The 286,913-nt window shown below is 42.0% G+C and overlaps 10 protein-coding genes and 1 long non-coding RNA gene across 14 annotated transcripts; 6 read left to right on the top strand and 5 right to left on the bottom strand.

The window, feature by feature from the left end:
• Nucleotides 1-44,664: 44,664 nt before the first annotated feature.
• Nucleotides 44,665-56,349, top strand: DLL4 (delta like canonical Notch ligand 4). Its single transcript, XM_039553094.1, is given in 12 exon segments — nt 44,665-45,347; nt 45,484-45,747; nt 46,210-46,267; nt 46,929-47,140; nt 47,142-47,199; nt 47,900-47,960; nt 48,069-48,199; nt 49,575-49,744; nt 50,818-51,037; nt 51,488-52,196; nt 52,952-53,060; nt 54,497-56,349. Coding segments are annotated over 12 exon segments (2,052 nt in total). The 5' UTR covers nt 44,665-45,293; the 3' UTR covers nt 54,503-56,349.
• Nucleotides 56,350-83,445: 27,096 nt separating this feature from the next.
• On the top strand, nt 83,446-85,945 carry CHAC1 (ChaC glutathione specific gamma-glutamylcyclotransferase 1). The gene is made up of 3 exons (XM_039553321.1): nt 83,446-83,749; nt 83,837-83,872; nt 84,134-85,945. Exons 1-3 carry the CDS (start codon nt 83,501-83,503, stop codon nt 84,563-84,565), a joined length of 717 nt encoding a protein of 238 aa, XP_039409255.1. The 5' UTR covers nt 83,446-83,500; the 3' UTR covers nt 84,566-85,945.
• Nucleotides 85,946-97,928: 11,983 nt separating this feature from the next.
• Nucleotides 97,929-155,861, bottom strand: INO80 (INO80 complex ATPase subunit). Its single transcript, XM_019281415.3, has 36 exons — nt 155,817-155,861; nt 153,637-153,822; nt 152,206-152,372; nt 152,042-152,109; nt 150,935-151,096; nt 149,084-149,204; nt 147,630-147,844; nt 146,570-146,623; nt 144,905-145,108; nt 143,436-143,631; nt 143,179-143,246; nt 142,660-142,869; nt 141,989-142,069; nt 140,764-140,859; nt 138,124-138,183; nt 137,391-137,533; nt 136,219-136,303; nt 135,603-135,720; nt 135,135-135,220; nt 134,011-134,178; nt 133,431-133,564; nt 132,566-132,633; nt 131,368-131,461; nt 130,060-130,237; nt 124,586-124,726; nt 119,499-119,724; nt 114,115-114,242; nt 109,735-109,829; nt 107,364-107,436; nt 105,756-105,914; nt 104,366-104,468; nt 103,711-103,799; nt 102,775-102,930; nt 101,565-101,724; nt 100,553-100,762; nt 97,929-99,957 (listed from the first exon to the last, which is right to left on the bottom strand). Exons 2-36 carry the CDS (start codon nt 153,777-153,779, stop codon nt 99,740-99,742), a joined length of 4,677 nt encoding a protein of 1,558 aa, XP_019136960.1. The 5' UTR covers nt 153,780-153,822; nt 155,817-155,861; the 3' UTR covers nt 97,929-99,739.
• Nucleotides 154,293-162,201, bottom strand: LOC120410092 (translation initiation factor IF-2-like). The gene is made up of 3 exons (XM_039552935.1): nt 161,885-162,201; nt 155,828-155,889; nt 154,293-154,325 (listed from the first exon to the last, which is right to left on the bottom strand). The coding sequence occupies exons 1-3, from the start codon at nt 162,183-162,185 to the stop codon at nt 154,293-154,295; spliced, it is 396 nt and encodes a 131-aa protein (XP_039408869.1). The 5' UTR covers nt 162,186-162,201.
• Nucleotides 162,202-164,532: 2,331 nt separating this feature from the next.
• Nucleotides 164,533-179,878, bottom strand: EXD1 (exonuclease 3'-5' domain containing 1). The gene is made up of 5 exons (XM_039552934.1): nt 179,616-179,878; nt 176,395-176,486; nt 173,853-173,980; nt 170,104-170,283; nt 164,533-165,692 (listed from the first exon to the last, which is right to left on the bottom strand). The coding sequence occupies exons 1-5, from the start codon at nt 179,795-179,797 to the stop codon at nt 165,396-165,398; spliced, it is 879 nt and encodes a 292-aa protein (XP_039408868.1). The 5' UTR covers nt 179,798-179,878; the 3' UTR covers nt 164,533-165,395.
• An 881-nt stretch (nt 179,879-180,759) lies between these two features.
• CHP1 (calcineurin like EF-hand protein 1) lies at nt 180,760-200,761 on the top strand. The gene is made up of 7 exons (XM_039553428.1): nt 180,760-180,996; nt 187,070-187,142; nt 194,200-194,280; nt 195,543-195,670; nt 196,546-196,607; nt 197,538-197,660; nt 198,964-200,761. Exons 1-7 carry the CDS (start codon nt 180,930-180,932, stop codon nt 199,015-199,017), a joined length of 588 nt encoding a protein of 195 aa, XP_039409362.1. The 5' UTR covers nt 180,760-180,929; the 3' UTR covers nt 199,018-200,761.
• Nucleotides 200,762-202,710: 1,949 nt separating this feature from the next.
• On the top strand, nt 202,711-216,339 carry LOC120409997. 2 transcript variants are annotated; one of them, XR_005601895.1, is made up of 5 exons: nt 202,711-202,799; nt 203,381-203,607; nt 207,575-207,610; nt 208,168-208,394; nt 209,191-216,339. It is a non-coding gene; the product is annotated as an uncharacterized LOC120409997 (long non-coding RNA). The 2 variants fall into 2 exon arrangements; XR_005601894.1 differs by lacking the exon at nt 203,381-203,607 and having other exon boundaries at nt 202,712-202,799.
• Nucleotides 216,340-217,368: 1,029 nt separating this feature from the next.
• Nucleotides 217,369-224,295, bottom strand: OIP5 (Opa interacting protein 5). 2 transcript variants are annotated; one of them, XM_039551772.1, is made up of 5 exons: nt 223,898-224,295; nt 223,701-223,767; nt 222,577-222,630; nt 221,966-222,047; nt 217,369-220,666 (listed from the first exon to the last, which is right to left on the bottom strand). In XM_039551772.1, exons 1-5 carry the CDS (start codon nt 224,229-224,231, stop codon nt 220,511-220,513), a joined length of 693 nt encoding a protein of 230 aa, XP_039407706.1. In that variant the 5' UTR covers nt 224,232-224,295; the 3' UTR covers nt 217,369-220,510. The 2 variants fall into 2 exon arrangements, with proteins under 2 accessions (XP_039407706.1, XP_039407705.1); XM_039551771.1 differs by having other exon boundaries at nt 222,577-222,699; nt 223,898-224,294.
• Nucleotides 224,296-224,550: 255 nt separating this feature from the next.
• Nucleotides 224,551-237,734, top strand: NUSAP1 (nucleolar and spindle associated protein 1). 2 transcript variants are annotated; one of them, XM_039552620.1, is made up of 11 exons: nt 224,551-224,700; nt 225,871-225,936; nt 227,004-227,195; nt 228,229-228,403; nt 230,077-230,166; nt 230,885-230,985; nt 231,971-232,158; nt 234,248-234,423; nt 235,409-235,519; nt 236,052-236,163; nt 236,646-237,734. In XM_039552620.1, exons 1-11 carry the CDS (start codon nt 224,608-224,610, stop codon nt 236,731-236,733), a joined length of 1,392 nt encoding a protein of 463 aa, XP_039408554.1. In that variant the 5' UTR covers nt 224,551-224,607; the 3' UTR covers nt 236,734-237,734. The 2 variants fall into 2 exon arrangements, with proteins under 2 accessions (XP_039408554.1, XP_039408553.1); XM_039552619.1 differs by having other exon boundaries at nt 234,248-234,435.
• An 892-nt stretch (nt 237,735-238,626) lies between these two features.
• Nucleotides 238,627-245,983, bottom strand: NDUFAF1 (NADH:ubiquinone oxidoreductase complex assembly factor 1). The gene is made up of 5 exons (XM_039552621.1): nt 245,940-245,983; nt 244,009-244,627; nt 242,017-242,202; nt 240,748-240,822; nt 238,627-239,085 (listed from the first exon to the last, which is right to left on the bottom strand). The coding sequence occupies exons 2-5, from the start codon at nt 244,510-244,512 to the stop codon at nt 238,945-238,947; spliced, it is 906 nt and encodes a 301-aa protein (XP_039408555.1). The 5' UTR covers nt 244,513-244,627; nt 245,940-245,983; the 3' UTR covers nt 238,627-238,944.
• A 234-nt stretch (nt 245,984-246,217) lies between these two features.
• RTF1 (RTF1 homolog, Paf1/RNA polymerase II complex component) lies at nt 246,218-276,134 on the top strand. Its single transcript, XM_039552522.1, has 18 exons — nt 246,218-246,409; nt 249,044-249,154; nt 258,131-258,278; nt 259,889-260,093; nt 262,186-262,300; nt 263,607-263,718; nt 264,526-264,661; nt 265,264-265,441; nt 266,349-266,431; nt 266,766-266,853; nt 266,938-267,045; nt 267,620-267,697; nt 268,931-269,052; nt 269,426-269,483; nt 270,070-270,147; nt 271,234-271,329; nt 271,617-271,728; nt 273,365-276,134. The coding sequence occupies exons 1-18, from the start codon at nt 246,332-246,334 to the stop codon at nt 273,469-273,471; spliced, it is 2,013 nt and encodes a 670-aa protein (XP_039408456.1). The 5' UTR covers nt 246,218-246,331; the 3' UTR covers nt 273,472-276,134.
• Nucleotides 276,135-286,913: the final 10,779 nt, after the last annotated feature.

Here is a 286,913-nt window from a genome sequence, read left to right as displayed (position 1 = left end):
AGTCACTCTTTGACACGATATCTTGGAAGTGGTGGAGTTTGGCTGTAGAAGCTGATGGCTCTTATTTAGGTGCATCCTGCAAATACCAAACCTGATCGTCACTATCGATGGCTCTCTGCCTTATCTGCAAAGCAAACTCAGGTCTGGCAGACCTGGAGTGAAGTGAAGGTGTCTCCCTTCAGTGGTGGAGTCTAAATACAAACTGGTGTGATTGCTAAGCTCAGCTTGCTAAGCCTGCATATCCCTGCTGGGCTTACCATCCCTGGTTTCCATCACAGAGGCATTCCCACACCACTAAGCATTCTGCAGTGCTGATGTGTTCCTAGAAAGCATTTCCTGGAGGTTTGAGTCCACAGGGTTACATCCCCAGTCTGTCTGCTGCTTCTATGCATCCCTCTCCTCCCCCTCAGAGAGGAGATGGTAGTGCAGTGACAGGGGGTCAGGAAGCATGGGGTGATAATGCTTCTGTGCCTCTTACAATTCCCTAGCCCCCCCCCCAAGCTGTAACATGAGAGCCAATACTTTTCCAAATGGCCATCAGCACCTGCAGACGGCCACAGCCCTGAACAGTGGGTGCAGTCCAGCAGCCAGAAGCACCTGTGGCAGTGCTGGGCGCCCACTGCCCCGCTCTGGCACTGAGTCCCCAGCATCTTGCTGGGATACAACAATAGCCGAGCCTCTGGTGCCTGCTGAGGGAAGGCGGGGGCTGGAGCAGGTGACACGCTTCACACTCCATGCTCCACTGCCAGATGCTGGCAGACCCACTTCAGGCTGTCCCTTTCCACGTGTCCCCTCTCCCTTTCTCGCCCGCGGGACAGCGTGATGGCATTGTCCCCAGAGCCCAGGCCTGTCGCTATTAGTCCCCTGGCATATGGAAGCTGCAATGTCCCAGGGCGCCACTGCCTGCGTGCGGGGCTTCCCTTCTGACACTCCTGCATTCAGCCTGGCCCGCGCCACCATCGCAGGGGGATTTTTACAAAGGGGAGAATGCTTCCTTTCAGCAGTCTGGGGTCAGCGCGGGGCTGCTTCACTCACAGAGGTCAGTCATTAGGATGCTCAGAGATGGCTGGGATGCTTGGGAAGGGCACAGTACTCTCCACCCCCCTGCTTCTCCCAGCGCTGTGCATTGTCACGATGATAAATGAGAGAGTGAGGTGGGGAAGCTCTTGACTGCGCGTGGCCTGAACCCCTGGGGGTTCACAAACTACTGCAAAGCGGCAGCTGATAAAATGGTAACTAATTCAATTAGTGAAATTTAATTTAGGTGGGGAGCGGATGGTGGCTTTGCCAAGACCATATGGGAAACCAGTGGTGTTTCCATATAGAAGAACTTAATTTAAACAATGAACTCATGGGTCTTCATAACCCAGCAGCCAAAGAGCCCCCAGGAAGCCCTGGAAGGAGTTGTACTGATTAACCAGACAAAAGCCTGGTGAGTCCAGGCCAGGAGGGAGGAGTAAAGTGGGAGCGAGTAGCAAAAATGATCCAGGTTGTGAACGTGGCTGAGTTGAAAGAAATCCCTCCCAGCATCAGAAAATAGTGTTTATCTCCTCACATATCCCCTGCCTGCTTCCTCCAAGCAACGTGATCCATGACTGAACCCCTGCAGCCCAGCAGGAGACGGCGGGAGGCTCGGACGTGCGAGGTGAGAAGGAAGAGCTGGATACGTGCTCCTCATCAGTGGGGAAACAGCTCCACGGAGAAATGCCAAACTTCTGCAAAGACTAATTAAAGTAAAAGGCTTCCTGTCCGTCACAGCCCTGCGCCGCTACGCTCCCTCCAAGCACCTGCCTTCAGAGCGCCTGACCTTTCAGGGTGGGAAGGCTGGCTGGTGTAGTGAGAGGAAAAAGGGGAGACTCGTATCACAGGCATTTTTGGGAGGAGAAGTCAATGGCAGAGATAGGGGTGAAGAACTGGCAGTCGGGAAAACGGGGGTGGGGAAAGACTCCCTGTCTGCTCTAGGGGAATCACACTGCAAAATCCTTAGATCATAGCAAACCTCACCTTTTCTAACTGGAAAAGGATGCAAAAAATAAAAGGGATTTTTGGTTTGATTTGGAATTGAGCCCCTGCAAAGTTTGGAAAGAGTACTGTGACAGAGTCCTGCTATCGAGCACCTTCCTGGCACTGAAACTGTGGATGCAAATCTTCATGGAAACTAATTTCTAGGTTTGAAAACCTGGGAAGTCCTGCTCAAAAGACTGGCCTGTTTCTCCAGTTAGGAAACAGAAGCAATGCCACGTGATGAAGACAGCTGAGCACCGCAGACAACTTAAGTAGCAAATATCAGACATTTTGAGAGAAAATACTTATGAAGAAATGCACAAATAGTTGCCCACAACTGTATTTCCAAAGCATCAATGCCTTTTGGGAGCAAGCAGGGCCCAGCAGAAGGCTGAGAAAACTCAGGGAGAAATTCCAGCTCCGTTCCTACCGCAGCTTAGGTTCATATGGAGAGAGCCCACCCTGCTGCAATAGCCGTGCACTGAACAGCCCTTCTCCAGCATATGGCTGACACCCGGTGGGACAAGTCCAAGGCAAAGCAGGAGGATCCACATGCCTCCAGGCCAGCAATGAGATGGTGCTCTGCCACTGCCTTGGATAGGGAGGGATCTGAGCGCTCTCCCTGGACAAAATGTGAGCCCGAGAAGGAGGCTTTCCACAGCTGAAAAGAGGGATCCAGGATTTTTAATGTTTGTTGTCCAGTTTTGTCTGTGGAAAATTAAGAAGCAAAGACATCTGGTAAACTGTGAGACAATATAAGCAGGCTTGGGTAATAACCACAAATCATGCATTCAGCAGTAATCCTGGCCCTCTGCACTCACTCACTAACATTGGACTGTTCTCTTTGTGGGTTGCTGTTTGGACACTAGTCAAAGGCAATTTTTTTACAAAGACATAGGCATTAAGAAGGTTTTCATAGGGTTTTTTTTTTCTGAAGGGGAGAGTTAGAAAACATAGAAACTTCTGCAAACCTTAAATAGCTTTTTTTGCTGTTCACTATTTTGCTATTTGCTCCCAAAATAGCTAAAATGAACAGCTCTTCAGCTCTGTTGTGTCCCACAGGGAGCTTGGCAGACAGGAAAGGACAAGCCACCCTTGGTGCTTACAGAGGCTCCACCACATGCAAACAACATCTTTCTTTTGTACTATTTAAGTGCTCCCCTCTGCCACCCCGTGTGGCTTCCCAGGGATATTTTCTCCCATGTGTCACTGAGCTGCAATGAGCCAGTGCCCAGAGGAAGCCAGTTGCACATCCCACACACCACTGCAGCGCAAGTGGGGCAAAGACTGTCACAAACCATGCTGAGATACTCCTGCAGGAAAAGGTGAGGCTCAACAGAAAGGTGAGGAAAGAGATCAAAGAGAGGTGCAAAGGGTGAAGAAAGGAATTGTTTTATTTTCCATTCCCCATCTTCTCATTTGCAGAGAACTCAAGTCGTTAAACACTAGTGGTATTGAAAGCTGTGGCAAGATCTGACATTGCAGGGAGGATGAGGTGGCAACAAAGGCATACTGCCCTCAGCCCCAGCATGGCTTCTCCCAGCACCTCCATCCCCATCTGTCCCCTGTGCACAAATATGCCCCTGTTGTGGCTCTTCCTGCTACTGTATTCCTTTGCCAGCCAGATGCAGCTGCATTAACCCTCCCTGGGCTTCAGGATGGAGAAGCTTTTCCAGCTTCTTTATCCACCTATTTGGGCTCAGGAGTCATTAGTGCCAAGCAGGTAAGGACACAGTGATCAGGGTCTTCATTCATCACACCTAACTTCACATCTACCATGGAGGGCCTTCTTTGAACCCCTTCTGCTAGGGGCACCACAGAAGAAGATGCACAAGAGAGCTGAGACTTAAAGTTATGGAGAAGGATGTGGAGATGCAAAGAAAGAAGGAGATAAGACAAAAGATGTGGCACTAATGCATGAGAGACATTAGTGGCTGAATTAGATGAACGCCCATATGAGTGGGCAGAGCAGCAGAACTGCAGGATTTATGCTCTTTCACGCCTTGGGCTGTTTAGGTACCCAGCTGGTCACTATTTGTGCTGGCTACTCTTGTTCACAAGGGCTAACCTGGCTACTCAGAGTCATCAGAACACAAAGATGTGGCTATCAGTTACTTGCTGAAGGAGCAGATGCTTACATAGGGATTACATCCCCAAAGGAAGCCTTGCAAAGAGGAGTCTTCCTTTGAGTGAGCTCATTGGCATCAGGGATGTTTTTTCAGGCAGAAATATTCAATGCACCTGCAAGGCACACTGCAGGGAGAAGGACAAGAGCTGTCCTTCTTCAATGTAAGACTGATGAAGAAGCACCGCAGGTGCTGTCACAGGTGAATTGGGACAACATGTCATGGGATCACTTCCTGCCATGTACAGACAACGAGAAAAGAAAGAAGAAATATGTCACTGAGATGGAACCAAGGCAAAGGAAACAGACTGAAGTTTGTCTTCAGCTGCTCCATTCTGGGCTTTGAGTAAAGCAGCAACTGGAAGGTGGGCAGCTCTTCCTGGACACCCAACAGAACCTGTGTGAGAGCATGGGCAATACTAACAAGTAACATGATGGATTTAACATTCACAAGAGAGCAAGGGAAAATCCAGAGCGGGGCTTTCTGGAGTTTGTTTCTTTTATGCACCACTGGAACCAGGGAATATATCAATATGGAAGTTTAGAAATGGGCTGAGGTTTCGCGGAACTTGCATCAGAGTGGCCCAGTGCCTAACACTACCGTAACCCGCAAAGGTCACACACTGAAGTGCTGGTTTCAGACAGTGACTCTGGGAATTTCAGAGAGCTGTTTAAAGGAACACTCCAGGGGTTGGCTATGGTACTGCTCAGGCTGAGCAGGAATTTCACTTCACCCCACAGATGCATAAAAATCAAATTTTTTTGTTTGTGAACTATCTGTGACAAATGCAGAATTTTTGTCTAGTCTCATGAACGTTTTTCAGAGCAAGCTATAAACTTCCTTGGCCTGTGTGGGGAGGCATAAACTTTCCGAGATGGCTGTTGATGGAAGTGTTTCAAGTCTTAACTGGATTCACTAAGTGAGATACGGGAAAAATGAACTGAAAAAAACCCTTTTCTTGTGTGCGGTATTGACCAGTCACCCACATCAACACCAAGAGTTCTCAATGGTGATGCACCAAGACAGTGCCCGTGCTTGGCTTTTCTGGAGCACTGTACACCATGGCATGAAAACCTGCATTTGAGACACCCTGAGCTCCCTGAGTCAGGCTGCTGCATTTTTATTGCATCATCACATTGAGCCTTCCTCATAAGAAATGAGATGTCAGGGTGCAAAACTGCAGCAGCACTGGTGCCTTTGGTATCAGAGTGAGCGTGTGCTGTGGAAGTGCAGAGAAGGCCAGTGCATTCACAGAGAAAAGAATAAATGACACTACAATAGGATTTGGCAACAAATGTGAAGCATTGTTTGCTCTGCTGTTGCTGGAAGTGAAGAGGAAGGCAGAGTTTCTCATAGAAAGGTGACATTTCGTCTCAGTTCTCTGATCCAGATGAAAAACCAAGAGAAGAACAGGGCTATACCTTAACCACTCCATTTCTCCGAATTGCATTGGTTTGGTTTGCATTTAGCTGCATCAGAAGCTAGCTGTTTTGTTGTTTAGCTTCATCATAATCTATAACTTGAAAGTGATGGGTTCTGCTGGTCAAATCTCTGTATTAGGTATTGCTGGCAGCTCTGTCCTACCCTACATGGCCACAGCCCTTGACGTGGTGTCCTTCCTTGGGTGGGAATCCAGATTCTGCCTGTAAGAACTGCAAATTCAAGTAGATGGGCTCAGATAAAGACTATTGATGAGTACGCAGAACTGCAGATGTAGTGTTTTAGGCTGCTAAAACAAGGAAGAAAAGATTCTGCATGCCTCAGTTAGTAATGTCTTATTCTCTAGCAGGGCTCATTCGATCTAGTTTGCACCATTCAATCTAGGCTTAATATATGTGTTTACACACCTCCAGTTTGATCCACCCATGTGTCTGTCTTGTTCACGGCTGGAAAAACCCTATTTTTATTCAGGATCTCCACTCAGCCTGGCAGGCTGATAACTCTTGCATAGTGCCTTTGCAGGACAAGAATCAGTTTAATAAAACTAGAACTTTTCTTTCATGGAAACTGCGGGTTGGGTAAGAGTCACCACCACAGCAAATTCCCCATTTTGAATGGCCTGTGTAATTTAATGGCTTGTTTGAACAGCTCCAAAAGCCTGCCTGATCCTGACAGAGCTGTGGCTAAGCAGCCAGCATGGGCTGTGAGAATGCACAGAGGGCAGCAGAGAGAATAGGCAGGTACAGCTTTCCCACAAATGCCCTGTGGAGGACGGGAACCCTTCAGGATGGGCCACGTGTACTCAACAGCCTCCATGTTATGGCCAGGCCTGCGTGCCTCATATTGCCTCTATTAGTGTGGTTTAAGATGAGCTTTCTGAATGCAGAAGACACGATCCCTGGCAGCCATATTCATGGACTCAGTGTACACATCCTTGCCTTTTCTGATTTTAATGAACAAGGGTATTGCCAAGTGACTTTGTTTTTTTAAATGGCCACCAGTGACAGAAGGCAAGAATCAAATTCAGGTATCTTAAGAAAACTTAACTTGATCATTGTATTTTAGGGAGACAATTGTTTCCTAGTGGACACAACCATGATGACCCATAGACCACAAGCTGCATGTGCTCTGTGCTTTCCAGGTAGTCTGTTTTATTTCTGTACAACATGTGCCTGCATGGAAATGCATGGAATCCATCTTCTTGAAGGACTCTGCTCACTCTTTGTACTGAGGGGACTTCAGTACTGCACATCAGCATTTCTCTGTGTGCCCTGTCTGGAGTTCCCAGACCTGGTTGTCTGTCTCCAGGCAAAACAAACCTTGCACGTGTTGCAAAACCTTTCTCTTGAAATGACCTCACCACTAAACAGCAACAGCTCTGGTGTGATGTTCAGAGCATTTCCTGAAAGAAAAGGACATTGTCATAGCCAGGGACTTGTACAATGCACTCCACAAAAGGAGGGAAAGAAAATAAATATAGAAAATTGAGGAGATATTCAGAGTTATAAGAGACAGGACAAAAGAAAAGCTTCCAGGAAATTACTCTACAATGGGGCTAAATTCAGACTCCTTGGTCCAGAACACTTATTCAGGCATCCCCCTCGACTAGTAAATGATTTAATATCTAAATAAAGCCTTTAGGTTGTTAACTATGGGCCTTCAGTCTTGACAGTCTGAGCCCAGTTGGGTGCATTTAAAGCATCCTTCTCTGCAGATATTAACAGACATATTCTGTATTCACACGTTCATATCCACTGCATGCATAGCCAAAGGAGATGTCAATGCAGCCCAAGCCCATTTAACACTTTGTCATTTGGTCTAGGCCAGTCATCTTTGCAGTGTCCAAAGTAAATGGAGGGAGAAAGAGAGGTATTTCCAAAGGATAATTCATTCCACCCCAAGATAAATGGTGTTAGCGGGAGGAGAAGTTAAGCTGCTGTTTGAAGATGCCTCCTCACAACTGACTTAGACTAAACACCTATCTGCTATATAAAAAAGGGATGAATCCTACCATCACAGTCTAAATCAATAATACAGTACAGATGTGCAGAGCAGTAAGTGACCAGATGGTGAATTTGTCATAATACAGTGTAGTTTCTTGTAATATAAATAAGGACTGATGAAATAGTTGATTTGCTCAACAGACTGCCTCAGCTTCATTACAAGAACTAGTCTGGAGCCACTACAATTTGTCACAGGGCCCTACATATATTTATAGAAAATATTATGGTCTGGAAATGAAAGATTTTGTGCAAGCAATAATTTTTGGTCAATTAATCTAAGGTTCTCTGTTCTGAAAAAGAATCCTAGCGTCCATTTTTCCCACACTATGTGAAGACATTATATTTAATGTCAAATTATATTTAAATGAACAAAACCACTGCAAGACTACAATACATTAAGACTACTAAAGATAGCCTTTCCCATGTATTCCCCCGTGCCTCAGTAGCAATGGTTTTATTTTGAACTAGTAAAGCAGATTTTGGTTCCAGCCTCTGGATCAGAAAGCTACCCAAATGCTGCAACAAAACTATTTCTAGTGCTGTGGGGTCCCTGAAAATAAAGAAGAGGGTGAAAATTAAAGAAAAAATAAAGGGTCTGTGTGAATCATTCTAGCTGGTGGGAGCAGTTCTTTGCTGCTTGAGCATGGGCAGCCCACAGCCAACATCTCCTAAGGCAGGACAGAACTGAGATCCAGACTCATGATTCACTGCATCTCCCTTGTTACCCAAGGCAGAGGCATGGCAGATCCCGTTGTCTCCCAGTCCCTCAGCACACATCTGTCCCAGTGCCCAGCTGCCCCACAGCTTGGGGCAGGCACAGTGACCCCAAGACCTGCTGACCCCACTGTGAGGCAGACAGAAAGCACACACCTGTGATGCCACCAGCTCACACAGATGTGGGACAGAGAGCAGGGCCAAGCCTGCTGGAGAGTGAAGTCCCAGCATGGGTGATCGCACACAGCTGCCAGGAGGCCTTCTGGAAGGTTGCCTCTAAAGCACCAAAGGGGATGTCCTTCCAGAAAAGGTGTGCCTTCTGTGGAAGATTGTCTGTGAACACAATTCCTGGTCACTTGTAAGCAGCAAACACCAGCGCAGCTCTGCCCCACCATTTGAGGAGGACCTCTGGACAGCCACTTACAGAGCCAGGTCCCTCATAAATGCACCTTTCCCAGGTCGATCCTGCTTCTGGGAAAGGCTGCAAAGATGTGCATGCTCATACAGCATCCACAGAGAATCTTTTTTGATGCATGCTGTCTGCCCAGGCACTTTTCCAGTCAAGGAACTTTTTCCAGCTGTGTGGAAAACCAGTAAGAGCAGGCATTTATCCAGCATTTTCAGAAGAAGTTGTCCCTGTGTTAGTAGCTGGCATTGCTTCAATAAAGAAACATAGTTGTGAAAACGATGTCAGAAATCTTTGGTCTATTAATCATTTAGTTTACATAACTTTGTAGCTTTTTGAGGTTATATGCAATGCCAGAGCTCAGAAAAGTGACTCTTCATGTGGAAATGCAAATTAGTAATTCAGGTAATTGACGACTGGATGTCCTGAGTCACAGCAGTGCATCCTCCACGCCCAGCAGTGGCCTACTGCTCTTGTTTTGGATCTAAATAGTCTATCCATTCAAATGTGGCCACTCTTTCATCCCTCTCTGTCCCCCCTGTGGAGCTGTTCTTCCTAATAGCCCAAAGGGGAAGAGCCTAGAGGACTGTCATGGGGCTTAGAATGAAGATGTGTTGGAGATCTCAAAGATAACATTTGAAAGTCAGGGGACATCTGGGCTACATAACAGTGACTGTCAGGACTAAGGCCCTCCAAAAGCCACTCTTGTCCTGAGGGCAGCTCCCACTGCTCTGTTCAGACCATTGATCTGCTGGCATTGGTGTCCCATCTCTGACAGACCTTGAAAACTCTCCCAGGAAGTACTTCATGAACTTTGGTGCTGTGTGATGGACAGTTCGGGGAAACAATTTTCTTCTGTCCAGAGGATGCCTTGAAGGATGGTTTGCCTCTAGCCACAGCATCACCAAAGCAAAGAAAGGACCTGGGTTTGGGTGGGTTTGTGTGTCTCTGGGTATGTATCATCTTGGCCTGCAAGCTTCTCTGTGGCAAGAAACTCTGTAGCAAGAGGGCTGATGAGGGATGCTCTGAGGGGTGGGATTTGGATGGCGGGAAGCAGAGAAATGCAAAGAAAAGGATACAGAAGAGCCAGATTCCCCTGGTAAAAGCACAGAAGGGTCATAAATGGCTGGTCTGATTATTTCTCCCAATTCATCCCTGATCTTTATCTGTCTTAGGTACATTTAAATGAATGTCTACTCTTCCAATTACCTCCTGCTATCAAGAATTTGGTAAATTAGAGACAGAAAATACCTTGAGAAAAACTGGCTTAGTCTCAACCCAAGTAATACTCTTTTGGGCACTAGTTTCCAAGAGAGCAGTTTTAAATGACACCAACACCTTTCTCCTCCTGAAATTTTCTCATACATTGCATGTCAGATGTCAGGACAAACTGTGAACCTCCATCACCCATCTCAACACACCCTTTGCAGTCTTGCAAACAGTCCAGTCTATACTTTCATATCATATATCTAAGCTAACCACAAAGTACACAAATTATAATTAACGTAATTTTCTTCCGCATGGCTTCAATTCCCTTTTGGTGGAAGAAAGAGGAAAGTCAGGCAGTGTCTGTCCCTGCAGCTCCCTTAACATTTTTACTGCCATGGTTTTACTTCTTTTTCCTCCATGTATTTTGCTTTTCTTCACACCCCTGTAGGCCACAGCCAGCATGAGGGGCCAGGCACAAGGCTGCAGAGGTTTAGACATGCCACAGCAGATGAACACTTCAGATGTGACTGCTTAACCTCCCGCAACCTGCTGACACCACACTGCTTCCTTCAGGGAATGTGGGAAAAGGGAAATGACTCCTGCTCTGGTCATCCCATTTCAGCAGCCAGCCAGCTGCTCCCTTGGCTCTCACATACCCATGTGAAAAGGATGTGCTCCCAAACCGGCTCCCCTGTACCGTGAGCCCAGGAGGAAGGCAAGCGAGGACTGACACCACAGAGGTGGTTTCTCCACTAGCAGTGTCCCCTGATGAGGGCCAGCAGTTTTCCCTTGATGAGGGCCAGGAGTGTCCCTGGGGCTCCCTTTTACAGATACCAATAATCCTTGAAATGGTTAAAAAATGTATCTTGAAGGGGAAGAAGCGCATCCTTCTTTCCTCCACCTACAGAGGCAGAGCCCACTGACACCTTCAGTGTGTGAACCAATACCACCTTCCTTCAGGGCTGTCCTCCTGGGCTTGCTGTACTGTTCCCAAGAGATCCTGGAGCATGGGAGCACTGGAAAAGTTGAACTCAAGGCTGCAGCCAAAACCTTTCTCTCTGGCCTACTCCCCCTCCTCTCTTGCTGATCCTTCCCAGACCCCAAAGTGTGGTCTGTGCATTTCCCTTCTGAGATGGATCACTTTTTTATTAATTTTACAGTAAATCGCTTCCCCACTTCCTTTGTTTATGCTAGGTGGATTCGGTGGTTTCCATCTCTGTGTGACGCAGCTCTTGGCACTGGAGCACACACCATACCATCACTCCATCGTATTCTGCATTGTGGGCTCTCCTGAAAAGAAGGTAAAAGGGCTGGTTCCACACTGCCATTTCCCTTCACCCTCCTGCACCAGTTCAAATGGAAACTGCAGCGTTGCATCCTCAGCCCTCCTTCTTCAAGCAGGACAGTTGCAAATGCTCATGCAGCACAGCTTGGGTGCATGCCTGCCAGGGAAGTACCACAGCTTACCGAGTACAGCTGCTCCATATCTTGTCTGCTTCTAATGCCACAAATCTTGCTTTCCATTTGGAAGAACACTTGCAGAGGAGTAGCTGGTGGCATCCCCCAGTTTCCTCGGGAGAAGCAAGGGGGATATCTGAATCCAAGGTTGAAGGGTGTACCTGCAGCATTCTGGCTGTGAGTAAGCTTGAGGTCATGAGTCTGGTCTTCTTACCATGCAGACACCCTCTGAGACCCCAAAGTGAGCAGCCACAGCCTCAGACCCCTTTCTCCCTCACAGAGCACTATGGGTACCGAGTGGTCAGGCACCATAGTGACAGAGGGTGCACCCAGACTGTGAACAGCAGAAATGTACAGCCAGGAGCACATCCTCACTTTCCCCAGGGCTGGAAAGGGAGAGGGAGGAATTTTGACTTCAGTGTCATAAAGTAAAGTAGTCAGAACTCAGATGCAGATATTAGTCCAGGCCTTCCTAAGGGGCTGGAACAGGCAGGGAGCAGGCAGTGGAATCAGCCATATCCCCAGGCAGACAAACAGGTGTTGTGTGCTCCTGGGGGTGAATCACAAAATTACCATGTAGTCCTTTATCCTCCAGGAAAGTCTCTTCCTCAATTCTTACCTCTCTCACACTGTCAAGTATCACTCCAAAATAATAAGAGAATAATAACAAATGCAGAGGATTTAATATTAATTGCTCCAAAATAATAATAGAGCATACTTTTTGCCACCCTGAGAGATAAAGCAAGTCACCACACTATCAGCCCAGCAAAGGCAGCATCCTCTCCCTGCCCTCCTTCTCCTCTGCCCACTCCCCCTCCTCCCAGGGCTTTGGGCTCCTCTCTGAAAGCAAACAGCTGGCTGTCACTTTCTGAATTTCTTGGCTTTTTGTGGCTTGGGTCCCAACCTTAATGTCATTTCAGTGCCATTTTTCTTCTGTGCTGAATAACAGGTCTGGAAATCTCCACCTCACTGCAGACGGCCTGTGTGGCAGTGATCCTGCTGTGCCCATGCCAGGTGCCTTTGTTCCTAGGGACTTGGTCAGTGCCAGTCTCCGAAGGCACCCATTGGAGCAGGTTAAGTGTCTCCATGGAGATCTCCCCAGCTCCCTCTCACAGTCCCTCCCTTCTACAGCTTTCTGTTTATTGTAAACAGCATCCCCATCTTGGCTGGGGATGGTAGCTCTCTGCTTCGCCCTGATCACCTGCCCACCCAAGTTGCCTCCTAGCCTGCTGTTGCCTGGGAAAACAGCAATGCCGTCCTTTGAAAATAACCTGCACATGGTGGAGGGCTCTTTTCATTCCTGGGTTGCTTTTTCTTTCCACACCCCTATAATGGGATTTGCCTGGATCTCTCATGGCAGCTGCAGTGTCACTCCACCAACAAGGGCTGTGTGTTTGTGCATGAGGGAGAGTTTGTAGGAGGGAGGCTGGGGGCTGCAACCTCTAAACACTGCTCCTTCCTCCAGCCATATTGTCTCATCACAGGAAGGGCACTGGTATGCCCAAGCCTGGACTGTTGAGCAGCTCTACAGCCCTTCCCCTCACTCACATCCACAGCATGCCTTGATCCCACCTGAGCAATTGGGAAATTTCCCCAGGTCTCCAGGATTCATCCTGCTTTTTCAAGCTCCATATAGTCCAAAGGTCCCACCTCCCATCCAGCATCTTCCATCCACTGTCTGATGTCTGCTAGAGATGAGAGAACTCCATAGGGAACAGCATTTTTTTCCATGATTCCACAACGGCAGTACAAATTGCCTTAGTATGGTCACAAAGACTACCCTTTGTGGTGGCCTATTAACCCCAGGATTCTGTATGTTCCCCTTGTTCCCTCCCTAGCCCTGGCCACTCCCTCGGTTTCTCCCTATTTGCTTCTGTACCCCAACCCCGCCCAGGGACTGCCCTTGGGCCCCTGACAAAACCACCCCACACCCAGACCACGCTGTTCTCTCCACCTCGGAACAACACAGGGACAAGATGTGATTAAAGCCATCTCAAACCCTCATGAGAGACCCTTCTCTACCTTCTTTACCACCACTGCATTGTAACACTGCTGGCTGCTGGAGCCAGATCATGGGGCTGTCTGAAATGGACTCCAGGATGCCATCATCATCTCCAGGGTTTTTTAAAAGAGATTTGGGGAAGAATGGAGAAGCAAATGCACCCATGTTCCCTCCTGATCTATCACCCTACTCTCCGATGCAGAAAACTGGTACATCCCCTTTGTATCACTACAGTTCCTCTGCTCCTGACACTATTTTGAGGATGTATGTTCATATCAATAACATTCCAAAACAATTTCTCCAATCTGACAGAAACAGACTTTTCCCTGACATGCCTGTGCAATAGCACCTACTGCTTATTGCAAGGGTATTTTCTGTACTGATCCCCAAGGCAAGCTGCCTCTCCCTTTCTGCAGGAGCACCTCTGACAATCTCATTTCCCTGTCCTTCTCTCCCAGCTGCAGTTTTTGACATGAAGCTATGGTGGGGGAGCATGCTGGAAAGAGTATGTGCACCTAATGTTCAAGTTGCACTTGGTCTTCAGGTGGCATTGAATCCATCACTTCATTGATTGGTGCCTCAGTTTCCCTCACTGGAACAAGAAAATGTCACTGGTCTCCTTCCAGAAGACATCCCTTGATGTCTTTAGCAAAATACAAGCTGGATAAGTCTCTGTGAATGGATGAGAAGTTGTATCTGTAGCTTCCTATAAGAGGAAAGGCAGTATATCTTTGGAGTTTGCCACTGGGACAGCAGAAAGCAAAAACCTCTAAAATTATCCTGAGACAGAGTTTTGTCACCCAACTTGCTTAGAATAGACCAAATCAGTAATACTAGCCTGACTTACCATGCTCCCAGCTCACCCTGCCTTGCAGCATCCAGCCAGATCCTAGGGATGCCTGTGCTGATTTTGACCCATGGGCACGTGTATCTGACCTGCACACAGGCCCCAGAAGTGGAGGTTCCTATGATCATAGAGCAGGAGAGAGACCTGTGCAAATTCCTGTCCAGCAGCCAGCAGGAGGAGGACCCCTCACAATGCCTGGCACACACCACATGTCCCTAGACAGAGTATCACACGTGTAGGAAGCACTGCATAAAACATGATTATGATAAAATAAATACTGTGACAGGGATTAAGCCACTCTGGCTGCCTCTGAACTGGGATTTGCACAGAAACTGATGCTAACAGAAAGAAATTGAGATGGAGGAAGGAAGTCCTGGTAGCAAAGTTCTTCCTATGGAACAGTTTTAGGTCTTGAAGAGCCTATCCACCTTCAACAGCTGCCTTCAGTTGAGTCAAAGACTCCTTATTTCAGGTTTTCTGTGACTAAAAGGTTCAAGAGTAGGTTTATGTGCTTCAAAGTTGCAGAGGTCCAAGTGCTGCAGGTCCCACAGGGGTGGTGGGTGCAGATCACAGTCTCTCATCACTATAACAGGCAGATGATCAGAGCTTCTCATACCACTGACAAACCTGGGGGTAGTTCTCCTGTCCTGCAGCTTGATCAGTCTTTGGGGATACACAAAGAGCTTAGGCACTTACACAGTGACTCCACACCCTTTGTTCCACCAACAGGCATCCCATTTCCCCCAGGACCCTTGCTGCCTGTCAGCCCCTCTGTAACATCTGCCCTCCAAGAGCTACAGATGCTCCCATTCAATGCAAAAAGGGTCACCAAAAAGACACAAAACCAGAAACAAATCATGCAGAGAAGCTCCTCCAAATCTTTGGGGGAAACACAACACTGCTTTTGGAAGAGTGATGTAGGACAGTCTTTCTTCCATCCTCACATTCTTGCTCCTAAAACACTCTCACCATTAAGGTTAGGATTCCAGGGAGAAGAGAGAAAAAAAAGAGATCTTTCAGTTTCTTTCACCTTCAAGTCAAAACTAAACTTCCCTACTTTTATCGTTCAAGGCAGATTTTTTTCTGGCCTTTAACCAAGACTTTTTGCCTGATCTGTACTCTGATCTCTGACATACAGTCAACGTGTTCAGTGAAAGCTGCATTTTACTGTTAACCAATGAAGGCTTTAAAAGCAGAGTGCTTGGATGTCAATAACAAAGAAAGCAAGACCGGGAGTTTCACAGTGTCAGAAGTTTATTTTTGAACATTAGCTGTCCAAACACTTTTGTTGGTCTGGAGCAGTCCTTTTTTTCTCCAGGGAAGTCCAAGTCCATAATGATAGAGCTCCACATACACTCCTAGGGCTGCTCATACAGCATAAGGTCTGCTCAGAAGACCGCAGTGCATTGCACCTCAGTGAGCCTGAATGACGTAGTCCTTCAAGTTCTGGATGACACCCAGGACAGTCAGAGTCTTCTCTGCCCTGGTGCATTGTGACTTTTCCATTACCTCCCCTCAGGAGAGCAGCACTCAGTGGAGGTGGAGGAAAGCAGGACAGCCAGTGCTGACAAGTACAAACATTGATGGCTGGCAAGTCACTTAAGGCAGGCCCATGGTCCAGTGCCTGACTGGGTAAGAGTCTTTCCCAGCCCGTTTTAATGGAGGGTTGTTCTGCCAAATGCATGAGCCTGGTTGAGCCAAACTCCACTGTTTCATGAAGCAATCCTGTCCATTGCATGTGGAGAATTATCACCTCCAGGCAGAGAGAAAAGGTTGTAAGAATGGACATAAAAGTGAAACACGGGTACCAAAAATGGTGAAAACTTATGAGCTCACCTTGTCCTTCTCTCACACCTAGTCAATACAGGATTGTTCCCTCACTGACTCCAGAACAATGCCACTTAACCTAGATGCAATCATGCTGCAGGAACTGCCAAACACAATGCAATGAAGACCAGAGAATGAGCTCATATTAGTTAATCCAATTCCTGCAGTAAAACAATCCAGGGCTCTGATCTCTGTCCTGCAACATTCTCCTGAGCCAACCCTTTTCCAAGCCAACCCTTGAGTGTGCTAACACTCAAACACAAGCTGGAGCCACTGGTAGGCTGCTGAAATAACCTGGAGCTGGGAAAATGCAGCAAAACAATATGTTCTTTCTACTAAAACTGTTGCTTTGTTTAGATGGGATCCATAAACCTTGTTATTCACAAACATTCAGGGAGCAGAGCTTTATTTCCAAGAATGCTCATGGAAAGGAAATCCATTGTGTAGGCCAACATGAATAGACCCTTGGTGTGCAGTTTTTATGGGAAGCATCCAGGTGGCTAGTGAGAAAATAGCTTCTTACCAAGTAAAGCAATGCATTACAGCTATGGATGATTCCTGAGCAGTTGGAAGACATCCCCACCTGTGAGGCACACGTCACCCCAAGAGGAGTCTGAAACAATGCCACACAGCAAGCACATTGCAGGAGCTGCCACCCCCTCCACCAAATCCACCATCAGCCAAAGTGTTCGCACTCACTGTTTGCAAGTCATTGCAGAGCCACAAAAACACACCTAGACAGTAGAAAGGAGCGTCCTATATATTCCTTGGACTGGTATCTTACAGTGCCTTATATGTAATAGACCTTAAAACAAAGGGTTAAAATTAATTGTAGGGTCCACTGAAACGCTTTCCTGGAAACAGCCTGAGCAGCAAACCTATCTCCTCCTCCTTCTTAAAATCATGTAGCTGATAAAAAGCAGAAAGTCTTTCATCACTATTTTGTATGCATAATTAGGTTTAGTTTGCAGAGCTGTGAGTCCTAAGTTAGCAAGTGCACGTGCGCACGCACAAACACACAGAGACCTTGTTCATTTATGTGACTGGTACCCAGAAACACAATTCCTCAGCCAGAGTTTGGGTGGAAAATACGAAAATGCATTTTGATAATATTGATGCTGGAATGTAACAGCATGCACAAAAATATGTCCACCAAGTGCAACACATTGTAAACAGGAGAAGAAGTAAAATAAACAAATACAGGTAATTTCATCTGGGTCACAAGTTGACTCAATGTGACATTTCCTTTTGTAGTGAAGAACATTGTAGAAAAGAGAGCTTATTTATACATACTGGAATATATTTGGGTAGGGTTTTTTCTAGCTCTCTTGGTTATTTTTGAAGTAAGCCTAAATGTTTAGAGGCTTTTCCCCCTTTCAAGATCAAGATTTTCTTTCTACTTGATCTCACATAATCATAACTCATAGTTCTGCATCCTTAAAAATGCTGTATGGCTGTGAGCAATGACCTCACCATGTGATCTCGCCCCAAAATCAAGAAAGAGATTAGGCTGTAAGCAGTAGCTCTAACTTCAATACTACCAGCTATTTAAAGGCATATGAAACACCATCCATTTCTCCCATGTTTGCTTTCTTCTCCTGAGTGATGCTTTGCAGCTGTGTCTCTTCCAGCAGCAAGGCAGCCAGGGCTCCCTGGGGAGCCCATTTACACTGCTGCTCTTGATGGGCTAAAGTGGGAACACGCGTCCTGTGTCCCTGGACACACACGCTCACACACACTGCTCTGTGAAGCCCTGTGGGTGGTTTTCATGGAAGAGAAAATGCTGGCTAAAGTTCTTCTTGCTCTGTCTGCCTAGTACAGAGTGAATGCAGTCCTGGTCTCAGATGTGTCCCTTGTGCTCCCTGAGCTGGACATGGTGCCATGGTCAGGACTGAATGCACACATGGGGATTGCTGAGCTGGAGATTATGGAGCAGAAGGGCTACAGTGACAGCTCAACTCCTTGTGCAGGTTTCCATCCAGAGCACTCAAAGCACTGTGCACAGGGAATAGGAATCACAGGGAGGGAGAGGGAGGGAAGGAGGTTGGCCTAGTCACTGAACAAGACAGCTGGCTGCAGGGTACATGTTTGGAGTGCCAGATCAGGCTAGAAGCATCACAGCATCCTACAAAGTCACTCATTTACCATGACCAGCAGGGTATGGCAAGCACAAATAACATGTGAAATCCAACTGAGAAAGCCAAGCCTTGCTCTGGGCTGAGCACCCCTCTGTGGCCCTGTGGGAAGGTGCCAATGCAAAGCCAAGGCTCGCTGTGAAATATCATGTGTGTCTGTGTTGAAGGAGTTGGAGAAATCCAGAAGGAGGCTTTTTAACAAGGAGATGAGGGAACAGCAAAAGCAAGCAAGTGTCCAGAGCTCCTTGTCCACACAGACTGACACTGCAGCACTGAGCAAATGAGATTATAGTCATCAACAGCTCATCAGCCCTGTGACAAAGAGAAGAGTAATCACCTCTGCGTAACAAACACAGGACCTGAGACAGGGCAAGTGCAGCTACACCAGTGGTGGGAGCAGCATAGCAAGCCTCTGCCCTGGGTCTCCGGGGTTCACATTAAATGGGGCTGAGAACAGGCAAGGCCATCCATCTGAGCCAGGCAGCAACAGTCACAAGTAGAGAAGGAGACAGGAAGAGGATCTGCACTTCAAGGCTCTTGGCTGTGCATTACCAACTCAACTGTTGTCCACACGACTCCCTGCATCATCCCTGGGCTTCTCCTTGTGCCCCTGGCAAGGGTGTCCTCAGGCTCAGAGCTCACTGTGCCTGCAAGATTGGCAGGAAAGGCTGACCTAACCCTGCACCAAGCAGGCCCTCAGACCTATTGTCTCGAAATCAGGGTAATGATGGATGCCTAGGATGTTTCATCATTTCCCAGCACTGTTACAAGGCCCACATTTAAACCTCATCAGAAACATTTTGGTTTCCTTTCTGATTTTTATGTATCTGGAGTTCTGGCTATACCCCCTCCAGCCTTTGTTCTCCTGTTATTAAAAAGTGTTAAATTTTTCAGAAAATGAGTAGTGCTGTAGGACAGACCTATGAACCTCTTCAAGCGGTCTGAACCTCTTGTATTAGCAGCAAGACCTCAGTGAGGTGTTTGCCACTTGGGACATGTCCTTCACATCCTCTCTATGCCTCTCCACTATCCACCCTCCATTGCTCCCTTCTCAGCTTTTTCCCACACTTGCCATGTGGTCAAACAAATGAAAGGCTGGATAAGTCAGCAGTAGAGAACAGGGTAATTAGCTTCTGGATGCGTTTGACAAAGAGGTTAGGACAAGGAGGTTAAGAGACTGGGAGCCCTGGACTGAGCTTAAATAGAGCCCTGGACCCACGGATATAGGGAAGGCCCAGGTGAGGCTGGTCAGGGCCATTACAGTTCTTCAGCGCCTTCAAGGCCTGGTACATTCACTGGCTGGATCCTCCTGTTGATCTCTGTTCCCAGAATGGCATTTCCTTCAGACAGAGGTAGTGTGTCCTCCTTGTGCAAGGACAGCACGTGCCTGCATGCACAGGCACAGCATTATTTTGATATTTGCCCCTCTTGATTTTCCATCATTCCCTTCTGTTATTGTTTTTTTCCCACATTTGTGCAGAAATTAATACCCAAGGGTTCCAGACTTGATCTGGATTTTATTGCCACAGTAAGAGCTTATAGAAATAGTGGTAGCTATACCACTGTCATTTGGAAAAGAGATGATGTGCAACAACTTGCATGTTTCAGTGGCTAACGTAATAATGTGGCAGTTACTGCTCTCTGTTGAGTCTGGTCCAGCTGTTTGTCCAAGAAGTCTCTAGGTGCAGCTGTTCTCACCACCAGGCCCAGATCCTTTCAGTTGCTGTTGAAATTGTGCCATAAACCTGCTGATGGATTTTGTTTTTCTTCCTTGAAAGCACCTGCTTGAGATGCATGGCCAGTTTTGTTATCAGATAGTCAGAAAAGGCAAAAGTTGAATTCTGCTTTCAGGCAGTTCATGGAGTGAGGTGAGCTCTCATGTTGGAAGGGGTTGCACCTCTATTGAAAGCTCTGCTAATAAATTCGCCTGTGCCTGCTCCCCAAACTTGCCTTCTACCTACAGGATGCTTGAAATGGGCAGTAAGAATTAGCCTGCCTCTTGCATGTAGGCTGGCATAATAAAATGCAGATCACTGCAGAGGTGACGACAGCGCAAATACCTATTGCAGCTTTAACGAGTAACTCTTCTAAATTAGAGAGAGAGAAGATGTCCAATCCAGAAGATGAGATTTTCTCAGTTTCTCTGTGATTTTGATGCTTAGTATGAGTTCAAGATATTAATTGCACTGGTAGTTGAAAATGTGTGAAGCAGTTAAAACTCAGTGACTCCTACTGGGACAGGACTGGTGTGGTTTGGGGAGGATATTGCTGTTATTCAGCTGAAAAAGACCCAAATGATCCCAATGCCATCATTGGCATGCAGGGGCAGCAGGGCCTCCCCTTTGGAGCAGGAGGAAACGATTTGCAGTCCCTGGAGGAGGCAGCTCGCAGGGGTCAGGCAGCATGTGCAAGCCTGTAATGCTGGAGGTCCCTGTGCCAAGAAAAATATCTTGGCCATACTTCCTCTGAGCCATTGGTGGGCAGGACAGCCCCGGTTGTTTCCTCCAGACCAGTGAGCAAGTGGACAAACAGGGACGTGTGTTGTGCTTGGAGTGGGCTGCCTGCCCACCTACACCCACCTGTTGGTTCAGAGATCTGTGTCCTTTTGCTGAGCAGTGGCTGTTGCATTTCAGCTTCCCTGGGGCTGGCAGACCCCAATGCAAGTCCTGGCTGCTCACAGCCCTTGCAGCCAGCCTGGCATAAGGCTGGGGGAGGTCGTGGATTTGTGGCTGGGAAGGACATCCCTATGGCGCTCCTTTGGCTCCCGCTCACCAGTGGTGCACACAACATCTAGGGATTTTACCCATAATATGCAACTAAGATTTTTTTTCACCTTCTCCTATTCCCTTCTTAGTTTTGGCCTTTCTCCTTTAAAGCTTAACAGCCTGATTTCCTCTTGCCCTGCTTACATCTGCTTTGATACAAAATAGACCACCAGCCTGGAGGCACTGAAGTGTTGCTGCTTTTGCAAAGCACAGAATAGGAACCCAAGATGCAAAGGAGAAGGAGTTAGGATACCCAGGGTCTTCATTTCTAAAAATGAGCTTGGTTGGCTTTACCTCAGCTGCCCTTTTGCAGACCTGCACCTCATTCACAAACCACTTGCTTTATTCTTTTTAAAAAAGAACTGAGATCACATCAAACAATCCCCCTGATACTGGGGCTGGATAGGCCCACCTTCTTTAAACTAATTCTTTAGAATAAGCAGATTGCTTCAAAACTATCAAATAAAGTCAGCCCTTCTTGCAAATGTGGTTGTCATTGTTGGCGGACATTGATGTGCTGTGAAGAAAACTCTGTCACATGCCTTGACTTCAGAAAAGCATGAGAAAACACTTGCAGCCTTCCCTGAGATAAGAAGCCACAAACAAATCAGAAACAACAAGCGAAAATTCAATTCAAGGTTTGCTCCAGGATGGACGTCTTGCTACGATAAATTAAGGTGTTTTTCATTATTAAAAATAAACAAAGCAATGAAAGTGAACCATGTCACCATTCATATGCTTAAAAAAACATCTTTAATCTGCTTGGGAAAATCTTTTTTTCCCCCTAACAGGAAAAAATATTAGTTGTCCAGATAACAAGCAAAACAAAATCAACCAAAGGGCATCAAGAGACTTCCTGAAATTGAAAAAACAATGTTTTGTGTAACAAGTTAAAAAAAAAAAAAAAACAAAAAACCAAAAACAAAACAACCACATGCGGCAAGCAGAATGATTCCTCCAGCTTCTTCAGGTTGTCAGTGGTTTCAGGAACATGAGGAAGAGTTACACAAGCAGTCAAAAGTTTTATTTAACCTTGCAGCATTTTACAGCTGTCCTAAGCCTCTTCCCTTCTCCCTTTCCCCTCCCCCCACCCCCCGGAAACCATTTGTCTTTCTAGTGCCTTATTTTTAACAGCTCAGCTCGGCCCCAAAGGGACATGTGTAAAAACAACGAAAGAACTTAATCCGGCAGCTTTAGGGTTCCCAGGACTGAAATAGCAAGCCTGATGCAAATCAGGAGAGAAGCTGCTTTGGAAGAGGGAGCAACACCTCCTCCTCTTGAGGGAGAGACGGATGGAAGGAGGCAGAGCCACGATGACAGGCAGCCCAAACACTCATGCACCGTGAGACTGGGAGACGTGGGCAATGTCGGGCTGGGCTAGCAGGGATGCTCAGGGACCCCATTCATCCTGCAGTAAATCAGCCCCTGGAGATGCATGGGGAAGTTTGCACAATGTCTGCCCAAACTGTGCCTGGATCCCTGCCAGGGCTGGGAAACTTTCATTCTCATGAGTTCACAAATTTCACCTACAAGAGCCTGATTTAAACAATACAGGAGATAGTGTGGCATTCCTTTTCACATCCCTCTCGGCCACTGCGCTGTGAAGCCAAAGGAAATCATTAGCTGTGCCTGCTAAGAACTTCTGGATCCCAACAAAATATTCACATTTGATGTATTCAGAGATTTTTTTCTTTGTTTAAAGCTCTTTATGATTTTCACAGGTTTGTTTGTGATGCCAATTTATGCAGTTTCTAATGTTTGGCTGTGTATTTTAAGTGTGGCAATATGGGGTTCAAAGGCCTCCCATGTTGCAGTTACCATGGTTTTAAGTAGCAACCTTGCTTGCAATCAGGTAATTAAGCCATTAATTTATATCTGCTCCCTAATAAATACACAGAGCAACAGGTTCAACCCTCACACATTTATGAGCTCATTTCAGATGTGGCCTCTGAAATGCTGAAAGACCTTTCCTGTGAGTATTTACTGCAGAAGTCAGTCCATTGAATGTTTGCAAAGAGTAATCCCTAGACAGGTGTAGTAGTAGCCAAAGCAAATTGGTCTAGAAATGTCAACATATATTCATGGATTATTTGCCCATCTTAAGCACTTATAATAAATGTCAACAGACCTGGCAATAAGGTTCAGCTTGCCAGTAAGGAAACCCCTAGCCTTGCAGCAAACACATGCACCACAACAGGAAAGCAGCACAAGCCTGCTGACAGAAGGAAACCCACTGAGGAAGGTGATGGGAGGGAAAAGCTCCATCAAATCTGCATCCACACTTTCTGGGGCTATTCCACCCAAGGGAAGGTTAGCAATCTGTGGTGCTTTTAGTATATCTGATCTTCCTAGCCAGCACAAGGTCCTTTTGTTCAGCAGGGTGGTTTCCAGCAGCCCAGAGCTGTCCTCCAAGGCAGCCACCAGTTGCAGGGTGAAAGGGGCACATTTCCCATATGGGTGTGCAGCATGTAAGTATCTGGGAATGTTCCTAATGCTCACCTGCACCCTTTGGCAAGGTGACACTCCCACACCTTTCCTCCTCCACCAGACATGGGACTTGCCAATGTTCCACCAAGGGACTGATTCAACACATCAGTCTGCTGGCCAGAAGCAAGAAACCTGTTAATGGATAAATCAAGCAATATATGGCATGTTTGCGCTGCATACAGTGCTCCAGGGCCTCTACTCATGCAAACAGGAGAAGTCAGCCTCACCACCTTTTACAAAAAACTGTCTTCAGGACAGAAAAGCATCCTGAGTTTCAATTTCAAAAGCTGTTGGGCACAAATCTCCCTCCCAAGGCAGAGCATGGGCAGCGACACGCAGCCCAGGACAGCTCTGGGTTGGCTGTGCACCACTGCATTCCTTGCTGACCTTGCCCTCCCTAAGCAGCCTGCCCAGGGCAGGGAGCAGCCTGAAAGAGAGAGCTCGTGTGGGAAAAAGGTCCCCATGCTCAGTGCTGACACCAGAGCAGCAAGCTACAGGGAGCTCCTTTTGTAACTGCAGAGGTTCAGCCATTTCCCCTCCTAGATGCTAGAAGCCCTTGCATGAAGAAATAAGTGATTTAAGGAGTCATCATTAATAACAAACAATAGAATTTTTTTTTTCTATTTGATGGGTTTTTAGACCTGTGACATATCCTGCCTTTGGGCACCGTTCCAGAAGCACAAAATTGCCATGCTCCCACTGTGCCTGTGGGCAGTGGGCTGGAGGCTGCTCCTAAGTAAATCTGAACACCCAGCAGATACTTCCCTCTTTGTCCATCTCAGTTTTGTTACAAGAGAAAAAATGTGCCAGAGATCACAAACCTCTGCAGCAGCCACAATCCCTCCTGCAGCACCACTCTTGGCATGTCAGCTCGGTGCCAACTGCGGCTCTTCCCTGGCCCTGTGGCTCAGCTCAGCCACAGGAAGGCTGATTTTTAATCTTACTGACACCCTGTTTACACCAGAGAACCTGCTTTGATTGCAGCTGGCTTCCAGCTTCCCTTTGCCAAACCTACCTCGCACCATGCCCGACCCTTGCAGGCACTGTGGGAAGCATTACCGTCTCCACAAGCCACAGCCTCCGTCTGCCCAGAGGGACAGGACACCATGGAGCCGTGAAATACCCATCCAGCAAGGGGATAAATTGCACTGGAGGCTCTGCTGCCTCCATTTGCTCAGCATTCCTGACTGAGAGCTTTTTCCTGCAAAGTCACCAGGCCCATCTTGAGCCAAAGTGCACTCACTCAGCTGCACCATATCCTGACAGGATGTCAGCAGTAAACAGTAGGTAAATACTCATGCTTTATCATTGGTTAGTATTTGTTGTTTTTAGAGACCTGGACTAAAATTCCCACTGGAAAAAAAGTGTGTACAACAAAAGTAGCTTCTATTTTCTGCCCACAGGAGAACCATGTGAAGAGAGCCATTTCCTTCATTATTATTCCACACACAAAAAAGTTTGATGATATTCCTATTGGATTTTTAGATCTTTTGCATCTATCTACTTAATTGCTGGGAAATTATTTGATTTATTAACAAACTTATATTATGAATCAGTAAAGACCTATCCAGTCCCCACAACTGTTTGTTGGCCCTTTGCAATGTGGACCTTCTCCGGATCAGTGAAAACCCTGCAACCATCCCTGAGGTGCGGAGCAAGCACTCCTCAAGCATGACTATTCTCACACCATTCAAAATTGGTTTTGGGAAATAATTGTGGGTGGAAGTGAGCTCTCTGCAAAAAGCACACTCCTTCGAAAATCAAGGAGTAAGTGAGTACAGCAAGCAAAGCCTTATTCTGGCATGACTAAAACATAAACAGCTATTTGCTGGAAATCACTGGCAGCATTTTCTCAGCAAAGGTTATTGTGAGAAGATATAATTGATCTTAATGTCTAGGGTTATCTCATCTGATTGTATCAGCAAAATATGTGATCACTTGGTAATTACTTTTAACATAATTTTCACGGGAGAACAGTCGACGCTGGAGAACAGAGTTGTCTTTTTAAACGCAGCAAAATACTGCCTAATTATGAATTAAACCCCAGGCTGAGCCAAGTTAGCAGCCTCTGGATTGATTTTGAGCTAGCAGTGCTTTCCCATTAAACTTTGGATGATTCTCATAGTCATTTTTCCATGGAAGTAACACTTTTCTGAAAAAAATAATGTTGTTAGCCCACAGAACATTGAAATGATACAATAGCTGCTTGCTTGGAGCTCACTCGCCACCTGCTTTTCCTTGTTTTGTTTTCTAGCCTCTAATTACTGAGCAGAGTCAATTCCTAATGAGGCAGTTTGATTTCCTGTTTTTCATACTTCTTGAGCTGCTTAAAGAGCCTGTCCAACATAAAAGGAACCCTTTTCTAAACAGATTTTAAATTAATTATAATAACCTTGGTGGTGGATGTTGTTGTTGCTCTGCGTGTGTGCATGTGTGTTTGTGTGTGAGTGCATCTGAGTTTTCCATGGCTGTGTTTCTCATTTAACATTTCCACACGAAACAACTTTTTTTTTCCCCTCCTGTTTCCCCCTCCCCCCACCCCCAACAATGCAAACTGGAAACTCTTGTCCAGGAAATTGTAGCCACAGAAACACTGTGTCTGGGGCTGAGGAGGAAAAGGTGGTGATGTCATGAATAATTGGGCTGTGAGAAAAAACGGAGCATGAATAAGGAGGGAAATATTCTGACGTCTGTTTGAAAGCTGGAAGATAAACACTTGTTGTGAATGGTACACACTGCCTTCCAAAAGGGCTGGTAGGAAGAAGAGCAGTACTAAATGACTGCTCAGAAATATATGAATGATGCTAATGAGGTCTCTGAGCCCTCTCCTAGCCCTACCAAACACGTGTGACGCCTCTCAGTTTGTGTCTCAGTGCTTCCCCTGTGGACAGCAGCGGCACTGGAGAGCTGCTGCATTCTCGGGATTTACAGCAGTCCTAGTCCTCCTCCTGCCTCTGCTCTCTGCTCACTCTGTCCCTGCCTGCTCCCTGGGGCCCTGTGGCATGGTGAGAGGCTGCTGCAGGCTGGAGCTGCACAGGCTGCGCAGGCTGCAGGTGTGGGGTGGCCATGGGCTCTGACCTTGCCCAAGAGGTTCCGCCAGCCACAGCTCCCCTCTGGCTGGCCAAAGGAATCTTGCAGCTATCTTGGTGCATGGATGGTACAAAACATTGCCAGCCAGAGCCTCCTGGCACAGTAGAAGCCCCTGCCATCATCCACCTGCAACTCCCCAGCACTTCAATACCCCTTGCCACAGTCCCAGGGTGGTGTTGGCTGAGGCCACTCACAAAAGGAACCTAAGGACTTTGCTACGGTGTCAGTTCCCCCATCAGCTTTCTCCTTCCATTCTCCAACCAAGAGCCCTCCCAGAGAAATTCCCCATGGGAACCTTTATCTGGAGCAGAGCCTGCCACCGTGCCCTGGTAACAGGCCACAGCCGCTGCAGCGTTGAGAAGGTGGCTGAGGATTGTTGTGTGTTTGAGCAGCCACAACCAGTCCAGCCCGGGACTGTTGTGTGGGCCACTTGGCAAGTGCACAGGAGAAAGGCACTCCCTGTCCCAGAATGTTTGGAGAAGAAAGCAATGGATTGGCACCAGTCAGCCCCTGGACTCACTACATTTGTGAGTGAATGAAGCTCCTCTGTGGAAGCTGCATATGAAGCTTACTGAAAAATACACAACCTGCTGCTAGAAATGTAAGGAAAGGCAACCCATGCTATAATTCTAAAAATTTGAGGGAGCCCTGGCTGGGGAGAGCTGCATTCCAGCCCCACCCAAATCATAAAGCTGAGAAAACTTCAATGGGCTCTAGCTTCTGGATTATTATTATTATTATGACAGGGTTTTCCTCTCAGGATTCAGAGTCTCTGTAAATGGTGGGAAAAAGGGTTTTATACAACCTCCAGTCTCCACATGACAAAGTGACTGCCTATTCCTACAGTCATCTGAACAGAATAGACGGAATAAGCTATTGTCTGTGCTCAGAAGTCAGCGACTGCACCGGCACTTGATTGGTCCAGGATGTAGAGGAACAAAAAGGTCATTGAATAAAAGAAGAACAATACTTTTCATGAAACAAATGAGCTTTTGCTAATTTATAACATGTTTGGATTGGGTATCATATACATCAAAATGATGTAATTAGTAAATGTCATTTTCTGGAGAGAGAGAGTTCAGCAAACCCTTAATGATGGGAATTTCCTGCCCCAGACTGGAGTCTCTGGACTACCAGGGCATCATAAAGATGCTGTATTCCACTAATAATTAGAATGGGCACAAAGTGGGACCTAGATGTATGACAAGGGGAAAAAGGAAAAAGTTCACCTACTGTGAGGGTTAGTTGCACTGAAGGATTAATGATAGGAGTACAATGGGCTGAAGGGCGATTAAAAACTGTCTTGCACATTTCACACTCAGTGTTTGAAACCTGGAATCTGAATTGTTCCTACCTCCAAATATCCACATCCCTCAAACCCGTCGCTACTCGGGTGATGGTGTTTCTGCAGTGGACACAACCATGGGCTCAACTCCCAAAGTACCTCAGTCAGAGGGATGTCCAGAACAGGATGGAAGCTTTGCAGTTTTTACAGCACTCTGCTGAAGACATCAAATTGCAATGGGACCTGCATATGTTCAACACCAGCTTCAGAAGTTTTGAATGTGTTTCTCCCCTGCATACTCACATACACACATAGTCACATTCACAGTGCAAGGCAGGATCACACCTGGGGTTACACTTTCCAGGTCTGAGGGAAAAACTGCTCCCAAGATGCTCTTCACTCAGAAGGGAGTCAAGAGTACTGGAAACCTTGTGTAGGAGGCATTTCTCAAGCAGTGTCATTCCAGGTTGCTTTAGGCCAAAGACTTGCATTAGCAAAGCCAGACACACTGCAAAACTTGAGGAACATGCAGAACCTACTTGTTAAGGAAAACAATAAGTATTTTGCCCTTTTTTTGCAAGTCACGCTTGACACTAAGCTGAGGGTAGATTTGTCAGAGCCCATCTGAAAGGGCAGCTGGCTGCAGCAGTGAAAGCCAAAAAGTCTAAATTCCCTCTTCAAATATGTCTGACATCTTCAAATAAGCATATCAGCTACATCAGAACTGCCTTGCATCTCTTCCTCCAGATCCTGAAGCCAGCCCTAAGCTGAATGTTGATACAAAGAGAAAAACACTGTTTCTGCTTACAGTATAGAATCATGGAACAGTTTGAGTTGGAAGGGACCTTTAAAGGTCATGTAGTCCAACCCCCCTGCAATGAGCAAGGACATCTTCAACCAGATCAGGTTATAAAGTATAAAGAGACAGCAAATAGAGAGGGGTCTACCAGACTCAAAGAGCCTACCAGAAAGACTATGCCCTGACCTAGCTGCTTAGACCTGGGAGATGACAGAAATCCACTGTTTGGTTTTCATTTCGTATGTTGCTGACTCTTTCCCTCCAGAAGTTTTGCACCAGTTTTTGGACCCAAAGCTCCTGCTGTAGCATGAAAATCTCCAGGATTTTCAAGAACCATGTGGCGCACTCTGTTCTTCAGGGCTCACGGAAGCTCAGCTGCTCTCAAAAAGAGACCAGCTGGGCAGGGAACTAAATTGAGTTGCCACCTAGAAAACTTTTCCTCTCTGGTGGAAAAATCTAATAGGCAGGTTTACGAAGAGAAATCTCCTCTGGCAATGGCCACAGCATTCTCTGAGATATGCGATAAATACGTTATATTAGTTCATGTTTCCTTCTTTGCAGGAATTGCTCAGGCACAAAGGAAACAATAACATGATTTGGAAAAACTTCCTTACTCATTTTTACTGCAACTTTATTCTTCACAACAAATTAAATGTATGTGGGAACTAAACCAAAGATCCAAAGGTCCAGTAAACACTAATCACAGAACCTCTTCTGCCTGTAATGGGCATGTTTGAGCAGGAAATATTTAACTGTTAAGGGATTTTTGCCTCTCTATTAGCAAAGGAAGGACACCTCTAAATGTGACATTCTTGTCCCCAGGAAATACCCTTACATTCTCTGAGAGTTCAGAAAGGAAAACATTCCACTGCAAATAATTTACTTCACACCCGCTTCTTTCCTTTAATGTGCTTTTTCAAAAATTCCTTCTGCTGCCAATTTTTCTATCTTTTACGAAGATTAACCCAGAAAGTCCCACATTTGTGAGCTAAATTAATAATCTTGAGTCAACAAAACCATGTTCTGAGGAGCCCTGGCTGAGCCAGCTACAATTTTGTGACTGTGAAAAAAAAAACCAAAAACAAAAGTGTGAATTTTCTCCTTGGAGGGAGAGCTAAAAAGCAGAAAAGGTTACCACACATCTGCTGATCCACTGCACATAGTCACCATTTCTGTTCTCCCAGCAAAGCAACATCAGCATGACCCTCTGCATAGCTGAGAGAGGTACCTGCTGTCAGGTAGGGTAGCACTTAGTCATAACAGGAACAAGGATGCACAGTCCAGCAAATACTAGGGTATGACACACCACAAAAGCAGGTACAGGTGTTGACTCACAGACAATCCACCTTTTTTCAGCAGACTTCTTATTTACCATAAATGAGTGCATACAGCCCACTTTCAGTTCCTCTAAGTTGCACTTAAGTTAAACTCTGCTTTGTGTTCACCAGATGGTAAGATCAGGACCATAATCTCAAGGTGATAACAGCTCTCTAGAGCTTCAGCTATTATTAAAATATCTGTATCAAGACAAAACCAAGAAACCACATTAATTGGCTGAGTGACAGGGCTTGTAGGTGAAAGACAACTTGCTGTAAACATTAATAGCCCATGACTGTGTGTGGGTGGCAATGCACCAAAGAAATGGGCAGCTCTTGCTTATTCTAGTGTTTTCCTATAGTTTTGATTCCTGGATGGACAGAAGAAATAAAGATATAAAATCAGTTAGGCATTCATTTTCTCTCTGCGTGGAAAGTACACCTCTGAGCTAACCAGTCTCTTCTCATTGTATCAGTCCAAGGTCGTATATATTGCCAGTAACTGCATTGTTCAAGCTTTGTCTTCAGATTTCGCAGAGTGTGTTCTCACAGGTCCCTCACTCCATAGCTGGCAGATGTGAATGGAGCCTCCGCTCCATCTCCTCAAATATTTTGTAGTTCTTTTCTGCCCCTTTCCTGCAGATGGAAAGACCAGAGCCCTGTGTAGAGCTCCGAAGATAACCGTATTGCAGATCTGAAGTACAGGCAGTTGAGTTTTATCCCCAAGTCCTGTCTAAAAATCATCTGAGATCCTACCTGCATGTTCCCAAAGGAAGGTGTGAAAGTGACAGCAAGCATGAGGCAGTTTGGTCTATTGAGAGCTTCACAGATTCAGTGGGCAGAAGTGATCACCTGCCACATAACATGGGGCCATCAAAAGTCATCTGGGATTCAGGTCCTGCCCGTGCACAGAGCAAGGGAAGGACTTTCTTTACCATGCAGTATCCAGTAATGTCCTGGAAAAGCAGTGAGTTTTCACCCTAGATATGTACATGGTGCCAATGTGGTGAGGTTCTCCACATCCTTCTGGAATTAGAGTCCATCAAAACAGACACATACCCAGTGTTGGGTGTTACCAGCAAGCTCACTACCAAACTCCACAGAAATCACCCCGTATCTATAAACCTCTGACAAATTATTTAAGTAACTCCCTGGTTTGGGGAGAGAGAAAACATACATTAATAATAGGTCTATTAAGAAATCTCACTTGAACACTAGCATGCACACTCCCACATGTCCACACACCCAATTTCCAGGGAAATGGCCAGGGCAAAACACTCATTGCTCCCAGAGTTTTCATACTTTGGTTTACTCTGATTTGTGAGCTGCTTTACTGATAAAGAACTGGCACAAAGCTTCCTCTGCTAGACTAGCTTTCAGCACTTACTTACAGCCAGTGGAGACGTGGGTCTCTCAAAAAAACCCCTCTCTGATCGACTCAAAACTTTGATCCTGATTTGCATGTTTGAATTAGGATTAAAGCCTGCTGGGTGCTGCTCTGCTCCCTATTGCCCAAATGCTCTCCCTCTGCAGGTCTCCCAGCAGGCAACAGCAGTCCAGCACCCCAAATAGAGTAAGATCTCATCTAGACAGAGCAGAGTAATAGTATCTAAATCCTGGTGGACAACCCTGCCCTGAGCCCAGCTAAGGGAATTCTTCCCATTACTGTGGTACTGCATTAGGACAGGATAGAGACAACAACTCTGGAGAGTCAGGTACATTCTGACCATCCCTATATGACTTAACAAGTATACGTACAAACTTTGCACTCCAAATTTCAAGGACTTGAAATTACAAAGGACTCATAGACAGAAATTACTTCTTTGACTTATTAACCTTTAGGTCAAAGCAATGTAAATCAACTTCAATCTGTTAGCAACTGAGAGCTCCACATTTCATTCGACCCTGGGACTTTTTAGACTACAATCCCCAAAGCTAACCACTGCTGGAAAACAGCAGCTCAGCAGTCTCGGCAAAATCTGAGGACCTGCTGGCTCGGGGACTGGAGATTTCTCTCCAAGTCACCATCCAACATGTTAGTGACCAAAAGACACTCTCACCCTACACACTACCTGTCTTGCCTACAACAAATTGGATGGCTTCTGCCTTACTGCCTGTGGGTACCAATCCACATGCAAAGTGTGCAAGCATCTTTTCTGATAGGTGTAGATCAAACTTTCTAACGCTACTGGCTACCCCTTCACACTGGCATGAAGGAACACTAGATGATGTGACAGTTTTGGCTGGGATAGAGTTTGTTTTCTTCATAGTAACTAGTAGGGGACTGTGTTTTGGATTTGTGCTGAAAACCGCGTTGATACCACGGGAATGTTTTCATTACTGCACAGAAGTGCTTACACAGTGCCAAGACCTTCCCTGCCTCTCGCCCCACCCCACCAGAAAGTGGGCTGGGGATGCACAGCTTTTGGGAGGAGACACAGCTGGGACAGCTGACCCCAACTCACCAAAGGGATATCCCATACCTTACGGCATCATGTTCAGTATGTAGAGTAGAGGTGGAAGAGGGGAAAAAGAAGGGAAGAGGATATTTGAAATTATGGCATTTGTCTTCCCAAGTCACTGTTATGTGTGATTGAGCCCTGCTTTCCTGTAAACAGCTGAACACCTCCCTGCCCATGGGAAGTAGTGAATTAATTCCTTGTTTTGCTTTGTTTACACCTGCAGTTTTTCCTTTGCCTGGTAAAATGTCTTTATCTCAGCCCATCAGTTTTCTCACATTTGCCCTTCTGATTCTCTCCCCCATCCCACAAGGAGGGAGTGAGCGAGAGGCTGGAGTTAAACCACAACAGGTGAGTGGCACAGAAGTTCTTGCACTTTGTCCACTTTTGCTGTAGTGGATCCATTAGTAAGGGAGAGTATCAGCCTATAAAGCTGCCTGTCAAAAATCTCCCAGCTGCACTGAATTCAAGAAAAATTAGTTTGGGGCATCACAGGAACCTGGTCTGAACTGTGACCCACTGACACAGAATTTGGTGGCTGCTTTCATTGGTTTAACAGCGTCTGATAGGATTATGGGCAGCACATTTCCAGGCTGGCTAAGCTCTACACAAAGCACTTCAATAAATACTGCAGCACTGAGTCCGTTGTTAGAGGTGTTTTGGTGTCCACAGCAGTACAAGGCTTTGACTCTCCAGCAGATTTCTAAGCAACAAAACTTGCCGATCTCTGTTATTTTAGGAGTGAACTGAAAACACTTTGGTGTTGATACACCACAAAACTCCACCATACTGTGAACATTGCTATGTTTTCCTAAGAAAGGTCCTGTTCTTTAAGTATTGTACTTGTACAGCAGCTTTTATTGGCACTTCCTCATCCAAGCTGCAGCCACTCAGAGTGTGGGGATTTTTGTGAATTTTCTAATCACCCTTGCTGGCTGCCTCTGAATGACTGTGCAAATAAAAGGAATGTGAATGAAAGTAATGTGAACAGCAATTTTAGAATTGAGCTTGATTTCACCAATTTGCCAGTCTGGTAAATAAGAAGAGAAAGATTCAGAGCTAAGAACCTGTTCTGAGAACTAATGCCAACCAATGCACAGCAAAGGCATGCAGTTGTTGATTGTTTTTTTTCCCAAATGGTTGCCTTCAGAAGAGCAAATACACCCATATCTGGGATATCATGGGTTTGTGGGCTAAAGCAGACTTCCAGGACACTTTTTTAAACCCAGCCCCCTGCCCTCTGTTTCACCTCCTTCTCCACCCCATACAAAGAAATTACCTCAATACTTTTTCTCCTTTTACTCTTTTCTTATGTCCTTTTTCACCTTTCCTTCATTCTTTATGCTGAGATCTTGGCAAGCAACATCAACTTCAGCACCTGACGAGTGCTTATTCTCCATCCAAAATATCCCCCAGTCTGTGGCCTCAGCTGCAAACTCCAAGAAAACTGTACCAGCAACAGACCAAGGATTAGTGTCTTTCCTGTCATGCAGCTTTTCTCTCTCCAATTCTCCACTCCTATCCTGCTGTAGTGCTGGCTAGCAACAGAGCTCAGGTCAGTGCACATCACATGGAACACCTGCCTCTGGGTTTAGGAAGAGCTTCCTGGCAGGACTGCCTTGCCTCAGGTAAGAATAGTGATGCCACCTTCAGTAAGAGCTTCATGAGAGCCACAGTAGTGGTTCTCATGGTTCTCAGGTGAATATATTTCCTATTTTTAACCATTTTCTCACCATCTGTAGCAAGAAGAGATACTTTGAAACAAGTTCATCACAGAGGATATTTTGTGGGATTATGTGGCTCCTGTGCCACCCACCCTTAGTGTACCAGTGAACTGGGCTCCCCCCAGGAAAGAAGAGCAGGTAGAAGGGAGCAAGCAGAATTTGGACTACCGGTTGTATTCCTGACAGACTTTTATCTTCAGCGTCTTCTGGCATTGCTTCCCTGCTAGACCTCCACTGGTGGCAGTCACTGCTGAAGAGCTAATGTAAGGCAAGTTGTCCCCTGTTATACAGACTTGGTCTGAGAAAAAACAGATATCATAGTGGTTAAAATTCAAGGCACTAGGACATGGACTACCCTCCTGTTGCAACTCCTGCTACCCTTTCTGATGGAAGAAGAAATGGGAAATGATGAGGGAAAAGGCTCATAAAGGCCTTGCAAAAACTCAAATTAAAAAGCTGCATCTAGGAATACTTCGAGGCCGCAATTAGTCCTTGCAAATGAATGCTTACTATTTTCATCAGCTGGAAGAGTTAGCAGAATTTAATCAGCTGTGAATTGTTTCTAAAATGAGGCAAAAAGCAGCACTCAACCACAGGGGATCTGAAGCAAGAATGAAATGAAACACAACATGAAAATGTGGCCAAAACTCTTAAATGAGGAAACAAGCAGGCACCAAAATAAGCATGTAAAGTGTCTTTACTGGTCAATTCATCATGAACAGAATAAGATGTTTCCCAGTACAAGAGTTAAAGAATACCAGTTTGGTGATATTATCCAACAACTTGAGCTGCCACCATGTATGATTCAAGACTCAGCTAGATACTAGATAATAAACACACTGGACATCTAAATTGTTATATATCTTGGCACCTGACCAGCAAAGCATCCATGTAAAACCGTATGCCAGTAAATCTGCCTTCTGCTTTTAAGCTGATTATTCAAGGGTTAACTATGAGATCCCCTAATGAAGTAATAAAACCCAGACATATTTTAAAAGCTATTGATTCATCATGCTATCTGTTTTGGAGCATGTCAATGCATAAAATATTAAATGGAAATGCTCTGTAACTTACAAAAAGTTTATTAGTTGTGATATATGTTCTTTGAAACATTCTTTGCTCTACCTCTACTGCAGTGCTCCAGATTTTGTTAGGAATGGGCCTAAAACAGAATCCTGCATAAGACTCCGCTGCCCCCAAAGTTGGAAGGGTGCTCAAAATCCAATCCACAGTGCACAACCTGATTTTACCAATTAATCCATTCAGCATCATGATTGTGGTAGAGATCCTTGGCTTAATCCAGATATCCCAGCTTGCACCCTTTCCAGGTTGTAGTGATGCCTTTTACTCAGGCGTCCTGCTGTGGCATAAGGCAGGTTTCAATGGAAATAGTGCCAAAATGCAAGCAATCTATGAGACTGTATTTCTTTACACCTTATACCTAGTTCTGAAAGCTTTGTCGTAAGGCTTGTGCTCTTGACAGAACTAAGACACTCCTGATCCTAATCTCAGCCAAACATTCCAAGCACTGGCCAGTGGCTGATGCTCAGATTCCACCTGAGCTGTTGTGTATCAGGGTAAACCACATCATCCCTGCTCTACTCAGGCACTAAGGAAGGGATGAACCTCACCTCGCTTTAGCTTTCTAAAAGTAAGGGGTCTCACCTGATCAAGTCATGTGGGGTCCTCTGGAGTCAATGGAGAGGGAAGGGTTTCTGCAGATGGTGATTCTGCTTGTCTAACTCAGAGTACCCTCCCAGAATGAGCGATATGGTCCCATCTCTCAGAGTTGACACAAGAGGAAATGCAGATAATTCATGTAGCCTATGTACCTATTAAAAGGTTGTTATAGAGGCTCTGAGAAGCAGGGTTTCCAAGCAGCATTTGTGTGTGTGTGTGTGTGTACAAGAAGAACCACACAGAATGGGGCCTTGCCTCACCCCAGGTTTTAAAGAGGACAGTATGTCAACCTTACCCAACTGTTCAATTGCTCCTTCAGGACAGCTTCATTCCCTTCAGGATGTGATGGATGCTACTGTCTGCCCTCCTGCAGGTGATCTGGTCACCTGGAGAGACTTCAGTGGTTACCACTCCTAAGCAGGCTCTGACAAAGGGCACCCAGTGACAGAAGACTTCTTGATCCCTTGCTGCTGGCTAAGGGTGGCAGCATAGTCCTATATAAGAGCACTTAGGAGCCTCATGGGAAGTCCTCGCAGTTGCTCAACTCAACAGAGGCTCCTGTGTAGGCTGCAAAAGAGCACCTCTGGGACCATCCTTGGGCACAGAGCTGGAGGAAGGAGTCAGTACCCATGCCATCAGTGTAGCTCTGGTTTACATCATTTAACACTCACAGATGAAGTGTTTATTGCTCTTCCATTTGAGGATCACTATGTGGTCAAGTACCAGCTTTTTTCAGTCTGCTAAATTACCTGATGAAACTTTTGATTTAAAGAATAGAGCTGGGAGCTCGGGCAAGCTGGGCTCTTACCAGCCAACTAGATTTGCTATCACATATGAGTGACAAGATATTTATGCTGATAGGTCAACAGACAAACAGACAGATTCATTAATTTTCTTCTCCCTTGTCCCATTATCTAAGCCCCTGTGCCATCCACAGCCACTGGAGTGAATGTTCATTTCTATTCCATTGTCATACTAACTACTGCTCTAGTTTAAGTATTCTTTTGAACCCCAAGAACAATGTGCACAAGGCGCAAATCCATCCCGCTCCTCCATGGCTAAGTAGGGCCATTAGACAGGAGAAACAATAGAAACTCAGCGGGTGCTCTGTGTTTGCTCCCTGCATGGCCGCACACAAAGACAAAAAGCGAGGAGGGCTGGATGGTCCAGGGATGGGTATTGGATACCCTGATGCGCTTATTTTCCCAGCATCCCCAGATCACAAAGGAGTAGAGGTTTTGCATGGGCCTGCAGAGGCTACATCAGTGACTGGGCACAGGACCTCATTGTCTGGTTTGTTTTGTTTCCCTGAACAATATGTCACATATTTACTTTCCTCTTGGAGGGCTGATGCTAACATAAAATCATCACCACGTTATGCCAAAATGTCAGCATGCCACATCGCCGCATCTCTACATGAGGCTGCCTCATGGGCCCCCACTAGGATTTCTGACCCTAATCATTTCCCATAAGCAGTGTTTGCAGGATGCAAGATCTTAAAATAGGACAATCCCAGAAATCCTGGAGCTGGTGGCAGCTCTTGTTCAAGTCTCTGTCTTGAGTGACTCCATCTGGACAATCTAGGACTGGTTTTGATTGGCTGTGGAAGCAGCTGGTCTTGGTTAAAACCTTTTTTTTGCTAGAAATAAATATAAATGCTAGGGATAAAAAGTCAGGATGGTCTTTCTCTTGAGTCATTAGCACGTTTTACCTCTGGTGAAGGGATTTCAAAGTGGATTTTCTTACTTATGTGGCCAGCTGTATTTTAAATACCTTTAACTTTTACCAGTGTGCAGCTCTGAGATGTTTGCTGCTGCTGCTGCTGCCTTGCTGAAGCTTGATCCTGGAGCACAAGCAGGTGCAGCTCCACTGAATCCCACAGACCTTTTTCTGCCAGTACTGGCCTATACAGAAATTCAGCCCTGGGTATTTAAGAGCTTCTGCCCAACACCAGATACCAGAAGAGTGAGGAAAGCAGAAGAGCTCAGCAAACACCTGGTGCAGCCACAATACCTTGATTGCAGGACACCTCCCGCTACGAGGGATCAGCCCCAAGCACCCCTGGGGATGATGGCATGTCATCAGCCTCCCATTCGTGTGGGGTGGGGTGCCATGCACCTCTGGCCACTCCAGAAGTTATTCCCAACACTGCTCTGCTCTCCTCTCTGTCCTCTGGGACAAGCTGCACAGTGGCTGCACTGAGGCCATACTCCAGGATTTGCTCTGCCAACTCTCACATGCCAGAGGTCTGAGGCTTCCTCCTCTGACTGTCTGAAGCAAGCGCCACAATGCTGGGCCCCTACCAAACATTCCGTGGGCTCGGGATGAGGGACAGCAGAGGAAGGACTGGTAACACAGGCAGAGCGTGGATCCATGCCACTCCCCAGGGGAAGGGTTAAAACTGCCTTTTACTGTTTTTCTGTGACAGGTCTCTTTACTCAGTGCTATATAATATAGCCCCAAACATATTCTAAGTAGCCAAGGGCTGCCCGGCCATCTGTTTGAAGACACAGACCTTCTGAGGCAGGAGTTCCCAAAGCCTGGCCCATGGGACATTTACTATGGAGCCTGCAAAGGGAATTCTTCCCCTTTAAGAAGGCAGCCTGTACTTGTTTTGTTAGGCTGCTTCAGGCCACTGTCCCATCCATGAATGTTGATCCATACATGACTTGTATATGAAACCAGACATGGGAACTTCTGCTCCAAGTGAGAAATCTCCCCTCCAACTCTCCCCTGCCAATCTCACCCACAACTTCCAGACTCAAAATAAAGAGAAAGATTTGGTCACCTCCCAGGTAACTACTCTAGTTCCTGCCATAGCTTCCGGGGGTGCTTTTTATGAGAAATCCTGATTTTATCCAGCTATCTCGGATAAAAGTGCCAAACAACTTCATGACTTTCTGTCTTTGAAAGCAAATTAGGCTTTTACAGGCACATTTACGAATGGTATCTGTGGCCTGCACTGAATTAAGAAAGAAACAGACCCACATAGCTGAAATATGTGCATATCCCTAACTATTTTTTGTATTATGTTTCATTTTATGTATTTATTCAAATTTAAAGCAAAGGCACCTTTCAAAGGCTCTAGGCACAATAAATTATACAACGAATGTAGTCAAACAAAATCCCAGCAATACAGAAATCACTTCTTCTAGAGCATCTCAGCCAGCCCAGAGCTTCTCCATGAGAAGACAGCCCCATAACTTCCCCATGCTTTATTATATCACTTTCTCATATCCCCAGATGCTATTTTCCCTTCCCTGAGACAAACAGGATGACACCTGGAGAGACACCACCTTTCTCTCTCTCAGCTTAGCAGGGAAAGTATTTTGGGGCAGCCAAAAGGAAAACGAAGGTTTGCCAAGGTATGGGGCAGAGCAGCACATGGGCGAGCACCACTCACCTCCCCTTGCTCTTCCTGCCAGGGACTTCAGGCTGGAGGGCTCAACCTCGATGCCCATCAAAGTGGCCTCTCAAAGAGGGGTTAACCCTCTGAAACAAGTTAAATATTGGGGCCTCTCATCCCACAAGTCCCTGTAAGGAACCTTGCCCCATGTCATGGGGTGATAAACTGCAGGCAGTGTCTTTGTGTCCTTAAAACATTAATTCCCCTAAAACATGTAAAGCATCTATTGGTGAGTAAAATAAAAGGGAACCAAAAATGTCACAAACTGCCCTGATGCCTGTGACCCACAGGAATCCCAGCACCACCTGTACACCTGCTGCTGGTAGCTAGGACCAGATGCCACTTCCCCAGGCATACAGAAACCAGAGCATTAAAGGAAAAGGTGAAATCGGTGGGGTTAGTGTTGTTTTTTTTTTTTTTTTAATAAAGCCACTTTTTCATATTTTCTTTACTTTTCAGGTCTGATCCACACCCCAGCATCAAGTTTCTGCAAAGGGGCAGCCCCGTGCTAGGCGACTGTGCTGATGGGGCGCTGGGTTGGGGTAGAGGTTTGGAGCTGCTGTGGCATCTGGCATGAAAAAATGTCCCGGGAAGCTGTTACATTAAATGGCCAAATCGATTTATTGAATGGCAGGTGTTAGCTACAAACAGATGGAGAACATAAAGGCATAAGCAGGCATTTGTATGGAAAAGAAGCCATCGATTTGTAGCGAGAGACTCAATAGTGATCGTTACAGCCTTTAACAGAAATGTGCTTTTTTTCACGGGCTGGGCGCGGGGCGGCTCGGGGTGAGCGGGCGGCGGGGAGCGCAGCCCGGCCGGGCCCGGGCTCGCCGGCGGCGGCTGCCGCGGGCTCCCCCGGCGCCAGGGCCGGCCCCGCGCGGCGCGGGCGCTGCGTGGCGGTGCCGCCCGCCCCAGTTGCGGCGCGGCGTGTCCGGGCCGCCCGTGGCAGCGCCCCGCGGCAGATGAGGCACGCGCCGGCCTCATTACAATGAGAATGGGCAGGCTGGAGGGGCCATGTGGCAGCAACAGTTTGCAAATCCCCCCTCCTTCTGTGCGAATCGGGAAACATTTCCAAACATTTGTACCCCAAATCGACCACATTAACACCCCTCCGAGCGGCGCTCCCTGGAGGGATGCTCCACGCTACGGGCATTTAGGCAGAAACAAAACAAGCAAGAGGGATTTTTTTTTCTCTTCTTTTCTCTCTCTCTTCTACCCCCCCCCCCCCTTTTTTTTCTTAGAGGATCTCGGTGTGTGTCAGCGCTGAATCGATGCGCAACTTTCTAGCCAAGGGGTTTTAAAGCCATCGGGGAATCCTTCTCAAAAAGTGGGGCTGTGCACATGGAAGGGCTGGCGAACACTGAATAAATGGGCGAGTCTCTGACTAAGAGATCAAACTCACTCAGTGATCAAAAAGGCGACCAGCGAGGCCAGCCCCAAAACAAACCGCAGAGCCAGGAAGCAGGAACACTCCCGAGAAAGGCGCGCAAGGTGCATAGTAAAACCCCGCACCGCACTCGTACAGGCGCCAGGGATGCTGCGCTGACAAAATAGTTACGATAATTTTGACCAAGTGCGGGCCAGCCCGCGGGGCTCTGGAATTGCGAGGGGTTTCTGGGCGCCACTCAGCACACGACCCTGGGGGTGAGGGGGTCGGCTCCTGGGGAAAGGTGAAGGGCTCCAAGGCGCGAGTGCGCTGCTTCCCCATCTGCGCCCTGCGATCCGCTCCCAAATGAGTGCGGAGAAGGGGAGTTGGGTGGGCACCGGCTGGCGCTGAGGGCAGGGGAGGGGCGTGAGCAGCCGTGCCCCTCGGGCATCCGCACCGCTCCCGGGCACAGGGAAGGGTCAGGGGCTCGCCCCCCAGGTTAGGGGAAAGGGGAAGACACAGGACGCCCCCAGCTAAGCTTGACCCGGCCGGGAAGCCAGGCCAGCCTGGCTGCGGTTTCATGCTGTTTTAGGGGACAGCCTGGGACGCCCGGGTCACAGGGAAGGCAGGGACAGTCTCTATCTCGGGCGTGCCCCCTTCCAAAAACTCCGAATGGCACCACGGGGCGGCCGGAGCATCAGGCAGGTCCTGCCCCGGCCGTAAGTATGGGTGCTCTGTATTTTCAGGGCCTTAGAAGCAGCCCAGCAGAAGCTACGCAGGAAGCGAGTGGTGGCAACATTACCGGGAGCCGCTTATGCCCAGATCCATTCCCCCGCGGGAGTTTTCCCCCGTGGGTCGGGCGGGCAGATTAGAAAGCACGGAGCCTTCAGAAAAAGAGAAAAGTGGGACCAATGGTCGCGATGCAGGTGCTGCTGGCTGCGTCTGTGCGGGCGATAGCGAGCCCTTCGCAGCCCCTTTTCCCGGGCTCTGGCAGCCTGAGAGCAGCAGGACGCTGGCGGCCGGGGTCGGGGGATGGGAGGGGGGCCGGACACCTCCCGGGGCTGGGGGAGAGCTGGACGTCCCCCCGGGAACGGAGGAGGGCAGCCTGGCACGAGGGCTCGGGGGGAGGGATGGCTTGGGCAGGCTGGCAACTTTCACCCGCCCGGAATTAATTAACGTTGTCTCGTTAGCGAGATGCGTTTGGCCCGGCCACGCGTATGCTGAGCTGGGCCAGCCTGGAGATAAACCGGCAGCAAAAGGGGCGCGAAAGAGGGGAAGAAAGCGCCCTGACCTCGAGTAAGTGAGCTGGAGAGATAGGGAGCAGGGCGGAAAGGACGGGGAGGCCCGAACACCGGGTATGTCTGGTCCGGTCAGTGCCCAGCATCCCGACAGGGGCTGCGGGAACCCCACCGCCTCCCCTTGGCAAAGCCAGGGGCTCTGCGGGCTTCCCCCCGTCCCGAGGACAAGGCACCCCTCGAACTGAAACGAGGATCTTAGGGGAGGTGGCTAGGCTGTTGCTATCCAAGTGACCCAGGATGGCGTGTTGGGCACAGGAAAGAGTTTGCAGGAGTTGTGTTTCTAATCTGCTCTCGGCCGACTTTCAGGCTCAGCTGTTTGATGTTACTAGTGAAACTTTTTTTTTTTTTTTTTTTTTTTTTTTTAATCTGAGCTCCCTGTGCGCGTGTGTCAACATGCAGCAGGTGGTTTATTATATTCCCCTGTTATTATTTTATTACGAACTCTTTTTATAGCTGCAATCAAAATAATTGTCTGGAGTTTCGAGAAGGATTTAGCGTCTGTTTTGCACCACTCACCCGAGCTTCTGAAAATATTTGGTTTTGGGGGGGATGACACGTGGGGAGCTGGAGCGACTTCTGCTCCTGCCGGGAACAAGCAAAGCTAGATGCAAAGCTTGACTCGAAAAACAATGGCCACCCAAGGGCAGTTGAGCGGGCGGAGGAGTGCTTGGGGGGCTTGCACCCCTTTTACCAGATTTAGGGAAAGGCAGCTCTTCTCCAGCCGCCAAGGTGTACTCCGCCAGGACGGCAGAGAGGTTTGGCAGAGCTGTGAAAAGCAGAGATGAGCTTGTCTTGCTTTAACCTACATTAGCTCCGGGTCCATATGGTAGATGCTGCCTGTGGATCCCCAGCACCAAAGCAAGGCCCTATTCTTGCACGCTGCCCTGCTTGTGCCAGATGGTGCCTGGACCAAGTGGCCATGCGTGGGGTGGCTCTGGTTAGCCTAATAAACGTCCAATACAAGTCAAAAATCAAAACACACACATACTAACATCTGCTAGAGCCTGCAGTACCCAGCTAGCCTTTCAATACTGAATTAAAGAGCCCCACAGCCCTTCTGTTCCCCTAGGTTAGACACTCATTACCATTTATCAAGCACTGATGTTATCTGGCCTCTCATTTTATTTAGTACCGAAGCTATTAGCATCAGATTTGATTTTGACAGTTGACGCTGCTGCTGGTAAAGCCGGGATCTGGCCGGGTGGATCGCTGCAAAATTCCGAGTTCATCAGCGGCGACACATTCCTCCTTCCCACTTGTTTACGAGGCCGAGACAAAAGAGCTCCTAGCCTGTGCCTCTCTGCCTAGCGGTTTATCTCCACCACGGACACGGCTCCCGTCCGCACAAACACGTACCCCAGGCGACAGCCGGGCTCCTCGGGACGGAGCAAAGCCAAGGGTGCCCGGCCTCGGGTGCAGTCCCCCGATACTGCCAGAGTTTGTGCCTCCCAGCTTCGACTTTCACAGGCGCAGTGGGGACCGGGAGAAGTTTTAATCCTTTTTTGGTGGCAACACCGATTTCTAGCCTGCTCCTCTCCCCAAACCAGTCCAAGGCGGCGATGCCCGTGGCTTTCCCTCACGCTTTCTCTGCGAAGCCGTGTCGTGTCCCACCCCCCGGCTCTCCCGGTGACACCCCGGGCGTTTGGACCCTGACCACATCCTGGGCCAAAGCTGGTCTCCAGGGAGAGCAGCCGCTTTAAATGTACGAGGGAGATCGACGGCCTGGGAAGTTTGGCTGGAGTGTGCCCTCACCATGCTGCCTCGCCTCCAAACGATCCAGATCCCCGTCTTTCCTTATCCCCCCCAGAAGAACTCGGAGTGGGGAAGTAACGCTGTGAGAACACACCCTTTGGGAGAGCAGAGGGGCGGAAGGGGACCGGCAGCGCGCTGCGCCCCGCGTTACTCCCCAGGTGACCCACGCCGCGGAGGCCCGCAGCCTGGCGCGCCGGGCGCTGGCAGAAAGGTGGCAAGACCTCATTACCATACAGCTGAGGGTTTATCTCTCCCTCCCTCCCTCCTTCCCTCCCCCCTCCGGCCTCCCATCCATTTAACAAGCTGAAATAAAAAGCCACATGAAAGGCCTTCTCTGTGCTTGGCTTTAATGAGGGACACGCGACCCAACAATAAGCGCACGCTGCAATCAGGCCAAGGGCTTTATGGCACACGCCAGACCGCAACCCGGCCGCGGCCAGGCGGCCAGACACTGCCCGCGGCCCCGCTCCCGCCCCGCTTGCCTGCAGGCACCCGAGTTTTCCCCTTGCCCATTATTTCTGGGAGCCGGGGCAGCCCAGGGAAAACCCAGTTCCGTCCCTGCTGTCGACCCCGGCCACCTCGCTGGAGCGCTCGTTCGCCACCGAATTCGGAAGGGCGACCGAGCGCCCGTCGATCCCCGCCGTGCCCGCCTCCCTGCCATCACCCACCCCTTCTTCGGTGGGCTCCGTTAGCCGGGGTCAGGAATGGGGCCGGGCCGGAGGCTCGGACGCCCCAGAGCCGGGCGCTGCGCCCCGGGAGGCGCCCCGGGTGCCCGCCTGCCGGGCAAACACCGTTTTACTTTTGGTTTCTACCCGGGGCCAGCCTCCGCCGGGCAGGGCAGCTCTTGCCCGCCGGCTGGCCGCGGCTGACCGCGCCGCGCCGTCCCGCCGCCCCGGCACACGGCCGGGCACGGGGGACACGCGTGGAGTTGGGTAGTAGAGGGGAATGGGGAACAAACAAACTAACTAACTAGCAAGCGTATTTTTAAAACATTTCATCCTCTATTGTTCGGCCGCCGTAGAAAGCTGTCCTGTGGAGAGCCGTCTGATTTTCGAGGGAACTCTCTCTCCCAGTGTGAGCGCCGTAAATATCTCAACAGATGCTCGGCTCGTTCGTAATCAGCTCGGCTCCTCGGCGGGCAGCGCGGCAGCGGCGGCGGCGGCAGCAGGGTATTAATTCGGGATATGAGGGCTCTCCGCAACATTTGGTTCTTTTTTCCAGAAAGGAAAGATGGAAAGGGGAGGGATCTGACCGTGAGTCTGACTGACAGTTTACATAATGAGCTTGTGAGGATGCGAGGCAACTATATAAACAGCTCGAAGCGAAGCAAGTTTTCCATTTACTGAGCGCTGTTAGCACCGGTTAAAGGAGGAGCGGTTCCACACTAAGCACTCCCCTCCGCGTCTCTCACCAAACCCACCCGGCTTTGGAGTTTATAAAGGCGACGACAGCGATCAGAGGTCGGCGGCTCGCTGCAGGATTAATTCTCAGAAGGGGACGGATCGACACCTGGATTTTACCTTTCGATTTCTGCTGGTGCTCGGGGAATACTTGGAAGAGCAGGTTGCTCCAGGAGAATCGCCGTGACGCCTCTCTTTTCTCCCTCGACCGAGAAGCGCTTGCTTGGTCTATTTGAGGAATACAGAAGGAAAACTAAACCCACTAAGAACTGGAAGCTCGAATAACACAAGGATGACAGCCTTGCGCATCTTTGGCTTGACGTTTCTGTTAACGATTTTGCAGCAGGTAATCGCACATGCCCAAAAAAAAAAAAAAAAAAAAAAGGGTTCGCAAAATGTAAAGTGGGTGATGGAAGCAAGTTTGCATGGCAAAGCCGGGTAAGGTCTGATTTGGCTATTTTGTGTGTCTCCCCTTTGTGCAGAGGGTGTCCGGCTCCGGCGTCTTCCAGCTGGAGCTACACGAATTCGTGAATAGCCACGGGTCTCTGGCCAGCGGGAAGCCCTGCTCCCCCCACTGCAGGACCTTCTTTCGTGTTTGTTTGAAGCATTTTCAGGCAGTGGTTTCCCCAGGCTCCTGCACTTTCGGCAGCATCATCACCCCGGTTCTGGGAATAAACTCCTTCAGCATCAAGGATACAGAGAGATTTGACAGCCCCATTAAGCTGCCCTTTAACTTCACGTGGCCGGTGAGATTCCGCTTTAAACCCGATTGCGATGGTGGGGCAGGAGGGTGGCAAGAGCGGGCTAACGGCGGCGGGCTGATAACCTGTAATGTAATCAAACTACTTTTGCCTTATACTTATTTCCAGAACTTCCTTAAAAAAAAAAAAAAAGGCGGGGGGGGGGTGGAGGGAAAGCTCGATGAAAAAACTCATCCAGACCAGAAGCACTTGGGATAATCAATGTTATTAAGAGAAATAGAGCAAGGGGCTGGGGGCCTTGGAAGTGGGGATGTGTATCCGTGGTCTGTAGGAGGGAGGGAAGGAGGAAAGCGTGTAGCCGCGGGGAGAGAGCGCAAACGCGGGGCCCGGCGGAGCAGGGCAGGGCAGGGCAGGGCAGGGCTGGTGTGCGGTGGCGCGGTGGGTGCGGTTCGGTGGCGGCTGTGCGCGGTGGGGTGCGGGGCTGACGCTGGTCTCTCTCCCCGCAGGGGAACCTTCTCCCTGATCATCCAGGCCTGGCACGCGCCTGCCAACTACCTGCCGGAAGGTGAGTACTGCGCGCGCCGCCGGCAGGGGGCGCCCGCGCGGCGGGAGCGCCCTCAGGCCCGTCCCGTGTCCCCCCCGTCCCGAGCGGCCCCCCCGGCTCAGCTGTTTATACTATAACTCCAGGGCCGGCTTTATCCCACCATCAGGAGCCGATCCCCCAACGATATCCATCAGGGGCCGCTTTGATTCTGCCCCGGCCTAATCTCCAACACAATTGCGTTTCCTCCGGTTTATTTTTGGCGTGGGAAAGCGAGGCGGGCTGCGGTGAGAAAGCCGGGAGCCTGCCAGCAAGCCCCGTCCGCCTTTTCCTGTATTTTACACCTTGCTCGAATTCCGCCCTTTGGAAAGGAATAATGGCTTTGGGATGTTTTTCTGAGAGGAGAGGAAAAGGATATTTCACAGCAGCCCTCCTTTCACAGGCCCCTCGGCTGAGTCCCCTTGGCCGGGGTTCGCACAGTCTGGTGGCCACCTTTTTGTACCCTTGCACACATCGATATCCACACGCGTGCCTGTGTGTATGTATATATGTGTATGTGTATGTATGCATGTACGCATGTATGTATGCGGACATATATGTGCGAGCGGGGTATCCCGCTCCGCTGGCCCGGCGGCGTGGGACGCGGCGGGCTCTGAGCCGCTGACCCACGCCCGCTCTCCCGCAGGCTCCCGGCCGCCCCCGGAGGAGTGGCTCATCAGCCAGGTGTCGATCCAGCGGTCGCTGTCGGTGGGCGAGGACTGGTCGCAGGATGTGCATCAGGGCCCGCTGACCCAGCTGCGCTACTCCTACCGCGTGGTCTGCAGTGAGAACTACTACGGCGAGAGCTGCTCCCGCCTCTGCAAGCGCCGCGACGACCGCTTCGGGCACTACGTGTGTTGCGGCGGACGGGAGCCTGGCCTGCCTGCCCGGCTGGGCCGGCGAGTACTGTACCGACCGTGAGTGTCCGCGGGGAGCGGGGCGGGCGGGCAGCGCCGCGGGCGTCGGCCGCGGCTCTAAAGCTCACGGAGGCCTCCCGTGGCCCGGGCCGTGTTTTATGCCGACGTCTCCACTCCCTGCCTGGAGAGGCAAAGTTGCGCGCTGAGGACTTTGTCCCCTTTGGCTGCAACCACCCAACGCTGTGCTGCACCTCTGCGAGCCTTAGCAGCAAAGAGGGAGCTGGCAGGAAAGGGACCTTGGCTGATAGCCCTAAATAGCAGTAGCTATTGCAAGGTAAAAGGGTAGCAGCTTGCTCACGCAAAGTCTGCCCCCAACCATTCCTGCAACCAGAGGACATGAGACAGGTGTTGCAGTGTAGTGGTGGGAGCCTTTACTCTGAGTTCGGGGTACCACTGGGATTTTTCAGTCTTTCATTAGCACAAGCCAAAGCCACTTTCTGCTTTTCTAGCAAGAGTTGCAAGAGTTCATGTTTGTTGCATAAACACAAAAACTAAAGGACAACTTGTCAAGTGTTGGCTCTCCCTGTTCACTTCCTCCTGCTCCAGAGCTCCCCGTCCAAAGAAGTTTTAAAACAAAGTTTTGAAAGTGGAAAACTCTTTTTGGAAGTGTTTTTTAAAGCTTATTATCCTTTAAAAGTGTCTTCTGTAGTGCCAGGTGTATTTACCTAAACATTTACGCTTTTTTATGTTCTCTTCACAGCCATCTGTCTGGCTGGATGTACTGAACAGAATGGATATTGCAACAAGCCTGGAGAATGCATGTGAGTAGATGGCAATTGCAGTCTGCACATCAATTAAAATGTCATCTTGTAATAGAAACTTAAACTCTTCTCCATGTCATTAATGTTTTAATTGGACTTTTCTTTTAGCTGCCGTCCTGGTTGGCAAGGCCGCTACTGTGATGAATGCATCCCCCATATAGGCTGCCGTCACGGGACTTGTAAAACACAATGGCAGTGCATTTGTGATGAAGGATGGGGTGGCCTCTTCTGTGATCAAGGTTAGTTCTGAAGCTTGCACTTACAGCTCTAGGTTGGGTACTCCTTAGTACTGCACTAAGGAATCTGACTCACTGGATCTGGAATTAAATTTTCCCAAGGTACATGTTCACAGGCATCAGTTTGTTGCACTGCTGCCTAACTTACCAGTTCTTGTAGTAATTTTGTTTGAAAACGAGGAAACCTTTTTGGTAGCTGCAGTTTTTCTCTTGCAAAAGAAGTTTCTCTTGGAGAAAGACCTAACAATCTGGATGAGTGTTGAACAGACAAGTTTTCTGCCTGCTCAAGCTATTCCTTATTCCTTGAACAAGTATAACAATTTACTGAACAATTTTCATCAGCAGTAAACACCATCATTCGGGCCTTCCTTATTTTGCATACAAGGAAGTTAACTCATGTGATAAGTCTGGAGCATGAGAGAAAAATCATGTAAGCAAGAATGAAAAGTACAGGTTCCATTTTAAGGTACACCAGACCACTTCCACCTATTCAACCCACTGAATCACTGAACCGTAGCCAGCTGAGCAGTCATGTCCTCAAGGCCATATATGCACTGCTGGCGCTGAGATCATTAAGTGCTCAAAGCAGGCTAAGTGTTTCCAGGACAGTTATAGGATTAAGATGGTGAAGGCTGAATTAAGCAGGAAAAGTAAAGTTGCAGATTTTTTTTCTGCTTATAGTTATCTATTAACCAGTTGCATACACATTACTCTATAGTGTTTATAGAGATAATAAAGTTTTTCTACTTATGTCCTATGAACTTACGCTTTACCTCTGTCTCAAATTTAAAGGAAAAAAATTAATAAAACCGTCGATCTTGGCAGAACATTTGACAGTTTAATCTACTAACATCCATAACAAGAGAGCAAATAAACAATAAAAGATTTCTGGTGTTTGTTTAAATCTCAAAGCCAAAACATCTTTTATTTTTCCTCCCTGCCTCTCCAGAATGTGCCTCAGAGCACACCTTTTAAAGATGGAGCTCACTCTTTTAGTGTCTAACATGTTGTTCATGAAGTGTTCATAGTGCTGTGGCGTATCTTTCGGAGAACACCTGCTTATGAAGTACATTTTCCAATTTGGTACCTAAATCCCATTGCAGCTAACCATTTTATGTCCACAAAAAAGGGAGAATATACCAAAACACTAAGAAAGTTAAATTTTTGCCAGCTCTCTCAAAATTCAGAGCTCAAGTGATAGATGGTAATCTGATTATTACTGATAATAACCTGGATAACAATCTCCAGTACTCCTATTGATAGAAAAATTAAATACTTCATTGGAAATTCTGTCTTTTTTGTTGACTACAGCATTTTGTAGGTATATCTTTTCCCAGCTGTCAAAGACGTATTCTCCTAACTCCTGGTATTTTTGCAGATCTGAACTACTGCACTCACCACAGACCATGCAAAAATGGAGCAACTTGCATGAACACTGGCCAGGGCAGCTACACGTGTGCATGCAAACCCGGCTTTACCGGCGTCGACTGCGAACACGAGATCAGCGAGTGCGACAGCAATCCCTGTAGGAACGGCGGTAGTTGCACGGTAGGGGCATTTTAAATGTAAAGCCTTTGTGTGGAGCAAGCCGCGGTGTACCTTTTCAGAAATGGTTCTGTAACAACATAATGGGAATTCGATAGTACACAGGTTCATTACTGACGCTCACAACTATCATACTGAACCCTTTCCGAGAGGTGTCAGGGGAGGAAGTCTGTTACAGGAGGAGGTGTATCATCTAGATTAGAACTAGTCAACTGATCCTTGGGTTTCTGTGGCAGCCATTATGAGAACTTGGCAAGATCTAGGGTTGGTGAGGGAGCAGATCTGTTAAAAATAAGCTTCTCAAACCACCATTCATGCAGAAATGCACTAAGTCTGTATTTTAATCATAAATAAAAGAAAATGTTGCTTTCTGCTATGGGAAGATAGTGTCAAACAATATGGGGGCAATCAGCTGAAACTTTCTGTGAAACAGAATTCCACACTTTCAGATTCCTGTAATTTAGTGTTTCACCCTGTTTTCGGACTCAGTTAATGATGGGTTCTTACCAATGATGGATTGGTAAAGGCTGATTGATTATAGATGCCAAATGTAATCTGATGCATGTTTAGAGTAAGGCACAGGACCCTACCTCCCTTCTCCCAAGGTTTTGGACATCCAGTACTTGGAAAGAAGAAACAGTTCATTATGATTTAAGGGGTGGGACTTACCCAAGCCAAAGCAACTTAAAGTCTTGTGAAATAAAAAAGGGCTCTCACACTGAGGATAAATGGCCTGATCACAGCTTCCCACTCTGCTCTGGGAAGACCTCAGGGATCCCATTAGACAGTAGTAGTGTTTGCAATGTTTTTGTCTAACTGCCTGCATGCTCCCTACAACCACATCTCTTCTGCGTGTATAGCTGCACAATTACTCCTGTACGCTGGGTACGGCTGAACCTATGCTCTATCCCTTACAGTCTGACCTGCAGGTGTTTACTCTCCTGGTGTCCCTTTTGCCACATCAGGCTGTGGATGAGAAGGGACAGAACAGCGCTTGCTGCTGACCAAAACTAAGCATGCAGGGAGCTATCATTTGTTGCTGTTAAATAACAGTGGCCTAATGTTGTGTTTTGCAGGATATGGAGAACGGTTATCACTGCCTGTGCCCCCCTGGCTACTATGGCACTCACTGTGAGCACAGTGCTCTGACGTGTGTAGATTCTCCGTGCTTCAACGGTGGCACATGCTTGGAAAAGGAGCAAGGGGCCAGCTACACCTGCGTTTGCCCTTTCGGCTTCACAGGGTCAAACTGTGAAAAAAAAGTAGACAGGTGCACAAGCAACCCGTGTGCAAATGGTGAGTCTTTTTATCAAAAAATCTCATGACCCTGACTCATTTGTGCTTTTCAGTGCAGAAGTGATAGAAATCCAATCTGACCTCTACTCTTCCTCTAGAACATTAGTCCCTCTCCCCCGCTGTATTCCACATCTACCCTAATTTTAGTCTCTTGCTGGGGCGGGACTTTCGCTGGCATTTTCTATGCAACAAAACAATGCACAAGGTTTATCATATGATTAGGAAGATGGCAGAATTAATTAAATTAACTCTATTACATATTTAGAAGGGGCATAATTTTAAAGCACAGTGATAAATTAGGTAAAGTAGAATGAACTTTCAGATGTGTGGTTGTTTTGTAAAATAACCTCTCTCTTCTTGAGGTAGTATAACATGCTGACCGGGGAAAGGTTTAGATTTCTGAGTGAAGTGCATTGCAAACTAATTTTCATTTTACTTTTTACCCCTCAGATGGTAGTTGCTTTTACCTCGGGCAGTTTCGTGTGTGCCGCTGTCGGGCTGGTTTCTCTGGTCAGAAATGTGAGATAAACATCAATGATTGTGCCAGAAACCCATGTTCCAATGGGGGAACTTGTCATGATCTAATCAACGATTACACCTGCACATGCATGCCAGGCTACAGTGGCAGGAACTGTGACATCAAAACCAGAGATGAATGTGCTTCTGGGCCATGTGAGAATGGAGGCACATGCTACAGTGGACTTTATAGTGCCAATTTTGTGTGCTACTGTCCTTCTGGCTTCATGGGCAACCGCTGTGAATTGCCAGTTTATTCAGTGCCCGTTACACTTCCTCCTAAACCAGTCCCCTGGATCGCTATATCCATGGGGGTGGGGCTGGTGGCTTTGCTCATACTATTCTGCATGATAGCAATGGTCATCAGGCAGATGAGGATGCACCCAGAGCAGGAGTTGGAGACGATGAACAACCTGTCTGACTTCCAGAAGGACAATCTCATTCCAGCTTCCCAGCTGAAAAACACCAATAAAAATAAAGACCTTGAAGTGGACTGTGGGCTGGAGAAATCAAACTACAAACCCAAGAACCATAAACTGGACTACAATCTGGTAAAAGACCTGACAAGTAGAGGGACACCGGAAGATAAATATTACAAAAGTGAAAAGTGTTTAGGAGAGAAGTCTCCCCTCCGACTACACAGGTGAGAATGCAGTCTTTATTACAGTCTTTCTTAAAGCCACTCATCTTCATTATCAGTCTAGAAGCAGGTGAGCATATGAGGGAAAAAGAAAACTCAAGCAGATAATATACAAAACAAACCAGATCAAAGCCAGGAGTCTTCATACTGGAGTATGTGAGTCACAACCAGGTAGTATCCTTAGCTAAGTCAATTAATTTGAGTGTTTGTGCAGGATGCTGTTAGTATGGATACTGTGAAGGAACCCAGAGTGGCTAGGCCAGTGGTGAAAGTAAGAAGTGCCTTTCCTTCCTCAGTATATCTTGAAGGAACAATAGTTAAGGCATACAGAGATTAAAATAAGTATTTCATTTTGTAAGAAGGCAAGATGATCTGCTTACTGAGAAGAATGATAGAGTGAAAACAACTACTCTTTTTCAAAAGGAGAAAAGGGCGAGTATTCAGTGGCTTATCAGTCTTCTGATTCAGGTGCTGAAGGTCTTGTCTGGGACCTGCATGTGGCTGTTACAGCGAGGGCTCTGAGGAACGCGCTGTTAGGTTGCACATGACAGGAGCATAGGAAGACTGCCACTGTTTCTTACTTCCACTTCTCTAGCATAATATTCTGACAGACATAGAACATGTGAAAGTTGATCCTATGCACTTCCCTTCCACACCTTCATGGCTATCTCATTCCACTGCTCCATATTCATGTTAGGTTTTGGGAGTCAGGCTTGTTAGTAGTCAGCTAATATTCTTTTTTCTCTGCCCTGCCTTAGTGAAAAGCCAGAATGCAGAATATCAGCAATATGCTCTCCAAGGGATTCAATGTACCAGTCTGTCTTTGTGATAACAGAAGAAAGGAATGAGTGCATCATAGCCACAGAGGTAAGTAAGTACACAGGTGGATAGGCATAAATTCACAAAGTAAAAAGGTAAAACATCCTTTAGTACTGTATCTGAGAAGGCTCCTTTATTTCCTGGGATCGTGATGCTTCCCAGCATTTACGTCTCCTCCTCTGTGGCCCACGCAGAACATACAGTGGGGAAAATAAAAAAATTAGCTGCTCTGATTTTATTAAACCAGAGGTTTTGGGTATATAAGTCAGTGGTAGATGAAAACACAGAACATCAGCTCATAAAAATTCAGCACATTGTAGGATTATTTCCTCTTAAATAGGTGGTCAGAAGAAATGGAAATAATAATCGTTCTTAGGCTCACTGATGTAAAGCCATGCTTTTTCCTGTGACTACAATGGATAATCTTTGTTCTGTGGAAACAGGCAGTGCTATAGATTTCTAGCAGAAGATGGAAGGTAGCAGAATATGTTAGTGGATATGCATAAGAGCCATTTAGAAAGTCTGTTTTAAGGTAATTTCAACCTCTTAGCATTTAAGCTCCAGCTAAGTATTCTCTAACAGAAATTAATGGTGTTACTGATGAAAACATCTCGATTTTTATGTTATATTGAAAAGTTGAATGCCCAAAAAAAAGGAAAGGCCTAACACTGAACTTTAAAGACTTTAAAAAGCAGGTATTGAGGAACCAACTAGTTCCTGAAGAATTACTGGCCCTTTGGAAAAAGTCTCAGAGGAAGCTAAAGGCAATTTGACGTTCACCAATACCTGCCTTCTTTGGTGTAGCCATCGTTAGGACTACTTTCACCCTGCAGGAAAGAGAAGCTTGCTGTGCCATACAGCAGTGATCTGTGAAGTCAGATCTGCAGGATTCCGTCTCGCTTTCCAAGGTGGATATCAGATTTCCCCTTGAAAGCAAGCTGGAACACAAGTCAACCAACAATATTAAAAGTTTAAGACTAAGTGAAAGGATTCAAAGATACAAATGACAGCTAGATGCTTCATTCCCATTAAGCGACCTAAATACTGTATCTTTGAAGATCTTGCTGACCAAAGCTAGGCTCCCAAATTTACATCATGCATCTCCAGACATGTTTCTGTTTTCAGAATGACAACCCTTAGAATCTCTCACCCCATCATTCAGGCTTAATGCTTCTAAACACAAGCTGTTTAAGTATACCATGTACTTCTTACAGAGCCCTAATGTTAAATGCCCAGGTTTGTAAGCATTGTCCCCCTCAGGCCAGGTAGAGAGGCCACTCATCACAGAGATGACTATTTTTTTTTGCTGGTAATTCTTTGCTGCTGGACTCAGCTGAAAATATTGAGCACTGAGAGTTAAACTGCAGTAATGTCTGGCTTAAATTGCTTTAGTTTGACATAGCTGAATTATAGTTTGTTAGTTCTGCACTACTCTGTATGCTGTGATTCCTTCTCATTCCTGGTGTTATTTTACATCCCGACAGGTATAAGACTGAAGATCGGCCCATTTGCACCTCAGATTTGGTGATGCCAGTAGATGGACGTTCCTGCTGCATTGTTTACAATTCAGAACTGGATTGGACTGTTTTTAATTACATGCAACTTGCTGCTCTCAGGCGGAGGATGGAACTGAGTGAACTGGACAGACTGTGAATTTACTGAAAGATGCAATACACCTTTTTGTTCTTACTGCCCTTGTTTGAAGTTTGATACCAGAAATTTCATTTGCTATTGAAAAGGGGAGGCAGAGGGAAGAGAGAGGTTAAAAATGTTGGTGTTTTAAAAGGTGCTGAGGCCAGTTCCTCATGGACAGACCCCTGGCTTTCCAGAACTCTGGTTATGGGAGGTGCTGGTAGATAAGGAGGCACGTAACTGTCACAGATATTGCCATGGAAGGTGCGAAGCAGGACACATTGCTATGCAGATAATGGAATACAGTATAAATGAGGTCTCAATTTTTTCTGGGTTTAAAAGTGCCTATAATGTGTCAAGAGAATCTAACAAGCCCAAACAGAAACTTGACTGCTCTTTTTGCAGTTACCTGAACAGTACTGGGCAGAGGTGGTTGATACTTCCTGCTACACATCCATTTGCATCTCCTCTCTCCTGCTGCATGTACTGGAGACTGTGTAAGGGGTGAGAGGAGGAGGAAAGAAGAAAACCAAATTTACATGTCATCTCATTTGGTGATGCTTTGGAGAACTGATTGACTCAAGCCATGATGTGGGACATGATTTTTGTGGAAGTTGTGATAAGGAATGTGTACTGCCTCTTCCCCATTGATAAGGAGAAGGTATGATCCCAGCTCTATGTAAAGCCTTACAAATGCGTTTAAAATCAATCAGCTCCTAGAACCTTTATGTGCTGAGCTGTCTCAGCTGTTTTCATGCCCTTTGCACTACCAGTGATTGTGAATAGACATTACTTCTTTTCTTCTCCTTCCTCATTCTCTTCCCCCTGCCTTATTTTGACACAAATTCAGGGGTTTATGTCGTGTTTCTGAATTAGGTGCCACCTTTTACTGCAAATAGTCTCAAAATTGCAGCTTCTACTTTCTGAAGAAGCAGCAGCAGTGTACCCACTTACCCCTCCATTTCTCCATCTGGTTGCAAAACTCCAATTCTTGTTCTTCATCCTGGTTCTAAATGCCCAGTAGTGAAGCACCCGCTGAGATGCCCTCTGCCAAGACAGGTGGAGATTAGAGTTAGAAGGTTTTAGGCTCATCCTGTTTCTTTCATACCCACCCACTGCTACATGGAAAATATGCTGTGTCTGTCCCTGGAAACCAGAGGCGGGCAGAAGCTCCTTTCTTCTATACATATTTACAGCAATAATACCGGACACCCCAGTGGAAAGTGCTGTGACATTCATGAATGAGACCAGGGCATGGGGCAGAATGAGGAGGGAGAAACAAGATCTCTTAGAAGAAACCTGGACTGTGCTATCTCTCTGACAGCGATATTCCTGCCCTTGTAAAGCCTGTTGTTGGACTAGCCCATCTACTCCCTTGAACTGTGCAGACAAGACCCCTTCATATTGTCCACTACTGACCTTCTGCTCTGACCACGTAGGACCATTTTGAAGATGACCTTCAGAAATCAATAATATGGGTTTTAGTTTGTCTGTTTGTAGTTTATTTTGAAGACTAGTATTTCGGTAATTTAAAAAAAATCAGAAGCACTGAACTTTCTACGTTTTATAACATTATTTTGTATATAATGTATATTTATAATCAAAACAGAAGTGTAAATATGTTTATTACTTCTCATGTAATGTTTTTAATGTGATGACAAAGTTTGAATTTTATTTTTTTTTTCAAGCAATGAAAATACTTTCCTGCTACGACAAAGTTTATTGTGGTTTGTCCTTTTACACATGTTATTCTGTGACAGCCAAGGTTAGCAAAGCCCCCCAGAAGTAAGCTTGCCTGCCTGGTCCCTGCAGTCCTACATTTACATTTTGCACACCAACTGATGTCAGCTGCTTTTTATTTTTTAAAGTTATACTGTTAGCACATGTCAACAAAGTTGTTCAGCTGAGTGGCATTCATCTGACATTTTGAAATGTTATACATATTTATATTGTGATGGATAATATTTAAATTACATATATACATATATACACACACACGCACACATTCTCTTGCTATTGGTGTGGGACTGAACTGTCAGGAAAGTTATTTTTATTAATACTTCACTCTTCCTCTCCCATCGCAACTCATGACATGAAAGATGCAGATTTAATACCATTTCAAAGTGGCTTAATAAATGCATTGTCTTGGGGTTCACTTACAGAACAAAACACAGTTACTATCTTTTTAAATCCTATTTCTTTAAATACTTCTAATAAGATCCAAATCTTGTCCACAGGTTACTCTGGCACAGCATCTACATCTACTCATGTAAGATTGTATCCCTGTTTGTTTGATTGCAAGGGGTAAGATTTGTCTTTCACTTGTGGGATTAGGGGGAGTTTCAGGCTTTCTCCTCCTGAGTTCCCTACACTACATCAGCAGCTGTGTCCTCCCAGGGCATCACAAAGTCATTATCCTCTACAGCCCTTTTGGAGGACATTTCCACAAAAAAAAGTGTAAAAAGCACACTTGTATAAACACTCCCAGCAGGTTTAGTAGCCTTTGAAGCACATATATTTACAGGCAATTAAATCTCTCACTAAATCAGCTAGGTGCAATACAGCCAACATCTGAGTGCACAAAAGCAAAACTACAAGAACAGGAAACTACTGCTGCTCTATTTTAAAATCAGGGGGTTTTGTTGTTGTTGACAAAATGCCAAAAAAGCATCTGAATATTGGATGCCTTTCCTATCTTTCCCCAAAATAAAATCTAAGCAAAATTTGCTATTTTTTTTCAAAAAATGCAAAATTAAAAACCCCAGTGGCATTAAAAAAGCACCATAACAAATTCTTTTTACTTCATCATTAAGATACTACAAATAATGATTCATAAGGGTCCTTCTGAGTGTATTATTAAGGTTACATAAATACTGCTTACTTTGGATGGTTTTGTTTCTCCCTCTTTAGACATTTTCACAGTAAAATTAACTTTCAAATCCCAGCCGATTTCCCCAGCTACCATAAAAAATAAATTTAAGACAAAATTCAGAAATAAGAAGCCACCTCCCCCTCCCCAAACATTCACCCTGTAGAGCAAATTATGAAAAACAAGCCATTGACAAAAAGCTGAGCAGATGCTCCCTGCTTGCAGTCCTTCCTCGGCAATGTGAAATAAACCCAACAGATGCCTCCCTTAATTGAGCACATGGATTACATACACACATGCACTCTGTCCTGCTTAAAACAAAACACACACAAAAATCAAACAGGAAAATAGACAGAGAACTCTTCCCAATGCCTAGGCAAGCAGGAATGCTAAGACCAAAAAAGACTCGGTTCTTCCTGCTCGAAACATGACAGGAAACTGTACCCCTAGACAGAAGGGAGTTGAAATCCATTAAAACCTGTGGACCTGATTGTGTAGATCCCATGGGGTAAAGCAGGTACAACACATGCCTTTGTGTATCCACACAGGAGAGAGGAAAAAAAATAAAAAGCATCATCTTACAAGGAAATCTGTGAATATTTACTGGAGGCAGCACTGCACGATGCAGCCACCAGAATAGATCACAGATCCTACGCAGGAAAAACAGGAGCGGTGCCTGCTTCCACATAGGGGGAGATGGAAAGCATATGTGAATCTATGCACGTGTGCACATCCCCAAGTCCTTGCCAAAGAAACCACAAGCAAATTAGCTGAACACATAATATGACCTGGATTTAACCTACATCTTTGGGCAAAACCTTCCTCACCAAGGGCCACTGTGCACTGATGGCTCAGCAGCCTGGCTTCCCCCAGGTGAGCACACCTCTGAGCCACAGTGTATGAATTCACTAGGAGGAGCTGAGATCCTTTTGACTGTGAAGACTCCACCTCAGTTTCAGAGATTCCTGTTGAGGACCACAGACCACGTCAGGACCAAAATATCATGATAAACAGTGCCTTTTCTCTTTACAAGTTCTTAACAAGCTTATGGACTTCTCAGACCAAACTGTGCAATTTATTGCTTTCAGCATAATTTGCAGTAACTGTGGCAAGATTATGGATTTGGCTCAAGGACTGCACCTAAACTTGGCATTCAGTTTTAAAAGACTGCACAAATTCACTTGAAAGCCATGTGACAAAACAACTGTTTTAAGAATGGACTCTGCCTCTGAGAAACTCTCTCATGTTTCCTTGTATTAGGACTTGATAAAAATTATTCCACAGCCACGCAGAGCCCTGCAGTCTAAGTGATTTTGGAGCTGGAATGAAGGAGAGGGGTGCTGCCTTGGACACTGCTTTGCCTGAGTTTTTTCATGTTCGGCTCCATCCCAACATCACTTTCCTCTGATGGAGACAGATGCCGGGATATACCTGTAGCTATAGCACCCACTGGTGCTGAGACAACATGCAGCAGGACACAGCACAGGGCACAGAGTTTACTTATATTAGTGTAGCTGAGGGGTGCCTGTAGAAATTAGGGTCGATACAGGACACGCCAAAAATGGGATAAAATGCAAAATGCATTTTATTATGCACAAGACTTGACCAGCAACAGCTTTCAGCCTTCAAAGAGCTGCTGAGGAAGCCTAAATTAGTTATTGTGGAATTTCAACCACCTAGTCCAACAGATGAAACCATCTCTGTCAAAATGCATATCAAGTATTTTCGTTGCTCCTCAGTCTTTTTTTCATTAATTTGTGCTAAAATGAGAAAGGCACTGTAGGTCACTAACAAACCTGCACTACAGCAGCTTAAGCGACAGTTACGTATCTGTGTTTGCCTGTCATTCCCTTATCTCGCATACCTGACCCATAAATACACATTGGTTTTACGCAGCAAATATGACACTCCCAGCACATTTTGCTCCCAATCCAAACTCCAGTTGTGGAGCATTGACATAACTCAGTGGCCCTCTGCCACACTTCATTGTTTTCACAACTTCAATTTCATGCCCTCTCCATCAAGATTCGCTGCCCCCGTTGTGCCTCTCCCTCCCTGCCCTGCTCTCTCTTTTTAAGTTTTGCCATCTCAGCTCCCAGAGCTGGCAGGTAATGGCCTTGGTGGCCAGTGACATTGAAAGCAGTGAGAGTTCTCCTTGATAACTCTTGCATCTACTCTAAATCATCCTATTCTCCTCTCAGACCTTCTCTGGGAACCGGTGACCCAGAAACATGAAGCCATCCTTTCTCTTTCTCCTGCCTCTGCTGGGCATTACTACTGCCATCCTTGCTCCTCTTCCCCTGCACAATTCTGGGGCATATTTCTGCAGCACAGTGGTCTATCATGCTGCAGGGTTAGGTTGGAACTCTCTGGTCCATCAGGTAACTGCTTGTGTACACAGCAATAATTTCAGATGCCCCAGCAATTGTTCCACTCACAGCATTTGATTCCAAGGACCTTTGTACCTGGAATGTACCTTTGTTTCCTCCCTTTTAATTCTTGATGACAGACCATCACCTTCCCAGAGGTGCTCCCTTCTCCCATAGATCAGCTGTCCCCTCCAACGAATGTTTCAGCCCTTGGGAGATGCAAAGGAGAAGAGACACAACATTGATCTGCTTACAAAGCTCACCCAGCAGTCACTGCCACCCAGAGGTCTTCACTGCCTTCCTGCGGCACTCCACACATGTCCCTGAGAAACTCAGTGGTGACAGGCTCTGTGCAGTTCCCCACACTGCAGGAATGCACCCCTGGACAAGAAGAGCAGGTAAAGTTTAAAAGTGCAGGGCATGGAGTAGACTGGAAAATAACTCCTGCTGCCCAAGTCTCCATCTCATTGTCCTCCCTTCTGACTGGCTCACTTCTGGCTGACATGTCATGTGAGAGGGGACACCTACAGCTGAGGCACGTAGAGGGGTCTACATCTGGAGATAACAGCCCTGGGTGTTGTGTGACCTGCGTAACACAGATGATCCCATGATTACTTTATCTCTTCCATAGACTGTAGAATACTGCTGGACTTGCCTCTCACAGAGGTAGCAGTGTAGTACATAACCACCATGGAAAGGCTTAATCCTTCTTCATTTCCTCTGCTAGCATTCGGTCTTCCCTCTTGCAACCAAGTTGGAGACAGTGCTCAGACTCCGTCTATCCCTGCAACCAACCCACCCTGCTGGCTGCTCTGCATGAAGACCAGGTCATTCCCAGGAGGAGTTCCAAGGTTCAAAAGGAGGACCTTGCTCATAGTCATGTTTTGCAAATACACATTTAAAGGAGGAAAACATGCAGTTTGAGGAGAGGCTGTTTGGTGATGACATATTTTAGCTGTACTTTATGACTTATTTGTTGAATTGTTGCTGGCTCCACAGTGGTTTAGGTGATTATATTTTTAACTGACTGCCTAGAAGGTCACAGAGGCACCATGTTTGTTTTTACAAATGAAATTGAACTAACTTGTATTTAACATCCAAACAGATCTGCTGAAATGTTTATAGCTGGAGAGGCCTTCACCAGCCAGAACAGGATTTGGCCATTCCTGGCACCATGCAAGAGCTCTGATCATCCCTGTACTGGGGCACATGGCTCCCACAAAGATTTGTGAGCAGGGTTGAAATTCCTGGTCCAGATATGAATCACTGTGCATTTGAAATTACTTTTCTATTAACACTGTTTAATATTTGCCTTACATTTTCTGCTTTGGCAGAAAAGGCCAAATCATTGCCAAAGCATTTCGTTCTTGATCATAAACTCATTTGTTCTCTGGAAGATTGTCAGCAAAGAAACAAAAGACAATCTGAACAAAATGTATCTGGGGGGTAAAAACCCACATGAGATAAAAGCATGGTAATTAAAAAAGAAATGGCCCTGTTCTAATCCTCTCTTCCAATTCAGCCCACCAGGTCCTGGTGTAAGTTTCTCCATCAATAGCTCCCCATCCTCTCATGTCTCCTTATAGCACAGGGGCTCTTTTCTTCCTCCCAACCCTCTCCCTTCATGAAGATTACACTGATTCCCACACTATTAATGGTATTTATGTTTGTCATTAGTTGCTTAGGAGGAGGGGTTTTAAGTTCTTCAAAACTCTACATACAATTCACAATGCCTGTTCAGGTTTCAGGAGATAGAGTTGACTTATATCCTAGGAACAGGTAGAAATACCTGTGTACTTATAATCCAAAAATCTCCTTTTTCATGGAGACAGTAATGTTAAGGAACCTTTGCATCACATACACATTTTTCAAACATGAGGAGGAAGAATTTCCTTGCCGTTTTGGCAGTTGCTCCACAATCTGCTCTCAGTCATCTCCAGCAGATGCAGATTCATCTCACCTCACTGCAGCCATCCAAGCGTGAAGCATCTAGTTTAAGCCAACTGTGTAGCTTATCTAGGGTTCACGGAGAAAGGTAGACCCTTCCAGTGTTTGCTCCTGGAGAGGCATCTGAAATAACTGGGGGTGACGGATGACGCTTGGAAGGGTCAATATCATTAACTGAAACCTGACAACTACTTTTAAGATGGGCAAGAGGCATCCTTAAGCATGAATTTGAGGAGCAGGCAGTGCTTCTCTGAAGGGAGTGGGATGCAGACACTTAACCCCTACATGTCCTTGAGGAGCTCTCCCTTTTGATGGCTGGCCGTTTCTCTCTCCTGACATATGAGCTGGAGTTGTTAATGCTAATGTGACTCAGAAGGATGTTGTGAGGGCTCGTTCATATCCTTCAGACTCCTCATGGCTTCGGAAGTGCAAATAAGCCCTTACCGGTTTGGTCTGATTGTTTAAGTAGCTGCTAAGGATAAACAGCCTCTGGGCACACCAAGCCGTGGTACAGGGCTGTGCAGAGCAGACATTGCTCCCACCACCTCCCTCACAGCAGAGCATTTTCCTTGAGTTTGAGCCCAAACTGGGCCACGCTGTACTGCCATCATCGCTTCCTGTTTGTTACCTCACAGCACCATTTCCTGTTTCCTGCCTGATTATGACCATGCCAACTGTTTTTCTCAGGTCTGAACCAGCTTCCCAGCACCCCCATTTCAACTCACACAAAAACACCATCATGGACACTGTCCTGGTGGCAGAGCGTGCTCCTGGCTGCCATGTGCCTCTCCCCACACTGTCACCTTCCCTCTCCCTGCCCACTTGGTTGCCCAGTCCCAAGCTAAAGAAGTGAGTCTCACACATTCCATGAAGTGAGAGAGAACAAAATGAGGTGCTGATGATTCCCAGGGTTTTGCTGCAAACAAGCAGAAGGCAGCAAGGAACCCTGCAAACCAGGAGTCAGCTGGACAGAGAAGGTGGTGATATGAGGGACTCATGGGGCCCATCTCTACAGACACGCTCTGTGTCACTGGGCTTTTTGCTTACTCAGAGACCTGGCACTGAGCTGCCTAAAGCAAATGCTGTGGGAAATGACATTAAGGCATCAGAGTACAGGGGATTAATGTGGTTTCCAGTAGCTCCAGCACCTCATCACTCCCATGGTAGAAACACTTCCACTTCCATAGCTGAATTTGCTTTCAGCATCCAGACAGTTCTGGTTATGCCTTTCTCCACTCTATTTATGGCTTATTAGCATGTGGTATTTTCTCATTACCTGTAATAAAGTGACGTTCCCAGTCTTGTTTTGGTACCTGAAACAGCTGAGCCCTTTCAGTTTCTCCTTGAACATCACAGCCTCTAAAGATGAGGTGAGGTCCCTGGCTCAGGTGGGAAGAAAACCTTCCTCCTACTACTCTTTACACCCTTGTTTAAGCACCCAAGGAACTCATGGACCTTAGAATGTGTTCCTTTTCCACCTCTCCACTACTCAGTTAAGGCCCTGAGTCAACTAATACATATTGCCAGTTACTTACTGTGCTGTGTCACCACCTTTCAAATATGAAGAAAAATAAATAGCCTTTGCAGACATACACCAGAGGTACAGCACTTTTAAGCTGGTACTTTTATTTCCATACATCTTACCTACAGTAGGCAAAAAAACAACCAACAAAAAACAACATGCCTGTTCCTTCACCTTTTGCCTGTCCTGTCTGTTTAAAGAATAAAGTATTTGAGGAAGGACCTGTCCTTTACTGGAGCTTTCATAATATTCAGGCGTTTCAGAGATGCAACACAGGAAAGACCCTGGGAATTCTAAACTGCAGAGTGAAGACATGGAAGTGGCAATAACTGATCTATAACAGAAAAAACAAAAGCTGTTCTCCCCAGGTGACCCTGAATGAACACAACGGGCATGTTTGTACTAGGTGTTTTCTTACTTAAACACCTGGCAATAAGACTGTACCTCTGTGAGTGGTCCCCTTGTAGTACAAAGCTTTATGAGGATTCCATTTGAGTGTTTGTGTGAGAAATCTGAGCAGGCAACAGTAGCAGGGTACTTCCTGTACATCACATTTAGAATAGATTGTCCCACCACGAGTAACTGTGGAGCACGCTGCTGGGAACAGGCTGGAGAGGAATGGATCATGCCAGGTGAATCCAAGCTGGCAGCATGTGAGAGTGATGAGAGTGCTGGTGTGGAAGGAGCTCTTCACCATGTACCAGCTATTGCACTCAGATTTTGTCTTTGGAAAGCTGAGTATGTTCATCTGTACCAGAGAGTAGGGAGAGCAGCAGGAAAAGAGAGTGTTTGCACCATTCCAGAAGTCTTGCAGTCCCTCGGGAGCCGGCAGTACAGCATCCCTGACCAGCCCTGTTCAGCCAGTAGAGGTCTGCAGAGTCGGCACAGCCCGAGCCTGCAGCTGCGGGCTATGAAGGCTCAGCGTAGGTGGCAGACTACGTCTGCCTGGCACAAGGCACCTTAGCTGGGCAGAACTGTGGGTCTCTTGGAACTGAAGGCACACCGGAGCTCTGTCCCTGTGCACTGTGGTTGATGGGGAATAGAACAGTGGGGCTAACAGAGGGTAAATATTGTGAGCAAGATTTGTGGCTGCAGGGATCCCTCTCTAATATTGGGAGTACAAGTGCATGGTCACAATTTGCTGGCCAAAATGGGGTTTTTAACATAGTTGAAAGGTTTTCACAGCTCTGGAATCCCAATTGCAAGGTCACAAGTGACCATGGAAAGTGCACTGAGGCATTGCAAAATACTGCCTTCAAGGGTCAGGTTGGAGTCATGGGAAGAGGGTGTGTGGCACCCAAACCCACATTACAGTACTTTCCAGCAGTCAAGGGAAGGCAAGTGGGGCATTTTCAACGAGACTCAAAGTTAGCACCCTCACTAAGCTATAAGAGACAAACCAAACTCTACCCTTTGAGAAACCCACAGGGATCAGGGAAGTTATACCCTGGCCTTCAGTGACTTATTTCTGTGTGGTGCATGATGCAGCACATCAGGTAACACACATTAATTCAGTGCCAGTGTGCAGAGCCAGGAAGGGCATCTCTCTGAAAGTCACCGCTCATGTTTCAGCTTCAGCCCGCGGCTCCACACAGGGAGCATTACTGCAGAGCAGCAGGCACGGGAGAAAACAAACAGCATTGTTTCCCCTCAGAACCAGATTCCCACCCCAGGACCTTCTTCTGGTGTGCTCCCTGGCCACGAGCTGGATTGGTGGGCTGCAGCTGTAGCACCAGGAGGAGATCTTCAGCAACAAAAGACAGGCTAACACTGTGGGACAGAGCAAGTTGCATCTCTCCCCAGCCCACTATCAGAAAACTGACTGAAAATAGCTGAACCGGAAGGCTGCAGAGCACCCACCCTCCAGTCGGTGTTCTGAAGGCACAGAAAAGCTTTCTGTTTTCTCAGTTGCCCCTTTTCTTTGGGAACACCTGTACACCTGCTTCAGCAGCAGCAGGGTCCTTGGCAGCACTGGAGCCCTCAGGGGGCAGGAATCAGCTCCAGACCTCCAAACAGCAGCCTGTACATGCAGCATTGTGTTTCTTGTCAGAGGCTCATTAACACAGAGATATTTAATCAGTGCCTCTAAGGCAAATAGGGAGAGAGGCCATGGAGAAAAGGGCTTCCGAAGGTTTGCAGGAGAGGCAGCACTCCTGTCAGTGGGGCTGCAGGCTCAGAAAGCCTGACCCCCATGGCAGCCTGGAAGCACGTGGGAAGAGCAGCCCATGTGCTTCTTTAGGTGTGGTTGAAGTTGTCACCAGAACCCCTCAGGGACCAGCACAGTTAGTCACTTCTGCAGCACTGATGTTTTGGGTGTGGCTGGTTGGCTTTTGTTTTCCTTTTCTCGGGCTCAAACACATGCTGGAATCACACTAGTGAAAGGGCAGTTAGAACAGTTTAAGGGGTGTTTGTAAACCTACACCAGAATAAGATAACAATACTTGATGGGGAATGTGGGACACAGAGAAAGAGGGTGAACTCTGCAGTGGGCAGCTGCAGAGCCTGCCCAAGAACACATCCCTGGAAGTATTCGGGGCCAGGCTGGATGGGGCTTTGAGCAACCTGGTCTAGTGGAAGGTGTCCCTGTCCATAGCAGGACGATTGGAACTAGATGGTCTTTAATGTCCCTTCCAACCCAAACCTTCAAAGAGTCTATGAAAAGGCATCAGAATGTCATGGCAAGTAGATGCGCCGTGTACATTTACTTTGAAAAGGATTTCTCACTGTCTACCTCTGCTTCTCTTTCACTTTTGTTTCATTGCTTCAGGCCCTGTTACCTCCTTCCTGAGTAACTAACTGCAGGTCTCCAACCTTTCTGAGTCATGCTCCAGAGAGGCAGAGGCATTCAAGGCACTGCTAGGCAGCCACACAGGATAGATACCTCAGGAGAAGGCACCACCCCAGACCTGCAGAGATCAGCCATTTCCCAGAAGGGTGCATGCCATTCTCTATCTCTTTCTAAGTGCAGCTGTTCACTTCCATAAACACCGCCTTTGTTTTAACGCTGTTAGTCCAGCCATCCCCCTGCGTCCTGTGGCAGCTAATGAATGCCACAGGGCTGCAGCTGCCAAATGAAAGAGAACCCTCTTCATGCAGGCACACGTCTGCCTTCAGGGTGCTGAGCAGCCTCACCTGTAATTTTGTAGAGCTGAATGATTAGGTCCAAAATGCCTTTGTATAAACCTGTGCAGTATTTGGTGCACACAGCTTGTGTTCTCCTCTTGTTCTCCACTTTAGTTTTACATAAAAACCATTGCTAAACAGTTGCAGCATGTAATTTCCTGTAACATGGATGGAGTGTGTTCTGGAGTGTGAAGAAAGCTTTGCTAGCAGTACAAAGAACAACTGGTGAGGAGACGTGGAGCTATTTTTTTTGTTTCTCAGCTAGCTTTCCTATTAACGTAATTGCACTGACTCCAGCAGTTAAATGGGTGTAAATCAGGATTGGAGGAATTCAGGGTTAGGGATCCATTCCCTCTCTTCTCTCCCAGTTCTTACTGTACAATCTCTGCAGCTGCCCTCTACAGAATTCCCCATTTCTCTGTCCATCATTTTCTCCATCAGGTGTTCTTGTCCACTTTAGGCTACAGCAGGTTTGTACAGTGCTTGGAGATCCTCTGTCGATGGAGGCTGTGTTATCATTACGGACAAACACCTCTCTGCAGTCCTGCCCTCCACCTTGCTGTCACTTAGCACCCTGTGGAATGTGCCCAAGAAAATGGCAGAGCTCCTACACTGTCACAAACTGAATCCTGAAGAGGCAATACTGAAGAGACTCCTTTTGGCTGCAAATCCAAACTGCTGGAGCTGACTGCTTGTCCAAACAGAGGTGTTACCACAGCATGGCGCTGTGGGTCCTCTGGGCACTCCCCTTCCTCCGCTCTGACCCGGACAAGGTTTATTCTGAGGAAACAGAATTAAGAGAAAGTAAGAAGGGTTGGTCTTTACCTGTGCCTCACTGGGTTCAAAAGCTTCCAGCTTTTGAGTTCATCCTTTGCCCCTTCATCCGCGTCTCAACAAAAGGATTCAAGATCCCCACACTGATATTTTCGCATGCAACACAGACATCGTCATAAAAAGGAGAGCAGCACTGCCACTGAGGACTGTCTCAGTGCACAGACTTTTTGCTTGTCTGATGTGAGACATGCACATTTCCCATTCTCAACTGTTCCTTTAGAGAGCACTTGAAGTATGCCTTTTCTGATATTTTCCTGTGAGACCATGAGGACTGCTTAGGGGATGGAAGTATTGTTAAGCAGTCACATGAGTCTTTTGAATAAGCCCATGAGGAATTCACCCTTTAGGTCATAATTAAGTGCATTATATCTTTATTACCACTGTACTGTGGGGTTTCCAGCAGGCCACTGTCACTGACACAGGACTTGCTCTCCAAATTGTTATGAATGCCATAAAGAGAAGGCTTTTTGCATGGCTTCTGCTGGAATTCTCCAGGCTCAAGTAACTGCTCAGTACATGATCAGCTCTCTAATTCTAATGTTCAGTTAAAAATTCATCCACCATAGAGGATGTTTGCAAAGTAAAGGGAGATATGATCTTTTCCAGCTATGATTTACCATAGATACAGTGCAATAAATAGGTACTTCTTGGCATGCACTCCAAGGCTGGACCAAGAAAAGTAGAAGGGGTGGGGGTTTAGTTCTGTTTTGGTTGGTTGGTTTGGTGTTTTTCTGGTTTTGGGGGTGTTTTTGGGGAGTGGGGGTTTGTTTGTTTGTATTTTTTGGTTTTAATAAATACCTCATTACTTCCACACTTTGTCTTCATATTCCAGGTCAGCAGCTGGTGGTGAAGTTTGAGAACAACCTTGAAGGATGAACCTTTATGCCCTTTGGACCATAGAGGAACTCAATTGTGATCTCTTTAAACCTACTTGCTCACGCTTGCAGAAAAATTCCTACTAGTTCCAGGATGACATTCCCTGCCAGACTCTGAATGTCATCATATGGAGATCTGCTCCCACACAGAAGGGTGCAGAAAAGATGATGTGCTAATGAGCTACCTTCTTATCCCTGCTGTCAGTTCAGTGACTCTCCCTCCTCCTCTTCCCTTCCCCTGAACTGCAAATGTAATTGCTTTCCAGCAGCACTGAGAACAGCCCGGTCCATCTGCAACCCTGGAATCCCTCCAGAGGGCAAAGTCTTGGCTTTTTCCTTCAAATTATCTTGTCTTTTCTTTAGAGGAGAAGGAAGGAAATACCAACCAGGGCACTGATGCAGTCAGACTGAGCAGTTGAAATGAGGCCAGCATCCCTTTTGCCATCAGACTACCCAGGCTGTCCTTCTGCCAGTGCTCAGCAAGCCACTGCAAGCCTGTTGCCTGACTACCATGTCACTAGCACTGTTATTCTGCTTGGCAGTGCAGCTTGTGCCCCTGAGCCCACTCCCCTCATGCATTTCTCAACACATTACCTAGCACCCAACAATATAATATCTAACACAGAATGGGCAGCCCAACACTTAACTCCTCTCCCATGTTTTGCAAGGAACTTCACCATTTCTGCATGCACAGGGCTCAGGTGCAGGCAAACAGGGTATTTGACATTGTTCACACTGGTTGCCAATTAAACTTAGGGCAAGCCACTTTCCCCTCCCACTCTTCCTAGGTGTAACGTGGGGCTAGTACTCACTCAGCGGCCTCCAAGAGGGATAGTTAGACTCAATTAACTGATGTAAAAAGAGTTCTGCGTGTTTCTAGAGGACACTGACGCAACATCTGAGCCTGCTCAGGCAAGAGCGATGCTCAGGCTAGGGCAGTGAATACAGAGCTTTGATGACACTTGTGGTCTACTAAAGCCATAAAATTATTTCAGATGTCATGGTTATCAGCATCTTTCTTTCACATCACCTCTCCATATGCAGATTAGAGCTCGCTAAGAGACATATGACGTGATTCTTGAGGCTGTCTTGTGCAGGACCAGGAGCGGAACTCTGATGATCCTGTGCGTTTCTTCCAAACCAGAATATTCTGTGGTTCTGAGTGGTCCTCCTTTGGGCCCTTGGAAATGAGGAGAATGAGAGATCAGCAGAGAAAAAAATCCTGCAAGGGAAGAGGAATTTGCCTGCTCAGTTTTCCTAAGAGGATCCGTAGGTACAATATTTGTCAAATAACAGCATCTAAGCAGTTGCTTTAATTTCTCTCTTACAGAGGCAACATATCAGGAGAAAGATTTGTCAATAAAAATTTGACAAAAAACAATTATGCTTTCAAACCATATTGTTCCCCAACCCCCTTGTTTATGAAATCTATGCCAGCCTTTTATAGCTTTTTCAATTTAAAGGGTCATATTGAGAGCTCAGCTCTGTTTCCTGCCCTGCCTTTGTTTCTCAGTTTCCCATTTGTAGCTGTTTTTTGACTAGCCTGGTCACAAAGCATGGAATCATTTGTTTTCAAATCCAGTGCACAGAAAAACTGGGGGATTCAGCTTGTAACTATTTTGATCTGATATCTTCTGGGAAAAGCCACATGTAGCCACCAACTGGCCTTCCCACATGGAGTTCTCCCACTTAAAGGCTCTTCAGATGCTCTTTAATGCTAATGCTCAGCCTTATGATGCAATCTTTGCTGCATGTATCATGGATGCTGTAACGTGCCACAATGACCCTTCTACTCAGGTCCTGAGCCCTCTCATGGCATGTTCCACCATGAGCAATACATAAAACGTGAAGCTATTGCACAGTCATATCATGACACCTTCTTTCCATTACCTCCAGCACAGCACCTTGCAATTCCTCTTTAATTGCTCTCATTATCTTCCTCTACCACATGTATCTCTAAAGAACAGCCAAAAATAGCTCAAAGAAAATAGGCCAGTTCTGTTACAGGAAAGTGGCTAAAATTTGCCTGAGAGGTTACCTTTCAGGCTCAAGGCTCCACAGATGATGCTGTGGAGTCTCATTTTGACTTTTCTTTGGTGTGCAATCCAATGTTATGACAGACTAGAAGACCTCATGCCTGCTGATGTTTGAAAGAAGATACATGGCAATACCATATTTATGTTCAACTTACACCAAGTCACCCTGGCTTGAAGGGAGGAAGATAAGAGACAGCTCTTGGCTTAGATTTGGTCTCTCACATTTGTATTCTTGGCTGCAAAGAAGTGCAGTACGTGGGCTTTGTTAGATGAATGGAGCCCGCTTCAGCTACACCACCACAGCTTGGTGCCATTCCATCACCTTGCAGCGAAATCTAAATCCTTTCTTCTGCTACATTTAACCTGCCTATCCATGTATCCACCCACAACTACTCTTTCCCAGCCGAGCCCTTGACACACAATAGTTGTGTGCTCCCCTTCACTTTGTCTGCTCACCCATGGAAATCCAAGGGCTAAGAAATCCTAATGCTCTACTGTGATGCTCTGTAGTACAGGGCAGGGGAAATTTTGGAAAACCAGTTTAATAAGGCAGCTAAGGGAAAAGAAGGATGCTTGGAGTGGAATGTGCACTCTAAGCTACTGCGCCATCAGATGTTATCCTAACCTGCTGTAGCACAGTTTTCTTGTCCTTCTCATTTAGGATAAAACATATATACACAGCTCTGCCAGCAGGTCTGGAGAAGCAATGAGAAAAGCTGGGGCTTTCCCACCATCTGGATCTAGAAATGAACAGCCATCCACAGCCTGCTTTCGAGGAAACTTCGTGTTATAGGCTCCCATTTCAGCACAGAAGGTAATGGAGTGGGGGATAGGAGAAGAATAGGTGATGATGATTCAACTAGAGATACAGCATGAAACAGTCCTTGGGCAATAGTTTGATCACCACAGCCGTCCTCAGGATTGGAGATAAAAGGCACTGGCAGATTTAGAGGGATTCTTCCTTCCTCTGACTCTGAAGACATCTGTTATGCATAGGCTCAGACTCAAATTAAAGGAATCGCTAACTGCTTAATCTTAAGCACATGATTAAGTTCAGCATCAAGTGATTTAAACACATTCTTATCAATCTTCAGTCAGGAACCTCTGATCCTTATTTTCTTGTCTAAGCTTTAAAACATAACGGGATCTGATCGTAACATTATACATGCAGATGGTCAGTCTGTGAGAGGGCAGCACTGTGACTGCCCATTCCACAGTTTGAGGCAGTGGGACATGGAATAAAGCTAAAGGCTTTGGCATTAGCCTGCAGTGGCAGACTTCAGGAATAAGCTTCTGCCAACCAATATCCTAGAGAGAAGAACACTACTGTCCTTTCACCCTGCATCCACCTCTGCATGAAGCCTCTCTCCTCTAGACAGTGCCCAGGTGCTCCAGCTGCTGCTGCAAGCTACCTGCTGCTAGGCTGGGGTCTTGGCAGATTATAGCCAAGTGCTGTGGGATTGGAGGTTGAGGTTAGAGGGTAATTTTTAAAAGAGAATATTATTATTCTAAAGAATCAGTAGCCTCTTAAAGGCAACAGCCTTCCTATCTTAGCTGGCACAGATTTCCTAAAATGGGACACAACTAGAAAAGATTAAAATATTTTGGAAACCACTCACTGTTCCACAACTAGACGTGTATGTGTAAAATTAAGAATAGGCTGTACATGTCCCAGCAGTGCTGACAGCAATGCCACATTCATCATAAACTGGAACACAAGTAGCTGTACAGCCACTTTGTTTTAATTGTCCGGAGATCGTGGGGTAAGAGCTTGTTTATTTTCTCACTGAAAAGATGTACTCAAGGAACTGTTTTCTATCCAAAACACACAGATAACAGGACAGAGTCTTTCCTCAACAGTGCAATCTGTACTGAGGTGGGATTCATACATCTCTGAGGATTTGAAATACACGTGTTAGCTGAGAGTCCTGAAATCTTATACCAAGGATACCACCAAGGGAACATATAGAGGCTTTTCCTTGAAATAAGGGGAGGGAAATACCTATCAAAAAAAGCTGACACTGTCAGCTGTTGTCCTGGCACCAGTCTAGTGTTCCCACCTCACGAGAATCTGTCTGTGTGCTCTTTAGCCTGAGGTAACCTCGGGCTATGCGTAACATCAGAGTTAGTAAACAGGGGGTGACAGTGCCTCTGCTTGTGTACAGCATTCCAGTCCAATCATTACGTAACACACCAACAACTCAAGTTATGATTTTGATATTCCACTGACACACCAGTCATCAGCTTCCAGTGCCCATGCAACCAGAGTGTCTGCAGATTCAGTCCACCTCAGGAGAACATTCCCCATGGTAGCACTGTACCGCTCACTGCCAGGTTCCACACTGGCCTTTAAACAGGGAGGGTGCCCTGGTAAAATCTGGATCCCGATTCAACCAAACAACATCACCCTTTACTCTGTGTTGTTACAACTGGCTTTGGAGGAACAAGTACGACAAATGTTGTACAGGGGTGCAGGTACAATTCAGACTGGATTAATTTAAGCAGATTACTTCTAAAAAAGCACATAAGCCAAATCAATCTCACTTCTCCCTCTTTTCCACCTCCTCTCAAAAAAGTCCCATTATTTTTCAAGAGCCACATGGGCCCAGATGCATGTAGTACTGCACCCTACACTACTCTTTACTCCAGCCAAGGCAGATAAACTGTGCTTACATTCTGCTTTGGTGACATTGTTACTGTCTCCACATACAGACAGATATAACTAGGCAGGGTATTTGGCATTGAGAAAATACCACAGCACTTCAAACTACCACAGAGCTGCTGAGAGATGACATTAGAATGGGAAGAATGACAAGGAATTCTCTGGCCTTGGCATAAATAGATGAAGTTACTGAATTCAACATGGCTCACTTGAGCTTCTGCTGTCACGTCAGTTCCAAAAAACTCAGCATGTAGCAGATAAGACAAGGTTAGGAACATGAGAAGAATTAAAATCTGCAATGGAGACATGTCATGGCAGAGCTGGAAAAGGTTAATGCCAGAGCAGGATCGATAGCAGACAGAGAAAAGCAATCTCATGGGGAATATTGATAGGTCAGGGTCAGCCAAAAGAGGAGCAACATCAGGACATGGTGAGTGCAGGAAAAAGTTCAGGCTGACACTGCAGTTACATGCACAGAGAAGTTTTGCAAGCAGACATGAGAACAGGCTAACAGTAAATACCTTGTTCTGTCAACACTGGATGCTGTTTTCGGCCATAGCTATTAAAACCCTGGCAAAGTATGACAGCTCTGGACAGTGCAGAACTCTATTTGCTGGTGCCCACAGGTCATTGATAGCTGAGGAACTCCTAAGAGGAGCTTGGATGACTTCAGTTGTGATCTTAACCAGCCAAGAGCTTGGTCACTGTCAGCCTGTATCCTTTTGCTGTCAATCCCACAGCTTCTGTGCGGTCCAGTGCCCGTTCTTCAAGTCCCCATGCTCCCTGCACAGAAGAGGATGCAATGTCTCATGAGTCACTTTCCTGTTGCTTCCCAATTAGGAGGGTGGCCCACAGAACTGCACTGTCAACACTTCCCACACACTGCTTATACAGCAAGAAGGTGCAGCAGAAACATCTTCTCTGCACTTAGAAAAGCTGTTGAGTTACCCTTCCTTGCCACGCATTCCATCAAAAGGCTGGCAGAAACTTTCTCACACATGCACTGGGAGCAGGGAAGTTATAACTGGTTCACGGAGAGGCTGCTCAGGGCTGCAGAAGCCCTGCTTGCTCAGGCACTCTGACACAGCACGACAACACAGCTACCATTGCACACAAAAGCGCACCCGTGACTTATGCCCAGAGAACAAGAGCAAAGATACAGCTTCTGGGTATGGATTTCTCGTTTCTGCCTGGAGGAGGGAGGTGAAGTCAGCGCCTGCAGGCATAGGCATGTCGAGGTGACACAAAGCTGGGGCAGAAACACCAGCAGTCACTGTAAGCCCAGCTGCTGGGGCTGTGCAGTCCAGGGCTCTGCACTGACAGTGCTGTGCGGCACAAGCAGCACAGGTGAATCAGCCCAGCAGCTCCCAGTCTTATACGTGCCTGGAGTCAGCTTCCCCCAAACACACCCCCTGTGTGTGCGCAGCCACAGGGAATTCACCTCAATTTATGCTAATACTCTGACTCACCCTGTTGATCAGCCTCTCTCTTTGCAGCCACTACAACAGCAGTCTCGGGCAGGCAGTCAAGTGCCTGAAGCCTGGATGCTGGAGTTCCTCCTACCTACCTTCTGTTACCACCACAGCCTATGACTTGATGCAATATGTTCTCAGAAGCCTTCTGTTTCCATCTTAGTGCAGGACGGCACAACCCTTCTGCTACATGGCCCCAGTGTTCCATACAGGGCAAAAAGGAAACCTTCCCTCACCAAAAAGAGCACAGTAAGACACATATATCACTGGGTTTTTTGTAAAGCCAAACCAGACTTCAAAGAGACTGTGACCAGAGCCATTGCCGGTCTGGTAACAAGACCACAAAAAACATGACTTCTCTTCAAAACAGGATTCATCTTATTTCACTAGAAAAATTCTGTTCCCACACGGGCTACAGCTGCACTTTCTGACCTCTCATTCCAGAGGGCTTGGAAGCATCATATCTGCTAAAAACTCAACTGAAAGAGGTTTAATGTTGAAATAATTTTATCTTCATAATCTACAATAGTTTTAAAGTATTTGAGAGTCATGATATCCCCATGATGGAAACGGTAACACCGATCTTTCAAATGCTGCTACAGCGAACTGCCACAAAGGTTACGAAGCATGGAATGCACCAGGACAACCCAGGACTGGTCACAACCAACATGCACAACAGCTTTGTCCAGGGAGATGCTTTTCCTGTTTTGATCCTGCATGTGGTTGAGCATAGGAGGACAATGCTCATCATTGGCCATAGAGAAAATCCAACAGCTACTGATTACTTTTGAGTATTCTCAGCTGTCCAACCCCGCAAGTTTTTGCTGTTCCCACATGCAAGAAGGTGGCAGGCACTTGACTTCAGAGAGCAGCATGACTGGTTACAGGCAGGAGTTCACCCAGCTTTGGAGAGATGCTCCAGAACTGACTGCTGCCCCACAGGATGGGAAGGATGGTGTGGACTGACTGCTAGGCAGCACATGTTCCTTATGCATTTGTGCTCCAGGCTGAATGAGAAGTGTTTCTGTGGAACCTGCATGTCTTCACACAAGTTCTCATGCCTGTTATCCTGGCACTCATTTTTGTCTTCTGGGGCAGAGACAGCATGAGCTGATACACAGATGCTCTCTCTGAATTAAAGAGCTGGCAGATCTTGCTTATCATATTTGCCAGGGCACCACAAGGAAGACAGGCAACACTTAGCAGGTGTGTGAGTCATTTCTTGGCTTATTAAGTAGCTTTTTTCCATAACATTTTGTTCTAAATAAATAGCATTGGGCTTTAAGGAAGGTGGTGATCATGGCATGTTCTGTTCCTCATCTTGGGAAGAGCACCTGTAATTAGGAAGGACAGGTCTTTGGATCTGCTGGGGTAATCACAGGAAGATTCAGAAAAGGAAGCTGCAGACCTAGGTTACCAAATTAAAGGGCAAAGAAAGCTGAGAACTAAGTGCCCAAAACCTAGGTGGACATGACTTAGGAATTCACAAAAAGAATAGAGCTACTGCTGAGACAGAATCTGTCCTGTTAATACTACAAAACCAAACATGCTAGCTCACATACAACACATCTACACCTATTTTTTCAAACCACAAACAGTTTTCAATGTATGTGCCAGAGATACTGAAATATAAAGACAAATATTTTCAGCAGGACTGCAAATTTCCTTCAGACAGAGACATAGTCTTTACATCAGAATGCAAGATTCTGCCCTGCATGGCCACATTTAAAGCAAAATCTTTCAGTACTTGTCACTAACAATAATCTGGTTGGTATGAGCCACAATCTCAGGACTGTTTGGGTTTTTTGGTCACAGCAATGAGACTTTCAGTCATTCTAGAAATAAACAAATTTGATTTACTGAGACAACAGCATAGAACATTTGTCTTCCTCTGCATAAAGCATCACATTAGGTAGGTCATTTCCTTGCAACTCAAACATTCAAAATAGTGAAATATAACATAAGTGAGTCATAGTTACACATTAAAAACTATAAAAGAGAAGGAAGGCAATGAAGGAGGAACTTCTTATCAACATAGCTACTTATCACTCTTCCTCCACACAGATCCATAAATCCCACACATTGATTGGCTGGGTTATTGCTTTGATTGTGCAGGCAACACACACATCTTCCTGCCCTAGGGCAACCAAGAGGCTAAACAAAAGCACTGTTCCTACTCTCCTTTTTGCCTTGATAAGGACCTGGATGAGTGGGCAGCAGGTGGGTTTTCTTCCTCTCTCAGATGAAGACTATTAGTGACTGTTTCAGGTGCAAATCCATCCCTCTGGCCATTGCAAAGAGGGGCAGAGCTGCTAGGAGGCTGGCTGCTGTCCTTGTAGGGTTACCAGATGCCTGGTAGAGGGAGGACTTTGTTCCTCTTTGTGCTGTTTAGTCTTGTTGCTGACTTTGCCCTTACTCTGTCTTTATAGGCCCTGCTGTCATCTCTTTAGCTGTGTGGTTTATGGGCTTTGTTCCCAAGGAGAAATCTCTTGTGCCTTTATTACACTTGGCAGCTTGCTGCTTCCTCTCTTCAGAAAGTGTGCTGGCTACCTATGGTCCTTTCTTAAAGTTTGGTGGCTGACTTTATAGCTCACTTCTCTGCTGCTAAGTAGAACATGAATTTCAACTTCCTTCTACCTTTCAAAATTCCCGATGATACTGTAGCGTTGCTTTATCTGGGGTTTCTCAGTAGGCAAGGGATGAATGGTGATTCAGGGTTTGCTTTTGTTCTGCAGCCCTTGCTTTGCCATTAGTATATCAATCAGATATTTCAGAGCTCTCAGTTTGTGCTTGTTCAGGGCTTTGTGGTCACACTCTAGCTATAGCTGTGTTGTAGAAAATGAATCCATAGCATCTAAGCCACAGAGAAGCAATGCTTGTTATGAAGACACCATGACAATCTGGGTAAGAACAGCTGCAGGCATGTCAGGACAAAACCTTATCACTGCAAACTGATGAAGCCTCTCCGACACTACAAATCTGTGGAAATTATGGAGCTTGGCTGTACTCCAGCTACTTCCAGTGATACTCCTGAAATGAAAACTTTCTGCTCATCAGACAAGAGCACCAGATGGAAAGGCAGTAGGTAATAGAGGTAACTACATCACATAATCTCTGTTGCAGTCAAATCTACATAAAGAACTTACTTTTGTGTTATTGGCCCTTCATACGGAGGAGTCGGGGGGGGTGCAGATTTAAAAACTTGCTGCTCTGCAGGTTAGGATATTCTTTTCAATCTTCAAGCTGAGCCACTCATGTCCAGTTAATGCTCATATCCCTTTGTGTGAATTCAGTTTCAATAACAGGTCTTTAGTTTGCTCAATTGCGACTTTTTTTTCATGTCTCAAATACAGGCACCACTTGCTATTTTCCAGTCGTGGTACCTGCCCCACTTATATATTTACATTCTTTGCTAATAAACTCTTGGTTTGTGTCTCTTCTTTCACCTCCCTTGACACAAGGAGTTCTAAGAACAGTGCTTTTCCTTCAGATGTGGTAATTTTTTTAAAGGACTCACAGCAATCACCACCGTCCTGTCTTTTATTGGTTTGCATCTAAGGTATCTTTGGTCTTGACAGTCATATCCCTGCCAGTAATCCCACTTCTATCTTGATCCTCTTTTTATTTGACTAGAAAGCTTCTTACTGGGTTTTAAACTCTTTGCAAATGTGCAAATTGGCCCTAATTTCTGCGGCTCTTACTTCATTACATAGCTAAGTGCCAAACCAGAAGTTTCTCTGTTGCATTATTCCTTTTCCATCCTGTATGAGTTCCCTATTATTTCTTAAACTGTTCTTGAAATCAGCTGGTTACTTCCCTAAACAGTTATCCTTCCCTACTTGGGATGCAAATCACAGATTTGCTTTCTACCTTTGAATTAAAAATTCTGTTGTTCTTCCATGTTTCTGTCTTTGGACTCTTCAGTCTACCTGCGTGTATCAACCAGTTCCTTCAGGTTTTTCTCAGACCTGTTTAAAATTTTACCTATAAACACATTTTTCTTCTTTTTATACTGGAACTAGAACTAAATCACTTCCTGAAGTGAAACTAAATGACAACATTACATCAGCCCAGGTAAGATAATGACTTTTACAGCCAGGGCTGAGGTTCCCAGCCCTGGCCTTGTGAGCCCATGCCTCCTCCATCAGAGTCTCACCTTAAAGCTGCCAGTGTGGACATCCACATGACTCCTCAAAATGCCCCTCTAGTGTTTGGGCAGCAGAGTGAGGCCATGGGGAGAAAAGAGCAGGGGGTTATACTGTACCAAAAGACGAGCCAATCTGGTTCATGACTCACAGCCTGGCACTCAGATGAGCTCCTAGGTTTGGGATGCTCTGGGCTCAAGCAAAAGGAGTTTCCACAAGTTTGTACTCAGATTTTAAGTTCAGTGTCCAATTTGTTCATCCCTCAATGAAAGTGAGTAGGAAGTGTTTGAGCTTCTTTCCTACCCTGCTACAACCCTCCCCAGTCTCTGCTCACTATATCTACCTTCAACCAGTAAAAAAAAACCCTCTGAAATTGTAGTTCTGATTCTTTATCGAGAAATTTTTTATGTATTAGTGCTGGGAGGAACTTCGTCAGCAACATGGAATATGAGAGAGGGACAGGATGACCAGAGCAATCAAGGCCAGTTCCTGCCAGGGGGGTAAAAACTACCCACCAGCTTGAAGTGAGAAGGGGCTGGAGGAACTCAGCAAAACCCATTGTACAGCAAAACACTCTGGTGTACAACTCAAAAGCCAAAATTATAATGCTGGATTTTCTTAAAGGACCTCTCAGCCAACTACCAGGCCACTGGTTAGGGTATTGTTATTGATGGCATGTTAAAATGCTCATTAGATATATGGATTTACTTTTTCCCTCTCATATAACTAATTCAAATACAAACCAAGTTTGTTATGTCTCCATCCAGTTTGTCATTCCCATCTGTGAACTGAGCACACTGCAAAATCTCCCAACACAGCTGACAACAGTCAGAGCTGTAGCAGTCATGGGGTGAACCGACTGAATGTGGAGTAGGTCAGCATCAGCTCAAGTTCTGTCCTGCAGAAGAATCCCCCAAACTATCACCTTGTCCTAGACTTGTTTTTCAGCCTGGTGTCCTTAAAGTACTTTTCCCCTGGATTTTACAGTAGTTCTCTTTAACATACTGGTATGTCCTTCACCATTTTTAGCTCCCTTTACTCAGGACTGTATTTAACCCCACAAGTTAATGCATTTAACAATGGAAGTGTGTTCTCCTTGGATGCTACAAACAAATTCAAATACACCCATTTCCTACTGTTCTATCCATCTTTCTTGGTCTCCATGTTTTAATACAGAAGCTTAACAATGTGGCTTATGCATTTCCTTGTTTGAAACAAGGCTGACTGCATGTTTCTATGGTAAGTGTTCACATCTGGAGGGGATTTGTAAATGCCATAAGAATTGGATTCCTCAAACAGAAGTGAGTAAGACCCCTGGTGATGCACATTGATGTGGCTTTTTGAATATCAGGTGAATAGCACTGATTTACATTGCCTTAAAAAATGTGTGGCATTGTTTGAACTTCAATTCCAGTAGCTTTAATCTTTACTGAAGCTTTTGGGAAAAGAGGACAATTTAGTGTTTAGATTCCTGCCTGCTCACTGTAGAGAGGAAAGCAGTGCCAAGCTGTTTAAAGATGTGGTAGTATCTGGAAATTATCTGGCAATCCTACTATCCCCAGCTGATATTTTCTGAACAGAATAACTTTTGGTAAGACCCAGTATGTGCCCTCAGTTTACTGAAGTAAATAAGAGCCTGACACACAAGCCACTGCTATGTGTCATGGCAGCCCTGTTGTTGGTTCCTCTGGCTCTAAGGTGATTCATCACTACCCTGAAAAACAGGCAGCCCTGGCACTGCTAGTCACCCCACAGTAACATGGGAATGCTTGCTCTGGGGAAGCACAGCATATACTGCTAAAGAGAAAATAGCTCCTCCTTTTCCTGAAACCTGGAAAAAACTAGTTTCAGGAGTAACAAATAAAGCTGTGATTGCCTTTTTCTCTTTCCCAAAGGTTCCAGGCCAAAGTAAATATTCTTACTGCTGTTAAGGGTTTTTTAAAATTATGTTAACAGAGTATGACCATTATATTCCATTTCTTTTTCCCTTAGTCACTTTTAAACTGTTGAAATCCTATGATTTTTTCCATCTCCTTTTGTTGTACTACAAAATCTACATCGTGCTCCCTAACAGTTAACTCCACTGCTGCTCCACATCCTCCCTCACACCTGTTTGAACATTCTTGTGGTTGAGTTTGGCAGGCTGCTCCCCTGGCCTTTCAAACACAAGCTCCAACAATACCAAGAGACACTAAAGCCTCCTTTATACCCACCTGCTTCACTTACACAGTGGCACCTATACTGCCTGCAAGGCACCTTTCTGCTCAGCCCTTTGCCCCTAGTGATCCTCATGCCCCTGGTTTATTTAATCAAAGTAAAGTGAAGGTAGAGTCAACATAGAAATGAATGAAAGAAAGCTTGAAAGAACAAAGAAATATTCTTAACCTCTTGCTGTATATGCCACAACTTCAGTAATAGTCTTCCCTCAGGCTCTGCTCCTAATGATGGAGCAATATCCCAATTTACACAAGAAAATCAGGGACTTCAAAAGGAGTTTCTAACCTCATACCTCATTGATCTCGTTGTACAGCACTGCAGGGAACAGAGACCTGTAGTGTTTAACTGGTGTGGGATCTGAAGCTGGTACCCTAAGGCTTTTGTTGTACACATTGGCTCTCCATTGCAAATCTGGCTTAGCCACACAGCAGAGTCTTTTGGCAAAGGCAGACAGAGAGACTCTACAAAGGAAAGGAGTAAATTTTCTCCCTCACCAGCAAGCACCCAGTCACCTCCCAGTAGCATAATTTTTAATTTCTTGGTCCAATTTTCCTTAGCTTAGTACCAGCAGATAAGATACCTAGAGCTTCATTTGTCGCACATGCATAATCCAGTGCATTTCTCAGATCATGGAATCACAGAAGATGCTGAGTTGGAAGGGACCCCTGAGGATCATCAAGTCCATCTCCTGGCCCTGACCCCAAGAATTACACCATGTGCCGGAGAGCGTTATTCTTGAACCCAGACAGGCTTGGTGCTGTGACCACTTCCTTGGGGAGCCTGTTCCAGTGCTCAACCACTTTTGGATGAAAAACTTTTTCCTGACAGCCAACCTAAATCTCCCCTGACTCAGCTTCATGTTGTTTTCTCCTGTCCTTGGTCACGAGAGTGAAGAGATGGGCACTTGCCCCTTTGCTTCCCCTCATGAGGATGTTGAAGACCACAATGAGGTCTCCCCTCAGTCTCCTCCAGACTGAACAAACCAAGAAGATGGATAAAATTCACATCCTGGGGAAAGCTGAAGAAAGAGATTAGATTATTTTTTTACTGGTGTTACTAAGACCAGAACCTAGCAAGAGCTTTTTCATCTTATCTTTTAGACTGATTTGTCACTTTCTGTGCTCTTAGTAATTACGATGCACCTACAGGCAAGTGTTTTAATGCTTTTGTTAACTACATATGGGGGCTTTGCTCAAATTTCCTTGATCTTAGCAGGAAAAAAAGATAAAGAATGAAATATGAAAAATATACACTTGCTCTACATATACAGTGGGAGATAGAGGACTGGCTTAATTTCCAGAGGACACTGGTTTCATTTGATTGAAAGGCCACATCATTTTAGCATGGACAAACTCCTGCTAAGGCAGGAATCTTGTATGTTAGGGGATAGGATCTACTAGAGATTTATTTCTTATTTTCCACAGCTGATAAGAACAGTTTCTGGAGTATTTTCTGGTCTGACTGAGGCCTTTGAATACAGCAGCTGTACAAACAGGTGACAGATTCACCTTCTGCCTATGGAAAGGGACCATTGGAAAAGGATTAAGAGGCTGCAAGCCTGTGCCAGCATGGGTGTGTGGTGTGAAGGGCTGGGAGCCTGCCATGCCAACCCCATACCTTTGAGCCTGAGTAAGACAGAGAAGGTGACTGGGAAAAGCGCAAGTGGAGAGGAAAATCAAGGAGCTTTGGGCTCCATTACAAGGCTGACCTTGTGAAGGGTCATGCACAGTGACAAGTCAGAGAGTCAGTCGTGTAGGGCAGGAGAAAAGGACATGCTCTGTAAGGCATGGAGCAGCAGGGCAGATGTGAGAGCCATGCAGACTCCTGTCACCCGTGGTGAACATACCACAGTACAGGGAACACCCACCACAGTCTGTGTGTGTTGTAGCTGCAATGCCCTGTTAAGTGGAGTGGAAAGGTGGGTGCTAGTTGGATGGGGACCAACAGGAAACTAAACAAAATACTGTAAATAGACTGTTTAGATTAAGTGCAGAGGACAAGAATAATAATGAGAAACACTTTGATGGTTTTGCGTCTCATTCTTTCTCCTCCTCTTACCAAAATGAACAACTTTGTAATGCAAAAAGTCCACCTCTAGTTGTCACAACCTACCTAAAGCTGGTTTACAGCTGGGTGTCCATCCCATACACAGACAGCACTTGGGCCCACACACATAACAAATGTTATGTATTAGAAGCTGACATTCCAGCCTGGGTATAGTACTAGGGGAAACGCACTCGAGTAGCTGGATTCAGCACCATGTCCTTGTATTTATGTGGATGTTATTTTCTGTTTCACTTATGTGCCTTACGCCTTGGCCCTGTTGATGTCAGGAGCTGTCGCTTCACCCTATTAAATATTAACTGCTTGGTTTTCCAACGCAGCACCTCCGGTTCTGGGATAAAGCCAAAGCTGGGAGCGTGGGGCAGGCTCCTGAGGAGGGCTGGCCCACTCATTCCACCCCAGCTTCTCCCTTTCGGGCACGGCGCGCTCGGCTCCAGCGGCCTCTGGGGTCTGGCAGCGGCTGATCCCCTGGCGTCCCCAGGCGGGAATGTCGTACCCAGCGCTGCTGGACAGGCCGACGGCTCCGCTCGCGGGCCGGGGTGTCCCGGGCCGGGCAGCCCCGCCTGACGCAACCCGGGCCCCGCTTTGCCCCACGCGCGGCGCCGCGAAACCTCCCGCCCTCGTTGCATCACCCGGGCGGGGCGGGGCGGGCGGTGCGGGCCGCCTTTAAAGCGCCGCGGCGGCAGAGCCGCCCCACGAGCCCCGCAGCCGCAGCCCCGACATGAAGCGCGACCCGCAGAGCCCCGAGGAGCGCCCGGAGCCGCCGCCACGCCCGCTCCTCTCCTCCTCCTCCTCGCCCTCGGGGCAGGCGGAGGGCGCGGAGTTGGCGGCGTCGGTGTGGATCTTCGGGTACGGCTCGCTGGTGTGGAGGCCGGGCTTTGAGTTCACGTCGCGCAAGGTGGGCTTCATCCGCGGGTACAGCCGCCGCTTCTGGCAGGGGGACACCTTCCACCGCGGCAGCGAGAAGACGGTAAGGGGGGGGGGGCAGCCCGGGGGGGCCGCGGGGCACCGGTTGTCGCGGCTCGGCTCTAACGCGCTGCCTTTTCTCTGCCCACAGCCCGGCCGGGTGGTGACGCTGCTGGAGGACTGCGGGGTGAGTACCGGGGGCGCTGGGAGCTGGCCTGGGCGGGGGGTGCCCGCGCCACCACCTGGAAAGGTGTGTCGGCAGCCAAGTGCTCTTGAGCCCCGCCGGGATCGTGGAGGGGGGTGTGGGGTGCGTTACCTTTCTCTGCCCTGTTATCAGTTGTGCGGAGACCCCCAGAGTAAGGGAGCCTTGATTTGAAACATGAGCGGGCGGTTGGACAGGCCACTGCAGTTACAGCATCCCGTAACCACCTTGCTCTTTCACTTTCAGGCATGCACGTGGGGTGTCGCCTATGAAGTCCGTGGGGAACAGATCGCTGCATCGCTCGAGTATCTCAACATGAGAGAAGCTGTCCTGGGAGGCTATGACACCAAGTTGGTGAAGTTCCACCCTCAGGAGAAAGATGCAGAGGAACCCATCCTGGCTCTTGTTTACATTGCAACACCTCAGAACCCCTCTTACCTTGGCCCAGCATCTGAAGAAGACATTGCAGCTCAAATCATTGTCTCAAGTGGTTGCGCGGGTCATAACATTGAGTACTTGCTGAGACTGGCAGACTTCATGCGCTACTTTTGTCCTCAAGCAGAGGATAAACATCTCTTCTCCATCGAAGAAGCTCTTATTTCCATCCTTCCGTGTCTATACTACACAGAGGACTCTCTAGAAGAAACCGCAAGTGTCCCTCAGAAGTCTAAGAGTTGAAATAGGAATTTTTTTTTTTGCAGGGTTCAGGAGAAGGGACATAAGGGAGAAGAAAGCAGTGGGGACAATCTTAACTCTGATAAAATATACTGGACTGAGTGAATAAAGGGAGAATTAGCAAGTAGTTGGGGAGGGAGGAAGCGGAGAGTAAAACACTTCTATAGGACTTGCAATTAGTACCTGTTACACTCCTTATCTGTAGCATCACCATACCCATCACTGCTTTCCAGATGGAGAGCAGGGATCTTCACAGGAACTCTGCTCTGGAATATTTGCTTCTGGGAGTCAAACCTGAGGCCCTCATTTTCTTTAGAGAAAGAGGCTCATCTATTCTGTGCACTTTCTCTTTTTTTCTTTTTTTTCTTTGAAAACTAGTTGAGCAGGACTTGACTAGGTTTAAGCAGTATATATGTAATTCTACCTCAGATTGGCAAAAAGCTGCTTGTGTGGTGGTGGAGACTTTGGCAGATTCTGCCAAATAAAACCTTTTTTTTTCCCCTGCCTTGTCCCACCTCTAGTACAATGACCTGGCGCTAAATTTTAGAACGTTTGTGCAATATTAAGTGAGCAGGCCTCTTTATGCTCTTGTGGATCCTACTTCTGTATGTTGTGAAGGACCACAGTAATGCACTTATTTTCTAAAATGTCATACTGTATTTATTATGTGTTATATTTCCTCTTAGGAGGGCTATCTAAACTACTCACATGCCACAGTGCTATGCAGCCCACATTCAACCTTGCATTTGTGCCTTCTAGTTTTAAATCCATTTTCTGAGGGCTAAGCCTGCTTTAATGACAAGCTTTTGTCCAAGCTTCGCTGACCTTGTGCTGCTACAGATGTAACTGACTCTGTAAGAAATGGTCATGCCTGTGGGGAAAGCCTGTGCTGTCTGCAGGAAAGCTGTCAGGATGCAGGAGAGTTTTAACTAGCCCTGTACTGCATTAACCTCTGGTGCTTCAGGATGGGTTTCTGCAGAAGCATTTGAGGGTTCTAGTTCCATACAGGGGTGTCTGTCTGGCACACTTTCATTTGACTGCAAAGGACCATGACTGAGCATACCTGTAAGCCTGTGAGCTGCTGAAAAGCCTGCCTTGATCACGTTAAGTAGAGGCACTGCTGCAAGCTCAGACTTTTCAGCTTCACATATTAACAGCATGAAAACCCATAGTATTTTGTGAGAAAACTGCTGCTACTGCAACTGCAGCAAAATCACTCTTGAGAGCTGACCCCTGGGACTGTTGGCTCCTCCCAAATACCATGTGTTTTTTTAATTATAAAAAAGGCTAGGGTCTGTTTGTATTACTGTGGCTTGTATGTATATGAAGTGATAAGGTGCTGTGCCCAGTAATAAAACAAACTGACAAAGTCAGTCTCATGTACTTTGGTGTTGGTCTTTTTCATTATGGAGTTACAGTTCAAATTAAGAAGTCTGGTTGGTTGGGGTTTTTTAAATGGTGATTGTTTTTTTTAAAAAAAACCAAAGCCTTAACTGCTAATTCTGCTGAAGCTCCTGTGGATTTTTTGTGGGTTTTGTTTGGTTTGGTTTTTTTAATCATCTTGCTGCTGAGCAGCATGCCTCTGCTATATCTACTGGAAGAAACTGATTGACTCTTTCCCTTAGAGAAAAGGGGATTCAGTGACTTTCTCTTTCCAGCTCTTGTTGATTGTGGAGTGCTGGTGCTGACAACAGACACAAGCCAGCCCTCCAAACTCTGCAGGGCAGGCACAGAAATGTAATTCTTCCTTGGCAGGTCAAAGGATTTTCATTCTGAGTGTAACTTGGCATAGCTGTTTCCAAGAAGTAATAGTGGAAGGACCAGAAACTGCAGCTGCAGCCAGATCTGTTGGCTGCAGTCAGGGAGTCAGTTATTTTTCTTCTGCTTTGCGCACCACGTGGTGTGTACAGGGGTAATGTGTACATTCCCACTGCTCTAGTTACCAGCTCTGTCAGTGCCAGAAGATCACTGTACCTACCAGTATAACCTGCCTCAAGGCTTGAATGATGGAGTGAAAACTAATTGAAACGACTGAATATACCACTAATTAAAGGCAGTTGCGTGTTTCAGGGATAACAGACTAGAGAAAAGTACACTTTCCCTGTCCTGTGGAGGCTGTCACTTTGGCTGAGCAGCTGTACCATGGGGGCTGGGGTATCCTCCAACTGGAAAATCAAAGGGTTAAAGATTGAACTTACCTGGAGGGAAACACTCCCTTACTAGGACAACACTGGGGTCAGATTCTAGAATAACTCCAGATAAAACAAAACCATCTTCACACCAATCTTCCCAGGCACAAAGTTGCCACTGACAGGAATTAATATCAGATGTGCACTGAGCAACCTGCATTGCCCTTGCACAGAGAGAGCCCCTTGCTTTGTTTGTCCTGCCTAGCCTGGGTTGGCCCCATGATCTTCTGCATCTGGTAAAAGACAAGCAATGAATGCTTATGAACAACCCAGCTCCACTAGGAATGTTCCTTCAGTGGCTGTTTCTTCTTCCCTGAAAAACTTCACTGTTTTAAGCACAGGTACACTACTCCACTGAACTACCATTTTCTTTCCAAGGAATTCTTTGTAGTGGACTTCCAAAAAAGGACCCCATTTTCCCATCTGAAGTGGTGAATATGGCAGCTTGCTACTATCACCCTGTCACTGCATTTTCAAGTCAGTAAAACAAGGTATCACGTAACTGCTTTCTCCCAAGGCTTTTATTGTGTCCCGTGAGTCTGGGAACCGGTCACATTTTGTTCAGTTGATGAATTTAAAAGGTTAACATCCCAGATTTGAACTTTGGCCATGTGAGTGAGGAGAGATGGCACCCTACAATATTTGCTACATGCCCAGACTCCGTACTGCTGCTCAGAGTTGGGGGTTGCTTGCCTCTGATGAACCAAGTGGGAGGAATATAGTTGCTGCCTGGAGGCAGTCTCACAACCATGGCACTTGGGAGTGCCAGGTCAATGGTGACACACAAAGACAGTGTCCTACCCCAGGCATATTTCACTATAGGTTTCCTCTCCCCATGCCATGTCTTGCCAGCCCAAGAGAAGCAGCTGGCTGTGGGTGCAGCTCCAGCTTCCGGCAGCTCTGCCACTGACAACTGGCCTGGGAAAGAGCACTCACCCCTGTCAGAGGGTGGGACAACCAGTGCTGTCAGACACTTCTGGAGCTGCTTCCCTATCCAGTGGCTTCCTCTCGCATGTGCAGTTTTCTCTGACTTCCCTATGACAAGCTTGTGCCTATCAGGTCACCTCACATTAGAAACCAATTGCAATGGAAACACATTTACAAGCGCTGTCAACTGCATACTTCCCAAGTCTAAAACCAGCACAATTCACATTATTTCAGTTCCTTCTTCAGCCTTTTCCATTTTCCTGCCCAGCAGTTCCCACACAGTCTTGGAACATGGGCCTGAGTCACCATTTCCTTGAGTGCATTAAGACAGGACCTACCCAGCTGTTTTGCAGTGCCACAAGCCAACTAAATGAAGCAGATGACAACAGAGGCCCCAGCCTTCATATATTAAAGCACTCCTGAGGGCAAACAGTCCTTAAAAGGGCAGGGGAAAGGATAAGGAAACAGCAATGTTAAAAGGATTTAGAGAAGACCAAACCAAGAGGAAAAATCTCTGGCTCTTAGGTGCTACAGTATCATCTCAGTTTCAAGGTGGAGTGTCCAGAACAGAGGAGACCACACAGGTAAACCTATCAAAGTGATTCCAGCCTTAGTAAAAATGTCATTTAAATACAGCATCTCCAAGGTGTGAACTTACCTGTTCTCCATGTACTTCTCCAGGTCAGAAAATTAGCGAGACCAAACTCCTATTTGTGGCTGATGGCAATAAATGCATGCAGCTTGGCAAGGGAAGGAGGTGGTAGGAGAGGGGAGAGGAGAGGGAACAGACCAGCTTTCCTCAAATGGGTGCAAAAGCAGCCAATGGCTTGGTCAAGTCTACCTTTGAGCATCCCAAGAGTGGGGCCAGCATAAACTTCAAAGGCTATTGAGGAGCCAGATCAGGATCTCAGTCCCAGGAGGAGCTGAAGGGGGGAGCTGCCGCTCTGCATGCATATCCACAGGCTTGAGAGGGTCCCTGGAGCTCTGCCATGTGTGGCAGGGAGAGTCTTGCAGGTGGCCTACAAGTCACAGGGAATGGCACATGATGGACTTAGCATCTGTTACAGGAACTGCAGCTGGTTGTATGTAGCACATGTCATTCCATATGTGTCTGCTTGCTGCTCAAGAGACAGGCTGAAATGTGGATTTAATTACCTACAGATGTTTCACAGGCAGAGGAATAGCAAAAGACAACACCCCAAAGAACGCTTATCACCGCTCCAGATCGGCCCCAGCAGCAGGTGCTGCTCTGTGAACTGGTCACTGGAGCCTGCAGAGGCTACGCTGCTCTCCCCTTGCAGCAGAGGCACTTTGTGCACACTGAACATGGGGTGGAGATGTCCAGAAACCACATCTGGCTTGGTAACAGCCTGTTGTTTGGCTCCCACTACCAGGAAAGCTTGGAGGGAAAAGAAAGCAGGGGAAAGAAAGAGGGTCTACTGGATGTACAGCTGCACCAGGACAAGGGAGACAGACTTTGCTGAAGTATCCAGACATTGTCAGCTGTGTGCTTTGACACTTCTCCATGTAACACATTACAGATAGTTCGGTGCCAGAACAGGAGCTCTGCTGACATGTCCCAAAACCTGGTAGTCAGTCTAGGGCTGAAAATTTAAATCAGGTGTATCACATTCAGTGCAGTAATTTCAGCCCAATGGCAGGAGGGAAAACAAATGAGCAGAATTTGGATGCGAGATGTTCCCCGAGTCAGACTTCTTTCTCACTTTGGTGCCACCAGTTTTCATGACAGGGCACAGACTTCATGAGTACCAAATTCAGAGTGTTTTTTAGAACTCAAGGACCGATGCAACATAAAAAGGTGCAGTCCCAATGCATGACTGAGCAGTGATGTGCTCTCATCACTCAGCCAGCACTCAGCCCAGCTCAGTACAGAATCAGTCCCTGTGCATGGGAGGAACAGGAAGGGATTAATAAAATTGATTCACAGTCAGGCTGTGAAAATACACTTGCAGCGAAACTAGCTGCTGCTCAAAGGACTTATGAATTTCCTACTAACTAGTTGCCTTGTCTTAGGTGAAAACCTCCCTGATTTATATGCTGTATGAAAATTATGAGAGAGGCCCCTTGTGGCTTTGAAGGAGCCTTGAGCCCTGGAGGGGAGGGAGGGTGGAAGGAAGTGGGCATTCTGGGCAGCGCTGGGGAAGCTCTACATGCTTTGTTTACAAACCCTGTACACTTTTGGTTTGGCTTTTGGATGTGTTTTATCCTTTCTCAACTCCCTTTTCATCTCGTTGTAGTGCCAGCCACACTGATGAGTGTTTATGCTTGCGAATTCCTGAAGCACAGCCAGTACCTTGAACTCTAGAGAATGAGACTGAAATAACGTAAAAGGTCAGGGAAGTTCAAAGACAGAGGTGCTGTTTTCCTAGCTGGGGACACCACACTGTTCCCAGACCACGCTGGGCTGCTCTGGGAACACAAGAACAAAGACTTCTCTCTTACGTCCTCCTGTTTATGCTGCTTTTTGCCTCCCTCACCTCACTGTTTTAAAAGGACTCATTTCCACGAAGCTTCAATTAACCACGGGGGATCAATGTGGCCTAAGCCTGACAACTGAAGAGACACCTGATAGCTACCGGCACTTAAAACTCCTGTTCCAAAGGAAAGGAGAAGTTTTTAGCCCACTACCCAAGTCCTGCTGGCTGACACAGCAGGAGGAAGCCCCAGAGTGCTGCTTTGTCCACAAGCAGGTATCAGCTATTGAGGCACCTGGAAATCTCTAAGTGTTTCACTCACAGAAAGGCAAGTCAGAGGGTGACTTTTGGAGAGGTTTCGTGTACCTGTGCTGGTTAGCGAGCCTGACCTTCAGAAACATGATGAACCTGCACCTGAGCTGGCTGGGCACACGCTGGGTACGTGCAGCTGACCTGTGCCGTGCAAGCAGAGAGAGCTCTGGCGTGCTGGGCACCCCGCCCATGCTCTGCACGAAGCCGTGCAGGCACTTCCAGCCGCACATCTCTGCAGACCGGGGCCTTCACTGGCACCTGCCCACACATGGCACGATGTGCTCACTTGCACAGCACCACACCCACCCCACGTGCTCTCATTCGCGGCTGAAGGAGGCTAGGGAGTGGTCTAGGATAGCGTGAGCACTGGGTTTCATTACTTTCTGGCCTCAGCTCTCTGCTTAAACTGAGGCTGTGGACTGAGAGACCCCGGCAGCACAGACAGTATGGAAGTCATTTCACAGACTCACACCCAGACCACTCACAGCAATTATAACCTCGTCTACAAACGAACCGCCTGGGGGGCAACCACAGCCAGTTTGTTGATACCAAACTGTCTACACAAAGCATATGTGACGCTTGAAAACACTTAGAAAACAGACTTTTAAAAGCAGCTTTTTATCCCGTCCTTGTCTAGACGGCACACCAGCCTTTCCGAACTCCGAGTCCGCACCGAGGAAGCGCGTGATGCCACGGGAGGGAGGCAGCAGGGAGGGAGCAGGCGCTGCCCCGGCCCCGGGGAGGCGAGGGAAGGCAGGGATGCCCACCTCTGCCCACCCCGCGGGCACCTCACGCCGGGGCAGCGCCGGAACATGTGCTTCCACGTGTCACAGCACCAGCCAGCGCCGCAAGTGACCTCCCAGGACTGCGGCTGAGCCGTTGTTGGATGTCCTGGAGGTGCACAGCGGTGGGAGATCCTGTTACAGACAGCTGGGATCAGCAGCTCTGTCCTCAGTGCTTCTACTGACGTGATGAGCTGAAATCTCTCGTTTATTCTTGTTTTCCAGTGAAGTACTTATTTCTTTAAGTAAAATTGAGCCAAAAGCATATTTCAAACAGCTAGCAGGTTCTTAGATTATACATAAATTCATTTTAGATTATACATACATGCATTCTTTGGTCTGCTTTATAGGAGTGTGTTTTACTTCAAGTTGTTTCTCTCCACAAACACACAATCCCACTTCCAGAGAGGGAAAAGTGCAGGAGTGCCCAGCTCCCCACAGCTATGACAGATGCTGCTTCTCACCTTTCCTTTGACAGCAACTGTTAAGAGACTCAATCACCTCTGGACATGTTAGGCAGGAGCCAGATGAAAGTGTCTCTTGCTGCTGCACAGCAGAGTTGATTCTGGCAGCATTTCTGTCTCTAAACTACATATATATGAATCTATTCTTGGGAATACATCGTATAATTTGAGGGCAGATGAGCTCAGGACCGAGGGAAAAAAGTAACTGTGGGACTAGCCTCATTCAGAATAAATATCCACTGTTCTTTTTCCCCAGAGCATTGCTGCCTCATTTAATTTGATGGGAGGATGTTAAAAATGAGCAGCAGTTCAATTCCTTTTTCTCTTGCATGGTCCTGTTCATGCCTTTATGCACACAAATGCAGGGGACAGTTCCCCTCTTTGACTTTTCTCTGGCAAACCACTATAGCAACACCTGCACATCACTGCGGCACCTTGGCAAGCCCAAATTCCTCTCCATGAGACCTTTGTGAAGAGGTATAATTTCTATTGTACAGATGGGGAGCTGAGACATCAGGAATATGATTTCTAAAGTGTACAGTGACTTTCAAAGCACATGGTGAAATATTGAGGGATGATGTTTTTCAGAGTACTCGGAACTGTACATTGGGTGTTCAGTGATACCATGCTGGAAAAAAGATAGTGTGTGCTCATGTAATCAGCACTACCTCCTGATGCAAACACGCAAGGGCCATCTCATATTTTCATGCATACTCTTATGTTTGCTGTTGCTCAGTGAGGATCTGTGTGGTTGCAAGTTCAGTGATTTGCTCTCAGTATTCTTAAATTTTCACATACCAAAGCAACTAAAAATTAAGCTCAGGAGAGAAACATTTTTATATACCTTGGGGTGTTTTTGCTTTATAGGCATCACTCAAATTTCTTGCTGTCTCTCAAGCTTTTTTAGCTGCTGACAGTTCCAAATACCTCACTTAATTCCTGTAACATCTCAAACATGAGATTTGGTTTAAATTAAAATTTTAAACATTACTTTTCTCATATGCTATCAATTATATCACTGCAAGGCAGAGCTGGGCTTCTCTAATCTGTCTGTGAAAATTCTTCCAAACCAGTTCTCACTCTTAATATTTAGTTACTTGATTCCAGACAGACACGATGATACAAAGGACAGCAGTGAAACTGAATTACACTAATTATGCAATATATCCCCCTGATTGCATATGCTAACAGCAAGTTATCAAAACCAGGGAAGCTGCCCATAAAAGGAATTGTCAGGACATCCAGTCCCAAGTCAACACTGTTTAAAAACCTCCTTGTGCATTACAGATTCAGCATCACAATGTCAGTAAGTTTTCAATTAGTTAACTGGAATTGATCTGAGTGTCAAAGTACTAAAACACTAAGAAGAATTTTTTTTTTGTGCTAACTAGATTAAATAAATATCTCAGTAAAATTATGACAGCAAGTTAGTCACACTAATTTCTTCCAAACTCTGAACATGCAGAGAATGATGAAAGACTGCAGTCATCTGGACAAACAGACATCATGAAACTGAATTACTTTGTCAGGAGCCCTTGAAACCCAGAGACAGAATGTCCCATTATGCACCTTTAGATCTATTTAGAGATCCACTTAAAAAAAAAATGGTTTGGAACTAGATGATCTTTAAGGTCCCTTCCAATCAAAACCATTCTATAGTTCTACAAAATACCATAGTACTATGACTGTAAATAAGATTAAATCAAAGAAAAATCTAGATTACATGGCAAGAAAAGAGAGGTCTGCAGGAATGCAGACATTGTTCAAAAAAGCGTTCACATGAACTCTATGGACAGAGCTGGAGCAGCAAGAAAAACAAGACTCAGAAGGGCCCTCCCATTAGCACCCACCAGATGCATGGAGTAACCCCCCAAAACAGGTTTTTGGCTGTTAGTTTTCACAATTCTCTGAAGGTTCATATAGCCTGAACATCTCTTCTGTTTCCTCTGCTTGCGAAGGAAAACCTGGGAGCTTTGTCACAGACAATGAAGTGTCACTCAAGGGTGTGTCGGGCCACGTGCCATTGCATTTACTGTGCAGCAGCATGCTCCGCTGATCAGCACGTAGCTAATTGCAGTCACACGCCAAAAGCTTAATGTAGTTTAAAAAAAAAACCCCAAAGCAACGTTTAGCCAGCTACGTGTGAAATTTGCTGACTCTCCCATTCTTAAAAAAAACCCCATCAGCCTTCCATAGGCTGAGTGAAATATAGGCAGGCACTCTGCTGCCGCTTCCGACTGACTGTAGGGAGGGCAAGGGCTGCCAAAGGTGACTGCTTGGGAAGCACTTCTGGGAGGAACTCAGATGGGTTTAGACCAATTCTGATACAAGTTTTGACTTGTCTGTGGAGAAAAGTTACTTGAATTACAGAAGGCTGTGAATTAGAGAATAGTTGTTCCCAGAGAACACGGATGTTCTTTCTCAGCAAAGAGCCTACCTGGGAGGGGAGTTCTTCGGAACATTGTGGAAGAACAAGCATCATAAAACCACTTGTCTACACAGCAGCTGCGAAACTCTAAAATGTACTCACTAAACTGAATAGAAATGAGAATTTCTGCATTTGAACTCTAGTGTAACATCAAGGGAAACTGTAACACATCACTTGAAAAGAAACCTGAAGGACAGTCACCTGAAAGACAGATCATACCACCTTACCATGGTATAGAGGGAGGGCTCCCACCTGTGATGTACTTCTTCCTAGAGGAGGACCCAGTTGGGAAGTTAAGATGTAGGGATACATCAGAGGAGCTACAGGAATAGATGAGAGGTGAGATTAACAGGATTTGCTTCACCTAACAAGAGAGCATTTCTTAAATACATCTTGAGAAGAAAGCTGCTAGTTTCTTGCTATGAATAAGAAAATTTAAATAAATTTAAAAAAAAGTCCAAAAATTAGTTTTATGAGACAATCCAAACCAGTAGTAAATTTCCAAATAAGTTATAATCTCTGAGCAACAGTAAGAGTTTTTCTTGTATACTTAGTTTCATCTTAATTCACAGTCCCCACAACAGAGGTGCAAGGCATAAGGGTCCTGCATTTAAAAATTAACACTTCAGACAGAAGCATTTCCCCTGCCAACCAAAAGCACTGAAGACAACACTTGGGTCTTAAGAAGAGTTGGGTAAGGTTGAGGACAGGGAGGAAAAAAACAACTGCTTGCAAAAAAAGTCACAGAGATTACAAGGGATACTGTAGTCCTTAGATATTCAGAAGCTGACATGGTCTCCTGTGAAGTACAGAAGACCTAACAGAACCAGCAATACTGACAAGGAAGGAAGACAGTCCACGGGAAACTCAAGAAGACAGAAAAGTGGTGTTTCGGTGTTTTCTTCCCCTACCTCATTCTATCAGTGATGCTCATCAGCTGAGGAAGGAAGGAGTCATTGTTTCATACCTGAGCACTGAAACACTTCCTCATGCTTAGTATGCAAAAGAATTCCCTCATATGCCCCTAGGAGAACATTCTATAAATAGAGTACAGTACAAAATGCCTGGAAGGCCCATTAGCTTTGGAGTAACTTCACTTCTCTGAGGGGGTAGGCAGGAGCAAAGAGGAGGCTGAAGCTGGAGGAAACCCAACTCATCTTATCATGCATTCCTCCATTTCAAGAGGCATTTGTTGGATGCTTTTCAGCAGAGCACATGCTAATGTGAGTGCTACAAGAACAACTTGTTTACTCTACAGATCTGCTGGTTGAATCTGAGAGCTGGGCCATCTGTATTGTCCTAATAGATGCTCCTGAGAGAAAGGCAGAATCATCCCTTTCCCTCTCATTCACTGCTATGTGACTGTTGCAGGCTGCAAATAAAAAATAAATCCTTCACAATTCTAGGAGTATAAGATATGATTACCTTTATTTTAGTACGTATGTCTCAGTTATACTTCACATGCAAGCAGCATCCCTTTGGGTAGTGAGCTACAAATTGTTTTCCAGCCACTCCAACAGAAATTTCCGAAGGACAGCAGGGCGTGCGCCACCATCCCACCTTGAGCAGGAAGGGGAGCACAAGACATGCCTGTAAGGCTCCCTGAGAGTTATAATGTGTGTTTCAGACTGAAGAGTCGACAAAAAAAGAAAGATGGAGGCAGAAGTGAGAAGCTGAGCAGGCTGTAAGTCTGTCTGGGAGCAGAAGCAGGCCAGCTTGCTCCACTGAGACCAGGACAGGACAGGCAGTGCAGTGGTCACAGGGCAGCACTTCCCAAATTACACTGATCCACATCCTGCCCCGGAGTGATTTTATCAATTGTGCTCTTCCTCCTCTCAGCTGTAACTTGGCTGTTCCTGAGCTACAATCAAAGTAGTGCAGATCCCTACTCCTGCTGCATGGAGCTTTTCCCACTGAGCTTTGTGTGCCTCCCCCACTGGGAAATGCTGCTAAAGGAAATACTTGGGGAATATGGAAATAAAGCAAGATACAGCTCTAGGCAGACAGGCAGCTTTCTACAAACGGAACACAGGACAGCGAAGAGCAGGGACGCTGGTGGGGAAAGCATGCAACAGAGAGGGGAGAAGGCACAGAAATAACACTACATTTGGACAGTACAGCAATAATATCCTGAAGTGAAGAATTAAAGCAGTTCCAGGTTCACACCATCCTGCAGTAACCTCTTTATCTCTTTGCAGAATAAAGAAAGGAAATTTAGTGGCTGGCTAAATGGAGAGGACAGCAGACTTGAGCCATAATAGAAAAGAGAAAACGCAGGCTAGCAGCAAAGGGTGTTCTGGGGACCCTTCTGAACTAGACAACCCTTGTAGGCTAAACCACAAAAATGTGTGTGAGGCTGAGACACAACAGCACTTTTAATTTAAGTCCTAACTTCTCAGGACCTAAGAAAATTATCACCTTTAAATGTCTTCAATAGTAGCATTGATCAGTGAACTGTATTTAACAGTTCTGTAGCAATCAGTGAGTAAAATGCTATAATCAACTAGCATGATGAATACACAGCACTGCCAACATCCCCCAAACCATACTGACAGCTATTTCACCTCTCCAGCTTAAAACACAAACTCAGTTCATTTGTTGTTTCTACCTCTAGCAAAGACCTTGATCTCTTGGAGTAAAGTGACTTTCTCTGCCATTAACCCATATAAGTGCATTAACACACAGTCAGAGTGAAAAGATGCTCAGAGTGAAATTTAAAAGAACAAAGCTTCAGTGTGCACACCCATTTGCTCACTTCAACTGAAGTGTTCCCCAGGTATGGATACAAAACTACCTCCACCTTCTTAAAAAAAATTCCCAGTGTTTGTCTCTATAGCACTACTTCCTTCCCCAAACCAAGAAATTAGACTAGGACAGCCATCACATGAATTTTTCCCAATACCTTGACTACTATCACAGAATCTGTTCCCCTATGATGCATAATAGCAAGAAATTTATGTTGAAATGTTGAAATTTAATGTCTAACAGAAATGGAACTGAATGTGATCTAGCAGTTCATTTATTTTACAACTGTGTTAGATCTTCCTGAACTTCTTGGCCTGACACAAACTGTGCAAGCAGATCAGCTACCACTGCTTTTGCCACAGCTTGTGATGTTATTTGGTGTTTCTCTTGAGGATGAAATGATTTAAAATATTTTTTAGTTTTATCTTATGTTAAATGTATTTTATAATTTATTTTATAAATATATTCTAAATATATTTATACTCTTAAATACATATTTTTATTTTTATATTTATCAGTGTTTAAAATATCGATAATTTAATCTTCCAAAAATATAGCATGTGACAGTACATACTACACTTTTGCAAGCTTTTCAAATTACAATTTTGGGTTTTTTCTCTCCACTTTGGATTACAAATTAATGCAACTGTCTAGCAGTTTGGAGATCAAGACTGTGCATAAAAAAGTCCTTTTAACTCCCACTGAGAAGAAAAAAAAGTAAAAAAAAAAAGAAAAGAAATAACTGTAGAGAATGATGTCTCAAAACAATCAACTGTCGAATTGAACCACCGAAGTTCAGGTACTGTGTAATTACGCATATTATAGTTGCTTCTGTTTCCTTGTGACCTGCTGCACACTTTAAAATAGATTATGAGATAATCAGTGAATACAAACATGGGATAAGGGTACAGTTGTAACTGAAGAAGGTTACAAACATGATACTTGGCAGAGCACAGACACTCTAGAGCTTTACATTGAGCAGCATTTGTCTCCAGAAGCACTTCCAGATGTGCACCCCTCCATGTTCTCTTCCCTAATCCTCTCATTCGTACAGCTACATGCATAAAAACCACAAAGACACTGATTTACATAAAATTATCTCACTCCATTTTATTTAAGATTTTCTCCTCCAGTTAGTAAAAGAAAGATGTGTCTCTCTTTATACATATGTACAAGTTCAGTTACAAAAATAGACAGCACATTCAAAGAGAAAAAAAGGCTTGGCATTTGTCTGATTCCCTCTAAATATCATATATACATGTGAATAGAAGGGGAAGGGGGAAGTCTTCGTGAGTTAATTAAACATCACCTCCCCCTCAATTATCCCCTGCAAATCTGTTCAAAAATCAATCTAACTAAGCTCAGTTCTGCTATTTTCAGGTGTGCAAATTAGAGGCAGAACCGACAGGAAGCACTCGCTCTACACTGTAGGACGCCAGGCAAAGGATTTGGGGTCAGAAAAAAATTATAATAATAAAAAAGGAAATCATCTTCCACTGTCACAGCCCAGACCTGCAACTCAACTTGCTTCTCTCAAGGGATGAAAGTGCCCCGGCAGAACAGCCTCTTAATTCAACGTGTGAGACAGAACAACTGTCCCACACCTAAATCTCAGTGCAATGCAGACAACGCTTACAGCAAAGCAAGGGGCTACGGGCGGGGTTTGTGCATCAAGAACGAGGAAGGAGGAAGGGAACAAGAACATGGATGGGTACTGGCAGCACTGCCTTCTATCAGCCTTATGGGACACAGCTACTGCCCGCACACTGCAGTGAACTCAACCACGCCAGTATGTGTGATGATCACAAAGATGAAGGGAAAACACACTGCAAGAACAGTCAATGGGATGGCTGGGATATTACATAATTTTTTTCCCAGATTTGCCTGGAAGGGGGAATGGCACAGTTCCCTCTCTCTCAGGATTGTTTTTCATTGCGCCTCTCACAGCACTGCAAGCTGCAGATCCACGCTCTGCTATGGCGCAGTGAGAGGAGCAGCACGAACTCCTCCTCAGCACTTCCGTTTTCCTCCTTCTCGAGATTTGTACAAATAGAGTATTATTTTGTTTCTAAGCTTTTAAGAGTTTTGCACACCTCAAAAATGAGAGAAATCATTCTGAACACAGCGAGTGTTCATGCTGATGAGAATTCTGAAATGCAAACCAATCACTGGCCTGTGATTTCTTCCACTGTGTGAAGCAGAGGCTGTGCTGCTGCTCTCACGAGGCTTGACAGTGCTCCCTGTATTCTGCAGCTCTGAGCATCTTCCTGACAAATGGTGCTGAAGAGAGTCTGCTCCCTGGAAACCACCTGAGACACCTTCCTTTGAATTTCAAGTCTTTAAAGAACCTGGAGACCCACACCAGAGGAACCCAAGATTTTTTCTGATTACACATCATCTTCAGCATAGCCCCCAATTACTCCTGCACATTCACTGACCAGCTGCCAGTACAGAAATGTCTTGTGACTCTACAGGATACTCCTGGGGTTCATATACTGATTTCATAGGACAAAATTAATGCTGGGCTCCATCTCAGGCTATAACAGAGGAAGTACACTGGTGTGACTTCAAGCACACTCAGCTGCAGGATATTGCATGGAGTAGCTGGATGCTTTCTTGGGAATCTTTGTCAGATGTGTCAATAAAACACAGGCTGACACTCTCCCAATTACCCCAGACTCCCTTCCCTCCTTCTTGCAGTGTCTGCAAAGATAGTTTTTTGGAATACACATAATCAAAGTGCTCACATCAACCACCCGCTCCCATTGTGCTTTGATTTTCTTTCCACACATGTGCTGGACACCAACAAGGCATTTGTTAGCATGCCTTCAACTGGCAGGGTGGTCTACTCTGAAAGCCAATGCAGTTCAGACAAGCTTTGGGGGTTCAAAATTACTACCGACCACCTGAGGTGTGGGCACCTTTGCTTTGCTTCCGAATTGAAGTTTCTGATATGAGACTGCTGGTCAGGTTTAAACTTTTGGGGGTCCCACAAACACTGTTTCCTTTGCTCAAAGGGGAGCTCAAGGGAGAAGAGGCGCTTGAAGGTCCAAAATCTGCAAGTCCAGAAGGTCGAATGATTGCTGTTTGTAGAGGGCTACTTGCAGCCATGCCTAGCAATGGAAAACAAAACCAAATTCCACATGAGCGTATTATTCCACTTCAACAGCAAACAACATATTAACAGCCAGTCCTAAGACCACTCTGTATTCATGACTTATGACAGCTTTATGAAGAGGGATCTCCTTAAGATACAAAACATCTTACAGTTATACCTTGGGCTATCTTCAGCTAATGTAAAGCTGCAGCTCAATCACCATCAGTTTAGGAGGTTTTGGAATGTGATACGGTAACCTCAACATGATGCAATGCAGGAAAATCACAGCCACAGCCATGGCATAAACAACACTATCTGATCTGTCTGAACACCACACTAAAAAAATGCCAAAACCAACAAAAAAATTAAGGAAAAATATTTGGTATGAGGTAATTCAAAGGGCAGACAAAAAACTCAAGGTCATCTGAGGTGAAACTGGCTATCCTCTCACACCCTTACCATGTCACACTGTGTACTGCCTGGATCTCAGAATATAATGGGCAAGCAGTACCACCAACACAACACTTTTAACCGGTTGTGAGCAGCCGTCACGCAAGCCCCCGTGGCTGGCTGTGCTCTGGGCAGCCTGGTGCCCGCCCTGCCCCACGTACCTTTGGAGACGCTGTAGCCGTAGGCTGCGTACGCCGCCGCAGACGCTGCCGCTGCCCCCGCCTTGGCCCCTGCCATGGCCGCTGCGCTTCCCGCTATCGACTTCCGGGTCCTGCCTTTGCCAGTGCCGCCTTTGGAGCCCCCTTTGGGGCGACCCCGGCTTCGACTTGACTGGCCTCTTGCAGCGAGAGATGTATCTTGCATTGAAACGCCTGAACAAGGAAAGAATGTTACAACAGTAACTCCTACAGTGTTTTCACAGGGAGTGCAGCATCAAAGCTGCCCACCAGTTACATTAATACTGTATCCTATGTGGCATTTACATTAACAGGGACACTGTTAGCAAGCAGCCATTTCACGATAAGAAATTATGTATACAAGACTTCACTCTTCAGCAACAGTATCTTATTAACTGCAACTACTTGTATTACTATGAATCCAATCTACAAAGAGGTGGAGGACTCTGAGTTCTACTTCAGGATGATCCTTTTTCTTATTTGAAGATGGAGATGCAGTATCTTCCATCTCTGAAGAAACTCATCAAGAACTATGATTCTACTTATTTCACTGTAGAAAACTACAGTAATTAAAAACACTTGACATTATTTAAAATTACATTGCACTTAAAAAATTGCTCCAACCACCCACTGGAGATAGAGAACTAATTATTAACCCAGCAGTAAATTCAAGGAAAAGCTTAGAGAATAATAGTTCTGTGGTAGTCTGTAATTTTGTAACAAACTTATGGGAAGGAGAGCCTTCTATAACACAGGAACAAAGGACACAACTTTTTGAAATAACTAACACAGCAAAGAGGTAAGTGTGGTGAATGACAGACTATAAACAGATTTCCTATCAAATTAGAAGCAACTTCTCAATGAAAAGGCAACTATTGTCCCCCATATCTTGCCAACCATTCATACATCCTGGGTAAAATGCAGAAAACATATCACTTAGCCATGCAAAGTCAAGGTTTAATAAATGTTAGCAGTAAATCAAGGCAAGAGTACTGACCATTCACGGTGTCTGAAACTGAGCCAGTAATGGAAGCAGGAGAGTTTGTTGCCCTTGACTGAGGTGCTGAAGAAGCTGGATCATCCACAATCACAAGCATATCATTACTGCTCTCATCAGGAGGGATAGAGCCCATATGTAATTCACTGCTGATGGATATCTAAACATGACAGAGAACAAAGCCATTAGCTTCTCAGGTTCGGAAAAGGTACAAAAATAGTAAGATCTTCAAAAGCTATACAATCACAAGTAATTGGTACTTATTCCTTCCCATTTTCTCTAGAATAGCAGCATGAGCAGGATACATCATCTGCCTGATCACATCACACTTTATTTACATGCTGAGCAGCAGTAAAGACCTCCACCCACTATTTAATTTCAGTTCATGAAAATACATGCTAAGTTATGAAGCAAAAGACTAATGGGCTGAGCAGATTTAAGTAAACCGTTGTTCAACTGTGCATTTTCAACTGCAAGAGAGAAAATAGGATTCTTAATCCACTACTACTGCTAATAAAAATCTTGATCAATAAAGGAATACAGACATCTTAATCAACATGGCACAGAACAAAAGACATTTCCTGCTAAAACCAATTCTTTACACACAGATGAAGCAAAATAAGATGTGTGCCACTGAGAATTTTTAATTTAAATTCCAGAGGAGAAAAATCACAGTAATTCAGAACCTGAAGCAAGTGAGGAAGCAGAGATGCAGATAAGACTAGTGAGGGGTACTTAGAAAGAAACTGAATGTCAAGGAGCTATTTGAGGGATACTGCTTGGCTCAGAAGCAGAGTGTTCTTGCTGTAGAAGGTATTGGTATGGGAGAGGGCACATGGTTGTAAGTGTGAGCATAACAAAGGCAAGGAAAAGGGACAAGGAAGTAGGAAGAAAGTAAGTGGGACTCCAGGTAAGAATGGAAAAATTTCAGAGACTGGAAGGGAGGAAAGTCAGGGCGTAAACTCACTGTAAGAAAAGGGAGGTAGAGAGTGAAGAAGAGGGGAATAATGGAATGTCAAATAACATGAGGAGCTGTAAGGAGCTGCTGCATTTTCAATAATCTATTTTCATTTCCATGGTTCACCTTTAAGACACGTCACTTCCCCACACCCTCAAAGCTCTACAATAGCTAAAATAGCAGACAAGAATCCTACAAGATGTAGGGCCACAACTGAAACAGTATGTAGGTTAAAGCAGAGGTGAGTCTCACCTCACTGAAAGGACTGGGCATGGCAGAGTCTACACTAATGAAAGAATCATCCCCATCAGCAGATAGGTTGGAGTTATCAGCTGAGGGAACAAATGGGATCACAAGGTTCATGCTCTCTTTCTTTCTCTTCCCATCCAATTCATCTTCCTTCTTCTTCTGAAATAAATAAAGTAATAACAGGATGAAAAAGGCAATAAAACAGCAGAATGGGAACAAGCCACCCAAAATCTCAAAACCTAGCTCAGCACTTTAACTCAAGGAATGCCACGTGCAGAATTTCCCAAAACAAGTTTCTGAAGGATATGGTAACAGATCCCTTAAATGCTCTTTCTTTAGATTTGAGAAGAGTTTTCTTTTTCTTCATAAAATAGCTGGAATGATGGAGTATTACTCTTACAAAATTACTTTGATTTCCAGTACCTTTTGGAGTGAGTTTGAAATTCTTTACCATTACCCAAAATTTCAATTAATTAATGCAAAGCCTCCCTGTCTTAAAAACTCAGATTTTTCATTACCTGGTTTTAGTGATGCTTTTTAAACAAACTGATCTTCCCTAGTTCCACAGAAGCCTCATAGCTATATGGGTTTTATCCATGGTTGGTGCTTCCTTTACATTCCCCTTTTTGTCCTTGCAGAACAAAATCTTGATAAAGTCACCAATTTAATGATCAGTTGATTGTCAGGTTTGTTTGGATAGGCAGTACTTCCCTATTACTGAAGTTGCTGATGAGTAAAATACAGGTAACTATGCATTACTTATTTTGTAATATCCCTCTTCTGTGCAAGGAACTGCCACAGACTGACTTTCAATGGCAAAGGCAAGAAGGTTTACTCCTTAAGACTGCCTTGGCATAACATGTTCCACATCCCATAACAGTGATCCTGAAGCTCTTCTGGCTCTACCACTGACACAGCAACCTCTCTGTATCAAAATACCTTCTCAGCATATTTTTCCCTTTTACGTTTACGCTCCTTCACACGATTTGTTTCTTCTTGCTGTCGCTTCTCTTCTTGACGCTGACGCACTGTTGGAAAAGAAATACAAAGCTGTCACCACTGGAAAAGTATTTCATATCCTTTTATGAATCTTACCAAGAAGTTCTAGTTCTAACAGAACTGGGAAGAAAAGTCAGTTGTATTGAAACTAAAACACATTGAAAACACTACTCTATTAAAACTATTTGTTTCCAAGTCACTAAAAAGTCTTACAGGGAAATTCTTCTTTCAAGCAACATGGAAGTGTATGCCTCTAACTTCAAAAGTATGATGAAATACAGCACTTTTATTAATACTTTTCTTGTCATGACCTACATAATTCTTGTCAAAGCTCTGTCATTCAGGAACAATGTAATGATCCTGAATGAGTGCCAATAAAAACTTAATCACATCATCATGTCTCATTTTGCACAACTTCATTCAGCTCAGCAGTGATATCAAACCAGCTTGTACTAACAAGAGTTGGCAATACAAAAAGAGACAGGAAACAGAAGTTGTTATCAGCAATACATGTGTTCGGAGAGATAAAAACACAGATTTCATAAGGTAATGAAGTGGAAAATGGGGGAATTGCTGAAACACCAATTTCACATACATTTCTTTTCTAGTTCCTCATCATCCAGCAGAAGGCTGACCACCTCTTTTGGCTTCAAGGTGTCAGGTTTGAAATTGCCACCTGAAATTACCATTCGTTGAATCTAGAAGGAAAAAAATGAGTGAAGAAAAGGAAAGTCAAAGCATCCATGAAACATTTCTCACTATCCATCACTGAAAGCCAGCTGCAAAAATCATGCAAGTACATCTAAGTCAGACTTGATCCAATTTCTCTATCATACCAAAGTTAGTAGTAAAATTTCAGGGTATAAAATACGAGAACCAACTGAGATAGACAGCAAAAAACTACCATCCCTTATGGAAGGATACATTTTTTCTAAGCAGCATGTAATAAACTACTAATTATAATAGTATTAATTGATATACTGCTGAAGAAAACAAAACAAAAATACAGCAACAGCCCTCTCAAGTATAATTTACCCATTCAAGTTTTCAAGTAAACTGCACAGAGGATCATGCAGACCACATTCTTAAAGGGTGCAACATTTTTCATCTCCTTGACTGAAAACTGTATCTCCCTACTGAGTCGGTGTTGCAGTTAAAGCAATTCACTCAGCCTCTATTACTACAACTGTATCTTTAAAAATGCAACAACTAAAAAGAGTTGTAATTTAGCAGAAGAGAACAAGCTTTAACATATGGCAATTTAAATTATTTGCATCACCAACAGCAGACTACACCTGATTTTCAGGCTGATTTCAGGTAACTCTAGTGCAGTATCTCAGAAAAAATGGTTTCAACAAGGGAAATATGAATGCATTCAGTTGCTGCAACATCATGAGCAGCATCCAAGTAAGACAAAAGCTAAAAGAAACTCCCAAGTACACAAAACATCTGAATGTTGTATATAGTGTACCTACTGCTACTGAAAAACATGACTCTCCTTAGTTATTTTCTTGCCAATTAAGTGTCATGAGGTTTGAAGTTCCTAGTACACTTACTGCTTGATGCTGCAGGACACTGAGCTTTTCTGGCAATCATCACACCTCAAATAATTTCCACTTGATTACCTTCCAAATGTCTTTAAAAAAAAAAATCAGCTGCTGTGTAACATGAGGGGAATCAGTAACTCTGACGCAGCAAAGACAGAAGCCCTAGTCTTAAAGAAGGCTGAGTTTTTTCACTGCAGCATAAGAAAAAGTTTTCATGAAGTCATATTGTAAATAATTAGCTTCTTTCCAGCTCACATAATGTCACTGGACTGCTGCTGTGTTAGGGACACAGATTTGTACATGTGAACAAAGACACTTCCTTTTGCCTTCTCTTCTGTCTCCCTGCAGACACTTTTTCTGTCTCTTTACTCATGTTGATACGTGCTTTATGATACCATCTCTGTAACTTCTTGTTCCAGATGAGTTCCTTATTCCTACCTCACTCTTTTCCTTTGCCCTCTGTAGGATGCGCTCCTCAATGGTGCCTTTACAGATCAAGCGGTACACGGTGACTTGTTTGGTCTGACCCAGCCTGTGGGCCCGGTCCATAGCCTGCTGGTCTACTGTTGGATTCCAGTCACTGTCATAGAAAATTACCTGCAAGGCAACACCAGAAAGGATTAAATAAAAACATACATTCAGAGCCCCTGGTGATTAAACAAACAAAAATCCAATATATGGTAACAATAAAATTCAATCGTGTTTCACAGAATTACAGCCCCACTGTAGGCTGTGTTAAATAGCCTTGCCCAGTCCCGTGAAATCTCTTCCACTGCATTTCAGGTGAATTCAAACTGACTGACACTACAAATGCTTCAACTTCTACAGAACATCTTTAATATCCTCTTAAACAGACCTGTCTGGGATGCACAGAATTCCTAAGTTTGTCATCACATTAAATCACTGTCATGCAATTAATTATAGACTTACCACATCATGGACGCATTTTAGTGTTACTTACCATCATATCAGAATTTCATGCAAAAAGTAATATTCCAATTTTTATTCAAAACTTAGATGAAGTCTAACATTTCTAGTACTTTGACTATAAAAAACTGAAATGCCACATTAAATTCATATTGCACTATTACTCTAATAGTACTTTATGCATAATAAGCATAAAAACCAACAGCATTTAAAAAGATTTTAGACAGCAAAGTAAAGTATTAATGAAGTTACACAGAAAAACATAGACCTAAAAATGCTCATGCAAGGAGCCTGCCTGAGCTTCCATCTGTTTATTTCTTCTTTTAAACCCTGAAAATCCTACAGATACTTGTTTTCTTCTGATTTCTTGTGACTGACAACAAGACACGATAGGATTTCTTTTTTAAAAACACGTAGTATTTTTTTGATTCAAAGATCTTTGGGTATTTGTGGCTACAGACTTGAGGTCAAATCTGCATGCACACCAGGTGTAGGTTAGAAGCACAAGAATAGCTGTTAATGAAAAGATGAATGGTTCATCAGTATTCCTTCCCCAGTGATTAGTGGCAGCTGCTCCAGAGTGCAAATCCTTGCAATTCACCTAAATCGGTCTGTCCTTACACCTCAGGGGAAGAAATTTATCCTTCCTGAGTAGCTGACACTCAAATACAAATAGCTTCCTACCTTTATAGGCATTGTTTCATTCTTCTGGGCACAGAAAAAAGGGTAACTGATAACTATTCCACTGGTTCCTTTGCAACTGAACCTTTGGAGCAAAGGGTCATTCATACAGTGAATGCTGTTTCATCTAAGTGTCATTTGCACCTGTAGACTCCTTCAGTAATCCAACTTCTTTCTGGACTCTGGTACTCAAGTATGTGGGGAATAGGTAGAAATTTCCAACTGTAGCCAAAAACTGTGTACCAAAATGTCCAATATTCTACAACTTTATCATCAAAGTAATATTACATTGTGAATAATAACTAAATAAACAAGGCTATGCAATTTCACAATGTGAATGGCAGTACTAAAAATATTGATCAGTACAGGCAAGAGAGTGCCAACTTTCACACAGAATGACTGATTTTCCCACATAAATTGTTACCAAATTTCACCTACCGTATCTGCAGCTGTAAGGTTAATGCCCAAGCCTCCAGCTCTTGTACTTAACAGGAACACGAAAATATCATTCCTGTAGAGGAAAGAGATTAAATCCCCTTATTTTGTGCATGAACAAGGAATAACCACAGAAGCAATTTTTTGACCTATATGAAGCAATCAGAGCTGTTTCTATTACTTGAACACTTCAGAACATTTTGTGCTGTTCATTCATGGTCAAGGAAAAAAATGTATGAAAGAGTGAAAGAAGTTAATCTACAAGTGAGGACTGTCTGAACATGTAAACATTCAACTTGCAGTTTATTAATCTGTATCAAAACAAACCAGGGCTTGTTTATCTTGCCCACACTGGAAATTAAGATTTCATATGGACAAAGAACAATTTACTGTTTCACAGAACTGACCCCATGTTAAAGAAATCTTGCCTTAATGATGCTCAATTGATAAAAACAGAAAAATAAATGTCAAAACTCTGTAGTGCAAGTTTTGTTCTCAATTTGGTGCTTTGAACAGAACGAACATGGAGACAAGCCTTTATGGGGCAAGACCAAGTACTGATGGAAACTTAAGTGATAACAGCAAAATCAAAACTTCCGCTAAGGTTGTAAACGACACTAGTGTCTCTGGAGGGTCAGCATTATTTAGAAGTGTTCAACACCTTATGGATCTGTGAACAGGCTGAGACAAACAAAGCAGACAGTACACTAGTACGGACTCCAAAGACATTGACACATTGTCCTTCTCTGCTTAAGAGAAGACAGTCTGGAACGTCACATCCTTTTGGTACTACACTGTCTGAACAACTTGGCAAATGTAAAATCAGTAAAGTACCAGAAACTCCTGCGGAATGAACTGGAAGGAACTAAAACCAAGCTGTAAATCTTCAGACATTATCTTGCAGGTAACAAAGCCAAAGGAGTCAACAGGTGCCTGTTTGCACTGAAGATAATCCTTGGCCAGGTAATCTGCTCTCTTGTAACAATAGTGGGATGTATGTATAGACAGTCACCTGAACACCCAGCTGTGAAATGCTTCTTGATGTGCCATATGGGAAGGAAAGTGGACAGAACCACAGACTACATGAACAAATTATCATCTCATAGCTATATATTTTCAGCGCCTTGCAAGGATATCCTGCAGAATAGTTTAATCTCAGTCACGCTTTTTTCTCTGGAAGTATTTCTCATAAGTAAATCACGTATAAGAGGAATTCAACTAACATTTTAGCAGGAATTCTTGTTTAGACTGGCTGACCTACATTTCAAAGGGATTTCCTGCTGAAATTATTATTTTTCTTCAGTTGTTTTATTCACTAATAAAAATGAATTCTGTTCATTAATAAAACTAGGGATTTTTTACTTCGTTTGGTTAAGGATCTTACAGGAGGAAGCATCAAGATTCCAGGAGGACATCATAACCTGCAAGGAACTTGTTTCTGACATGTGGAAATAGGCAGAAAGAAAGGTACTACATGGTCCTCTCACTTACTTCTGCACATGTTCAAGTTCACTAGAAGACTCATCATTGCAACACAGTCCTTCGGGTCCGTCAGCCTCACGAACCTGCAAGGCCTGGACTCCTATTTTCAGCTACAATACTTTGGGACCACTAACACAAGGACTCTTCTCTAGTTTAGAATAGTTGTTTATTGTAGGGTGAAAGCAACATCTATGAATCTAACTCCACTGAAATAGGAAAGTGGCCTTCTTACAGGCTCATGTCAACATACAGGAAGGATAACCTGTGAACTACTGTACCAAAATGATATTGTATCAAGCCATATCTCAGGATTAAAAGGAACTCAATAACCACAAACTCAATAATTATAAATAATGTGCCCTGATGTGCTTAAAAAAATTGTCAGGATCTATTTTGGTTTACCACACAAGAAGTTACCCTACCTCTCTAGCTAATAAAATCCCCATCCCCATTTTATCTTTTGTTTATTAGTTTAAGGTTTCTTAGTATAATATGATTAAATGGTTCGTTTTGCAGAAAACTAGGTCACTTTCAATACTCTAGCATATGCAAGATTTTCAATCTCATCTTTACAGTGTCAATTGTCAAAGCATTTAATAACCAATGGACATTTTCTGCCTTTCCGTTGAGCTTCTTTCTAAGCAACAGCCTATTTGGGTTGGCAAGAAGTACAATAAGTGGCTACACTAAAATTGCTTCCAGTACTCTTTCACAGATTCATATCAACACCACTGAGTACTGGTCAGCAAACCACCTAGAAACTGTTTCAAATAAATGAGGTCAATTTGATATAAGGAAAGAAAAGTACAGACTTCATTTATTTCATTACATCTTACACCAACTTCCTAGGTACATGTATTTTATCTCACACACACCTTGCAAAATACATTACCTGTTCTGAAAATCTGCTACCATGTCCCTTCGTTCAGAAATCTTTGAAGAGCCATCCAATCTCATGTAGGTATGTTTCCTATAAACCATGTATTCCTGCAAAGAACATGGACCAAAAAAATACAGTTGTTCTTGAAACTGTTCAATCTTGATTCTTTCAGAAAAAAAAAAAACCCCACAATAAAAGCAGGATTGCTAATTACAATAAGGTTCCCTAAACATCATCAACAAATGTTCTGTAAGCAATACTTGGTAATAATACAATCCAGAAATTAAAGCTACTCCATCATATGTTGGCTTTTGCATTCCATGTAAGAGATAAATGACAATGTCAGTTCAGAGTTGGGAATATATTTGCTGCACTGCAGACCTGGTACATGCCTTTTCCTATAAATAAATAGGGAAACAAAAATCACTAAAATGGGAAGTTTGTTTTCACAGAGTCTAAATTTTTATTAAATCCCAAGCTTTTACTGTGCAAGCAAACCTTTCCAAACAAACCAATTGCACCTGCTCCCTGTCGATTTTATACCATTTGACTGGTGGTTTTTAAAATCTGGTGCTGTATAATGTCTGTCCAGGTTTCATCTCAGCAGTGAAGAACCTCTGAATCTCTTGCACACAAGAATACTTTGAACATTACACTGGTGTGTCAGGCCACAGCTCCTGCCAGGCAGCAGAACTGAAACCATTGCCTGAGATGCATATCAAATGGCATCAGCCAGGAATGCTGTAAGCAAAGGCTTTTTCCAGTGAGACACATTTTTCATGCTCTAAGGTTCTCAGCATTTTCTGATACCTGTGCAACTTTGAATAAAATCTAAATTACATACAAAGCTCAAATAACCACAGAGTTTCTCTGGAAAGCTATCCTCTGGGGTGCTTGAACAATGGGATCCTTGCTTGGCTGACAAGATGCAACATCTACTGGTTACAAGAGTTAGGTTTAACCCTACTGATGCATGAGTCTTTTTGAGATGCTGTGAGTGCAAATGAAGACAGAAAGGAACAGATAATGCTTTAGCAGCAAGAACTATTGGATTCATCTCGCTCTAAACCACAGTGCTCAGCAGACACAGAACTGATATGCTATGAGAAGACATGGCAGTGCCTGCACTCCAATGAACCTTCTGACAGTACCATGCCCAGTTCTCCTTTTCCACCATCCTTCAGGGCTCCTGATCCCTTTGTGTTCTGCTTCACTACTGCAGAAATGGTGAAAGAGCTGCCATATTATAAGGAACTGAGAAAAAATTGATGTGGAGGAAGCAAGCTTCAATGTGAGACAGATGAAAGAGAAAATTAGGTAAATAAAACTGTGGAAATGGCCAAATCCACACTTGGACAACCTCTTCGAAACAGAGCTCATGGCTAGTAGGATTTCTGGAGGGAGTACAACAACAGAAGTTCAAAGCAGAGAAAAGCAACTTCACTACACAGACAAACAAGTCCTAATTTACTGTTGATTTATTCAATTTCTGTGACAGGTTTCTGTCACCAACTAAAACCAGAGAGAATTGTCAGTTAGGCACTATGATGCCACCTTTTCTCCAGAGTTGAACAATCCTTTTACTATCATCACAAGAACCTTTTCCTTTCATTTCTTTGTTACTGTCTTTATCTGCCTTTATGATGATTCAACCTTTTGATCTTGATTTAGACTTCCCTCATCTATTAACCATCTTTTCATTATCTGTCTTCTAAACAAAGCAGCACAAACAGAAAACAACTTCCTTCATTCCATCAGGTGCATTTATCCTTCCAGACTTCAGACATTTTCACAAAGGCACAGAGTGCAAAAGAACAAGTTATTCTACACCTGCAGTACTGGCATTTATGGGCTGTTCCCCCAGGTCTGTGAATTAGCTTTGCACATTAGCCCTTAGCTAATCATCTAACAGGTTCTGGTCTGCCTCCATCCACCTTCCTCTGATCAAGGTGGATGCTTCACAGTAGTGTAACAGTGCTCATACGAAACTTCCTTTTGTTGTGAACTGGTTATGTGCAGTACTTTCCCAAATATTAACAGTATACCCTTTCAATTCAGAAAAAAAGTTAAAAAAAAAAATCCACATTGCAATTCATACTACACTTCTCAGCAGTTCAGTGTTCTGATCACTCATAGAAATGGCATGCTTTCAGCTAAAGAGACAACCCTGATGGCAAAGAAGATATTTAAAGAGTAAATATACCTGGTCTGTACTGTAATTGTGGAAGGCACTTGATGACTGCTCACTTTTCTAGTTCCCCACAAGGAATGACGGAGTGGGGTGGGGAAACCTCAGAGGGAGGCTTCAGTCTCATATAGAGATCCTTATACTAGACCTGCTTGAAAAATCTACCTGCCAGTCTTGTTTAGTGTAAGGGGTCACCAAGCCACCAGAAGCATCAGTCTAGGACAAATAATGAAACCCTTGCAACAGAGCACCTACACAGGAAACAAACAACACACGATGACCTGAGTATGGTAAGAATGTAGTGACTGCTAAAGCCAGTGCTCTTCTGGGCTTCCACACTGATACTTTCTCAGTAAAATGTTTTCCCTTCATATTATTTCACAGTCTAAATTGAGTACTCTTACGTTTTAACACAACTCATTAACTTTTGGTAGAGTACAACCAAAAGTAGAACATTTTACTGCATGCAGAACATAATTCGACTCCTCATCTCATGAATACAATCTGATTCCCAGTGAAACCATGGACAATTGCTCTTCAGGAAGACAGCAATCATATGGAGAAAAACAAACAAAATCTTAAAAAGTATGAAATACACATCTGCATGAAATAACAATACTGAAATTACAGTTTATCCTCTTCTGTTGAAAGCAAATAATTTTCCTCTTTGTATTTATAGCTGCCATTTTATAATGGCTGAACTACTCAGCAGTTCTTCAGTTGAAGCTACATAAAACAAACAAGGTTTTATAACTTTGTAAACAATGTGCTTTGTGCTCTCTGCCCTGCGTAGATTAGGTTAGTGTAATATAGTTCAAATACTGTTAAAAAAGACATCCTATGTTTTTTCATATTCAAGTAGGCAGATGGGATATATTTTGATAGATCAGGAAAAATATCTACAGATCCACAACTTTTGCAAGGATTTTCTTATTAATTGAGTCCTTACTTGGTTTTTAGCTTGCTTAACTTCAGCTTCTGTTACTTGGGTGGAAAGAAAGAAAAACAGAGGACTAAGTAGGTGGCTTATTTGGATAATAAAACACAAGTGAAGTTGAACATTCAAGAGGTGGAATAGCAAAACGTTGTGCTCACAAGCCTTTAAAATGGAATGCTAAGAGAAAAGACAGAAGCACTAAACACTCAGCTTTATGAGCTCCATGGTGTAATGCAGGGTATCAACAAACCTACACCACGTCCAATGTTTGCCAAAAAAAGAGGCATACAAAGCAATGCTAGGCAAACTGCCAAAATACAGAATTGCGACCGTGCAAGTTCTGTTTTTCCTCACAGCAGCAAAAACAAAATTCAGCTTGTGATTTGTTATTGAACTATTAACTGCTGACCTTAAAATACTCTCCTGTTCATACAAAACTCATGACTTAGGCAGCTATTGATTCAGGCTTCTCACTTTTTCTCTTCAGTTTATTGTGGAGAAAACAGTATCCTAGCTCTTTGATGGCATGGCTGCTCATCAAATAATGATTTTTTTGTTTTTTCTTCAGAGGCAGACTGCCTGTATTTAAATTATGAGTCATGACTTCATTCCTTATCTCTTTCCTATCCCATATGCCAGAGAATCTCTTAATGTTTACCAAACTTCTGCAGAGGAATCAGATATTAGAGGGAAACGGTAAAAGTCTGTGAAATTACAACATAAACACTGTAAAATTTACCACTGTTTTTCCTCTTCCTTCCAATAAAAGGGCATGCAGGCATTGAATGAAAATAGAAGGAAGCAGTTCAAAACCAGAAAAAGAGGATAATTAAGCCATGCAACCCCTTGCCACAGGGCAGTGCAAATGCCAACACCTAACAAGGTGTCAAGATGCAAATGAACAACTTCATGGAAGAAGAATCCATGTTGGACTACTGAGTATGCAGGAGGCACATTTGGTTCAGAAACCCCTTGAACTGCAAACTGCTGGAAATTGAGTGACTAAGGGTGAAGTATCACTATTCTTGTACACTTTCCTCCTACCATCTGCTGCTATACACTGATATCAGTATAACACTAGGTAGGACCTTAGGTCTAACTTTGTATGGCAGTTCTTATATTTTCATATTAATGCATTAACTGGGTATCCTCTGGTAAGCAATTTTATGTCAGGTTTGCTGCATCCAAATTATAGTACTTTCTCCAAAACAGTGTTGCTAAATCTCCATCTTCATAAATTGTCTTCTGTCAGCTCTAGCTCTCCTACCTCCAGTAAGTCAATCATCCGCGTCATCTGGGAGTAAATGAGAACTCTGTGCCCTTGAGATTTCAGCCGTGTCAACAGAAGATCAAGAGCATGAAGTTTTCCACTGTCAGTGATCAGACTTTCTTTATCTAAAAAGAAATAGAAGAAAAGCATGTAACTAATAAAGCAAACCCAGATACATGCAACAAGTTAGCTTTTAAGTTTTCCTAGCACTTCACTGCATTATAATCCCTGAAGTAAGGAGGTGTGATGGAAGAAACTGCAACATCCCTTCTGGCTGATACTTAAAATCACAATGGTAACAATAACTTTTGTTTGCTGGGACAGGAGCAATATGAATATACCCACCTGGCAAAATCTTGTCACAGACTGATCTCCTCTCAAGTATGGGCTCAATCATTTTTTTGCATAGCCATATCCCTCATGTAAGCTTTTATTCTGACCATATCAACAAGCACTATATGCCTTGACACTTCAAGAAATGTTTTCCACTTCACACATGAAAATGGGGTCCTTTGCACATTTGCTGCTACCTGCTGCTGAGCTTTAGATTCATCCTCCACAGATCACACCCCTCACCAACACAGAAAGTGAAGAACAGCTCTCTAGGTCACTGTAAAACAACAGTCCCCTCACAGAACTGCCTTGTTCTTCCCTGCCCTCTCCTTTTTTTTTTCTCTTTTGTTTTGTTTAAGAAATGTTTCCAGATGGCAATCTTTTCAGTCACTTCAGATTTTATACTTCATGTCCTCTCTATTTCAGCACTGCTCATGAAGTATTTTTCAGGAAGGAGATCTTCCTGTTTGTACATTCTGTACATAAACTTCAGTAAACAATACATTACTGTTTAAAGAGGATGAAGAGAAATTTTCTTCCAAAAAATTATCTGTTGGAAAGGCCATTGATGATTCTCTATTCTTTTGGATGTCTGAACTTAGGTTTACAGCCAAAACGGAAAGCTGACAACTGCAGATGGTGCGGGCTAGTACAGAACCCAAGTATTTTCAACATGTCTAGCAGGTAATGTTCTCTAATGTCTAGCAGGTAACACTTTTGCACACTTCCTCCTTCACAGAATGAATTAACTCATGGGCTGAAGAAAATCCAGCTTTCTGTATGGCAGTTAACTGTCTTGCCCAATATCCCAATTAAAAAAAAAGTTATATACAAAAATTAATTCTTTCATCTGACCACCATGCATTTTAATATAGCCAAAACCAGGTTCATACCAGTGGAAGAGAAGAGCACAGATCACACAAGAGCACTCCTAAAAAGATCTTATAAGCACAGCAGGCAACACAGTTCATGAGTACCAAAGTGGTGTGGTAGGTGGACAGCAATGTGGCAGAGTAGTAAGCAATTCCTGCAAGAACAACTATCGACTTGCTGAGAAAAGCAGGAATGTAGTTGCTCTCTTTCAAAAACATCCTTTAGCTTAAATATAAATAGTGGACTTGATGCTGGAATTAGTGGGATCTACATTAGAATATCAGAAGACGCAACCAACAGTCTCCTTTCTGAAATTCAAAAAATTGTGAGTTACCATATTGTTTAAAATAATTAGGTATTCTACTTGCTCTACAAATCAATGCTGTGAATGCTCTCTCCTATGGTCATTCTAGAGCCATGCACCTGCAATTCACTAGCTAAGAACCCAAGACAAGACAGATCTGCTCTTTCTTGCTTGTCTGCCTATCTAGATAGTCACTGTTTTTCTCCCTTTTGCTCTTCATTTTGGCAGTGATGATCATGCTCTGCCAGGAGCAAGCAGCACATCATTGCTTGAAATGTTAGCGACTACCTTAGGGAATCCATTAACTGGAGAGCCAAGCCAAGGATATACTGTAAGGAAAACTCAAGCCCACACATCAGGCCGGCATTTGTTCTAAGTACAACATAATGTATAATGATGCACTCATCTCTAGAACAGAATTCAGTCTCAATTACATATAAATCATTAATAGCTTCATGTGTTCTTCAAAGGAAAAACAAATTTTGAGCATAGGCCATTAAGGAAAATGGAAACAACTTACAGCTATTTTGATTTAAAATACACCTATAGAAGCCAAAACTTCTGCACAATAGCAGTGTTTACTCTTTACAGAAAATATTATTATTTCCTTTAATTATAAATACAGCCATGACATTCTGGTTTTATTCTAATTGGTCAGCTTGCTATTTCAGAATGAATTAAATTGAGTGAAGTTACACGAAAAATCTAGATATACATGACAAACTAACACAATTATTAACCAAAAGCCACCTGACTGGAAGAAAACTCAGAGAACCACCAGGGTCTGTTCAAAAGTCAGTCCTGATAGGATCAGATTAACATATAGCAAGTTTCCAAAAGCAAAATGCTTTCTGTTTTTCTCACAAAGGCATGAATAGGTAGAATTAAGCTTTGCTAACTGGAAATGATGCGCGTCCTTTGCTGCTGGCTCCTGAGGTCTCCATTGTGTAAGTAACTATTTTTAAATCGCAATGAAATGCAAATTAGAAGTAAAGAATTTATTTGCAGATGGTCTGAAAAGTTAGCAACTTGTTAACAGTTCATAAGTCATCCAATATTTCAGCAGCAAAGCAGACTGCACTGGTGAGAAAGTTTTTGGGGTATTTTTTAGGAGAGCAAAACAAAAAAGAGTACTACCAAAAAAGAGATTTATCATCTCAAAGAGAAAACCATTTGTCCCTAACCTGGCACCTTTAAGTATGCTATCCTGATGCCATTGTGTTTTCCAAGATCAAGTATTTTTCCATGCTGAAAGCCTGCCACCTAGTGCTTCAAAGAACAAATTCTGGAAAATCGTAAAAGAAAATGTATTTTACTCATGCCATCTTCAGAAAATACCACAATTAGTTAAAAGAGAAAAAAAAATGTCTTCCACCTCTAGTTTCTCTCACTTCTATTTCTAATTTTCTCTTAACTAGGAGAAGAAAATGACAACCTATTACTTTTTTAAAGGGGATTTCAAAATTTGCGGTTCTACATTTTTTTACTTTTAATGATCAGTAACAACTTCCAATGACAAATTATTTGGAATTTTTTTTTGTTTGTTTAAAAGGAACTTCTAAAACTTTAAGTCAGTCAGGAGATAGAGGTCGTATATTGCACTGTCAGAGAGCTCTCCCCAGGACACAGTTTTTGGGTTCTTCAGCACTGTATGAAATAAACAAGGAACCAGACCAAATGGCTTTCAGTCTGAAAACAACCCAAACCCAACTGCCTCCAGCCATGCAAGGATATGGACATAAATTATCTACAAGGGGATACAGTGGGCCTGGGAAGAATAGTTAAAAATGATTATGACTCAGAATAACCCTTGTCAGGAGCTCTGGCTGATGACTGTAGCTGGGCTCAGCGCTCTCTGGAGAATGAGAAAAAGTGCCTCTGGACATGCAAAAAGCAGAGGAAAGAGAGATAAAGCCTGGGTTCCAGTTGACACCCCTGGTTCCCCTCCTGACGGCACAATGGGGTCAGTGAGGAGCTAGCTGGCTCTCACAGTAAACAGCCAGTGAGGCCGGTGCTTTTTATCGATACTAAAAGGACTCAGACACTTCCTGCCATTTAATCCAGGACCATTTTTCTTTCAAAGAACAGGAAAAGCCTCAAGAGATTCCCACAGTGATCACAGCTGAGCCTGCTGCCAGGGTACTGGGAACGCTGAGTCTGGGAGAGGATAGATCAGGGTTTAGGAGAGAGAGGTGTCCCCCTTTTCTTGTCACCTATTTGCCACAGACCTTTACAGCGACTGTTCCATTTGACATTTGCTAGACTTTAGCCTTGCAAATGGCTCCTTCAGCACATCACTCACTTTCTGTAAGGCACCAGGCCTGTTTCTGCACCTATGAACACAGCTGTCCTGTTGTGGTGTGTGCCCTCTCCTCTCAGAGTAAGTTTAGGTTTGAATGCTACTTTCTACTTAATTAAAACACAGCTGTACAAAACTACTTTTTTAAGCCACTTCTAGGTCCAACACTTCCTAAATTAAACCAGCTTTACCTAACACACTCATCTCAGCCTCCTTCTCAACCAAATTCTGTTGTGCTTTGACAACAATTTGCCTACCCCTGCACCTATTCTCTCACTCCTGTAAGCTTCTTGTACCTCACCTTTATTCCTCTAAAATTTGTTTGCTGATAACAGTCCCCAGCTTAAAATGGAAGTCTTTCAAGAGAATGCAGCCCTGTCTCTTTCCTGCATTGGCTACTTTTCTGCATTTCTCTATCCATGTCTTCTATCTTATCTCCTCAATACTTCCCGATTTTCTGCTACAGAGATTGATTTTCTTTTTCCAAATAACTGGCAAACAACTAAAAGAATTCCTAGAAAAACTATAAAATCATCAACTATCACTGAATATTAATCCAGTGCAAGCTCATGAAAAATGGTTTCTCCATTACATAGGTACAAACGTGCATGTGCTTCAAATGACTCCAAACAATTAAAAAGGTACCTTCTTAAACCGGACTGTAGCAAGCAAAAGGCCATTTTCCTCTTACTGTATTAACTTCCCCTGCCAAACATCCTGACCCAAAAGGGTCTGGGAATAACTTTGCATCTGGCAGTGTAAGCTGTTTTTCCTCTTGGCTATCTATCAGATCTCTAGTACTTTCTGCAGAATTCTGCTCGCTGCTCAGGACCATCTTCTGACAGCTAGAGCATGTCCAGCCCATGAAAGTCACTGCAGTGCTGGCAATCAAACCCTATGAGATCTTGGATTGCTTTTGTCTAATTCTAAGAAAAAACTAAGTACATTTATTTTACTGGTACACTGGTACCTCTTTCCCACTTTACAAGGAAATATGAATAAGTCTTCTTCATTTCAACCAAAATTCAGTAAACCCTTCATGCTTTATTTTCCAGGCCAATTTCCTCTGAACTTGGTCCTCAAACCCATCCTTCTCATGCTAGACTCCTACAAGTAATTTTAACCTTTTCACTAGGTAGACCAATAAAAGATCTTTTAGGACAATATGAAGCTCTTCCAACACCTTAGGAGGCAAGGTATATCTCTAACTTTTCATCCAATCTTCCTATCTCCAACCTCAAAACAGTATTTGGTTGTGAGAGCAGACTGTGCTCTAGTAAGCAAGTCTACCTCTTTACAGTCATTTGGAAGACTGACATGCAAAGAGAGATTTGCAGGCATTAGAAAAACCTGTATTAGACTTTTCAGTATCCATCAAAGATTTACTTCAGACAGAGGATGCAAAATCATGGTGTATTTTAAGATATCAGGGTTAGCTTTCACTCTGAAGGAAAAGCAAACACACAACCACCCCCAACCCTTCAAAAAGCCCATAACCAAGCATAAATTACCACAAAATAACAGATGTTCTTATTTATCTTATCTCTGTTCCACTACAACCTCCAAACTTACCTGGTATCCTGATAAAAGACCAGCCGTTCTGAGGCCTGATCCCTAAGAGCCCTCCTGGATGCTCTGGGAAGAACTGGGAGCACTGCTTCAGCCAGTCAGCTGCTAGCTCAGGGGATCCATGGAGTACACACTGCTTTGCTTCCAGACTTCCTCCTTCCCTTAGTGCCCTGCGCTCGTATTCTGCACTTCGGTCATTGCAGTAGAATTCCAGTGGCACAGCTGTTACCTACAAGTAAAATAACAATAGTCAATATTCTTGCTCACATTTCTCCTCATCCCCAAATCCCCAGTTCAAGTACCTTACCATGGGATCAAATTTTCAAAGTCATATCATTATGAAATGCAGAAACAGAAAACAATCTTTTGTTTGGCTTAAACCAAGCAAAGACGCAACACCTCTCCACACCACAAAAAACACCATGTAAACAATCAGGCACCGAAAACCTTCCTTTTGATAAACTATGCCTTGTGCCAACTGCTACACAACTGACAGCAAAGCTAGAAGAGTAATATCCTTGCTGTACCTCTCCTTTTGCCAAGATTTCTTTTATTTGTTTATTTTTAGTTCCACCCTTCACAATCAAGTAAGTATTTATCTCATTAGCAGAAATGACACTTATATATTGTCCTTAACAGAAATTCATTTGATAATTCAAAATTAGGGAGATTCATAAATTAGAAAGGGGAAAAAAAGGAACAGCATATTTCTTGGGCTTTACAGCTGCTTTGAACAGAAGCGGGCCACAGAAATAGTGGTCTTTTTCTTGTGGCATTCTATGAATCCTATGCCCTATTACCTGTTTCAGTATATACAATCCAGCTGGACAGACCAGTGTTGCAAACAAGGGAAGTGTGATTTCATGCCATGTAAGCTGTTCTGGAACAACTCCATCAGTTTCACTCCCCCTTTTCTGCCCCATCCGCCCAAATCCGTACAGAGTGGAAGGCGGACATGAGCCAAACAGCTGAATGCCAGTGGCTGCAAGGTGCTTGAGCAAACTCTGTTCCAGCAGACAAGGCTGCATTTTGTAAAATCTGCAGCTTTCTCTTCTCTCTCCCTTACCACGGTAAAGGACAACAACCAAAAGTGAAACTGAGCCATGGTACACAGCAGGACAGGCTGCTCTGCTGGATTTAACTTCAGATACTTCACCAACAGTTAAATCACATGATCCAAAGTAAACACAATTACAACACTTTAACACAAATATAAATGCAGAATAATTCACTGTCTAGCACAAGAATTAAAAAAAAAAAAGCAGATAACCAACTTCTTCTTTCTACCTTTTTTGAATATAAGTCTGGTTTTGGGAAAACATTCTGGAGTGTTTACAGAAACTGTTTATAACCAAGTTTACAAAAGAAAGCAAGTAGAAGCTTTTACATACTATCTAAAAACTTAATAATGTGTTATAAACTCACATAGAAATGAAAATAAATGGTAGTATTAAGACAACTAACCTTACAGTAACAGAGAAATTTGAAATGCCATGACAATTTCTTCACCAATATAAGAAGCAAATATATCACTACTTTAGAAGTCATTGTTGCTTTTATTTTAGAAGTACAATGAAAAAAATCCTCCATGTAAAGTCATAGAAGTTAAAAACACTGTCATGAATCCTAACAGTGTGCAAAATGACACTTCCTCCAGGACTATGAAAAGCAATGTAACAAATGAACAACAGAGAAAATCAAGCTTGTGAAAGTTTTCACACTTAAAAAAGGCAGCAGGGCTGCATAGGAAGAAACAGTACAGAAACCTATAGGTTTTCATGGAGAACAGTAAACAGTGGACTTCCTGCAGAATTGAGCAGGGGTGGGAATTAACGTGATAATGGGACATCTGAAACATTAAACACAAGAAAAGAACCATCTTTGTATTGCAGATGAAAAGCTTCTATGTTTGAAGGGGGTTTAAATTTTTCTTCCAGCTTACTCTGGTGATATAACTGCTACATATTGAGAATAATATATGCAACATTGTATCATGCAAATAAAAACATTTTAACAGCTTAACTAAATGCTAAGCAATAGACAGTTTAATTACCACCAGTTTCAAACACGGCACTTTAGAACTGTAAGGTAAAGAGAGCAACTCCTCCCTCAGAACTGCCTGGTATCTTGTATGTCGGCTGTACCTCACTGAACATTTGTCAGCTAACTCAAAGTAACAGGTATTAAGCAAGGTTTCCTAGCTGGAAGTGTGGCTCTGACCAGTTTTACAGGAGCTCTTCTCATAGGAGTAAATTAATCTCATAGAGACTTCTCTTTACAAGGGCCAAACAATTGTTTAAACATATTAATGAGCACAGTTACAGTAAATAACAAAAACAACAAAAAAAAACCAACAAAAAAAGCACACAATATCTTTGCAAAACAGTAAATCCAGTGCTTTTCCAGATGCCAAGAGCTGTTTTAAAATCTGTCTACAGGTCTTACACACAGCTACACAAAATACTGCAAAGAGAAAGGGGCTGTGTTAAGAATTTGAACACATTTCCACAACCTACAAGGTACTTTTAGAGTTGCTGCTATCCTGTACTGCCACCTGCAGTCAAAGCGTATGTCTGACCTTTGTGAGAGAGGGCAAAACCTCTCTCAAAGCACAAAAAATTCAAAATGCAAGCAAGTTCTGCCACCTGAAAAAAAGTTCTGCCACTGCTGTAAATCACAAACGATGGTACAGACTTAGGTTGTTTAAGAGACAATATTCACCATCACGTTTCAGTTCATATTTCTACACTGAACAGACTGGAACAAATACTCTTTTCAAGCACAGACAACTTGCCATACTGATTTCCAGGACCTAGATTTTTCACCTCTAGAACAGGCAGCCACTACACACAAAACAGAGCAGACTAACTTCTGACACAAACATAGCTTACCTACTGAAAACAATACACAGATTTGTACACCGGGATTTTTACAAGACAAATGAAGTCATGTCGGAAGATTCTACAAGCCACGTTTCAGTAACACTTCACTCCAAGGAAGAACTAGTAGGAGACAATCTTGAGACAAACTCTGTGTGCCTCAGTGCTATTTCTACATTAACAAGAACTAATCTTCCTACATATCCCCTGTAAAACTGACTGACATCTGAGGACCTAAGACTATCTTTATCATCAGTTCCTTTTTTTTTTTAAATGCAGGCATGTATTTCTAAGGTCCTGTATTTTTACATGCCCTTACAAGAGAAAACAATGCTTTTCTGAAACAGACAAAAAAAAAAAAATCTTTCATTCAAGCTTGTTCACACTCCTTTTTGTCATGGCATATTTTTTCAAATTTTTTTCCCCACAGGTTTGTTTTTGTGGTTTTACTTGTAACGAAAGGTAGAGCAGTCCTTAGAACTAAACCCTCCTCTCTCAACACCATTATTGTCAAACGGATTGAAAGAGTAATGGTTCAGAAATACATCAAAAATATAGTGACAGGGATGTATAAAGGCATTTCCACCTTAAATTAAACAACTTAGTTTAGCTAGGACAATTGTAAAATGCTTCCTGCATTTTTCTCCATGCAAAGTTAACCTTTCAGACACTGTGAGATGACCAAAATGACTTCACACAATATTCCAGAGTGTAAGAGAGCTATTGAAACTAAACCAAAGTATATTACTCAAAATTTAATTAATTAGCATCTTAATGACAATGCAAGACCCATCCTCCAAGTTACATTTTTTTATGATTGAGACCTATCTGTACTCATGAAAACTGCCTCCAGAGAAAAAAAAGACTGACCCCCTCCCCCAGCTGCTACATAACACACGCTCCTATTTCTATCATTTGCTCCATTAACTTCCCAAAATTCATCACAGGTCAAACAACAACAGAAGGCTATAGTTTCTGGGAACGTATGTGCTCTTTCTGCTCTTTCAGGTCTTCTACACTCCTGCCAAAAGTTTCTAACAAGCATAAAATTAAAGTCTTTGTACTCCTAGAAACAAAAACCCATGTCTACGCTTAATCATTTTATACCAGTCAAGCCAAAACAAGTAACTTTTATTCACTAGAATAAACACCAGAAGCCCCTCTCCACCCTTTCTGCTGTAGGGGAGCAATTCAGCATATCCTTCATCCATGATGCAAATTTAAGCACAAAGAGTGACAAATCAAGGGAATCTGAAGGTGGTTTTCACAACTTGCTCTCAGAACAACCTCTTATTCTCCAGCCAGGTAGTACATTGTAACTGGGAGGTGACCTGTGACTTTGAGCAGTCCAGCTGGATTCCTGGCCCCTAGAGCTGCTGACACAGAAAAATTCAGCTTCAGCAGCAGCAGGTACGTAATGAGCTTCCATTTGTGAGGTCCTGCTTGCCATCCAGCCTTCTCCAGATGCAAAAGTATAATTGCACATCATTTGATGAGGTCTACAGCAATAACTTCAACAGTGACTAAAGAACATAACATCTGGATGGTCTGGTAATAAAAATTCATTTTTTCCAGGTTTGTCAAGATCCAACAACATGGAACACAACAGCCATAGACCTAATAAAGGTCTCTTGTGCCAGCCCAGGAAACCTCAACTAAAATAATTTCAAAATTCATTTAAAAGATGATGGACAACCCAAAGCAGTAGCACTTAACATCCAAAAGCCCTAGAAAATGCCAACTTGAGTAATCCTTATACACTGCAATCTGGTGTTCCCTTACTGAAGCATGAGAGGAAACAAACATCCTCGTCCAAAAAGCACTGCTTCGCAGCCCTCTTTTGTCATCAGAGCTGACCAAACAACCACCTCATTCTGTTCATATCATACCTAGATTTCCCCCCTTGGCTTATCACTGAATAATTTACTTTAAAATCCCTTCTATAATTGCTTTAGGTATTAGGAGAGAAAGTGAAATCTCAGAACAACTCCTGTTGGGTGCATCTTACAACTTTCCTCTTCCCTTCAGTACACATTACAGTCACTTCCCCTATGAAAAACCCTCTATTGAATACCGTAGCAAAAGGATATCCTCACAACAGTTTCACCCAACCAAAAGAAAGTAATATATCATTCTGTTCCTAAGACACAGTTCTACCAAGATTTAAAACACAATAGAAAATACATAATTTACAACTTTACTTGGACTTACCCGTGGACTGGCTATGCACAGGAAGGACGGCAGCTCAGTCACCTGGCAGCATCGTACACATGAGGTAGCTGATCTCCTTCTATATATGACATGGTCTGAATAGCCAGTAACTGCTTTACAGTGGCTGCTGAACACAAGGTTCTGAAAACAAAATTAAAATTAAGAAGTTACTATGTTTATAAAGAAATACTCCTCTCAGATCTTCTATCCACCCATGAGGAAGACAGACAAAGCACATTCCGTACATATTGCTCTTTGAATAAGGAAAATTCCACACATCTTCTGCAGTGAGTATGTAAAAATCTTTGTGTAATTATCAGAACATTCAAATCCAGAAATGTTTGCAATCAGAATAGATCATTCTAATAACTTGTCTTGACACTCAGTTGGAACCAGAAACAAGTTTTTCCGCCTTTGAACCTTTTGACCTTAGTTTTTCTAAAGAAGGAAGTAAAGGAATATTCTAGTAGATCTGCCCCTCAGGGTGTTTTCTAGCTACTCATTTATCTATTCTGTATTAAAATGAAATTTCACAGAGAGAAAAAAATTAAGAATTGAAATCAGGCTGGATTGGTATCTTTAGACTTGCATCTTTTCCAATCTTTTCCTTCTTTCCTGTGCAAAAGGGCTCTAAATTTTATCCTGAAGATTTTGAAAGTGCTAGCAGGGTTATACGCATGAACAAACGCATGTTTAAAACCTGGAATTTGCCACAATGTCCTTTTGATACAGAAAAATATACTGACTCAGAAGTGGAGACATTTGGATGACAGTGCAGTTTAAAGAAAGGAAAGTTCTTTGAAGATGCTCAACTCTACACAGAAAGCTAACAAAAAATTTAATTTTCTTTGCTTGCATCAGTTATAGCTCCTTTTTATTGTAATTATCTCCATCAAACATTTAAATAAACTGCTTATAGACTAAGCCATTTCTGCCACTTAGCTTTTATTCTGACTCTTCTATATTCATAGAGCTCAACAGTTCTTTATTATGTTTGTTTCCCATAGTACACAGAGCATTACCCTGCACACAGTAGGAAACTAGCAATAATTTTAGAAGCATTAAGAGGTATACCTCTCACAGCCATAGGACCACAGGATATGCCCTCCTGGCAATTCCAGCAGTTCGCATAAGTAAAAGGTAAACAGGATCTCAAGTTTTGGTATTGTTCTGCCCAAGTTCCTAATGCACCAAAATTAACAGACCCTCCCAATTTTCCGAAATCCCAGTATTTGAAGTTCTAAGCATTCAGGTACATGATAGAAGCAGACACCCTGTATAACATGTCATACACTTGATAGCTGCTTTTCTATGTATGTCAAGAAATGCTAGAAAACATCCACAGTAAGAGTCTATTGCAGATCATGCATTCTGGGCCCTTTTTTTTCCATTCACTGGGCGAGATGCAGATGGCTAGCACATATCATTTGGAACCTGCTAACAAGGAAGGAAAACAGTCTGACTGTACATACATGCCAGCACTACCCACACTCAACCTTAGCCTGTAAGCGCATCTTTCAGCTGCTGCCAGCGAGACTCATGGGCTGGAGCTGGCTAAAATGAAGTTCATACTCTGACTGAACATCTGCTCCTCTATTATATAAAAGGTGAGCACAGAAAGAGCTGACAGTAGTCTTTCACTAACACCGAGCAGAGCTAAAAAGCACAGGTCAAAGCTTGGGCCACACTGGATAATGTGAAGTGATCCCAAAAACAGCCTCTTACTCAGCTGGCAATTCTTAATCACTAATGCTGGCTTAAGCAACAACTGCTTCACATGTTTATTCCTGTCCCCACAGAGCCCCTTCTTGTCGGCCTAGCTGTCTGTACTCATTAAGATGCTGATCAAGATGAAAACAAACCCCTGCCCCTCCGCTCCAAGTGAGTTTTGTGGCATGCTTCACCACCTGGTAAAACAGACTGCATGCTGAAACAGCAGTGTTGGAATCACAGGGCTGGGAATACGTGCCTGTGGACAATGGCTACGAATGCTGGCTTACTCATCTGAGAACCAGAAATAGTGGCAACAGAGCACCAACGCTGCTGCTGAAAAGGGTAAGTCCTTTCCCACGATATATTTGTGCCACTTCCTGTGCTCCTCTCCAGAAGCCTATCTGGCTACACATCTAATCAAACAACAAATTCAACAGCCATGAAAAGACAGTTTTCTGCAGCTGGCTCATACAAGGATGTGTCAGGGTATACCCGCATCGGCAGAGGCAGGGTTCCACAGCTGAGAGTAGAGAAAGGACAGCAAGAGCTAGAGGGGGAACAGTGAACAACTGCTTTAGCTCAAAGCCCCTCTCTTCCCCACCCCTGGACCCCAAACGGTGAGTACAGCTGATTTTCTGAAGAGGAATCAGCATTGCAGGCAGTCACAAGAGCTTTCCAGTAAGTTTTATGACAGCAAGCACTGGCATACTGATTGTGGCCCTGGTCAATAGAGGGGTTTGGTAATTATTTCCTGGAAAGCGAGAATAGAAGAAATGGATAAAGAGGAAGTTAACAAACTGTAATTCCAAACCTATGCAAGTTTGTTACTTAATTCTCCTTTGGAAAAACTATCAAAGACCTAATAAAGACGACTTTAGGGCAGTTGAAGTACCCAGGAAAAAACATAAATAAAGCTTCAAGAAGGTATCCAAAATAAGATAAAAATACTTGTACCTGGGCATTAACCTTGCTTTGAGTGCTAGACTTCTGTGCGCAAATTATGAGCAGGTCACATAAGAAACATCCCTCTGAATTCTGACATATGCAGCTGTTAAGAATTCATGAATGGAGCAGTCACCAGATATAACAGGGACAGTGGAAACCAGCTTCCCATCAACCACACACATGGAAAAGACTGGGTAAGGTTACAGAACTGAACACAGCCACAGCTCTGAAATGGATCACATACCTTAGTACAACAAAGCCAAAAACCAAAGTGGAAGATTGTTAAAAAACAAGAACGTACACATCCACTACAACTATGCAATCCAAAATAAATCTTGAAAGAGGCTCTCCTATACTGCAAACAGAGCTGCACATAAATATGTGTATATTTATGTAAATATATATGCACATCTTAAGCTCATTAAAGCTCCTAAATTTTTAAATAGAAATAAAATTAGGAAAGGAAAGGAGAGAAGGGTTCATGTAAACAGAGCAGATTTCATATTAATTTAATTCAATGTATACAAATTAATACATATTGCGTGGAGGTGTTGAGCAAGGGCAATGAAGAGACCTCACAGTGAAAGGGATTTCTGTGTTTACATGATGAAACTTATACTATCTTTAGACAGATGTTACTTCAATTTCAGAAATATCCATCAAAAATAAATGTGTTTCTTTTTCTACTGACTTATTTTCATACTTTGTCTCTTGCATCGGAAATGCTGATCTGAGCAGTTAAGAAAAGCCTTTCCAGATTTATACCATTTCCTTTTTCCTCTTTTCTCACCCTCCTCACTCCCTGCATGTTACTATCTTACGAAGCCCAAGAGGAAGCCTTGGGAATGCTACGTTGAAAGCTTCTCCAGTTTGGGCTAAGGAAAATGTTAGTTCTTTTCACTCACAATAATGTGTGGTGCTAAAAGACAGGCATGTAAAGGGCAGTTTGTTTTCAACTCTCCCTTTGGTTTTGCACTCTCTAACCATCCCTTTTTTTTTAAGACATTCTAAATGTAAGTTCTGCAAACAATTCTGTAAATACAGCTTATTTTAAAGTGACTTCAGGTGGTAATTTGTCTAACAGGCAGGTTAGAAAACAGCTCTAAAGTATCTGTCATAACTGCAGGGCTATTCCTCCTTTAGATTTGCTGGGGTTATCACAAATGCACTGTATTGCACACACTGATGAACTCTGCTCCTCAGCTGGTTGTTTTCTGTATTGAACATATTAGTTGCAACAGTCATTAGTTACACACAGTCAACAGCCCTGGGAACCCCGAGACACAAGTAATGACATCCTCAAAGAACAGAAATTATTTGGAGAAACCAAATTAATGTTTAAATCTTGCCAGGCTGTGGTATAGGGAGATCTGTAGCCTATTCAAATGCTTTACATTTAATCACTAATATTAAAACCTACACATGCATATTCCACATCTTATATTTAAAATCTATAATCTTAATCCATCTTCTGTCCTTCAGAAAGTTTAATGGTTTTGATACTTATACACACCAAACCAAGGGTTATGTAAGGAGTTAGAATGTCTTTCTACATATGTAAAAATGAATGCTACCTCCTCTAAGTGCACACTTCTGATTCCATCTTCTTTACTGCCACACAAATTCTCTTTAGCCATACCAAGAGGACAGAGCTACAGTATAGTCTCAGAGATAAGCACTGCAGGCACTACAGAAACAGCTGACTGTAATCGCCAAAACCTAACTGAAAGCGAATTCATATAGCATAGACATTTTATTAAGCTAGACATAGAAACACAGAATATTGAAATACCAGCACAGCCAGAGTTAACAGGCACACACATTCACTTGGCTGGCCCTTTGTTTGATAACTAGGAGGACTCATTTTGTTGGCTTTGCTGTTAACGCTGCAAAACATGACACCAAGTCCAAGGTTGGTTTCCTACTGCTTATGCGTCTTCAATTTCAACTTCCTCTACACAATATTCAATTGAATTCTGGCTATCTCCTTTCCCCTTCCAGACTCATGAGCAGAAGCAATATTCCCTAGAGAAATTTGGCAGGATCTCACTGTTTCAGAAAAGATTTTTTTTTTACTGCATATCTGCTAACTGCCCTAGATGCTTTCCTGACTCCACGCTAGCACTTTTGTGAACTTATTTCCCAGTGAACTGAATCAATGGAGCCTTAACCTAACTCAGGAAATCAACTGCAATTTAGTCATAAAAAGGCAAAATCTTCACACATATCCTAGGCAAAAGATTAGCAAAAATGATCTTGCATTACACAGTAATTTGAATACATCTGGAGTCTACCAGAAAGCAGCAGAAGCAAATTTCAGAGTAGAAACACACCACTGAAAATGGTTGTCCACCAACTATAAAACACTGTCAGGCTGGTCTCCGTTTTCCCCAGTTGCTGCAACAATGTATTGAATTTGACAAGAAAAGAGTCGTTTCAGCCAGAAAATGAGCATGTTGCATGCAAAAAACATTAAGAAATTCTGAAGCTTACATATAGAATCCATCCCTGACAAATCATGAGTCTAGTTCTGTTGCTCCTGTATTTACTTTTGGTGCTGCAGTAATATTTTAAAGTCAACTGATTTATTCATTATAGCAAGTTTTGAAATGTATCGCCACATAGGAAGGAGAAAGAGGTTAAACTATTTTCCTGGTCAGCACTCTGAAGTCTCTTAACTGTATCTAAAAAAGCAGACACCACCATCATCCTGTTTCCAAGTTTGTTTTCCCTGTTTTGTAAGGACAGAATGGTTTTCACCATTTCTCACTCATGAGGATTTGCTACTGTCTCCAGATCACAGAAATTTTGCTTACCTGCAGCAAAGTGCAGCTGTGCAAGTTAGGGAAAGACAGTGGGAAATTTACATCAAGCAAGAAATCCCTGTTCCTCAAAAAACATGATCCCTGCTCTTTGTCCTCCTCAGTCTCCATCCAGGAGCGCATGTGATGGAGCCTGTAGGATGCTTTCAGAGACAGGAAAAGAGCTAACCATCTGCAACAAAACACAGGAGAAACATTTATTCACTGCTTTGTGAAAGAAAGGCTTGAGTATATTTACAGCATAACTCTATTTGACAGAAATGTTTTGGTTTTTTTCAGCGTATCAGGCTTACAGTGTCCTGACTTAAAGAAAATAATTTTTGCTCGACATCATCCAATTATATTACCCTGATTTCGATTTTTTCTGAGGTGACTTAACTGAATCTAAGTGACTAAATCAAGATACACTTCGAAGCACTTTATCTAAAAGGGCCAAGCCCCAGTTAGCCACTACTATTTAAAATTGCACTCTGACTTCTCTGTAAATTGCTCTACATATAAATTATGCATAACAACCTGTGTAATGAATGCAGAATTTATCATAAAGACTATTGAGATATACCAAGAGAAATCTGAATTATGTTGCTGTAGTGCAGTCAAGAAACAGTAATTCAAAATAACCATAACAAGAAAAGAATATTACACTTACAAAGCCCTAAGCAAAACATCTCTATTTATTAATAAAGACTTGCTTTTAATCTCCAATTTCTTACAGTCACTATCTTACTTGACTCAGAGTCCTTTACAGAGTACACTATAACTTAAAAAGATCACCTCTCCTTTCGAGATAATACAGTTCATGATGCTATAAATCCACAGTTCTAAGCCTACGCCTCAGAATTCCATTCCATATTAAAAACAAGACATGTGGAAAGTAGGCAATATGGCTCAGGACTGAAGAACAACTACCACACCACAAGCTTATTCCACGTGTTTAAAACGTACGCTCAATTGCAACTGGTAAGAATTGCACTGAACTGACCTTCCAAAGTCTGGATTTTGAGTTTGTTAATGCCAGCAACCTGCAGCATGACCCTAAGCAAACTCTCCTTTTGCCCTTTGACCATCTTGTGTATTTACAATGTCAATTCTTTGTAATGCAGCATTTCTTGTGACAGGGGCATAAAAATTGCATTGCCTAATGGTGCCCAATACTTGGAGGAACACTCTAGACATTGTTCTGGTATTAGATAATGACAGAGAAATTATAATATTAGGAGGCATAGAAAATGCAGGTATCATCTGATATCATCTGTACTTTTCTTGTAATTACTAAAAGAGGGAAAAAAAAGTTGTCCTCACCTGGCTAAATGTCCCTGATTCATAAGGTTTGCCATTTCTGCTGGAGAGACATCAATAAATCGGAGGAAAGAAAAACAGCTTTCTTCGTTGATGCCTAGTTCACAGAAAAACTGAAGTTAGGCCAACACATTTCACAGACACTCACAGCTGAAAACTAAACTTGCTTCATAAATTCAGGATACACACTCTACAGCTCATGACAAATTTAGGCAAGTAAACAGAAGACTCTAATTTAACCTAGATCTTTTAGAAATACTGAAAATTCCATCTGAATCTCTGTTGCCTGACCCCACATTCCAGCTCATTTTCCAGTGTGGGCAAGAGAAGAGTGCTTACCAAAAAAACAAAATACATTTTAGGCCCAAGTGCAGACAGTAAGAACATTTGTTCTACTTATTAAGAATCAATAGGCAGCGTGAATATTTGCAAATTCGAACACATATCCTCCAGACAGCCGACAAGAACATGCATGCCTCTGGATGCCTGTCTCACATGCTCCCTCTCATCCAGAAAGTCAAACGGGTTAGAAGGAGATGCAGAAATTGGTAGAGAAAAGCCTTGCTGGCCCACCCATGTGCATTGCATAGCCCCAATAGCAGCTGAACAGGTCCATGCTAACAGATTTTAGCAGCCACTACCTCTCTTGCTTTTTACATCGGAAGCTTTTCCCATCCCAGTAGCTGAGTGATCTAATTAGCTCTTGTAGGAAAAATATTCAATCATCTATAATAAATTGTATCTGTCAATATAAGCAGCTTTTCTGGCGTTTTTGCTCATTGATAGATTCTGGGTCACTGGCATCTCATCTAGTTTCCAGTTGAAAGCTGGCAGTTTAAGATACTACACATAATGTACTGAAATGAATCCAAGATTTCTTATAACTGAATCTGTGAAAAATTCACATTAGACTAAAAAGGCAGCACTAATGTCTTGAAGCAAGTTAAAACAAGACAGACTGAATTAAGATACTGAACTGGGATTAAGCAGTAACCAAATAACAAGTTATCCACAGATTGTTCTTCCAGCCACTTTCCATCCTTTCCTCTCTGCGCAAAGGAAATATATGTATAAACACTAACAAAATTCTAACAAGTTTTGATCAGATTATCTCAGAGAACTAATTAATCTGGCCTCTCAGTCCTTCTCCCTGAAGAGGACATATTAAAACCCAGCCTGCTTCCCAGGACTGTAAACCTACCCTTCCTATGGAAGAGAGACTGCTGGATGTGGTCTGGTGCAAATGGCGAAAGTAAAACCCGTAACCACCTGAAAATGAAAGCAACAAAAGCAAACATCATCACTAAGAAGGTGTTAACACTTAACATGTTCAATCACACAATCAGCAGAAGATCCAGAGTAGCCATTGACTCTCCACTGTAAGTATTTTTGCACTCTGAATATGTGGAATTGCATGGCAGTAGAAGGGAAGTGTCATCAGTCTACATGCACTGCTGCTAATTTGACACTGAGACACACCATTGTTATGGAACTGCATTATATGCTCTAGAAAAGCTGACCTAGTCTTCATACATGTCTTTCTCATCTCTTCCCTGAGCACTTTTCATAACTGAATGCAGACAAAATTAATCAAGAATTGCTACGGCTGGAGAAGACAGCAAACTGCACTTGGGCAGATTGTCCTCATCCAAGGTGAGCATTAAAAGCTGTCAAGGCACTAGCAGACGCTCATGTGACACCATGTTGCAACAGATACAGATAGCTTCCTCGTATGTAAAAGCTCACTGAAGGGAAATCACGTGAGGTTTTTTTGTTTTAAGAATCTTTTAAAGCTTAATTCTACCACACATCATCAGCAACAACTCTAAATTCCTTTTCCTGGCTTTCTTACTCAATCAAAGGGATATTCTGTGATTAGGATTCCACCAAGAAAGAGCATCTATATCTGATGTTTAACAGGTGAATGACTAAAAGGAAATGGACTGCTCAGCCAATGTCATTTAAATACACCAGATAAGGGATTTAATTAGCACCTACAAAGATAAAATAAGTGTAAGTAATAATACTTAATAAGCTAAACTGGATAGGAAGTGGAATAGGCTTGCCTGTCCCGTGAGTGGTTAAAGACCCTGATCTGCCCATGACGGTAGATGAACTTGGATATCTGGTATGGCTTTAGGGAGATGTGAAATGGAGACCAAGTTTCCTGTCGCTCAAACAGCTCTGGGTGATTGCACACCTGTAAGGAAGAGAGCATGTCAAAAGCTGGGAGGAATCAACTTGCAGCATCTACATCCCAAATCAACCGTGACCAATGATCACTAAAACTTTAGTATTGCTTAATATTGCATGGCCATTTTAGTGTATCAGTTCAAATTTGAATATGGCATCATACCCTTTCCTATTCACATAACAGCTATTGCCTCTTCTTCTCAAGTGAATGGCTTCCTTCAACCAAACCAACCTTTGTAACCAAACAAGTCAGCAGATGCATGCACCATTTGGCTAAAGCTCTTCTTCACCCAACATCATGCTACACTGCATCCGAAACACAACTGAGCTGCACGCAAGCTTGCTTGCCTATGCCAGAAATTTTTTTATATGGTGTTTTCTAGAAGCCATATTTTAGTTCTGTGCTAACAAATGATTATACTTCTCAAAAATTATTATTTAAAATAGCCTTACCTTCCTGAACTGCATGACTAGATTCATGAGACTACTAGTGGTGGTCTGTGCTTGCTGAGTAGTGCCCATTGATGACTGCAGGAGGTCATCAATAGAGATTTTGTTTTTCAGAGCTTGGTACAAGAGCTTCTGTCGACTTGTCTGCTGGCAGTACATAAGAATTTCAATCTGCAAAATGACAATGAAGATTTAGCCATTTATATCTCTGAAATATTAATGTACATAAAGCTGAGAGAAACACCTTGAGAAAAACACAAGCTTTCTCAAAAAATACATTTATAGGCAGTTGCATTCAGATCTGCCTTTCAAGATCTAACTTGGAAAGGACTTAACTGATAGGGGGGTTTTGGACAGCTTAGGTAATGATGTAGGAGACAGACCTTTAAAAGTACATGAACACAACTAAGTAAACAGATTCTTAAGAAGCTGTGAAAACATCACACCTCTGCAGCTGATCAGTTTAAAATCTGACTTCAATTCTACCATCCTACAGTTCCCCACTTAGAGCAGCGATAAGGAGTGTCAGCAGCCAACAACAGCGATGGGTGCATTGCACAACAACAGTGGCCGTGGGAAGTCCACTGAAATAAGCACATCAGAACAAACCAGATGTCTCTCAGCCAATGGTGCCAAAACCTGGGGACTGTTGGCAACAAGATCATCTAGTATTGCTAACATCCGCGTGAAATTAAGAGACTGATAAGAAAGAAGAATATGATGTTGCCACTGTGTATTTCTCACTCTGTACAGACAAGCAAAAAAAAATTCCTAAACCCATGCCAAATCCTTCACAAAGACAACTGGAAATGTTTATCACCCAGTCATTGCTGTATCAATCTCCTTCATTGCCATTAGTGATACTTCTGTCAAGCTAACGATTCCATTTTTAACTGGTAACAAAATGCTTTCCCTAGAAAAGAAGTTTGTTAATTAGGGGTTCTTCAGTTACATTCAAATCTAATGACATTGCTGGGATGTGGTGTAAGAAAGCAAAGGTCCAAGAAAAGTCTACAGTGAAATTCCAGGTATGCAGACTGACAAACAAGTTAGCAAAAACCAGATAAGAGAACAGAGCCATGACAACACAGCTGTAATACTCATTCCAGAGAAATCCTTTTTCTCACCTTATCTGACAGTTCATTTTCCACATCCTTCTTGATTCTTCTCAACATGAAAGGCTTCAGGATCATGTGCAAGCGGGATAGCTGGTCTGAAATAAAGAGAAGGGGCAAGAAAGAACAATTACTTCATTAAGGAAGAAAATTATATGGTGTTTTACCACAAATGCAGTCCCTTACTGCTCAGCCATTTCCCCCCATGTGACTTCTTACAGCATAGAGTTGATACTTCTCTGTTGATTTTTTTTTAAATGAGTGCTGTGCTACACTGTTTTTCTATTCATTACACATGCAATACTACAGTGAGAAACACAAAATTTAACATAAACTATCAACAACAACCCAATAATGTTCCAATCCCATTATGCATCTTCAGCTTTAGATGCCGTATCTCATAGAAAGTTAGCCATTGTTAGTTTGAAAAGGAAACAGATTCTTAATATAAAAATGACAGCAGTTACACACTGCACTCACTCTCATCAATGGCAGATTTGTTCTCTGCATGGCTCTCTATGTCCTTAGAAAACCACTCATTGAACTCCTCATGGGAATCAAACAGTGTTGGCATGATAAAATGCAGCAGGGCCCACAGCTAAAAGGAAAGGAGAAAACACTGGATCATCAAGTCATCCTACTGCGGACAAGGTAATTGGGGATTCCAAATCCTTGCAGCTCAAAATCGCTTTACTAGAACATGAGATATGGCAAAATTAAAAAAAAACCCAGCTGCATTCTCTTCCCACCTCCCCAAAAAATGCCACAAATATCAACTTAACAAAACCCCATTAGAAAGCAGTAAGAAACACAGCACAATTACTTCAGCCAACAAAAGGAAAAGTCACTACAATTAGCTTTCATCCTGTAATCTAAGTATTACTTCAAATATCTTTAGTTTTAGTTTTATTTGAATGCGTAGCAAGTTTCCATATTTTTCCCTCCCAGAGCTGATCTTACGTTTGTTTGCCAGTGGTTTGCTACAAGCAGGATCCCACAACCACACAAATACAACAAGTTTCTCAACTGTTCACATATACGTAGTATGTATTCTTGTTATAAAAAAAAAAATCCACTCTTGTGAGCTTCCGAGTACCTCAGCCATCGTGTTCTGGATTGGGGTCCCAGTCAACAACAATCTGTTTCGACACTGGAACTGCAGTAGGATTTTCCAACGAACACTGATGAATAAAAGCAGGAAAAATCATTTCTAGAGAAAACTGTAGAATGATATGAAGCATAAGGTATTTTAAGACCAATTGCTTTCACTGAGTTTCCCAAATGAGCTTTGGAAGTCACTGGACAAAACTATTACAGCTGTTCCCCATTCTTTCAAAAGACAACTAGAGGAAAAAGCAGCCTTTTTCCAATTAAAAAAAAAAAAAAAAAAGAAGAAAGAAGCATAATTTATTTTATTTTTCTAAGTACCTTTTTACTTATTTTTAAAACAAATGCTTACTAATAAAATCTCATTATCAGAATAATTAACTTTGCAAAAGAAACAGTTATTTTGAATCAGAATGTCATGTATTTTTCAGACTTTACAAGAGGAAATGTATAGGCTACTGTGGCAGGAGTGCTGAGCTATTCATTAAAATCCTCTTAGAGGGGTGGTTTCCCAAGAATGCTGAAGAGACAAACTTCAGTCAGAATGAGCCTACATCTAAAGCAGTCCTCAACTTACTGTGTACAGTGGCAACTTGGACAAAGGTTATGGGAAAGCAATTGCAAAAGTAAAGACGGACAAATCCATTACTTGAAAACAAACAGAAAATTTTCTGGCATAGAGTCTCATGACACATATTGGGCTTTATTGCAGCCAACAGTATTCATGGGGTTCTGACCTTCATTCACGTCTGGAAGTGCCACTGAACAAGGAATCAAAACACTGCATTTAATGGAGCCAATATAAGCAATATAAGCTAAAGACTACAGACCATTCACCAGGTGGAATTTTGTGAGTAGTCAGGAGGGAAAGTGAACAGCGTTTCAGTGTTTTGTTTAACTCTCCTGTACTCTATACAAAGTTTCTGCTCCACAGCTATTTTTTAATTACATTCTACATATCTGGAAAATCTAAATGCAAAAAACGTAATGAATCAATCCAGTGTCAGAGAGTTATATAGATATTTAACTAGGTTAGGTACTTAAGGGATCTTATGTGTGTCAATCTTAACTTCTATAAGTTTATTTCCTCTTGATGCTTTCTTGATATTCCTCCAAGAGGCTGATGCAGAGAGAAGACTTTTGTTCCAGTTAGTTTATTACCTGGAGCTACTCTTGAGTGCTTGTGCTTCATCCAGCACCATATACTGCCACTTCACTCGCTGGAAATACTTCACATCCTGCACTACCAGCTGGTAACTGGTGATTACCACATGGAAAGGAGCATCCTGAGTATACAATGTCTTCTGTAACCACAAAAGGAGAAACAAATGCCCCACACAATGTGAATACACGGTCAAGAGTTCACTGTCATTTCAGAATTCTGTTTTACAATCTTCTCATTACTACTACACTTTCCTCAGCTGACTTTCTAAATTAATTATATCAGAGTTACTCAACTAGTGGACCTGGACTTCAGCCCTTGAACAATTTCAGACGCTTCTTAACATGCAAGACAAGACCCAGGTACTGAACCCTACAAAATGCTATTGTTAAATCAGGAACAATCTGACAGGCCTGCAGGGATTCTGGATTACGGCACCCTGAGTTAGGTTACTCAAACAGAATAAACAGTCCTTGACACCAAAACTTCCTGCTTCATTTACAGAGCTCTAGTTCCTTCATCTCAGCTCCACACTGCATTGAATTGTCCTGTATGGTATTGCTGTTCAGCACAAGAGAAGTCTTCCACCTCATTATCTTAATGAAAATGCTACTACAGGGATGAAAAAACTCTGCATCCACACATCGTTTAGTTTGGTGACGTGTAGCAACAGGCTTTGGTTTACCCAGCACAGAGAAAGGTGGCCAAAGCACACGTTCATGCTGGTATTACCTGACTCCAGAACTTCCTGATCACCTTTCTATCATGAGGATTTCCCCAATAAGGTAGCACCTGCAACAGTAAAATAAATAGAAAGACATTATTTTCAAACAAAGACACCAGCTCTAAAATTTCATCATCTGTAGTCTACAAAGTGACATATCTCTTTCTCCAAAACAACAAAAAGGGAAATCATCTTTTTCACCACACAGAAAAACCAGAAAGCATTTAAAAATACTTTAAAACAGAGCATTCCAGGAAAATGTATCAAGCAACTTGTGGCCTGATCAAGCTATGCTGAGAATCTACAAATGCCCATTAGCATGTTATACCTTCTAGCTAGGCTTTTCTAAAAGTTAAAAATTATACTTCGCTTATGTAAGAAAGAGGTCTGCACTTAACTGCTACAGTTAAACTTAGAGGACTAGAGGGCTTGTTGTCCTGTTTAACAACCCCGTACTTTGTATTTCAGAACTGACCCCAAAAACCTGAGATGAAGTTAAAATGTCTGGCCTGGATATATTTAATATAAGAATTTTAAAAGCAAGCACTACTGCCAGAGAAATCTGTTAAACTATCTACCGTTCAAAATGTCATGGGTCCTATTAACTCAGACCTCTGCAGAGCATCGATTCCTGCCACTGGTTAATAACATTGTACTGCCATCTCCTGCCTGATGGAAGGACTACAGTCAGCTAACACTGGGAGGTCTGGGAGGGAGGAAGAATGCTGCTTTCTGAGGCGGTAAAAAGTCCTACAGCTTCAACTGACAGGTTCCAAAAGCCTTTAATCGAATATTCTTCCTACTGTTCTAAAATAAGGATGCTTTCAAAAAAACCAGATGGATCGAGAAGTGATTTGTCTTTTAGTTTACATATTCTGCCATGGACATAAATTCACTCTGATTTACTACAAGCAAAACTGACTGCACACTTCTGTTTGATTAGAGGCAGAAAAAAAAACTGGTTGAAGAAGATTGATCGAAGTTGTAAACATGTGACAGTAAGTTTAGAGAATTTCTTTTTAAAACATGTTTTGTTCCATGAATGGGGTGAACATTGGCATGCAGTAAGATCAGCATGCGAAAGAACAGCTATACAATGATATAAACAGTTTGGGGTTTAAGTCAAAAAAGAGAAAACTATCTTTTCACAAGCATCCTGACTGCATTTTTCAAACATTTTCTGTATTTCATTCCTGAGAAGGAGAAAGCATAAACAGTTGCTTGCCTATTCTATATAATGAACTGATCAAAGGAAGTGAGAGAAAGTATATAGAATGTCCAACAGCTCTCAAGTTTTCTAATCAAGAGCCCCTATTATTTTGGGCTATGAAAATACATGAACAGATTATTTTTAGGTTGTTTTGGGGTTTTTTTTCTGAGTACCTCCTCAATAACAGAAGTGTTTGTATTTCTTCGTTAGTTGCTTCAAAGGCTCAATAATGCCATTTTATTCCAAAATATAAGTCACTTGAATAATCCAGTACTGAACTGTGCTCTAGCACAACTTCTCCTCATGCAGATACCTCAAACTATACACACCCTCAACCAACAAAAGTCTCATGAGGGATCTCTCTACTTGGTAAAAGCTAACTCCTTTAACACTGCCCTGCCCCAGATCAAGAAATCAAATATCACCTATAGTAATACTTTCAAGTTTTTTTTCCTGCACTTATTTAAGTAGCCAAGACATTCAAACAATTAGCCTGATGTTACTGGTATACTGGTTGCTCATAACTAGGCGTCTTCTACTGTTTTCTGTAAAAAGGAAAATCTGATGTTTAAAAAGAACCCAATCAAGACTTCTTCATATCAAAGGTTACTGTGTTAACAACCCAAATACTTAAACTGTGATCTGTTCCTCTTCGCAGGTGTAACTGCAACTTCTGACGCTTTTGTCTATCATGAATTCTGGAATTCCAGCACTGTTTTAGCAGTACACATTTATTTTCAAATTTTCCTTTGCAACACTTCAACGTTTTCCAGTGGGAGACAGGTAAGCAGCTTGTTTTTCAGTAACTGGTAGTTCCTTGCTTTCTAATTTACTATTTACTATTTCTATTTACTATGTTTTCGCATTCACAATATACCAGAAAAACTCAATTTGTTTTCTTCTAATCTTCTTGTTCTTATCTATTTGTGCTTCATTTCTCTCCTTTTTGTTATTAACTTGTATGTCCATGGTTGTTCTGTTTTTCTGTAACAACTACATTTTGCCTCCCTCTCACCTGTTTAGAGTTTGTTCACATACAATCTTTATCTGACTCAAATTCATATGAATGACTGAAAACACAGCTCTAACCCTAAAGACATTATATAAAACTTGGTATGTAATTCCTGGTTCTGCTGCCAGACCCATATGTTAAAATTATACATCCACTTGCTGACCTACTACAATTCCTTACTGAGAAGGTGTCTTTAAGCTGATGCAAAATGAAAATCATGTGATTAAAGTAAGAATATTTTTAAGCCCTAGATAACTGAACACTCCAGAAAAAAACAGGATGATGGAAAAAAGTATCAGAAACAGGCTCATTACAGAGTTTCATATTCCAAGGTCAGTAAGCACCCAGATGTGACACAGAACTCAGGAGAACAAAACGGTTTGCTCTTCAGAAAACAGAAAGAACTTCCTTGGACACGCTTATTACCTTAAATTTAGGTACAAATCTGGCAAACTCCTGGTGCCAGTTGTTCAGTGTAGAGGCAGGTGAAATTATTAAAAAAGGTCCCCAGATATTCTCCCTCTGGAAAAAACACATAAAAAATTAAATTAAAAAAAAATAATTGAACGGAACTGATATAGAGATGGTTTGATAGGGCTTTACATCTACTGAATGACAGTGGCTACACAAGAGGGAACTGTATGCAACCTAGCAAAACTCTCCCAGCACAGCAGGGTGATACAAAATCAGAGCAGATCTAATGTTTAACCAAGACTTATTTCATAACAGTGAAGTTGTTCCCAGAACAAACTCCTTTGTTTCTGAGAGTGGCCACCTTCATGTTACAAACAGCCCCTGTCATATTCATAAGGAAAAGAACTTCAGATGGCATTGAAAAGCTTTGCTCTGCCACATCACACATTACAATACCCTCTGGTGAACAACTGAGCTGATCCATTAATATATTAGCAGTTACAAGCTTGCCCTCATAAGGGAGAGGCAGGAAAAATAAAGCTGTGTGTAACCTTCCAAAAACCTCAAGGTGCAGTGTCACAGGGAGACAAGCTTATCTTCTTATTTCTTCCACAGAGATGAGCTTAAGAGCCTTCAGCTCTGCATTACCTTTACAGTATTTTGGCCAACACTACCAGGAACATAAAGAAATGCACACAATTGTCACTTGGTCACTAGTGCAGCTAATTTTGCTTCTAGTATCCCTTCATTGATATGTCCTACCTAGGGCAACTGACTTGATTGCAGCCAACCTTTATTTTTTTGAAATAAATGTACATATTTCTGCATGAAGAAGCAAGTTCCTGTTGCTTACTTTGTTTTGTTTGTCTGCCCTGGCACAGAAGAATCACTATGCTTCCTAAAAAACCCCACTGAAATATGGAAATTAATGCTAATTGTCATGAAGCTCAGAATTTGAGCCCTTTGATATATAAAACTCAGTGAACCATCAAGTATACAACTTGTTCTCTCCTGAGGCTTTTATATTCAGTGCAAGTGAGAAGATAATACTCTCTGAATAAATGAAAACTCTGAAGTACAGACATACACACATATTTACAACTATTTCAATGGCTCACTTGAAAACAATGTATACAACACTTTTTAAGACATTTAAGCTTTGTAATCCATGCAACATGTGAAAAGTATGCATCTTCTATTGAGCAGACTACCCAGGAACAAGCTATAATCCACCTACCTCAGCCAGATGTGCAAGGAGAGCAATACTTTGTACTGTTTTACCCAGACCCATTTCATCTGCCAGGATTCCATTGATGCCCTGCAAAAGATCCATAAATAAACACCTTCACTTTACTACTTTTTAATCCACAAAGGACTGGCAGAACAGCTGCCACTAGATTTAGGGGGAACAGCCCCACTGTAACAACTCTGACACTCCGAAACTTTATCATCTCTTACATCTGCTCCTGAGAGGTAATTGGTCTCAACTGTATTTCTTTCATCCCTCAGTCCAATTCCTCCCCTAAGCCTCTCTGCACTTCATGATCCCATAGTGACCCGGGCACACTCATAAGGACAAGACTGCCTGCAGTTTACCAGCTGACCCAAGCCTGAAACAGTACACAATTCCAAACAGCAAAAGTCTCCTCCATGTATGATCTAAGTGATGAACAGTTGTACAAACCACACAAGAATACTGAACTCAATGCCCCATTCAAAGCTGTTATGTTCTAAATAATCAAGAACACTGGCATGCAGCCTACCTAGTATTTTCCTTTCTTCCAAATACATTAAAGATCAACTATAAACAGTCTATTTTTAAAAACAGGACATTCTTTTGGCCAACGTTACTCTACTGACTTAAATAATCCCAGAAGTTTTAAAAATTTGCAAGATGTACTAACATACCTGCTCATATAGGTTGGCCAGCCAATTCATGCCTTTCAGTTGATAACCTTTCAGTTTTCCATTGAAAATGGTAGGCTGTGGAATGTCTTCTCCTGCTCGAATAGATGGGTTTGCCAAACTGTAACTCTCTCCAAATCCAGTACCAGACTTGTTAGCAGCCCGTAGAGCAGCTGCCCGGCTCTCCTTTGCATCTTCATCAAATGATCTGGTCTAAACAGGAAGAGGAAGGTATGCATAAGATGGTGAATACATTACCTTATCAAGAAACTGTAAAGCAAAAGGCTTTACAACTCACATTAAGACACAATACTCACCAGAAACCATGAAAAAATGAGCCTGTTCCTATAGCCCAATCTTTATACTCTGGTTTTCTACTTGTTTAGCACAAAATGAATTAAATTCAAATCTGGCCCCCAGGATTAATCTATTTGACTTGGCTGCTATGAAAGATCCTGGTACTTTGGCCTCTGCCAATTACTTTGCTTTCTCTTCTACTTCATGGATCCAAAAAATACATACCCGGGCCTGATGAATCTGGTAAGCATCCTCAGCATTCTTCAGAGCTTGGGCCTTGTAATAGTTGCTATCTGAAAATAACACACCCATGTTAGAGCTCTGCAGCAGTAACCACCCAAACACGCAGATAAATCCCAGTATTTGCAGTAGTCCTTCTTGCAGAGAAGGATGTTGTGCTTAAAATTGTTAAGTTTGCACCATAACACAGTACAGTAAATTTCAAAAGAGTGCAAGGAAAGGACTATAAATGAATCACTTACCATAATCTTCTTGGGTGATGTTGACCACTACTCCTCCACCAATATCGATCTGCCTTTGGGTAGAGCTGTCCTCCAGTTTGCGCAGGATTTCCTCCTGTATCCCATCGTGTCCAATATCTCGTTTACGACTCATAAAATGGGCATATAATTCAGTTTGTGTAATCAGGAAGTTAAGTTTTCGCTGCTGTCTCTTAGCCTAAGAGCATTTACCGAAAACAGATGAAGGGGAAAAAAAGACAGGACAACAGTTCAATGTTTAAAATATAATTAAACAAAAGAAATTCATCTAATAATGTATCAACAACTAATCTATCTAGATTATATTAAACACACCACTGTGCTAAGTGCTACATTACTAGTTGCACATAAGAACACTGACCACCTCCATAAATATCTATATTAAAATATAAAATTGTTGTAAATAAAAAATTCTTTTAAATTCAGTAATCATGACAAAAAACCATAATAAAAGAAAATTCAAATGTTTTGTTTACACTGAAGAACTAATATATCAACAATAAATAGCAGGATTTTAGCGCTTTATAGTACAAGAACTCAGCAGTTAAGAAATGCTCTCATGGCAACCTGACTCCCACATTCTGTTACTTATTAGTAGAAGGAATTATGGTAGTACACATGAAATACATCAATAGGTACTACAGTTGAGATATTATCATCACTCAGCATTCAGCAAGACATTGCAGAAGCTCTGTTCACCCTTAGGCTCTGGCAAAAAATGCAACAGTTAAAATTTGTCTATTAATCTAAGTGAGCAGAAAACTTCACAAAATGCTTATGAATTTGCAAGAATAAGAGGAACACAATAAATACAAGCATAATTTAAGCATAAAACTAAATATAAGGCATTCTAAAGATTCAACCTTTCCTCATATAAGGTATACCCATATAAAGTAACAACCACAGATTCACTAGAGAGCTTTTACAAGGAAAGTTTCATAAATTCAATCCCTTTTACTCTGTAATGGAGTTCAGGAAGTTGTCAGTTGGCCAACAAAAAAGCAAGCACAGAAAAATTCTGTGACCCATACATAAATGGCAGTATCAGTTTACAGCAGCGGAAAAAAAGGACCAGAAAAAAATTCAATGTCAATGAAAAAGTGTCTTCCCTTCTGGACCCAGAAAGATGAACAAACCATCACAAAACATTGGCCCTTACCAACATTGAGCTGTGTATGTCTGTGAGACATGCACTGCTTCTCTAATTCCTTCCTCAATTTCACTCAATTATAAAGAATTTATGCAGTTTGAAGGTGTTTTTTTAATTACCTCTTGCTAACATTAGAAGAATAACGTAAAGAAAAAGAAGATGGCAGAAGAAATATGTGGAATAGCACTGAAACAGAACAAATAACTGAATTTCATGGCTTGGATTTAGAAACTCAAATTATCTAGTCACTTCTGTGTCTCCTCAGCAGATTAATTATCAGCAATCTGTTATTTTGCTATACCTCTCTCATCTCCTCATCCAGCTTGCGTTGCTCCAGAGCCTCCTTCTCAGCTCGTTTCCGATGCTCTTTTTCCACCTTTTCATACTTTTTCCAATAGAGAAGCATCTCCTTGGTGAGACGACGTGCTCGTGGTAGAGTTTCCTTACAGTTTTTCTGGGCTTGGATAGCAGCTCTACGTACCTCCCTCATGCACTGGTGGGCAAGCTAGACAGGAATAAGATTTGGGAACAGTGGTAAAATGGGCAGATTGTAAAGAAAGCCAGCAATAAACTTACCAGGATTTAATTACAACCAAGTCTGATCCTTCAAAAGAGAAAAAACTGTGATACTTTACTCAGCAGCAATGCTTCTGAAATGGCGTGAGAGAATATGACCTTCCAAAAAAATGCTGAGATGATGGAGAAGACAAAACCTGAAGGCAGTTTCAGCATGGCATAATACTTAAAAGACTCATCTGAAGGATAGGTCCTTGAAAGGGACTCAGAAGAACAAAATTCAAGTCTTGCCTACAGCTCTGACTCACCTATTTTTTAACACTTTTCCAGAGTTATTTTTCTCACTTTTCAATAAGAATATACTTAATCCTGCAATAGCAGTATTGGTGGAACACAATGCTGTTCACATTAATACAAAGAAAAGTGAGGGAGCATTCTACAGTCTTGCTACCATTTCACAAAAAAACATAAGAAAATGTAATTTTTGTTCTAGTATAAATAAATTGATGTCATTGTCATAACGGTAAAAATTGCTGGGTTTTTTTGTTGTTTGTGACAGATTATTTTCCTCCACTAAAATTTGCACATCAACAATTCTAACACAGATTTCAAATGATAAAATGAAGGGGAAAAAAAGCGGAATTTTAAAATCTGTTAAGTCCTACAACCAAGTTTCTTAAACATACACCAGCAAGTCCCATTTTCTGCATCCCATACAAAGAAAATGCTCCCTCTCTCAATAATGTATACACAGAACAGGAAATTTCCCACATCACCTTGTCTCTAACAATTCACAGTCATATACTTGATTACCTTTTTCATCATTAGCCATAGGAATGAATCAGACACTTGAGCATAACACTTGAAGAATGCTCAGAAAACTATTACCAAGTATTTGTAAGCAATGTTTTCTAGGTACGAACAATGCCGCTTCTCAGAGAAGATGGATGAGAAGATGGATTGCTTTTGCAACTACGTAAGCCAAAAACTGCTTTATTTTTAATCTCAGGTCCTCTATATATTTATCTAAATTAAAGCACTTAATATTCCAAGAGCCCCTTTGATTTCAACCAGAATGCTTAAAGCCAGCAAGCTTTAGATAGTGAATAGACGGGCAGCTCAAAAGTCAAAGTGCACCAAAGCCACTAATGTACAGTATGAAAGATCAGTAAATTTAAAACTTACAAACTAAATCTTTTAAAAGCCAGAAAGCTCCCATGAAGAGAACTCATGTTGCTTGTTTCATCTGTTGCTTATGAAACAAGACAAAATGGCACATCTAAAAAATTAAAAGCCCTATAATAAATGACAATTACTTGTATACAATGCTTTCTTCTACACTGCCCTGCTAGTATAGTCAGTATTGTAAGAAACAGAAGAAACATAAAGAGGTTACAGTTTGCTTATTATATGCAGTACAAGTAACAATATGAAACTAAACACCACCTACCTTTTTGCTGTTGGTAAGGAAGAGGTTGCGGGCTGAAGCTTTCTGTTTGTATGCCTGTAAAAGAACACCATTTGTAAATGAGTTAAAGGGTAATGGTTTCACAGTATTTTAAAAGATCACTATCTAGTCCTCAATAGGTACATGTGTCAACTTCAGCCATGCACAGTTTTATAACTGAGAATAGGTATTGTAAGTATTCTTCATTTTGACTGAAACAGCTTTTCATCCTTACATTACTGAAGGTATACATAAATGTATTCCCTCAAATCCTGGAGGAAGCATGCAAAACACCTCCTTTTTCACAATTGGTTCTTTAATTACTACTATTGCAAAGCAGGGTTCTCCCATTTTTATCACTGAAGCAAACAATATTTTCCACTCTTCTCCAAAGACATTAAGAATTAATGTAGATCATGTTCTTCACATGATCAAAATCAGTCTTTCGAAAAAATACAGTCTATCTCACTGTACATATCCTTTGTTTGGCTTTTAAGTTCATAAAGGATGATACAGTCATGACTTGTTTTAACTTCCTAGAATTCAAAGTCTGTTAACTGTGAACTCCAAAGAGCAGGTTCTAAGGTCCACTCAGACCATCTCAGAAAATTATCAACAGTGAACCCAGCTTTCTATTTCAAATGTGCCTGAAGCTTGTCCTGTAAACAATACAATAGCTTGTTTCTGAGGTAAGGTTTGAAAAATACAGGTGATATGACTGAAACACTCCTTTCCTGAACTTTATGGTAAACCTAGATACTGGTTTGCTCTAGACTGCCATCCTGCAGATCAGTGTGAGCACCTGCTAGAGCTTACTGCACTTTTCATTGCCAAGGGTTGAATAGCCACGGCAAAACACTGCATGATCCATTTAGATACCACTGGTGATATTTCAACTACACGTTGCTTATGGATTACAGAATTCCAGTTGGGTCATTAATGACCAACAGAAAAACCAGGTCTCACTTTACTCTGTTTTTCTAAGTGCCAACTCCCCACTAAGTTAATTTTCTATTTCACTTTCTTGTATCATCACTGATCTACTGCCATTATCCAAGCTCACCTTTGGCAACTCCTTTTTAACAATGCTAAGCCACACTTTCCGCCGACGTGCATTAAGTTGCTCAATAGAAAAATGCTTTTTCTTGGACCCAGGTGGTGGTGTATCATGGGAAAACTTGGCAAAAACTTTGGTCTGGTGATGGTGGCGTCGTGGTGACTCCTCTGACGAGAGTTCTTCATCCCGTCTCCTCTTTTTCTTTACTTTTTTCAACTTGCCTGCATGGCAACAACAATCATAAAAATACATTTCTATTTTTTGGGCACATTTAGTCAGGCATCTTTCCTGAGTAAACTCTTCTAGTCAATTTATATGTGGAACCAACAAAAAAGCTGAACTTATCCATGTTTGCCAATTCTGGTACAATTCATTTATACTATTAGATATTTCCTCACCACTTTATAATGGAAATATTTTCCTGGTTAATAGATGGGTGAAATGAAATTACTTCCACCCAGGGAAACATGCTTTGAGAGTTAAAATATCTAGAACTTGGTGCAATGTTTCTTGCTTTGTGGCAAAATTCTACTTAAAGCTATGTAAAGGTAAGACATTTAAAAGTGACAACATTATCATTTGGTACCGTAAGTCTCAAAGCAAACTTCTTAGCGAAGAGAAGAAAGCATTGAAAGAGACTGGCATGTTGTCATGTCATACCAGCCTTCAGACGAAACTGATACTGGTATCAGGTATTAAAAATATTCACTGTGAGTATGCAAAATTATGGATGCTGCAAGATCAGTGGAGAAAAAAACCACCACAGTTAAAGGAATTTGCAAAAAGAAAGGAAGACAGCCTGAAATAACCCATTTAAAACACAGCTCAAAGTAAAGTCCTTGCAGTAAGAGAGTTCACCTTACACTGACAGTTCGTAGCCTTCTCTACTTCCTTGCAGATTTACAACTACTGCCAGCCCAAACAAGAGAGGAAACTGTACTTCCTGGCAAAGTGCATCTCAGAAACTCCAGTTGTTACATCAGAGATATAATTCTATTTTAACTCATATCAAACATCAATTCCAAGTTCCCTCTATTTTCCAGAAAACACTCTCACTCCCTGTAACTTCCTGTTCACTAGAACTACATATTCAGGAAAAACTGCAGCAGGTACTGGGTAAGTTCTCACATTTTTCAAGGACCTACTGCGCTTTCAAAAAACTCTCGAGTAAACGGACCGTGATATGAAACAGTATTTATGGATTCCAAACCACTGAATAAGGTTCACAAAGAAAATCTTAAGCCCTGAACTCTCCAGTCACACACCTTTTTTCCACCCTAGCTTTCTAGAAGCCAGACAATAAAGCACAATATTTTCTGAAGACATTTTTCTTTGTCAGAACTTGGTATTCCCCTGCAAAACCCACAAGTTTTGAACATCTATGTTTAATCAAAGGAAATTATGCAGGAAAGAAGTTAAATCACAGCAGCAATTTCAAAACATGAGGTTAGTGACTTTACCTTTTATTTTTTTCTCTTCTTTAAACTTCTTTTTCTTAGGCCCTAGCAGGTGGCGCTGCTGCTCATAGTAGGGGTCGTAGGTAGAGAGTAGCCCCGCGCTGTAGTACTGGTACTGCTGCAACTGAAGGGTGAAAGTGAGCACGTAACAATGACAGTCCCTAAACAAGCTCATATCCTGAACATAAATAAGAGATCAGGAAATATGCAGTTCTCCATATTTTGCATTTGTTATCAGCATCAGAGTGTCTGAAGTGAAACCACTGCTCCCAGGGGTGGCCTCCAAGTTCTGCACAGGGAACCAAGCCCACCCAGTTAAGTAGGAGGGAAGAGCAGGCAGTGAAGGTTGCACTTCCAAAACATACTGCTCTGTCTTTTCCACACAGGTGCTGCCCAGCAAGACAACACATTACATGGACAGGTCCAATTATGGACCTAGTATTTGTTTTGCTTGCATTCCCAAATTAAATACATGTTCTACTTTATCATTCCAAAGGATGTAAAAGGACAGGTTTAAAGAAAAGGCATTTAAAAGATTTCCACAACGACAAAAAACTTGAACACTCAGACCGTCAAGTAAAAATATAGCTGCCTCAGCACTTTTTCCCATAAATGATCGAAAAAGCCAGTATATTACCAGCATTATTCAAATGAAGTATTGAAGAATTCCACACAGGTTACATATAAAAAGGCAAATTAAAGACAGTACAGCTCAGAAATTAACTGTTTAAAACCTAAGCATACTTTTAAGTTAATAGAAGATTTTTGAAAAGTGAGACCATGAGCGCAAACAAACTTTCTGAGATACGTTTCCCCCCACAACTCTGTACTGCTGATCTGACAATACACTGGTTACTTTCACAGGGTATTATTTCTTGCTAGTCTGGAAATAAATATTTGTGTAAAATCTAACAAAATTATAACCTGTGTAAAAATTTGGTGTATGAATATTCGTGTAGCTATCAAGTATTTCAAGAAACTAACACAATATTGGTTCAGAGCTTCACAAGTAAACAAAGGAAAGAAGCAGAGAGAAGCAAAGAGTTGTGCAGGAAAATATTTCTTCACTCTTCTGGAGAAATTTGAAAAGAAGATAAAACAGGAAGACAAATTTTAACTTCAGGCACATACTCTGATAACAGAATAGGATAACCTCCTTCATCTAAGACTTTCTGCTGCAATTCAAATTAGCAGCGAAAATTTCTGCAAGAACCCTTATAGTTTGAAGAAATATATTATTAGAATCAAAGCAGCTACAGAATTTGGCTTAATATTAAGAAAAATGCAAAAGTGCAGCAGGCTATTTTCTTCTAAGGGAAAGAAAGAGAATATAGGAAGAAAATCCAAAACAAAAAAAAAAAGGTAAAAAAGAAAGAGTAAAGTAAAACCTCAAATCATGACAGAAAACAACAAGGTAGAAAACACCCTTTCAAGATTGTAAACACCACCTTACTATTCATCATTTCAGTGATGATATAAATACACTTGAATAGCAGTTACTACCTGTATTAGAATTTAACTTGCAGCATCTCAGTTTTCACATATATTTTGTATATATTATCCAAATCTTGCATTCTGACACCCAGTATTTGCCCTAGTGACTGGGACTGAGCACTGTTGAAGTTATATATAACATGTGCCAGTACTGACAGACTTGCAGCATCTTTCATTCTATGTATGTAATTATTAAATAACCCTTGTCTAAAAGTGATGTTAGACAGTTACTGTCTACCAAATAAAAGTGTATTCTCCAGTCCCTGAAATGAGTTTTGATAAAAATGTAAGAGCAATTAAAATAATGCATTTAAAGGAAAGAATAAAAATCAATGAAATGTAAAAATTCTGGATTTTTACCTCTTTGTCTTTGCTATATTTACTTTGATGCAATTTCTTATACTTGTGTAATCGCAGCATATTGTGAAGTTCCTCCCTCGAAAGGGAAAATTCTTCTTCCTCCTCTCCATCCTCATCACTCGGTGAATCTGTGTCACTGGAATCATCACTCAGAAGGATACTCTAACAAGAATAAATGGGAATTAATTTAACAATCCCAAGTCTCTGTACCGAATTGTTTATTAATGCAAAACACTCTTGAGCCTTTACCTAATAAAGGAGTGTGGCCCAACAATGATACATAGCACTTACAAAGTGTCTTCCATCTAAAATGACTCAGAAAAGAGTTTTCTGAGGAGCAGACCTGTGTAGGAGTGAATTCAATACACATTTTCTGATTTGCAGGAAAGTAGTTTTCTGTTAGTTTGTGACAGTTACATCATTTTAGTCCACTTTGTTTGTTTGTGGTCTCAGAAAAGCAGCAGTGAGAAAAGCCAGGATAACAGTATGGGCATTTTGTGATGTGTGGTTTGCAGGTGCTTCCCTACCCCATTTGTAGTTTGTCCCGCTATTCTACCACTTCTATCTGCATCAGTTTCTGCAAGTTTGGCTCGTTTGACCTCTTGGCAACATGTTTTTGCTAACCTGAGATGGCTACAATACAGTGAAAATGCAAAGATGGCATAAAGCCACCGTTCCACTCTCTTTTGCCATCCTCACTTTGAGACCTTGTACTTACCGAGCGCAACTTAAAAACAATTTTCAGATGAGTCCCAAATCACCATTTAATAAATTTTATAACAGATTAGTTTAATTTAGACAGTGTACTAAAATTAATTCAGGTTCTGAATGTATACTCACTGCCAAGTCTGCCACTAAACTGCATTCCCAGGTGACACTCAAGATGATCTGCTCCATAACCTTTCATGGCACCAAGGACAGGCTGACAGCTCTGTAGTTCCCGAGATCCTCCTGCCAGCTTTTCTTGCAAATAGGTGTCATGTTTGCAAACTTTCAGTCAACTGGGACCTCCCTGGTTAGCCAGGACTGCTCATAAATGACTAAGAATGGCTAGATGTGTAACTACTCACAGATTCCAATAGCTGCATTTCTTTCCAATATTCTTACCTTCAGCCACTTTCTGCTTTTCTTCAGTTTGGAAAAATTATACAAGCTCCCTTTTTCAGACTTTGGTTCTGTTTAGAGAAAAAATAAAAAATAAAGTTCTTAAGAAATAATGCTTTTCCATCCTAACCTAAAGAAAGCAGAGATTCAACCTACTACATGCCTACCTGGCTGGAGTACTCCATTCAGGGAATGTGTGTTCAGCGTCCCAGAATTCCCTGCTCCAGAAGGCTCTCCAAGCAAGGTGTTTGGAGGCTCTTCCTTAACTTGCATCAGGGGATCCCCAGACTGAGGCAGCAAAGGATTGTCATCCAATCCATCTTCACTCTCATCACTGCAAGAAGATCCATAATACAGTGACAATGACAGGAAAATACTCAAAAGATGCCCATCCAACTTTCTTACATGTGGGCACTTGTCTAAAGGTTTGAGAATTGAGACAGCTTCAGATGTAATTTCACACATCGGAAATATTGCTGTCAATAATTTCCCATTAACCCCTTAGCAATAGTTAATCATCAGATCAGCCTGGCTATACTATCAAACCGTACCTCCAGTCTTTAACTAGGTATCTAGTTTTAGAAGCATGAACTAAGCAAGACAAACCAAAGCACAATATTGTCATACTCATTGGGACATGTGAGAAATGTAGCTATACCTTTTCTAATCCTTGTGAGGGTCTTATTACATGCTTGTAAATATACCTGTTATCTGTTGCCCATTCAGTTACCAGTTCTGTAACTCTACAATTCCAATGAAATTAAATATGTAATTGTTTTGGGACAGAAACATACCTTGATGATGCCTCATTGCAACAATTTACACAAAAATTCTGCATCTGACAATAGTCTTTCTATTTTCTTTATGACCAAAGGCTGTGTCACTGAAACCCTACTTAGGGTTTCCTCATCCTACTTTTTGCAGACAAAGAGAGTTTTGGCCACTCAGCTACAAAAAAGAGCTTTAAAACATTGTGCTAATTCATACACAAGCTGGTAACACACTGTATTATCATTATGAACCGAGAGAAGCACAGTTCAAAATCTTTCATACAATCACAAAATATCCCAAGTTGGAAGGGACCCACAAAAATCATGAAGTCCAGCTCCTGGCCCTGCACAGGAATCACACCAAGAATCACACCATGCGCCTGAGAATGTTGTCCAAATGCTACTTGAACTCTGTCAGGCTGGTGCTGTGACCACTTCCCTGGAGAGCCAGCTCCAGCGCCCAATCACCCTCTGGATAGAGAACCAGAGTGGTGGTGCATTTCCTAATAAACCACCTAAATCTCTCCTGATAAAATTCCATGTTATTCCCTCAGGTCCTGTCAGTGGTCACCACAGAGAAGAAACAGAAAAGCTTTGTTTCAGAACTCAAAGCTAATGCTAGATTTATTATTAAATTTAATAGCATTTTTTAGATTTCCTCTTCTCTAGGCTGAACAATCCAAGTGACCTCTCCTCCTTTAAAGCAGAAGAGTTTCTAATGAACAAATCACTAATAAATTCTTAATATGGTGTTGGCTGGGAACAATATAATAAAAATGCCTGTCTTTCCTTGGCATTCCCAAGGGAAAGTGGAAAAGCTTTTGGTACCTGGATATACTCCTGTTAAAGATGGCAGACGTCTGTCGTAAGAACTGATCCAGTTGCAGAGCTTTTTCCAGGTATTGCAGATAGAGGGGTTTTGCCAGCTCTGAGCAGCTGCCATCCTCCCTAGCACCCAGCTCTGAGGCCATAGAACAAACTTCTCCTCATGCACAGGTGCCTCTGAACACACAGCTGTAAAAAGAAACAACGGCCATCAGCAACACAACTCCTCTGAAAGGAGCAAACTTGGGGAGCAGACAGACCTACCAAGGCAATTCTGGGCAAAAGCTTAAGTTGCAGTTAATAGGTATAGTAAACAGAAATTTTCATTCAACTTTCCACCACAGTACTACCACAGCCAAAAACTAGATTCTTAGTTTTCTGGTTTATGACTCTGTAATTGCTGTTTGATAGGAACAAGCACTGTTTTAACCTAGTATGATAGTCCAAGTGGTGACATAGAAATGCGAAGTATTGTGAAGACAGTCCTCAAATTAAAGATAACATGTTTTACCCTGAACAGAGGGCATATATATATAAAATAACTTATTCCAAAAAGGAAGAATTACTAAAAATATTATTCCTCTGTTGTTTTTACCATTCCATTCACAGCTGTAGTCTACTGAATACTTGTAATATTCCTCCTTTATCTTAAAGCAATGCTACTCTTTCAGCACTGAAAATACAGCTGTTACCTGTTGGCAAACAAGCTACAAATACTTGACCAAAAACCCTTTAATTCTAAAGTGCAACTGTTATTTTATTAAAGAAAAAGTAACACATAAAAAGCAATTTTCAACACACTTTTTAATATTTAAAAATTTAGAACATATTCTAGCATTATGTTTTTCAACTAGTAAAAATTGTCCACCTGATTTTATTTTTTTTTATTTCTTCTCTGGATTTAAGATTCTTAATAAAGCCAAATGCACCCCCCTGCAATATTTGCATACTACATATTCTAAAAACAAAGCTATCAAAACATTTTATTGCTCTGTCAACTGTGGTTTTCTCTTCCTTCAACTACAAAGGATGTCATAACAACTGTTACAGTAATAGCTCCGTCAACTGAAATTTTACTTTTCTTTGACTATAAAAGATGCCATCACTGTTATAATAATAGTGAGAAAGATACACGATTCCCAAAGCCAGAGTTGTCACTGTATAAATGGAAGTGCTGTCAAGATCTTAAATATTTACTAATAAATAAATATTCTGGTGGAGGACAAAAATCATAGAATGGTTAGGTTGGAAAGGCCCTTAGAGAACATCTAGTTCTAACCCCCCTGCCATTGCCAGGGACACCTCTCACTAGAACAGGTTGCTCAAATTAAAACCAGTCAGACTTAGATTAATTGCTCTTCTGAAAAATTATTCTGGTTTCTACCACTTCTTAAAAATACCACAAAACCTGAAGCAAACTTCACATTAATTTATTGCAAGACATTTTATATTTGTTCAGTTATTAAATCAGTGACTAAATGGTTTTATGCTTATGTAAGTGAACATGCAGATTGGGTATCCAATCTTGAAGTTGTTCTCTCTTCACACAGACAGGTCCAAAACCCAGCGTTTAACCTTCTCTAAGTCTTTTATTCTCCAAAATTGCAGAACAGATTCAGAACTTCTGAAGTTAAAATAAACTATGATAAGTGATTCTCACCTTAACACTAATGGCTGTGGTAGAACAAGAGCAAATTTTATTATTTCTTAATAAATACTGAGCCTTGAGTTAACATCCTCACCCAGAGAGAATAACCAATAACACACAGCATTTGTTAAACAAGGTAACAGCTCTGATTTAAAAATTATTTTTAGACTGAAGCTTTCTACATATTAATTCTTACATACCTGATGGCAATTGAATGACTGACCTCTGTCAACAAACACTTATTTCCAGCAGAACTTAGCAGAACAGCACCTGAAAGCTTTTCCTATGATAAGGGTAGTAAGATGTACATTGTTCAAGCAACTTTCACCTATGTATGTCATAGTACTTAACAGGCATTTGAAACCAAACTAATCAACCAAAAAACTGAAATCAAGAACTGTCTTCCAAGAAAGAGAGCTATGAACCATAAAATAAATCATTTAGGCTGGAATTCTAGGATCATCAAGTCCAGCTGCTAATCCAACACTGCCAAGTCCACCACTAAACCATGTCCCCAAGTACCACATCCACACACCTTTTAAATACCTCCAGGGACAGTGACCCAACCTCTTGCCTGGGCAGCCTGTTCCAATGCTTGGCAACTCCTTCTGTGAAGAAATTAAGTAAAAGGGTTAAAAAATGAGAGGAAACATGAAACTTGTGTCTGTAATGGAAGAGATCATTCATGAGGTGGTAGAAAAGGACACCTTGAAGGTGAAAGGGGTTTTCCTTCTGAGCACCAGTAAAAATTACATATATTACAAGAGCAAAAATCTATCCCTAGAAGCATAGCAAAAAAAGTAAGGTGATTCCTTTTATCATTCCATTTCAAAATATATCTATCAACAACAGCATGTATTATATTAACATGGTTAACTCAGAACAACATGGTATCTTTCATCTGTCTGTTCTTTGCAGAAAGCCACATTCCTGAAACTCAACATTTAGTGGCATTACCTGTCCTCTGGGCACTCTGGGGGGAAAAACATGCCCCAAAGGGCACAAAGCACACAGGACTTGATTTGGATTCACTGCCTCTGAGGAACCTAACAAACCAAATGTACTCTACTGCCCCACAATGAGCCTTGCCCTCACAAAACTACACAAGTTTAAGAGCAAAATAAAGGTGAAGAATTAAGATAGATTTGAGGTCAAGTTCTTAATTGCAGGATAGCAAACAGGCCAGAGGAAAAATCAAACACAATCATCTTCCTGATCCAAAATGAGTAACTGGATGTTTTTCTTTCTGCCCAGACACACTTGCCTAAGCACTGGTCTACGTGGATCCACCAGACTGGATCAGTGCCCCTGCCCCAGTGGTGCTTATCCAGCTCCCTGCTCATACAGTTTAGCAGATAACCCATCAGAAGGCTATTTCTTTACTTGTAGGATATAAATGACCCTAGGAAAAGAAGATGCTCACAGATGTGTTTAGTAAGTAGAAAACTAATATATTTTCTCAGTAGTGGCTCATTGCTACTGCACAGGGTTCCCACGCAAATATCAGAGCAAGTGGTAGTATCTGTCTGCACTGACTGCAGTAACTGTGAAGGGGAGGTTGCATTCCACACTTCAACACATTAAAACCCCTTGTTGTGTACAGTGCTGAGCAGGTACACACTTACGTGCTGAGGACCTGTCTTATCCTTACATTTTTTCCAATTATCTATGTTTTTAAATATTACTTTCCAGATCAAGAAACCTTGTATGTCCGTATTTAATAGAGTCCTCCTTGACCTGACGTAGTATATGTACTCTACATTTCACCCATATAAAAAGACAGGTTTTTGCTTGTCTTCCTATTTTAATTGCTCCACAAGGCTCCTGTACATACAACATTAATTACTCCTGTCCTCAAAACAGTTACTGGATTGTATCCTGCCTACCAAATAAACAAATAAGCACAGGAGAGCTTAACAATATCCTTAAAATGTATTTACAATGCCCAAAGAAATTTAGTAAGTGTTACACAAGCATACTGAATAGTGAATTTAATTCAGCCTTTCATTTATTTATATGCTAACAGTCACAGAGTGCTTCTCTGCTGATCAAAGTAATAATACAGAAGGCTAAGTGACAGATAATTCTTCATTCTGCATTCTTTCAATTCCACTCTAGGTTTTAAGAAACAAAGATTTACAATAGCAAAAACTTCTTGAACACTGAAGTGAGAGAAGATAGGAACAAACAAATGAGAGGCACACAGCCTGATCCACTACTGCATGTAACTGTTTACAACATCACCATCGCACTGCTTCCGCAGATTTACATGGTGACGACATTCATTCCAGTTTTCTTTCACATTTTTGAAAAAAATCTATCCTTTTGCTTACTCAGTTTAAGGACAAAACACAGATTTTTGAAAATATTTCATTACTGATGATAACATTTAAGGAAATACTTGTATGTTACAGGGGCAAAATGAGCAGAAGCTGCAGAGTAATCCTTGTGCCATTATGACTTTCTTATCGATATATACCAATTTTATGTTAAGTTTCAGTATCAAATTCAATAGCTATTTGCTTTCTCCCTTCCTTTCCCCTAGAGTTCTAATAGTTTAAAAAAACAGCATTTAGACATAAATAGCTTTTGCACTGCCTGGCTGGCACTTTGAATCTTCCAGCATTCTTAATCAGGAGTTCACACTGAAGCCATTTAATTGTATCATGTGGACAACTGAATTATTAAAAGCACTGGTAAAATATCAGCAGGAATGTAGTAACTTCATGCAAATAACTTTCATAATAATTGTATTTTTTTAATATCCAAGTTCAGTTCTGAAAGAGCCTTCTTTATCCTGTTTTAAATCACATTGCTTAGTTCAATGTTAATGTAGGCATGGGGTTTCTTCCCTCACTCTTGTTTTCTTTAAGTCTACCCATTATAGCATCCAGTCAGTAAGTAAATATCCAGGACTGGAGAAGAATCCTCCAATGACATTTTCTGAGAGCATTTAGGTTTTATAACAAGGTTTCTAAATTTTATGCCCACTGGCCTGCACCAACCAAACAGCAAAACCGTGGTCTCCTGAAGCAGCTGAGCTTTAAAAGTAGTCTCCCAATTTAAACAAATATCCACTGCATATTTCTGAATGGAAGTCCAGCAAGCTTTTCCTGGGTATCACCCAGGAACCCTGTAAGTGGTAACTGCAAAATTTGGCTGTTGTGCCTAGCTGCAAGCAGGATGCGGTTTGCTTTGCAGAGCTGTTTGAAACAGTACTTTTTCATTCAGGAGTTTCTTGTGTTATTTCCCTTCAGCAGCTGCCACCTCTACACCTAAGGCCCAGAGGATTACTTTTTCTGCTCTTTATGACTCACATCAACCATCATAGAAAATAATGATAGCAACTCCACTCCTAGCTGAGGGCACATACACAAACACAAGCTGCCATTGAAGTAAAAAGTACTGGATTGCAGCTAATCCACAGCACCTCTTCTTAGCCTATGACAAATGCAAGGCAAATCAGGGAGGTAAAACTAATTCAGTCTCACCAGCGACACATTAAGTGCATGGATATGAAGTGTGATCAGCTGGCAGGTGAGCACCACTACTTTTCCAGTATTTCAGCCCATAGAAGTAGTTTCATTTTTCTACTCCATCCCATCACTGTAAGCACACTGACAAAACATCCATGTGGACAAAAACCTGAAATCACAGAAAGTATGTATTCCTCATTTATTTATAGCATTGAAGGTTTTATCCATAGTCCAGGATTAAGTGCTGCACAAGAATACAATCTTCTATGACACCTTAGTTGCCTTGCAATTTTAGCAGTTTTCTGGCTTTTTCCCACACATGGGTTTTTTGTGCTTTGCAATTTGACACCAACTTATTAAGACAGATTTTCTGAACTTATACAAACACCTAAAATACTTTTCCTTCTTGAGGAAATTGAGAAGTGAGACATACAGCTCTCATTGGAGCAGCAGAATTGTTCATGCTGTGAGATTTTCCAGTGGTAGTATCTCCAGAATAACTCCTGACACAAATACATATATACATATCTATATATATATATATAGATATATATATATCTCCAAACAGAGGATTCACTCACTCAAGGTCTGTGTGGAAAACGTACACTAGCATAGTAATAGCAGCTAGGCATATTTTTGTCAGACTTCTTTAGATGCATATAATCTCCAATAGAGAAAATTGTGGTGGTATCAAAAACTTGAAGAACTATTTTGCTTGAAGGAGAATTACATGCTCTCCTTTCCCCACTCACATTTTAGCTGGCTTTGGTAAATGTACAGTTACACTAACAACCATTTCCCAGAGCTATATACCATGTTCTAAAGCAAAACATAATTCCCATATGGTTTTGTTTTTTTTTTTTTTTTATGGGAGTGTCTTATATATAACTTGGATATGTAAGACACTATGGCTTTTAAAAAAGCAAATATGATATTTCATATGAACCTAAAGCCCTCCACTAACCTCAAATTGAACAAATAAAATTCATGTTTATACAACTGAAGTCTGAGTTCATATCATTTGAGTTTGAAATTTAAAAAAGCCATTTTAATTGCTTTTCTGAGTAATGAAATCTAAGTAAACCAGATGCCTTACTTTGCTGTTTTGCTTTTGTGGTAAGGTTTCATATTGTTTTCCAAGGAATGAGACAGCATTTCACTGATCTGTGTTCCACCTTTTAATCACTTTTAAATACAGAGAAAAGCCAGTGGGCCACTGGCTCTGGATTTTCCAATTCCCAAAAAACCCCACTTACAGATAGGGCCTAATGTATTATTTAAAAGAAAAACTATACAGCAGTGTATCAGAAGCATGTACATAGTAAACAGCAGAATACCTTTAAACATACTGAACACAGAAGTTGGCATGTGAGAGCTCCACTTCCAACTTCAAACTAGCAGAAAAACAAACCTAACTATTTAATTGTTCAATTAGAGTAATTCTCGTCCCAAAAGAGCAGTCAATAGCATTTATGGAGGCCTCTGAAAATGCATTTATACTCTCTGCTCTGTGCAGCAGCACCAACAGTTACCCTCACACTTTGCCACTCTGTAACACACAAAATAACAACTGCATGGATATTTTCAGTTCTGTTTGGTTTTTACTCCCTCCACCCCAGAAAACGAAAAGGCAACTATGTCGAAAAAAAGCTCTAAGAGGACTTTCCAGATAAACCAATCTCTAGCATGTAGTCTAGCCTGTCGAAGAGCATGCTTATTACAGAATTTACAGCTTATTGCATTATACCCAAATAGAACAAAACTTGCTCATTTGAACCGTCAAGAAATAGGAGGCAGAACTTTCAGCAATTTCAACAAAGACACATGTGAGAAATAAACAAGATAAGAATTACAGGCAATATCCTTTAGTACTGGAAAAAGGTTCAAGCTCCAATTGTATTTCTTGTACTTTTCCCTCACCATCTTATCAACCTCTCAGTGTCACAACACTCTTACACATACACACTAAAGGAGTGACAACACAAGTGATTCGTGTAAGTTAAAAAATATGTTGGTCACATACATACAGGCCAATCAGATGTGCTGTACAAATCCCTGCAGATTTGTTTGTAAGAGAGGAAACTAAAACTCGAATTATACACATTTCACTATAAAAATTTAACTTCACTTGCACCATTTTCTTCATGCAAAGGCGAAAATAAACTAAGTGATTTTTTTATTATCTGCAACACCGCAGAGGGGGAAATTTTCCACAGAATACCGGTAACAGCATCAGAATGTACAACGCTAAATCATTAACAGAAATTGTATTGAGTCACACACAGAAATTGCACTAGGCTACCTGTTTGCAGTCAAACAGGAGCAGACTTTACAGCGCAGCTTTAAAGAAGTGCGCATTCACCAGCGCAAACACAGCACTGAACTACGTTTCATGTACACCCGGGAGACGCTTTCCATCAACAACGCCACGAGTCTGGCAGGCGGCCCCTTCCTGCAGGTGCCGGTGGCTATTCCGGGGGCGCTGGGGCAACCGCGGCCCCGGCCCCCGCCCCGTCGGGCTCTACGGGCAGCGCCGCGACACGCGGCCTCACGCGCAGGGGAGGGGGCAGCCCGGCCCGGCCCTGCCGCGGCTCCCGGGGCGGCCGCGGGGCGGAGGCCGCGCTCTGACGGCACCGGGGTTGGGGGGAGGAGGTGGGCGCGTTCCCGCAGGCGCGCCCCCGCAGGCGGCGGCGGGCACGCGCTGCCGCCGGTGACGCGGCGCTCCCGGCCCGGCCGCGCCGCCGCCCTCGCCGCGCGTCCCCCCCCCGCACCCCCGCCCGCGCCTCGCGCACGCGCCACCGCCCGCACGTGCGCCCGCAGGTGCGCGGCGGCGCCCCCGCCCCCCCGCCGACCCCCCCCGCCCAGGGCCCCCCTGCGCGCGGCGGGGCCCCGGCGGCCGCTCCAGACGGGGGGTGGGGGGAACGGCAGCTCCACGGCCGCCGGTACCGCGGGGCGCATCCGGCGGGCAGGGCGGGGAAGGGGCCTGTCTCTTTAAGAAAAGGCCCGGCTGCTGCGGCCGCCGGTCGGCGCGGGGGGTGAAGCCGCGGCCTGCCCGGCCGGCGCCCCCACTGCCGCCTCCAGTAGCCCCGGCCCGGCGTGCCCTTGCGCAGTGGCGGCGGTGGCTAACCTGGGTAGCGGGCCCGGCGGCGACGCGGCGGCGGCGGCGGCGAGGGGCTGGGGGTGTCTCCCGGGCTCGCTCCCCCGCTTGCTCCACCCGGCCTCTCGCCCCGCGTTGCCGGGGCTGGCGTTGCCTGTCTCCTGCCGCGGGGCGCTCCCGGCTCCTGCCTCGCCAAGATGGCGCCCGCGCTGGTGCTGAGGAGGAGGCGGCGGCTGCGGGCGCTGGGACGGCGGCGGCGGCCACTTTCGCTCACTGAGAGGAGAGGAGCAGGGACACGGGGAGCCATGGCGGGGGGGAGGAGAGGCGCCATGCCCAGGCCTGATCAATCGAACCCCGCATGCCTCCCCGCCGCCCCGGCCCCGTGCCTGGGCCCCACCGCCCCGCCCGCGCCGCCGTAGCCGCAGCACGGACCCCACGCCCGCACCGCGGGGCTCGGCCCCGCAGGGACCCCGCGGGGGGCCCTTGGTCATCGATGCGCTCCCGCAGACGATTGGTAGGGTCTGGCGGTCACGGAAATTGCCGAAGGGACTCGGCCAGGCGGCCGGGTGAGCCAGCGAGTCTCGCGCGAGGCGGGGCGGGGTCTCGCGATGCAGGCGCGGGGAGGCGGGTGCGTCCCGGAAGTGACGCGCGCTCGCCCTTGAGGCGCCGTGGGGGGCGCGGGGCGGGCCGGGACCCGCTCGGGGCCCTGGGAGCCTCTCGCCGCCGGCCCCGGGCCCGGGGGAGCCGGTGCCGTGGGTGTGTGGGTGTCGCGGAGGCCGCCCACGGCAGCCAGGCAGCATGTGCCGGCCTGGCAGCCCCCGCAGCCGATGAGAGCGGAGAGGGGCTGGCGGAGCTGGAACCGGGGTGCCGTCAGGGTTAACACATGGGGGAATTTGGTGAGGCTGCGTGAGTTCTACCGCTTTCGCTTTGTCATGCACTAAGAGTTGCATCAGAGGAGCTCTGGACGAAATAGGCCTCAGTGTTAATTGCGAAGATGCTTTGGAGTGTAAATACGGTGTGGCCATCAGCTGTTCAGCACCGCTGCCTTCCAAAACCCATTAACTAGTACACTAACAGCAAATCCTTAAATGGATGATTAATCCAAATCACCTACTGCATAGCGATAAAAACCTGTATTTCATGACTAAGCTGTGTCAGTCCAGCGCTCAGTAGGTACCAGTGTCCTTGTTTTGGCTGGGATGGTGTTAATTTCTGAATAGCTGGGACAGTGCTGAGTTTTGCATTTAGAATAAAAACCTGATGTTCTGAGTTTTGCTAAGTCGTGTTTATCCTAAGTCAAGGACTTTTTTGTTGTGTCTCATCCTCTGCCACTAAGGAGGAAAAACAATCTTGGGAGGGTTCACAGCCAGGACAGCTGACCCGAACTGACCAAAGGGATATTCCATACCACAGAACATTATGCCCAGCATAACTGAGGGGAGCTACCTGGAAGTGAGGCCGATCTGGATTCAGGAAGGGGATCTGGCATTGGTCAGCATGGGGTGAGCAATTGTATTGTGCATCACTTGTTTGTTTTTCTTTCCCTTTTTATCATTCTTACTATTTACTACTATATTTTACTTTGTTTTCAATTATTAAACTGTTCTTAACCTACGAGTTTTACTTTTGATTCTCTGCCCCATTCCACTGGGGCAGAACAGGAGGGAACAGCTTCATGGTGCTTAGTTGCCAGCTGAGCTTAAACCACCACACACAGTTACTAGGAAATAAAAATAGGACCATTGGTACTGCCCCAGTAAAACTTCACTAGAGTTGTCCTTAACTAGTGATGGTAACTGTACCTCTAACTACAAACAGGAGTTGCATTGTTGGGGAAGTGTGTGTGATTTGGTTACATGTTAGTACCACACTTAGAGCTGGCCCTGAGCAGCATCATTATGGCTGATGGACCATTAAAAAAAAAAAAACCCCTCTTTTTTCTTCTTTAAGAAAATAGTAACTTTCAGTCTCGTGCATCAGTGAGCAATGACTCCATTCCAATATATTTCTTTTCTTTATGCCATTCCCAAAAGAGAACCAAAGGGAAAGCTGCACCCATATTTGCCCAAGAAAGTTTTGCTACTTGAATCATTATAGTGGCATAGATGCAATTATACTGTGAAGTCCCTCTTGGAAATCCTTATTCCAGGATAATGCCATTCCAGTCAGAGATTTAGTCCTGGGAAGAGGCTGAGAAAGCAGCTCAGTCTCTTACCAAGAAGGGTGGCCTCAGCAATTACTTTGTATCCTGTAGAGACATTCCATACCACTCTTCTATATCCCAGACTTGGTGCCTTCATATCGCAGCTCCTCTTCCCTCCCTCCTTCCATTATCTGAGGTATCATCATTTTCTGTCTGGTAATAGGACTGGATGGACCTAGATGATTCTGGTTGTGGAAATACAAGCTAAGTGCTCTTGATCTGTCTCTGACAGAAGAGCCTGTGTGTTCCACATTGTACCCCACTGATCTGTGATAGCCCATCACTGCTTGGAAAAATCCTGCTTCAGTTAAATGACAAAGAGAAAACCTTGACTGTTTTTCTGTCACTCTGAGAAGTGATCAAGTCCGACCTATAGTTTCAAATAAGACTTACTTAAATACTGCTGGTATAGTACTTTATGGGGAGAGGTAAAAAAACCCAACACACCAGAAAACCAACACGTTTCCCCTAAAACCAGTTTTTAAAATGTGCAGATACATCATAAACACAGTCACACCAATTTACATCCAAAGAAAACCAACTCAAACAGGTATTGGCATGTACACATGTGCAGATGTCACATCCCTTCCAACCTGGTGTCATTCCCACCTTTGCAGCCTGATGCCCAGATTGTTCTTGGACTGCAGTCTGGTTGGCACAGTGACCTTTGACCTTTTCCATTCTTCCCTGTTCTACGTTCATCAGTGTTCATCGGTATGTTAGAAAACTTGTTCCAAGACTCAGGCATGGCCTACCTTAATTTTGTCCTGTGGTAGAATAGTAGTTTGCCTTAATACTTTATTTTGCTTGGGGAAGGACTGCTCTACACCTCCTAAACTGCTATTTCCACACACTTTGTCTATAGACACACAGCAGAGTGGTGTTACAGCCTTATCCACACAAGTTGGATGCGGCAGCGCTGGCAAACAATGGTGGTGGTGGTCTGCAACTTTCAGCAGCAAACGGCTCTAATGAGAATTTTACATAACTGCAGCAAGTAACAAAAGAACCAATACAGTTTAACAGTGGTCTGATAACAATGCAAGAAAGTCACTTTTAAAATCAAAAATAGCTCTTGGAAAAAATGGATCTCAAAAATAGACCTAGAGAAGAACAGTCAGACATAGCAGGAGTTTGCTCCAAAAGACAGACCACCATTATTTCCATTCAAAAATGGAATGTTGAATTACCTGTCATTGTAAAGCCAGGAGCTTTTGTTTGACACCTCTGCAAGGGGAATAGTCCCTTTTTTCACTTAGATGTCTCCAAACACCCAGCCTAAGCTCATCAAGTCACCTGTGTCAGAAATTAAATTCATACAGTCTGCCTAAGGTCAGTTTAAGGTCCTTCCACAGATTTTACTGTGTAAATTTGATTTTCAAGCTCTGCTTTGACAAAGTACATCCTTGACTGTTGGAGGATGTGATTTGGGACTCCGCTATTTTTTGTGGGAAAGCAATACCCATCATCTCTGTAGTTTCCATCCTTCTGTGTATTGTTCCTTTCTATTAAATTCCATGGTTTGATCAAAAGCCCATCCTCATTCATTTTGTAGTCTTCTATTGCTTTCTTCCTTCTCAGCTTCTGGATGTCTGCCAGCTGACACTGCTCCTCTGGCAGCTCCATGCAAATGGGCTAATAAGGAAATAGAACCAGAAAAGAAATCAAATCAATACTTATGAAAACACATACTATACTTTTGTTAGAACCAGGGATGAGCTCCCGCTGTAATTAGCCAATGGAACGCACCAATCCTTCTGCTATCGTATACAGCACAGCACTTTATCTAGTGCAGCTTTACCAGGAGTGCACAGGGGATATCAACTGTGCTGCACATGGGTGTGCAGCTCCCCTGTGGTACCAGAGCTCTGCATGTGAACTGTCACCTCTTAAACAAGAGGACTCTGCACTTCTAGGAAAGTATTTGCTTCCCTACACCGATGGGTTCCTAGGCTGCATTTGCTTCTTTGAATTTAAGTCCTAAACAAGAGAACATGTCTGCATTTCCAAGTACATAACAACTGTCAATATGAATCCACAAGGAGGGTTAAAAAGGTAGCACACATAGCTCCTTTACTAGTTCTTTTCTAGTGACAGAGCTGCAGAGAAACAGAAACACATTTTCCTAAGTGTGTGCATCCACAAGAACAATTAGTGCTGGCAGACAGTTACACTGAAAATGCAGGAAACTGCCAAGACTTTCAGGGCGGGAAGTTTGTGTTTGCTCCTCCCCCTCAGCACTATGGAAGATTATCAGTTTCTGAAAGACACGGAAGAGGGACGCTGAGGGTTTTGATAAAGAAGCACTGAGGATCAGAGGTCACTGCTTTGCATCTGGTTTGTGGGTAAAAAGTCAGGGAACATCCTCCCTTTACTTTAGGAGGGAGCATCCACCATTCAGAAGACTCAACTACCACTTGCAGGTGATAACACAGGAAACCACAGAAAGTGTCAACATACCTTTCCAAAAATACCAGGACCAATGAGATGCCTTTCTTTTTATTTCCTTCCTTTTTATTATTTTTTTCTCTATTTTCTTCTTAATTCTCTTCTGCAAGTACTACATCAACAGGAATGTTGTGAACCACTGGCAATACTTTACTGTTGCTAGTAAATCAGACTACAGGCACATGCAATTATGCATAAGTCTGAAATCAAGCACTCCTGAATATGTTGAAGACCACAAGGATGATCTGACCCTAGCAGGAGCTGTGCATTTAGTCAGAAAGTGATTCTGGTATTTTGCCACCAATGGAGGCCTGATAGAGGGTATAGAAACTTACCACTAAGAAAGAAAAGGTGCATGTGGCAAATTGACTGCAGAGATTGGGCATACAGAGCCAAAGAAAGGGTGGTGACAATTGACAATTATATTCATCAGCCTTCTCTTCTTCACACTTGTCTTTCCTCAGCTCTCAGTGGATTAAGTGATCCATAAGGTCAGCTAGAGATGGGAAGGGGTGTGGCTCAGTATTCCATCCAGCTTCAGTACTCCATGTTTAATGAAGTCTCATGATTGAAGCTGTATCTGTGTACTTGTTTTGCAAGTATAGTTTACAAGGGAGTGTCATAAGTTTGGCAGATTGGGAGAAGGAAAAAAAAAAGCATTCTTCTGTGTGACGTCACTCAGTAAGACCAGAGGAAACAAGAGCAGGCCAGGGAAGCACGGCTCTGTTCGTTGCTCTAGTAAGGCAGCATGTACTCAAACAGCTCTGTAGCCCAGAGGCACAATAGAAGGCATGTCTGCGTAAGAAAAGTTCCCTTTGTCAGAAGCCTGAAGACCTGGTGGTTCTGCTCATTCAGCACAACCCAAGACCTAAAAAAAGAATAGACAAGGACCCAGAAGATGCTTCCTTATCTGGAGTGATGGAAGTTAGTTGGTTTCCAGATCTGGTCATATCCTCCAAGTGCCTGTAAATCAAAGAGCCCACAGTAACTTGGAGATTCTCTTTCCTAGTGACTTTCACTCCCACAACTTTCAAGTAAAGGCTTGATGTACCACAGATGGTTCCTGTTCAGTCCCCCTTCCCATTTAGCAGCTAAAGTAGCGCAAGGTACCTTTATGGCCCTAGAGCATTTATTTGGCTTTGCTGCAGTACTGCTTCAGCAACAGAGGCCTCTCTTCCAGTTCTCCAGCACAGAGACAGGATAGTAGATAACATATTTCAGGTTTCCAAAATGTTTCCCTAGCATGGGTTTGTTGTACCGGAGATCCCTTACTTCTGCTGAAGTAGTGTTGGAGCTGCACCAGATCACATCTGGAGAACACAGTCATCAAGTGCAGGAATTCCAGTGTTGCTGTTGTTTGAGACTGGCTCCAACAAATGAAGTCAAGCTCATCACACCAGACTGCTGTTCACCAAGGGCCCAAGGTGGGGCACAAGTGTAAATTGTAACTGGTCAATGTAAAAAGTAAAATAGTCCAGTAAAAGCATTTTCCAGGTGACTTTCAACTGTTGCTCCATGAAGTGCATGAAGGCATAACAGATTTTAGTGGTAAATAAACTTCTACATAAACATGAAAAAGCACTACAATAAATGGGAGTGGGTATGTGGGTAAGTACTTTGACTATTCATTCTGAGAATCAGATCTGAATTAAGGCTTTTTGATTCAAGGAATTAATACAGACAGCTAGAAAACCTGTAATTGCACAAACAAAGGGTTTGGTTTTCCTTTTTGTCTTAGAATGGATTTAGCTGAACTCATCACCTTGAAAAGGATTCCCTCAAAGATAACTTTGTTTACTTACTGAGTGAAGAAAACTGAAGTAACAGACAAGATTTAACTAAATCACACTCCACATTTGGAGTTTAAACATGTATTGCAAGCAGATTTCAAATAAAGTAGAAGAAACTTTTATTCATGTGATCTACTCACAAGATATAGAAACAACAGAAAATTATTATCAGTGAAATGACAGTGAAAATGGCTACTTTTACTACCCATACTAGATTTCTAAAGTGGTTACTTCAGAAGGCAACTGCTTTAGAATGCAGGAAGTATGACAACCAGATGAGATATCAAATAGATCTTCAAAATACCATTTGAAATACTCAGGATTAAATTAATTCCTTGGCTAATCTTATGGAATAAATGGATTTACAAAAGGGTTGTCTTCAGCAAGCTGAGAACCACTTTAAAAATTCTACAAATAGCCCAATACAAACCAGAATTTGTATTCTCTTCCCTTTAACAAACTGTTCTTTTCCCTCGTGCCATGCCTACTTTTGCATGCATTTCACATTGGAAATTCATATGTCAAGCTAATTTTTTTCCATGACCTAGGAACAACCTTCTTTTTTTGGCAGCTTTCCTCTAAAGAGAAAAGGTTTCCACATATAACTTCCCCTCTTATATCTGTGAAGCAACTATGACCTCTTGGGGTTATCTAATCTACTCCTAAATCCTCAATAATGGGATTTACTGCTCTGAGCCCTTAAGTAATTCCCAAAAAATTTGAGTCTGTGCTTCAAGGCTTTGTCAACCAGGGCAAAGAAAAATACAATTTTTTTTCATGAAGATAAAACTGCATTCTCTTCTCCTAATAAATACTTCAAGACATTCACAACTGCAAACATAAGGCACTAAAACGATTTAATCATGTTAGTTCGGTCTCTTTCTGATGAATGAGGATGTTTGACCATACACTTTTCACCCAAATTTAATACCAACAATATCTTACACGGTTAGTGCAAGCCCTCACAAGGTTATTTCATTGATCAGACAAAGACCACACCAATACCACTGCTTGTTTGGTTTGCATGGACCTGTTCTTTCCAGTAGTGCAATAAGTCAAGCTCTTTCACCAATAATCTCATTTCCTCCACTTTCTGCTGTAAAAATTAACAAGCAATTACAGAAGTGTCCACCATCCAGCCACTCCAAGGTACCTGAACATGCACTACTACTAGTTCTATGTAACCACAGATGAAAAATATTACTTTACTCGATTCTTCACTGGTTTTTTAAGATAACAAATGTGAGAATAAATGAGTAGGACCAGTATAACTCAGTGACACTTTTATAGAAATAAATATCTTTGGTCAACAAACATTATTCAGAAACAGACAGCATATGCAAACCAGCTCAGCAGTGAAGTTGATAGGAGAAAAATAGAACAAGATATGGGGACCAAACACTTACCAAAACAAAGCAACTCTGTCAGCTGCACATACCAGCACTTTACATCTGCCTGTTGCTCCTCATATCCTCACATGTACACAGCCCCTATTGAGCCCAGTGGTTCTCATCTCTGAGGAGAGTGAACAGAAGGCACAGGTGACTGTGCTCATGCCTTAAGAGCTGCAACTCACCATCCACAAGGCAAACGTGGGGTGGGTTCTGCCGCTGAACTAACAGGAAATGGAGCTAAGGAGATACAGACACCATCACTTCTGCTGCTGCACATGGGAAACAAGGTATGTAGCATAAAGCAGGGTGTACAGCTGCAGAAAAGGAAGCTGCTGTGACTTGGTCCTCCAGAGTTTATCCATTAGAGCCTTAGATCCAATCACTAACCAGAGAAATAAGCAAAGATATACCTACCTTTGCACTCACATGGTGATCTCCAGACCCAGTCCAATAAGCATTTAAATAAGCTGTTAGGTCAGACATCAAGTTATCCATTAGAGATGAGTGGAGCAGCAGAAGGTATATAGCCTTCAGGACAAATGCTTTAAGCAGGGAAGCTAGGAAGGGTCTCAAGAACCATATGTCAGGATTCTCCTGTGTATCCCAGTGCAAATGAAAATAGTTATTGTTGTGGTTTAATCCCAGCCACAAATTAAATACCATGCAGAGGTCACTCCCCTCAACCCCCATCATGGTAGGGAGGAGAATTGGAAAGAAAAGACAAACCTTGTGGGTTGAGATAGAATAGTTTAATAATTTTTTTTTAAAAGAGCTAATAATATAGTAGTGATAAGTGAAGGGAGAAAGAGAAATAAAATCCAGGAGAAAAAGTGATGCACAATATTCCATCATTGAGCAGCAATCAGCTCCCTACCAGGTAACTCCTCTGGTTTAAATACTGGGCACGGCATTCTGTGGTATGGAATATCCCTTTGGCCAGTTTGGATCACCTGTCCTGGCCATGCTCTCTCCCACTTTTTTGTGCAGCTCCTCATGGCAGAGCATGGGAAACTGAAAAGCCCTTGGCTTAGGGTAAGCACTAGTGAGTAGCAGCCAAACCATCAGTGTGTTGTCAGCACTATTCTCATACAGAATCCAGGAATCATAGCACTGTACCAGTTACTAAGAAGAAAATGTACTCTGTCCCAGGACAGTTATTTTAAGTTGATAAAAATTTAAGAAAGCTTTTCATCATAGACTTCTGCAGTTTACAACGTATTTCCTGATGTTGATCTTTATTTTCTGTGCAACTGAATGTTTTCAGTTTCTAAGGCCATCTGTGTACAAGCCTGTGGTGGTTAGAGAAGCAGAAGTTTGGACGGAGGGATTGCTTCCTAAAGGAAAAAAACAGCAAAAAACCCAGCCAACAAAAACACAAACCAAAAACCACCACACACCTATTCCAGCATTTAATGCTAGGTTCTCTCTCATCTATCTCTGAAACTAGGTTGGATTCCTAAGAGCTGAAATAAAAGATCTAAAGGCAAAAAAAATACTTCTGTGAAGGGAGCTGGGGAAGCAGCTAGGGATAGAAACATCATCAGCAACCATAAATGAAACCAGGGGAACATGAAAATAAGCCCCAGTTAAACAGCATGACCATGATACCCTGGGCAAAACTGTCGCTACAGAGTGGTTTACACTGGTATACTTACTGCATGCACATTACACAGTCATTTTCCACTTTTAGTCTTCAGGGCAATGGGATGATTTGGTCTGGTAAACTAAGGAAGGCATGTTGTCATTTGGCTTAGATTTGCCATCAGAATTCTCAAAACAGAAATTTTGAGAGACACTATTGGAATTCTAAAACTTACATAAAAATAAAGCTGTGTTCAAATTAGAGGTTTCACTGAGTAGCTTTTATAGCAATATCAAATAACATTTAATCCAGGCTTTTGAGAAAGATTTGAAGTCTATGAACAAGTGGAAGCCCACTTGTATTTACTGAAGAAGTTACAATACCAGAATGAAGGAAGAAAAAATGCTCTTGTAGGAAAGAGATTGTTCCTATTCAGTAAAAAGTCTTGCCTGTGTAGTGAGGTCTCATTAAGTATCTAGTACCCTTATTTAATAGGTTCTTTGGAAGTCTTCTCACCCCACCTCAACCCCTCCCCAGCACAAAAAAGCAAGGTCACGTGATTAAAAAATCCCAGCAAAAGGATAGAACCATAGTATAATTTATCTTAGAAAAATCTCAGTTATCATCGAGTCCAACTGTTAAGCCAGCACTGCCAAGTCCACCACTAAACCACATCCCTAAGTACCACATCCACACATCTTCTAAATACCTTTAGGGATGGTGACTACACCACTTTCCTGGGCAGCCTGTTCCATTGCTTCCCTTTCAGTGAAGTAACTTTTCCTCATATCCAATCTAAACCTCCTCTGGCACAACTTGAGGCCTTTTCCTCTTGTCCTGTTGCTTGTTACCAGAGAAAAGAAACCATTCCCCACCTCACTACAACCTCATTTCAGATACTTGTAGAGAGCAATAAAGTCCCTTCTGAGCCTCCTTTTCTTCACACTAAACAACCCCAGCTCCCTCAGCTGCTCCTCATAGGATTTGTGCTCCAGAGCCTTCAGCAGCTCTGTTGACCTTCTCTGGACATGCTCCAGCACCTCAATGTCCTTGTCATAGTGAGGGGCCCAAAACTGGGCACAGGGTTCAAGGCATGGCCTCACCAATGCTGAGTACAGGGGGACAATCACTGCCCTGGTCCTGCTGGTCACGTTCTTTCTGGATTTTAGTAAGGCTTTTGATACTGTCCCTCAGAGTATCGTTCTGGACAAGTTGCCCAACTGTGGGATAAGTCCATGATGCTCTGGGTGAAGAACTGGCCAAAGGACAGAGCTCAAAGGGTTCTAATGAATGGAGCTACATCTATCTGGCTGGCAACTGGGAACAGTTGAGGAATACCATTGGTATTCCTTGTGGTTCAGTTCCAGAGCCTGTTCTGTTCAGTATATTTGTCAACAATCTGCATGCAGGAGTTGAAGGCACCATTGGCAAGTTTGCTGATCATACCAAACTGGGAGGTGTTGCTGATTCTTGAGGAACAAGAGACCTTGGAGAGGGATCTACATAGATTGGAGCATTGGGCTACAATTAATGGGATGAAATTTTCCATGTTGAAATGCCAGATTCTGCATCTAGGATGGAATAACACTGGCCACAAGTATATATTGGGAAAGTGGCTGGAAAGCAGCCATGCAGTCAGGGACCTGGTTGGCAGCAGGCTCAATGGGAGTCAGCAGTGTGCCCTGGCATCTTGGGAGGCATCAAACACAGCATCACCAGCTGGTCAGTGGAGAAGAAGGTGCTGAGCTCTTCTCCCTGGTATCCAGTGACAGGACACATGGGAATGGTTCAAAACTGCATCAGAGAAGGTTTAGTCTGGATATTAGGGAGCATTTCTTGGCTGAGAGGGTGGCCAAACACTGGAACAAGCTTCCTAGAGAGGTGGTCAATGCCCCAAGCTGTCAGTTTTTAAGAGGCATTTGGACAATGCCCTTAATACCAGCCTTTAACTTGGCCAGCCCTGAACTGGTCAGGCAGTTGGATTAGATGCTCATTGTAGGTCCCTTCCATATGAAATAGTCTATTTAATCAAGCTTATGTTCCCCGGATCTTATAAGTTCTTGGCCCATCAAGTTTTCCCATGCTTGTCCCCATCTGAAAGATTAACAAAACCAAGAAAAATAGAGAATGATGGTTTGGTTGCTGAACTGCACAAGAACTTTCTCATTCTAATAGTGCTGTCAGTAAAAGTTCCCCTTTTCCCCATTTGACTCAGGATTCATTTTAAGCAATTTGCTCTGTCAAAACTAGGTTTTAGAATTAGTCAAAAATATTAAGATATCCAGAACATTTTCCCACCCGAGTTATATATATATCCTGTATTGTACAATCTTTAAGGTTCTTCAAAACCTGAATTTCAAATGAGCTATTAGGAAATACCAGCATAAGCACTGATGCCAACTAATGGTTGCACCTGTCTCCCAAGGCAGTGTTACAAAATGTCCTTAACTACAGCAATTTAATCACTGCTTACTGCCCTGCTCTTAAAAAAAAAACAAAACCCCCTCACATTAACATCTCAAGATAGCCAAAGGACAGCTCACAGCTGAGTCTTCAGAAGGTGCCTCACTGAATCATTCACTGAAGTTACCAGCTGTCTGCACTTCATGATGGCATCCCACTTGGAAGGTATCTTCACCTGTAATGTGCAGACATGATGCAGAAGGAAGCCACCAGTTGTCACTGAAAACTGCAGAACAGTTGCAGAGCATCAGCAACCTGTGATGGAAGGGATCAATATGCCATGACCAATGTCCATTAATCCAAGGCAAAGAATGTGGAGGTTTGACAGTGGTGTTGCATATTAGGAGTAAAGTGTGCTACAAGCAAATTAATCATCATTCTGACTGCATGCAGTTGCAGAGCTAGCAATCTGACTCCTTAAAGCTGTTATGTAAAGGGGTAGATTAAGTTTTAAGAATTACTTATATGAGTTTTATGTTGTAGTTGTCTATGGCTCCTTCTAGCCCAGTACTCTTGGTATCAGAATAAACATACGGTGATACTTTCCCAGGATACTTATGGTTTTGCCTTTTATCCAAAACCTAAAATAATGATGGAATATAAGGAGAATATAGTGAAAAAATAGGTAAGTTGTCATAAACCTTTTTCCTATAACCTGATTTTGCCAGTAAGACTCATCTTTGACAGCACACAGAGCCAGAAGGAAAGCAGGAAACAGCCTCCAGCAGCAACTGCATGGCGTGGTGTTTGCTTGTTTCTATTCCCGGTTTCATCCTTTTTACCTGTTTGCATTGATCTGTGGAATCAGATAGCAGCAGTGAGCTCTTCACTTGTGCATTTTCTGGTTAAATCTTAACTCATAGACTCATGGACTTCTGTCTTATGGAAAGTCTCAAGCTGTCAAATTTTCTGTATTTTTTTCAGCACACACCTTTAGGAATAATTGCAGTATTTATTTTGGTAGTACACAAACATGCAACCCACATTTTACAATAGGCAGGGGTTTCAGAGTGTGAGGATACCCAAAAGGTTAGGGATGTAAGCACTGACAACAGCCAGTTGCCTGCTCACTATGCAGCTTTTTAGACTGTTGCAGCCCAACATGGACACAACCCCTGCCCCCAAGGAAGTAAAATGTGAAATAGCAGTATCAAACTTCCACAAACTTTATCAAAAGCTACTTCAACTGGTGATTTTTAAGTATTATAAGAACATCAGTAGGGAAGACAGTGAACATCAGAACACTGCTACACTCTAAATGGTGTCTTAATTATATCAGTTTACTTATTGTAAGGAACGAACTGTTGCAGCAACTGGCCAAAACCAGGGATAACATTTTTCAAATTGTGCAGGCAGGATTCCATGTAAACCAGAGTTCTTAATTCCATTGCTTCATTTTTTTTGCAGAGTGTCACTTGTACATCCAGCCGGTTCCCATTTTAACAACACTGAGAAGCTGTCTCTAGGAAGTGCTTCACAAAAAGCAGCTGTGAGAATTTGCTCAGAAGTACCTCCCAGTTATTTTTCCAGCAGTACAGAGTAGAAGACAAGACAGCTTAATTCCCCAATGTCAGGTACACTACGGGCTACCTGAGATCAGACTACGTCGGTCGCTTACGTCCATTAGAAGTAGGATTCAGGCCAAGGAATCAGAATAATTGAATCTCCGCCTAGAGAACTACCAGTGCGAGGAAAGCAGGCATGGCAGCTCATACCGAGACAACAGAACAACGAGTGCAATTCTGTGTACCTTGGATCCTAGGGTGCGTAGTTCTGGTTAATTATTTCTACTGTTTCAGTTACATGTTCTAGCCAGTACCTTTGGGACTGCTGGTGGGAATTTTCAGCTCTATCTTTTTCATACAGTCAAGACTTAAAACTGACTGATATTTGATCTGTAATGAAATAACATAATTTTTAAGGGCAAAAGGCCAAACTAAGATTAGAAAGTAACTGAGAGAAACCTGTGTCATAAAAAGCTTACTACATAGCCCAGGTTAGGGCTTTGAGGAGTTACTACAGGCAGTCATATCTATGACATGAAAAGTTAGTATATATGCAAGGACAAGTCATACATAACTATGTATGACATATCCATGCCCATTATGAAGGATCATAGCCATTATGTTACTTTCTTCTCTCTCAAAAGGCTCTTAATTCTCCTGTTAGTTACACATTAACCACCACACCACCAGGGCCAGCACCAGCAAAATCAGATTTTTTGATAACTTGGCCCGTTCCCTCATTTTACCAGCTTTTACCAGCAGATGCTTCCCAGTGCAGGATGCCTGTATCTGAATCTGTTTCTATGCTTGTGCAAGGGGCAGAAAGAACAAAGAACATAAAGCACAAACTGACCTGGCTCCTGGTTAAGTCACAGTAGCCTCAGGTTGTTCCGAGTTTGATCAAGAACAGTTAATACATCTTAAAAACCCCGCACATTAAACCTGCTGCTATTATTAGACAGTAGCTACCTTTTAAAATGGGTCTACACAAGATTCTAACTAACACTATCAGCCTTGCCTGTGGTTTCTTTCTAGCTAGAAAGAAACTTTGTTCAACAACTGTCGCATTCTAGCAATGTTGACCTTCTCTGAGAGAATGCCCTGAAGTTTGTCTTGGTTAAATTTTTGTTCCCAACCAGAATATTTGAAGGGTACCTGTGTATCCAAGACACTGAAGGACACTGTACTGGTGAAAGAGACAGTCTGAGACACATTGGCAGCCATGCATGACTTGAAGCATGAACTGTCTGATTTAAATGCCTACAGTCTAGAGCGTGACCACAACTCTGTTATCTGACAAAAAACCTGGCTGTTTAAAAGTGAGCTGCAGCATTACTTTTTGTCATTATGATGCACAATGAAATAAAAAGATTTCCATTTAAAATATTACGTGCACTAAAAAAAGAGTGCACCCTAATTTCTAGGCTTGTCTAGGGAAGGGAAAAGACTGTTGCAAAGACAAAACTAAGAGACAGATCACATCAGCCCGTGCTCATTCTTTTTTTACTCATGTCCTTTGGTATTTGAATTTTTAAATATAAAAGTGAATGGACAGTGAAATAGCTGAGACAGTTAGCATCTCAGCTGTGGAGAATATACAAACAGCAGACTATTCTAAAATGACCAAAGTATATATTTTATATAAAAGAAGATGTGGATGTCCTATCCCTGGAAGTGTTCAAAGCCAGGCTGGATGGGGCTCTGAGCAACCTGATCTAGTGCAAGGTATCTCTGGAACTAGATGGTCTTTAAGGTCCCTTCCAACCCAAACCATTCTATGATTATATTTTCTCTCCCACTACCCAGATAAATGCAGCTAACCTTTCTTTAGCCTATACAGGTTTTGCACTCTTGTCACCATTCTCTGAGAACAGAACGAGCTGATTTTGGATCTGTGCCTGAATAGGTAAACACCTATTCAGGTGTTATGTATGTGTTAGAGCAGGAGCCACACAATCAGATCAGTGCCTGACAGCCAGCACAAATCCAAAGGGCAAAGCTCTTATTGAGCTTTAAATTATCTATCATGCCACATACATTTCAGGAACAAGTGTAAGATTAAAATAGTCACCAAAAGGAATGCTCACTGGCTGAAGCCCTTTTGATTTCTCCAAAAGATCAGTTGTGCTGCTCAGCCACTTTTACGTTTGATAACAGCTACAGGATAAACATTTTGGAAAGCAGGTCAGTTTCCTTCTGATGTCTGCAGATAACAAGCTCTGTACCTACCTTTGTGTTACCATTGTTCTCTCAAAATACATCCTGTTCAGACAAACCAAGAGATAACAGTCTCGGGGAAAAACATTGTCTAAAACAAAGACTAGGTACATTGCTTGACTAATATCCACACTATCTCCGAGGGAATATTTTGAGCGATCTGAGGCCCTGAGATGGCTCTCTAAGGAAACACAGGGACAACTCCATAGACCACAATCTGCTTGGTCCTGTGTCTATTTGTTTGTTCACTTCAACACCTTAAGTGCACCTGAACAAGCAAGACAATCAAACAAAACACAGAAGTCAAAACATCATTAAAATGTCCATGCTGGTGAAATGTGAAAGAGAAATATTTCATGCAATACCCTCTACCTCTGTTCAGAAAATTAACTGCTGTATATGAAGCAACTCCTTAATTCAGCATGCATGGTTCTTACAGAAGATCCTGAAGCTACCCAACAATAAGCTTATTTTCCACAAAAAAGCCCCTATCTCAGATAAAATCTCACATTTATTCTGAAAATAAAACAGGAAAGCAGAATTTGAACAGATGTTCACTACAAAGATCAGCAACAGTCTTAAGGTAAGCTGGAGTTCAAGGGACAAAGAATGAAGTACCTGACTGGAGCCCAAGAAGCACACAATTTAAATATCTGTAAGTCTTTACCCTGAATCATTAATATTTGATCCATTAGTTAGTTAATTGGAGGGCAATTATACAAGTTCACCACTATGAAAAACCAAGTTGCATCACTGAAACTTTACTGTAATCAAATGGAAGTTACTAAAGTCATAAAAAATGGTAGCATCACAGGACCATAAGGAAGAATAAACTATTCAAATGTGGTCTTGTGAAAAGACTCAAAGCAAAGCCATCTAGGAGCATGGGTCTGCAGGAGTTTGAAACATATTTTTACTAGCTTTCTGAAGGCACGATTATAAATGTTTTGAGAGCATCTATATAACTCTAACTTTCCTGTGCAATTGTTCTGGAACTGTTCCACCACAGTTGAAATGCTCATAGGAAATTCTCCCTGAAACCACAAGCTGACAAGGAAACAAACCAAGCAAATTCTACCTAGGAATACTACTGGGAAACAAAAACCAAAACCAAAACCAACCAACCAAAAAAAAAAAAAAAACCCCAAAGAAAAATGTGAGAGATAAGAATTGTAAACAATAGTTTGGAAGAACCTTTTACCATATACCCACCACCTTGTTCACCTCTTTAGAGCTGAGAAAAACAGACTTGGCACAACTGAGTTTGAAAATCAGAATTATACTCAATGTTGTGGCTCCCCCAGCAAGTACATCCCATCCCTTCTCCTCGTGTGAAAGGCAGGAAGGATTTCAATATACTTGAAAAGCATTGCTGTTCCCCTCCCTGAATCTGGTTAATTCAATGACAGAAACAATTTATATTCTAGTGCTGAAAAGCAACATTTGAACGCTTGTTAAAGACTACTTAAGACTAATGACTTAAACATCCCATCAGGAACAAAGTCAGTATTGAACTACAGCTAATAAATTTACAGACTATTACATATAGCATAAAGCAAGTATGTAGAAAAAGGCAGAATGGAGTAAGTTAATCACTTGGTAAGTCCAGTAGATGCCTTCTAGCTAGTTCCCCCTCAGCACTTTTCTCCTGTCCCCAAAGCAAAGCAGATGCCAATAGAAATGCACAGGACCTTCGTACATTAGAAATGTTTTTCTTAAATAATCCCATATTTATGCCATTAGTGAAGGAGATAAACAGATCATTTAATAGACATGCTTTTGCCTGAGCAAATAAAAGTAAGACCAAGTTAACATGAACTTTAGGCATTTTAACTTCCCAGCACAATCCATAGGGGAAAGTTTTGCACATACACAACAACATATACAATGAACTTGCCTTCAGAATATAAATAGGGGGCACTCATCTCAACTGATTACCTTTGGAATAGTTACTTTCATTAGCAGTCTCATTGGACATTAACTATTATTATTTAACCAGTAAGCTTTAATGCAATACAGTCCCAAGACCTTCCCAAAGTGAGTTATTATTATTATTTCACTTACAGATAATGGGGGAACAAAAGCTGTGTGATTTATACACCGTTTTAATTCCTACTGATTTTTGGAGAAAAAATGAAACTGAATAATTCAGATGTGACCCAAAAAAGGAATTGAAATGATGACCTATAGGTGGGCACGACCCCCCTGCCCCAAATGCAGTAAGCAAAGCCTCACCATTGACTATTCCACGACCAAAAATGATCCTTAATCTTAAAGTGCTTCTGCCAGTTTCCAAGTTCTTCACTGAAATGAAGGAGGGGAAAAAAATACAGACATACATCAGGTTCCATTCTTTGGGGTAAAATATTTATCATTACCTCTGACCTGCTGGAAAGCAGCTCTGCAGAGAAAGACCTCGGGGTCCTGGTGGACAACAAGCTGTCCCTGAGCCAGCAGTGTCCATGTGGCCAAGAAGGCCAATGGTGTCCTGGGGTGCATTAGGAAGAGCATTGCCAGCAGGTGCAGGGAGGTGATTCTGCTCTACTCAGCCCTGGTGAGGAGGCCACATCTGGAGTGCTGTGTCCCATTCTGGGCTCCTCAGTACAAGAGAGACATGGAGCTCCTGGAGTGGGTCCGGTGGAGTGCAGTGAGGATGAATGGCCAACTGGAGCATCTCTTTTGTGAGGAAGGACTGAGGGAGCTGGGCCTGTTCAGCCTCAAGAAGAGATGATTGAGTGTGGACTTCATCAAAATCTATCAGTATCTGAAGGGAGGGTGTCAGAGGATGGAGCCAGGCTCTGCTCAGTTGTGCCAAGCAACAGGACAAGAGGCAATGGGCAGAAATGGATGCACAGGAAGCTGCAACTGAACATGAGGAAAAACTTCTTTACTGTGCAGGTGGCAATGCACTGGAACAGGTAGCCCAGAGACGTTGTGGAGTCTCCCTCACTGGAGATATTCAAGAATCATCTGGATGGAATCCTGTGCCATCTGCTGTAGGATGACCCTGCTTGAGCGGGGAGGTTGGACCAGGTGACCTACTGCGGTCTCTTCCAACCTTACCCGTTCTGTGATTCTGCGATTTGCAAAACAAAGCAAGACCGTAGCACCAAGCACTGCTATTAACTTGGGAAAGAAACAACAAAGCAGTTACTTTAAGCGGCCGCTCTCCCGCTGTGCACAGGAGCTTTCCACACGCCTGCGCGCGGGGCTCGTGGGCGGCCGCGAGGCGTGTGAGGGGCGGGCGGAGGCGGGCGGGCGGAGGCGGGCGGGGCCGGGCCGGGCCGGGCCGAGCGGAGGCGGCGGGCGGGGCCGCGACAGTCGGTGCGCGTTCGCCTTCCGCCTCAGAGCAGCGGGGCGGCCGCGGTCGGGCCTGTGCCGGGAGCGGCTGTGGCACCGCCGTCGCTGCTGTTCGGCTGCGTAACTCTTCCCCCGGCCCCTCCCTTCCCTTCCCCTCGGGCCCAGCGGCTGCGATGGGTTCCCGCGCGTCCACTCTGCTGCGGGACGAGGAGATTGAGGAGATCAAGAAGGAGACGGGCTGTGAGTGCGGGGGCCTGAGTGCGGCGGGGCGGGGCGGGAAGTGCCGCGGGATCGGCGGCCGGAGCGGGGCCGCTCGCAGTCCCTCGGGCCGGGGGGCCCTGCCTTGCGCGGCTGCGGCGTTCGCGTCGGGGCAGTGCCCGGGGCCAGGCACCCGCAGCCCCGGGGCCGGACGTGTCTGGCAGGCCCGCGGAAACCTGGGAAGCGCCGCTGCCGGTAGCAGCAGCGAGATCCCAGTGGAAGGGAAGGGAAGCAGTGCTCTTGGTGCGTGCAGTATTTTATTCGGTCAGAGGTAGCTCCTTGGGTTTTGAAGAGTTGTCTGTCTCGATGTCTGGTGCTGGAGTTTCTCTCAGGTTTTTAGCCCAGAGAAACTGTTGTTGGATAGTAATTTTTTCCCCCAGGTGTTATTTGTTTCATGGGCTAGTGCTAAAGTTGCTGTAAGGGTATTCAGAATGAATGTTGTGTGGCATTTAAACCATAAAGGAAGTGAAGTAACTTGTGAGAGACAGGTGTGGTTAACTAAAAAGAAGTGAAAATTTCTGTACTAGTCAGCAATTGGGAGAGCATTATTCAACCTGGACTCTAGTATTGAGATAATTTAGCCTACAGTATTTGATCGATTTGTTCTCCATAAACATAAAATACCTTAGAGAGGGTGAAACTCCAGTGTTGTTAATTTGTGTGATAGAATAGTTGCCTGAGAGTTCTAGCAAGTAGTAAATGATACTAAATGGAGGATGCCCTCCTAACTAGTTTGGGAGCAGAGGTCATGATGACACCATAGGTAGCACTTTGCTGTTTGTTTCCCCAGGAAACTTCTCAGGTAAACATGCTGTGCCCAGCTAACATTTTTCTTCTGCATATGCCTTCTTATCTGTTCTTGCTACTTGAATATGCTTTCCTCAGTTTTCTTTCCAATATAAATGGTGTTATATATTCTTCTTAGATGTTAGTTTATTTGTGTCAGGAAAATGAGTGGCTACAGAAAAGAACAATATTAAGACATCGCTGGTGCTAGTGTAGTGGCAGTCTGAGTGAGCTAACATAGTTTCCATGATCCTTTTTCCGTCTGTCATGAAAACCTTCTACAGGAAGGCTGTGATAAACAAACCTAGGAATGTCAAAGTCTGCTTATCCAGCAATAACCTACTGTGGCTTTTTTCTTTTAATCTTTAAAGATCATGGACTAAAGGTAGCCTCCTCTCACTTAGATGCTTCAAAAGCCAAACCCCAAATCTGGAATATTTTTCCAAAAGGTTTTACATTTTTCCTCATGCTGCTACTTGATTTATTGTCTGTGGTGTTTTATTCCTAAAATTTTACTTACATGATTGTTAAATAAATACCATTAAGATGCCTATATAGGCATCCTAAGCAATAAAACCCCCTGACTCTAGTTAGCCTCTAAATTCTTTTCTTGTATGATCAGAGTGTGATCAAAGTTATGATCAGTGGGTTTTAGCTTTGTGACCTCAGTTTTGTTAATTTTCCCCATGTTTTTATCTAGTCAATTTTATAAGTAATACCATTTTGTTAATCAGCCATTGCTAATCTCTGACTCATGCTTGCTTGTAAGTCATCGCAGTGTGTCTCATTGATTTATCAATTATTTTCTTCTTGTCCCCAGTCTGTAACTGCTGTTTAGGAACATGATTTTTCTCTGCTTTTTATACTTCTCTAGCCAGATGCAAAATTCCACCAAGCTGTTAGCAGTGTTATACACTTCATATAGGTGAAAACACTTATACAAGGTGGGAAAAAGCCCCAACACTGGTTATCTGGATCAAAGTTCACAGGCCGAATGCTAAGGTAGTGTTACTGAATAGACTGCTGTGTTCTGTTGGAAACTTGAGGCTGATGGTACTTCAGCTACTGAAGAGTTTGAGAAAGAGACTTCGTAGACGTGAAGAAATCTGGCAGCAGCATTACAAGTCCGTCTTGAACTGGTGGTCTGATAAAGTGCTCCCAGGGATTCTTTTTTGGCCTCTTTACTGTGAAACATGTTTTCTGCAGTTCATCTGGGGTAGGTGTGAAGCACTGAGTAGAATACTTAACCAATTCTATTGAGTTCAACTGTGGAATTATATAACTTCTGCTCAATTTCATGTAGCACAAAACTGAATAGCTAATGATTCTGACATGAGTGAGAAACTGTATGTTAATGTTCTTTAGCAGAGCTGGTGAAGAACATGTGTTTTAGGGGACTTGAAGCATAGTCTTTCAAAAGCTATGCAATGACTATCTCTTGAATGAAATTTGCTTGGATTAAAATTCTAGATTTTTTTTTGCTCTAGTGAAAAGCACTTTGTAGCATAAGTTCAGAGACATCTGCAAAGGTAAGGCGTCAGGTTCTCAGTAGCAGGTGCGAAGCCTGAAGTTAACAGACCTAAATCTCACATGATGTTGTATGGAAATTGTTTGCTTTGCATATAAATATTTTGAAATTTGAGCATGAAAACACCTTGAAGTCATCCTAATTGCTTTGATATTTCAGTAACAACTGTAAAAAAAAATGGGAGGCCCAAGACGTTGCTTGTCCGCATTCTGTTGCAAGCTTTTGGAAAGCTGTTGGAATGTAACAGTATTCAGACTATTTGGTTCACACCCTTTGTTTCCATGCTTTGAAGCACTATACCTAAGGATTAATAATAAACTAATGCTCATACCTAAATTTAGGAGAAAAAAATGCTTGCATGGTAGCAGATAATATATTTTTCTGATGGATATTTATATATTTTACTAAGTATATAAATATATTTATATGAGTTTATGCTACTGTTGTAGACAAGAGTGTCTAATTGCTAAAAACTTTACAATGATTTAACATAAGTAAAATAGAGGGAGCAACTCCTAATTTAGAGGTCTTGACCCTAAATTTTTAGAAGGATCTTATTGGGCTAGCGGTATTTTATTATTGATAAAACGGTGTTTCAGCTAGCTTTAAGCCTTAACCTTGGATTTTCAAGAAGCATAAATTCATAAACTCATAAATTGTAGGTCTTAATTCTTCTATGGTATGCAGGAGAATCTTTATGTTTGCATGCAAATGCACTGAAAAATGTCCAGTGACACAGCTTTTGTGAGGGATGAGAGCCAAAAAGAAATTATGACACAACACCGTGGTAGACCTGAATCATCCTCCTTTCTCACAGAGCTATGATATGCTTTTTGCTTAGTATGACGTTAATGAAAATACCACTTCTCCTGTGAACAGCTACGTACTATTTCTCACATACTAGCTGTTCCAAAAATGGAGATGCTGACATTAGTTTGGGAATGGTAGCTAAGCAGAATTCTCATCACCTTCTTTGTTTACAGGGAGGAGTGGGAGTATGGGGCTTCTAATAGGAGATCTAACTCCCGCCTTCTTTTTTTCACCATCAGTTGTTGTTATGGTATCTAAAACACTAAATCAGAAATGCAGAAGTTTGAAGTCTTTAGAGTACCGGTACTTGTTTTCTATGTGTGTGTTGCTTAACTTGAAAGGGAGCAAGCTGCCCAGTCTGATTGTAGAGAAGTTGCCTTAGGTGAATTGAGCAATTTGCCCAATCCTATGCAAAGAATGAAAGTTGCCGAGGAGACAAGAAGGTGGGGGGGGGGTGAAAACCCAGTTGCTGGCAGGTCATGCTGAAGGAGGGAACCTAAACAAATAGCCTCAAGAAAGAAAGAACAGACCTTAAAAAAGAAATTTGCCTCGTTTGTCACAGATCAAACAATTTCTGTGCAACCTCTTCCCAAGTAAGTTTTTAAGTAAGAAAAGCATTGTGCATGTCCTGGTGATGGCTTTTTAAAAAACCTAAATCTGAAAAGGACATTAAGTCCTAGTTTAGCATTGTAGACAATCATACCTTTACTGAGTAATCATTAACATTCAGTTCAGTCTTATTTCGTGTGTTTATTAACTTCATCAGAAGAGACTGAGAAGTCAAGATCTCCTGTAGGGCCTTGTTGTGGTTTAACCTCAGCTGAAAACTAAGTACCACGCAGATGCTTGCTCACTCCCTGTCAAGGTGGGAGAAGAGAAGCTGGGGCAGAGGGGAGGTAAAATGCATGGTTTGAGATAAGAACAGTTTAAGAGTTGAAATAAAGTAAAATACAATAATTACAAAAATGTTAATGATAACAATGATAATGCTAATTGTAATGAAAAGGGGATAGAAAGAGACATGAAAGCCAAGAAAGACAAGTGAAGCACAGTACAACTGCTCACCCTCTGTTGACCAACGTGCAGCCTGTCCCCAAGCAGCAATCGGCCCCTCCTGGCCAATTCCCTCAGTGTGCACCGGACATGATGTGCTGTGGTACAGAAGATCTCTTTGGCCAGTTCGGGTCAGCTGTTCTGGCTGTACTCCCCCTCAGCTTTTTGTGCACCTCCTCATTGGCAGAGCCTGGGAAGCTGAGAAGCCCTTGGCTTAGGGTAGGCACTACTTAGCAACAGCCAAAACAACAGTGTGTTGTCATTGTTATTCTCTTATGAAATCCAAAAACCACAGCACTGTACCCGTTACTAAGAAGAAAACTAACTCTGTCCCAGCTGAAACCAGGACAAGTGTTCTTTCAGTGTTAAAGGAATTGCTGTTCTGTATAGGTACATCCCACTCACATCACAGACTAAAGATCTAGTTGTCTAATATCTTGGGTTGTCTAGTATCTTGGTAATGTTGACACAGTTATGCTGAACTTAATACTGCCTTTGTAATTTGTGTTTCAAATTGCAGATTTTAAAAGTCTGCAATAACTTGCTTGCTTTGTATCCCAACTCCTTCTCAAATTTCTTTAGAAATAGGCTTTTAAATTTTTAATTCAATGTTCTAGAAACCTGGTAATTTATTTCATGAGCAATTGGCTCCTGGGTTGGGTGCAAAGGGTTACAGTGAATGGGGTACCATCAGGCTAGTGACCAGTCACTAATGGGGTTGTGCAGGGCTCCATTTCAGGGACCAGTACTCCTTAGCATCTTTCTAAACAACTTGGACATAGGACTCTAAGGCATACTAAGTAAGTTTGCCAGTGGCACTAAATTGGGAGGAGCTGTTGACTCCCTCGAAGGCAGAGAGAGATCTTAACACAACAGAGGGCTGGGCACCAAAGTATTGCTGGTCTAATGCAGGATCTAAACAATACTATTAAATTTAATAATAAATCTATCTTTGGCTCCAGGTTCTGAAACAAAGCCTTCCTCATCTCTGCTCTCTGGTGATCAGTGATAGGACCTGAGGGAAGAGCAAAAAGCTGTGGTGGGAGGTTTCGGTTGGATATTAGGACAAGGCTCTTCACCCAGAGGGTGGTTGGGCACTGGAACAGGCTCCCCAGGGAAGTGGTCATGGCACCAGCCTGACACAGTTCATGAAGTGTTTGGCCAATGCTTTCAGACACATGGTGTGGTTCTTGGGGATGGTGCTGTGCAGGGCCAGGAGCTGGACTCAGATGATCATTCTGGGTCCCTTCCAACTCAGGTTATTCTCTTATTCTATGACTCCCATAATGTTTAGATTTCAGCAGTCCTGTAAAGGAAGAATAGTAAAGTAAAAATTAAAGCCTCTCTGACCACTTTCCACATGCAGAGAAACTGAGTTCACTTTCCATTTTTAGGTGGAAAAAAGACAATGGGAATAGAGATAAGCAAAAGAGAAGCAAAGATACTATAGCAGGGGTCTTCAGTGTCATGAGTGATACAGAGGTCATCAGTGTAGGCTGTGTCCAGATTATTTCTAGCCATAAAGGAATTAAAGGAAATAAAGTGGAACTGTGAATCAAATATTTTTTTCTTTTTAATTGACATATACTGAGTCAGATAACAAAAAATTGTTAAAGATCAAAAATAGAAATGGGTAGAAGACGAAGTTAGACATATTTTTGCAGAATGAGCTAATTTGTAGATTCTTGAATATTAAGCTGTGATTTATAGCTCACAAAGTCCCTAAATGCTTATTGTCGTGTGCTTTCAATGTAACTGGTTCTGTGTGATCTCTTTTTTGAACAGCTTCTGGCAGCAGTGTAGTGCAGTGTAATGAGGTCTGCTCCTATGAGGAATCATTGACATGCTAATTTGTCATCTTCTTTCCTTTTTTTTCAGTCTCCCACAGTCAAATCACCCGCTTGTACAGTCGATTCACCAGTCTGGACAAAGGAGAAAATGGCACTCTTAGGTGGGTAATTCAGCTGTACTTGCATTGGCACATCTGTATTGGTGGCTTGCTGTTGCAGGATGTCTGCATGTTTTTCTCATTGGTAAATCATTGAGGCTGTTGTAACAAGTTCTTTCATACCTACTGTCTACATGAAAAGTTTAATTGTTGAACTGAGGTGCTCTAAGTACCAACTGTCTTTACTGTAGTGTTGAAGTTTTGTAGCAGTTAATATGAGAAAGTACAGATTTGGTATTCAAAGTCTTATAAAAATGTTCAGAATTGTGAAACAACACTTTCAGATTGTTCTTTCTCACCTTTCTTTATATGTTGCCTCTAATATTTATTCCGAGAATGGTTCTGCTGTATCATGTTTCTCCTGGCTTTCATAAGAAAAAAGGTCTATACTTACTTGTTTCTGATATCCAATGTCTTTTAACCATACTTGGATCTTCAATCCATTTACTGTATTTAACTTTGCACCTCTTGTTGACCACCCATATCTGTTAGTATGCTCAAAAATAAAAAAAGAGCTGGAACCAAGTCAGTGTGACTAAACAAACATTCTGTTCTTTAAAGTGGTAGTGTAGGATATTCTAAGATCTTTAGTGTTTGTTTCCTGTCTACAATTTGAAAGCTACAGAAGTGATCTTGTTTCTTACAGCTTAGTCAATTAAATAAAGATGAGTCTTTAACTTTATCTGCAAAATATTTTTCATTTTGACGGACCAAGTCTGCTGGAAAGAGTATTCTCAACCAAAAGGTAAACTGTGGTGAGATCATGGCCTGTTAAAATATATCTCTGCCTGCTGTTGTTTTTCTGTAGCCTTCTTTACTCTCCTGGATTTTGTTTCCCATTCACCATATAGCCACAGTGCACAGGAAAGCTGGAGAAGAATGCAGGAGAGAGTAGGAAGGGGAAAGGGACCTTGTTGTAGCACATGTGAGATCTGGCTCTTACGGAGTTAATTTCTTTCATAGCAGCTCTCTCCCAGTCAAATTCAGTGATTCAGGCATCACCTGAGGTTTTGTATGTGATCTTGTACAATATGACTGTAGGATGCACTATAAACCCAGAAAAGCTATAGGCGTAACTGTAATGCTGGAATCACCTCTTAAAAGATCAAAGTGGCAAGTTGTAAGATACATGGTCTTTGGCAGTACTTTTGGCTTACTGCAATTTCCTTTCCTGAAGGAAATGCGCAGTTCCTTCTGGTGCCACAAATTGCTGACTTCTCAGCATTTAAGTAATTGGATGTGGAATTGTATGGTAAACAACTACAGAGTGATTATTTTGGGTTAAAAATGCTCTCCCTCCTCTTTTGGCTTGCATAGGTTTTGAAGCTGATTGACTCCAGTGATTTGAACTGTGTCTGTACTGATTTCTAGACTTGCATAGCTGAAGGGATGACTAAATGGATTGAGCATGTAAAAAATTGGCTTGGGATGGGATATGCAGGAACTTCCAAAAGCCCACTCTGACACTAAAGCCAATGTATTATATGAATTGTAGCACTGGCAATTCTGATGTAGAGATCAACTGATGACATTGTGGATAAAGTTAATACTCCTTATGTTTAAAATTATTTGGAAAAGAACATTAACAGCCTTTTCAAACTTTACGTGTGAGTTTAATATTCATTGATGGATAAAGGTGATGGCTATCAGATTAGTCTAGCACAATTTCAACACAGGACGTGTTCTTCCTCAACTCCTCCGTGTTCTCCTCCAACACTGAATTCACTTACTGATTCCATAAGGCTTGTATAAACTGCAAAGTGATTGTACTCAGTTTACGTAAGAGGAGTAATTGATTAAATATGTTATAAATGTCTGTTGCACAATGTTCAGTTTCGCAGTATTATGCATCAGGAGGAGTTAGACTTCCATTGTTGATAATCATATGGTACTTAGGAAAGGAAGTGGAGGTTTGGAAAATCCCAGCAACTGTGCTTATTGTGATCCTTTAACTTGCAGTCTTGGCCCCTGAGCATTGCCCACTCTCAAACATGTCTGACTTAAGAATGGCATTCAATTTTTTAAACTTGTTCTGGTACCCACAAAATGTAGGAACTATTAAGTTTAAGTAATAGAAAACTGCTTCCTGAGACATAAAAGAACGAGGAGAGAGCAAGAACTACAGCTTGGAAGGTCATAGATGTTGGTTTCTGAGCTACAGCTCAAAGAGAACTTGCTGCTTTAAGACAAGTAAGAGGAAGTTTTGCCTTGCTTACTACCACCAAACAGTTTAGAGGGTATGTCTTCTGTCTGTTTCCTGTGAGCAAGAATTACTGTTTCCATAAGGATGACTTATACCTTGACTTATAAATCAAACATGACAAAATCACTCATGTGACCATGATTAGGAAAAGATGTGTTAGGCAGTTCTTTATGGCATGAAATAAATCTTTAAATGTGTACCACCCTTCTGAAGAAGGGCAAAGTAAAGAGCGCTTCATACAGAAGATCTGGTAGATGATGATTAATCCTGGTGGTTATGGAACTATAGAAGTTCCATTAAAAAAAACCTATAAAATTAATCAAAAGCAGAAATCTTTCTTAGCCACATGTTTCTAGCCAGTGTACCTATGTGTAATTTCAAGGCACTTTGTTTTTAAAGAGTTACATAAATGAAATATTAGAGATGATTATTGATAAAAACAAAACTTGGTCTTCAAAACATTTTTGGTTTTTGCTTCCTTTTTTCCCTCTCACATATTTATTCTCTAAGAGACTACAGCCATTTTTACCTGTAAAGGTAAAAATGTCAGGTTTGCCTTCACCTTTCTTTAAAATTGTAGAAAAATTTTATATTTTTCCTTAGCTTCACTTTTGCTAAACAAAATTATTAAGTTCCCTCAGACTTCCACCATCTGAACAAAACCATGTTGGAAAAGACAGGACAAAACTGTTCTTGGAAACTCTTTTGTCACCTTTGATTTCAATATTGCAACATGCTGAGTTGCCAAAACAAAAGATTGACACCCCTGGATGTCCATAGCTACATCTAAATGATGAAATCTGGAACATACTTGTTCTGTCTACATCCTAACTATAGCTCAGGAGGAAACCAGTGTGCATGTTTCCTTACTTACATGCTGATTTCCAATAGGAGGAAATAATATAGCATGAACAGGATAAGTATGTAATTGCTTAGTGAGTCTCCTTGTTGCGCTGGTGCTGTACTGTACACCACACAAGAATACCTTTGTTCCAAAGTTTATCTACTAGTAAGTAGCTCTAGACAGACATGTATAGAGCTATAAAGGGAGATACTTATCTAAACTGGTATCTTTGTATGTAAGTTTTTTATGGAACCTCCCACTTAACAGTAGTTTCTTGTGCACTGGGGAAAAGACAGGTTAAGCACTTGAGAAGTAGTTTTTACTATACAGTAATGGGTATAGCCTGGTAAGTGTGGAAGAAGGAAGGAAGGGCAAATGTTCTGAAAGCTGGTACATACAGAGAATAGACACACTGAGCTGTTTATGCAGGTCTCATGCTTATGAAAGCTGTTCACACGTGTCTGCTGGAGAACTTCAGAAAGCCTCTGATCCTGAGAGAAGGGTAACATGAGCCAGCCAGGCCATCTGTCAGTCTTTGTCAGCTGACTGAACCATCTGGGTCTGGAAAGGTGTCAGGCTTGTTCTTATTAGTTCAAACTGATACTGCAAGATTGTAAAACATAAAAGCTAGCTCTCTGAATGTGGAATTCTTTACTTTTTCTCAAGAAAATGCAAAGCATTTTTAGCTTTATCTAAAATAGAAAAGACAGGAAGGATATGGGTTTGGATTGGAAAAGACAGGATACAAGAATAGTCTATACTTCCATCTTCAACCACACTTTATGCATGCTGCCTTTTTTCTTTCCTTCCTTATTGCTCATCTAATTATCACCTTTTTGCGTACTTCTTGGCCTTATGTTTATGAACCAATTAGTGCTCTGTTAGTTAAGCTATTTCAGTTATAATTTGTGTAGAGCATGTGTAAGGATGGGGTTAGATGAGATGGCTGATGCAACCCCAAAAGAGGGGGATATTAGTATTCTTTCCCTGTAACTTCTCCAGGCTTCCAGCACGTCATTGTCAGCTGTGGTGCTCTTAGATTTTTTGAAGTTTTTGGGACTGCCTCAAGTTGCAAATTCAACAGAAGGATAATTGGAGAGGAGGAAAGTAGGGAGATTTTTATGGGGGATACATTAGACCACCAAAAGGTTAGATGAATGACAAAGCTGATGTTAGCAGTGGAAGGAAGCAATGGAACCTCTTCAGTAGTCACCTCTTAAATATTTTTGACCAATTTGTATGATACACCTTACTACTTTTAATTATTTCCCTTCTTCAAGTAATTTCTTGTTACCTATATCCTCTGGGCATCTTTCCTTTCCTCTACCACTTCTGATGTGCATGTATGTGGGGTTTTTTTCCTTTCCATAATTTTACTTTCCCTCAGCTCTAGATACCCGTCCTCATCCCTGCTGAGGGAACAGTGCTTTGCTACCATACAGAAGTAACAGAAGAATGAACAACCAGAAATGGAAGGGAAGAAAGGGTCTTGCAGGCTTCTTGCAGCCTTTGGGATAAGGCAGAACCACCTTTACAGTAGGGGTCTGCTCTGTGCCTTGGAGGGAGTACTTATGCTTAGGAATACTTGTCTTGCTTAGAATCTACCAATTCTTTGCTGTAAAGTACATATAATTATGAATCCACTGGCATATGTATTAAATGGTTGGCCTGCATAATATTCACATGCAGTTAAAGATTGCTTTGTATGTTGCATTTAAGCAAAGATTTCATAAGAGCCAGGTTCATGGAAAGATAGCTTAGAAGAGCCTTGTTGCCCATGAACACATAAGAAGTAGAGGGTATTAAGTTTTGTGTAAGCTCCAGCATCAGCCAGGTGAAGTTGGTCCCTAATGAATGCAGGAAAGCTTAGCTTTATAAAGTGGAGAATAATTTACCTCACACATTCATTTGCTTTTATGGCTATTGCAGCTATTTCAGTTATAACACTCAGTAATGTGCTCTTAATAAGCAAAAGTGCTCTACTGCAATCCTGATAATGACAGGACAAATAGATTTGAAACCTGGGGAGTTTTTTGTGGTTAATTGTTAATCTGTTAGAAAATGGAATCACTGGAGGCTGAAATGCCAAGTGTATACTGAGGCTGAATAGTAAAAAGTCACGATATGCAAGTAAAAAATTTTGAATCATTAGGATTTTGCTCTACATGGAAGAGAGGGTAGCTGCTGCTTTAGGGTTATAAAGTTAGCATTGACACTGAAGTTCTATTGTTAAAATACTGTTATTAGGACATAGGCTTTCCACATCATTGCATCTCCTGCTTAAATCACTAATGCATACTTTGACCTTCAGCTGTAGCTTAAAATGCAGCAGTCCTGAAGGGTCTGGTAACAAGTTGATTGTGCTAAACAGATGTTAACTTTGCCTATTAAAAATAACAGACCTGGTCAGAGCAGAATTTTGCTGGGATAACTTAAAAATATGGTCAGGTCTCTCTGTTAGAAGGTCAAACAGTTTAACCACGTTGTAACAGATGCACTGTAATTGGGAGTCTTAACAGTGCTGTGGTGGTGATTGGGTGGAAGAAGTGCTTTAGAATACATTTAAAACTAGAGCATCTTGCTTCTCTGCCTTTCCTGAGCGAGACTGGTGATAAGGTCAGCCAATTTCTTTTTTATCCTGTCTTTAATATCACAGCATTATAAAAGGCTTGTATATTTAAATAATCTCAAAATTGGTTTGTGTTTACTTTATTAAGCCACTTTTTTGCTTTAGTGATGTCATGAATCAGACCTTGTTGCCAGTTTAGTTAGTGAGCATAGTTTTGAACAGTAGCAAACATTGAGTAACCAAGTTTGAGACTTTGACCCCAACTTCAAAACCAGCAGGACTGCATTTGACTTGAAGGGAACTGCCAGTATTTCTGGAGATTGGGCAGGAAATGTCAAGTTATGCATCCAGACAGGATAGGGTGGAGGGTTTTTACAGCTTAACCGCTTCACTGTTTGCAATTTAAAATCTAAATTATTATGAAGTACATCTTGTACTAACTGATAAGTTGCTGTGTTCTGTTGTAGGGAAAAGCAAACCAACCAAACCTGCTCACTAAGACACATTTGGTGTGTCTGCCTTGGTCACACCAATATTATCCACTTTCCTGTCACTGACAGTCTGTTAGGTTGAAAGAAAAGAGAAAATATTAGTGCAATTCTAATAGGAGAATGAAGCCTGTGTTCATGTCCTTCTGTTCTAAAATGTGTATACAGTACAATTCATGATGTCTTTCAGATCAGAAGAAGTGTAAGCATAGCTGTGTTTATATTGTGCTGTGTACATATAATCATGAGCAGAAAAGAGAATGGCTGGCAAGAGAACTGAGTATTTGCCTGTACTGGTGAAGTTATATCTGGTGTATAGGTGCCTGTAAAAGTGTAGATTTACCACTTCAAAATAGGAGTACTGCTTGGTTGAAACTAAAATAATCTGAAATTTGGCATTTATTATAAAATATAGATTTGTTGTATAAACAAACAACAACAAAAAAAATTTATTGGAACATTCTAATGACCTATAGTAGGCTTGGAGAAGTATGGTATTCTTCCAGAATCTGAAATGAGGCAGTCTGGAAAAGTCATGACAACTCGTATGATTAAGTACCAAAATAATGATTAAAAAAACCCAATCAATATTTTCATCTTGGAGCCATAATTTCTTTCAAAGCAACTTCAGAAGCTTTCCTTTTCTTACATTGCAAACTAGTTGGCATCATTACAGTAAGGTTTCTAGCACAAATGATGTTAGTGTCTGAGAAGTGGTGTTAACATGATAAATGAGCACTTCTAGTTTGTGATGGAATATAGGTTTGGCATTGTCTTTTGCTTTATTTTGTGCCATTCGTCATAAAGAAAAAAATATTTTAAAAGTTACGTTTTCAAAATCACCAAGTGTCTTGCTGCAGAAATAGAATTCCATGGATGTTTTACTGTGAATTCTTTTTAAGCAGCTTCTCTGACTTCAGCTTTATGCTGACTCCTTGTGTTCTTGCTTTACTTAGCCGTGAAGATTTCCAGCGGATTCCAGAGCTTGCCATCAATCCACTCGGAGACAGAATTATCAATGCCTTCTTTCCAGAAGGGTGAGTTGCAACAAACTGAATTTGTGAGCAGGCACAAAATTTGTAGTTCATCTGAAGTTTTCATAGGAGTGAAATGCTGATAATTAAGGGACAGAATTTGAATTTGCTAATAACCTAACACCTCAAACTTGCCATGCAATGTGTGTGGGTACATTGTTTCCTCAGCATATCTTAATTCTCTAAAGAGAAATTCTTTACAACACTTTTTTGTGCTTTATTTATTGACAAACTCAGGCTTCTGTCACAGTTTTCCACTCTTCCTAAACTACTGACCACTTTTGAGGAAATTCCAGGCCATGTATGGACTTCAGTTCTTAAAGCAAACTTGTATCAATGCTATTCTGTGTAAAGCAGCATTACAATTAACTAATTTGGTCTTCTTGTGTCTGCTATGGTAAGTGTACCATTGTTATTAGATTGGCTTTTTTGGTTGGTTGATTTTAGGTTTTTATTACATTTAAGACATAGACTAAGACACTTCTAACACAAATCCAAAGAGATGATCGAATTTGCAGTATTGTCTCTCTTCATTGTACCTCTCTGGATTGTTCTATGGAATCTGCTTCTCCTCTTGAACATACTTGTCATTACTGATTGATAGAGATCAGATTGTCTAATCAAGTCATAATATCAGCTAAAACCAGGCAGGGTTTACTGAATAGAAAGCAGGCATCCTGGGAAGTATTTACATGGCTGGTTCCCACCGAAACTAGAAAAGAGAACTCTGTTGTCAGAGAGTGGTGAGCAGTGACAGCCTCACAGGCAGGAGCCAAGGGTGACAGCAAAGGTGGACGGGGTGATGTACTTGGTGAAGAAGGGCACGCACCTGAGCACAAAGAGCAGAGGAGGTCCAGTGACTGTTGTCAAGTCAACCAACAGTCCAGTGCTTGACAGTGGTGAACTAGTATCAAGTCAATCCAGGGAATTAGGGTCCAGATCAGCAAGGTACATTGCTACATTCCGGCATAGCAGCAGCATAGCTCAGGCAGTGGCTAAGAGTAAGGGCTTCAGCTTAAACAGATTTTGCAGGTAAGGGAAGGGGAGTCCTCAGTAAGACTTCTCTGAGCTTCTTTTTTTTTATACATCATACTTCATAACAGCACAATCCCAGCTTGCAACAGCATAGGCAGCCAAACCCTGGGGAGGTGGGAATGGAAGAGTTCACATGGTCTTGATGCTTCAGATATTAATAGTCTTCTTTACTGAAATGAAGAGCCTGTATAAGGTATGCTAAAAACTGACCCGCTGAAATGCTTACACAGAGAGGACCAGGTGAATTTCCGTGGATTCATGAGGACGCTAGCCCACTTCCGACCCATAGAAGATAATGAAAAGAGCAAAGACCAGAATGGACCAGAACCACTGAACAGCAGAAGTAACAAGCTCCACTGTAAGAAATGGGAACCTTCCTATAGAATCAATTATTTTTCCTCGGGTTTGGTTGGGTTGGGTTTTTTTTTTTCCCCTTAGGAAGGGAGGAAAGGGGCTTGGGATCTTTTGCATTTCCTGTGGAATGATACCTTCTAATGCCTGACTTTTTTTAAAATTTACTTGGAAGCTTATCTGTTCAGAATGTCAACAATTGAGCCATTGGTATGTTAGAATTTGGTGGAATTGGTTGACTCTTGAGTAATGTATATATGCTTTGCAAAATGTCTCAGAAGTGTTTCAAAATAGTTTGTATTCAAAATTATTTCACATTTTGAAGCCACATCCCATACATGAATGAGCTTTTCTTCTTATTTCTCCAGTTCTTCCATATAATATAGTGGCTTTTTCCCCACCTTCGGCTGAGTACTTTCTTAAGTATTTGGATGTCTGCCTACAGTATATGAGCAGAATGCTCTTTCTTGCTAATCAAAGTTGGCAACAGTCCTCAGAGCACTTAAAATTTCTGTCATATCTCATCCAGAATATAGTCAAATAGAATGATTGGTAATGTAAAAATGGTTGGCTCTGAAATTAAAGGACTGAATGTATCTTAGTGATAATTATTCTTCCATGACTTGGGGTTTTGAGGAAATATCAAGCAGAGTGCTTGTGAACATAAAATTTTTCCATTATTGGCAATAATGCTATTTCTGTGTCTGGTAATAACACTTTATGGAACTGGGCATGAGTTTTATGGTGACCTAAATTCTAAGCTAATTCTCATAAAATAATTTACAAGTACTTAATTGTGTTGGTTTTCTTTTAGATAAATCTATTGTTATGAAGAAAAATAATGGCACTTGAATTCAACTGCTCTTTCTTTCTTCCCTGTAGTTGCTTTTCGATTATACGATCTAGATAAAGATGACAAGATTTCCAGGGATGAGCTTCTCCAGGTAAGTAGCACAGGGTTGCTTTGAATGACTCAATCATGATGTTCTCTGTGACTTCATACCCACTTAGATGAGGGGAGTTGCAAGAGTTTCCTCAAAAGAACTGCTGGAGTAATGTGGTGGCTTTGCTTACCTCTGCCTTAAAGCTTTAGATATCGTATGGGACTTTATTCTTAGCTAGGCAGATCCTGTTGGAAGTGACACCTAAATATTCAACAAATACACTAAGCACCTTAAGAACTACCTTCTATAACTTTCAAAGGTGCTTCTAAAAGGATTTCAAAAGGACAGTCACTGAGGTGGATTAGGTTGTTTGCCTGATCCTCTGTGCATCTTCTCAATAGAATAAAACTTTTTGAAATTGCAGCAAAGGTAATCAAAGTTCGTCAGTGCTGCATATGTATGAAACTGGGCTTGTGCTAGGAGTAATTACATGCTACTAATCCTGGGAAGTACACATGGCAATTTGTGGTTCCTGATGTAAGAAAAAGGTTTGCTTTTGACTGGAACTGCCCTCTTCTATCTGCTCAGAAAATGCTTTACTGACTGTGGAGGGTAACAGCAGTTGTCACTGGACTGTGATTCCTGTAGGTAAACATCTCAAGCAGCAGATATTCAATCAAATGCTGGTATGTTTTCTGGGGAAAAAAAGTAGAAGCATTGGACAGAAAGACTCGTTCCTAGTTCCAAAAGATTCCTCTTGCTTCTGCCTCTTCCTGCTGCCTAGTGAAAAAGCAGGATTCTTTATCAATGGTGGCTGCAAAAGATACCTGTATTTCCTGAAAGACTTAATGTACAAAGAACAACAGAAGTCTGTCTAGAAATTACTTCAATGAAAATCTCGTGTGGGGTTATTTTGACAGTACACACAAGAAGAAAGCACTAAGAATACTTGTGTTCCTGTGTCAGTGATGGTTATGTTGTATGCTACAGGTATTACGGATGATGGTTGGTGTAAATATTTCTGATGAACAGCTGGGCAGCATTGCTGACAGGACAATCCAGGAAGCTGATCAAGATGGAGATAGTGCCATCTCCTTTGCAGAATTTGTAAAGGTTTGTAAACTGTAAACTATGACTAAATGAAACTGCTCAGTAATGAGCAAGTCATTCAAACAAATGCAAATGAGAACAGAGAGGAAGTCATTGAAATACTTGCGCCTGCATTTGGGCAAAGCCTTCTGCTAGCTTTTTCTTCCCTTTATTAGTCACATTTTGTATTTTTTTTAATACTGTCGGTGCTAATAATTAGTCCACATGTTTCTTTATACTCTTACATAAAGCTACAGCCCTGAATATACTGAAGAATTTTCACTTTTTGTTTTGCAACTGCTTCTTTCTACACAAGTAGCCTGACTAGCACAGTTAGAACAGATTAATTCTTCTGCTGTAATAGCACTGATCAGTTTTCATTTGCAGATTTCATCTGTTAGCAACACAGCTAATACTGGTATTGAAGTTCCTAGCTCTGATACTTTGAATTACATGTTTTCATAGTCAGAAATAGGCAACAGTAGGGAGCCCTTAGACAGTCAGTGGAGAAAGTTGTCCTGTAGCAGAACAATTTCAACTACCTAATGGGATGCTATTGACAAGAGGAACTAGACTTATCTTGGAGATAATAAAAAGAACAGAAACAAGTTGCAGCATGGGGAACTGTGGTTTGCTTTAATGAAAACTTTTTACTAAGAGGATGGTCATAGCTTCTGAAAGATGTAGAAATTCCTCCCTTGGAGATATTTAAAGTTTAACCAGGACAAGGCCCTGAGCAACCTGATTTAGCAGGTCCTGCTTTAAGTAGGAATTGAGGGGTTGGACTAGAAGACTTCCAGAGGTCTCTTAAAATGTAAATTACTCTTACCTTGGAGCACTGAAGTCTACTGCCTGAAACAGCCTGGAGCAGAGTAATGTCTTCATGCCTCAGTGTTAATAGCAATTTAGTGAATGAACTTGCCACTCCAGTCTTACAGTGATCTGCATTAGTGGTGCTCTGGTCTTGATTTTTGCTCTTCAGTGATTGCTCATGTCCTGTTCTCTACTCCGTTCTCCCTTGTGTTTCCTGGCCAGGCATTACCACACAATCTAGTTCTGGAAGTCCAGGCCTTTCTGCGTTGTTGGCAGACTGAAACTGCATTAGTTACATTTTGACTGACAGCCTTGTGGCTTTGATGGCTGAAGTTCCTTCCCTTGGAAGGACCTTAGCTGACATTGAGAAACAGCAGTCTCTATCTGGATGAAGGACTGGCATGCTGAATTGAAGACATTCCATGTTCCTGCCCATTTCCTCAATATTAGAATAAGAAACCTTGTAGGAGAGATGTCCAGTAACTTAAGTAACTGTTTCTCAATTTTATTGCAGGTTTTGGAGAAGGTGGATGTAGAGCAGAAAATGAGCATTCGATTTCTTCACTGATGGATGGAGAACCTATTCCTTTCTACTCCAACTATGTAATGAATAGAACTTCATTTTCTCCTTAGCACCATACCCCAGAGCATTGCCACTGGTGCATATACATCTCCAACCCCTCCCTGATTTGTTCTACCAATGTGAACATTCCCTGTGCAACAGGAAGAAAGGGAAATGGCTGCCATGCAACTTGGAAAAGGAGCTTTTTTTAATGTTGTTCATCCTGGGTTTTTTGCCCTTTCTCTTGTCTCCTTCTGCACTACTGTTTCAGTAAAATGTCTCTCCTTATACACTACTGTTTAATCTACAAACTGATTCTTCTGAGCTCTGAATCTGAGAATGGAAAAACAGGAACATGCCACAGAAGTGCCCTCTGAGACATTTCGGAGACAAGTATCTACTCAAATACTAGGTGCATTGATAATGATTCACTTTTGCCACATTACAGCTGCCTTTTTTTAAATTTTTTTTTTTGCCCCTTTCCTATTTGGCTCTTTATATGCAGATTTGTTTCTTCGCTGCTTCTAAATCTGTCTTTTACTGGAGAACTTCTCAATTACTATGGCTTCATTGTACAACTAGCACAAATGCATGATGATAGCTTTGAGTACTTTAAATTAATGTGAATAGATTTTGTTCTTTGTGGAACGAATTCACAGGGACAATAGTAGAATCTATGGTGGGGACAGGCTGTAGTGTTCTTAAAAGGAATAGGAATTCTGCACTAAGTCACTTGAACTGTTCAAGTAGCAGAGGCAGAAACTTGTTTCTTCCTTTGTGTAGCTTGCAGGCTTGACAGCCAGTGGACCATGAAGTGTCCTCTCCAGATTGTTTTCATCTAGGATCCCTCCCCTCATCAGGGTGGTTTTGCTTCTGAAAGTGTAAATTTGTTTACCAGTATACAAAATGCAAGAAAACCAGTCATGCCAAAATCTTAGTTCTGTAACTGCCCCCTGGTAATAGTGTTAATGAAACATGAAATCATGAAACTGATTTAATGGGGTTTTTTTCCCCAATTATAGTGGCCTGCATAATGAGTAATTATTTATATTTTCCATAATGAAAGTCCCGGTCTGTTATATTTGTGTTGAGGGTGGTAGCTGTATTTAAGAAAGCTCTGGCATAAGAATACAATTTGGGAAAGTTCATATTATCCCAGATATTTCACAATGTATTTCTATACAAATCTCTTTGCAAGTGTAAGATGATTAATACTATTACTATAATGCTGATAAATTCAAGAGATCAGAGTCCTTGAAGGTTCAATAGTAACAATTCACTGTAGCTAGATTAACAAATGATCTCGTGTAGTTCAGCTGGGGCATTCCACAATATGGGAGATCCTTCCAATAAAACCAAAAAACCCTGGGAGCTTCTTTATTGAAGAATCGGTGTTATAACTGCTTCTCTGTTATGTGTTAACGTTTCTATAAATACCAGTCTCAAAACTACTCTCAAATGCGCGTTTCCTTTTTTCTTAGTTCCTTTAATCATCACTTTTGTTGAAGGATGAAAGTCTCTGAAGGATTTTTGATTTGTTTTAAATTAAGGAATTCAAAAGTAAAATGTTGCACTTCATAGTTTTGCGGAGTGCAGCACAGTTCCAGAAGGAAATGTAAATTGAAAGCCTCTACTCTGTATGAGAAAGAAACATTATACATTTATAACCACCTCGTGTGAAATAAGAATGTAACAGTGCTAATGGACTGAAAAGTAAAAAGTGCTTGTAAGCTTTGTGATTTGCTTAGAAGTAGGTGTTGCTCTCTTCTGGCTCTATAGTTGTATCCTACAGTTGTGCCTTATTGTCCCAGTGAGACTGGATATTGTATTTATCAATCCATAAATAAACCTTCCACTGTATAAACAAAAACCAAAACCAAACCAATCCCCAGCTATTCCTGTATGGCAACCAACTATCCTTTAATTACTGGAAAAACTAAATACCAGTAAGAATGGTGCTAGCAGGCCTTACAGATCAGTTTCTTATAACTGAACTTATTTTCAGTCTTGATAATCCTTTATTCTGCTGGCAGAAACCAGTGCAAACATGAGCTCCAGAAGAGGACATGCAGGGCTGGTTTGTGACAGCTGTTCTTACAAGCTCCCACCTCCGATGTCAGATATTTTTGCTAACATGCTTGAAGGTGAATACAAATGATCTAAGACATGCCCTGCAAAAAAAACCACCCCAAAACACAATCAATCAAAGAACAACCAACCTTCCTGAAATAAACTAAAAGACCCCTAACTATCAGAATCTAACTTTGCAATTAGCAGAATAAATCACATGTAAGCAACTATCTTACTCAATATTCTATATATGTAACATCTAGTTTAAAAGGTGGTAGACAGTAAGAGAAGTTTTAGAGACCTGAGCTCTTAAATTTGTTAAATTTAAACTTGTTCAAAACTAAACTGTACAGATACAAGCAGATTTCCACAAAAGTAGTATTTTTAGCGTACCTGGTTGCTTATAGAAGTATTTTGTCTTGAGAACAGGTCATCTTGAAGGTGAAAGTGTGGAAGAGGGATAGGGTTGGCAGCTCAGAGGCAGAGCTACTTAATATTTCATCTTTGTCTTTTGAAAAAGTAGTATAAGGGATAGGATTTTAAATACAGATGAACCATTCTCCAGCTTACTGAGAGAAAGTCTGTTTTCAAATCTGCAGCCAGGAGTTTATGTTGAGACTGACTGGATGGTTGACTGAAGAAATATGTTATTGAAACCAGTTACCAGAATGTTGTGAAGACTGTAGAAAGCAGAAATAGGTTTGATATTGAATCAGTACTGAAACCTGTAGGCCCCTTAGCTTGGCAACAACTCTGGGCAAAAGAAAAGAATCCAAATACAGGATTTTACTCATGAGGAGCAGGATTAAAAATTATGTTAGCTTCTGTAACTTTACAATGGAACATAAAAGTCTGCTTTTGGTTCTTTGAAACTACAGCTTTGGTTGTAAATAGGATATGGGTATAATATTTAAGTTGGCAGAAGTGTTTCATTTCTGTCTGCTCTAAAATGTGACGCGGTAGAAAAGCGTGTGTTAAATGTTTAACACACGTGTTAAGATTTCGAGCGAAATGGCTTGTAGTAATCTGTGATGAATCACGGTGAGACGGGGGTGTTTCTCTAGAGTTTTCTGAATGGGTACGTACTCCTCTTCACACTCTTCAGTACATCCACCCGTCAGCTTTAAGTGCAAAATTACTGCTGCTAAAAAAAATTTTAAAATAAATTATTTTTGCGGATGACACAAACCCGGCAGAATGACTGAAGGCAGAATGACTGAAGGCCGCCTTCCGGGGCAACCACGCTGCTCGGTGAGCTCAGCAGGGCCGCTGGACCGGGACCCCATGTCCCCCCACCCCTTCCCTTCCAGAGCGGGTGGTGCGGGGCGGGTATTCCAGACCACCCCTCTTGCCGCCCTTCTGGAGCGGCCCCTTTAAATCCGCGGGGCGGTCACCGGAGGGCTCGCCCCGGGCCGGTCCCGCTCCCGCCGCTCGAGCCAATCCCTTTCCTGTGCCCTCCCCGGGCGAATCAGAGAGGGCCGCCTTGGAGGCGGGAGGGCAGCCTCCGTGATGGGCGGCGCCGCTGGCCAATCGCCGCCAGAGCCGGACGGCTGATGCAGCGGCACGGCACCCAATAGGCTCGCGACCGGGTGGGCGGGCCCGGGCGCAGCGAGCCCCCGCCGGGAGGCCGGGGGAAGGAGGGGAAGATGGCGGAGTGAGGGGTGGAGGAGGCGGAGGGGCCGGGCCGGCCGCGGCCCCGCGGCCTCGGCCGCGCTCAGGTGAGTGCGGCGGTAGCAGCGGCTGCGTCCAGCCCGGAGCCTGGTGCCGGATCCCTGATTGGGCTGGGACGGGGCTCCCGCGCACCCGCCTTCCCGTCCCGTCCCGTGGCTGGGCTGGGCCCGAGCTCGTTCCCGCGGCGCCGCGCCGGAGCGGCGGGAGCGGCTGGCCGCCCTCGCCGCGGCGGCCCTGAACGAGGAGCGGGACGGTGTCCGTGTGGGGACGGACCGGAGCCGGAACCGGGCCGGTCCGACCCACCCGGCGCCCTGAAAAGTCCCAGTAACTTCGGAGCTGGGGACGAGGGCGTCCTGCAGCTCCAGCGCCGGGCTGCAGCAGATGGCCGAGCGGGAGAGCATGTTCCCTGCACAGCGATACCCCGCAGCCGACTGGGAACAGCTGCGGCTGGCAGCGACGTGGGCAAGGGAAACCGAAATGTATAATCTGAAATGAGGTTTTGCATCTCTGGCTACAAGCATAACGCTGAATATAGCTATGCTGCTGTTATCGTTATTATTCATGCAATCTGTGGGCTGGATGAATTCTGTTAAATCTGAATGGTTATATCCTTTTATGATGTCTGTAGTGCTGACACAGGAGTGCACAAAGGGAATGGCTTCCGAGTTGTTTGACAAAGCCAGAACATACAAATAATCTACCCTGCAAAACAAGTCCTATGGAAAGTGGAGAGACTATAGTGGAATTTGGTTTAGCCGTATAAATTCATGTGATCGTTGATAATAAGGTAAAAAGAATTTAACACACCATGAAACAGCTGAAACTACTGCTAAACCCACTATCTCTTCTTTCCAGGTTAGTACCATGCAGGCCAGGTATGCCCTGAATTCTTCAAAATTGTCCGTGGTATTTTGTACTAGGGAATAGTACTTAGTTTAAATTCGGAAAAAAAAAACGGGGGTCGGAATCAACACTTCTTAGTGAAAACAAAAGAATTAGTGCCACTAGCATGAGATTCCTTGTGTTCTATATTTGTTCTTAAAATCTCGAGTTCATGATAGAATTGTGACTGCATTTTCAATCTGCATGTCAGGTAAAAGAAAAAAGTTGAAGTGGTTAAATGAAAAGTACAGCTTTAGATTTTATGAAGATATGTTGTGTTAGCACACATGACCTAATAATGAAGTAGCTGTTTGTAACTGGTGAAATAACTGAAAATAAATGCAAGCATTATATTATATATTTATATATATTATATTATATACGAGTACTGTCAGGATTAGTTCTGCAAGCAGGAGCTACTTAGGAGAAAAATTTCCTAAGGAACATTTTACCGATTTTTATGTGCTACATTACTCATGTAGTAACAGTAATAGCAGCTTAGGAGCAACGTAATGTTAAGGCACAGTATGCTGCTACTGATGAATATTCCTACTTACACATGTCTTTGTGTGAATTTTTAAAATATGCCAGGGGATTTGTCTTCGGCATACTACATACGAAGGTAATTCTGCTTTATATTATCATTAAAAGAATAATAAGCAATCAGCTTGCTTTTGTGTGAAGTTGTACACTACTTTAGCTGTAAGAAATTGATTTGGATTAATATTTATTCTTAATTGCTTTCAATGCACAAGAGCTGTGAGAAGTAGTATCTTTAAAAAATAAAATCAGAATTTCCTGTTGCTCTGGTATATGTCAAATCAATATACATTGCTTTACAATCTTGCCCACAGTGCTGTGAGTCTGCAGTGTGGAAATTTGCATGAACAGGCTATGCATCTCATGATGGTCACCTCTATTCAGGGGTGTCAAAAGTTGTGGGCCAGCCAAAGCTAAAAAATCCCGACAGAGTATGTGAAGAGTCTAGAGTATCACTTGAACACCTCCCACATTCATTCTTAAAAATTAGAGAAGGAGCAGTGTTTGAAACCAGTCCTGACATGCTAGAGGTTATGTGAGTGCAAGAAGCAAGGCTTGCACAGTCTTCGGAGGATTGGGGAAAAAAAAGGCTTTTTCTAAAATAGAATGTGGAAGAAGGGTCGTTTCTTTGCCTGAACAGTATTCCTAGAGCACATTCCTACGGTGTGTGTATGGCAGAATTGAAAGCTCATTTTTAAGCAGTTTCCCCTGTTTTCTCTGCTGCAGTAGGAAGTACTGTTACAATATTGTACCAGCAATGTAGTAGATGTGCATTGAAAACCTGGTAGAAGAGGAAAGAGGTTTTATTTAAAAATACAGAGTGAAATAAAAAATTCAGGCAGAATGTGTGCGGTGCCTGAGATGCCTCTACAGCAGCCAAGCACCATAGCAGGGTGCTGTGGATCCAGCAAACTGGCAGTCTGTGTTGACAAGGGACATCAGCTGACAGGTCCTTACTGTCTCCTGGCCTCTTCCTAGGCTGGCAGCCATTGTAGGCTTCAGATGTGCCTTTGTTTACCCTTTTGGAGGTGTCATTGGCCTGTGTCTCTACATTGTCCTGACTCTGTGGATTATCAGTGTTCTTTGTCTCCAGATCTGGGTGTCTTCTGAAGTGGCAGGGGGATGTGACTACTAACCTGGGTGCTGCTAACTAAGCCTCTTAGAGCCCAGTTCCTGCTCAGTGTTCTGTTTGGTGCCTCCAACTCAGGCACTCCCATTCTTTCTCCAGTCACACCAGTCGTAGACTTTGCCTTACAAGTTCTCACCCTTGCCTTGTAGCTTGGATTTAGATGCAGTTTCAAAGTTGCCTAGAAAGCAAAAAGAGCATGAAGGCAGCTAAGACTGTAACCTACTTTCTATTGTATTTTCTGTTTATAATTTAAGCATTTGTCATTGTCCACTTTCCAGGTTAAATTTGGCAGTTTTTAAGCCATAGGAAAAACCTTAGTGGACTTGTGATGTGTAGGGCTAATTTTGCTTTTCCTATCTCCATAGGTCTCCACTATACTTTCAACTTTTTGTGTTTTGGTCTTTGTGTATAAATCTGTTTCTAGATCTTTAGTTCCTCACTTCCTCATACTTCTCAGGCTCTAGGCGAGAGAAGAGGAGTCATCTTCTTGAGTCCTTTTAATTCTGCTTATCCCTGGAGCATTTGTGTCTGTGTGAGAGGCAAAGATAGTATTTTGGGAAGCCAGATCTGATGGATATGAGTTTTTGTTGTACCTTAAAACAGAGCGTGGGGGGTGGAGTGAAAGTTGGTTGTATAGCTGTACACTATTATTTTAGTATAATCTCCAATTCCAGTGTGCAGATTATGTCAGAACACTGACTTTTTGGGGGTTTTTTTGCCCCATTGGTGGATTGGTAATAGAATATGTTAATATATATGAGAAGAATTGCAATATTTATATATAATATATATGAGAATATTATTTTAAAATATTGCAAATTTGCTAGTAAATTTATTTGTGAGATATTTCTTCATCTCTTTGGCTTTGGAATTCCTGAAGTTAGCAAACTTCTTGGATACAGGCACCTATCTGAATGTGAGATTTAAAGTTCATGAAAACTAATCTTTAGTTATGGTGGAGCAAAAAAATGAATGGGCAATAGGTCAAGACTTAATAGAAATAATATTTTCTGAATTCTTAACGAAGAAGGAGTCTATGAATGTAGGCAGTTTTGAGCTTTCACAGTTATTTCTTGCTCCACATCAATTGATTGTATGTTCAGTAAGGTATGAAACAAGCGCAATAGTATTTTTTTTCTTTGTAATGTCCACTAGCATTTATCTGAAGAGTTGATAGTGTCACCATCAGTGTCAGTGCCTGCTAATTTTCAATAACGTTGATGTGTATCCAGTTGCGTTTGCATGTTTTGTTGGACTCCTGTGAACTCTGTGCTCATGTAATCTAGCTGATGAAAGTCAGCTAGAAAGTGTATCAAGCAGAGTAGTTAAAAACTGGGACATTCAAAGTCAGTGAACTTGTTAAAATTAAAAAAAGTAGGCTAAAGCTAACTGTATTTCAGTGTTGGATGAACCATTCCTTTGCTTGAGTTGCTTTAAATGTCACCAGCTGCTTTCTTCTTTTAATAAGACTTAGTTTAGTGTTTAGTTAATTCATAGTTTTAGAATAAATGAAAGAAGACCCAGCTTTTCAAAGATTGGATTGGTTTCTGTTATGTGGTTTCTATTCTGACAAGGCAGTTTAGGAGAGCTCCTGGTAACCGTTCCTTTTCAAGTTAATTCTTTTGTGAAGCATTTGCTGTTGGTTCCTGAATCTCTCAAAATCACATAGTGCTTGGCTGGTTCTTGAGGGAAAATTTGAGTAGGAAGGGTCAGAACTGACAACATGGGAATGGAGTAACTACCCTGAAATAGGGATTGTCTGATGACTGGGGATTTTCTGAAGGTCCAGGTGCGTGTTGCTTGTAGAAATGCTGTGTTGTGCAGGAGTGTGGAAGCTAATAATACTTTGCTGAGGATACTGGGAATTTTGAATAATTTAAGTTTTGTGTGATGAGATAGTTCTGCTTATAGCAATCCCTTATTCTTCCAGTTAGGTTGTCAGCTCGGCATCCTCGCTACAGTACTTTGTTACTAATGTGAAAGAGTTTCTTGCCTTACTGGAGACTGAATATGTGTCCATCTCAGTTCCCATGAAACTGAAATGTGTGCCTGCTCTTAGTGAAAATTTATGTGTCCTGCGTCTTCCACACTTGGGTCTAATTTGCTTGATTTAAACTAAAGGAGGGGGTGCATCTGATAATTTGAAAAACTCTTAACTAGTTCATGGAAGGTACAGGTGATCTTTTGTGTCTTGTGCAGATAATTATGTATGATCTGAGTAGCTTTCTAGATGCAAATTTAATTTTGTTTATTCATCTCTTTCTCTTTAAGCTCACTGAAGAAGATGTGGAATAATCAGAAATAATGGTGAGTACAGTTGTAAGGTTATTGATGTACTAAATATAAGGTACTAAACTTATCAAGTTTGTCAGCTAATTTAGTTCACTTTTCCATGACCAAAGAAATCTGTCATTGAGATTTTAATTTTTTGTAGCATGCTTTCAGAGAACTGGAATGTTTCTACCAGTGTCAGCTTTCAGCTTAGGCTTCACCTTAAAGAAACATTGCTTTGACTGTTATATATTCTAACAAGAATAAATGCTTTGAAAGTTGTGAAATCCCTATCCTATGGTGTCATTTGCTCTGCTAAGACAAATTGTGTCGTTGTATTAACTTGGAATTGTTCTCTTAAAAGTGTTACTTGTTAAATGATAGGATTGGAAGAATGATAAAATAACCAAATGTAAATTATCAAATAGAAAAAAGTACATTCAAAATTTCTAAGGACTACAATAAACTTCTGTAGTTTTGATTTATTTTTTCCCAGTGAATGAAATAAAGATATTCTGGTAGTTAAGGTGTGCAACAAAGGGTTATATTGTGTTCTCAGCTCTGTCACAAACCTTTGGCATGTTTTATTGCAGTTCTTCAGGTCTGTTTTTCCACACCTTCATGAGAATAAGACTTTCCCAACAGTCTGAGCATGGATGGTCAACCCAATGATCAACTGAAGTACTTGAGTGACTCAAGAGATATCAGTAGTGACGTGTACTATATTTCCATTTTCGTGGTCTACTCACTGCTTCTAACAAAGGAGCTGAAAATTGTCACTGAAAGACTATTACTGAACTTGATCAACTGAATGGTTAAGGTAATTAAAATAAGATAAATATAGACAGGGAAAAAAGAGGAAGAGGTTAGTTATTCTCATGTTCTTGTATATGAGAAAGAATTTTTTTTTTAAATTTTTGTTTTTCCTTTTTTGGTCTATGTTGCATCTCTTATTTTAACGCAGGAGAATGGTAATAAACACTTCTGGCACTAGCTATGCAGGAGTGCACCCATGCTAGCTTCCAACTTAATGCAAAAATACCATGTCTTAACAGCTGCTCTGACTAGGTAATACCAGGCGAGTGTCACTGATGGAAGGCCAGGCTGTGGATAAGTGGGGAGAAATGAGTAAAAGTAGGAAGCAAATGTATGTGATCTTAAAACTGTCATAAGTGCTCTTTTCCTCTACAGCACTGGCAGTTTGATAATTAGTTAGGTGATAGTTTACGACGTCTCTCTGAACTGTGACCTGCTAGAGCAGGGTCTGCCCTCTCTGCCGTGTGCACTCCGCTGCTACCTCGTTGTCGTCATGCTCTGTGTTGGAGACACAGCTGAAACCCCACAGCTAATTAACAGTGGTGTATTTTTAGATGCATCGCTTCTGAGTAAGTGTACAGTTCAGCATTTCTGAAGTATTTCCTTAGCCAGCTTATGGACATCTAAAGTTAGATATAGAATCTTACAGGCCAAGGGATTACTGCAATTTGTGAAACCAGATAATTTTATCCATTAGAGTCAGGCTTTTAAAGTAGTGAGCTGGTGGGCATTTTAATGTTCAATGTATTTAATTCTAATTCCTAAACTACCTTTCCTGTTTTTTTAATTTGGGATTCCAGATCCTCTCCTGACATTCAAGAAGGTGGTCCTCTTACTTGCTCAAAGGCTATAAAGTGTTTCCCTTCTAGCAAGCAAAATCCGTCCTTCACTTCCATGGAGCTGAACGAACAAAGATCTGTCCACTTCCTGTTTGAATCGTCTCACCAAACATTTGATTCACCAGATGACTTCCCCCATAGAAGGAGCCACTGTTTTATCAAAACTCAAAAGCAGAGTAACAGAAATCAGCATTTGTTTTCTGAAAAATGTCTTCTGTGCCAGCTCTTCATTCAGCTTTCTGCATTCTGTTTTAAAATGAAAAATACTTTGTAATCAGATGCAAGTGGAAGCTGGTGTTTTTCACTGATATTTCCTTCTTAATTTTAGGAGGGTTAAGTACTTGCTGTGTCAAATTGGAATTCCTAGCAGATAAAGTGTCTGCATGCATTGCTGTGTCAGACTGACCTGATATATATGAAAAGTTGCAGCAGGAAAACCAGAACATTTTCTCCTCTGACATGAGGAAGAAACTTACCAAACAACTAGGGTCATCTCATACAGATATTTTCTAGTCCAGGTCCCAGGCTTGACTTTGTAGATAGGTGTCAACTCACGTAAAGCAGCTAATGCACAAGAACAAATGCAGAATCACCTTGTCTATACTGTGTATCCCAGTCTGTGATCAAAATGTGTATTTGCATGTGTGAACCTATGTAAGTGCAGGACATGAAGAGCTTTCACCTGAAGAAGAAATTACTCTGCACCATTTCATTTTTAGCAAAGAAAAAGTAAGCTTTGAAGGCCTCTGGGATAGCAGGATAATGACTAGGTTTGCATTGAATCATTCCCTTCCTTTGGCTTTTTATGAATCCTTAGCATCAAAAGGAACAAGACCATTCTACAGTCGAAGAGATGATGGGCAGAACTTCTTTATTGTAGAAATTAACTTCTGATGGGATGGAAGAGACCAGAGCTGTAAAGTTGCAGTTTATCCACCTGGCTTCCTCCACACAAATTCAGCTTTTCCTACTGCTGATGGAGTCAGCTTTTTGATTCTTTCATGACTGAGAACTCAGAGGACCTGTGTGTTTCCATCATCTAGGTAGAAATAGGCCCAAGAGAATGGAACGTTAGCTATGTAAGAGGGGTGAGTTGAGAGCAGAAATACTTAGTACAGTCCTTTTTCTGGCTCTTCTTATTCCTTCCCAAACTAAGGCACAATCTGGTTGTTCTTATGTTTACACAAGGTTCTTTGTCTACATAATTCGTGATTATATAGGATGTTTTCTGTCATTCTGGGATAGAAGTATATATTGTTTGTGTGCTCCCTGCTATGGGATTATCTATAACAAATAAGATTTTTTGGCAAAAAACTACCAGAACTGGGATATGTATTGTATTCCACCTCAAATCTGAAACTCTTCTTACTGCACCTTATTCCAAGCTTGTGATTTAGAAAATGTGATTTGCTAGCTTAAAATATGGGAGATACTAAAATGGTTGGGGAGGAGTTCTAGATTTCTTGTTTTGTTCTGTTTTTCCTTTTAGAAAACTGCTGGAGAGAGCCAGACAGCCTGAAAATGGCTGAAAAAGCAAACAACTGAAATCCTTCTTAAATCTTAGTGATAGATTGCCAGGGCAGCATTCTAATATCTAAAATGTGGTGACATTTTATGAGACCAAGTTCCATAGCGGAATGAGGCCAAGTATTGATGTTGATCCTAATCCTCAAAGTAATGTCTGTGTTTAGACTTGTTTTGTAACAATAAGATTCAATGACAGCTTTACCCTTTTTTTGTTTCCATGAAGCAAAGAGCAGTCACGTAAGCTTAAGAGTGGTGGGCAGGACACTGTATAAAAGTAATGCCAACTGTAATGAGCAGAGAGGTGCTCTAAAATTGTGTGTAACATTGTGATGAGCTGTGTGATAAGAGCTTGTGTGACAACATTGATATTGATGAGGCACCACCAGCTTGGCCTGACTTCTTTTAAGAACTTAGGATTTCTTTGCTGAATATGGTCTGAACTTTCTGGCATTGGAAGCAACTAGAAAAGCACACTTCCTTTTAGGGCCTCTGTACGTTGAAGCCAATAGGATTTAATGGAGATGTCTGTAGAAGCAGGATCCATCTCTAAGTGATGGAAAATACTGTCAATGTCATAGGATTACACGAGGTTGGGAAGTATGTGGTATAAGAAATGTCTGATTTTAGATCTGGGAATTTTCTTTTCTTCCTTCTGCCCATACTTACACTTCTGATGTTAGAGATAGCAGTTGTTTCTTGCATAGCTTGATGACAAAATACATGAGAGACAGGAAGGTATTTTTGTTTTCTGTGGACATGTACAAAAATTATGAATTTGTCTGACAAGAGAGCTGATTATCTAAGATCTTTAATTTTTTTCTCTGTAGGAATAATCCTCAATATTCTGTAACCCCGCATTGTAAGAAAAAAAGTAGAATTACTGATTTTTTTTCTTGACTTCTATTCATGACAGCATAGCAGCATTAGTTTTCAAGTTTAATTTTAGAACACCAGGATTTCATTAGGTTAAGGATCTGTGGCTTTCCTGGAAGTAATACTCCAACAGTGCATGCCCAGAAGACCCCCATTGCTGTACCTTCCTGGCCAGCACCTTTAAAGAACTGCTGTGTTAGGAAATGCTGCTTCATCTCATTTACTATTTCTTGCGCCGCTTTTTCTTTATGTTGGTTGGAAATCTTCCCATGTGAAAGATTACAAAAAAAAGGGGCATGTGCAATAGATCATATATATATATACATATATATATTTTAATACTTGTGGACAAAATGATGTTACAAGTTGTTTGAAAACAACAAAATCACCAATGTCTTCCATTTTGAGATGTGTATAGTTCCATAAGCATTAGTGCTTTGTAGCAAACTGTAGTGCCATGTTAGGATCAGTGCATGAGCCTAGTAGTATTTTTACAATTTCAGAGTGACAAATTTATTAGTAAACAGTGATGATAATGTAATTAACACTAGAAAGGATACAATAGAAATGTCACAAACATGGTCTAAACATGCAGTATCCTCCCTTTGACAATGGCAATGCTATCCTTAGAAATGGAACTCATTCACTTAATGAGCTTCATAGAATCATAGTTGACTTTTTGATATTTGTCTGTCTGTCCAACTGCAGTAGTACGCTAGAGTATGCAAGCATCCATAATTCTCATCTCTATCAGTGGGATTCTTTTCTTTTTAATCTTTGTTGGTGTTTTCTTCATTTTCAATTTTATTGAACCTGTCCTGCGATAGTACTCAAGAAAGTATGAATATGCTAAGGAGTTGTGTGCATTCTGTACACATCTCTGTTACCTTAGGTCATTTACAAAGTCTGTCAAGTAATCTTTTCTTTTTTCAGATCTAACTATATGATTATTATAGCTAGTAAAACATTGCCCTCATTGTGTGATAAGTTAATAGTTGCAAAATGTGATGTGCTAATTATGCATAGAAGACTTTTATCCATTATTGCAGGAATGGGGAACCTTTTTTTGGCTGAAGTCCTATCGAAACTTAGAATAACTTTGGTGGATCCTGCATTTACATACATCTTAATAAGAGAGAATATGATAAGGTCAAAGGCTGTTGAAAAATGATGTTGCAGACTGTATCCGTGCAGCAGGCTGTCTCTAGCCAATGGATCAGAGATTCCCCACCCCTGTATTATTGAGAATTAAATATCTTATATTTTAGGTAACTTCCAGTTTTGCTTTCCAGCTCTAAGCTCAATTTTAATGATTTCTGTCTCTCCCTCTGCTTTTTTCAGAAGGAAGGTTTAGACCGGGGAAGTGAAAATGATTTAGCACTCAATGGGCAGCTTGGACTGGTCAAATAGGAGACTGGTATGATTCTTGAGATGTGCATTGCTCTGTGGTGGCATCCTCTGATTTCCTAGGAATAAGTCTTTTATTTGGTGCCAGTGCTGCTCTTCACCCATTTCTCTCTTTCAGCTTAGAGAGGATACTGCATCTTTTTTTCCTGAGACCTGCCTGTAAATGGCCATTAGGGGGGAGGGAGGGAATGGGTAGCTTGGTTTTGTAATTTTGGTACAATATATCTTCAAAGTAATTAATCAAGAAGCATGTACTTCGTGCAATGACAGTAATCCAGGCAGAGTTAATGTATGTAACAGGGAAAAAAAACCCCAACAAAACCAACCAAACAACCCTCTGCATCTAATAAATTTCTGAGAAAATTGGACAGGTGGGCCATTTACAGCAGAGCTCTGGGGGACCTGTGCTAACAGTCAGGTTCGATTCTAAATGGACGTAGCTGTACCATTGAATAAAGTAGTTTAGTGCTTGGGAGAATCAATTGAAAAATACCTCTGAAACTGGAATGCAAAATAGCACAGTATGTAGGGGGAAGAATCCCTGATGCAAACAAAGCCATAAGATGATTTAATAAGAAAATAGAACTTTAGTAGCAATAACTGTTTTGCATGTGATAGTAAATAACTTGCATTAGCAAGACTGTACAGTAGGGTAAGTGGGTAATAACCAAATAAGTTTGTGGCGCTCTGTGCTGCAGGGAGTTGTGTGAAGAGTCTTCCCGAGAAGAAGGGTGAATTCTTCTTATGTTCCTCTCATTGGAGGGAATTTGGCACTTGAATACTAAGTTAATGAACTTGATATATATATTAAAAAAAGAAAAATTAGCTTTGCCACGTGTTTGAAGCACTGTCAGTGAGTGCTGGGGGAAGGGCAGACAGTTCTTTTTGAAAGGATAGCTGAAGTTTCCCTGTAATTTTTTTCTTTTTCTGTAGCCTAGCACTTGCTCTGTTTCTCTGAGAAACTAAACCTTTCCAAATAACGTGCTGTGAAGAGAACCTGATTCTAAAGTTAGAAGCTTTTGTTGTGGGAAGTACTTTCTTTTTTCTTTGTTTATAAAGACCAATCTGAGATAGTCTTTAAATAAATAAAAATAAATAAAAAAATTTGAGAGCACTTGACACTCAAAACATCTGTAGATGCCAAGCACAACTGTAGAATTCTAATGATGTTACAGCAGAAAATAATCTCAACTTTGCTAAACACTGTTTCAGACCATAATTGATTTCAGTTGATGCCTGAAATTTTGCAGAAGTACTGTAGATCTGCACCCAACAAATTATTTGCTATCAAAGGGTTGCATAAAAGAGCCACAGGAGTTCTAAACTGTTCCTAGTTGACACTTTCCAGTGTAGATACCTAGTCTATATAGACACAGTATGCCCCAACAGATAGTAATGTATTCTGAGCAGAATTATGTGATCACAGGTTTAGATCAATCTGGCTGGATTTCTTCCAGAAAGCTGAAGCAATTTAGACTGTGACTTAGAGCTTACTGGAAGCTTCTTGTGTTTTTAAAGCATGGGGGTGAAGCACTTTGGATCTTCATAAATTGATAATGGAGCTGTGAGAGCTGTGAGCATTTCTACAGTATAAAGTAACAGGATAAGTGTGAGAATGTCTAAATTAAGTGTTGGCTAATATGTAATATGCATATGAAAAGCTAATTGATCTGAAAGGCTGTAATCAGCTTAAATTCCAACTATTGAATTTCTGATAAAATTGGAAGCTGGCCATAGGGGACCTTAATTTGATTGCTCTCTGATTACATTAGAGAAATTATGAATTTACCCTGGTCTGTGGTCAGCAAGTACATTTACATAATAATGAAATTATAATGAAAACAAAGTCATGTTCATGCTTCAGAAGTATGAACTTTGTGGCTGAACGGAATTCTTCAAGGATATATCCATTCAGAAAAGAGGGGAGGAAATAAAGCCTGATGTAGCCAGGCAAGCTATCTGCATATACTTCCCAGTTCAGGCTTTTGGTAATGATCTGAATTCTGTGGGCTACTAGACTAGAAATTACTATTCACAGCAACAAAAGGAATCCCTTTGCCTTTCAGCTCTTGTACTATGGCATGACTTCTGCTTCAACCTTCTTGATTTAACAGCTTCTAAACCTAAGTGGAAGTGTTAGGTGCTACCACACTTGCTGTGGGATGTCAAGGTGTAATGACCAGTGTGGACATTCCTTCTTTAGCAGTACTAAACCCAGATGATACAAATACATGCTGTTTGTATATCCAGTAGTGCTGCTGCTGAAGGTCTAGCCAGTACTTGTGTTGGGAATTGTGCCTTCTGAAACTGAGGGTAATTGTCAAATTTAGGAGAAAACAGAAAATCTTGCAAAGACTTCTTCATAGTGAGTGAGAAAAAATTATACTCAGCTTGAGGACACTGACACTTTACATGAGGATTACATTGTCAAGAGCTGGCAGTCTGGTTTTTTTTGGGCAGAAAAGGAAAAATTACTGAAGATAGAACAATTTTTGATGTATAACGAATCATAGAAATTACTGCTTCTTGCATCCTTAGGAAACTGGCTGGTCTTCCTCCAAAACTAATAATACTGCTTGCAGGTCAGGTAACAGAGCTGCAGAATGGCAGTTCAAGTTAGATTCCACTGGATTTCTTTCATGGGACAATCCAGCATTTTCCCCCTGTAGCACTTGACTGGTACACAAAAGCCAACAGTTGGACCAGCGTGTCTTGTTCAACAGTGCAGAACACTAACCATGGATTCTGAGGTCTGTTCCCTTTCAGTCTCTGCACTTCCTCCTGCGTTTTAGAGAGTGTCAGTGTTCATGTCAGCAGAGCGTGTTTCTGTCTCTGAGCCTATGTACTGGGTTATAATATAGACAGATTGCCAAGACTTTACCCCATCTAAAGTTAAAGGTAGAAGGTTACTTTCTGTTCAGTGTGTCCTATGTAAATCCTGTCTGCTTCTCTCCACTTCCCCTCCAAATGAGCGTGTTTGCAGGTCAAATAAAAGGCAGGTAGTTTGTAATGCTTTAGGCATGAAGAACTGCATGGAGAAACTGAAGGAACGCGGCACAGGCCCACAAACCAAATCTTAGCGCTAGTATTCTAATTATGCATGATTCAAAATGTCTAGTGTAATGTAGTTATTACCAGTAAATTGAGATATGCATTTATACATAATGAAGCAATAGGAATTAATATACCAATAGCTTGAACTTCCTGCTTTGATTCTCAAATTTCGGGTTTTTTTAGAGAATGTGCTGCCTCTTAGAGAAGGGGGCAGAATGTATAGATAGGGACAGAAGCATGGCACCAAAACTGTAAATCAGGAACCAGGATCAGCAGAACTCGCCTTTATAACTTCTTGTCTGGTTCATCTCACTGTCCTGAGCATGTAAAAAGCAGGGCATGAACTAAGCATGTTTAGAGGCGAGATGAGATTTCTCACCTGCTGCAGCTGTAGCAAGGAAAAAGGGTGCAGAGTTTCTTACACGGTGCATGGGGAGCGACTGGTGGGAAAGGAAAAAAACAAACCCACAGAACAACACAAAAAGATCACCCCAAAACCCAAGCCAACAAATTGAGTGTAGTATTTGCCAGACAGTAGGTAATAAGCTTGAGTGTGGTGAGAGAAATTATTTGGAGAAGACTGAAATTAATAAGCACAGTACATATTTTTCAGGTGTTGAATAGCTTTTTAATAGACAGTATTTTCAGGTAACTCTAGCCACATAGGCAGCTGTACTGAAGCATACTGGTACCAGCCAGCAATAATGGTATCCGCAGGAATGAACCTGAAAATACTGGTAATCTTGTATATTTTTTAAGTTCTTTAAAGAGATTTTTAAAAACAGAAAATGAGACTTGATCACTGAAGGTCTTTATCTTCTGCAACAGAGGTTGCAATTGTCTTTTTGCTTTATTTCACTTACTAAATAAAAGGGAATTTGGGTGCCATCTTTCTGTAAATTAGTGTGTTCTCTGTAATTCAAGTCTCTTAGTGGATAATGCAGTCAATTTCTGCTGGCAGTTTCAAAATAAGAGAATGTGTGGCATAGCCTACATCACTAATACTTTTCCAAGTTTAAACTTGTAATTAAACATGTAGAATACTAGCTTGTTATTGCAGAATTTCATACTTGTAGCTTAGCTTAATTTTGTAAGTGGGCTTAACTTGTGCAGAACACTTCTCCATGTACAGAGGCTCAGTCCTCTCTTAAATAGAAAGAAGTGACTTGGAGGAAGAGAAGGTGTGTCAAGTTAACTCCTGTTCATACTTCATAGCCGACCATTCATAAAGCACCGTGTTTTGGGTTTAGAACGGGAGTTGTGTTTTTTCCCATGAATGCTCTTTTTAGATATGTAAGAATTGCCAAATGAAGATAGGAGTATTATAAGAAAAGATAACTACTCTGTGGTATCACAAGTTAGACTGAATGAAAGTCTTTGAGCCAACTTCTTCAAGCAACTAGAAAATTTGTAAGACAAATTCAGCCCAGCGGTTAACCATGGTCATTCTTAATTCTTTAGGGCACTATGCATGGTTTTAAAGTTCATTGAATATTTTTTTTTGTAATGAGTAAGCCATTGTATCCTTTGTATTTCCCTTCACTATAACTGGGGGAATAAACTACTTCAGGATGTCAATGAAGTTATCTTCCTTTTGAAAAATGTAACAGCAAAGGAGAAGTATTAGGTATAAATTCCTAAAAATTACCTTAGTACTTAATAATAGGCTAAATAATACTTATACTGAACTTCTGATAGCATTCTTGCATGGATTAGTGGAGGAAATTATTGGTGTGACTATGAACTATGTATTCCCATTGCACATGTTTTACATGGTAACAGTGAAAGAATGTCTCCCTGCAAATTCTGATGTTTTTCCAAAAGGCAGCTTGCTTTTATATCTATGCATCTTTGAGGATTTCAAGATAAGATTTTATTCTTTTGACACTGTAAAGAGGAACTGTTTAAAAATGAACCTGGAAACTCTGCACCTGTATACAAATTTTTTTAGCAATAAAGCAGCACAGGCTGAGAATGCACTAAAACTGGATGTGTCATCTGTTCAGAAGAGAAATTAACCAACTTACTATACACTCCACTCCACTTCTGCAGTGTACTTGCTGTAGCTTTGTCAAAACTCAACAACTTGAACTGAATTCATATATCCTGGATATCTGCTTTGGGGCCAGCTGTCCCAGCAGACTTCAGGCAGAATAGCTCCTGACTTAGACAGCAATTAAATAAAAATTGTTATTCCACTCATTCTAAGATGTGCAGCTTAGCAGTTAAGAGCTTCAAGGGTTGTTTTAGAGGGTAGCAGAAACCCTCTGTTGCTTGCATGGATTGCCTAAAAGTAACAGGCCCCTCAGAAAACTGGTTTTTATATGTTCATATTGTTTTGGTGACTACATTTCTGAAAAATTTCTTCTGTGGTTGGCAAAGGTCCTCCCAGTTTCAAAGATTACAGAAATGTAGTTTAAAAATTTACCAGCTATTCTTCAGCACATACTCATTATTTATTTAAATTCATGCTAAGTAATATAATTTGAGCAACCGTTACTTTAATGCTTCATAACAAACCAGGACCCAAGCAAGATAAAGTGATGTTTTTCCTTCTGCAAAATTAATCAAAGGAAAAGTAGGCCTAGGACTCACGTGATATTGGCAATGATTTGCAAAATATGAATTTCTGAATTTCAGCTTTTAAGAAGTTCCTTCTTCATAATTTTAAATATAAAACAAAAATGTAACCGACAGCTTTCTTTTTCTTTTAGGGATCAACACTAATGAAGCAAAACAATTTAGCACTATTATTCATAGTATAGACATAAAGTCTATAGCAAGAAACAGTCTCAATGCAGAAACTGGAATGAAAGGGCAAAAGCAAGTAGTTCCATATCAGTCACGTATTCTTAGACTCATGCAACAACACAAGCACTGTCACTCAGGAAGTACTACAGAGGTGGTATTAGAATTTGTGAGAGTCCCTCCTCTCCATGCACAATGACTGCTGATACTCCATGGTTTTGCTTACCACAATGAACTGAGCCCATATGGAACTCCCAAACAAAAAGCAGCACAGCGAGTAACAGTAGTAGCCTGAGTACCAGCTGCCTACCTCAAACCTCTAAGGTGCCTTACAGTGAGTTTTGTCCCCTTTGCTCCAAGCCCATTATGAGTTATTTTATAAATAAGACAAACAGGGAGAACTGGCAGCAGCAGCAACGAGGTATGCAACCTGCTGGTCATATATATGGAAGTAGAAGGCAATTTGCATTACTGGAATTAATCTGATCAAGTAAATAAAATCCTCTCTAGACTGCAAGAGACAACTACTAAACTTTCCATAAAGTTCATTAGCCCTCTAGGGAAAAAACATTAGCCCTTTAGGCAGCAAAAGGGAGAGGAAAGTGGCCCTTTACCTTCCAACAAACAAGAATTGTTTGTTGGAATTTGTTACTGACCCAGTAACAAAGGGTAAGTGGTGCTTTCTTTACTGTAAAATTATTTTCTAAATGTTTGGAAATAAGCAGAACCAATTTGCAACAGTGAGAAATGCCAATGAACCATGAGTACCCATTAGGTATTTTTTATGAAACAACTGGCCAATTGAAGGCAACAGACAAATCCTAACTTCAAGAAAGCAGTGCTTCCACAATTGTGCAGAAGACTGTTCCTTGGTTTCACAGTTCAAGTCCCAGAAAGAAATGCTCAAATCTGTTCAAGGCAGTTTCTCACAGCCTTAGCTGGCAGAAGTTGACTCAGCCCTGTCCATGGGGCTGCACTTCAGCAGACTTGGCAGCCACATGGGTTGCCCTTTAACTGAAATCCAAAACCTTGTGTTCCTGCCTGCACAGGAACCACATGGTGCCATCCAGACTCATGCACTAAGAACACTGAACCAACTGTGACATGCTTGTCTGCTGCTTTTGCAGGCAACACACACAGGCAAATCTAAAAACTACTCAGGAGTCCCTTTAGCAGTGGCTCACATATGAGATGTAGCTAATGAGCCACTTAAGCAAAAACTAGCTGCCATTAAAACCAAGGCTGCCATTAACGCTGTATCTGTATTAAAAGGTAGGACACGAACTTAGTGTCTCTAAGAATGTTCAATTTGTAATAGTGGTTCTTGAATATCATCACCTTGTTAAGTTTGTTTTCTGTAGCTCCAGAAATCTGACTGTAGTATTTCAAAGGCTGTTTTTCCCCCTGAAGTCATTAGAAAAACCAAAGTCACAGTTACACAGCCTCAGAGGGCGACGTGCTGCATGGGTGAGCTATTGAGTCTTCAAGCGTAACTTCAGTCCGTCAGATTTTCACGTGTTCCCCTGAAGGGATGCACTTCATCATCAGTTCTTTGCACACACAGCTAAAGCAACAGATCAACACTCAAACCCATTCTGGTGCATTATTTCATCATAATGAGCAAACTCAGCAGAGATACAGAAACAACTCCAGCAGTTCTTGAAAATGGGTATTAGTTGGCATTAACTCTTGCATATCCTGCCTGTAGGTCATCTGGATCTGGTGAAGAGTTTTGCCATTCTGTTACATAATTATTTTGTTCCAGTTTCTCCAGCTTCTTCATCACTAATTCTATGCGACCATTGAACTCCACAAGCTTATTTTTCACCTAGAAAAAAAGAGAAATTAGAGTATTAAAATTAGCAAAAAAAGTCCTAACACTGGATCTTTGAATGACCCACACCCCACTTTAAGTGGCTAAAGAGCAGCTCACTTTCAAGATGGGAAAATACAGAGGGCTTGATCTCTATGCTGCATGTTTAGTATAGACAAAACAAGCACCCAAATCAGAGGGCTGCACTACGAACTGGAGATGGATGAATGTGTGCCAGTATCAGCCCTTCCAGGGGCATAATGGAGATAACATTTAAGGAGATGGAGTTGCAGCAGTTTTACTGTGATGAATCTGATCTTACCCAGTTAACTCATTACAAGTTTTCACACAGCCAGAGATCTTTGATAATATGTGGACTAACTGTTTCATCATTAGCTTAGGAATACGTGTGGGCATTATGTCTCAAAAAGCAAAGGCCAGATGCTTGAGCTTGTTCTAGTCAAGAAGGAAACTCTCTACAATCACATAATTTGTGTTTGCAATGAAGTGCTATCATATTTTTACTTCAATCTTGTATTTTTACTAAATCACGTCTCGACTTCAGAAGTTTTACCTGGATAAGATTTTTGCATCTTAGCCTCACCTGACCTGTAAAAACACTGATCATACAGAAACTGGAAGATGACTTGGAAGAGGACAAAACTTAAGAAATGTCAAAGGCCCATTAAAAGAGAAACTAAAATCTAAAGTCAAACCCCCAAAAAGTAAGGAACAATTAAATACATAAATACTGGGTACGCTGGCTGTCTTCTACACACAATAACTTTATTTGAGCTAAGGGACAGGCAGTTAACTAACGTAACAACTACTCAGGTTCAGATAAGAACATCCAATTTGAGCACCAAAACAGGAGGGAGGTCCTAGAGTTGTCTCTGAAACTACAAATACTGCCATGCTGTTTTGAGCTTACACAGACATAAAAATATAACTCTCTAAAAATCCCTTTCTAAAAAAAAATTTCTATTTTTTAAATTCTTCAACAGTGACAACACAAGTTGTAATACTTAGGCCAAGTCTGTACAAATGATTCTTGGGGTTTTTTTTCTTTGTAAGGTATAGAGATAAAAGGATAACAAACGGGCCAAAATTCAGCTGGAACTGGGTATGTATTGCAGTTTAGGAGTCTTAGAAAATGTTCCATGTCTCATGCATTGAGTCAGTTATTGTCATATAAGGGCAGCATTTTCTCAATCTTATGCACTTAAAACCCCCACATTTGTATCAATGTTTTTGAATTAATGTCCAAAATTATCAGCATTTTAAAAGTATTTTCCATTAATGTGGATATCTTACTTTCTCCATTTGTTCTTTTAAGGTCACAGCTGGAAAATTCACTTTAGAAGCTTCTATAATCATTTGGCTTTTTAAGAGGTAACTGGAAAACAAAAGGGGACAGGGAAAAAAAAAAAGAGAAGAAAAACTGTTAAAAACCCAGTTATATTATTTAGACAGATGATTTAAGATGATTTTAAAGCAGATTCAAGGTTGTTGCCAAAAGTAATAATTATGAAAATATTCAAAACGTAACAATCATTTTACTTTGGAATCAAGATCCTCTCCTCACCAACTATAAGTAATTTACAGCTTCTATAGTCAAGTCCTCAACCTATCATGGAACCACTTTGATACCTTACATTAGCTACATGAATCTGGAACTGAAGGAGATTTCAGTATTACACACAACTAAAATTAAACTCTTACATTGCACAAGGACACTTAAGAGGTGCAAGGCAATCAAAGGGATTCACATCAACACAAACAATTAGACGTCAAGGATATTAAAATCTCACACCATTGTGCTCAGACAAAAGTCAAACCACTTTTGTTAGCTGTAGGCTAGTTGTACAGTAACTTACAACTACCTGTGAAGTCACTGCCCATAAGAATACAGTGTAGTCACTCACCAGATGATGCTGTCCTTGAAGAAACAGAACAAGCCCCGGAGATATGCCAGGTCACTGCCAGAAGAATAAAGAATGAAGCCCAAGGTCAAGCCACATGACCGACAGGTTAATAAATAATAAGCACTAAAAGGAGAAAGGGAAAAATGTTCTTAAACAGAAGTCTTTGAAATCATAGATGCTGCATGTTTGTCAGAGGGTGTAAAATCTTCAGTTCTATCAGGGCAAAGTCCAAGGCATAATAATGCCTCCACCTCAAAAAAAAAAAAAACCTACAAAAACAACATGACCATAAGAAATTTGCCATGTTGTGAAAGAAGTAATCTCTTGAATAAGTGACATTGCTATTAAGGAAGAAAATGCACATCTTATTATCACAGAGTGGTTTAGACTATACTACTCAAAGATGATTTAACTGATAATGCATGTGCCAGCTGAAAATTCTGTCTATTAAAACACATTATTGCCCCATGCAGAGAGAGGGGCAGGGAAAAAAGTCAAAAAAAGAGCAAGTTTTGTATTGAAGAAGTTCCCATATAGTCCTTATAGTTTGTAAAACAGCCTTTAAACAAGCTACTGATTCCGTAAGCCCCCAGATGACATTTCACGTTCTTCCCATTAGACTGAGTTACCAAACCTTGCTAACTGTACGTTCATGAATGGGCAGTACAAGTTCTTTATTTTCAGTATTAAGAAAAACCAGCTAACCAAAAGCCACCCCTACCCCCTCCCCGAAACCAAACCAAACCAAAAAAACCCCACCAAGCCAAAAAAACCTCAGAGATATTTTAAGTAAGAGACCTTTTAGGGGGGAAGAAAGGGACCTTATATAAGTTAAGCTGCCTTCTGCTGCATTGCTCGAATGTTCCTCTCCACCTATAGAGGTTAGAGCAGCACAACTTTTGATTTCAAATGAAAACTACATCCCTACAAGATGTTTCACACATTCAAGTGTGAAACAGGGACAGAAGTCACTTGGGAGTTTGCCAAGCCCCTCAGAACCCCCCGCGCACAAGCCGGAGGAGCTCCCGGTCTTGCCGCAGCCCGGCTTTGCCCGCACGATTTACCGCGGCGGCCACTCTCACGGCAGGCCGATGCCAAGAGCAGGAACTACGGGAGCTACGCACCATCCCAGGAGGGCTCCCTCGAGGCCGACCAACAGAGAATCCTCCCAGGTCACATCGCTGGTGACTTCTGAGGAGAAAGAGAGAGAGACGCGCTGCAGCCAAGAGCCCCCGGACCAACCCCAGCCCGGCCGCCCCCGCCCGCCCCGAACGGGGCAGCGGAGCGACCTCGGCACCCGCCGACCCGACGAGGCACTGACTGAAGCAGATGAGGACGCTGAGCCCCGGCGGCTCTTGCCCGCACAGCTGCAGCGAGTCCCCCAGCACCGTCCAGCAGCCGCGGCAGTGGAACACGGCGCACTCCTCCGGCAGTGGACCCTGCCGCCGCGGCGGCGACGCCGGTGCCGGCGGCAAGGAAGACGCCGGCGGCAAGGAAGACGACGGCGGCAAGGAAGACGACGGCGGCAAGGAAGACGACGGCGGCGGCGGCGGGATCCAGGCGGTAGAGGCGGGGGCGGGCGCCCGCTCCACCACAATGGACCCGGCGACCTGCGGCTCCTGGAACAGCTGTCGCAGCTGCCGCCGCACCGCCATTTCCTCCCGCCGGGCGTTCGAGCGCGGGGCCCGCCCTCCGAGCCTCGCGATTGGAGGACGGCCCGCGTATCTGCGTTGCCTTTGGTCAGCGGCCGCGTCAATCCTCGCCGCCCGAGGCTATTGGGCAGCGGCCCGCACCGCGCGCGCCTTCCCCTGCCGGGAGCGCCTTTTCGCGGTTGAAAATAAGCACGCGCGGCGGGCTGCGCCGCCATTGGCGGCTCCCTCGCCCCGCCCCAGGGCCCCGCCCCTTTCCCCGGCCCGGCCAATGGGCTGGCGCGGCGGGCCCGTTCGAACGGCGGGGGCGGCGCGGGCGGCGCGGGCGGCGTCGGTTGGCGCGCGGCGGGCAGGGCCGGTCGGTGCTGCTGCCGCTGCTGTCATGGCGCTCGCTTCGCTGCAGCCCCTGGAGGCGCTGAAATACGTCGAGCTCCAGCGCATCGCCAAGGCCGCCGGGCTGAGGGCAAACCTTCGGGTGAGGCGGGGGCGGCTGGGAAGGAGCGGTGCCCGGGAAGCTCCGGGTTCTGGGGTGCCCCCGTGCCCGGCCATGAGCCGAGGGAACGCGTCCCCGCGGGCGGTGCCCCCTCCCGGGTCTGGAGCGGCGCTGGCAGCGGCACCGGCCGCGCGGTGCGACGGTGGCTCCGCGCTGGGGTGCCCCGGGAGGCTGTGCTGACGTCTGGGAGGCGGGCAAGCGCTCGAGGAGGAGGAGTGCAGGGCTCCGGTGCCCCCGGGGAGGCTGCCCGCTCGCCTCCCGGCCCGGCTGTTCCCCCCCGCTGGTGTTCCAGCGCTGTTTGCCTCCATCGTGGGTAGTTGTGGTTGTTTTGTTTGATTTGTTTTGGTTTTTTTTACGACTCGGAGTGGGAGGAACAGTGACAGCAGGGTACCTTAAGGGAGGAGAGGGCGCGTTTGGCAGTCGAGGTTAAGGGCGAGAGGTTTAAGGACGCCCCAATGTCCTGCCTGGAGCCGCAGGTGCACGCGTGACACGGCCCGGCCTCTCCTGGCAGGCGCTGCCAGCAACGGGAGAAGGCATAAAGCCTTAAGGAAAGATCCACACCTTGGGTGGACAAGGCAACTCCCTGTCCTCACAGGACTTAAGAATTGTTCTGGGAATGTTAGTTGCGGAGTATTTTGATTGATTTTATGCTGCCCTTTTCAATTAAGTGTTTAAGAGTCTTTCATAGCCTGAATTATCAATGGCGTGTTTTCATTGTTATTTTATTAATATTACTGCTGATGTATGCGAGGGATGAAAAGAATGCTTTGCATGTAGCATGTCCAAGACAGAAGGAATTGCAGAAATTTGATGCAATTTTAATTCAAGTTCAGCTGCACTGTGGGGCTTAGAACAGTTTGTCTCATTCATTGAACGATTAACCTTCTGAAAAATAGACAGATCAGAAGAAACCCAGTCAGGGAAATTTGCCTTTGTGCCTCTGGAGAATATGCTACATATTAATCTGTGACCTTCAGCACTTTATTTAATTGACTGACTCGAATGACGTCCTAGGCATGTCTTATTCTGTTGGATTCAGGAAATGTTCTGCTTGTTTGTTGGATCAGTTTATAGGAGGCTGGTTGGGCTTACAGAGTTCTTCAATGACTTAATGGACTGTTTGGTTCATGTGGTGTTTTGATTTCTCTTCAGGCAGACAAATTGTTGGAATCATTGAAGCAACACTTTGAAGGGACAAAAGAAGAAAGTGAAAATATGGTAATAGATAATAAATCAGCCATTTGCTTTTAGGAAGTATAATCCTTAATTTGTAACCAATTGAGCAGGGCACGTGCTGAAGGGTGTTTTTGACCATGATGGGAACTGTAATAGAAATACCTTTTTCTTCTTAGTGCCCTTAGTTTAAAGCACTCATGTACTGATAGACATAGATATGCTAATGTTAGCTTTGCATTGGCCTCCTCTATGACTGAAAGCTGATTTCCTTTCAGCTGCCAAAATTAACAATGTATTTTTCAGCATCAGTACAAAACTCTTCTCTGTGAACACTAACATTTAATTTCCACTGAACAAATACTAATTCTTGCCTGTGTGGCTCCAGACACTATTCAGTATCAAATATAAAAATATTTTATTATTTTGCATGCTTAGATGAAGGGGACTAGATGCTAATTGGAAAGCATTTTGCATCTACTACAATTTACTTACACTAGCACTATAATGAAAGCAATACAGTTGTGCTACTTCCTTTATTTGTCTCTTGTGTATTGTTTTCTTAACTTTAAAAAAGTGTTCTCTGTAAGCTGAATTATTTTGCTGAGTGTGGTAACGTTTTTGAAGTTTTTGATAAAAAGTAATTTGTTATCTGCTTTTTCTAAAATACATCTTCCTTGAAGTGCATCTCCTAAAAATCTTCTTTAAAGGTTTGAGGAACTGGTGTAAACCTTGTCAGCTTTTAAAAAATTTTTACAAGCATGAAAGGAGTCCTGTTTTTATTGGTGAAGAGTATTCCACAAATGTGGGAGGGTCATGGCATCATGCAAGTTAGATTTCAAATATAAAGTATTAAGCCTTTATAATCTTATTAAAATGAAATATGATAAAACAATAATAGGAATTGTATTTAAAGTCTCCAAACAAGGAGCTTTGATGCTTAGGGGAATCTAGATAGTGCCTGTTTCTTGATTACTACACTGCTAAATGGCATGCTACTGTTTTTCCTCTGTATGAAATACTTTTTTAATAATGAAATTGAAACTGTCCCTGGAGTACTTAACTTATGTTTGTGTCGGGTATCTTCTGATTGTAGTATTTTTCTGCTACAGGATCCTGTAAAGAGTGCATCTGCTTCCATTAAATCGGATGAACTGAGCAATCAGGAGGAAATGATGTCTGATTCAGGGTCTTTTATTACAAAAAGACGTGGTAAAGAAAAGAAAATAACCAGAAAAAAGAGGAACTCCCATGAGGAAATGAATACCAGTGAAGAAAAGCCAGTGCTTTCTGATGAGAAAGAGGTAATTTGCATTGCATGCTTTTGTGTGCTGACTGTCCTGCCTTCCTCTGAGCATAATTTAAGCACAACTTGATTTCTTTTCTATCACCACTTGTAGATGATATATGTTTATATGTGTGTCTTTGGGTGTGTATACACATGTATAAAAATTCATATGCAAACATTCTGGTACTGGTCTTTTGTACTTTGTAGCACTGACTTTTGTCTATCTTAACTATGTGCTATCCCATAATAAACAGACATTACATGCAATCATTGCTTCAAGAAAATAAATTCCTCTAAGAAATATACAATTCCAAACACTTTATCTGCTTTCTCTAGTTCACTGTAGTATTCTGAATCTTAGGCTAGTTTCAGAATTTATCTAAAATAAGGCTGTTCTTGCTTTTTTGATACAGAAAAAATCATTAGAAGTCACACGATTGCCTAAACATCATAATTTTTCTATTGTGAGGGTTGTATCACTGAGGGAGAGAAAGTTTCAAGGTGAGGTGGAGGCAGAATTTTTCTTTCTAGAGTTACAAGATGTAGGTAAGCTAAGAACTGTTTGAAAGACTTACTCAGGTAGAGGAGGGAAATGAGAAAATGAAGAATGTTAGTCTGTTAGTGTTAGAGATGTACAGTATACAAAGATACAACAGTAAAAAGTAACATCCTCAGTGAATTTATTTTTACTTGCAAATAATTAACTTTTATGAATAAAGGCAATTTTATACTAAAATGTTAGAGCTGTGCAGTTAAAAGCTTTATAATATATCAAAGTTTGTGAAGTAACAGGGTAAGTATTTCACAAGTTAATTCAGTTTGGACTTCAGAAAATCTCTTGCTCAATCTCCCAATGAAAGCAGACTCAGCTATAAGGTTAGACCACAGTGCTTTAGGCTTTATCCAATCTGATACTGAAAACCCTTGAGGATGAAGGCTATGCACCTCTCTGGGCAATCTGTTGCACTGACTCACTGTTCTCAGAACAACAGCCTTTCTTTATAGCCACTTGGAACAAACTGGTTAAACAAAGTATGTTTAAATTGCAGGTGCATTCTGAAATGGAAGAAAGTGAAGTGCCTCAGGGTGAGCACAAAAAGGGACAGAATGTATTACAAAACAAGAAGCAAATAGCTGAAGAGAGGGCTATTGAGAATCCAGAGATGGGTACTGGACAGAAAAAACAAGTAGAGAAGACTTCTACTAAAAGCAGGGCAGAACAACGTAAGTAGAAAATTGGGAAAAAGTAACTTCAATTTGTGCTACTTCAAATAACCAAAAGGGACATTTTATTGCGTCTTCAAGGATTTTTGTGGCACGTCTGTTGATCACTACCTTGTTTTGGGGATACCAGAAGAAAATCAGGCTGCTTTGAGTTTGTGTTACTTGTTTAACATATTGTAACACAAATCCACAAATTCTGCAGTGTAGGAATTTTGCCAACTTCAGAACTTTGACTTCAGAACTCTTGTTTTCAGTGAAGGAGTTCTCAGAGATCTGGGTATATTTGAGTTTTACACTTCCAAAAGGATCAGTGCCTTTTGGAATACTCTTGAGGTGTTAGTTGGATTTTTAAGAAGTGGCAAGAAAGGGAGGACTTGCTTCCTCATGCTTCATTTATTTTTTTCTACAGGTGAACAGTTCTATCTTTTTCTTTCCAGGAGTAAAATTAGCAGAAAATAACAGAGACAGAATCCTTTATAATTTGTTTGAACTACCTAAGAGTGTCTGAATATATTCCAGTGGATCACTTTTTCATCTGGTGGTGTTTTTAGTCCTTCAAACATGATGCCACTGAAAATATGAATTAATTTATCCCCCACTCATTTGTGTATGCAGCTGACATGAAGAGATGACTTTGCCTACCCAATCTGATTAATTCTTGGTATTGTGGGTCTGTCAAGTAAAATGCACACCTGCATTTGCTCTGTTAGGCTCAGTGTTTGTAGTCTGTAAGTTTTATTATGGATATTCTTGTTGTTCCTTAGAATTTACAAGGACAATCTTATGGGAGACCACCAATAATTTTGAACTAACTCAAAAATCTGTGATTTTCTATGAAGGTTGTTTTTTTAAAAAGAAAAGCAAGAGAGTATGTGGGGGATGCTTGGGTTGAGGCAGCACTCATCCTGACGGAACAGTGCTCATCTCTTCCTATAGCTGTAGTAACAAGTGTCTGCATTTAATATTGACAAGTTGATTTTTCAACCATTAGTTTTAACTGCACGCCCTTTCTTGTTTCCAATAAGTATTCCAATAAGGATTTCTTTCAATATATTAAGGTCATCTAAGTTTACTTCTGAGGGGATGTGAATGAACAGAAAAGCAAATGTTTGGTTTTGATATGAATGAACTTGATATAAAGTCTTTACCTGATTTTTTTCTTAAGAAAATTAATCATTAAAATGTAAACATGAGCTTGTTACTGTACCTGAGAGCAGAGGTGACAAAAACAACTTGGACTCTCTGTATGTAAATAAGGCAGTGGCAGAAAAGTTGGTCAAAAGGTATTTCTTCTTTGTTATCAGCATTTAAAAAACACAGATCAAGGCCTGTGAATTTAAAGTCTGCTTTGCTTACCACAAGCACAGTTCTCTTGTTAACTTTTCCTGAAAAATATTTTACTACCTATCGTAAGATACTAGCCTAATATGACTTTAGGGTTCATGCTGGGCTTGAGGTTTTACAAGATATGTTATTATTGACAAACGAATTAAAACACTTTTGAGAGACTTAGAACATATCTATTCCAGCTGGTTTTATTTCTCAAAACCTAAACCCTTGAGGAGATAAAATGTGTTTTGAAACAAATATTGGAACACTATTTAAAACCACTGTGATTACTTTAAATCATCTTCCAGGAGTTCTAATGCTTTTGTCTAATCTTACTGTACCAGGTGATGCTCATCCTGCAGGAGGGAAGATTCCTCTACGTGTAGGCCGTGCATCTAGGTCTGCAAGAACAGGAACAACAGCTACTACACCAAGTAAGATAACCTACCATCTTTAGAAATAGATGTGTTTTCTCTGTGTAAAGGGAGACTTGACTTAGTTCTTCACAACTCAAATTTCTATTCCTGTTCAAAGAAGAGAATATTCTCTCTTTAAAAAGCAAGCAAGCAAAAAATATTTCCCAAAGGTACATTTCAAGGTACATATTCCAGCTTGTAAATTCATAGTAGTAAATGACTGGCATGTATGTTAAAAAACTGGTTTATTGAACATTTTGGTGACTTTTGGATACAATACTTGCAATTAGTGATTTTTCAAAGAACAGGAACACATTACTGTTACTCCTGCTTGTTTAGTTTTCACTTTATAAATTCTATGGTTGTGCTGTACTACTATACATTAGCTCATGTTCATCACTTCTTAAAATGCATTAAATAATCTCAAATGCAGAAGTATTTATTGTTTTCTTTAACTGCAGAATTTGGGGGTTGGGTTAGATGATCTTTAAAGATCCCTTCCAACCCAAACCATGGTTCTATAATCCTCCAGATTACCAGGTAGCTGGCCATGTAGCTGGTGAAATAGATTCTTTTGGTCCTGTTTGGTCAGCTGTGTCTACAGCCTTTAATTAGAGGGATGCAGTGTTTTCTTTGAGGCCATAACAATAGGTGTCACAACATTCTCCTATGAAGTATTAAACTTCCTTAGGACCATATCAGATCTGTGAATCTTCTTATTTTTGGAACTTCTTAGACTTTAAAAAGTTGCACGAGGCTCAGTTCAAGAAAATGGAATCTATTGCTGACTACATCGAGAGGAAAAAAAAACTGAATGAAAATTGCAGCACAGTTAAGGTAAGAGATAACACAGGAGGATACCCATTGTTGGCATATTCATTTATTTCCAGGGCCTGTCTGTAAAAGTCTTTTCAGGTCTCTTTAGATCAGTGAGTAGCTGGTCATGTGAACATGCAGTGTAATGTTATAACCAATGTAATTTAACTGTAGTCCTACATAACTAGTTATATAGTTATTTGTATATAACTTATGTAACTATACAAGTTTTTACATGTTAACAGTGTACAGCTGTAGAAACCAACAACTAACTTGTTGGTTTTGAGTAAAAATAATTGTCACAATTACTTTTGTGAAAAATCTCCTGGAACTTTTGTTTACAGCTGTTGAATTGCTGTAGAACTTAAGCAAGGGATAGGTTATTTTTCAAAGAGCAGGAATGAAATATTAAGTTTCTCTTCTGTGCCTGAACTATCATCCAATGGCTGCATATGACTCTCCTTTAAAATACATGCAGTATATGTTCTCAGTTCCTGTATTTCACCCTCACGTGGGTGCAAGCTGCTAACAGGGCCTCTCACAAAGTGCAGTAGAGCCTAAAAAAGTGACAGTAATGTGTCAATGAATGTATGAATGAGTACGTCAATGGCCTTAGAATTGTTCAGGTTGGTTACTCTAGCACTGCCAGGTCCATATCAAACAGTCATAATGAATCAAACTCCTGAAGACTACATTTATTTTTTTAATGACATATATTGCATCATTGTGTACTTCAGACAAATTACTATTGGCAGGTGCCAATGGTCAGAAAATCAATTCCCTTAAGAGTATCAGAAAAAGACACTCCACATTCTAAGGTATGTGTTGTCAGGTCAGTTTAATAATAATAAAAAAACTATTTACATTTAAAATAAGCTTTTAAAGAGGAAAAATAGAAGGGAGAGGTCATATGCTTCTGATGCACGGTTTGTTTTCCTTTCTTCTTGCCTGCTTTGTAGATAATTTTTCAGCAGAGTCTGGTAACTCAGAATTTGCTTTTCCCTAGAAACAAGCCAGTGGCAAAAGATTTTTATTCAGCCCAAATCCAGAAAGAGGCAGATTCTCCAACACCTGCACTCCTAGTAACCTCCGGCGCTCACCACGCAGTTCTCTGAATGTTGCTAATCGGAGTATTTTATCCCAGAGATCTTCATTTAATCCTTCTGTACTTTCAACATCCAAAATGAATGTCAGGTAAAAAGAACAAACCAAAGCTACCAGCAAGCCATTTGATATGATACACGTGAAATAATCAACACTGACAGAGATTTTACTACATCATTTCTCTTCCAAACATGAACTATGCAAGACTAATTCTGATTACTAACTTCCAGCCTGGCTTTGTAGCTGGTTTAAGCCTTACTGCTCTGTTACTATCTTCTTTCTTCATTTTTATGTCTGTTAGAGGAATCTCAAATCCTGGCTTTCATTTTGCTAAACTGTTCAAGCCAATTATTTTTCTTCCCTTACTGTGTTAGGTTTTCCATTTTGCCAGGCAACCTAATAGTTTCTGTTTATCTGAATTAATTTATCTTTAAAATTTTTTAATCAGAACTCTATTCAGTATTCCAGGTAAGTCTTGCAATGGACTCATCATTTGGGGTTTTTAGGTACTTTCTTCCTTTTGTCCTATACTTCCCCTCCCCTTCAGGTCACAGCAGGGGTCCTCTTGTGATTGACTACTATAAGCAGATTGTTTCTAGCAGATGGGAACCAAGCTGACACCAGAAAGTCATGAGGAATTGCTAAATGAATGAACTCATACTCAATGCTATTATACCTCATCTTATTTCCTTTTAGAATACCATGTGTATGTCATCATTCCTCCACAGTAATCTAATTCTCTGTTAGTGTTAATACTTCCTGAACTTCTGTTATCAGTACATTTTATTAGCTTATTAATAATTTCCCTAAAGTCTTGATCAAGAAACCTTTTAAAAGAAGGAATTGAAAGGGCAGTCCTTATGGTATCCTATTGATAAATGTCCTTTTGCTTGGATTTCTTTGTAGTGAAAGCCCTTATTTCTACTATTTCTTTGTTGACTTCTAACTATCATACCAATTTTGACTTTAATCAGTTTACTAAAGTTTCCACAGGGACTGAAGTTCTGATTAGACATTCTCCCTTTGCTAACAATTTACGGTTGTTTGCAGGCCTTGGTTGTGTTACTTTCTCTGATGACCTTCACTTTTCAACTTTTGCGTGCCAAGACCATGGCTGCTGGGGCTTTTTTTTGTTCCTGAATAAAGTGTGTGTGGGACTGTTGTTCTTAAGTCAAATAATGCAACTTCTCATACTGGTATCTGATAATATATAATTATGTCACTTTGGAATGCAGGTCTTTTGCTGTTCAAAGGTCAAAATCAAGTTTACAAACTTAGTGGCTTTGTTTTTACTTTAAAAGTCCTCTTTTTGATTTCAATAGATAACAAATGAAAAAAATACACTGCCCCTAGTGTCCTCTTGGATGAGCTTGGATGTCTCCACTGCACCCCTTATTGATTCCTAGCAATATGTAAACCAAAACATTACTTTTAGAATTTGCTTCCGTTCCACTGGTCCAAATTTGCACCGTGATGGATCTTCCAAGTTGTACTTCATCATAAACATGCTTGCCCATAAAAACATAGCTTTCCTCAACATTTACTCCCTGTCTTTCTGAATCTTGCAAGCTTATAGCTTATTCTTAGTACCTTTTTGATGTGGATGTTACTTCATTCAAGATTTTGAATTTTATGCATGTACTCACAAGTATCCCTAAAAAATGTGCATATACACACATACATACAGAATGTGCGTGTGTCTTGGAATGCAGGTAACTTGGGTGTTTAAAAATTTCCAGCTTCTTCCTCTTGTACCTCTTCGAGGTCTAGCATTCTGATAGTTAATTGGCTTTCAGTTTTTCTTAATCTGAATTTTAAAACTAACGAAATATGCAGACTCCAGAATACAGAATCCAGATCTAAAGTAAATCATATCTGTTGGTGAATAAATCTACTTGCTTATTGCATCCAAATATATTTGCTTTCCAAAATAAAAAAGAAGTCTGTTCTTTGTAGTTTGTCATATTACTTACTGCTGTTGATGCTGGCTCAGAACTTAATGTTATACCAACAACGTATTTTAGTGCAGTTTTTGCATAAGCTGTGAACATCTTTCACACAGTAGATCTTTCTACCTGTAATTAATAAAAGTAGAATGCAGAACCTTCTGTATTTTGGCAGATGGCTTACATTCCTTGTAGGTGACTAAATTTGTCTTCATGTTTCTAATAACTTTCAGGTTCTCAGAAGCCACAAAAGATAATGAGCACAAACGCTCTCTTATCAAGACTCCATCTAGAATGTCTCCATACATGGAGGAGATCTGCACACCTGACACTCAAAAGAGCTGCAAATGTATAAGTCAGAAGAACAGTAAGGGAAATGCAAGAAATAATGATCTGACTGCATCAAAGGGTAAAGTGGATGGTGAATATTTGGCTCTTTCAGATCAAGACTTTTGTCTTACTAAATTATAAGTTTTTAACAACAAATGTCATGTAGACCCAGGTTTTAATTTAAATCTCTAATTTACGACTGGTTCTTCAGAACTGCAGTAGTTTCTTTGTTTTCCAGTGGTTTGAATAGAATGTTTAGGTGCCATGTCTTAAACATATGGTACCTAGCTACCTACAGAAAAGAGGGCAGAAAATCTTCTAGCCCTTTAGGGACTACATAGCAAAAGATTCATATAGCAGATACAGGGACACCCTGTCTGCAGTGAGAGGAATTCCTGATACTTTCTCAGAGGTCTCACTCTCCTTGTGGGGTTAAGCACGCATCAGGCTTCTAGCTGTGCTTTAGTACAACCTGTTATCAGCCTCAGCACCCTGATCAACTCAGGAACTAAAATTAAGAAAAATCAGAAGTCTTCTGATTACTAATGATCTCTGCAGCAGCACAACAGCTCTGCTATCCAGCCATTGACACCCTTAGCATCACAGGGATATTTGCACAGGTCAAGAACCCAGAGCTGCCTGGTTTGCTGTATAATAGTGATGTTTTTAAGGGGCAAGCTAAGTTCCATGCTAATCTGAAGCTGGCCTGTTCCAAAAGAATGCTTCTTTGTTTAATGTGAAAAACCACTTGGTTCCAAAAATCATAGAGAAACACAACTTGGTGTGAAGGACTAGAAAAACATGTGAAGCTGTATGTGCTCTTCCATAGTATAATCACAGCTAAAGGGCCAGTACTCTACAACTTTTGCCCTCTCCAGACCTGGAAGCTCCCCATTTCAAGTGAGCTTTGTTTGTGCAATTCTATCTTTAGAGGTGTCAGCAGGGGCATTTAATGACTCTTTGGTCTTGATAATTGTAGTGTGGTCTTCACAGGCACTTTCCAACTTTCTGTGTACATTGATGCTCTTGCAACTCTAATTATGGTATCTTGATGCCTTTTGTAGTTCTTACCCCCTTCAAGTTTGGTGCTCAACCTGCAGAACCCACAAGTGGAAAGAAGACATTTGATCTCAAAGCAAGTCTCTCTCGGCCACTTCGGTATCAGCCACATAAAGGTACGTTGAGCCTGTGCAGTCTGCGTTGCTCACACCCCTTACACCCCCCTGTTCCTACCAGGGGCGCATTGATACAAACAGCAATAGTGAAGTTTGCAGTCTCCTTTCCTGCCCCTTTTCCTTTCTCTCTGGGTTCCCACATAGTATGCTTTAAATTTCTTCACAGTATATACTTTAAGAACCTCCCACTGAAGATTAAGATTTTATGACCAACAGCCCATAAATACAAGAATAAATATCCTTGTATTCCATTAAATAGATGTATGTACAGGAAATATGAAATATTTCTTACACAGTGAGGTGGATTTTTTTAATCTCATGTGAGAAGCTGAACTTTGCATGCTGAGTGTTACTTCTAAGTACCTGTTACTACTTACAGAAGAACTACTTGTAGGGAATGGGCTGGTGAATCTGATAATACAGCTTGAAGAGGCATTTCATCTTAAAGACCATCAGCAAGTAACAGACTAGCTAGGATAAATTCATGGTAAGAATTACTGAACTAGTCTCTCTTTTTGCTCCTAAATTGTAGGACGACTAAAGCCATGGGGAGAATTTAAAGAAAATGCTGTTCTCAGTAAGTCTGGTGGTAGCAATATCTCTTCACGTAAGAAAGATTACAAACAGCCACATCTCCAGACAAGGTTAGTATACCACTAGTCTTTTTATGAATAGTGTTACTTAAAATAATATGATGATTCATTCTTCTTTTTAGGATTTAAATGTAATTTGGGAAAGAATACTTTTTTTGTATTGAAGCTATTTCTCCTTCCAATGACTGCTGAATTTCAGGAAAGCCAACAGGAAAGGCTGCTCTGAATTTGTTAAACTTTTTTTTCCATGAAAGGTATCAGTTTCACAATTTGGAGATTTACCTTCATCTTGGAAGAAGCTGTCAATATTGACATGCTGTTACCTTGTGTGCTAGACCTGTATGTCTGAGCAGAAGTATGTTTGAATTCAGTCCATAATGGTACTGTTATCTCTGCGTATGGCAAAGGCAGTACGTTGATTAAATGGGTGTTAAGTTGTGGTCAGCTTCAGATTCCTTTGGTTGCTTGTGTCTCTACCTTTAATATAACTTGATATGGTCTCTTTTTTTTTTTTTTTTTCCCCCCCCCTCCAGGGAAGAAAGGCGTGAGACACTTGAGCAAGACAGAAAAAAGAAAAAGGCTCATGCTCTTGGAAAACGTAGAGGCCTATCTGTGTGTTAGGACAAATAAGAAGTCCTAACTAAGACATCACTGTAAATACTGTTCCTGTCATGTAAAGGCTTGTGCTGTCTGTGTATGGTTCAGGTTGCTATTAGCTAGTGGAATCCAGAGAGCAATTAAGGAGACCTTGTAATGTGCCCTGAGCATAATGTTTCTTTGATCAACTTCTCCACTGAGATGAGAGTTCCAAACTTTCAGGGGCTTAGAATTCTCTTGTTGCTTCATAATGTTTTCATTTAACTAATTTACTTGACTAACATATGTTCAAGAAGAAAATACAAGCGGAAAAAAGATGCTCAAGAAGCCTCCTTGCAACTTAGGATAGGCTTGCGCATCAGAATGCACTTGTTGTGTGCTAGAATGCAGGCTTTGAACAGCAAGCTTCAAAATGTTCCACAATATTCAAAATGACAAGAGCTAGAAGTACCTGCTTGCCCTGTTCTCCAGATCAATCCTTAAATTCTCTAAATTGCAGCAAGTATTCAGCATTTCTAATTGCATGCTTATGACATAGTAGGGAATTTCAAAGAGAGGAGAAAGCATGCAAGCTCTCTGGAAAACGAAAAGCTTACAGCATAACATAATTGTAAACTACCTTTTAAAAAAAAAAGTCACAACTGAATTTACAAATTACCGACTTTGATGCTTTGAGCAGTTAAGATTTTGTTCCTTTCTATGGTAAATAGCAGATGTTAACAAAATTCTCTTGCTTTTCATCTCCAAGATGCTTAAAAGAGGTTAGAGTAGTGTTGAGACACATTCAATACTTTGGTTTTAAAAGCAGTTGTTATTTTTACATTAAAAAATACATAGAAAAGTTGTCTGGATTTGTTAGGGATAGAACTAGAAAGGTAATTTAGCAGTTGTAATCTCAGCTGTTGAGCAAATACATGTTTCACCGAATTTAGTGTCCTATCAAATATATGTTGCAATGTCAAGAACAAGCTATTTCTTTTATAAACTGAATGGGGAAAATAAATATTTTGTATCTCTCCTGTTTATCAGTGGCTTTATCATTTAGTATACTATGTATAACTGCTTCCTTACTGTAGCACTCTTTTTGTTCACACTTGTATTTACTACTGTGTTTTCCTGTGCCAAGTTTTCCTCACAAACTCACCTGCCTGCCACTCCATGAAAGATCTTTGCTCTGGTATCTTTAGAAATAATAACCCTCATCCTTCTGCACTTAAGCTGTTGAATTGATAGTACAAGATCCTGTTTCAGCTTGCTTCATTGTGGTCTCTTCCATATAAAATACAGGTACATTTAATATTTCTAAAGTATACTTAAGAAATTTGACAGCTGAAACATACACTTTACAAAGCAAGTGCTGACTGGTTATCTTGAATTACTGAAAACTGGAGTTCTCTGAAAAAGGGAGGTGTTGAGCTTCTGTGCCACCAGTTGAGGCTGTGATTTCTTACAACACAGCTGAGTTAGGCTAACTGCACACAGCAAAAGTGGGATCTGCTCTGCCCTGTCATGGTGCTAAGTAAGCCACGCTGTGCCTCCTCAGGGAGCAGACAGAGCTGGGCTTTTCCTTCCACCCCTTCTTTGGAGCATTACTTCTTTCCAACAACTTTAGCTCTGCAACATTGTAGGACTATGCTCAACAGCTTTAAAGGAAAAGTCAAGCCTGCTGCATAGCTCTTATTTCCACCTTGGCAGTGGCAGCTTTTTCTTTTTTTAGCTATCCAGAGGAGCCAAAATGAAAGGTTGAAATACTTCTGCCTTTTCCACTTTAGGTGCTGCTCTTTGTAAATTTCAGTAGCTGAGTCACACTTAAGCACCAGTCCTCAGGGTATTAAATCTCATACTCTTTTCAGTATAAAACTGTTAAGTGTTTTACAACTGTCACCAAACCACATAATGCAGAAAATGAAAGTGATGTACAAAAAAGAACAAAAAACTCATGAAATGCTTTTATTTCAGTAAAGGTCAGGACATAAGCCAAAACTTACCTAGGGAAGAGTTACTACTTTGTAAGAACATCACAGCTCCTCTAAGGCTATGTTGCAGTCCATGTATGTACAGTCTCTCCAGGATTCTGTCTCTGAGAGTTCAAAGATGCCAGTGCTGTCACGCTTCATGCACTTATCTCTTTAATGTTTACACAGGCTCTTCAAGTTGTTAAAAGCCACATGTTAAGAAGTATTTTATAAAAATAAACCAAGTATCTAAAGAATTTATAAAGGACACCAGCCCAACTTAGACTGGAGTGTTCTTGTCATATGTTTCATAGGCGAACTCTTCTCTATGAGCTCTGTCCTTTAGCAGACCAATAAAATCAATCTCCAGCTGGAATGGACCATCTACTTTATCTCCAATGGTGAATCCAAGGGTTCTAATCTAATTAAAAGACACAGAGGTAGAACAGTATTTATAACATTACAATCAAACTCAGTTATATCTCCCACTTCTACATTTTACGTACCATTCACAGCCATCTACTTTAAGCTGGTGTTTGTTCAAAATGCAGCAGCATTTCTCAAGGCTTGAACACTTCACTATCCCATTTTCAATACACACCCCAGAGGGAAATTACTCCACATTTGCCTTTCTACCACTGTGTTAATAAACCCTTGATTTAAAATGGCCTGAGCCTAAAGCAACACTGCTACTTTTATCCTTCATGTTTTGTGTACAGCCACTGTCACCACAATTGGGTTTCTAAACAGATTTTCATAAAGTCAAAATTCTTTCATGAATAGGAAAAACAAAGATGTAATTAAGGATGGAAGGGATCAGTCTAGATTGTGATACACCATGTACTCTGTGAAAACACCAAATCAGACATTTTAAAACTTAATTTTAAGTTGGCATGAGACTTAATTACTGAGTTTAATAGTAAGACAAGGTTCTTAACCATTGTTTTCCATTTAGAATAATGTTCTTATATATAAGAACAAATCTGTGTGGCTCAGGCATGCTTTCTATTAGCCTGTGGCTTGCCCAAATACTCTCTCAGCTCTCACATGTTACAAAACACTTCCACTGTTAACAGCTTAGTTGAGTCACCAGTGCAGGCCACCGCATGAACTCAAGCTGCCCCAAAGCCCTGCTGAAAGTGCAGGTCTGAGTGGTGCCCATGATTTTAAGGACTGCTGTAAGTTCGGGAAAATAATGCCTAGGATGTGTCAGATGAGTAAATGTCTAAATAAATACTGCAAATGTATACTAAATAAATAACAGAACAATGCTAGATAAATGCATTGACACTCCTCTGGATCATTCTAATGCTTTCAATGCTATATCCCCTTCCCCAGCAGCAAGCTCTACAAGCAGCCCCTTGGCTTTTGGAGCCCGGACAGTTTTTAAAGCTCCTTTCTTCCAAATCACATTGTTACGGATACCTACGGGAGTCACCCAAACTCTCTGCTCTAAAGAATCTATTCCTTTGTAAGCCCTAGACACATTGACTGTTTCCTGCCTTTTTCATTCCTATTTAATAATTACTTCCTGCCTTTCCAGGTTCCTAGGAAAACATACATTAGTACCATGAAGGCCATTCATTTAAGAGCTGGACTTGATGGTCCCTGTGAGTCCCTTCCAACTCTGAATATTGTGTGTGTGACCAAGACATTTTATTAAGATTTCTTAAACTGCCTTCACACTGCTTCCCTGATTTTTGGGTTTCTTTAAAATATGTTTGTAAAATTACACTGCAAGTACATAACTTTTACTGTCAAATGCTACACATAAGATAACCATCAACAAAACTTCAGTGAAGGATGCTTAGATCAAGTACTATTTGTCCCTTTAACTCCTAGTAAATATTTTTAAATACCCCAAATATGACTTTATGTTTTCATTTACCACATATGAGAACAAGTACCTTATAACAAGATGAGGCCCTTCAATTTCAAATAACAAACATTAGAGAATTTGTAAATTATCTATATCAGGCCAATATGATCTTGAAGGAAACTCTGAATTTCTTACAGAGCAGTTGTGTGTTCTTTATACTGCTTTTTCAATTGAAATTTCAAAAAAAGCCTATAGAAAACTTGCCTTGTCTAACCAGACAGGATGCTGGTTATCCTGGACTCTTCCCCGACTGGAGAGAAAGAATTTGGAGAATGGAATCTGACATAAACAAAACAAAATCAGACTTTAGTGTAACCAGTATATAAAATAGAAACTTAGGGAAAAGAAAATAAGCATGTGTTAGTAAAGTAACACTGTGCTATATCTGGTACTAGCATTAGTTGGGTTTATAAAACTGGCACAAAGAAACAACCCACGTTAACCCTTTCAACTGGCTACTCACAGCCAGCTCCAGGCCCACCCTGTGGTGTGGTGGCTGCAGCCATCACACAGGGGCGTTACCCTGTTGGGACACAACGAAACACTGCAGCACAGAAAGTGGCTGTCTACACTCAGAATATCTCCTTCCAATAACATGAAAACATCAACCAGAAATTACTGCAAAGCCTAGCATGTGTACATACTGACAGTTTGTCTGTACCTAGGATGTGGATTTCACAGTGCAAACTTCATACTCAGACATCAGTACCTCTAGGAAAGCACTTCAGGATAATGTAACAATTTCTTTGAAAGCAGTGGGAGCAAGAAAGTAGGGCTGGCTGGTGGCTGGTGAGAGGAAAACATCCAAGCCAGCAATGACACACCGACTTTCATCCTCCTGGCTCCTCATCTGTGAAACACAGGCTGTTCCCACATGATTGGACAATGGTATCATGAAACACTCAACACCAATTTGTAAGGATGTGCAAACCTCCTTATCATTGTCATCAGACAATTACAAAAGGTCCCCAAGTTGCATCAGAGAAGAGCCACAACTCACACTTCTTAAAAACATTATTTTGTGTCACAGAATCAAGGGTCACAAATGACAAACCCCAACTCCTGAGTCTGACTGACTCCAGAGAGGCTGGGAGTTAAGCAAATCCTGTTGCATGGAACAAATCCTACATCGGCCTACACCCATTTGTATTAGAGATAAAACGGTTATCACAGAGAATATTCATGGGAACACCTGCTAAGTTTCAATTGCTGTATCTATCCCATTACTCCAGAAAGAGCCAACAGTAGGCATTAAGGGGAACAGATGGTGGATCAATTCTTTAACACAATTGACACAGTGTGCCCTCCCCCAGTCCAGTTTTGGGAACTCCCAAGCCAAAAGTACGTCTTGTATAAAGAAAACATCGAGTGGACAGCAATTGAAACAAACTGTGAATGCTGAAAGAATTCCCCTTCCCATGTTTTGGCCAGGACCCCAAGAGTGTCATTAGTTTGAAAGATTCATTAGTTAACCTTTATTTCCTCCCAGTATGGGCCTCCTCGGGTGAACATGAAGTAGCTGTAGAGGTCATCCTTTTGGTGAGAGAAGTAAGGATCTGTATAAATGTTTACCATCCAAGGTCTGCCATCACCACGGACACGTAAATACAGACTGTTGAAGTTTGACCAGTCATAATACTTCTTCCTGTTAAAAGATCCCTACAAATTATTAATAAACAGAATTATTCCTCCGTAATAAAGGGACACTTTCATTATGAGGAACAAAGCATTGTTGCTTTGATCACTGCCCTTGTTATTATGTCAGATAGTATTTACTGTAACATAGTGAACACAGCTACACTGTCATCATCCTGGCTGCTGAGCTCACTGAATTTCCTTCATCAGTACATTAGAGACCAAAAACTGCAATATTGCCACTCTGAGGACTCACACTCATTATAAGGCACAATCTTCTAAGTATCAGAAATCAGACCTCCTTCCTAAAGACTGAATTCCTTACCAGGCAAGTACACAAATGCCATGGTGATGGACCAGTACTTATGTAGTTCATTAAGTTTAATATTCTGTGCTCAGTTCTACGTAATTGAGAAGTGATGACAGGGAATTGAAGCAGTGAAATAATTATCCCCTTTGATAACTTCCCAGTTGAAGACTAACAAACACTGGGAGCATTTAATGTTTTCCAACATTTTTTTTCCATTAACTGTGTAAAATAGTAAGATTGCAATCATGTCTAAATCTTTACTGCATTTTTTCCAAAGATCTGAGAAATCCTGATGTTGTCATTTGCATGATGGCATATCCAAGAGTCTTCAGAGAACTACACTGAGGTCACTCAGAGCAATGAGGGGCAGGGGTCAGGGTTATTGGTCAGAACTGCCAAGAAGTCAAAATTAGCACCAAAAATTCAGATATTTCCCCTTTATTTTGCAGCACTACTACAATTACCTATCAGCTATCCTTCTACCAACTCATCTTGTAGGTAACAGAACGAGTAGATCATCAATATATTAATATAAGGTGTGTAGCTACTTGATTTTATGGTTTTAACAGTTTTGAGCCTTTCTACTTAACTAAAGATGGACTGATACATTCCACTTCTTCAGAATTAGGAGGTGAAAGTTTGAGTCACATTTGCACAAGTCAGTAGCAGTCCTGAGAGTTTAACTCAGGCAACACTCCACTTGCTGTTCCACTCATCTGATCCAATGCCACCATTTTAATCAGTGTTCATGTGCCTCTCATTAACCCATTGATTTTGGTTACTCTCATTCTCTGCTCCCCAAGATTCTGGCCCAGAAATTATTTACCTGAGTACTTGTGACAAGACACAAACAACAGAACACATTAAATAGTTAAAGATTTTATCCACTGAGTGAAAATGTTCCTTTGCTTTTAAAGGTGCTTAGAAATAAGGGACGAAACAAGGCATATCCATAATAAGCACATCCATTTCTGGTCTATTTTGCTCAATTCTGAGCTATCAAAGGTTTGTGTTTTGCTTTTTCTGACTTACAGTAGGAGGCAGACCTTTAAAAAGTCCATTTCAAAGCATTGTTTTCTGTTCCTGTGAGAAGATGAGTTCATTCACCCTAACCAAGTTTGATGAATAGACCAAGTCAAAGCCCAGAAAATTCTTACTTATGACACATTCAATTAACTTCAAACTTAGAAAGATGTCTATTTTAATCATACCAATTTTGGATATAAAGATTCATTCCAGATCCTTCATTTGTAAGGATGCTGCAAACAGGGTGGTCTATTGTACATAAGTAAAAGATCAAACGTGAATTATTCCTTTTCTAAGAAAGGAAAACAAAATCCAAGAAAAAATGTAAGTTCCTCGCAGGTCAAAGGATACAGCAGCAATTACATCTCTGAGAGAAAGTCTAATACTCCTGAAAGTGATCAGCAGTAAAGAGCAGGCCACTTGCTGTCACTGGCATTCCACAAACACCCTCAGATTCAGTAACAGAAGCTGTGCAAACACGGAGCTGTACTTACCACTGCCGGTCTGGATCTCATACTGCAATATCCACTGTATTTTGTCTCCCCATCACGAGGTACTTCTGTATTGAGGGTTCCATACAGCAGAGCAGCCTGGTTATTCCTACCCAATTTGAGGTAAATTTTACTTTTCCCTCCAATCTCTACATCAGAGGAAATAACCCATTCATTTAAATCTTCTTGGCTCCGAAACTGCCACAACACCTTTGTTTGTTCCAACAAGTGCTGACTTAATGGATGGCCTCCAGGTCCTAGTAAATAATCTTGGGTTTCCTTCTTCAGCAAGCCTAGCTGAGTCTTTAGGTGATCAATGCCCTTCTTAAAGCTGAAATCAGCATTCTGCCAAGACAGTTTGTTCTCAGGCTCTGCCCCTGGCCTCCTGTAGCTGCTGTACAATTTTGAATTGCTGAGGAAAGGTCCAAGTAAGGAGAGCAAAACTTTGTGCCTGCAGCATCCACCACGGAAGGAAGTACCATTCAGCAGCATTACAGTCAGAGCCATACTGATAAACTTGAAGAATTCACATCTAGTAAGGCAATTAATGGGCTGAAAGTTAATTAACAAGAAAACTAGTATTCAGAGCTATCTTACTGTAGTTATTGTAGTTGATCTTCACCTTCAATGAAAAAGAGAAAAGGTTATAAAAGATTACATATGGGATGCTTGTGAAACTATTTAACTTTTATAAGTGAAATTAGCTAGAAATCCAAGTAATTGGAAAAAGGAATGAAAAAAACCATCAGGAATTACACTTCCTCAGAGCTCTAATTTACTTATTGACTTCCACCCTATGCTTTCCTCTCTTCCCATGGTGTGAAATCCCCACACAAATAAGAAAACCCAAGTAAAAGACTTCAAATAAAACTGAAAATAGAAAAGAAAATCAGTTTCTCTTTATCCCTTCCACTGTAAATAAGTTTAGGTGTTATGAATAATACCAGCAAGAACAACCTATGAAGGTTTCTAAAAGATGACACCTATATAACTAAAAAGTATTATCCTCTGCATGAAAATCACAAATTCACAACAGGCAGACCCTGCTGCCACACAGATAAAAATTACAATCTCAGCTGACACAGATGACAAGACTTTTCAGGTATGATGTCCTGCAGCAACCATACCACATGCTTCTTCCATGTCATCCTCAATATACCTGTTTTAGGATTACAGAGACATTTGCAAAGACCAAAAAGTTTAACATGGAAGACTGCAATTCAATAGGGTTTTCTTAAATAAGTCTTCAGGAAAACTCTGCTCAATGCCCTATACAGAGGCGATTTTCCTTACTTGTAAAATTAAAGATATTTTAGTGTTGGTGTTGGTTTTTTTTTTATGTCACAGAACAAATCCAAAAATGATGTCACATGCATTCAACTCCTCTGAGCTTTTAAGAATGAAGTCAGGCACCCCACATATATCCTCTGTATGTCACTTACCTTCCTTTACCCACGGTAAAATCCACTACTGTTATTCTCACACCTAATTAAGTTATGTCTAAAGCTATACTGAAGAAATTCACATTTTGCTCTGTCCTGCACTTCACAAGATCGGAGGCAAGTTCCCAATCAAGAAACCCTGTCTCCTCATTGCTTCACCCGAGTACAAGAAGAAAACGGGGAATCTGAACATATTCTACTTTAGCCCGGTCTTTGTCCCTCGGCAAGGCTTTAGCAGCCCGCCGGTGCAGCGCCAGCACGAAGCACGGCCCGGCAGCTGCGACGCCTCGGCTTCCACCCCGGCCCGGCTTGCGCGGCACCGCGCCGCGGCCTGGGCACCGGGCCCGGATCCCGCCCGCCCTCCTGAGCCCGCGGGCAGAGACGAGGCCAGCACCGGCCGGGCGGCGGCCGCGGCCTCTCCCCGCAGAGCGGCCGCCCCGCCGCTCCCGCCCCGTGACCGACCGACAGACCTCGGCGCCAACACCGGCTCACCTTCCCGCCGCCGCCGGCGGGGCCGCCGCCGGCGGGGCCGCCGCGCCCGGGCCGGCCAAGCAACGCGCACCGCGCCGCTCGGGTTCTGCCGCCAGCGACGGCGGCCACCGATGTCCTGCCCGCGGCAGCGGCCAAGGCGCGATCCTTGACCTCCGCGGATCTCCGGGCACCGGAGGAGCACCCACGGAACGGAGCGCGGGGATAGCGCGCGGCTCCGTGAGGGGACAGCAGCGGCCGCCCCGCCCTCGCCTCGCCCCGCCCCACGCGCCGCGCATGCGCGGTGCCCTTTGTGTCGGGCGGGCGGGCGGGCGGCGCGGGTCAGGCCGGGCCGGGCCGTGCGAGCGCCGCCGCCGCCGCCGCCGGGGCGGGGAGGGGGCACCGCCGGCTCCGCCATGGTGAAGAAGCGGAAAGGCCGTGTCCTTATCGACTCCGACACCGAGGACAGCGGCAGCGAGGAGAACCTGGACCAGGTGCGCGGGCAGGCCCGGCCCGAACGCGGGGCCTGGGATCGCCGGCCCGCGCGAGGCTCGGCGCCGCCATCCCTCCCTCGCTCCCGCCCGGTGGTCCCGCGCTGCTCTCGCCCTCCTCAGCCCGATGGGGCCCCGCGGCCGCCGTGGGGAGAGCCCGCGCCCCTCCGGCGAGTCCCCGGCCCGCCCCTGGCAGGAGGCCCGCGTTGGCGAGGGCTCTCTGCAGCGGGCCCGGTGCTCGGCGCCGGCGGGACGGAGGGGCGGTGGATGCTCCGGGACGATGCTCCGGGGCGGTCTGGCCCTGAGGAAGGGTTAGCGAGGCCCGGCTGCCAGCGGTCTTCCCACCTCGAGTAGTGGGGAAACAGGCCCAAAGGGCTGGGCAACTTTTCCATGCTACTTTGGCACGCCGGGAGAGCAGCGTGTCAGGTCCCTGCCTCCCCTCGGGGCAGGCGGGCTCCCGGAGTGCTAATGCGTGTTTAATGCAACCCCCTCAATCCTGGTGACTGCACTGGGGGAGCTCTGTTCATGGGAAACCGCATGGAGCCTGTAGATGTAAGAAGGGGTAGTATTTCTTTATTTGTCATCAGGGCATCTCCCGGGGTTGTAAGTGTGATGTCTGGTGTGAGCTCAACCGTGTCAGGCTTGGAAAAGGGGTGTCTCCCTCTTTGGAGGGGGCTGCTTTCAAAGACTCACCTTTTGGTGTAGCATGTATTGATGGTGTGATTCGAATGGTAAATAAAGACATCATAGGTGAAGTGTGTTACAGCTTGTATGGCAGTGCTTGTTCCGGGGAGAAGTTTGGCGGAATGAATATGCTGAAGCCTACATGTCTGATGTAATTTATGTGTTGGACCTTCAGGGTTTTTAATATAGAAGCTGTTGCTATGTTGCAATAAAAAGCCTTCCCAAACACTCAAAAATACTTCTGCAGACTGGGGCTTCAGAAAAATGAGATCAGATAGTCTGTTAAAACAAGTACACAGGAACTGATTAGGTTGATCTTGTGTACTTCTAGAGTCCATAGGGCTGCCAACATCTCGCTGCTAGAGTATCAGTTTGGTAGTTTTAAAACTTGAAAATAGGAGTTGGACTAGCTCTAGCATCAGTCAGACAATCGGAGCCATGGTGGTAGGAATAACCACGTGGTTCTGCATCCGTTCCATCCCTCACTGGCAGCAGGCATCTGCAGCTGTACCTGAGTAGTAGGTGCTTCCCCCTCCACTGAGCTGTTTGTAGCAACTGTAACAAACAGGGAGATGTATGTGCAAAGATGAAGATTAGGTAGCAGGGAAGCAATGTTTCTGAGATGAGAGAATACTGATTTAAATGTAACATACCGAGTTAACCCCTGCAGATTAAATGTTTGACAGCTTCCAGTGGCAATGTAGGCTTGTTGACTTAAACAGCTAGCAGCCTTTTCAATATAGTATCTTGGAAAACAGAAAACAAGTGTAGAAAGAAAGAAAGAAAGGAAAAAGGAATATTTCTTAGCTTAAGTGGTGCTCCTCTTCAGGAGCTTCCCAAAGAGAAGCACTACTGAAACTTCTTCAGGAGCTTCCAGAGGAGATCTGTTAATTGTACGAATGTGCTGTGTTGATGTTGCAGGGCTTTTGCCGAGAAAAGTTGGTAAAAACCATTACTAATGAAAAGTTTCTTTGTTGGTAAGTAGGCAGACTATCAGTTTCTGCAGTGTTTATGTTCTCATTTGAGGTGCTGAATTGTAATCAGTTTGTTTAGATAATCTTCCAGTTGTGAAACTAATGGAAACCAATCTAGCATCGACTTCCAAAGATGGCAGAAGTCAGAGTGGCTGTATTTCTACACAAGGCTAAGATTCATCAGCCCTAGAGCAATGTTTTTGAGAATAGATTCTGTGTCCCGGACTGCAGAGACAGTAACACAGCTTCAGAAGTGTTTTGCACTACTGCTTGTGTCACCTGAACAAGCAATGAACAGCAGATGATGAGAGTATTTGAGAGCCATGTAGTTCTTTGTGTGGGTGCGTGTTGCCTGTGAAAGGGCTTCCTTTTGAGTAGAACAGCTCTACTAAGTTTCACAGACTCTGAGCTTGATACCTGCTCTGTGTCTGTCCAAAGCTTCAAGTTTATTCTTGGGTGTGTACCAACAGTGAAAAGGAATTGAACAGGCTGACTAAATATTACCAACCATGACATAATGGTGATGCCTAAAGCATTTCCCGTTTAAAGTGTGTAATTGCAAACATCTCTGTTGTTTAGGAGAAGAAGCTGCTATCTACTGGTATTTGGCTTTTTAGGGCTAATTCCACATGGTGTAGTTAGGGTGGTTTTGAATTATTACCCAATCCATAGAAGACAAATCTGAACACGACTCTGAAAGTAATTTGTCTTACGTGGTTTATACCAAGAAAGTAATGGTACTAGTATTTACTTTTAATAGCTTGTTACCATCAAAATCCTTTTGTAGCATCCAGTTTTATTAAAACTGTGTGTGTGAATGTGTATTTATGAAACGTAAGTAGACTTGTTCCTTAGTAGGTGACAATAGTCATGCTACTGGGATGTGCTCAGATATTTCAGAGAACCTGCCTGTGCACTGACCTGGATTGTTAAAACTAATTACGACACTTTGCAATAAATGTGTGTGTTTTCACACCAGGAGCTCCTGTCATTGGCCAAACGGAAACGCAGTGACTCTGAAGAAAAGGAACCACCTGTGAGCAAACCTACAGCTTCTTCAGACTCTGAGACATCAGACAGTGATGATGAGGTGAGTTTATCATGTTACCAGTGAGATTGTTATGGGTTATTTGTCTGATCGTACCTCAGAAGTGAAAGTGTATTTATCATACAGTATCTTTAGCCTGCTGTCTTCATAAAGTGAGACTGTCCATCAACGATGGAGACCTGTTAAGGCCTGAGGATGTATTTTTTTCTTTTTTTCTTTTTTTCTTTTTTTCTTTTTTTCTTTTTTTTTTTAATGATTGTGTTTTGAATTCCAATTATATACAAAATAATCTGTATATAGAAAAGATGAGTGCTGGTTAAATCCACGTTCATATGGTCTGGTGAGCTGCCTGCTTAATGCTAGTGTTTTTCCTGTGTCGTGTGCAGTTGAGGTAGCAGTGAAGCTGCTAAAGCTGGACTCTGAATTCAGGGAAAGAGGTTTTCAGCTTTAGAGTGGAGCTTCCTTCCTAAGAGAAGGGTCAAGGCAGGTGGTACTATTTTACAGGTAGTAAAACTGTTCTGTTTAGCTACTTTGATTCTCCAAGAACTGTGCTGTGAACTGTCTGGCCATTTGGACATGCAGCAGCGTGTGTTTTGATTGACATTTTTGAAGAAAGAGGCAAGAAGGAGTTTAGCATTACTTTGTTCTAAGGTTTGTCAATTTCTTGTATAGTAGTGCTTATCTGCTGCTTCTGTTTTTTGTATTTGTTCTTGGTACTATTTTCTAGAGCTGGTTAAAAGTCTGTGCAGCTAGAAAAGGAAATTGAAAAAGACCTATTTAAACAGGCACTGAAAAATGTTATACAGGTATTTGAGTAAAAACAATTTCTTGAAAGCTCACAAATATCTTTTGCAAGCTTTCTGCAAGTTACAGTGAGGTCATTTATTCCACCTGTTCCCTGTAAATTTGATGTGGAGATGTTTGGTGTGGGTTTTTGTATTTTTTTTCTTCTGAAATAACAGTAAATATTATCTATTGTGGCAACTTGCAGACTAACAGGGTAGGTCAGTGATAAACTCTTAAGCATTTGTTAGTGTAGTAGAGTTCTTCCAATAAGTGTGCAGAATGTGCAGTTTAATTTTCTTTCTGAGGAATTTTTGAAACAAATATGCTTGGAACTCTGTTCCAAATCAATCATTTTCTTTAAAAAAAATTGCTTCTTGTGTATCTATTATACGTTTAAGGCATAGAGACAGAATTATGAACAGGCTAGATATATTAGGTTTCCTATTGGGTAACTACCCAGTCTGTCACCGTGTGTGCTCAGATCTGCTGGCTCGCAGTTTATTTATTCTAAGTTATGTGGAGAGCAGCTTGTCTGGAAAAAGTAGAATTGGGTGTGGAGAGCCTGTGGATGATAAAGCCTTCCATTCCGTGTTTAGCTCTGAAAGCTGTCAGAATTTTAACTTGTGTAATAAGGAAGGTCTACCTTTCCATTATATGTAGAATATGTCAATACCTCTTCACAAACTTGCACAGATGTTGCAGATCAGTAGTGCCACTGTTGCACCCTGTTCATTTGATACTCTTTCTAATCTCTGTATCATTTCAAGTTGATACTATGTTCTTTCTGACCTCTATGCAGCAAGAGGAAAAAGATTTAGCGAAGAGGTAATTAGGACACTTGCTTCTATTCCTGTGCCTGAAATATGCATTCTGAACTGCTGCTTGTCACAGCAGGATGAGCGGCTGGCTTATAACAGTTCTGCTTCTGCCAGTCATTCAGTTCGGTGCGTCCCTGGGCTTGACTACACTAGTCCTGCTGAACAACTCTGGTTTTAATAAGTATTCTTGTGGTTGGTTTGAAGTTTGTTCAACCTTGGGGGCTGGGACAGGGGGTCTAAAAGTTGAAATTGTATTGTTGGACCTCCTGCAAGGTGAAGACCTTGAGGCAAAAGCATGGAAATTGTTGCCCTGGGCAAATGTTCTTAATCATACCCATGTGTTTCCACAGAGGTTTTTCAGTGTGCATGTCCTTTGTGATTCCTGGAAAGCACTAAACGTTCCAAGATTGGCACTATGTTGCATGTACAGAAAAGAAGCCTAAATCTCTATTTCAGAGTGTAATGCACCGTGCCGCTTTTTTTTAAAGGGAGGAAAGTTTGTGGGGCATAGGGGAGAGAAAAACGTTTAGGAATTACTGAATAACAGCAGTTACAAATCATGCTACATCTATACAGTGCCCAAGGGATGTCACTAGATCTTTAATGTTATATTTATGTATATCAGTGAGAATTTCTCATCCAGATGCTGAGTTCTGTAACACTTAAAGGACCTCTGTGGGCTGAATCAAATTTCCTAGCCAAGGGACTGAAGGTGAGTTGCAGGCAGTGGGATAGGAGGAATGGTCTAAGCTGTCTTCTGGTGGGGCTGTTGAACATTCTTGACTCAATTGACTGTAGACTGTTGTTCAGAGAGCTGATAAATGTCAATGACTGCAGGGCTTTGCAATAAGAAGAGCTACCTTTGCAAAGAGGTGTACTAATCTGGACATAAAAGGCTCCTTTATGTGGTGTGTGACCATGTCTGCTCAAGAGCTCACCATCTCTAACCGGTAGCTTTCTGCATTTAACCAGTTTGATGCTAGCTAGGCTACTACTGGAGCTACTGTGCTAGAGGTTTGTGTGTCCACAAAGTGTTCTTGTTACTGATTGAGGGCATTAGGTGGATGATGTTCCTCAATTGCAGTAGGTTAATTCTGGGTTCCTTTTATTCTGGCTTCTTTGCTCACAGATAATTTTTTCTATTGCATGGGAAGAATGGATGACTTCTGCAACAACTTCCCTGATATTAGTGTTGGTTAGACAGAAAACCACAATGCTATGGGAGCTCCTGTTTGTTTCTCTTGAAAGATTTGTTGTTACCAATGGTGGTAAGACTGTACAGCTGTGGTGTACGATCTACGCTCATTCTAATGTCAGGAAGGATTCAGTTCTTCCTTTTAACACCTACAGGGTAATGACAGAAGATACTTCCAGGACAAGAAAACTTATACAATGAACGCTTGGTACTAGTGTGGAGTTTACTGAGGATTATCTGTTTATGCCTTTTTTTACAAATATGCTAATTTGTTAGGGAGCTGTATAGCTGAAGATCTTGTCAAAAGCTATGGGACAGAGGAAGAGGTGAGCAGTAGTCATGCAGCTAGTGAGGAGATTGGTCTCAAATAACAGTCAGCCTAGAGGGTTTTGTGCCTCTTTGTATCTGCTTACTGCACTTCAAGTTAGACCACTCCAGCAAAGCACAGATCAGCAGAATACTGCATGTGTTCTTTCTGTTATGGGGGTGTCTTTTTGTGGGATTGTAGAAATTACAGTACTAAACGTTGTCTTTTCCTGTGTGCTTTTATTTTATAATACTGCTTAATTAGACCTTCAAGAATGAGTGGGCTCTCCAGTTCTGTGAGGCCTTTGCCATAGATTTTTTCCAAGCTTAGGAAATTTGAAACAGGCTGTGCTTTAATCTTCTTATAGACAGCTTATAGACTATGTGCTTTGTAACTTTGACTTTGCTTGGGGACAGTTTCCTTCAGCTATTAATGTGTGCAATAGTAAAGCTTTTCTCAAGGAAGTGAAGTGCTGTTACCTCCTCTGCTCCAAATAAAGTGCAAATGCAAATCTGAATAGCACAAGCTAATTGTATGAAGGCTGGCGTGTCCAAAGAAGTAATGTGAATAAGCTGTGGACAGAATTGATATAACATTTAGTCTGCAACTAACTTCTTTAAATTGCAAACTAGCATGAGGGTAACTTCTTGTGATTTGATTTATGTGGTAGGAAGAGTCTGCAAGAGCTCTGAAGGACAGCAGGTTGCTCCAGAAGTAGACTCATGGAGGTATTGGAATTAAATATGTGAATTTTTTTTTTTTTTCACGGAGTGAACTTTTCCTTTGTACTCATGGAGCAGTTTTTCATGACAACATCACAGTCAGAAGGTTCTGTCTAATATGTAGAGGAGCCATTAAGCCTTTTGGCCAGGTGATGCTGTCTGGCTGGTGGTGCTAGAGCTGTGCAAGGCACTTGTGGACCAAGTGTTTTATGGCTGTTGCCATCTCCAAGTGTTTGGCCCAGGCTTCCTAAATAAAATGTTGCAGATTTTCACGACCAGTAGCATCCCCAAGTGTGTTTTAATTGTGGAGTGCTTCCTGATTGGCATTTGGTATCTACCATCTTGATGTTGTCACTCAAGAAGTTCTTGCCATTTTTCCATACATGAACCCCCTCAAAATACTTCTAGAGTAAATGTTAATTTGAAGCTTAAACTGCATTTGAACCTTCTAGTTCATCTTTATGTATTATCACCTTTCTGTGAGCTTCTTCGAGCAATACTTGGATAAAAAGAGTAGATCAGGTGTCTGGTGGTATTTTGGCCCATGAAGCCTTCTTTCAGCCATTTCCTGGCAAAGCCTCTTCTGTGACTTCCGAAGGTGTGTTCTTTATTTGCTTATTTCCTTTCCATTTTGGTGTTGACACCTAGAGTCTTCTTTCTGTGTCTAAAATAGTTCTTTAAGTTTTCTGATTGCTGGGCTGTTGTTATCGTGTAGGTGTTTGAGGTGTTCAAATGACGGGTGTGGATCCTAAAAGGAAAGGATAAGTAACAAGGACTTTTTATTTATTATTTAGTTTTTTAAGTAGTGGTAGAAAGCATTTTGCTCCTTGAAGCTCTTGGAGTGCTGTCTGTGGAGTTTTCCAATCTTTGAGAAAGCCTGAAGACAGTAAATACTGCCTTATTTTCATATCTGTGCTTCCTGCTGTTGAGTTCAGACAGGCTGAAGCTGTAGTTTCATGACTTGCATGGTGGACTGCCTTATTTTTTTCCTGTATGAATGCATGAAAGTTTGTAAGCTGAGCTGATGTTACCTACCGTGGTGCACTTAAGTGCTACGACAACAGGACAGATGAAGTTTATCTGGCCTAGGAAAGGAACACATTGGTAAGGGACCTATTTTGCTTTGATGTTGTGGCTTGTAGTTTGCATTTTGCTTATCAAGCCATTGGATATGGCAGGAAGGAAGGATATGGCAAAGACAGACTGGCAACCTTACTTGTGCATGTCTGACTTGATAGGGGGTAAGAAAAAAGCTGGGAGAACATCTATTTGCAAATTAAAATCTCAGTGTGTAATGCATTTAGGTACTGTGTGAATAGAAGAAAACAGCAACTACCTGAGCAGTAAAACAGTTCTGCACTCTGAGCTCACTTCAGGTATGGGTTTTTTTTCTTTTTTCTTTTTCTCTTTTTTTTTTCTCCATGATCTCATTTCATCTCCCTAGTGGAAATATGTTCCAGGTTTGCTGAGCTATAAATTATTTTCTTGAATCACTTTGTGTAGTTGCTTTTTGAGAAGCTGACTTACAAATCTAGGTAATTTCTAATGTGGTGCGTTGGGTTTTTTTTTTTTTTCCCTAAGTCCATTCTGGTTACTGTGGCTTAATTTGGACTTCTTAGAATCAAAGAATAGCTTAGGTTGACAAGGACCTTTAGGATCGTCATGCCCAACTGTTTCTTGGAAGAAATATTCAAGCTATTAACACTGTGAACCTTGGCAGCAAGTGGAAAATTCAGAAGGCTCTTCTGGCTGCTTCTTGAGAGAGACCCATAAAGCTCTGTTGTTTGGCAGTACTAAACAATAAGCAGAAAGCCATGTAGCAGTACGCTTCTGCATGGGTTTATTAACTTGCTGTGTCCGGAGCCATGGAGGGTCCAGATGGTGGCCGAGGAGGCAGCAGTGAATAGAGGGGCTGTTCCAAGGAGGTGTTACAGTCATGGGAAGCATGTGAGAGGCACTGACTGGTGCTGCCTGACTGCAGCATGGAAGAGGGAACCTGGAGAAACTGCAGTAGAGGACAGATTTTGGAAAGGGGCTGTTGTTTGGAATTAAAGGAAACAGAGTAAAGAAATGCTTCTGACTATAACTGTGTGCATTTTTACTTGATGTTGCATGTGAACATGTTGCATTTTTGATTTCTGCTGGTGTGCTGGAGCATGAAGAAGGGACTCAAGACTTTGGTTTGGATTGCAGGTTTCCATGCAGCCCGTGGCTTTCCAGCATTGCCTTCCCTCTTCCTCCTAGACCAGCTAATCTGTTGTGACTTCCTCTGCCGCAAGAAGAAATTCATGTTGGCCACTCTCTCTGAGCAATGCAGAGTGGTCATTCAGTGTCCAAATGACAGCTGCAACAGTGTCCAAAGGCAGAGCAATTTGTGAGCCTAAGAGTCTTGCACTGTGTCCTGGTTTTGATGAATTATTTGTCCAAGATTTGCCCTAACTCTTGTCTTATCCTGTAGTTGTTCCAGGAATGACCAGGCATTCCTGAGAGATTGGGTTAACTGAATAAGCCCAGAAGCACCTGAGTTGGATAAGAATTTGGCTTTGTGACAGCCCTGAAATTGGGAGATCGACAGAGGTCACTTGCATAAACAAAAGTGAGATGAAGTCTTATCTCCAGGGTGAAATAGAAACCAAAGCACAGTTTCCTAGATTAGGGAGCAGATTTTTTAATTACCTTGTTCTGTTTTGGTTTGCTTGGATGGTTTTTGGTTTTGGTGGTGTGGTTTTTTGTTTGTGGGGTTTTTTTGGTTTGAGGTTTTTTTTAGTCTTTTTTGTTGTTTGTTTGTGTGGGTTTGGGTTTTTGTTGTTTGAGTGGAATTTTTGGTTTGGTTTTTTTTTGTTCCAAGTGTTTGTCACACAGGTTTCTTTTCAGTCCTATCTTCCTGGTTTTCTCCACAATTTTCACACAGGTTTTCTCCACAATTCTACTAGTGAGTTAAAAGCTGAGAACAGTGATATGTAAAACATGTATGTAGAGCTATTAAACATTTTATTTGCTGAAGTCCTGCTGTTTTTTATCTGATCTTAACTTCTTTCATCTCAGCATGACCTCTCAAGGTCTTGATATAACTGTGTTGTGTACTGTGGCTTTCTGTGTGCTTCCTTGCTGTGCAGCATGCTGACATGAGGTATAATTCAGCATTAAAACACTGAAAATTGGCAGAGCTCTGAGAGGAAGGCACCTCTGCATCACTGCTAAACGCTTAGTTTCACTTTTCTTGCTGTTGTGTCTTCACTGGTATGCTGGCAACAGGTGAGCACTTGAGCAAATAGCAAAAATGCACTCTTCTGTACACCTGGGAGATGATTCCTTAATGCTGGGGTTTGAACAGATTTAGGCAGAGTACAAGCTTGTTCTTAACTGATTTACATGGGCATAGGTATCCAGAAATATTATTAGACAGTGATATTGTAACACTGAATGAGTAAAACTTTAATGCTGAAGCCAGAAAAAACTTCAGTACAAGCTCAGGCTGGTATAAAGTCAAAGCTTTCTGTGCAGTTTCTCACCTGTCCTATGGACCATAACAGACTGGAGTACCTGCATAGGGTATGAATTGCAAGGCTCACCACTGTACTTTTTACCTCAGAAGAAAACAAAACGAACTTCTGCATTGACAGACTTCTGAATACTCTGATGGTGCCTAAAGAAAATGATGAAGGATTTGGTAGTATGGAAAGTATAAAGCTGGGTGTGAGACTAATCAAAACCTGGGAAATTCCAAAGGTATTAGTTCAGGTATTATTAGATCAGGTAGTAGCTTATAACTACTTGCTTGAGTTTCATCTAGAATAATTGAACATTAGGGTTCTCTGAGGATGGTGTCTTATCAGGTAGAATAATTTATCAAATTTGATGGAATGACTAGTGCCTGCAAAGACAGACTTGATTTATCCCCCAGGATAGGGTGATTGGGTAGGAAGCCTGAAGTTTGTGTGCATCTGAGGTCAAATCTAAAGTGGTTTTTTTTTCCACTTAGAGTAGTTTTAAGTGCAAGATCTCAGTTACGCGCAAGTGTATTTGCTCACTTGCATTATGACTGTTTTTTAAGACTGCATGCTCAGCCAGATGGTGATGTGCATGAAAGATGAGAATAATATACAGGTATGAAGAGGATTTGGGTCTAAATAAATGTATTTATTTATTTGTTTGTTTGTTTTAAAAGCCTGTTATATTCCTGAGGGTCTCATGCCTGGAGAATTTCTAGGAGAGGCAGTGAAGTGCAAAATATTGTAAAGCTTTTAAGTTATATATGGGCAATCCTTATTGCTTCTATTCCCTTCTGGCTTTACCTAGGTAGTTGGAACAACGTAAAAATTCTATTAAAAAATCACACTGTAAGGTAAATACTAGTTCTTCTGGGACTTTGGGATTTAAAATGGCTATCTGTGTATGTTTAAGTCCTGGTTTAAGTCCTGTATGTTTAAATGCTGGTTTAAGTCCTGTACTTGGAAACTGCAGTCTAAGTTAACTGAAAATATGACATTAAAAGAAAAATAAAATTAGGACTTGATTTTTTTTTTTCCTTTTTTTCCCTGACTTCTGTGATTCTGATTTGATTCTACTTTGCATACATAGAGGGTAGTGTCACCACCTGCATCTATGAGTGCACTGTTGGCTTGTTGCATAGAAATACAGACACATGTACTTTTGGTATAATGGAGATCTTGAAAATGCTGTCATGTATCACTGGTGTCCTTCATGAAATGTAAAATCCGTTCTTGATTAAACTAGTTATGGAAACACATCAGTTGCTTCTGTTTAATAGTAAACTGAAGCTAATCTTTACAAATGCATTGGACACATTGTTTAGAATTATTTTCTTAGGAAAATATTTTCAATACCTCCTCTTTTGGCAGATATTGCAAACTTTGAAGTCTTCATTATTTTTTAAAAGGAATGACCTACCAACTGTTGGCTTGCATTGATAATTAATTTATTTTTTTTAAAAAAGGAAAAACTTAAACCAACCACACAACACCCTACCCCCAAAAACCTTGTCAAAGGCTCCCATTTATCTGATAAGTTTCCTGTTGGCTTCTCTTTTTTTAATCTCTTCTTTCTGCTTTGATTTTTTTGTTGTCAGGTATTGGGCTATTTCTCAGCTGGTTTTACTCCAGTGTTTTGGAGAAGGGAGAAAAGTGATGTTTGTGTCTCACAATCCCTTTCTTGGTTCTTTCCTTGTAGTGGACTGTTGGAGGTTCTAAAAACAAAAAAAAGGGAAAAGCGGGTAAGGCAGAGAAGAAAGGAGCCATGAAGAAACAGATGAACAAAGCTGCCTCTTCTGGCAGCTCGGATAAAGACAGCTCAGCTGAGAGCTCAGCACCTGAAGAGGGTAAGATAACACATGTGCATCTATTTAGTGTGATTCCAAGTGAACTTACCTGTTGTGCACCCTCAAGAGTACTGTTGCATGGTGATGTTGAAGACCATCTTCAAAGACTTTTCATTGTGTAACTTAAAGTCAGGATAACTTTTAAATTTACCATGGCTTGAAGTGCATGTAATTCAGTGTAGCATTGCTGTGAGCACTCCATTACAACCGCAAACTAAATGCTATGTTGACTGAAGAATGAATGACATTTCATTGCTTGACTTTCTCCTGGAAAATTCCTTGCTTCCTTCTAGCATGTCCTATCTACCCATGTGGGTAGCATTTTTTATTCTCATTGAGAATAAAATATTATGAATATTTATATGAATATGAATATGAATAAAATAAATATGATAAACATTGAAATAATATGAATAAAATAATATGAATAAAATAAATATGAATATTCTCATATTCTCATATTCTCATTTTTATTCTCATTTCTCCTTCCCAAACTACTTGTGATAACAAAGGGAGAGGTGTATAGTGTTTGTGATGCAAATAGGAGCTTATCTTGCATGCATTTGCTCTGAAATGGAATTCTTGCACGTTTATACTGACATGGAAGAAGAAAAATAATTCTATAACTTTGCCAGAATTTTTTATGTGAATATTGAATACATTTCAATGCTGGTCAAATTTCCAGTCTTCTGTTTTCATCATGCCCATGAAGGTTTGCAGGTGCTTACTTGTGATTTCCATTGATACTAAAAAAGGAAGTTAAGATAGTATATGAAGGAGCTTACAGTTTTAAGTATATCAAGCACAGGAGATACAGACAAAGGCATGAAGTGACTGCACCTGTGTATATCAGTGCTTACAACTCAAGGGTTTTCACAGTGTGAACTTGCAAAGCTGGAAGTTTCCAGAAATACTAATACCAGAATGAAAGTGAAAGAAGGAATGCCTGCTTTCATAATTTAGTGTAATTTAGTCAATTAATTGAGATAATCAAAGTGCTTGGTCTTGGATCAAATTTAAAGGTGGTGTTACCCAATTATTGGGGAGTCAGCTGTTCCCTAAACCCCTGTGTAGATGGGAGGGCTTGTTGCAGTAACAGAGCTAGTGTCAGGGCCTTGCCAGCCCTGAGGGTATTGGTTTCAACTTTATCTCCTGATGTAGCAATTCATAGTGTTGCAGTCTTCACTGGACGAATTTTGGTCCTTCAGGTTGCTCTAATGAGGTGGTTAATGTGCTATACTGTGGTGGTTGATCGTGGTGTTTGAGGTGTGCACACACAAATTCATGGCTGTCTAAGCATATAGGCATAGAAATCTAACTTTGAGACTGTAACACATTACTAAAAGGCCTTCTAAAATTTGCTTGTTCTGCTAAGAATTTTTACTTATAACCCAATTTGTGTTCAAATGTAGTAGCACTCATTTTATTTTTTTTTAGCATATGTGTGTTATGGTAATTTCAACCTGGCCTTAATTTTCATTTTATGTATGCTTTTAGTATAGTGGAAGATGAGTGTAAAAATAATTAGTGCTATCCTTTGCTAATATGCTATAAGGAAGTGGTTGGGCTTTGCCCCAGCTGAATCTCACTACTTTGTATTTTTGATTTAGGAGAAGTCTCTGACTCGGAAAGCAACAGCTCCTCATCTAGCTCAGATTCAGATTCTTCATCTGAAGATGAGGAATTCCATGATGGCTATGGAGAAGACTTGATGGGAGATGAAGAAGACCGAGCTCGACTGGAACAAATGACGGAAAAGGAGAGAGAGCAAGAACTGTTTAACAGGATAGAGAAGAGAGAAGTGCTAAAGAGAAGGTGAATTTTATGTCTGTTGATATTCAGTAGCAAATTCTTAAAGGCTGCATAGAGGGTCTGCCAACTGTGCTCTCTTCTTTAAGGTCCAAGCATTCAGCACTGTAAAATGAGTTAAGCTTGAGTGTATATTTTTTGGGTGTAAACTGTCACTGTAGTAGTGAAGGAGCACACAGCAGGAGTTCTGCACATTCTTGCAGAAGACAGTATCTAAAAGTTTCTCAGCTGTTGAATACACTCAGTTCTGGCTACCCTTGTAGTTATGTTACTGCACCACAGGTTAGATGCCGGACAGTCAGAAGGCCTGCTTTCTGTTCATCTTTTTTTGTATTAACTCTCATGTGCTGATGCTTTGGAAAAAGGCAAACAAAGCATAAGGTGTACATGAGTTTCTGGAATTTTTCAGAAAACAATGGTGAAGCACAGAGCAGTGTCAGGGTTGCCTGTATATGGGTGTGAAACTGGTTTGGGCCCTAATAGAAGATAGAGATATTGAAATAATGAGGAGTGGTATTGGATATGTCGTTTTCATGGAATCTTTTGTGGATTTCTACCTTATGTACTGTGGTTTTGTTGTTTGTTTGTTACTGTTACACTGTCCAGTCAGGCAGCTTCTTTGTAGTAAAGGTATTTTTCTTCCTGTGTGTCTTAATCAAAAGGATTTGGCATGTATGGGGCAAGGTTTCTCCAGTTTCTTTCTTCTTTAGTGCCTTCTCTTTTCTCACTTGCTGAGAAATTTCCCTAGAGGACTGACATCTGTTGAGTAAATCATGTCAATACAAATGACTGCCAGACTGTGTTTGTCCAAGCCATAGCCAGAGCACTGCCTGCCTGCCTTGATTTTAACACTGTTCAGAATCTTATGTGGTCTGCTGCTCTCCTCAAAGGGATCAGAATCATTGTAAGTTTGGATTTCGATCACTTAAAAGGACATAATATTTTTTAAATTTTACTCTCTATTCCATGGTAACTGAATGTGTCTCTTTTAGAATGAATGCCAGAGAATACTTGATACAAACAAATTAAACAACTGATGCTTGAGTTACTGATTTAATCTTAAATTAATTTGTGCTGTTCTGTGTGAAGTCTTGGCAGGTAGAACTAAGGGGGTGGTGGGGTAGTCATTTAACTTTATGATAAGTTGAATCTTTCAAAAGCTCTTTGTATGCACGTTATGCTGTGAGTTCATTGGGATTACACAGGCATTGCATCTGATATAATGCCTGTGCCTTGTGTGTTATGCTTCATGTTAAAGGCATAAAGGGCAGTGAGCTCACCTGACACTTCAGTTGGTTGTCTACAAAATCCAGGTGTAAAGGGCTGAAGAAGAATGGACTGTGTAATGTGCATGTGGAAAACACATTTTGAATTTCAATTACTGGAAGTTATTTTTTTCTCGTGTTTGTCCATATGCACACTTCACTAAAGCAGTGACCAGTCCCCAGTGCAGTGGAATCTCAGTCACAGGACTGTTCCATTGAAATCACTACTCTTCTGAATACAGTGGCTGAAAATAAGACATCAGGGTGATATATTTCATGAAGGTAGAAGTGGAAGTGCCTAAATTGTTCTGCAGAAACTGAGTCTGATGAGAATTTAGCTGCTGAAGGAGGACTCCCTGAGACATTGCAGTTATTCTTATACAGGCCAGTGCCAGTAGAAAGGTGAAGCTTAAGCATGAAAAAGTTAGCATGATAGTGGCTTTAAAGAAAAAAAAATTAGCTGTTTATGTTCAAAGTATGTGAAATAGCCATATGATTTTAGAGTTGTAGGCGGCATGTAATGATCACTGCACTGGCAAAGAGGAAGATGGAGTAAGGGCAGATTTCTGTAGAATAGTAATTTCTACATGGTCTCGTCAGCCCTTTAGGTTAGCTCTCTGTAGGACTGCACTTTGTGTGCTCAGCTTTTCTTCACTTTATTTTCTTGGGGAAAGGAGGGGATGGGAATAGGGGACAGGATAATATTAAAGGGACAAGAAGTTGAAGTGTTCCTTGCAACCTAATAGCAATTGTAATAGCATCTGAGCAATCCTTTGCTCTCTCAGGAAAAGCATTCTTTCATACATTCTTTTTGTTCCAATAACTGCTACTAGATTTGAAATCAAGAAAAAACTAAAAACAGCAAAAAAGAAAGAAAAGAAAGAGAAAAAGAAAAAGCAAGAGGAAGAGCAGGAGAAGAAAAAACTCACACAGATCCAGGAATCCCAGGTAGGAAATGAAACCGTTCTTGGTAACAAACCCTCTTCCCTTGGCAAAAGGAGATAGGATATGGCCTCTCTGCTCCTAATGTTTTCCCTTAATGTCAAACAGTGTAGAAAGCAGATCAGAATTTAGTTAATTTATATGCTCAAGCTATCTTTAGTTTTTCCAGTTCATTTAAGGAAGTTAACATCTTTGGCCTATTGAGGGGTGCACTGATACTCCTTTAATGAAAAATGCAAAGTTGCAGCTATGTCTAGAGTTGCTGTGTTAGCCATCCCACATGAGAAAAAGAAAGCAACCTGGGCAGGTAGGCTCCCAGAGTGGGATGGGATTCATCTTGTCTAACTTCAGCCATCTAAGAACCAGCTGATTGTTTACACTTTTTGTTGCCTCTTGTTTTATGCAATGGAAGAGGACATTTTCAGCTGACAATTCACTCCATGTTATTTTCTAGTGAAATAGATGTTTAACACCTACAATCAAATTAGGTGAGATGAGTTTTCCCTTAGGCACATGTTGAGTGGAATGAATCTCATTTCCCTACTCCCTCAACTCCATATATGTACGTGTGTGTACACTTTAATAGTCCATTTATAATACACATTTATACATATATTTATAATACACATTTATAATACACAAAGTGTACTTGCAAATACATATATGCATGTGTAAAAGAATCTTATTTAGAGTTCTTTCACAGTGCCTTGCAGAAATTACTTCAACTTAGCTCAAATTACTGTCTTTTATGCTTATTATAGAGGCTGCTTTCTCTACAGAGATAGACCTGTTAGAAATGGAAAACACAAGACTTAAAACATTTAAGATTTGGATCCATCGTGCAGACTTTACAAGCAACGTTATTTCTGCTTTAAGTATTTTTAACCTAGCTTTTTTCTTTGCTACTAAATGAAAACTAGTGCTTTGATTTGGCCTTGCAGAAGCAGCAAATGAGAAGAATATTCATTCAGTTTTTCCTTATTGCATGTTATTTGCAGAATTACTTCTGTTTTATTTCTCTAGTCCTTTTTTAACTTTAAGGAGGATTTTTGAGACTAAGACTTGGTGGCAGAAATGTTGAACTATAAATATGTTAATTATTTTTGATATGAAGCAGAATAAAGAAATATGCTCCAGATTGATTTCCCTCTCTAGCCTCTGTAAAAAAATGAACTGAAAAAAATTATTTCAAAAAGGAGTATGTTAGTAATTTTTATTTGAAAAAAATTCAAAGTATGCAAATAATGTTTGTTTTAATGCTTTTTGGCTTACGGATTTATGGTGTTGAGGGACTTTCTGTACATGTTTTTAGGTCATGTCACATAACAAAGAGCGGAGATCAAAGCGGGATGAAAAGCTGGACAAGAAATCTCAGGCAATGGAGGAGCTAAAAGCAGAAAGAGAGAAAAGGAAGAACAGAACAGGTATGAAAGCATGTTGCTGTTGCTACAGTTTTTGAGGCATTATTGCAGATGTCTGAAAGTGCTACATCCTGTTTCAAATTAATGCGACAATCCTACACCTTGGAGTGAATGAATTCCATGTCTGTGTTTTCCTTGGTCTTTGCCTGACATGACCACCTAGGGTGGTATTTGACACCACTGATGCTGTATTCCTCACCCCTACCCCTCCCTGGAATGGTCTAAAACCAGAACTTTCATAACAGTCCACTGAATGGCTCTTGGTAATGTTTAGTTAATGTGTCTGAATTGGTCACTTAGATCTCTGAATCATTCAATCTGTTACTTATTGGACTTGTGATACCTTGTTTACATTTGCTTGTTTCTTCGCTAGCACATCATCTTGTCCATCTTGCCACTAACTTTTGATGCAGCCATTTTTGTTACTGTACTGGGTTTTATTGTGATCCTCTCCAAACATGAGGTTTTTTTCTTTTTCCTTGTAAAATAACGATGCGATGTCTGATCATAGCAGTTTTTTCTTGTATATCCAGTTGTTACACCCATCTTGAATTACTATGTGCAGTCAAGTTGGGAGACTGAAAATAAGTGCAGCTGAGGTTTAGGATGATTTTAAGTAGTTTGTGTATATGCAAAGAGAGAAATCAATGAAGCACAGTGGATTTGAACATGTGCCACTTGTGTCTAGTGTAAAATTAATACATGTCTGCCTCTTGGATTTTTTTAAAGCAATTAAGGTTCAGCTCTTATAGGAAAGCTTTCATAAAAGATTTATAGCTTGCTTTTCCTTGCTCTCTGTCCTTCCCCCAGCTGAATTGCTTGCAAAAAAACAGCCATTAAAAACTAGTGAAGTATACTCTGATGATGAAGAGGAGGAGGAAGATGATAAGTCTAGTGAGAAAAGTGATCGCTCATCCAGATCATCATCCTCTGATGAAGAGGAAGAGTAAGTAGTAAACACTGGGCTGTGATTACTTGTAAGTATGTTCAAAAATAGAGACCCACTTTAGGTAGACACATGCTGTTTTAGAGGATTGTTTGGGGCAGTTCAGTGTCTCTAAAGTGTTTTTGCTTCTGGGCACAGTTGCATTGCTCAGATTTGAGTCCTTGGCACTATATCATGGTTCATGGGACTCATTTACCTTGGGTGGGTTTGCAACTTCAGTTCCTGCTGTTAGCTTTAGCCCAAATTACACTGTTGTTTACTGATTTGTTTGGTTCTACAGTTCAGCAGCTGCAGAACTCTGACACACATCTGGGCAGATACGTGTGCTGGCTTATCTTAAAGCATTAGTCTGTAAACTGCCTTGGTGTGTGTCTTTCTGCTTTCTGGTAACAGGGATAGTGGGTAATAAATCTGGGACTTCCCGTTAAGCCTTTCTCAGGAATGCTAAATTCACACATCTACATCAACTAGTGCATGATGAATCATTCCTTCTACTGGTAATTTAAATAGTGCTCACACTGCACCTTACTCAGGACCCTCTTTTTGGGTTTTGATTATGTCTCTACTTTTTTCTTTATTCCCTCTCACCTTTCCCGAATCAGGAAAGAAGAAATTCCTCCCAAGTCCCAGCCAGTGTCCTTGCCTGAAGAACTGAACCGAGTACGGTTGTCACGGCACAAGCTGGAACGCTGGTGTCACATGCCCTTCTTTGCCAAGACAGTCACTGGCTGCTTTGTCCGTATTGGCATTGGCAATCACAACAGTAAACCTGTTTATCGGGTGAGTTTAGCTCTGAGGGATTCAGTTCTTTTTTTTGTGCTGTAATTAAATATTTGCAGCTTATCCGTTCTTAGGTACCGGTGACTGTTTGTTTGATTGATACAAAAAGATTGCTTATAACCAGAAAATGTAGTTGCTGCCGAAGAGGTGGAGGAGACTGGTTTAAGAATAAGTCTGTGTGACCACCTAGGGGAGGAGATACATTTAGTGAGAGAGGGAGAGCACTAACAAAGCTTATTCTTCCAGCTTTGGTTCACATTGTCTTGTCTCATCACTTGTATTGCAAACTAGAGTTCCAGACTCTGCTTAAACCAAGTAAGGATGAGTAACATTCACTCGTTGTTTCTAGGACTATTCCCAAATTATTGTCTTGATTCTTCTTTTTACAAAGTTTTTAGTACACCAGTGTGCCTTCAGAAGAGAATGTGATGGAGAACACAGTTTTGTTTTTCTGTTTCATTGCTGTAATCATAGAATACAATAATATTCTTTAAAATTGCATTAAAGGCACCTAGAAGGGCTGTGTTTAGTATGTGAGCAGCATTAGTGTATTTCATTTGGAACATATGTTAACCCAAACCAACATTATTTGAGAAGGAAATCGAAAAGGTAGGAGAGTGTACACTATTTGGTCAGGAAGGCAGAGGTGAGAAGATACAAAAACTGCATCAAGCATTCAGATGGTATAATTTATTAACTCAAAAAATATGTACAAAGCAACTAATTCAGTACCTGATAATGTATACTGAGGAGTCTTGCTTTCCTTGATCTGGTTAGAATCGTTAGCTAGATTAAGGTTTTTTATCCCTAGTGAAAAGGCTTGAATATGCCAAATAAATTCCAGGAACATGAAAAAAAAAAAACGCTCTTGCATCCTTCTTCTTGTGTATTTTATTCTGTGATACAGGTTGCTGAAATAACTGGTGTGGTAGAGACGGCAAAGGTTTACCAGCTTGGTGGCACACGGACAAACAAAGGCCTACAGTTGAGGTAAGATACTAAGCTAATCCTCTTTAGTTCATAAATCAGTGTCCTTTTCATAGCAAATCATGTTCTCTGTGGGGCTTGGAGGTGAGAACTGAAAAGCAGACTGAGCCTTGTCATGCTGCTTACTGCTGCCATGTTTGGGTTGGGTTTATTTGGTTTTTTTTTTCTCCTTGTGCGTAACAGAAATTATAAAATACCCCAAAAATGTCATGCAGGGAGTTATAATTTTGTTGAGATGTTGTTGTGTGGTTTTGGGCTTCTTTAATCAGTTTACATATATAGATCCAATGTCACCACTTTGCACATGAGAAGGGGATGTTACACTTTCTTGTTGCAGGCATGGCAGTGATTCACGTGTGTTTCGCTTGGAGTTTGTCTCAAATCAGGAATTTACTGAAAGTGAATTTATGAAGTGGAAGGAAGCAGTAAGTTTGCCAGACTTCAGTTTCTTCTTAGCAACCTTCTGCCAAGCATACTTTAAGTAGAAAGTAACTCTCTCTCGTGTTTAGATGTTCTCTGCTGGGATGCAGCTACCCACACTAGATGAGATTAACAAGAAGGAAGTGTCCATCAAAGAAGCCCTCAACTACAAATTTAATGATCAGGACATTGAAGAGGTAAATGGTGCACTGTATTGAAGCTGTGTCAGTGCTTAAAAGTGACAGGAACTCATGCAGTAGAGCAGTGGCTGTTACAAAGCAAAATGATCATGGTATTTGCTTTCCAAGAAGGAAATAAAAAGCTCAAAATGAAGTTTCATAACTGGGTAGAGTACCTTGGTGATGCTGCTGTTGTTTGGTGTTCACGCCTGCTTTTCTTCATTTGTGCCCTGTTATCTCCTCTTGAACTTGTGTTGCATAGCTCTGAACTCCTGAGTATGGCAACTTAGTTCTCAAGTTCTGAAAAACTGACAGCATCATGGTAGTTGCATTTATCACAGTTTCTGTAGTTTAGTACTTGCTTGATACTGACCAAAGGTGTTTAGCATCAGGTTTTTGTAGGTAGTGAGAATGGAGCTGTAACTCATTACCAAAGGCACAAACTAAAAAACAAAACCATCAGAACATACATAAAATTCAGTAGCAATAAATAAATTTCTTAGACGATACTTGTCTGTTGCTTCTAATACCCAAGTATCAAAATAGAGATTTCATATTTGCATATTCATGTTGTTTCCTCTGCATCTTACAGATTGTGAAAGAGAAGGAAAGGTTCAGAAAAGCACCTCCAAATTATGCCATGAAGAAAACTCAGCTATTAAAGGAGAAGGTGAGAGATGAGGTGATGCCTGCAAGTGTAATGCAGTCTTTGATGTCAAAGAACTGGAGTTCATCTGGATTTTGGCAGTAGTCAGCAGTAAGCTCGACTTTAACTGTGCAGCTGGAAGGTGGCTCTCAAAGTTCCTTGCTGGGGTCAGAACACTCAGAGCTATTGCGCTCTTTTTTTTAGGGGCAATTGCCAGCAATTATAGCTGTCTCTTTTTGTGTCCATTAACAAGGTCTTAAGCTGGTCTGCCTCAGAAACTTTTCCTTTTTTCCTTTTTTCTTGGTTTTTTCCTTTTCTTCTTGGTGGTTTTTTTTTTGTCGGTGTTGTTTTTTGTTTTGGTTTTGTTTGGTTTTTTTTTTAGAGTACCTCATAATAATGTTTGAAAGTTGATTTCCTCTTCTTAATTTAAGATAGGAAAAAGAGAAGTTGTGTTACATTATTTTTTACTCAGGGGTAACTGGATTGTCACTTCATGGCTGGTAATTTATATTGAAAAAAAAAAGTGGCCGAGAGATTTACTTGCCATGATCTGTTTTACCTGCAGTCCTCTTGGGACAAGTAGACCTAACAGTGTATAAAAGCCAAAGCCAAGATGTGGAGAAAACAAGCAGCCTTAAGTATCTCTGAAGATAGGACTGCATGAATAAAACCAAAACTTGTTTATGTCTTTCTCAAGGCATTAATGCTTCATATGCAGTAAAAACCAAGAGTTTGTATTAGTAGACATTCCTTGGCTTAACTGTATTTTTGTGGTCCCTATTTTGCTGTGCACGAACATGTAAATTACTGGGTTCCAATCGCAGGGGGTGCACTTGCTTTTTGTTGTCAGCAGGTGGCACAATAAGCTGCTGTCGTGCCTTAGGGGACTCGGCTCCCTGAAGGAAACGGCAACTGGCAGTTGTGGAAATTAATTCTTTTCCTGATCTGCTAAATGGGGATGTTAAATTTTGATAAAACTTGTAACTTAAGTCATCTAGCTGACCTGTCCTCCTCATGCTGGGACTGGTGTTCCTACATCTTCCTTAGTGCAAGGGATGTCAGAGTTTTTCTTCAGAGTAAGAAATCCGGTTTTGCCTTGAGCTGTAAGGAGAGTGTAGGTCTTTGTTGTACTCTTACCATGCAGGGAAGAACATTCACTGGAGTAGGGTTAGCTGACTGATTCATGGGTATATCCCTTGTCTCTCTGACTAATTCTGGGTAGAGAGTAGTGCTTAATGAGTTACTGTTTGGTTGAAGGCTATGGCTGAGGACTTGGGGGACCAAGATAAGGCCAAGCAGATTCAAGATCAGCTTAATGAACTTGAAGAGAGAGCAGAGGCCCTGGATCGTCAACGAACAAAAAATATTTCTGCAATCAGGTAAGAAGCAGATACTGAGAACTTACTTTCTTAAATGGTATCAAACAATACTTAGAAAAGAGAAACTAATGCATTAACAAATTAACTGCAGATTTTGTTTCTTTTTCTTTTCTTTTTCAGTGTGTTAGTATGTGTTGCAATATTTCTGTTAGTGCTTGTCTATCTTCACTTTCTTGTATCTGTCATTCAGTTAAAACTGCCAAAAATGTAAACTCTCTTCTATATACCCCAGGTAGCAGTTGTGTTGCAAAAGAGTAACTTGTGGTCAGGATGAAGCTGCAAGAATGCTGTCAGGTGTTTTGTTGTGTAGGGATTGATAAATGACAGTCACTTTCTTTTTCTTTCCCCCACCCTCCTTTTTTCCATTCTGCAGTTACATCAACCAGAGAAATAGAGAGTGGAATATCGTTGAGTCTGAGAAGGCTCTTGTGGTAAATAGTGCTGAATTATTACTTTTGTACAAGTAGAGATGAAATGATGCAAAGAGCGATAATTGCATGGCAAAGTTACTAATTTTTTTTAATGATCTGTAAAGTCTTTCAGATTGGCAAATGGCATGATTTTAAAGCACAGTGCTTTATCCTTTTGCTCAACTCAATTATCAGCAAATTAGTGACTGCAATAATGACTTAATGCATTTTATATGGTATAGGAAAAATAAGTCTCCTCATAAAGGAGACTTCAGATAATAAAAGAGTGACGGAGATATTCAGTTCTCTGTAGTTACATTTTTATTAAGGAAAAGTTAAGCTTGTTAACAAATGCTTAAGCATTAACTATCCTGAGAGTTGTGTGCCTATTTTCTGTAGTTGTATGCAATAAGGACAGTTTTGTCCTGTGAAGCATAGGATGATGGGTGCATTAAAGTCTTTCTAATCTGTAATGTTGTTGCTGGTTTTCCTCTGATCTCGGTATTGTATATAGCTGATGAGCGCTTGCATGGATGGTGGGCTGTGGGGGGATATACAAGGGTGCAAGCAGCAAACTCTGCAAAGCCATGTGCTATTTCTTCTCCAGGCTGAAAGTCACAGCATGAAGAACCAACAAATGGACCCCTTTACTAGGCGGCAGTGCAAGCCAACAATAGTGTCTAATGTGAGTGTAATACTTAAGTTCAGTTGAGGCAATTTGCTGAAAAACAGAAACCAATGTAATGCAGAGTGTAGGAACAAAAATTCCCAACTGTGCCATATGCTATTAACACCCTGAGTGCCAGTGTGAGATACAGCTGAGTGAGATCCTGGTCTCTCTTTTTTTTTAATGTAAAGTGTGAAGGACAGAAGTGATGTGGGTATGTACTGCAAAAGCAACCATGATTGAAAATTCTGTAGTGAGTTCATCATGTAGAATTATTCAGATTTAGTTAGCTCTGGGAAGACAGTTTGCTTTAGATGTGAGTTTCACTTCTAATTAGCTGAAAGTTTCCTGTAAGATCAGTGAAAGGTGAGAGGAGAACATTTTGGACCTGTGATGGATGAAGTAGCTCAACACAAACTTCCCATGTGATACTGTGCCAAACCTGCTACTGCAGTCCCTACATATATAACTGATAAACAGCAAGCTGATCACCTCCTTCTTCTAAGTAATCTGGCCTTGTTGAGGTCTGTTCTGGAATAGTATGTGATTCTGGTGTAGGTACTTAGAAAAAATACTCCTCAGGTTGGCTCTCATCAGTCACCACAAACCAGCAAGGAAATAAAAGAAAAATTCTATTTTAGGGCTTGAATTAAATATTTCTGAAATACTTCCTTATTAGAAAAGAATTGTAACTGAGTAGCTTTATTGTGCTAGAGAACTATTAGGTAAAGAAAATAGTCTTCTAAAGATTTCTCCTCTGTAGTAGAGTGTTTCAGACAGAACTGTAAGCTGAAAGCAAATACATGTTACAGTAGCATTAAGAGTAGTCACAGAAACAAGCCATATCATCAGGAAATGTATTTCTGATTTTTTGAAATAAAAACTTTCTGAAGAATGATTTTTAGTTTGTTACTGTCGGATACAGTCAGGATGATTTCAGTTGCCGCTTGGGATTCTGAAAGTTGGGTGAACCGATACACAGTCTCTTATGGCTTTAGATTCATGAATATGAATACTGTTTTAACAAAACGTAGTTCTAGCTTTTGCCAATTTAAATGCAGGAATTTTAATTTTTTATTCTTCTCTAATATTTTGCCTTTGCAGTCCAGGGATCCTGCTGTCCAAGCTGCCATCCTTGCCCAGCTAAATGCAAAATATGGATCTGGTGTATTACCAGATGCTCCAAAGGACATGAGTAAGGCAAGTTTCCATTTTGGTCTCTTACGTTCCTCCCACTGTCACCCTTTTGCTCTGTGAAGCTTGTGACTAAGCAGGTGTGCATGCTTCAATTCTAGGAAGGAGTATCCTGTAGAGCATTATCGTAGAAAAGCAATAGCTTCTTGTTTCTTGGGAAAGGAAATTTAAGTTACTCTAGCAGTATGCAAGCTACACTAAGTATGTTTATGACAGAAGAGGGGAAGAACATTTTTATCTCCGTTTGTATGGCCAGATAAGGTTTGGAGACTTACTTGTAGTTTTTATTTCAGGGTCAAGGAAAAGATAAAGATGTGAACTCTAAATCAGCTAGTGACCTCTCAGAAGATCTTTTCAAAGTGCATGACTTTGATGTAAAGATTGATCTTCAGGTTCCCAGTTCAGGTAGGTGTTCCATCTGAATTTGGGGATGGGATTGTACAGCCCATTTTGGTAGAACTTACTTCTTCCAGAATAATTCTTTCGAGGTTATTGGTGGGCTTTTGAAAATGAGAGCAAGGACTCTGTTTACCATCTCGGCAAGTATCTTGAACTGAGGAGGAGGGGATGTGTGATAGTGACATCCACTGAGAAAACAAGAACAACTGTATTGTGTTAGACTAAAAGCTTGTATATCCCCTTATCTTTGATTTAAAAGCCATGGGAGAGAAGGAGATAATGAGTGGTTTTTTGTACACTCTTCCAGTCTATATTATCTATGACTTGTATAATCTTTGGGAAAAAGATGGGTGTTCTATTTAATAAGTCTTGGCAGCTACCTTGATATTTACTTTGTTAATTTGTCTAATAACTTCTGATGACAGATAAGCTGGGTGTCTGTGCTGTTCTGTTCTGTCCTCTGTGCATATACTGTGGGGATAAAGTACTTTTACTTGATTTTGAACCTGCTGCTTTACCAAGTTGCTGTTCCCTAACTTAGATATTGCAGATGATATTGAAACTAAATTTTAGGGAAACGAAAATACTGGCCAGTGAGTGAAGATAATAGGCACAAATTTGCTGGCTCTTCCTCTTTGTTATCCCGACTTTGGCAGCATGAGATGTGTGACAAGAACAGTTTAGTATCACAGAATCATTTTGTTTGAAAAAGACCCTTAAGATTATTGAGTCCAACCATTAACTCAACACTGACAAGTCTACCACTGAACCAGGTCCCCATGTGCCACAGCTACACGTCTTTTAAATACCTCCAAGGATGGTGACTCAGCCACTTCCCTGAGCAGCCTGTTCCAATGTTTGACTGCCCTCTTGGTGAAGAAATTTCTCCTAATATCCAATCTAAACCTCCCTAGTGCAACTTGAGGCTATTTTCTTGTGTCCTATAAAGTTGTTTTCCAGTGGAAGGAAAGGAGTATATGGGAGGAGTATATCAGTGCAATTTGACACACAAGGTTTAGTATTTCTTGCATTACTTGAAGAATTAGATCTGCAGTTTCTTGGAGGAGAGTAATTTAGGAAGTACCGTAAGAATGCACAAAGACAAACCTTGTCAAGAATCAAGAGCAGGAGATCCAAACTAGGTCAAGATTGAAACTCTGGATGTAAGACTACAGAATGAGGTAGGAGGTCAAGGACAAGAGACTTCCTGAAACAGCTAGTGAGAGTTACAAACTTGAGAGTTAGCAAGCAGGTGAGGGTTAGGCACTGAAGTACACTGAAGAGAGAAGGATGGGAGACAGAGTTTTCCTTAGACAGAACATCATTTTGGCATCTTACTTTGTGCGGTCTCCTTGCTTAACAGAAGAATCTGGAGACTGATAAAAATGCGTGTTGTAGACATAGAACGTTTGACTTTTTCTGCTTACTGTCTGTCTCTGGATTAACACACAGAGTCAAAATTGCATGTGCTGCATCTATGGAGAGAAGCCTGCCGATACTGTCTGTACTATTAACTGAAGTTCTAACCTGATGTATACTAGAGAAGCCAAACATGATTTTGTGGTGAAGTTGTCAGCAAAAACAAGTAAAAATTTGTAGTTTTCCTGTAGTTTGGTCCTTACTCTTTTCTTATCCCCAACAGAATCTAAGGCACTGGCCATCACCTCCAAGGCTCCTCCAGCAAAAGATGGTGCCCCTCGGCGATCACTGAACTTGGAGGACTACAAAAAGAGACGGGGGCTTATTTGAGCATGCCCACTCTGCTGCTTCTGATCCTGCATGCTCCATGATGATGTCCTACTTTTTCTTCCTCCCTTTTCAGTTCTCCCTTCTGGGTTGGAGCAGCAATGGAGCTGGGAAGAGACTCTTTAAAACTGCCAGTCATCTGTAACATAAACCATTCAACTATTTACTGTATAGACCTCCCTTCTTGCCCTTTCCTCTGCTCCCCTCACAAATGTGGATCTGTGCTATTTGGGGTTTTCCCATTTCTTTTAGTTTGAGTTTTGTTTTTATTTTGTTGATGCAGCTCGTTGGTCCACTCTGTGTTCAGTATTAGCCTGAGGTCTGGATTTCCGTAGGAATCTCTTGGCAGTCACAGAATCAGCACTTGGTGATGTCCCCTTACATACCACCACAGGCACAGTGAATAAACATTGGCGCAAGACCTTTGTGGCTGGAAGGTCATCTGCACTTTCTCCCTCTTCTTCCTCCTTCATCCTAGCTTCGGAGAAGGGAATCTTCAAAAACTGGCCTAGGTTCAAAGTGTAAATTTTTTTGGGAGGGTTGTGTGACTTTTTTTCAGGTGTTTTTTATCATTTTTAAGCTGCAGTACTATTTGTATCCGTCTGTCACAGTTCTTTACGGCTGTTTTGAATTTCTACCAGCTGTACTTGAGCATCTGAAATTGCAAGAAAGAAACTCATTAAATGTGATTCTTCTTACTAAAACGGCTTGGCTGATATAGCTGTTTAACTTCATGTTCCCTTTTTTACACTTAACTGATGAGAAGGAGGTACACAGCTCTTAATGTGGGACTTGTCATCTTTAGCACATCCAGACTACAGCTGTAACTGGGTGAAGTAGCTTTTTGTGGGGTGACCCTGGGGAGCTCATTTGGTTCGGCTTTAATTTCTTCTCCAAGCTTTCAATATTACGGATTTATTAAGTCATCATGTCTTCACTGAGCTCCAGCTCACTTTGTTTCTTGCTTTCTGAACCATTTAAATGGGGCTTCTATCAATAAACAAAATTTTTTAAAAAAAGATCACATTCTATGGAAGGGGAAGGACATAATAGAAAGGTCAGTGGGTAATATGGACATTTTTCATACATAAACTGGTAAAAGTGGAGTGCAACATGAGCACAAGAACTGTATGGCTTTACGGAATATTTGACTGGACACAAATTGACAGCTAAATTATCACTCAGGTGTAAAAAAGAAAAAAAAATCAAGTGTAAATATAAGTGACATTTAACAAAGAACTTCTACAAACATACAACTGAATATATGAAACTAAGAACTAAATTAAAAGAGAATTAGAAGTCTAAAAGGTTAGAGGCCCTCGTTCAGGTAAGCGTGCAAGCACGAGTGTGTTCCTACTCAGGCCAGTACATATATGACAACTTAAGAACTGAACTGGATAGGAATGTTTTTGGGGGACCCTAAAGAGGGAAAATGCTGATGCTCTTCTTGTGTCAGAGCATTACTGTTTTTCTGAAATCATACACTGGTTACATTTTAACCTGTGTTTGATACTTTCTTGTTGGATTCTTAATGAAACTTTAATCTAGTTCTTATTTAACTTTCTCTTCCTTTTTTTAACAGTAGCTTTAAAGAAACATCATGTAATTGTGTGCAGATTGATTCTACGAACTGTGTATAAAAAGAAAATCAACGTATGAAGCCTACCATGTAAACAAATAAATAGAAATATATCAATACTTATTTACTGAATAGTCCATAGTTCTAGGGCATGTGGATTATTCTGTAAATATGTAATCATAGACGACTTTATTTGATGGCCTATTTTAGCAGCTTCTCTGGAGTTACAGTAGGCTCTCACATATACATACTTGTAACTTTTTAAGATTGGATTTATGGGATCTACCATCATAACGTCATAGGAAACATTGTGATTCACTGTGTAGATATGCATTTGATATGATTTGGTTTTTTCAACAGCTAAAGTGATGTTAAGGATTTGTGATAAAAAAGAATCTAAACGTACTTTGCAATAGACAGTTTTCAAAATAATCACTCTCTAATGGTTTGCAGAAATAATTGCCAAATCAAACAGTTCAGAACTGATTTTTTCTGCTGAAATACCTCAGAGCTCTGAGATGCAGTGACAAGTGGTCTGTAAAGGTAAACTTAACCCAAATACAGTATATGTAATATGCTTGGCCTTGATGTATTGGTTTTAGTTAACTTCTACTTTTGGTAACACAAGACTATCTGTAATACAACCAAAATGTGGATGAGACCCATACAGTGTTGTAAGTAACTTTTAGTAGAGAAAACCAAACCAGAGGAGATGCAGTGAGTTTAGGATGCCAATCTTAATGATGGACTATGTCCTAATTATCTGCAATTATGAAACTGCCACTTACCCTCTCAAAGTCTCTGGGTTTTGCTAAAATACTGTTTTTCAGAGAAGGCAACCATCAGTAAATTATCATGCAAACCTCTTATATTGAGAATGATACATGAAGAAAGTACTCTTGAATAGTTACATAATTGTATGAAAGCTGTAATCTTTTTTCCTTTAAGTGCATGTAAAGGTGAGTGACTACACCTCCCACTTGTTAGAGAGGGAGAGATTTGTTTACTTTGTTTCATTGGTGTCCTAGCATAGTTCATCACAATTGTACAGACTTCTATAAATAAACTTGGTTTGTTGGTTTAATAAGGTTGACTGTTTATCCCTTGATCTGAGGTGCTAAGGGTTTTCTGTCTGGATTTTGTTTTTTTAGAAACTGACTCTTCATTTATCAGTCTGGACTACTGTATTTAATACTAATATTGTGAAATAATTAGTGAAAAGTAAGCTCCCTTTCTTTGCAAGAGCAGCTGTTGACTCCTGGATCACTCTCTAACATCTGGAGTTGGTCCTTATCACTACAATCAAATGGAGCCTCTTGGAAGGTCAGTTCTCTTGCACCTCTGCTGCACCTCACTTAAAACACAGACTTTGCTTGTCTTGTAGAAATCCAGACTACTTTTGTAATCAAAAAAGCATATAGCTGAACTTAAAGAAGCTACTGAGTAAGGTGAAGCAAGACTTCTCAGGGGTAGTCAGTGTGAGGATGAGACACAGGCATAATTTGAAACAGGGTAAGTTCTGCCAAGATGTAAGATTAAAAAAAAAAATTACCCTTAGGACAGGTAAACAGTGCACTAGGTTGCCCTGAGAGATTTTTTTATTTTGGAGGTTTTCAGGAGAAGGCTAGATTGAGCCACAAGTAACATGATCCCATCTTGTAGCTTACCCAGCTATGAGAAGGAGGGTGGATTGGTGATCACCCTGAGCTCTTTTCTCACCTGAATTAACATATGATTCTATGAGTAATTTCATACTGCATTCTCCAGTTTTGTCTGTGTTCCCTGCAAGTACTGTCTCCTCCCCATCCCTCTTTTGACATGCAGACTAATGCAGCATGCAGAATTTGTCTCACAGACATGGTGGCTTACAATGGGCAGTGTAGCATTTCCCAACACACGTCCTTTCTGAGACTCCCTGGTTGTGGGCACCTATAGGGTTCCTGCTAGGGCTGTCTGTGAAACACAATTGTTCCTAGAGATTAACCACTGAGCAGGCTGGAAGACTTGGCCTGGAAGTTTGAGTGAAGAGCTGTAACAGATTTGCTTAGCAAAGTGTTCCTTTGCTGTACTTGTGAGTTGTAAATTTGATACTTAAGCTACTGATACATATGCAGTCTTACTTTCAGCACAGTAGCTTGATCTCCTAGAGGGAGATGCTTAAGTAGCCAAATAAATACGTGATTTTTTAAATTTAATCTGGAGCTCACTGGTTTTACCTTACCACCATCATCAATTGCTTCAGATTTTAGGTCACCTCTCACACTCAGTAGCTAAAGGAATTTCATATGAGCAATTTTTTAAGTCTCATTGTGTGTGGAGTTAGCTGGGTAAAAAAACCCTAACAAAACCCAACCGCCAGCTTAAGTTTCTGCTTGGTCAGTTGGACTGTGGGGCTAGTAAACATGGAAAGTTGTAGTGGTAATATCTTAAACTTCTACAGCTCTTTGGAAAGCCAGCCATTCAATACTCCTTTGGGGTTCTTTATGCCTTGACATCTATTGAGATGTTAAAGGCTCCTGTGGCCCAGCTGTGTCAGGCCATAGCAGGTAGGTGTTAGCCATGTAACTCCAGCCTTTGGAGAGTTGACTGGTTTTATTTAGCATACTTCTTTCTACTGAGAAGGAGCAGTATCCTGCTAAGTTAAAGAAGGTAAATTCAAGTAGGAACTTCTCAGAAATAGCTAATATATTGCAATTACCTATCAGTACAGAAGGCAGGGTGAGTATTGATAGTACTTAGGATGGTGTATCAGGCATTTTGTATTAAACTGCATGTAGAATACTGTGTCTAATTTTTGGGTTTCCCAGTTCAAGGAAGATTTCAGCCACCTGGAACAAATTTAGTGAAAGGCTAAGACCAAGATGGTCATGGACTAGGGCTTGTTCAGCTTCTTCCAAGAAGGTCATGGTGTAGCACTGTAATAGTATATTGTGGTTGTTAGTAACAGGCCATAAGCTTAGTACTAAGTCTGCAAGGCCTTGGGACTGAGGATTATCATACTTCCCTTTCTGGGCTTTCTTTGGCCTGCCTCTATCTTTGTATTACTTAGTTTTGCTATAAAAATTTCTGTAAGTGGTCAGATGTCTGTGGCTAATTTCTTTTACTTCAGTTTACCTTTGTGTGGCACAACCATAGTTTCATATATGTAAGAGTAATAAGCAGGTATTTTATGTGCAATAAGATATTTATGACCAGAATAAGGATGTGGAGAGAAATCCGAGCATGTTATATGGTAGCAGGCCTTTAGAATTGGAAACAAAGGATGTAGAATAGAGGAGTTACAGATTAATGATGGGGTACATACGTGGAACTGGAGACCCCATAGTCTTGTATTGGTGAGCGATTGGTCACCAGCAGTCAAATATGGGGTGTTTTTTTCTGTGGTTTGATTTTTTGTAGGTTTTTCTGATTTTGTGGTTGGTTGGTTGGTTTTTTGTTTGGCTTGGTTTGGTTGTTGAAGGCAGAACAAGAACTGGACAAAATTGTGTTTAGGAAGTAACAGAACAAAGAAATCCCATCTAACATATGTGAAAGGCATCATATATCATATATTTGGATTTGAAGGCCAATAAGGAAAGAAAAAGATGTAAAAGCATGTTAACAAACAAAAAGAACCCCAAGTGGATCCTAGAGGGAGAAAGAAGAAAGCAACAGCATATTCCTTCCAACAAAGGACTTCAGATGCTGATAGCTTCATGTTATCCTTTTCAGCAGTCTGGAGATGTTGATTTTGAGATGCAAAGTAAGAGCAGAAGGGTGAAACTAACCCTAAAAAAGGAGAGAAACTGAGAAATGTGTGTTACAGTTTTAACTCTATTACTGCAACTTCTGTATAGAAGTATACCATCTGCGTTATTATTCTTTTCCTATAGTAATTACATCTAGACTAGTAGACTAATTGGTTTAAGATTTCTGTATGCTAACAATTAATTCTTAGCTTTATTTGTATATATGTTGTATATATTGTATACATGTTGTATATATGTTAGGCTTCCTCTTTGCCCATAAACAAGATCTTCAGTGTAACAGAAGATGCAACTTCAGGAGGATCTAATAGCAGCTTCCAATGAATGTGGAGAGGTTGTCAGGAAAGTGGTCTGCTTTTTACAGTTGTGGATGCTGAGAGGATTAGAGACAATGGCATAATTTAAAACTAGAGGTTTTGATTAAATGTGGTGGAACTCCTCTATGAGAACAGTGAACAGGCTGCCCAAAGAGCTTATCTTTGGAGGTTTCCAACTTGATAAAGCTGGAGCAATGTGGCCTTGGATCTGATCCTTTGGGATGTAGGAGGCTAATCTTGGGGACCTCCTGAGGTCCCTTTCAATCTAAATTATACTATGACTGTATTTACAGTATGCTATGACTGTATTTACAGTAATTTCTAAGTGAAGCCTGAGTTTACTTTGCTGTAGCTTCTGTTCCATAGCGAAATTGCTTTAAGGAAACTGATAGGAGTTACCCAGGTTGCCAAACAGGGCTTGGCTATTGGCTAATGATTGATTTCTTTAAGGTCTGGCTTCTCTAAATATACAGTCTGCACATAAGTGTCTTAATTTTTGTCCTTTAATTGAATGCAAAATGTAAAGAGCAGTTCTGTTACTGTAGCCCACTGCTGGTGCAGGCAGCAACTCTTGTTGGGAAAATCCTGGAATTTAACAACTGTCACTTCCTGAATTCCACATGTTGCATTCCAGTAGTTTAAGTGTATTTTCTGTAGAGCAAATAATATACCTGAGTGTTTTTAGGTTGGGTAGAACATAGTTGGGGTAGAATGTACTCTGTATCATTAACTTTGCACTCTGTTGTCAGTACTGGAACATGAGAATAATTATTTGAAATGAAAAAGGATTGTTTTTTAAGTGCTGGCACCCGGTGTCAAAGCATGAGCTGGATACTTTCAGAGACTCAATACCCTTAAGCAGTATGAAGCAAGGGAGTGTATTAAGAGTGATAGCTATGGAGGGGTATTCTTTGAGAGATTTTTTTCTTTTCTTCATATCAAGCTTTAGAAAAAGAGTTGATTGAATTTCCTTGTGTGTTTGAACATGACAACAGCTAATGTCTGATTCCTGAAAGCTAGCTGCAGACTCTCTGCTCTACTAAAACTCTTTATATGCCATTTTGAGCTTCTGTCTTTCAACACATTTGTAATCCGCTGGCAACAGAAGAAACACTGAGCCATAAGGAAGGTAGGAAAAGAGTGGTCAGAGCCTGGAAAACACCAGGAACTTCTGGCCCATGAGGAGGAATACTGTGAGAGACGCAATATGTTGCTTTCTGATGGCTAGCCTCCCACTTCTGCCAAATGTGGCACCAGGTTTGAGTGTTTTCACCCATGTTGCAGAAAACCATCATGCAGTAAGTAATTTTCTGAAATTATTTTTAAGGAATGTAAAGTTTCAAGATTGGTCAATTGGGCAAAGTTGTTATTCATACAAATTCTTACAAGCAAATTCCCTGACTTAATTGAATGTGCATAAATTATTGTGGATTCTGCGCAAGTTTGGTTTTAGTAAATGTATACAATTTTGCTGTATCAGAGCTATGGTTTTTGAGTACTATTCTGGAGAAATTACAGTAGGTCAGTGCAGAAACCCATGATCACAAAAAAGGAGAAAGGAAAGAAAGTCATTGGTGAAAAAACTTGCTGGAAGTCTCAGGTTTGTGTCCTAAATCTCACATTAATATTCAAGTAAAAACTTTTTGTTTCCTCAGTCTTCCTGAGGCAGATTTTTTTTGTTACTAAACCTCTGTCAGTTTGTTCTGCAAAAAATACAAGGCTGGATAGGGTAATAAATTACACTGCAGATGAGTAACTTTGTCAACTTGTTAAAGACCCTCTTTGACAAGATTCATAAATACAGCTTAATGCTAAGTGAGCATTGGAATGGAAGCAAAGAATACAGGTTATTTTCTGGCATGAGTATATATGTACAATGCCCAAAAGACATCACGTCTTTGGGGAGGTTGGATTTATGATTCAGTGGGTTGAAGGAAGGGGCAGTAGAGTAGAACATTAGAAGCTGGGAGTGATCTGCCTTTATAAATGACATAAACAAGATCACAATGCCTTGTTTCACTGTGCCTGCTTCAGGAAAGAAATTCAAAGTTCAAACTTTAGGGTGGGGAGGGGAGTATTTCAGCTGTACAATGTGCCACTAAATCAAACAAAATTTTATCTCAGACTCAAATGATTTGGACTTTGGGCTTTATTAAAAGACGGTTTTTGAATCATTTGTTGGCTCTCCTTCAAGACTACAGATAAACATGCAATTGTCAGATACCCCACCTGGCATGCAAGAATATTTGCCTTGAGTGCAATGGTGTAAGTAGTGTCTACTTCATCCCTTTGTAATTCTTCCTGGTGGTATATCTGCCAATGGGTAACTTGCTTCCAGTATTTTTCAAAGTGAAATTGCTGTGTAAAAGCTCAACTCCTGAAAGTAGCAACGTGCCACCAGTTTTTAGGCCGTTTGCTGAAAGCAGTGGCGGAGGAGTCCGAGCTGATGTGCAGAAGTAATTTGAGCACTGGTGGCCTGGCAGCTCTTGTGTGGCTGTTTTCAGATAGGGCAGTTCTAGTGAAGCCGCTGCTGCCTGCCTGGCCAGGTGCTTCTCATTCAAGAAACAACGGACTTTTTGTACAGATAATGGTATGGCAGTTAGAGCAAAATTATTGCTCATATCCCACATGTGCTTTAGAAGGTTACTATGACAAATTACAGCTTCTCCCAAGAATGGTCCTAATGCAATGTTTTTTCTGGCTGCAGTTAGCACAAGGACACTAACAGTTGATTTCATGTAGTCTTCCTTGATCGGGGGAAAAGACTGATCTGTGACTAGAAAAAGCAGATCATATAATCTACATACAGCATATATACATATACAGCATATATACTTAAAAGGAAAAAACAAGACTTTTATTTCATGCTTTGCTCTTGAAGACTTCCCAGTCATCAAAAACTGAGAGTAGCTATTTTTCCTGTAATAAAGCTCTCCCCCTGGAAATATTATAATGGACTATGGAGGCAAACTGGTTTTCCACTATTGAAGTAAACTTAAATGTTTGAATAAATGCTCTCTTCATCTGAGAAAGACTAGATGAATTTCAAACACAAAGCAGTTATTTTCAATTTTGAATCAGGGTTACTTAATTATTAAATTGATTATTGATTTTTATTTCCATTGCAAACTTCTGCGATATTTTCCCAAATATTCCTGATCGAAGACAGGAAGTTGAAGATAGCAAAGTATGATGGCCGAGCTTGAGATGAAGTGTAAGCTGAGTACCATTTTAGCATTTTGTAAAATTCTCTTCTAGCTCTGCTCCTGGTAAAGGATTTGCTATGAAGAGTTCTGCAGTTTAGCTTAGCAACCGAAGTCTGGAAGTGGGAATGAACTATTATAACAGCATGGGGTATATGATCTTTAACAAAAACCTTCACTTTAGGCTAACATCCCCTTACTGCTTAACAATGAAGAGTTTTTAGAGTATTAATATTACAGTGTACTCTTGGGTTTCCTGTCACTGTGTTGCCTGTTTCAGCTAGCACAATCTGTTCACAGCAGCTAGTGCTCTTCCAGGGGCAGATTAGGAGTACAGAGGGGAAAAAAATTGTTTATAAATTGTATCTTGAAACACTTTAGGGTTGAATGCCCAGAAGCCTGAAGACATACAATCCCAAATATTATATTATGGTCTATTTAGCCAGTGTTACAGTGAAAGGGAAGACTCTGTGGGAGGCGTGGGAACTGGATAGAGTCCTCATAAAGAATATATTCACTCACAGGTGACCTGAATTGCAAAGTCACAGGGCAGGACTGTTCCTGAGGTGACTATTTTGTGTTATTTACTGAAAGTGAAGGCAGAGCTCTTTGTGGACTGCCACATACTAAGATTTTGACTACTGGGCAGAGACAGCCTGGGTAGTTCCTCAGGTCCTGCTCTCTTCAAAAAGTAATGCATAAAGAGATCCACTATAATCTACCATAAAGTGACTCATCACTCATAACAAGTTTGTTGATGTCTGGTTAATAGTAATAACCATTAGTTATTACTATAAAATTAGAAAGCATTTAAATTCTGAAGGATTATTGCCCCTTTGTTTTTCTCTGTTCCTGCTCATGAACTTCCACCTTGAATAAATTCTTCATTTTGTCACACCTTGTGTATTTATATGGTATATTAGTTCCATTTGCTGCAGTCCCTTTTCAAAGGGAATCATGATGATAACTTACCCTTGGAGGTAGAAACTAAGCTGCGTTCATTCCTGTAAGTTTTTAAGATAACCCATTTGCTGGGCTGTCTTAACATAAGTATGTTTCAGCTAACACTGTTCTTCAAAGTCCCTGGATATTTTTGGCCTGGCTTCTTGGGGATGGTAGCAGATGGCCACAGCAGAACAACAGATATTTTTTCAGATGTTAAAATAGGGCTGAATTGAAGTGGGAGTTTGACAAAAATACAACAAATGTTATCTGAACCCCAGCCTTGAGAGGAGGGGCTGGCAGAGTGGGCTGTCACAGAGCAAGTGGTCTGCCCTGCATGGAAGTGTTTCTAACTCTTGGTGTCTCAGCATGGCCTTTCTCAAACACCAAAGATGTGATGCTGGAGCTGCAGTGCCTGGGGAGCAAAGAGAATGAAAGGCAGTGACTCAAAGCCTGGCCCATTCAAACCTGGGAACTGTGCTTCTGAAGCAGGGCCTGGCTCCACTTGTAGTCTCTTGGGTTGTCTTTCCAGTCCCCTGAGCTCAGAGGAGCAGGAAGGTAAGGTTGCTCCCAAGCATGCTGAACAATTTCCACAGCTCAGGAGCATCTCATAAGAACCCTTCTCCAAATGCCTTCACTGGCTTTTTGCCACAAGCTTGTAATGAAACAGCTGTACTTGATTAGGTTCTGGAAAAAATGTGTCTGTAGTTTACTATTGCCTTTGGTTTCTTTATAAAACAATATACATATTTATGCATACTCCTATTCTTAACTTATTACCAAGACTGAAAATTAATCCTGTGGAAAAACCAACATGGTATTGTAGAAAGTCATTCAGTATTAAAAAGAACTGATTTGTCAAGTTCAGGGAGGGAAAGCACTGTTCAGCCGTGGCAGGGAGCTATGGTAACCATCCACTTGGGCAAGCACATTCAAAAATTATACTTTTTGCAAGTGGATTGAGCCATGAGATTTGACCAATTTCCTTTTAATGGATTAGCAACCAGGCTGTTGTTACAATTCTAGGTGCTTTTTTAGCTCTAGCATTGAACAAGCACAGCAAAAGTTGAGTTTCCTAAGGAGTTTCTCTTGATGTGGGAGGACTAAGACTGCAATCTTTGGATGCGAATGAAATTGTTTGGTTTGCTTGCCTGGAAGGAGCTAGTGTCTCACTGGCCAAACGGGCTGAGATGGTGCTCCAGCTTACACCTGTCAAAATGGTTACATGCTCTTTTTGTCTCGTTTACCCCACACTTTATCTTCAGACATGAACAAAGCTAAGAGAAAAGGCAACTTGCTCAAAAAGGTGGTACTTGCATTATAAAGAAAAAAGAGAAGGAGCACTTACTTGTCATGAAAGAACACTTAAGGTGAAATTTCTTGTTCTAGGCAATAGCAGTCCATGAGGCTACAGGGCTAACTTGCATCAGACATGAACACTGCAAATTCAGTTTCCAAGAATTAAACAAACACTCCTGAAGCTGGTAATCAGGCTGGAGAGACAAGCGTTTTGCAGAATCTTTGCTGGTCTCTTTTTGGTCTTGAAATTGATTTGGCATTTGTTTAAAACAGAAACAGAATCACAGAATTTGCTGAGTTGGAAGGGACCCAAGAGGATCATCAAGTTTGACTCCTGGCCCTACACTGGACCATCCCTTGCAAGGATCTCCGAAAAAATAAAGACATCCTGCATGGGACAGGTGTACAACTGTAATAAGCTTTACTTTCTTACTTATCTGACCAGGCTGTAGAAGATCGATTTCTCTCTTTTCTGTCAGGGGACTGAAAGTTTCACAATAAAATTGTGTGGTGAGGGAGAAATACAGTAGATTTTCTGACAGGTTCCCAGCAGGACAGTCTTATAAATACTGCAAACCTGTCCAGTGGAGAAACAAAGATGTGCTGGGTGGGGAAGGGCTCCCACAAGAAGGCAGTTAGACTGTCAGAAGTTTTGCCAGGGAATACACCATTGCTTCTTTAGAGGGAGAAGCAGCATTCCTCTTCTAGGCGGGGAAGGGCTTCCATCAGCGCTGCCAGGCTGAGTCTAATCAAATATCCCTTTGAGCCATTATCCTGTCTCAGACAACAGCCAGTGTGGGATGATTAGGACACAAACATAAAAAACAGGCCATAAAGAAACTGTTCTTTGAGAACTTCTTAGCATCCACAGTTCAGGGACATCCTGAGCCAGAGGTGGTTTTGAAACTGTTACACTTGCTCAGTAACCATCAGCAGATGTAGCCTCTTTCTGTTTGTTCACAATCTCTTTTGGAAGCAAGAGAAGACTAAAGTGGCAGAAAGCACGGCATTTTTTACAGGCAATAGAAGCTAAGATACATGAAGAGGAGTCTCTGAGATTCACTGGTCAAGAGACCACTGGAGGAGGAACAAGGGCCAAGGAGAAACTGTGATGGTCTTTGGATCCAAAATTTACAGAGAAATTGTGTAGTGTGATTGTAGACTTTTAAAGTAGCTGACTTGTTGCTAAAGATTGTGGGGGTTTTGTTATTTCAAGCAATGAAGAGGTGAAGAGGAGCTAAGAGAAAGAGTGGTATGGAGGAAACAGTATGTGGTGAACAGGTGTCACTGACACTTTTCAAAGCCTCCACTTTTTGTTTGGATCAAGACAACAAACTACAACATGAGCAGTGTTAGCAGCAGAGTTCCTGCCTAACCATCACACTTCTTAACTGGCTGGCTTTCTGGCATGTGCTCCTTGCTGAGGCATAAGCAGAACCAATACAGGAGTTTTGCTGGTGTGGGGCAACAAGCAGCATTCCTCTGGCAGGTACGTGTGTTCACAATCTCCTCTGCTCCTAGGATTCGGCTGTCTGAGCTGTGCTGCCCTGAGAAATGACTGGGAGAAATTGCTATAGTGTCTGTCAGATGCTGTCCACATGACTTTGCCATCTTAATTTGATGACAAGATCACTCTGTTTGGGACTTGTCCTAAGGTCTTATTTGGTTGACAGTATATAATCCACTCTCCGTTTCTCTTCTGATCCCATTTCTGGGATATACTTTCCTGATTACATCAGACATTGGCTATATGCCTTCATTTTTAAGGCTCTCTGCTATTTATCCCCACCCTACTAATTATCTTTCATTCTTAATGAGGTACTGACTCCTGCCTCTGATCTCTATGGCTGACTTAAATATCTTTCAGACAAGTTCCTCCATGCTTTCTCACCATACTGCTTCTCCAGTTTTGAGGTACTTTATGTAAACACTCTCAAGGGTACCAATTCATCCTTCTGTTTCCTCAACAGAGCCCCAGCTCCCCACCCTGGCACCTCCAGCCACATTACCTTCCTTTTGTGTTCATTTCCCAGCCTGTCAGGCTCAGTCTTCTCCCCCAGCTCTTCCTTGGGCAGTGCACCAGAGCCATCCAGCAGGAGAGAGCAGCAGAGATTTTTTTTTCTCCCATTGTGTTGTTAAGCTCATATTTAGTGGCAGGTGCCAGTGCAGCACCAGCTCCTGCAGTCTTATTTTGAGCTGCAAGTCACTGACAGAATTTTCCAACAGGCTGTTGAAAGGGAAATCATGTTCCAGACTGGGACCAGGCTACAGACTCACTGCCATTTGGATTTTCATCTTGCCAGTTGGCAAAGCAATGCTGCTGAGCTGCCACTTCAGTTTGTTAATACCTGGTGCAGCT

The sequence above is a fragment of the Corvus cornix genome, chromosome 5, assembly GCF_000738735.6.
Source record: "Corvus cornix cornix isolate S_Up_H32 chromosome 5, ASM73873v5, whole genome shotgun sequence".
NCBI lineage: Eukaryota > Metazoa > Chordata > Aves > Passeriformes > Corvidae > Corvus > Corvus cornix.
Note: the sequence above shows the minus strand (reverse complement) of the source record. Positions and strands in the feature narration are given on the sequence as shown.

What these genes read in the sequence shown, in the direction of transcription:
- OIP5 (XM_039551771.1), bottom strand. Translation starts at nt 224,231, where the DNA reads ATGGCGGTGCGGCGGCAGCTGCGACAGCTGTTCCAGGAGCCGCAGGTC. An exon ending in CAGCGTCCTCATCTGCTTCA is followed by an intron (nt 223,768 to 223,897) that starts GTCAGTGCCTCG and finishes CTTTCTCCTCAG; the next exon opens with AAGTCACCAGCGATGTGACC. An exon ending in TTCAAGGACAGCATCATCTG is followed by an intron (nt 222,048 to 222,576) that starts GTGAGTGACTAC and finishes TTTGTTTTCCAG; the next exon opens with TTACCTCTTAAAAAGCCAAA.
- NDUFAF1 (XM_039552621.1), bottom strand. Translation starts at nt 244,512, where the DNA reads ATGGCTCTGACTGTAATGCTGCTGAATGGTACTTCCTTCCGTGGTGGA. An exon ending in TGAGATCCAGACCGGCAGTG is followed by an intron (nt 242,203 to 244,008) that starts GTAAGTACAGCT and finishes AATAATTTGTAG; the next exon opens with GGATCTTTTAACAGGAAGAA. An exon ending in ATCCTGTCTGGTTAGACAAG is followed by an intron (nt 239,086 to 240,747) that starts GCAAGTTTTCTA and finishes TCTTTTAATTAG; the next exon opens with ATTAGAACCCTTGGATTCAC.
- NUSAP1 (XM_039552619.1), top strand. Translation starts at nt 224,608, where the DNA reads ATGGCGCTCGCTTCGCTGCAGCCCCTGGAGGCGCTGAAATACGTCGAG. An exon ending in TGCTTTCTGATGAGAAAGAG is followed by an intron (nt 227,196 to 228,228) that starts GTAATTTGCATT and finishes TTTAAATTGCAG; the next exon opens with GTGCATTCTGAAATGGAAGA. An exon ending in AACAACAGCTACTACACCAA is followed by an intron (nt 230,167 to 230,884) that starts GTAAGATAACCT and finishes GGAACTTCTTAG; the next exon opens with ACTTTAAAAAGTTGCACGAG.
- EXD1 (XM_039552934.1), bottom strand. Translation starts at nt 179,797, where the DNA reads ATGTATGTCTGTATTTTTTTCCCCTCCTTCATTTCAGTGAAGAACTTG. An exon ending in CATTTCAATTCCTTTTTTGG is followed by an intron (nt 176,487 to 179,615) that starts GTCACATCTGAA and finishes CATTTAAATCAG; the next exon opens with ACAGTTCATGCTTCAAGTCA. An exon ending in TCAGTGTCTTGGATACACAG is followed by an intron (nt 173,981 to 176,394) that starts GTACCCTTCAAA and finishes CAGGTTGCTGAT; the next exon opens with GCTCTGCAACTGTTCTGCAG.
- CHP1 (XM_039553428.1), top strand. Translation starts at nt 180,930, where the DNA reads ATGGGTTCCCGCGCGTCCACTCTGCTGCGGGACGAGGAGATTGAGGAG. An exon ending in GGAGAAAATGGCACTCTTAG is followed by an intron (nt 187,143 to 194,199) that starts GTGGGTAATTCA and finishes TGCTTTACTTAG; the next exon opens with CCGTGAAGATTTCCAGCGGA. An exon ending in AATGCCTTCTTTCCAGAAGG is followed by an intron (nt 194,281 to 195,542) that starts GTGAGTTGCAAC and finishes ATGCTTACACAG; the next exon opens with AGAGGACCAGGTGAATTTCC.
- INO80 (XM_019281415.3), bottom strand. Translation starts at nt 153,779, where the DNA reads ATGGCCTCAGAGCTGGGTGCTAGGGAGGATGGCAGCTGCTCAGAGCTG. An exon ending in GGATGATTGACTTACTGGAG is followed by an intron (nt 109,830 to 114,114) that starts GTAGGAGAGCTA and finishes TGTTCTTTGCAG; the next exon opens with GAATACATGGTTTATAGGAA. An exon ending in GGGAAAAATATGCTGAGAAG is followed by an intron (nt 102,931 to 103,710) that starts GTATTTTGATAC and finishes TATTTATTTCAG; the next exon opens with AAGAAGAAGGAAGATGAATT.
- CHAC1 (XM_039553321.1), top strand. Translation starts at nt 83,501, where the DNA reads ATGAAGCGCGACCCGCAGAGCCCCGAGGAGCGCCCGGAGCCGCCGCCA. An exon ending in ACCGCGGCAGCGAGAAGACG is followed by an intron (nt 83,750 to 83,836) that starts GTAAGGGGGGGG and finishes CTCTGCCCACAG; the next exon opens with CCCGGCCGGGTGGTGACGCT. An exon ending in CGCTGCTGGAGGACTGCGGG is followed by an intron (nt 83,873 to 84,133) that starts GTGAGTACCGGG and finishes TTTCACTTTCAG; the next exon opens with GCATGCACGTGGGGTGTCGC.
- LOC120410092 (XM_039552935.1), bottom strand. Translation starts at nt 162,185, where the DNA reads ATGGCGCCTCTCCTCCCCCCCGCCATGGCTCCCCGTGTCCCTGCTCCT. An exon ending in CCGCCGGGCCCGCTACCCAG is followed by an intron (nt 155,890 to 161,884) that starts GTTAGCCACCGC and finishes ATTTCTTCACAG; the next exon opens with AAGGAGTTGCCAAGCATTGG. An exon ending in TTGGGTCACTGTCCCTGGAG is followed by an intron (nt 154,326 to 155,827) that starts GTATTTAAAAGG and finishes GTTTGCCAACAG; the next exon opens with GTAACAGCTGTATTTTCAGT.
- RTF1 (XM_039552522.1), top strand. Translation starts at nt 246,332, where the DNA reads ATGGTGAAGAAGCGGAAAGGCCGTGTCCTTATCGACTCCGACACCGAG. An exon ending in AGAGAAGTGCTAAAGAGAAG is followed by an intron (nt 260,094 to 262,185) that starts GTGAATTTTATG and finishes AACTGCTACTAG; the next exon opens with ATTTGAAATCAAGAAAAAAC. An exon ending in AGCCAACAATAGTGTCTAAT is followed by an intron (nt 270,148 to 271,233) that starts GTGAGTGTAATA and finishes TTGCCTTTGCAG; the next exon opens with TCCAGGGATCCTGCTGTCCA.